This window comes from Culex pipiens, chromosome 3, assembly GCF_016801865.2.
Source record: "Culex pipiens pallens isolate TS chromosome 3, TS_CPP_V2, whole genome shotgun sequence".
Lineage (NCBI taxonomy): Eukaryota > Metazoa > Arthropoda > Insecta > Diptera > Culicidae > Culex > Culex pipiens.
Window position 1 is genome coordinate 134,687,514 of NC_068939.1, and position 257,276 is coordinate 134,944,789.

A 257,276-nucleotide genomic window follows, 5' to 3' on the forward strand; every position below is an offset into this window, starting at 1 on the left:
TTACTGTTATTTTACTACTTTTATTTACTTTTAATATAATCCATAAATGTATAAGGCAAAGTATCACATAAAAACAACTATGTTTAAAATCTCTTGGAACAATTTTGTAAACGTTTTCGTAGCCGTTTCACCCAATTTTGAAGCATGAACCAAACAATATCCACTTTAACTTACTCATGACTTCATCAAAATCAGTCATGAAATCATGAACAGTGATATTCATGATTTCATGGACGAAAATTCATGAATATTCGTGAACAAATTTTAACCATGAATAAAATTCATAAATTCATGAATATTTATACACGATTTCATGAATAAAATTCATGAAATCATGAAAGGTATCGTGAAATCATGAACAAAATTATTAATCAAAATTCATGATTTCTCGCACACTTTTTTCCGTGTACTTCACGACCACACATTTTAATTTTAATAATTCCGTAGTAACATTTCAATAGGGCGAATCCTCGATCGTAAGCAAGTAAGAGGGGGATAGGCTGCATGTTTACAATCAAGGATTCGCCCCATTCAAAAGTTAATACGGAACTCTTGAATGCTGCTTTAAACACTCTTAAAAATCGTAACTCAGAAACTAATTTTTATCTATTCTTAATGTAAAATTGTCTAAAAATATAAAAATGCAGTCAATTTCAAACACTTTCGGATTCTAGTTCTAAAACTAACTTATCCAACTTAAAAAAAAACGTTGAAAACTACGTTGGTACTTTGAAAAGTTCTCTACCATGGTTTATATGATTCCGTACCATTCCGTTTAATTTGTAATTCGTATCTTTTATTTCAAGTCTTTTACCCTTCAAAATTTATAAACTGCAAAAAAATATCCAAATTGTGTTTTCAATCAACAATAATCAAAATAAATGATAAAATTTTATAATTTTAAAATGCAACATTTCGATTTTTCAAGCTTTTGAAATTGAACACAATCAAATAAAACAAGCTATTTAAAAATAAAATTCATAAGTTTTTTTTTTTTTAATGGGTCCTATAAACATATGAAACACAATAGCTTTGTTCGGGTGCTTTAGAGCAACTCTCCCATCTGGCGATTTGGCAACCCTGCGCATTTGACAGTTCGCGCGCAAGAGGCAAACTACGCTCATTCTGATTCATCTTTCAAACGAAACGGACGCAAATAAACAACTAGTTTTAGTTAGCAGTAAACGCGGTCGTCTTTCTTTCCCACGGGATCTCGCGTTCCGTCGGCCCAGTCCAAGGTCCAAACATTGGTCCTTCGTCGCCGGATGGGTTTCGCGAACCTGTCAGCATGGACAAGCTGGAACACCTTCGAAAGGTTTGCTTGGTCCGCGTGAGTGGGGAGCTGGTGGCAGCCGAGAAACTCGCTGTACGGAAGGCGTCTTTCAGCGAGGCAACGGAACGGCTCCAGGAGCTTGCTGGGAAGTTCCGGCGGACGCAGCAGAGCATCGAGGAATTGCTAGACGACCCAAAAGCAGATTCCGCAGAGCAGAACACATCGCTGGAGTTTTTCACGGCCTACCAAGCGGCCAAGGAACTGCTCGAATTCCACATCATCAACACAACCCCGGTTCGAGCAGTTACCCGGAAATCGAGCAGCGGCAGTCTGCTAGACGAGATCCGGCAGTTTCGCAAAGAAGTGGACGCAGCGATCGTCGGCCAGTTCGGAACCATTCCAGGTGATCCGAATGGCAGCGCTCAGGTGTCGAGTTGCGCACCCCTCTCGGGTCCAACAACAACAAGCGACAGCCAGTCTGGAACCGTGGGATGCGGCGATCCAGATGGCAAACAGCGGTTAGTTTGTGCGTCCACTACGGACCCAACAACCGTTTCGACGCGAGAAGGCGAACCGATGTCGAATTGGTCCCCGCTTCCGGAGATACATCACTCGTTCATCCGGGTGGCGACTTTCCACCCTGGTCAAGCGACGTGTGATTGCGGTGAAGATGGTCCGGAGACGCCTACCGAGGGCGTAGAGAAGGCATCTGCAGGAAAGGTAACAACGCAAGGAAACAACAACAAACAGGAAGAAGTGGATGGAGCTGTCATCAACATGGCGGTGGCACAGGATTCGAGGCGAGTGCAGTGGAAGGCTCTTATGCCAACTGAAGCCGTCAGTGTTCGGGGAATCGACGTGGCTCTTCCCCAAGCATCACTGGACTTCAAGACCTGTGTCGAGTTCTATCCCTTTCACGTTACCAAAACGGAACATTCATCGACGGTTGGGGAGTCAGCTACCCACCCTGTTCGGCTGAGATCTGACGGAAGTAAGGGTGGTCCGGAGACGTCTGCGGCGGACGTAAAGATGGCACCCACAGACGGCGAACAAGTGGAGGAGGTAATCATCAACGTAGTGGTGGCGCAGGATCCACGGGGAGCACAGCGGAAGGCGCACCTACTGCCGACTGAACCGATCAGTTGTCGAGGAATCGACATGACACTTCCTCGAGCATCGCTGGACTCCAGAGTCTGTGTCTGGATTGGTCTGCCAAGCATCCAATCTATCAACACATCCAGCGTCCGCGCAGTTGGACCGGATATCAAGATCCAGAAAGCAAAGCACAAAATCAACGACGAGAGTTTCACGGAAATGGAGGAGATCAAGCGCTGGTCGACACTGATTCGACTGAATCGACGAGAAGGTTTGAGGACGTTGGAGGTTACGTCACACGGTCACGCTTCAGAGACGCCACGTTCTCGTTCAAAAAACTGTGGATTCGTGGCCACATCCGGCACCTACTCAAGGTCGAGCGGATCGGAAACTGGACACATCATCAAATAGCGAGCGCTGGCGAAGGCAAAGGATTGCGGCTCAAGATCAAACACACCACGGAGAAGATCGTAGCAGCTGGCGGAGTTGGTTTGAGGCAGATGTGCCTCAAGGCGGGGAAGAATGTTCGGGTGCTTTAGAGCAACTCTCCCATCTGGCGATTTGGCAACCCTGCGCATTTGACAGTTCGCGCGCAAGAGGCAAACTACGCTCATTCTGATTCATCTTTCAAACGAAACGGACGCAAATAAACAAATAGTTTTAGTTAGCAGTAAACACGGTCGTCTTTCTTTCCTCCGGGATCTCTCGCGATCCGTCGGCCCAGTCCAAGGTCCAAACAAGCTTATAGGATCTTTAAAAAAAACTTTTAAATTTAAGCTGCAACCACACCGCGAACAAAGTTCATTTAAAAGTTGTTACAACGATGGTTTTCCTAAATTTTCAACATCTAGTGAAATCTAGTCCAGCATCCAGCGTCATGAACGATCACCGAGAACGTTCCGTCGTTTGGTAACAAGAAAAGTTTTAATTAACAACTATTGACGTTGACAGCCCCTCCCGGTTATGATATAAAGTTTCTCAAGCTTACAGGCTGGACGTAATGTAACTTTGAAAGGCGTATTTTCTCCTCCAGTGCTGGGGATTATACATATGCGGTGTGAACAATTCAGTAACAATTTTGTCAAAATAATAATTCACTAGAATTATGCTTCGTTTCCATAAATTGAATCATCACCTTTCCAAAAATTAAATCTTCACTTTCGGTGAACAGCAATGCCACCGTCATTGCATATACACAGTTAAAAAAGTTTAAATTAGACATTTAATGTATTATCTTTGCCTTTTTTTATGTAAAATGATATGAGGTTGCTCTGATACAAAAACTGATGTAGTAGTAATATTTCTTTTACTGTGTAGCTTCAACCTTCCAGAGGAGATCACCCACGAACGAAAAATTGTGGGTAGGATTTGCCAATCGTTAGGATTCTGCTGCAAACATTTGCAAGCTCAGAATACCTGGTAAAAGGGTAAACATTTCATCCGACATCGTCCTCGTCCAACGCGCTTTCATCACACGAGGAAAAAGGGTTGGGGCTTAGAATTGAAGATTTGCACATTTGTGAAATAAAAGATTTAAAGATTTGATGGTTTTTTGCTCGCAAAAATGTTGTTGTTGAAACATGAACAGGTTCGAAAATTTAAACCCGGGCAGACGGTTATAACAAAATTCATGCCATTTCAATAACAAATACTGTTAAAATAACGAACAGTGTTATAATAACAGTTTATGTTATCATAACAAAATTTGTTATTGGTATGATATTGGTTGACAGCCAAAACAACATGGGAATAACATTTTTTGTGATGGAAAAATAACTCCAACTGTTATTGGGATGATCGGATCAGTTGTTAAAATAACAAAAAAGAATAACAAAGATTTTTTCGAAGAAAAACTCAAAATGTTATTAGTTTTTTATTACAATAACAATCCAATAACAAAAAAATCATAACGGCGAATGACAAAACTTGTTATAAATTACATAAAATGTAATTGACCTAGTATTTTCAAATTTCAAAAAATGTTATTCCCATGTTATTTTTCCGTCTGCTCGGGAAGCCAATTTCTTGATATAAGTATACGGCATTGTGTTACCCGTATCCTTACATGACGGTTTCTTTGAACTGTATCAATGGTGAAATGATAAGAAAAAAGCTATTTTTTAGAATACTTTTCGTAAGAAGAGAATTTAACCGTTTCGTTAGAATTTTTTAACTGAGAAAGTATTGATAAATAACATTTACTTTGAAATGCCGATAAATAAAATAAACTGTGCACGTAAAACTATCTTACCTTCAAGTCAATTACTTACCCTGTTAAAAGGGATTTAAAAAAAAAACTTTCTGCATGACAAGCACCAGCCCTCATTTGCTATTTCCGGTTATTTATCAGCTTCTTTTCCCTGACATCGAGGAATCTTCGTTCCTCGATGGGAAAATTCCCAGCCCTCTTACCCCAGACTCCGTTCAACTCAGCTGGAAAAACGACCCGCCAAAGACGGCAAGTGATGAATGGACAGTTTTATATCTGATCGTTTGTCATCCGGCTGTTGATTACAGAGCAGCAGCCAAGGTATAAATCAGTCGGAAGGGAGGGAATCAGCCCAAGGATTATATGCAAAGCGCGCCCAGCTTTAGGTTGGGTTGTTTACAGATCGGAGAAGGATTGGCTTATTTACTAGTTACGGAAAGGTTTCAGTTTCTTTTTTCAGTCGCGTTGGTATTAAGAGAGAAAACATAATCAAACAAAAAACACTTTCATGTAAACTGCAGAATATTTGCTGAAAAATTTCAAAATCATCTTAAAAAAAAAATTGAAAAATTATGCTTTCTGAATGTTAACCAAATGGTGCAAACAAAATCAGATTATTTCAGAAACTATTTGACTAATTTTCAATGTTAAAAAATAAATCAATGGTGAAATACTGTCCATAATTGAAAATTTGGCTATTAGGCCGAATAATGTATTCCGAGAAAAACGCATTTTAGTGTTTGTCACCAAATCTGCGTCAAGGCAATTTCCTATAAGAGTGGCATATTAGCTGTTAGGTTTTTTGCATCGGCAGCCAAATCTTTACACTATTTTAGTGAAATTCAAGTTTCAGAAGATGCGTTGGAACATACCACCTGATGCTTATAACTCGTTTTTGCCAAAAGTGGATATAAGCAATTTTTTCAGAATAGTAGTTTATGAAACAAATTGCAAAAAGAAGATTTTTTCAGCACGAGTCATACATTTAGCTATCTTTTTTTTTTTTTCGTTTTTTCGTACATTTATTTAACGAGGTTTAACGAGCTGCATAAATAAAACGAGTGCTGAAAATATCAAGTTTTGCAACAAGTTCCATACAACATTTTTTTGCAATTCCGAAAAAAAACCTTAGAATAGAATTTTAAGTCAATTGTCTGATCAATTCACTGATAAAATAAAAAAAAAAAAATTATAACTTTTCAACACAAGTGCTGGAAAGTCCAACTTTTCAGCACCCATTTCAGTGCTGAAAAAGTAGTTCATGCAACAAGTTGCAAAAAGAGGATTTTTTCAGCACGAGTCGTACATTAATCCAACGAAGTTTACCGAGTTGGATGAATACGACGAGTGCTGAAAAAATCAAGTTTTGCAACGAGTTGCAACATTTTCTGTCATTTCGAAAAACGCCTTTTGAATGGCAATTTTTGTCAAACGTCCATGGGTAAATTAAAATAATGTCGAAAAATGTTACTTTTCGATACAAGTGCTGAAAAGTTCAAGAAAATTTGCTCTTGTTTAACTTTTTCGCTTATTTTTTATTCTTTAAAATATATTCCTCTGTACAGTAAAAAAATATCAAAATTTGGAAGGTTTACCTCTTTTATGATATAATTTCACCCCATTTAAGACTGAAATTATGACATTACACCAACAAAGTGGTTACACATTTTCAGAGGTAAAATATTTTTTTTGTGACATAAAAGTTTCATTTTTTCTAGATTTTTACCCACTTGAGTCTTGCTTATTTCAATCTTTTGTAAACATATTTTATAAATTTCTAAATGAACAAAAAGAAATAGAATAACAGCACATTGTTGCCAGCAGGTATAATAATCAAAATCTTTCAAAAGTGTAACTCTTTTTAAAATTTAGATAACTGTGAGTCAACAACTTAAATTGAAATTAAAAACACACTGAGAATTTCAGTCTTTTAAAGTCAATTTGACATGTTCACTAGGGTGGCCAGAAAAAATAACCCCCTGTTCCACAAGCGAAAATCGGTGTTTTTGTGTTATTTTATGCATGCATGCCATTTTGAGCGAAATTTGTTGAGATTACCCCATTGATACCAGGGCCTGAAGTCGGTGAAAAAATGTTATTCATGCAAAAATGACATTTTTAAATCGCTAATATCTTCTCAGGATCGTGTTTTCAGCTTTGGTATGTTGTACAAAGTTGTTTAGCATTAAATTTCCAATAAGAATCTCACTTTTTTAAATATTTGCATGAAAGTAGCAGGCCGTGCAGACGCTGCCGTAAGAAAATTTGGTTTTTCATACATTTTTTCGATTTTTCCCTTACAAACTTCACCTTCAAGTATCAATGAGTAAATATTGACCGACCAGAAGGGAAAAGATCAGCATTTGTGTTGGTCCGAGCCGGGATTTGAGCCCAGATCTACCGCTTACAAGGCGGAAGCGTTACCACTGGGCTACGTGGCTTGGTCACCCTAATGTACACAGTAAAACAAATCATGGAAATATTACATCAATTATGTCAGAAATATATGTAAAATGTTATCACTAAAAATATGTCAATTATACTTATTTATTTATTTCATCTTCGGCACTCGCCGCACAGACTACAACTTATGTCCTATTTTTAATCCTAGTTTTAAATACACATTTTAACATTCCAAACACAAACACATCTGCTACATCATTAAACACTCGACAGCAAGCACTAAGGGGACTATAATAACCGTAGTTCGTACGATGGCCAGGAACTTCAAGAAACGGAGCAGGATTGCGCAGATTACGAGCTGGGATGTGTAGGGTGATTTTATCGCGAAGGGTAGGGCTATTACAGTGATCTGTAACTTTTTTAGTCTAAATTGAGGTAATATTCCCTCACAAAATATATAAGATTTTACACCTCCAAATTCATGCCAATAACACATTTAAAAATCTCGTGAATGAAGATCAATCTTGAAAATGTGTGAAATCACATGAAAATTACACATAATTTGAGGTAAAATCACATGGAAAATATTAATCCATATTTTTTTCCAAGCCGTCAAAAATCCAACTTTTTACTGTGTAGGAAAATGGACATACCCGATTCGCACGGATTTTTAGGCTCATACAAGCCATATTTTTATATTTGCAGCCAGTTGCCATCGATAGTAACATTTGAGAAAGGCGCATGGGAAAAATGTACGATTGATTTGAGTATTTCTGCCGTGTATTTCTCAAAGTCATTAAAATGTATCCTACACCCAGAACTGGGCATCGGCATACGAGAGGATAAAGAGCACGATTCGGTAGTAAAATGGTACTGTGTGCGGACGGAGAGGATAAATCCCGAAATTACCGAGAGTACTTTACTCATGGGTTCATTTTCCAAAAAAGTTCATCTATCAAAAAAAAAGTACCGGTACCGAGACTCGAACCCAAGACCTTCGGCTTATTGAACCGCGCCTCAGCCGTATAGGCCACCATGATTCGGTGACTAAGTGGCGGTCATTTGTCCATATAAGCTACTAAGTCAATGAACGAATGAACACGCGAGAGGTCTTTACTCACGCAAAATAGTACTTTCCTCACGTTTCTTTTCGGGAGGACTTTCCCCTTTTTCTTCAACTTTGGGTGTAAAGTCATCAATTTCAAATAGTTAGAAAATGTGGCGAGATTTGCGACAAATACACTTAAAGAAATACCCAAGCTCTCGCTATGACATTTTGGCTATGGCTTAAAATTAATGTTGAAGATGTATTTTTTTTAAAGCTGTCCATAGATGTTTTGAAAATAGTCTCACAATAATTTCTGGATGGAAGTTCATTCAAAAACAAAATCTTTGTATGAAACATTTTTTTAAGCGTGTTGTTAAATTCGGTGGGAAGAATTTTGTAGTATTTTTTCGTTATTAAAAAATTGAATCATTTTAAATCCTTAATATATTTTTAATGTAATGTAAAACTTGTCCATACTTCGTCTCCAAGTCACCAAGCATTCTCAGAGAGAGAAAAAAAAAACAGTAAAAAAATGAAATTCAAATCACCTATTTGCACCTCATTCAACGGGAAGGGGGTGGGGTTGATCTCCCCTCAAAACACACACAAAAGTACACTTTACATAGTAGAACCCAGATACACTAACGTTCCCGAAGGGTGTGGCCAACGCAAACAGAGTCCGACTTGCCTCGGAGCCAGCGAATGCACACAAACTGAAACTCACTCATGTAAATTTTCTGTTTCCATCAGAAAGTTGATCCCGGGACCGATCCGGACTGACGTGGAACGTGGAAAACAAGAAAAAAAAGTTAAAAGTTGGGTGACAAGTATTTGGTTTATGTTGGATCCCTTCTGGCTAAGGTCGATTTTTGGGAACGTATATCCAAAATAGGTGCATTTCTCCTGTTTCAAAAAGAAGGGTTGTTTTTTCACCCTGAGGCCCCATGAAAAGGGTCAAGTACCTGAAACTGTGTCTGGGCAAACCTCTCACATTGACAGTCTTATGAATATAAATGATTCCGTTGTGATAAATGACTGCTGCTGCACGTGTCCACGTGGCGGAAAAATGGATTCCTGAAAAACACTCGATAACGCGGTTTGATCGCTGCGCAAACTTTTAAGCTCAACTCAACCTTTCCAACTTGATGAAAGTTCCATTAGCGTGGCAAGTACAAGTTGTAATCCAAGTTGAATCCGGCAAGCCAAAAACTAAAACCAATATTACGTGCAAAGCTCGGCGTTGGCGGTGGAAACTTTGTCCTTCCTTGACCGTTAGGGGATCACGCATAAACGACCTAGTCTGGAAAGGATTCAGGGTTTTGCCCTCTAAATTAAACAACGTTTTTATTGGATGGCTTCCAAGGTACGCGCACCAACGATTAAGTTTTGGTCAAACATTTACACACGTTTTCTCCCCCCCCTCCTTGGCCGTAATGTTGAAAATTGGTTTCAGGTGAAGCTGTAAACAGCCAGCTGCGGAGCAGTGTTGCCAGTGTTGTGTGTTTTGTATGCACGCAAAAACAAACTTTATCACAAACAGACTGAGCACACTGCTGCTGGCGTGACCTTTCAACGGTAGATCAGTTTCACTGGCAAGGATGGAGTTAATTTCCGGAAGATGAGCTGGATTTACGAGTTTGAGAATTATAATTTTAAATTTATTTAGAGTGCAAAATATACATTTGATCTCATAGAAAACATTTATAAGGCCGGCTGTAAGTGGTTTTATCCTCACATTTTACTCGACATTCTTCGATTTTACTAAAACTATGTGTAAATATTTTATTCAAGGCTCACATAACCCATTTTTGTGTATAATACAACGCTTTTTTTAAGATTAATTAATTCTAAAAAGCATATTTTTCAGTTAAGCCCATAATTAAAGATTATTCAAAAAGTCTCACAAAAACACAAAAACCGCAACCTATGCCATAATTGGGTAAAAAGTATTGCAAAAGATTGCGTGGATACTTTTGAACAATATTTGTCGGTTCTACAATATCACATTTTTTGGCGATTTTATTTTTTTTTTTGTTAACCGCTACTGCACAATTTTTTTTTCGATTTATTTTTTATTTTTCCCGTGTTTAGGAGGTCATTTTGAACAACTTTTGTTCTACGAAAAACTTTACTTCTCTTGTTTTATGATTTTCTTGTTACATTTTTAGTAATTTAATTTGCATTTTTCTTGATTAGTTTGTGTTTTGTTTTTGGTAGTTTTTGGCCTTTTCAACCACGTTTTGCCTATCTCATTTTTTTATGTCTTTACAGTAATTTTTTCAATTTCAAGCTAGTTTTTCACAATTTCAGCTATATAATGGCACCATTATCATTTAAATTGTAGAAAAAGGTGTAGAGGCATAGTCTGGGACATTAGAAAAAATTACTGCATACTTCGTTTTACCTAAAATTTTGGAAATGTTAGTAAAAAAACACTGCCAAAGCTGGCCCCTAAAAAATACATTTTTTTTTACAAGTAAAACTTCCAACCCTACAATTTTCTATAATTCTAAGAGTTCTTCTTTCCAATGCTTTTTCAAGATCAAAAATTGGTTGAAATATTTTTGGCGATTTTGTTAATCGAAGCCCGTCTAGAGTAGGGGTTGGGTTGTAGAGGGTTAAAGATGAAACTTTGTCCATGCATTCCATATGTCAAAATAATCAATTTCCCATTCAATTTTCGGGCTGTCTATAAAAAAAATGGAATGTAAATACTCGAAAATTTGTATTTTGAGAAGGGATTTTCTGATCGATTTGGTGTCTTGTACGAAATTTTAGGTTAATAATAGGACTTTTCGGAAAAAAAAACATTTTTTTCACTTAAATTCCCTAAAAACATTTTTTTAATTTTAGAATTTTTTTGATATGTTTCAGGATATCTAAAGTGACATATTCTACATCATGACGGTGATGGTTAGGGTGACAAGAAAAGAAATGAAAATTTCGGATCACCTATGAGATACCCTCTGGTTCGATTCTTTAGGCAAAAATAAGTAACTGTGCCAGTTTTGAGCCAAATCAAATAATGTTTAAGGGTCGCTTTTATCGTTGTAGTTTGCATAGGAAAATTCGCAAACATGTATGGGGAAAAGCGAAAATTGCAAAATTCAACCCAAAAGGTGGCGTTAACTGTATTGGACTATCGATTTTAAGAAATTGTTCTTGTATAATAAGTTTTTTTTTATCAACTTTAACGATCTACAGGGACTCTTAAACCTTAACAGATTTTGCTCCAAATATTCACAGTTACTTATTTTTGCCTCATGAATCGAACCAGAGGGTACCCCTGAGGTTTTTATTGTCACCCTAGTGATGGTGCAAAATCTGGTTTATAGTTATATTTTTTTGAAAATCTTTGAAATGTATCGATAACTTGGACAAAAAATAAAAAAAAAACATTTTTTTCAAAACCAAATTCAATTTGGAATCGAGAAATACTAATTTTTTATGAATTGTACCGTTTTCAAGTTATATCTACTTATATGCATTTATAAATAATGCATTTTAAAAAGAAAAAAACCACTGAAAAAAAATATTTGAAAAGCTGAGACAATTTCCTACAACTTTTTGTGGAATTTTGAAAATTGAGCAATTAATTTCTGTCAATTTTTAAATTGAAACTTTTGCACAATTTTCTGGTCGTTTCAATAGAATTATTTCAATAATTTTGTAATTTGGTCTAACCTATGAAATTAAGAAAATTTTCAATTTGTGGACCATTTTAAATGTAAAGTTTGATTTAATAATTTCAAAATTATTTTCATTAAAAAAAAACTTCACAAACGACTCTTTTAAAGAAGTGTGAGCAAACATTGAGTTGCCGAGTTTCGAATTTAAAAGAATGTGAAAGCTCTAAAAATTCAAATTTCTTCGACAAAATGCAACCTTAAAAAAAATATAAATGCAATATGATTTCTACGCAATCGATCGATGGCATGAAATTTAAATGTAAAGGTCTCCATTCAAATTTGGCAGCAGTCCATCAGTGGCGTGACCAGGCTATGACAAAAGGGGGGGGGGGGGGAGGGGGCACATGCATGGGAAATCTAGAACAAATTTCACAAACAAAGCGAAATAAAAAAAAAGACTTAAAGTACCGCAAACCGGGGTTATGTTTGAAATATTTTCCAACTTTCTCGATTTTTCTCGAGAATTAAGAGTTCTGCGATTCCATTTTGGGTCAAATTGAAATGGTTCACCCCCTCCACCCCCCCCCTCCTATCCACCCATCGGGTTTAATTGGACGGACTCATTTTTATTTGAAAATCATTTTTAAAGGCAAAATCGAATTTACATTCGATATTTTTTTTCGATAGAGCGCATCATTTTATTTTTTTTAAAGATAATTCAAAGTACAAAATAGTTTTTTTTATAATTTCTTGTCATAGTGCCCTGTATGTCCATTTCTGAAAAAAATTGCAATAGCTAAAATTACATGGTAACGACTGGTTAAAATAAAAGTCTTTCGATTACCTTTAAGTTTCTCACCGACGTTATTTCAGCAACTCTCGGTCAGATTTTTAGTGATATATTTTGAACTTTTTTTTTAACCATCTATTGAACAGTAATAAACAATTTCAAAAAAGGGTTAAAATAATTAGTTTACCCTACAGATGTGATATTCTGATTAAAAACTATATTGATAAAACATTGTTATGTTTATTTATTTTGGTTTCAAATTTGAATCTCAAACTCCAACACTCCATTCAAGCCTCCGCGTAGATCAGTCCATTTTATAAGCCCATCTTCCAAATGCAAAAAAGAGTGCTTTTGGAAAGACCCCAAGTATTTAATTATAAGTAGACCGAATTTGCCAAAAGTATTCTACCATATAAACAAATTACCATCGTACTAGCCTACACAAACATTGTTATCGCACGAACTAAAAACCATCCGCTCAAAGCAGCCTCTCATCGTTTGCCATCTTCAGTGAAGAACATAAATCAGATTATCGCAGCCAAAGTAATTTCGTCGAAAGCGTAATTAATTTCACGTGCCTCGCAGCACTAAACAAACCGCTAGAGCTTCAGTGCCAGGGGCTCTCACTTCGGATCGAAGTCTCGTAGGTTCAACCATGTCTCGCTCATAGACAAATGGATGGTAACCTTTTGTATTTTTTAAAGACTTATTTTCAATTTTGAATATATGTATTCAAATTCAACTTGGTTTCATTCAATATTCATCATCATCATTCTCAACAAAAAAAAAATCAACCTTTCTTGTCTCGAAGCCTGTCGCCGCCCGACAAGAGCTGTGGTGTTTAATAATTACATTAAAAACACTTAATTAAATTTACAGCTTCAAGACAAACATTCTAGCTCCGACGACGTCACGAAAAAGAAAGAGGGCTCAAATGTTGGATCTACACCCCTCCAGGACAAAAGCCCTCAGGAAACCACTTGATACATACTTGTCGTTGGTGTTTTCTGTACTCGAGCGTTTCTACTGATCTAAAGTTTTGTAGAGAAGAAAAGCTACTTTATAACTTTTCAAAAGGGGTTGTTGTAGGGGGTGAAGGGCATTTTTCTTCGTATTGTTTTGTATCCTTTTGATACTGTACATGGATTGAATATTCATCTCTGTGTTGAATAGTATATTTTTATCCTACAAGTTCTCTGAATAATCCGTTGTGCTTGAAATTTGATTGCAAGAAACTTTATTATGGATAGAAACTAACCCGATTTTTTCAAAACAATATCAACAAGTCTGCTAATCTTGAAGAGCCTTGCCAAAGTTGAGCCTCAGGTATCAAATGGACTTATAAGCTAGGAAAAAATAAATCTGTCTCGCAACTTCCAACCATTGACTCTCCCGGCGATAGATACTTCCCAGAACATGACCTTTTCCGAAACGCCTGCCTCCGACTGTATTATCCCTAAGGAAATTACGTTAAACCAATATCCGTCGTCGTCGTCGTCGTCTCGCCACTTGCTCGAAAACGAATCACTGGAAAATCTCGCGACAAATTCGACACCGACGTTCGCATTGCTGAAATCCAATCGTTTTTGGAAATTTAATTTCCCTGCCAGGTGTGCCGTCATCATTCCCGTTCGAGTGTCGTCCTAATGACAACCCAGCCATCTCTCCGCCTCCACGTGTGTAGCTTTTAGCCAAAAAGCAATCCCATGCTCGCTTTCTTGGGGCTTTGGGAACACCAACGCACACATTTCCATGGTTTTTCATTACCAAATTATGCTAATGAAATCTAAACGTATGCGTATACGATCGACATTTATGCAGAAAGCTTGCTTTTTCTTATTCTTTTTGCATCACTTTCGCGTTACATTACTTGAACAGGTAATCTGAAAGCTGTGTCGTCGTGGAATCACTCCGTGTCATAATGCACCCTGTTTTGCCCAATTTTTATTTGCATAAATCCCATAAATTTTGCCCTCCGTGTCCAAACTAAATGATTTTGGGTACCTTTTATTAAAATTAGAAGAGCAATTTTCCAACATTTCGGCCATTGATTAGTGTTTGTATTTTATGATGTGCCTGAAACCATTCGTTCGTCCATACAAGATTCCTTTCAAATTTGACATCGGCTCAAAAAAAATAAATCTAAATATTCAAAAATCTGCAACCTGAGAACAAAATTTCTGATGAAATTGAAGTCTTCAGCAGTGTTTTAACCAGCCGTCCCCTAACATGACAGTTTTCGTGAGTTACGCATATCCTCCGACAGATGGCAAGTGGGCCTCGTCGGAGTCCGGCCATTAAATACGCCATTAAATACGATTTTTTTTTTCGTGACGGCTTTCGCGGCACGCTCCCTTCACCTGAATGTTTGGCTAGATAATATCGAAAGCCGCCATCTTAGGCCCACTGGGCCCACACAAAAGGGTACGCTCAGTTTGTATGGGAGCTGTCAACATGCTCCCGGGCTGGTTTTAACCTTCCTGGGATGTTAAAAGAAAAACTTACGTTAACCCTCTACTGCCCAAAGTTTTTTTCGATTTTTTTTATTTTTCCCGTGTTCAGGAGGTCATTTGGAGCAACTTTTGTTCTACGAAAAACTTTACTTCTCTTGTTTTACGTTTTTCATGTTTCATTTTTAGTAATTTTTTTTCATTTATCTTGTTTAGATCATGTTTGTTTTTGGCTGTATTTTTTTTTTATTTTAAAGTCACTTTTTCAATTTTTTGTTTGTTTTTCACATTTTCTGCTATAAAATGGCACCATTATCATTTAAATTGTAAAAAAATGCGTAGATGCTTAGTCTGGGACACTACAAAAATTACTTCATACTTTTTTTTACATAAAATATAGGAAATGTTAGCAAAAAAACAGCCAAAGTTAACCCCTTAAAAAACTGACATTTTTAAAAACATTGTCAGAGTCACCTAAAACAAGTCAAACTTTCAACCCTAAAATTTTCTAAAATTTTATTAGTTCTTCTTTCCAATGCCGTTTAAAGATCAAAAATTGTTTAAAAAATTGATTTTGGCGATTTTTTAAATCGAAGCCCGTCTAAAGGCGGGGTTGGGTTGTAGAGGGTTAAAGGTGTTAAGGGGTCTATACTGCCCCTGATCGCATAAATGTCCCATATGCATTTTCATCGATTTCGAGTTATTGATGCAGTTTGGTTCAAAATTGTGTGCTCTTTCGAAAGAGCCTATAACATCCAGTACTTTGTTCTAGATATCAGGAGGAAATCCAGTTTTTCGCGAAAATTTAACACGAAGCCTTATGTATGGGACAAACTTCAAATGCGTTTTTCTCAGCTTGCTGTTTTTGCATATGGGACATTTATGCGAACATGGGCAGTATATGACCCGGGAATTGAAAATGCTGGCAAAAATCCATTTTGCCACCGATGTTCGTTCTTTTGGACGCAAATAAAAGGTATGGATGCCTAGAAAGGCATCTGTGCTATGCGGACCCGATTTGGCCACTTTGGTTCCTGGGAATCGATTCCAAAGGAAAAAATTTTCCGGCAAACCTGCTTTCATAAGTTTTATTTGATTTAGCTATGGATAAATGCATAAATTATGCAGCATAATAAACTATATATAATCTCTAAAAATACGAGTCATACGCTCCGGAACAGGTTGCATGCAATTTGGATCATATCTGACCACTTCGGAACAGGTTCCGGATACCCTGGAAGTGGTCAAATGGCTGTTTTGGTAAAAGGCTACACAGAAAAAAAAAGTTGAATTTTGGAATGTTGAAAATTTGGTAGGTTGAATATTACCTCTTTTTTTTGAGTAATATTACATAAAAAATGTGTAAAAATGTGAACCTGATGAATATTCATCAAAAACTGATGAAAATTCATTATTTTCTAGGGTAAAAATCATCATTTTTTTAGCCACAAAATCTGTCACCATTTCCTGATGAATATTACCATCATTTTTTTTCTGTGTATCGTGCGAATTACAAGCCATGCACGCTGGAACTACACAGTAAAAAAATGTGTAAAATTGGAAGGTGTAATTTTGGAAGGTTGAATATTACCTCTTTTATGATGTAATTTTACCTCAATTTAGACTGAAAAAGTGACATTACACCAGAAAAGTGATAAAATTACACATTTTCAGAAGTAAAATTACACATTTTTTCTGACATAAAAGATGTACCCCTTCCCAGATGTTATGTTACCAGCGAACTTTCTTCACCCGCGAAAGAGAGAGGAGGCAAATCACGCAAAAGAAAATCACTCCCGAAATTCTCCAATAAAATCAATCTGCTGATGATGTTTTGTGAATTTCCTTGTCAGCACCACTCAAAACTATGTAATTCACTTTGTTTACACACATTGCTCATCTACAAAACGAGACAGGCCATTTTTCGACCTGTGACGTTGCACTTGTAAGTGTAGTAGTGAAAAAGATGTTCCGCCGAATAATCAAGATGATGATTTTTTTTTAGATTCTTTTTACGGATCTTTCGTGCGCGAGAGAGGAGGGCCATAAGGGTGTAATATCCAAATCGATTTTCCAGCACATCAATTTTTCAGTTCCTTTTGGGGTCCTAAACAACTCCCCAAAGTTTGAGAACGATTGGTTCAGTCCTCACTTTGCGCAAAGCTATTAAATTTTCCATATAAATTTACAAAATATTTTTTTTGAATTTTAAAAAAATTCACGTTTCACGCTATATCAAAACCAGACTCATATTCGGATGCTCTGGAAGGTGCTCTACAATTTTCCCGAAGAGAGTATGGTGCTAACATGCTTCTGAAAGAAGATACAGCGTCCTCAAAACTCGTCTAAACGATTTTTGAGCAAAAAACACGTTTTAGACGAATTTTGAACACGCTGTATCTTTTTATAGGAGCAAGTTAGCACCATACTCTCTTGGGGAGAGTTGTAGAGCACATTTCAGAGCAACTGAGTATGAACCCGGTTTTAAAATAGCGCTAAACGTGGATTTTTGAAATATCAAAATAAAAAAAAAATATCAAAACCCAAAAAAAAATTCTGAAATGTTGACATTTGATGTCTCCGAAATCATTTTAAAAAAATTATAAATAGTTTTTTTTTTGCAAATCAAGTTTTGGTGACAAAAAGTTGAATTAATAACTAGCATTTTTTTAACCGTGTATCACTGTACAACTTTGCCGAAGACACCAAAACGATCAAAAAATTCCTTCAAAAGATACAGATTTCTGAATTTTTAAACATCATTTTTGTATGGACAGCTGCCAAATTTGTATGGAACACAAGCTCTTCCCGGCAAACTTCGTCTTGCCCTTGTTTAGTTTCCTGACGTTTCTTGCTTGTTTGCTAATTCAGCCTCCTGTGATCGACATTTGATTTTACGCAGCTTTTCCCATACAATTTGCCGATGCTCCGGAATCGGTTCCAGAGTGGCCAAAGTGTCAATTAGTTAGCGTATAAACCTTCCTTGGGCTTATACGAACCCAACGCAACAAAAAGCACCTCGATCCGACGCTCCGTATTGAACGCGTTCGAACAAAACCGTCGAAATTTTGTATATATATAGATTATATGGACAAACGAATGATGCAAAATGGCTTCTTTGGGCATACAGAAAGCACCAAAAAAGTTTCAGCCAGATTAAAAAATACAAAAAAAAATCAAATGACCGAAATCTGAGAGAATTGCTCTTATTTAAAAATAACGAGCTGAAATGAAACGGGCAAAACATTTTTGTAATTTCTGAACTTCTTAGGATCTCGGAAATTCCGGAAACTTGCTCAATTCAGAAGTGATTGAAATTCCTATTATGTACTTGTCACCTAAGGATTCGAAATTGTTGTTAAATTTACTAACATGTTTCTTCTGAAAAATCGTTACTTACAAATTTAATTCTGTTGGCCAAAATTTAAAGAACTTCTGCAAAAAAAAAACATTTGATCTCCTTGGAAAATATTTTGGCAATATGGACGTAAATTAAGTATTATATAACAATTGAAATATTTGAATGTTTTGTGAGATTATATGAAAAAATAAAATTCTAGGCAATATCTACCTCATCCTTAAATTTTGTTTAAAGGTAATCTTATGAGTGCTTTTACTGTAGAAGCAAAAAGTCTTTTCATGTATTATTATCACATCGCAGCGTCCATTTATCTCGAATGGTATACTTCCTCATCCGGGGAACCCTCCGACGAAGAAATGATAAATTTTTAATAATCATAATTGAATTCCGGCTGAATTTGCCGTCCCAGGATAATAAGCAGTAAGTTCGTAAATGTACACGCATACAACGAGCGGACGGGGACACGTGGCCGAAAGCTCGGTGGCATGGGAAAAAGCAATTTTCCCAAATGGACACTTTTTTGCGGGGCGAATTGTGACCGACGTTGCATTAAATAAAGTTAGTCCGTCAAAAAAGGAAGCTTCTTTTGGGCAGTTTGACAAACAAGACCAAGGCAGATCCTCATAATAGTCAAAGACAAGACCAAGACAAGACCAAGACAAGACCAAGACAAGACCAAGACAAGACCAAGACAAGACCAAGACAAGACCAAGACAAGACCAAGACAAGACCAAGACAAGACCAAGACAAGACCAAGACAAGACCAAGACAAGACCAAGACAAGACCAAGACAAGACCAAGACAAGACCAAGACAAGACCAAGACAAGACCAAGACAAGACCAAGACAAGACCAAGACAAGACCAAGACAAGACCAAGACAAGACCAAGACAAGACCAAGACAAGACCAAGACAAGACCAAGACAAGACCAAGACAAGACCAAGACAAGACCAAGACAAGACCAAGACAAGACCAAGACAAGACCAAGACAAGACCAAGACAAGACCAAGACAAGACCAAGACAAGACCAAGACAAGACCAAGACAAGACCAAGACAAGACCAAGACAAGACCAAGACAAGACCAAGACAAGACCAAGACAAGACCAAGACAAGACCAAGACAAGACCAAGACAAGACCAAGACAAGACCAAGACAAGACCAAGACAAGACCAAGACAAGACCAAGACAAGACCAAGACAAGACCAAGACAAGACCAAGACAAGACCAAGACAAGACCAAGACAAGACCAAGACAAGACCAAGACAAGACCAAGACAAGACCAAGACAAGACCAAGACAAGACCAAGACAAGACCAAGACAAGACCAAGACAAGACCAAGACAAGACCAAGACAAGACCATGACAAGACCAAGACAAGACCAAGACAAGACCAAGACAAGACCAAGACAAGACCAAGACAAGACCAAGACAAGACCAATACAAGACCAAGACAAGACCAAGACAAGACCAAGACAAGACCAAGACAAGACCAAGACAAGACCAAGACAAGACCAAGACAAGACCAAGACAAGACCAAGACAAGACCAAGACAAGACCAAGACAAGACCAAGACAAGACCAAGACAAGACCAAGACAAGACCAAGACAAGACCAAGACAAGACCAAGACAAGACCAAGACAAGACCAAGACAAGACCAAGACAAGACCAAGACAAGACCAAGACAAGATAAGACCATTTAATCTATGCTACACAAATTTCAATTACGCAAACATTGACGCGCAAACATTAAAAAGTCACTTCCGAACAAATTTCCAGCAATCAGGGCTGTGGAGTCGGAGTCGGAGCCGGAGTCGGAGTCGGTGGAGTCGGGTATTTTTGGGGACCTGGAGTCGGAGTCGGAGTCGGAGTCGGCAAAAAATAAATTGCCGGAGTCGGAGTCGAAGTCGGAGTCGGCAAAATTTGAGGAGCTGGAGTCGGAGCCGGAGTCGGAGTCGAAAATTTCTGATACCCTGGAGTCGGAGCCGGAGTCGGAGTCATTCAAATTGAATTACTTTTTATAAACTTGTTTTATCCATTAATTGTTGTTGTTTATAAGTTCAAATCAGTCCTCGCATCTAGTTTGGATAGCTTATTTAATTTTACACAACAAATAAGCAAATTTTTTGCTGAGCACAGTGATAGTTTGAACACAAACAAAATATTTAAATAGATTTTAAAATAACTTTTTGTCGATTTTTTACATTTAATATATTTAAAGGCATGTATTGGTATTGATTATAATTTAAAAAACACAAAACAATATATTTCATTACTACTTACTACTTAATATATTTCATACACTGCGTCAATTTGAATCGTCATTGCAAGTTGCATACAAGTATACAAAAATGTAACACAACCATTTCATTTTTATCTAGATATAAAGCGTCAATACCGATTGTCATTTATGTCCAAATTCCATAATATTGTTTTTTATTCGTGCGCAGTGCGTTAATTTTTTTTTCAATTCAGTTTGTTTTTCTGATAATTCATATTACATTGTTTGTGAAACTATAATACTGTACATGTAAGTAGATCTGAAGATTTATTTTTGCTTTGTTGAATTATATAATTTATATTTCAGCAACAGCCAATTCGTAATTCGTAAAGATAAACAACATCAAAATAGTTTTCATCAAGTGATTTCTTCAAAGGTAAACAAATTGTATTATGTAGTGTAGTCATTGCAATTTATTTATTGTATGTGTTCTTCTGATACGTTGATTATGTTTGTTTGTATTAATGGCATTAAACTTTTATTTATTTACAGTTTTGTTCTCACATTTCAACCTTTCTTTTTCATCTGGTTGCAACTCCCAAGCAAGGTATACGATTCATTATTTCCATTGTATTTTAAGAAAAAAAAGTTATTTTCATAGATATAATGGCGAAGGAAATTCCGAAGTCCGCTGTTTTTGGGTACTTCAAATTGTCCGAAGACGAACATTGGTATCACTGTCAATGTCAAATAATGGTAGAGAATGAAAAAAAGGCATGCGGAGCACCAATTAGTGCATTTAGAGGAAACGATGTTAGCAAACCATCAAGAACGTACAATTTAAAGAGGCATCTATTAAGGCACCATCCAAATATCCACGAAGAGGTCTTAAAAAAGGATTCAGAAAATGAAAAGCTGGCATCGACATCATCAAAAAAACATAAATTAACGGAAACGAAACAATCTGCAATACGTCAATTTTTCACAAACGATAAGATGACTATAACAATGACTGAAAAAAAGTTCAGACAAAGCATTATAGGAATGGTAGTCCATGACAACGTAGCCATTCAGTTCTTTTCAAAGCCATCATTCAAAGGGTTGAATGGTGAAATTGCACAAAAACTAGGCGTGAGCCTTGAGAGAGAGAATATTCGTGCAATGGTGATTGGAGAGGCAAATTCAAAAAAAGAAGAACTTAAAAGAATACTTAAAAACAGATTTATTTTCGTCAAAGTAGATGCTTGTACTCGCCATCGCGTCAATTACTTGGCCATTAATGTTCGGTTTGTGGCTGAAAACGGTAAAGCGATTACAAAGACATTGGCGGTAAAGGATACCGAAGCGCATCATGCGGGAGATTACTTGAAATGTATGCTGCAGGAAGTATTTACTGAGTTTGGCATTGTTAAGGAGAGAATATTGTGTATTATAACCGATAACGCTGCCAACATGATTAGCATGATGAAATGTATTAATCAAAATAATGAAAATTTGTCTGATGAGAGTGAAGACGTAAGTTTTTATCTTAAAATTGTTTTTTTTTCTACGGTTTTAGATTTTAGTTGTTTTTCATGTCTATTTTAGTCTGCGGAGGACGATGACGTTCAACCGACCGATGATTTGATCGAGGAAAAGTGTTATAAAGATCCTAATGAAAGTTTTTTAACCGAGTTAGAATCTAGTGTGGAACAAGCATCTAGAAAAATCGAAGTAGAGCACATGAGATGTGCCGCACATACGCTGCAGCTGGCTGTTCGCGATGGTTTAAAAGATAAAGAAGCAGATAAACTTATCAGGAGGCTTAGGAAAATTGCTGTTGCTGCAAGAGTGCCAAAAACAGATGCTATCATCAAACGCAAAGCAAAAAAAGGAGCGATTTTAGACCAAGCAACGCGATGGGGCAGCACGTATATGATGATCCAACGATTAATCGAACTACGACCGATTCTTGATGATCTCGACAATGAAAGCGTCATGATGAATCAATCACAGTGGGATAAAGCAGAAAATCTAGTTAACATCTTAAAGCTGCCATATCTTATAACAAAAAAGATGCAAGCTGAAGATCTAACGCCAGGTCAGTTCTTCCATGATTGGAAAAACTTAGTTTTTGATTTGAAAAAAAATGGGAGGGCCTATAGCTGAATGAATAATGCACTCAATGGAAAAGAGAGAAAATGTCTTGCTTGATAATTCGATTCTACTGTGCGCTGTTTATGTCGATCCCATGGCTCGTATCCTACTATCGAATGAGCAAATTGCTAGAGCAAAGGAATCTTTGTTCAATTTGGCTGAAAGGATGCGTGGTGGAGTTGCTGATTCCGGAGAAGAAGAACACTGTGCTGATGACCCTGTCTCAGAGTCTTCATCTGCCGAATCCTTAAATTTCGAGCAGTTGTTAGATCGAAACGAACACCAGCAAGCAAAGCGTAGTCGTTTGACTAAAGAGACATCGAGCAACACAAAAAAGACATTTTATGGAGAGTTTCAGGAAGCATTGAAAAAAGTAGAAAAATTTAATCGTGCCACAAAAAAAACGATCGAAGAAGTCATTCCCCTCTACCCGGCTATTGTTCAAGAAGTTGCACGATTAGTAACCGCCATGCCACCCACGCAAGTTAGCGTTGAACGTTTGTTTTCTGGTCTAAAATTAGTAAAAACTGATTTGCGCGCCAGTATGAAAGAAGATTTAGCAGATGCCATTTTGTTTTTGAAATATTTTTAAGTGTGATCTGATGTTTACATTGTTGTGAAAAGTTTGAGAAAATTAAAAAAAATCGCAGTAACAGCACTATTTCTGTTTTTCACTATGGTTACTTGATGACAGTTTCATCTTGTTTTACCCATGTTATTAAATATTATCAGTTTGATAAAAAACACAAACCACCATTGCTTCTTTTTGCTTGTATTTATGTAGGAACTCTGTGTAAAACGTTTTCTTTGGGCATACCGAAGGCACCAAAAAAAGTTTCAGCTGGTTTAAATATACAAAAAAATGACGAATGACTGAAATCTGATAGAATTGCTCATATAATAAACATTCATTCATCTTAATGTTAACAATTTCTCTAAAGAAAACTGAAAACTTAAGTGTGGACTGAACATGTGAGTGAAGTTACTAATATAAAAAAGTATGTATAAGTAGGAGTTGGAGTCGGAGCCGGAGTCAGCAATATGTTGAAAGCTGGAGTCGGAGTCGGAGTCGGAGTCGGCTAGAGTTGGAAGGTCGGAGTCGGAGTTGGAGTCGGAGTCGGCAAACTTGATTAGCTGGAGTCGGAGTCGGAGTCGGAGTCGGCTAAATTCTCGAAGCCGGAGTCGGAGTCGGAGTCGGAGTCGCTTGCAATATGACCCGACTCCGCAGCCCTGCCAACAATCTCATTGAATTATATGCAAACATAGGGCAAAACTTGGCTGCTCTCACTTGTGTGGTGTGTTGTCGCGAGTTCAAGCAAGAGGCTGCGCTGGGTCTGATGGAAGTCTCGTCGATTTCCTGGAATCGCTTGCGCAACGGAGGCCCCTCCCCTGGCGAGCTGGCTGGATGTCGATTTCCTTGTGCCCTGCTGTGAACCGTAATAACGGTTGAGATAGGTCTTCGGACTTTTCTGGATGACGTTTTCATGGAGCTGCTTTCGCTGTGGTGGTTCACCAGCGGGATTGGGTTTTGTGGGGTCAAGTAGATACAAAAATATTGATTTATCACAAATGAAATAAATCTCAATTTTGTACCAACAATCAAGCAAACAATATTTCAATTAGAAAAAAAAATCTGTTTAACCCCAATGAGCCCATTTCTTCCACTGGCTGACGTCAGAGCTAAACTTTCCAACATGCCAACAGCTTCCGTTGCGGCATAACTACAGGTGACACTTTTCGTTGTTCAGCCGCCGATGAAAGGTGTTGGACGAAACCGTCCATCAGGAGGCAATTTAATGCGTTAAGTGAATCACTTTTGTAACAATGGCGCTCGTCCATTAGGTGTGGAGGTTTATGGCGTCAAAAGACGTAATTGATGGAGTTCACGTAACATTTTGTTTAAAGAAATTTAAACTTTCAACAGACGAAAACAGGACACTGAAAAAGTCTGGAAGAAGTAGAAGAAAAACGAATTTGTTAAGACATTCAACTAAACAGTTTTGGCTCAGTTGGTTATTTCTTCTGGATACGTAACGAATTAGTGTGAATCAACCTTAAGAGAAACCCGTTATAAAAGGGTGGACCAACTCATAATTGAAAAAAAAAGATCTAATTTCTAGAGAGAATTTTTATCCGAAAACTATTTAGGTCTATTTGTTAAAGTCAAATCAGATCTGTTAATTCTGAATTCAGAAAATGCCAAAACGGATTTGTGTAAAGCGACCTTAAACCTATGAACAAAAAAAATCAAACTATTAAATGCGTGAAAATCGCTGAACGCACCTTTTCCAACTCTTTTCGGTTCATTACTCACAGATCTTTTCAGTGAAAAGTCTCATTTTTTCACATAGCAAAATAACCTTTCACAAAAAGCAATCCGTCTACGTCTGCCAGTAATTAACAAAGCGTCAAGTTGATCCCTTCTCATTTTTTACTTTCATTTAGCACATCAAACCCTGCAAATCATCAGCTTCTGGGGGAGGGGGGTGGTACAAATTTAAGGACCAGGATGTGGCAATCGGATGGAAAAGGGCAGTAATTAAGAGGATATTAAGTTGGTTTATTTGAGAAGCGTTTCGTCGCTCTGTTGCAGGAAACCGGGTGCTGGCCAAGCTTGATTGGTATCCGTTTCCGGGTTGAAATTAAACCAGAGTGATTCAATGCTGGAGAGATGAAACATACAACACATTTTTCAAAATAATTTAATTATTGCAATAACCAAGTGACACTGACGTGACATACCATTTGCACTTGGAGTTTCTGCAAATTAATTGCATATTTTAACAAAAACCGTCGGCTGTCACACATGACAGCATTAATTAATTAATACTCTTTCCCTTTTTTTCATTCCAGAGTGAACTTTTTGATGAAATCGACCTTTCCAACCTGTGTTTTGCCGAATGCAGCACGAAAAATGCCAACCATAGCTTCCAGGTGAGTCTTGCACACGTATGCGGCAGGTTTTATAATTTCAGATTTCATTAGATTTTATCGATTGTACTCGTGTTTTTCTCAATTGAAAGTTCCTCATCGATATCCCAAAATATATTTTTTTTATTTTGATACACTTTTTTCCATTTGGTTGTTCAAACTTCAAACACTAGATATCATTCTACACAATGAAAAACTTAAAAAAAATATTTTTGGAATATGTAATAACCCAGAGAAAATCCATAAAAGTTGCTCTTTCGTCTATATTTTTTTAATTTTTTTAATTGGATTTTAACAATGTTCCAAAAAAATGTTAAGCACTCGAAAACAAAAAAAATCAAAGGTGGTTTGCTTCCATTCATCACGAGTTATTGTAATGTTACGAAAAAGAGTTTTTATGGTAATTTTGCTTTTTTTTATGAATTTTGTTAAAAAAATAAAATTTGTACTTTAACATTTTTTACCTTATTTTTTATGTGAAATCAAATTTACAATCGAACAGTAATTGTGCACCGTTTTCAAAATATAGCAAGTCAAAGTTTAATTTTGTCCGAAAAAATTTGGTTTTTTTACTTTTAAAAATAGTGTCCATGATTGTCCATTCCTGAAAATTTTCTAAAATTTCGTCTAAGAATTGATGACTGGATTTCTGGTTGCTGAGGTACAGCGGCTCAAAGAAAAAGAAACAGTAAATTTATGTTTTCTAAGTTTCACCCAAACAACCCACCATTTTCTAATGTCGATATCTCAGTATATGAAACATTCGTGAAATTTTCCGATCTTTTCGATTTTTTTTTAACATTTTAAACTAAGACTAACATTACAAAAGGGCTTAATGTTGAATGTTTGGCCCTTTTGAAATGTTAATCTTGATTTTTTTTGATAATATTGTTTTCAAAAATATCGGAAGATTTCACGAATGTTTCATATTTTAGAGAGATTTCAGAGATCCATTCTTCAATGTCTCTGAGACAATTTTATACCAAATTTTTTGAACCTTAAAAAACATGTTTACAGAAATGGTCACTCATAGCCACTATTTTCAAATATAGAAAAACGGCCAATATTTCGCTGAAATAAAACATTCGCTAGCTATATAACTTGAAAACGAGAAAATTTTACATGATTTTTTTTTTCAAAAAATCATAACTCGGCTGCAGAATTTTAGTCCATATTTCTTTTTGGCTCTTAAGTTGCGGATTTTTGTCCTTTAAAATTTATAAAAAAATCATGAAAATCGAAAAACTCATATTTTGGATAATTGAGTTTTTGTGGTAAAAAGTTAATTTAATAACCACCCATTTTTTCCATGTACCTATTTTCCTGAATATTCCTTAACAATACCTACAACTTTGTCGAAGACACCAAATTGATCAAAAAATTTATTCAAAGGTTACAGATTTTCGAATATTTACCATTTTTGTGTTGGCAGCTGCAGAATTGTATGGAGACTTGTATGGGTGAATGAAACAAAGCCATTTATCTTTGATCATAGCAAGCTATTATTCAAAAAATTTACTTCGCATCCAATTTGTTTTTCACATGCTAGGCTTATTTTAGCTATTTAGCTTAGAAGTAGTATTTTTTGATCCTCTAAAACAAGTAAAAAAAATCAAATTTAATATTTTTTCGCAAATCGATTTTTTGTGTAAAAATGTGAATTAAAAAAAACATTTTTTAAGGTAGAACTTATTTTTCGGAACAATTCTTAACTATGCCTACAACTTTGCCGAAGACTTAATGTCCTGTCATCAGAAATTCCATTCTATATATACAGCAATTCCCCACGAAAACAGCATGATTCGAAAAAAAAGTTCTCCGATCGGGCTCAAAATTTTTCTGGGGGTTCCCTGGCCGAAATAATTAGACCCGTATTTTTTTGTTTGGCCATTAGGGTGACCTACGGCGTATTAGGGTGGTCTGAAAAATGGCGATTTTCGTCGATTTTCGCAAAAACCACTTTTTTCGAAAAATCATAACTCCTCGCCATTTTAACCGATTTCAATTGTCTTATACGCAAATGAAAGGTGATAAGTTGGCCTTTCAAAGAAAAATAGTAAGAAGTTTCAAAAATGTAGCCTAACATATGAAAAGGTCGAATGAAACTTTGAAATGCCGTTTTAACGGTGTCTGGACCAAAGAGCCCATGTCTGGAAATATTTTTATCGGATTCCCCGGACATTTTTACATAACATACTAAAAAATGGGAGGAGTTCATTAACAGGATTCTGAGATATGATTTTTTGAAAATAAAATCCGTGTTTTTCGACGCGCCGCGCGCAAAAACACGAAAATGACAAAATCGGCAAAAAATCAACTTTTTCCACTAAAACTGCGATAACTTAAAAATTTCAGCGATGACCTATACATGTCTGGGTACCAAAATTTTCGTAATTGAAAGACGCAACTTTTGGTATCCAGACATGTGTAGGTCATCGCTGAAATTTTTAAGTTATCGAAGTTTTAGTGGAAAAAGTTGATTTTTTGCCGATTTTGTCATTTTCGTGTTTTTGCGCGCGGCTCGTCAGAAAACACGGATTTTATTTTCAAAAAATCATATCTCGGAATCCTGTTAATGAACTCCTTCCATTTTTTAGTATATTATGTAAAAATGTCCAGGGAATCCGATAAAAATATTTCCAGACATAGGCTCTTTGGTCCAGACACCGTCAAAACGGCATTTTAAAGTTTCATACGCCCTTTTCATATGTTAGGCTAGATTTTTGAAACTTCTTACTATTTTTCTTTGAAAGGCCAACTTATCACCTTTCATTTGCGTATAAGACAATTGAAATCGGTTAAAATGACGAGGAGTTATGATTTTTCGAAAAAACTGGTTTTTGCGAAAATCGACGAAAATGGCCATTTTTCAGACCACCCTAACACGGCGTAAGTCACCCTAATGGCCAAACAAAAAAATACGGGTCTAATTATTTTGGCCAGGGAACCCCCAGAAAAATTTTGAGCCCGATCCGAGCACTTTTGTTTTTTTCCATGCTGTTTTCGTGGAGAATTGCTGTATACAGATTGTAGAATATTTAGCTTCCATTGTTATATGGAAACTTTCATGGACAAAAAATAACGCAAAATGGTTTTTTTGGTTATAGGGTAGGCAAGTTCAATGCTAAAAAAAAACAAAAAAAAAACATAATCCTTGTGATAAGAAAAAAAAACATGTCCAAACATTTTCTAAGGTGGATGTCCCAATGGTGATCCTAGGACTCGGCTGTAATTATTGAGGGTTATTGAAATACTTTAAAAGTGTCATGATTTTTCCAATGAAAATGAGTTTAAATCCTAAAAAATTGTCTGAGTTATCGGATTCTTTGGACGATTTAACACTAAGAACAGTTAAAATATGTTTAAATGTTACAAGTTTAAAGTGTTTTGAAAAAATATATTCAGAATTGCAACCATTTTAAATAGAACAAATTTCTTGGTAAATTTTAAAAAAATGTGTTGGTGACAATAAAAATGGATTTGAAACCTTTTTGTTTAGTAACCCTCAAATTTATTATACATTTTATTAAAAGTTAATAAATTGAATTCAGTAGAGAACAGATCTAACTTTTTTTTCTAAAATGTTTTATTGAATTATTGTTTTTATAAATTCTGCAACTTCAACACCTCAAACTGAAATCTAGGTCTATAGGACAAAAGTTAACTGTGTAAAAAGTTTGTTATAAAAAAATCGTTCAACTCTGAGAAAAACTGCGATTGGCCAAACAGTTAATACCGTTTGTTTACAGTCCATGAAATTCCATGAAAACTTATATCGAAGACGGGAAAAGTATTGGAGGCTGTTGCAAAAAGGTATTGAGATCAGTGCTGAAAATGTCAGGGATCCTGACGCGAAAATCGGCGACGCTGACACGATTTTTTGAGATCCATTCACTGAACCGCAAAACCGTGACATAAACAAACCCGGCGCAGTCGTGAGTGCCCTAGCTCATTGAGCAGCTGCAATGCGAGGCAATTGTCGACCAACGCTCATTCGACGTTGCACGCACACACATAAAGAGACAAGTTTTTACACAAAAAGTTCGTATTTATGCGTGGAAATGTAATTTTGAATATAAATTATGGTTGTTTTAAGTGTTTTGCACAGTCTACAACCATTCAATTGTGTGAAAATAGTCAAAATATTTTTTAAAGCGGATTTTACGAGTCAGTCATATGACACGAATTGAGTGAGTGTAGCTCATTTTTTCACGTCTCTCATTCTCCAGCAGCCGACCGGCACGAGTCACGCGGCAGTGGTTAAATAGACACAGTAGGCTTGCAGTCACATGCTAGCAGTGAACTGACATTTTGGTTTGCTTCATGTGTACGCTGGGTTGGAAACTTTTTGCAGGCCTGATTGAGTTATTTGCAAAAGTTATGAGCGCAAACTAAGCTCGATTGTTGATGGCACATTTTGAAGTGCTTCAAAAGAGTTTTCAAATGCAACTTAGAGAATTGGTAGGGAAAATTCTCGTATGTTTGGCAGGTTGAGCACTCGCTCCTAATTCCATCCAATTTGCTGATTTTCACTACTTAAACAACTTATTTTGTAAATCTGTTAATCGAAACTTGCTTGCTCACTATAACTCGATTGCAGTTGAAAATGCTTTTAACGAGCTGTAATTGAACGTCAAAGTGCTGATATGGCAACATTAGAGGCACGATGGAGTTAGATGCTGTTCCCCTTTTGATCAAGTTTTACGCTAATGCGAGCAACTTTAAAATTTTTCATGCTTTTTGGACCCCAAAATGTCAATGCCCGTTTTACCCCACATCCCTTTGTCGTACAAACGCAGAAAGTTTCATCAAAATCGATACGAACTGTGACACACTGGTGAAAAACTCGCTCTATACTTTTACTGTGTTAAAAAGTTTAATTAATTAAATTGAAAGGATAATTGTTTACAAAGTACAATTAAAGCTTTTGTATTGTTAAATACAAAGTCATACTTTTTAAACATTACTTATTCCTTGCGACAGAAAACCAACAAAAACGACGGCCACTAATCTCAGAACTTCACGAACCTTGAATAATTATCAATAAATTACATCTAGCAAAATCCATTGTTTTGATTTGTTACCCTCCTCCAACAACCAACATGAGAAACCCCACCCCTCTTTTATGTATGTACCTTGTCTGGGCACAGAGCATAAAAGTTTCCCAAAGTCTGTGCTTCTGCGAAATCACATTCCGAAAAGCAGCACAGAGGGGCGGTGAGCTCCGAAAAGAACCTTAAAAAAAAACACATCTCTAATGATGAAAAGTCCAGGCAGCTGTCAGTCAACGCGCAGGGTCGCGGCTCTCGCTCATAAATCTTGGAAATGCTCACTTCTTTTTTTGGTTGCGGAATGTTTGTTATTGCAAAACTTGGGCAATTATTTCCAGCGATCAGAGAGTGGAAAGTTGTGGTATGTTGTGAAAATAATCTGGAAAATTTAGACAAGGAAAGAAGTCGATTTAGTCTTAATTTATGCAAAAATACTCAAAACAATTTCAAACTTTCAAACATTTTTTTAACCTTGAACTGAATTCCACTGTTTCAAAAATTATCTCTTATTTTTGAAACATGATTTAAAATTATTTTATTCCTTGGCCTCACCTAACCTAACGACTATACTTTGCAAGAGTGAAAAAGAAAAACTCAACATCAAACAAACCCGTAACGGGCCCACAAAGTGGCACTTTTCCGATAGAGCACACTCTTTCACATGCAAATTCTGGCAACAGCCAGCGTGCTTTCAATCCAAATGGGGTAATCTTTCAATGAAACACATTTTACGAATTTTGATAGAAAGTAAAAATGGAGTAGGGGAAGTTCGTACAATGTCGTGTATTTTAATTTTATAAACTTAACATAATCAAAATTTGCGAGTAATTAAATGATTATAAATAAAACTATAAACAAGAAAATTAATTCAAGTTTGTTTTTCGTGCAAGAAAGTTGAAAATTAGACTGTTTGCCCGTACAGCGATGGTCATCCATCATGAGCCAGATATCGTAAGTGAAACGGAATGCGATTGGGCACATCAAATAGTTTCCCGGTCTTTTTTTTTTTTTTTTTTTGTTTGCTTCTCAATGCTCGGAATTTTCCGTCAGAAGACTTTCCGTCAACTTTGGGATGGGCATGGAAAAGAAGCATTACCAAAAATGAGCACATCAATAATTCAGAACGGGTATACATTATGACTCGGGAAAGCCCTCGAGCCCCGTAGAAAATATTCATGACTGAACACTGCCATGGTTGCGGGCCCGGATTGAACATTGTTCGCAATATGTTTTCCGAAAGTTTTTCCTTCCGTTGAATACCTGGCCCTTGGGTGAAAGGCCCAGATTTACATATTCCGTCGGGAAACCTTTTTGAGCAAGGGATACGTGAAACCTTGTTTTTTTGTGAGAATCCTGTAAATTTTATCAAAGACTCAAACCTTAGCAAAACATGATCAAGGATTTTTTCTCAACCTTTCCCCCCACTCAACAGCTAATCACCCCGACCCGTTCTTTCGTACTGTGTGCCGAGAATCGCCGCGAAATGGAAGACTGGCTGCACGCCCTCAAGGCCGCCTCGTCGCGGGAGTTCTTCGAGCCGGGACCGCCGGACCAGCATGACTTCCTGTCGGGCCATCACAACTGGTGAGTGCTCTCGGTTCTTGTCCTATTGTCTAGTTTTGTTCTTTTGCCTTGTGCTTAATTTTTTGTCTTTTTGTACAATTGTTTTTTAGGTGTTAATCGCCGCGAATTGATTTTTTGGTTTTTTGATCGAACTGGTTTTCGCCAAAAACCAATCGATCAAAAAACCAAAAAAAAATAAAAAATTTTGTACTATTGTCCTATTGTCTTACTGTCCTATTGTCCTATTGTCCTATTGTCCTATTGTCCTATTGTCCTATTGTCCTATTGTCCTATTGTCCTATTGTCCTATTGTCCTATTGTCCTATTGTCCTATTGTCCTATTGTCCTATTGTCCTATTGTCCTATTGTCCTATTGTCCTATTGTCCTATTGTCCTATTGTCCTATTGTCCTATTGTCCTATTGCCCTATTGTCCTATTGTCCTATTGTCCTATTGTCCTATTGTCCTATTGTCCTATTGTCCTATTGTCCTATTGTCCTATTGTCCTATTGTCCTATTGTCCTATTGTCCTATTGTCCTATTGTCCTATTGTCCTATTGTCCTATTGTCCTATTGTCCTATTGTCCTATTATCCTATTGTTCTATTGTCCTATTGTCCTATTGTCCTATTGTCCTATTGTCCTATTGTCCTATTGTCCTGTTGTCCTGTTGTCCTATTGTCCTATTGTCCTATTGTCCTTTTGTCCTGTTGTCCTATTGTCCTATTGTCCTATTGTCCTATTGTCCTATTGTCCTTTTGCCCTTTTGTCCTTTTGTCCTTTTGTCCTTTTGTCCTATTGTCCTATTGTCCTTTTGTCCTTTTGTCCTTTTGTCCTTTTGTCCTTTTGTCCTTTTGTCCTTTTGTCCTTTTGTCCTTTTGTCCTTTTGTCCTTTTGTCCTTTTGTCCTTTTGTCCTTTTGTCCTTTTGTCCTTTTGTCCTTTTGTCCTTTTGTCCTTTTGTCCTTTTGTCCTTTTGTCCTTTTGTCCTTTTGTCCTATTGTCCTAATATCATATCGTCTTAATGCCCTGTCGCTTTTCGTTTTATTTGTTTTGTTTTGTGTTTTTGACCTTTTGGCATTCTATCTTTATAACATTTTGAATTTCTTCGATCTGTTCTGTCTGTTTTTATTTACACCTGTTGTCCTTTATACTTGTGTTCTTTCGACCTTTACTCTTTTCAAACTTTTGTCCTTTTGTCTTTTTGGTCCGTTTGCGATTTTCCTTCTATACTTTGGTATTTTTTGCATTTCGTTTTTCTGTTCTTTTGATTTTTTGTACGTTTGTTCAATTGTTCTTTATCTTTTCCCCTTTGTTTTGTTTTTTGTTATACCTTTTCTGTTCTTGAGTGTTTTCGTCTTATCTGTTTTTCCCTTTTTTTCCTTTTATCCTTTTATCCTTTTATCCTTTTATCCTTTTATCCTTTTATCCTTTTATCCTTTTATCCTTTTATCCTTTTATCCTTTTATCCTTTTATCCTTTTATCCTTTTATCCTTTTATCCTTTTATCCTTTTATCCTTTTATCCTTTTATCCTTTTATCCTTTTATCCTTTTATCCTTTTATCCTTTTATCCTTTTATCCTTTTATCCTTTTATCCTTTTATCCTTTTATCCTTTTATCCTTTTATCCTTTTATCCTTTTATCCTTTTATCCTTTTATCCTTTTATCCTTTTATCCTTTTATCCTTTTATCCTTTTATCCTTTTATCCTTTTATCCTTTTATCCTTTTATCCTTTTATCCTTTTATCCTTTTATCCTTTTATCCTTTTATCCTTTTATCCTTTTATCCTTTTATCCTTTTATCCTTTTATCCTTTTATCCTTTTATCCTTTTATCCTTTTATCCTTTTATCCTTTTATCCTTTTATCCTTTTATCCTTTTATCCTTTTATCCTTTTATCCTTTTATCCTTTTATCCTTTTATCCTTTTATCCTTTTATCCTTTTATCCTTTTATCCATTTATCCTTTTATCCATTTATCCTTTTATCCTTTTATCCTTTTATCCTTTTATCCTCTTATCCTTTTATCCTTTTATCCTTTTATCCTTTTATCCTTTTATCCTTTTATCCTTTTATCCTTTTATCCTTTTATCCTTTTATCCTTTTATCCTTTTATCCTTTTATCCTTTTATCCTTTTATCCTTTTATCCTTTTATCCTTTTATCCTTTTATCCTTTCATCCTTTTAACATTTTTTCCGTTTGTCGTGCTTATGGAACCCAATTGAAAAATCCAGATATCTAGTCAGGAGTTTTACAAGAGCTCTTCAAGATAGCTACAGCATAGCGGTTGGACCGCGGTAGGATAAAACTCTCTTCAAGTACTCTTCCAAACTCCTGAAGAAGTTTTGAAGAGAATTTTATCCTACCGCGGTCCCAACTGCTATGCTGTAGCTATATTGAAGAGCTCTTGTAGAACTCTTGGAAAAAAATGTTACTTGGGTTTAAAACTTTTTTAATTTTTTGTTCTATCAATATGTTGTTTTTTGTTCATGTCCTTTTTGTCCTTTTTGTCCTTTTTGTCCTTTTTGTCTTTTTTTCCCTTTTTGTCCTTTTTGTCCTTTTTGTCCTTTTTGTCCCTTTTGTCCTCTTGTAATTTTTTTTTATCTTTTTCTGTTTTCATTTACATGTAGTTTTTTGATATATTGTTTTTTTTTTGTTATAGTTCTTTGAAATATTTTGTTATTGTTGACTTTTGACACATTTAAATCCATAATTTATTTTACTTTATGTATTTTGGCTCTTTACTTGTTGTCTTCATGCTTTTGTGTCTTTTATTTTCCTAATGACCTACTTTTCTTTCAGACTTTTGATTTTCATTCTTTTAACTTAATGTCTTGTCTTTTTTAAACCATTTGTTACAAATTTTGCATTCAATTCGAGTCTGCAAGACTTTGTATTTTGTTACTGTTTGTATCTTTGTGTTACTTTTCTTAAATTGGAATCTCTGGAAACTTTGAAACTGAACTTTCCCGGCCTCGCCCACCCAGGTACGCGACGTCCCATGCCCGGCCCACCTACTGCAATGTCTGCCGGGAGGCCCTGTCCGGCGTGACGTCCCACGGGCTGTCCTGCGAGGTGTGCAAGTGCAAGGTGCACAAGCGGTGCGCGGCCAAGGCGATCGCCAACTGCAAGTGGACCACGCTGGCCTCGGTCGGCAAGGACATCATCGAGGACCTCGATGGGGTAAGTATACGGTGGACCTGTGAATTTAAAGAAGGGAGAGGTTCAATGTTCATCTCCTCCCACAGAACATCGTGATGCCCCACCAGTGGATGGAGGGCAACCTTCCGGTGTCGGCCAAGTGCTTGGTCTGCGACAAGACGTGCGGCTCGGTGATGCGGCTGCAGGACTGGCGCTGCCTTTGGTGCCGCTCGACGGTCCACACGGCGTGCCGTCCCCAGGCGCTGGTGCACTGCCCGCTGGGGCCGGCCCGGGTTTCGGTCGTTCCGCCCACCTCGCTGCACTCGATCGGCATCGACGACGCCTGGGACATCTGCAAACCCCACGGCAGCTTCTCGCCGCTGCTGGTCTTCGTCAACTCCAAGTCCGGCGACAACCAGGGCGTCAAGTTCCTGCGGCGCTTCAAGCAGCTGCTCAACCCGGCCCAGGTGTTCGACCTGATCTCGACCGGTCCCGGGCTGGGACTGCGCCTCTTTCGCCACTTTGACCCCTTCCGGATATTGATCTGCTCCGGGGATGGGTCCGTCGGCTGGGTGCTCAGCGAAATCGATCAATTAAGTATGCAAGTAAGTATTTACAAAGGTTTCGCCAACAAAGGCAACTTCGTCAACAGAAATTCCACGGAAGACATTCGTCGCGATACACGTGCGGGGGCTTCACTTGGCGTCCTTCACTGATTTCGGGTTCGACTTGACTCGGCCGAGCGGGGTATTTGTGTGTCTTGATTGTCAATTGTGCCATTTATAGCACGTAGAGAGGAAGACTGATAAGCTTAACTTTCCCTGCTGTTCGTCGGCCTCAAATTGCCACTGAGCTCTGGAAAGTGAAACTCAAACTCGTTCCAACTTGTGGACTGCTACTGAAAATCTCCCATATTTCATAAACATTTAAACTAGCAACCACGTGTCAAAAATTCCGCTAAACGATTATGTTTTGCCCTTTTCTCTCGAAAAAAAAAACCGTGCCACTTTTTAATCACTGATCAATCCGCTTTCGCAGAATACTAATGCCACCCTTGTCACGAACTCACGCCGAAAAACTGTCCATTTGTGGCACGTGTTGCACAGGGACGAAGCAAATTTGTGAAGCGAGCTCCGATCCGCTTTCATTTTATACGCTGCTGAGCTTTACCTTTGCTACAAAGGAAAGCAAGGTTTCCAACTTTTTTTTAAAGAATTTGAATAAAAACATTTATGACTTTTGTTACTTTCCCGAGCAGACGGAAATAACTTGGGAATAACATTTTTTGATAATTGAAAATACTAGGCCAATAACATTTCATGTTATTTATAACAAGATTTGTTATTCGTCGTTATGATTTTTTTGTTATTGGATTGTTATTGTAATAACAGACAAATAACATTTTAAGTTATTCTTCGAACAAATCTTTGTTATTATTTTTTGTTATTTTAACGACTAATCCGATCATCCCAATAACAGTTGGAGGTATTCTTCCATAACAAAAAATGTTATTCCAAAGTTGTTCTGGCTTTCAACCAATATCAGACCAATAACAAATCGACGTCGTCGTGCTATCTTGTCGCACCCGCCATTTCGGCGTTCCGAGAAAAACGCGTTTTAATGTTTGACCTTGAATAAACAAAAACTAGAGCACGCAATGTAAACAATAACAAACACGTTTTGTTTGGCTGACCATTCTGTGCATTGTCCCGAAGTTTGGTTGAAATTGGTTGCTGGAGTCCCGAGTTATAATTACAAATGTTTACGGTAGTCTAACTTGTACGTGCGTCAAACGCGTTCTGACCTGAAATCCCTCTGGCCAATTGTCGCACTTACATCAATTTTCAGGGAGTGACAAGATAGCACGACAAGATTGAAACTACTTTCATATGTAAAGTGACAAAAATGCACGGAGTTTTTTCGGATTTCATTGAATATCTCAGGATTGAAATCGAATTTTGGGGATCTGTGAAGGTCAAAAGGTGAGGCATTGTTAGCTGCACAAAATGGCGTTCTTAACTCAATTTGGCCCAAAATGCACGTGCGACAAGTTAGCACGACGGTGACGAAATGTTGTTATGATATCATAAACTGTTATTAAACCCTTATGCAAAAATGGATTTTGCAAAAATATTCCATAACATTTTTTGTTATTTTAACAGTATTCGTTATCGAAATGGCATGAATTTAGTTATTACGGTCTGTTCGGGTTGCGTTTATTTAGTAGTTTTGAAAATATTAATTTTCAAAAAACCAACTCATTTTTTTTCTTAAATTCTCAAATCTTTCCATCAAGCTCAAATTGTTATCATTTAACTTTTATTTTCTTTTTATTACTTCCACAGCCAAATTTATGCATCACAGTAAAAAATTGTGTAAATTTGGAAGGTGGAAATAAAATGGACTCAATTTTTATTATTTCAGTAAAGTGGTTAATTAACACACTTTTAGAGGTAAAATTGTGCATTTTTCTGAAATAAATAACCCAAGATTTATCATAACTGTGTTGTTTATAGTAACAATAATCTAACGTTGAAGAGTACATGAAATTGTAAGCTGTTCAACTTTAAATTTTTAAGAGCCATCAAGATATTTCAAAGATTCTCAAAATCCTGTCACATAGACATGCACAATTTTTTTTTGAATCATCAAAAACCCAACGAAACCTAAAAAATGTGATCCATATAGATAGTTTTCAACAAGAACATGATATTTTACAAAATATATTTAAGAGGCAGTATTTGTAGATTTTGCTCGGTTTGTTCCAGAGGTCTTATCGAGATGCTACGATTTGGATGAAACTTTCAGCGTTTGTTTGTCTGTGAGATGAACTCATGCCTAATATGAGCCCTCTACGACAAAGGGAAGTGGGGTAAAACGGGCATTGAAGTTTAAGGTAAAAAAAACATAAAACATCTTAAAACTGCTCGCATTTTCGTAAAACTTCATCAATTCCAACTCTCTTAGATGCATTCGAAAGATCCTTTGAAGCACTTCAAAATGTGCCATAAAATCCAGGATTTGTTTGACTTTTTCTCATAGCTTTTGCAAATTACTGCTTAAAACTTGCAAAAAAAAATATTTTACAAAAAAAAACAATTTCCTAAAAAAAAATTTTAAAATATTTTTTGATATGTTGAGGGAACAAAAAAAAAGGAATTTTTAAACCATCCGAAGTATGGAGAATTTTTTTGCCGCTGAGTTATGATTTAAAAAAAAGAGTTTTATGAAAAAACTAGAAATTTTAATTATTTTTTTTGTGAAATTTTATAATTTTTTCGAAAAAAATATATTGTAAATTTTTGAATCAAGACTGACATTTCAAAAGGGCGTAATATAGAATGTTTGGCCTAAAATTCTATTTAAAAAAACACATTTTTCCCAAAAATCTTAGCTTGGCGGCAAATGTTTTGTCCATGCTTCTCCATATTTTGTAATTTTTTTTTAAATGATTTTTTGTAAAAAAAAATATTTGAAATCGACAAAACACATTTTTGTGTACCTATTTTTCTGAACAGTCAAAACCTAAAACTTTGCAGAAAACACGAAATCGGTCAGAAAATTCCTTCAAAAGTTACAGATTTACGTACTATGTTTGTAGGGACAGCTGCCAAAATTGTATGGAGACTTGTATGGGTGAACTAATGACACAAAATAGCTTTTTTGGTCAAAGCGAAGGCCCTTACAAAGTTTGAGCCAAATATAAAAAATACAAAAAAATAAAAATTGCTCTTTAATACATAAAATTTCTAAAATCAGACTTGAAATTAGCGATTTAATTTCATTTTGTTATTTTTTATGTTTCCATGATTTGTTAGGTGGATACAATCCAATTTCACTTATTTTTTACCGATAAAACTTCTCACTGAAAGCGCATTCATCGCCGGTGGTAACTGGAACTCACCATTCCGTATAACGAACCAGCATCGGCACGGGCTGTAGCATCAGTTGGGGTCGCGGGAGTCCTTGCTCTGTAAAGCATTCACGCAATCACCCCAATTAACCCTACAGAATCCTCCCTCCGCTTCAATTTGGTACTCTTTTTCAGCGCTCAGATTCTATTCAAAAGCTCCCACGAGTTGGAAATAAAAAGTAGAGGAAAAACGCCCAGGTGTGGCTGGAAATAGAGTTGCAAATTCTAGTTTGTAACTTAACAGTGCAAAAAAGAGAATACAAAAAGAAACACGCAACAAAAAGGATAGAATCCTTTGCCTGCCCGCAGAATCGTGATGGAGGGGTGCTTTGTATGACTTTCAAATCTATAAGCTCAAAAAGCGTTGGTTTGAACCTGCACCACGATACGGTGCGCACTAACCGACATTCAACTGGCAAATGCAGCAAACGGTCACGTTTCTCCTCAAAGAAGCCCCATAAATGACTGCAAAATGAGAAGTTGAATGAACAGAAGAAGTAGCTAGCATTCACAAAACTATGCTGGCTGTTTTTTCATACAAGTTAAGCGGTACACTGTTGTGTGGGCGCTTTTATTAAGTTGAATCGGAAGCGGGACCGAAACTGTACGGATTTCCATTGAACTTTTTAAGGGAAGATGAGAGCCTTCTGTTCGTATGGTGTTTTTTTCTGCAATTTGCACCACATGGACAGCTAACTGACGGTCAGTGGTGTGATAGTTCGCGAGCAAATCTTTACGTTGGAAGGAACTGTATGATCTCTTGATTTTATTTTTGTTGATTTTGAGTCGAAGTTGAAGTTGAAGCTTAAGTAGGTGTCTTAAAAAAATGACGCGACAAAAAAATTACTAAAATTATACATTTGTTGAATAAACTTGCAAAAATTTTTTTTTTCAAGCGAATCTTTTTGAAACATTTGAATTTTAGGACTACAGATCGTTCCAGATCGTCTAAGATAAGGGAAATTTTTTTTTTCCTAAACTCATTGATATTTCAGGGTATAGCAGAAGTTATCTTGCAATGTACTAAAACAGTTCTTCTTGCAAGTACTAAAAAAAACAAAAAACATCGCGATGATTCATCGCAGCAAGATAACTTTTATGTAGCGAAATCTTGCATCGATTTTAACTTTCTGCAAGATAACTTAAGCTCAATTTTTATTAAGGTACCTAACTTTCTGTATGATAACTTCAGCTCGGGTTCTGCAAGATAACTTCAGCTTTATTTTTTTTTTTTGTAAGGTAACTTTCTGTTGTTTTCATAGAACCTGGCTGAGAATTTCGATTAATATAAAACCGGCTGAAGTTATCTTTCGAGCATAGATTTTAGAACGATTATTTTGAAAACAAAAATAATTAAAAAATTAAAAAAATATCATGAAGTTCTATTGAACGAACTGAACTTATCTTGCAGAAAGTTACCTTAGGGGAAATATACCCTTTCTAATCAAACACCTTTCTTCGTCATTAAAGAGTTTGATGCTCGATTTAAGCTCCAGAAATACTATTTAGGCTATAAACTTACCAGCAACAGCACCGCCTCAAGTAAGCACGCGAATTTATGCCATTTACTGGCCAAAAAGATCAAATTTTATGAACTTTTGATCATCATTTCTATTTTGCGAGACCATTTCTCATCATTTTGGTGGCACACACATCCACACGCAAGATCAGAGGTTAACTGCTTAACGAAAGTCGCCATCAATATCTTTTCACTTGCGCTAACGATTTCAAAGCGCTTAAGATATTAAATTGCTTCCAACTACCGGCAACATGTTCATTTGCACATTAGTTAGTCATTCACTTGAAAAATAATCCCGAAACATGTAAATAATTAGCAAGCACCATCAAAAAAACAAACGCGCCAAGTCTTTTGACGTTTGAATTTTGACGACCCATTCCAATCGAAGGCTGAAGAAAACCGAGCGAGAAGCGAAGGCAAATAAAGAACAAAGGGTGGCCACCAACACCACCAGCAGCGCCTGTTGGAGTGAGCCAGTGATGCCAGGATTTTTTTCTATAAATGCTACTTTTCGTGAGTGTTCGCTTAAAATTTCATCAATTTTGGCAGCACTAAGCAGACCCAAAAGAGCGCTGGAAGAAAAAAGAACTAAGCTGAAAATAGGAAAATGGGCGTGGCCCAATGCACTCGACTGATTAGAATACATTTGGGATTTTTTTTTAAATGCTTGTAAAAGGAAAAGCATAACTTTTAATAAAACTGAAAATAAACAGAAATGTTCACAAAAACTATACTTGTTGGTGTACTTGGTTATAGTAAATTTCGAGGAACACTCCAGATTATCCAGCATCATTCAAACACGACCGCTTATTAGGCTTAAAATGGGTATATTTCCCCTACATAAAATTAACCCTCTACAACCCAACCCCGCCTTTAGACGGGCCTCGATTAAAAAAAATCGCCAAACATCAATTTTTCAACAAATTTTTGATCTTTAAAAAGCATTGGAAAGAAAAACTCTTAAAATTCTAGAAAATTTATGAGATGGAAGTTTTGCTTTTTTCATGTGACTTGGCCAATGTTTTTAAAAATGTAATTTTTTTAGGAGTCAACTTTGGCTGTGTTTTTTACTAACATTTCCTATATTTTGAGTAAAAAGAAGTATGCAGTAATTTTTCTAGTGTCCCAGACTATGCCTCTACGCTTTTATTTACAATTTAAATGATAATGGTGCCATTTTATAGCAGAAAATGTGAAAAACAAGCAAAAAATTGAAAAAGTGGCTATAAAAACATGAAAAAATTAGATAGGCAAAATGTAATGAGGGAGGTGGTAGAATAGAGCAGTTCTCTACGGAATCGGTCTTTTTTCTTTAATTTTAATTTTTGTATTTTTTAATCCGGCTGAAACTTTTTTGGTGCCTTCGGTATGCCCAAAGAAGCCATTTTGCATCATTAGTTTGTCCATATAATTTTCCATACAAATTTGGCAGCTGGCCATACAAAAATGATGTATGAAAATTCAAAAATCTGTATCTTTTGAAGGAATTTTTTGATCGATTTGGTGTCTTCGGCAAAGTTGTAGGTATGGATATGGACTACACTGAAAAAAAATGATACACGGTAAAAAAAATTTTGGTGATTTTTTATTTAACTTTTTGTCACTAAAACTTGATTTGCAAAAAAACACTATTTTTAATTTTTTTAATTTTTTGATATGTTTTAGAGGACATCAAATGCCAACTTTTCAGAAATTTCCAGGTTGTGCAAAAAATCTTTGAGCGAGTTATGAATTTTTGAATCAATACTGATTTTTTCAAAAAATCGAAAAATTGGTCGCAAAAATTTTTCAACTTCATTTTTCGATGTAAAATCAAATTTGCAATCAAAAAGTACTTTAGTGAAATTTTGATAAAGTGCACCGTTTTCAAGTTAAATCCATTTTTAGGTGACTTTTTTGAAAATAGTCGCAGTTTTTCATTTTTTTAAATTAGTGCACATGTTTGCCCACTTTTGAAAAAAATATTTTTGAAAAGCTGAGAAAATTCTCTATATTTTGCTTTTTTGAACTTTGTTGATACGACCCTTAGTTGCTGAGATATTGCCATGCAAGTGTTTAAAAACAGGAAAATTGATGTTTTCTAAGTCTCACCCAAACAACCCACCATTTTCTAATGTCGATATCTCAGCAACTAATGGTCCGATTTTCAATGTTAAAATATGAAACATTCGTGAAATTTTCCGATCTTTTCGAAAAAAATATTTTCAAAATTTTTAAACCAAGACTAACATTTTAAAAGGGCGTAATATTGAATGTTTGGCCCTTTTGAAATGTTAGTCTTGGTTTAAAAATTTTGAAAATATTTTTTTCGAAAAGATCGGAAAATTTCACGAATGTTTCATATTTTAACATTGAAAATCGGACCATTAGTTGCTGAGATATCGACATTAGAAAATGGTGTGTTGTTTGGGTGGGACTTAGAAAACATCAATTTTCCTGTTTTTAAACCTTTGCATGGCAATATCTCAGCAACTAAGGGTCGTATCAACAAAGTTCAAAAATGCAAAATATAGAGAATTTTCTCAGCTCTTCAAAAATATTTTTTTCAAAAGTGGGCAAACATGTGCACTAATTTTAAAAAATGAAAAACTGCGACTATTTTCAAAAAAGTTACCTTAAAATGGCTATAACTTGAAAACGGTGCACTTTATCAAAATTTCACTGAAGTACTTTTTGATTGCAAATTTGATTTTACATCAAAAAATGAAGTTGAAAAATTTTTGCGACCAATTTTTCGATTTTTTGAAAAAATCAGTATTGATTCAAAAATTCATAACTCGCTCAAAGATTTTTTGCACAACCTGGAAATTTCTGAAAAGTTGGCATTTGATGTCCTCTAAAACATATCAAAAAAAAAAAAATAAAAATAGTGTTTTTTTGCAAATCAAGTTTTTGTGACAAAAAGTTAAATAAAGAATCACCAAATTTTTTTTTTTACCGTGTATCATTTTTTTTCAGTGTAGTCCATATCCATACCTACAACTTTGCCGAAGACACCAAATCGATCAAAAAATTCCTTTAAAAGATACAGATTTTTGAATTTTCATACATCATTTTTGTATGGCCAGCTGCCAAATTTGTATGGAAAATTATATGGACAAACTAATGATGCAAAATGGCTTCTTTGGGCATACCGAAGGCACCAAAAAAGTTTCAGCTGGATTAAAAAATACGAAAAAAATCGAATGACCGAAATCTGAGAGAATTGATCAATAGGCCAAATACTACCAAAAACAAACATAAACTAAACAAGATAAATGCAAATTAAAATACTTAAAAATAAAACAATAAAAACATAAAACAAGAGAGGTAAGGTTTTTCGTAGAACAAAAGTTGCTCAAAATGACTTCCTGAACAAAAGAAAAATAAAAACTTCCGAAAAAAAAATTTGAGCAGTAGAGGGTTAAGCTGAAGTTATCTTGCAAAACCCGAAGTTATCTTACAGAAAGTTAACTTACAAAAATCGAGCTGAAGTTATATTGCAGAAAGTTATCTTGTAGATTCGATGATTTTAGGAAAAAACATCGCTGCAAGAAAACTTCTGTTCTAAAAAGTTATCTTGCACTGGGGACCATCCACAAACCTCGTGGACACTTTTTTGGAAATCTCAACCCCCCCCGGGTGGACAATTATCCATACAAAAAAAAAACTTTTTTGTATGGAGCGTGGACAACCGCTGTTCAAAACCCTTCACTAAATAAGTTACCTTGACCTTTAACATAACTCATGGCCTTTTGAACGAAAATTAATTTTAAAAAACAAGAAGAATGAAGCCACATTAGAAAATAAATGCCAACGCAATTTATCCTGGGCCACACCTTTACCCATGCCTAGACATATTGCGTCTAAGCTTCGACATGGAATGACAAGAAGAAAAAAAAAGTTCCGTGCAAAACCCGTAATCAGTCGGCGGATTTATCGTGTGGAAAAAATTAATGACCTCAGAACAAAAATGCTGCTGCGTAGGTTAAGGACGTTTGGGGCCGTACCTTACAACCAACCAATCCTCATACGTCATCTCGTCTGAAAAGCATTTTGTTTCCTTTTCTGTTCGATGTAACAAACGAAGTGAAGAAGGTTGTGCTTTCTTTTACGAGCACGTTTGAGTAGGGTTAGTTGGGTTTTTTTTTAAATCTTGAAATTAGATTCATATTTTTGAAGAACTTTTGCTAACAAACAAAAAATCGAATTGAATTTAATAGAAAACAATTTGATTGAACCCAATAAAAAATGACACAAAAAAAAACATAATTTTCCCCAACAGTCAGGCTAAGTCGAGTCGAGTCGCGACCGTGAACGGATGAAGGATTTATTGGGATATAGGAGACTACCTTTTTCTACGTCAAATTAATGGCAATGTTGATTCATTTCCGTTCTGTTTACGCTCAACGATTTTTATTTTGTTTGTTCTTCTTGCCCCTCCCTTTAGAAACAATGCCAGATAGCAGTGCTTCCACTGGGCACCGGAAACGACCTGGCCCGGGTGCTGGGCTGGGGCAGCTCCTGCGACGACGATGCCCACCTGCCGCAGCTGCTCGAGCGCTACGAAAAGTCCAGCACCAAGATGCTGGACAGGTGAGTAGTATACCTCACACGATTGTTTGTTTTTTTAAATATATTATCATTTAAACTCCATACCATTGAGATAGGGCGTCCAAATTTCTCGGGTTTAGATTTTCCCGGAAAACGGGAAAAATATTGTTTGAATCCCGGGAATTCCCGGTATCCCGGGTTATTTTTTGAAAAATTCATAAAATCTATGGTTTTTATTATATTTGTTATGTTTTTCAAGCTTAAAATCATAGAATTACCCAATACCATTTTTTGTGATAATCTAATCTTCAATCGAAAGATCGAGAAATTAAAAATTGATTTTTTGTTGGTATTGGTGTGCCATGGATTTGAAATGAATCACGATTTTTAATCCAATGTGATTTAAATTAAATAATTCTACACAGTAAAAAAAACATGGTAAAATTACATCTAAAAAGGGGTACATCTTTTATGTCAGAAAAAAGCTTTAATTTTACCTCTAATAATGTTTAAATTTACATCTGGCAGACGCTAGGAAAAAATATCTGTAATCCTAAAAAAATATCAAACCGGCGATAGTTATATCTAGCTTTTACTAAGTCCGCGCCCCAACCCGCACGGCCAACTCGCCGCTGTGAAAACTAAATTATCAAAGCCAATGTAGCTCTATGTGCTCCGTACATTGTATACTGTATTTACTGCATATACGGTACATAGAGATACATCGGCTTTGATCATCAAGTTTTCACAGCGGCGAGTTGGCCGTGCGGGTTGGGGCGCGGACTTTGTAAGCTAGATATAACTATCGCCGGTTTGATATTTTTTAGGATAACTGATATTTTTTCCTAGCGTCTGCCAGATGTAAATTTACACATCATTAGAGGTAAAATTAAAGCTTTTTTCTGACATAAAAGATGTACCCCTTTTTACATGTAATTTTACCATGTTTTTTTTTACTGTGTATTATATAATATTAATATTTTTTGTTTCGTTTTGTTTTATATGACATGACAAGGAAAGATTTAAAAAAACTTTGAAATTGTAAAGCAAGGAGGAAACGACAACAAATAAAAGGATACAAATCAATGTAATATTTAAGATAAGTTTAGAATTTCACGTTTTATATAAAACATATTTTACAAATTATCTTCAAATCTCTACAAATCAACTGGGGAAAATTGGGACTACAGTACAGAAGATTTTAGAGAAATAAATTTGGAGATCGAAGAACTGATTTTGTTGTTCTGTTCCAGTTTAACCGAAATCAATAAAAAAAATCAAACATTATGCAAAAAATTTACTTGAACATCTGTTTTAATTCGTTAAATTTGACCTGATTTGCCCAAGATGAATAATATGATTAAAAATGATTAAATATTGTTTTTCAAATTTAATTTCATAAATATACGTAACCCAGTCTTCTAAAAAATAAAATAAAATTACATTGAAAACATTTAAAAGCCATTTTGCGGATCTGTAAACTAAAATTTTAACAATTTCCCTAATAAGCCAAATTAATGCTGAATAGGGTCCTAAAGCCCTTTGTCGATTTTTATGTATAACGGTAAAAAACATGATCAAAAACCATTTCTGATCACTTTTTTCGTTTTAATGCAAAAAAATAAATTGACTAGACAACATTTTTCTGATGGATTAACTAAGGTCCCCTTAGAACGAGCTGTCAAGTAAGACCTTTTTTGGTCAAGAAGGGCCACGAAATCAATTTTTTAAAATTGCTTTAAAAAACAATTTCAAATACTTTAAGGTCGTACGAAAGGCCATTGTACTCAGAAAAATAAGCGTAATCGTTGTGATTAACACTCAAACGCTCGGGTAGTCATTTGACCCATTTGTCATTTGATTTTCTTAAAAAATTCATAACTTTTGGTAGAATTGACCAATTTAGATGCTTCTGGTTGCAAAAGATCCAGATTTGTCTATATTTTTAACTGTCAGATGGGGGACAAATATGGTCCACTTTTACCGGAGATATTCCGGATTCCGTTGGGGTACCTCAGCCCTCCTATGGGTCATTCCACCTGAAGTGTGCAAGAAAAAATGCAAATTTGAAAATTACCATCTCCGATTCTGCTCAAATTTGGCAGAGCTGTTGAGACTATCAAAACATGCAAAAATCCCGAATTTCATCCAAATCGGACCACCCCCTCCATTTTCGTACCCTCCCAAAAAATCGACTTTTTGGCGATTTTCGAGCGAAACCCCTATCTTCAAACGGCGATTGCTCAGGAACCACAAATCTTAGAGGGTCAGGTTAGACTCAATTTTGAAGGAAATTGGACGTAGAATCCATTTCCGGGAGCAAAATTTGGATTAACATTTTGTTCTACCTGAATTGCGCAATTGAAAACTTTAAATGGTCGTATCTCAAAACAGCCCTGTTTATTTTTTGAATTTGACCTCCCCATCGTATTTCCCGTCCAATTTTACATAAGAATCACTTATCGACAGAAAGGAATATGTTTCGTTCCAGAGATATCGAATTTTAAAGTTTTGAGTATTTCAGATTACCTAAATTAGCTACACTCGCCGCATATGCTAGAAGCACTCGGGCGCGCTGATGAATAATTACTACCTGGTTTCATTGTCATTGAACCATCTTAAGTAAAATTTGAACTTTTAATATTAATTTGCAAATGCTACAGAGTTTTTACAATACAATTTTCAACAATTTATCATTATTTATCTATAATTTTTATTTTTTCCTAATTCCTCATTTCATCCCACTTTATCAAATTATTTCTATTACTTCATCTTTTATTTGAAGCGAGTACAAATATAGAGCTGGCTGATGAAGATAAAATAATTCTCATGGGTTCTAGAGCTTTTGCCATGTGCGGTAGCAAAATAGTGCCATTCAGCAAAACCCCCAATATTTTCCATGAAAGATTGATCATATTAAACCGAATTTTTATATTGTGATCCAGTTTCATCTGAATAATTGATAATAATTGATGATTTTTTTCAATTCTGGTACATATTATTATTATTATTATTTATTTATTGAAATAAGATTTCATCCCAATTAATCATTAGCAAATTAGGCAAAAAATGTAGGAAACTGCTGTATAAATCTTAAATAAAAAAAATAGTATACGGTGAATTTATTTGCTAGCCCACAGGACAGAGCAAAAACAACACGCAATATAGGGCAGAATGGAATTCCCGCTGAGCTAGCAGGAAATTGAAATTGATCTTGTAAGTAACACTTAAGAAAAAGTGGACGATACATTATCGTGTTAAAAATTATGAATCAGCATGAATAAAACTCTCGTGAAGCATGATTAAGGAGGAGGATTTCAGGAAAGTATAAAACTGAAAAATGTAAGAAAATCACAAATACTAATCAGATTTATTATCTGATTAAGATCAAATTAAGTGGTGTTGATCGACACCGTCCGAACAATTTTTCTTTTTTTTTTGTCAATCATTTCGAAATCTTGGAAGACGATACAGCTGCTGTCCACATGTATCAGAAGGATATGGTTTAGTTTTTGAAATTAAATGTACCAGAATTATTCATTATTCATCAATTATTCAGATGAAACTGGCACACAATATAAAAATCGGATTAATATGATCATGCTCAATCTTTCAATCCGTAAGGCAGATTTTGGAGTTTATTGCTGAATGGCACTTTTTTGCTACCGCACATGGCAAAAGCTCTAGAACCCATGATAATTATTTCATCTACTACATCCAGCTCTACATTTGTTCTTGCTTCAAATAAAAGAAATAATTTGATAAAGTGGGAAGAAATGAGGAATTAGGAAAAATATGAAAACAATAGAAAAATGTTATTTTTTTTAATTGTGTTGTAAAAACGTTGTAGCATTTGCAAATAAATATTAAAAGTTCAAATTTTACCTAATATGGTTCAATGACACTGAGATCAGGAAAAACAGTGCATTCAAAATTACCCAATAAATATTCCTTAAACAAAAAATAGATTGTTCAAGGGTTGATGAGTTCAAAATCATATAAAATTTTAAAAATAATTCATCTTACAGAACACCAGGTAGTAATTATTGATCAGCACGACTGAGTGCTTCTAGCATATGCGGCGAGTGTAGCTAATTTAGGTAATTTCAAATACTCAAAACTTTAAAATTCGATATCTCTGGAACGAAACATATTCCTTTCTGTCGATAAGTGATTCTTATGTAAAATTGGACGGGGAATACGATGGTGAGGTCAAATTTGAAAAATAAACAGGGCTTTTTTGAGATACCGCCATTTAAAGTTTTCAATTGCGCAATACAGGTAGAAAAAATATGTTAATCCAAATTGATCACGGAAATGGATTCTACGTCCAATTTCCTTCAACATTGAGTCTAATACCGACCCTCTAAGATTTGTGGTTCCTGAGCAATCGCCGTTTGAAGATAGGGGTTTCGCTCGAAAATCGCCAAAAAGTCGATTTTTTGGGAGGGTACAAAACAAGAGGGGGAGGTCCGATTTGGATGAAATTCGGGATTTTTGTATGTTTTGATAGTCTCAACAGCTCTGCCAAATTTGAGCAGAATCGGAGATGGTAATTTTCAAATGCTGTTCCGCTTCAGGTGGAATGACCCCTATATGGATATTTGGTTAATATAACAATCAATTTTGCACCGAAAAATTTCGGAAATGATACAAAACTTCAAGGAATCATCCTAATACATCATCCTGCTAATATAATTTACATGGTTATGTCCTACGGGGCACCGGAGCCGGTTCCAGTTGGGCACCAATCGACATCAGCTCAATGAACCGTTTCTTGTTGTAACCTGTTCCGGTGCCCGAAGGTCTTGAGCATGGCATGTATCTATGCAGGATGATGTATTAGAATGATGCTTTGAAGTTTTGCATCATTTCCGGCATTGTTCTGTGAAAAGGTTTTTGTTCTATTGACCAAAAACCCATATAGGAGGGCCGAGGTACCCCAACGGAATCCGGAATATCTCCGGTAAAAGTGGACCATATTTGTCCCCCATCTGACAGTTAAAAATATAGACAAATCTGGATCTTTTGCAACCGGAAGCATCCAAATTGGTCAATTCTACCAAAAGTTATGAATTTTTTAAGAAAAAAAATAGGGGTCAAATGACTACCCGAGCGTTTGAGTGTTAAAAATATCACTAATTTAAGCTTAATTTTAGGACTGAATTATTTTTTTTTTTGAATAGTTTTGTTATTTTTTCTTAGAAGTCCTATGTAAAATCTACAACTTTGACAGAATTAAATTTTTGCAAGGATTTTTGAATATTTAATAGCCTTTTTGTGTATATGGACAGCTGCCAAAATTGTATGGAGACTTCTGTGGACGAGCTAGAGATGCAAAATGTTACCTTTTGTTTTAAAAAGGTACACACAAAGTTTCATCCAAATAAAAAAAATACAAAAAATAAATTTGCAGAAAGTTTGCTCATTCTCGGACAGTTCATTTTTCAATTTTAATTTTTTATATGTATGTCAAATATTTGAATTAATTCTCCATGCGAAGAATGTATTTAAATGAAATCATAGGAAAAAATCCTTAAAAAAATAAACGTCGTTCCCTAAATGTATAATTTAAATTTTTTAAAGTGTGTAGTGATACAAAAATTGCAAGTTTTATAATTTATTAAAAAAGTATCCAATTACTAATCTATGTTTTTTCAATTACTATTTCTATTTGCATTATTTTTTATGCTCCTGGGGAAAAGTTAAACTTAAAATAAAAATTGCATTGATCTTAACTTAGATTAGTTGGGAATCATTTTGGACTTAACTTAAATTTGGATGTCTTAGTTCCGCAAAGCTTTATTTGGTAGTATATCATTAGTCCAGTTTTAAAATATTTGTGGTTTTGTTCAAACAATATTTCATTTTACACATTTCAATATTTGACACTTTTCTCCCTAAAAAATTTAAATGCAAAATTGAGCAAAAATGCTTTGTTGAAAATATTCTCACTTGACTATCAATTAGTCTTTCTATATGTTAATCATAAATTGTTCTAGTTGAACTGTCATAGTAGTCGTGAAAAAAGATCTTTTCATACAAATACGGCTTCTTTAAAACGCTAATAACTCGTCAGGGTTAACACGGATCGTTTTGCGCTCTTCGACAATGTTGTTTGTCATCAAATTTTACGTAAAAATTTCACACTTGACACTTTTCGTGGAATTTTGATTTTTTTTTTGTTTTCTCTATACATTTTTGCGATTTTTTTCTATACAAACTTCAACGATCATTAGCGAACCTTAAACCTTAACCGATATGGCTCATAATTGGCACAGTAACTTGTTCTTAACTAAAAATCGAAAATTATTTATAGTATGTTAACACGCAAATTTCCGTTCCCTTTTGCCCGCCCAGATGGAGCGTGATGGTGTACGAGCGGGACATTGGCGTGGTGCAGCCGCCGACGACGCGCACCCCCAAGACGTCCATCTCGCACCACCCGGACCCGGTGCTGTTCCAGTACGAGGACGACGCCCTCTGCCACCTGCAGTCAATTGTGACCAACGAGGACACCGCGACGATGCTCGCGTCGACCCGCGATCTCTGCACCACGGTCAACGACTTCATCGCTAGAGTAAGAGAGAACAGCTCCGACGAAGAGCAATTAAGCATCAAATGTGATATTTTAAGGTGAGTCGGCCAAGTCGTGCAAATGAATTGAAAGTAATTTTATGCCTTCAATTTCAGACAAAAACTAGGTATGTTATTAGATACTCTGAAGGAGGAAGAAGCTGGTCTTCATGGTGACGATGAATTATTTCGAACGCTGAAAGAAATTGCTCAAAAAAGTGCCTCAGAAAGACCAATAGATACGTGAGTTTCACCCTTAAGCGGTGTATGCACATCGGAAGGAACCGGTCAAGAAAAATTTCAAATGGGCAGAGGCGGCAGCGAAAGCAAGCCAGAGAGGGTGAAGAAACGCCCCAAGAAAACGCTCCCTCTCCTTTGTTCTGCTGTTCGTAAAGCTGTTTCTTGACCCCTTTCCTTCCGATCTCCATACTAGCCTTTAAAGTTGACCGTTCATCACATTTAACATAACCTCATCATCTTTTTCCAGCGATTTCTCTTCGCATAGAAAAACGATAGAAAAGAACGAAAAGGACAAGCTGAACTGCAAGGAACGCACGAGCCGGATTGACCGCCGCTCCGAGAAGGAGGCGGTCCTGTGCCGGGCCAACAGCCTCAAGCGCGCCATCCACGATGTGCTCAAGTTCAGCGAAACGAGCGGCCTGTACATTCCGCCGAAGCGGCTCTCGGTTCCGGTCATCAACACGCGGGGTGAGTAGTTTGCTTCAATGAAAGAGCGTGACGCAATCGCCATTTTGTTGAACGTGGCATGAGACGCCATTTTGGACGCCAAATTGTCATGGAATTATTAGTTTGTAAAGACGAAAGACCTCCCGACATCAGGCGCGAAAGCAAAAGCAGTGTTGCCTGCTTCCAAGATATTTGACTTCTATTTATTTCAGCACCTCAAAAATCATCGAAGCTACAAACTCAGACTCTTATTTCAACTCAGACTTCCATACAAGGTTGTAAAATTAGCTGACAAGTCCGACATTCCAAAAATACCGACCTTAACTCCGACTATGACTTGTTCTAACAGGTTCTAATATATCTTGGCTGATGCACGAAGTGATTTGTTTACCTTTTTTGATACCCTCCGCAAACGTCAAAGCAAACAAAATTGCTGCCGGATCTTTTCCGGGGGAGATCCGGAAGAAGATCCGGCAGCAATTTGTATTGATTTGACGTTTGTTGAGGGTGCCGACAAGTTTGATTATGTTCTGCTTGCAAAAGACAATAACTAACTGTCCTCCTCCCGTCCTCGTCTTTTGCTCCCCCCCACAGAGACCTCCCCGGGCGGTTCGCCGAATCTGGCGACGGGCGGGCAGCAGCCTCCACTGTCACCGTCGGTGTCCGCCACGCGCCTCACATGCATATCACCGCTGCCGGATCTGCGCCGGGACTCGATGGACGAGCACTTTCTGAGCAACGTGAACCTGCCGGTGCCGAAGCAGTTCGCGGACGGAGGCAGCCGGCGCAGCTCGGGCATCCCGGAAAACTACCGCATCTCGAGCATCGAGGAGCTGGAGGAGAACAGCGTCCACACGGAGCGGTTGGCACGAGCGGTCGAGCAGCTGGAGAACATCGAAGAGCACACGGACAATCAGGGCAAGGACGACAAGGACGATACGTTGAATCAAAAATCTTCGACCACAACAACGTCGGACTCGCAGTCGACGACGGCACCGTACGACTTTTCGTTCGAGTCCGACACCAAGACGGTCCGGTACGACCTGGATGCGAACAGCGCCTTCGAGCGGCTCGGCTTCAAACCGTTCAAGAAGGCCCTCGAGCAGCATCAGCACCAGTTGCAACAGCAGCAGACAAAGACTGAGTCGGCGTACCTGCAGTTTCAGCCGATCGAGGTGTACGAACGGAATCTGTACCGTAACCAGCTGCAACAGCAACAGCAACGCACCGCACGAGCGTCCCTCCCCGGCAACGAAGCCACACTGAAGGTGTCCAACACGCTGCAGGTTCCAAACATTTCCATACCGACGCTGGAGAAACCGCCGGAGAACATGTACTTTAGCGAAAACATAACCATCATCGACACGGACATGTCGGTAGGTTACCACCGCCGGAATTCCCAGCCCGCGCTGCCGGTTGCAAAAACATTTGGACTTTTATTTCAGGAGCGTTCCTCGTCGGAAGACGTCCCGGGCGAAGCGAGTGACGTTCTGTCCGCGATCAGCAACGAAGAGTGCAGCGTGACGTCGGAAATCCTGGACCGGCAGTCGGAGAACAACTCGCAAATTCATATCGCCGATCTCATTCAGGACCTGGACACGGACCGGTTCAGCCACATCGATTCGCCCGAGACGAGCGACACGACCGAGGCGTTGCACGGGGAAAGTCTGATGGACGATATCAGCTCGGTGCTAGGGCAGGATCTGCTCGGTGCGCTGCAGGACAACACAATCACCGAAGACACGACGACGCTGTGCACGCTGGATCATACGAAGCGGCGGAGCTTCAAGAACAAACAGCAGCAGCAGCAACGGAAGAGCAGCGCCGAGCTGGATCCGTACGGGTTCGAGAACCGGGTGTTTGACATCGACAACCGGTGCGATGACCAGAAGGTTCGCGAGCCAAAGTACTGCAGTTTGGCCAAGTTCGTCGAGGGAAATGATATCGCGAGGAAGAGCTTCAAGAGGCCCGCCGGACGGAGTGGATTCCCGTCCAGAAGTTTGGCCAGCAGAATGCTGAACGTGCAGGAGAATGACTACGAGAATACACGAACCTTGGCGGCTAGCTTTCTGCAGGCGCACGGATCTCCGTCGGACGTATCGGCGTCCGAAACGGACACGGTACGAACGTCCGCCATCGAGTACAGGAAGCTCAGCTCGACGGCAACCAACGACGCCGACGAGGACAGCCTGTCGGAGGACGGAGGGGAAAAAGAGTCGGACCGCGAGTCTGAAGGAGCGGTGGGTGGACAGCTGGATGACGATGACGAGGAAGATGAAGACTACTACAACAAAGACCAGGACGACGGAGACGGCGAAAAGAGCTTCGAACCTTTGCCAGGGATTCCGACAATCAACGTGGTCGTCGAGCCACCGTCTCCGGCGATGAGTGACGAGCTGAGGTCGCTGCGGGTGCCGGAGATTCGACGCCACTCAAGTCACACGCCAAACATGCTGGCACCGCGCGAGATCGACATCAACCGGCGGCACTCGGGCAACAATCCGAATTTACTTGGACTGGACTCGGAGCACATCCGGTTCCTGAACTGTTCGCCGGCTGCTTCGCGGCGCATCAGCAGTGGCAGCCTGATGTTCAAGCCGGAAGCGCTCGGCAGCTCCAAGAGCAATATTTTCAGCTCCAGCTTGGGACTGTTCAACTTTGAGCGGGACGCCGAACGGAAGGAGGAAGCTAAGAAGCAAAAGGACGAAAGGGAAGAAAGAAACAAGAAGCTGCCCATTATCAACCCGTTGGTGAGGCTGCCGTCGTGGCCAAACGTCAGCAGCGGAACCGGCTTCATCTCCAAGTGTTTGATGGCCAACGCGGACACGCTTTGCGCAGCCGTCAGCCCATTGATGGATCCGGACGAAACGCTCATGGAGGGGTATCAGGAGAAGGCGGTTATGAACAACTACTTCGGTATCGGAATAGACGCCAAGATATCGCTGGATTTCCACATCAAGCGAGAGGAGCATCCGGAAAAGTGTCGATCACGCGCCAAGAACTACATGTGGTATGGCGTGCTGGGATCGAAGCAGTGGCTGCAGAAGACGTACAAAAACCTGGAGCAGAAAGTTCAACTGGAGTGTGACGGACAACGAATCCCGCTTCCGTCGCTGCAGGGAATCGTCGTGCTGAACATTCCCAGCTTCATGGGCGGAACCAATTTCTGGGGAAGCAAAAAGGAGGACGATTGCTTCCTGGAACAAAGTTTCGACGATCGCATCCTGGAGGTCGTGGCCGTGTTTGGATCGGTACAGATGGCCGCTTCCCGGCTCATCAACCTGCAGCACCATCGGATTGCGCAGTGCCAGAGCGTGCAGATCAACATTCTAGGTTCGTAAACAACATTAATCCCCCAAAAATAAACACTCTAACCACGTACTTCCAACAACACAGGTGAGGAATGCGTCCCCATCCAGGTGGACGGCGAGGCGTGGCTCCAGTCGCCCGGCATGATCCGGATCATCCACAAGAACCGCGTCCAGATGCTGTGCCGGAACCGGCTGCTGGAGGTGTCGCTCAAGAGCTGGCAGGAGAAGCAGCGCCAGCACAGCATCTCGATCGCGCGTGATCAACCCTCGACGGCATCCGAGCATCTGGTCGCGCCGTCCGAGGACATCTTCTCCGAGCGGGAAACGTACCTGCTGCTGAACTTTATCGAGTGCGCCAGCACGCTGGTCAAGTGGGTCAAGATGCTGATCATTTCGCACCCGTCGCTGCAGCCGGACCTGTACGCGGTGGCGTCCAAGACGACGGACACGCTCGAGTCGATCCACCCGGGCGGGAAGATCATCGATGGGCCGAACCTGCGGCGGCAGTTGACCGAACTGGTGAGTTATCGAAATTCTGCCAGTTTCCAGGGTCAGTGAATGACAATAGGGTCCTAAACTGCCCCTGATCGCATAAATGTCCCATATGCATTTTCATCGATTACGAGTTATTGATGCAGTTTGGTTCAAAATTGTGTGCTTTTTCGAAAGAGCCTACACAGAAAAAAATTTGTGAATTTACTCGACACGGAAAAAATGAATTACATGCAAACTCAGTTTATGTAAACTTGAGATTCGACGTAAACGGTTGAATCACACGTCAAATCATGTTTTTACGTATAATTTGTTGCAAATTTACATCAAATTGCATTTAAATTTAAATGTTTAATGACGTGCAAAAGTGTTACATCATAAATGATGTAACATTCGGAAATATTTTTTTTGTGTGTATAACATCCAGTACTTTGTTCTAGAAATCAGGAGGAAATCCAGTTTTTTCACGAAAACTTAACACGTATCCTTATGTATGGGACAAACATCAAATGCGTTTATCTCAGCTTGCAGATTTTGCATATGGGACAATTATGCGAACATGGGCAGTAAACTGCCGCTCTATTCGAGTCTGCCCCATATTTTAAAAACAGCAAGCCGAGAAAAACGCAAGTCAAATTTGTCTCGCCCATAAGGTTACGTGTTAGAATTTCTCAAAAAAGGGAATTTTCTACGGTTTTCTGGAACAAAGTACTAAAGCTTATTGGTTTTTCTGATAGTTCACATGATTTCGAAACAAACTGCATCATTAGGGTGACAATAAAAAAAATCCACGTCAGGGATACCCCCTGGTTCGATTCTTTAGGCAAAAATAAGTAAATTTGCTAATTTTGAGCCAAATCGGTTATGGTTAAGGGGTCGCTTTTTGTCGTTGAAGTTTATATGGGAAAAAATGCGAAAATGTATGGGGAAAAACATCGTCTCAGTATTTTTCTGCCAGGTGGCGCAGGTCTCACCCAAAATTGGCCAAATGGCCGATACCTGCGCCACGTGATGTCAAAATTCTGAAGCGATTTTTTTCCCCATAAATTTTCGTAATTTTTCCTATACAAACTTCAACGCTAAAAAGCGACCTCTTAAACTTAACCGATTTGGCTCAAAATAAGCAGAGTTACTATTTTTGCCTAAAGAATTGAACCAGGGGGTATCTCTTAAGATTTTTCAAAATTTTCATTTTTTTCTTGGCACCAGTAACTCAATATTGAAGAAATTACATATGCAATTTTTTAATGTATATCGGTTAAAAACATGATTACAAACCATTTCTGATCAGTTTCTTTTTATTTCAATGCAAAAAAAAAAATGACAACCCGGGCAGACGGTAATAACAAAATTCATGCCATTTCAATAACAAACACTGTTAAAATAACAGAAAATGTTATGGAATCTTCTTGAAAAATCCATTTTTGCATAAGAGTTTAATAACAGTTAATGTTATGACAACAAAATTTGTTATCGGTCTGATATTGGTTGAAAGCCAAAACAACTTGAGAATAAAATTTTTTATTATGGAAAAATAATAGGATTAGTTGTTAAATAACAAAAAATAATAACAAAGATTTGTTCGAAGAATAACTATAAAATGTTACTATTTGTTATTACAATAACAATCTAAAACAAAAAATCATAACGACGAATAACAAATCTTGCTATAAATAACATAAAGTGTTATTGGCCAAGTATTTTCAAATATCAAAAAATGTCATTCCCAAGTTTTTTCCGTCTTTTTCGATTTTCTATTTTTTCGATTAAAAAAAAAAAGGACAGAGATCGATTAAAGGTCACTTGAATGTGCGCTGCTTGTATTGGTGTGTCATTTGACTATAGGATAGCCTGTCCCATTTTGAGATCATGTCGAGGAATTTCAGGTGCTCACTTCTTAAATGATAGATTTTGATGTTAGGAACAATGCACAGTGGGCGAAATGGAACCCAAAATCGGACTTAATTGAACGCGGCTGGTTCCCTGGTATGAAAAATAGTGTTTCTTATGTAAAAAAATCCGAGTAATCGATTGGTGATGGTTTCATTCACCGCACGAAACGGCAAAGGGTCCATTTTGCCCCAATTCCCCATTTTTTACATTTTTTCTTGAAAATCGGTCTGTATTTAGAGCGGAGGCTTTATGCGGCCATCCAAAATGCACTTAACTTATGTGAAAATGTCCCAGGAATCCAGTAAAAATAACCACTTGCACCGCAAAAATCATCTAGGGTCCATTTAACCCCAATTCCGCTATAAAAGCATTTTTGGCCATTTTCAAATGTTAGGTCAGATTTTACAAATCTGAAAATATTTTTATCGTAAAGATCAGACAATTTTACATAAGAATGACGATTTGCACTTGATTGTTTGACACATTTATGTTGATATAGAAATTAAACTAAATAAAAAGATTGAAGAATCAGTTTTGGGCCAATTTTCCCAAACGCAGAATAAACTGCCTTTTACATAATTTTTATTTTTATCAACATAAATGTGTTAAACTATCAAGTGCAAATCGTCATTCTTATGTAAAATTGTCTGATCTTTACGATAAAAATATTTTCAGATTTGTAAAATCTGACCTAACATTTGAAAATGGCCAAAAATGCTTTTATAGCAGAATTGGGGTTAAATGGACCCTAGATGATTTTTGCGGTGCAAGTGGTTATTTTTACTGGATTCCTGGGACATTTTCACATAAGTTAAGTGCATTTTGGATGGCCGCATAAAGCCTCCGCTCTAAATACAGACCGATTTTCAAGAAAAAATGTAAAAAATGGGGAATTGGGGCAAAATGGACCCTTTGCCGTTTCGTGCGGTGGATGAAACCATCACCAATCGATTCCCCGGATTTTTTTACATAAGAAACACTATTTTTCATACCAGGGAACCAGCCGCGTTCAATTAAGTCCGATTTTGGGTTCCATTTCGCCCACTGTGCAATGTTTTCTTAGACAAAAAGGAATAATAAAATACTTTCTCGCCCTCCCTAATCGATTTGCTGAAAAAAGTCCCTTTTTTGAACAAATTTTCTTAAATCGCTTGGAATCAATACAAATACTGTTTCAATCTGGTGTGGTTTTAGCTTAAACGATAGATTGTTGCCCATAGATTAAGATGCACTATCAATATTTGACCAGAATTTTAGTTTTTGGCTTTTCCCAGGCTGATTTATGTCGAAAAAATTGTATTTTTTTGAAACTTTGCTCATTTAATTTAGGGTAGCCCAGTTTTCCCAACAAAACCAATGCATGCAGTTTGTAGGAAATTTCACGACGAACATTTTTCCCTCTGAGAAAATGCGATTTCGACACTCCAGTGCCGAGATATTTGAGTTTTAGTGAGAAAAAAAGTGCCAATTTTCGAAAATTCCCAGAATTCAGAAGCAAGGCCTACTAATAACACGACTTTGCAAGCATATGTCTTAAGGGGCAGGATATGCTTTCTTATAGTAATTTTGGCCGCTGAATCCGAATCTGGAATCTAATTTCATGTAAACAGTGATGTTTTGGAGCTGCGCCCTTTTGGAATGTTATTTGCGTGTTTAAATCGCTTGCAAGTTTGGTCATACTTTTCTCGGGTTTTGTTCCACTTTGATTGATGTTTACTCACAGAATTTTCCCACTTTTCACAGGTCAAAGCCGCCCGCCAGCTGTACGAAAACACGTGCGACCTGCTGCGCGAGCGCAGCCACAGCCTAATCCTGCGCGAAGATCTGGAGACGAAGCTGAGCGTATCGCTGGCCAACATGGAGATGGAGATTGGCCGGGTGAGCCTGCAGCAGACGGGCACCGGCGAAACGAAGGCCTACCTGAACGTGCTGGCGCCGAACGAGGATGGAGACCACCACCGCAAGAAGCAGAAGCCGTTCTGGCTGCGGTTCCGGGGACAGGGTGGTGGCCACCACGGGCACGGTCACCACGGCCATCACCATCAGGGTGGGGGAGGCGAGACGCGCGATGCCGTCAGCAGCTGGGGTGTGGGCGAGGTCGTCACCTGGTTGGAGGCCATGCAGCTGGCCGAGTACGTGGACAGCTTCATCAAGAACGACATCCGCGGCAAGGAACTGCTCACGTTGGCCCGGCGTGATCTGAAGGACCTGGGCGTGACCAAGGTGGGCCACGTCAAGCGGATTCTGCAAGCGATCAAGGATCTGGGCAGCGCCAGCAACGGGTAAAACAACAGCTAACGAAGCGGAAGGAGCCTAGAAGCAAATTAAGCATTATTTCTTTAATAATCATGGAACTAAAAGACTTCGTTTACTCTTATATAAGCATACATTTCCAGTCTCTTAAGTACTTTTTTTCTTACAAGAAATATGAAACAAAATCATCTACAAAAAAAAACCGTGCATGGTATAACTGATAAACAAACAAACAAAAAAAACTTTACATGAAATAAAAACATAGATAATCAAAGAAAAGGAAATGTAAACAAGGAAACAAGCATATTTAGACCCGCCAATGGTAGCGAAACTCTGAAACTAAAAAGAGAGTAGATCGATTCTCATCGAATAGAACTACTTCTATAAACATTAAAGCAAACCCATTTATGGCAACAAAATATCAATTTTACAGCAACTTAAAAGAAAACGAAAAAGCAGAGAATCGCGAGCAAACTGTTGATTGTGTGTTTTAGTTACCAGTTCTGCAACTTATTATATTAAATATATTTAGGGTAGCGGCTAAGGATGAATGTGAAAATGAATCGTTTCCCCTTCCAACTCGTTGTTCTAGTTAGCAACTAAGCGTTTAAAACTAAACATTGACGCATAAAATAAACACTGAATTAAACACTCCGAGAAAACAGTAAACAAAAACAAAAGGCAATTCTAAAACACAAAATATGTAACCGATAAAAATCGAAACTCGAAAAAAAAAAAAAAAACAGCAGAACAGTTTAGCCATTTGTGTTCCTACTTTAGTACTGTTGAGTGTCTATTGCGCTTGTGTATGAGTGAGTGAGGGTAGCAAACACTCAAGTGTTGCGGGGTGGGTGAAAGCTTACATGAAAATCATTCACAAATACTCCGACAAACCACTGTTTGATGATGATGTTATTCCAGTCTCCCGATATTGATCATTGAGAAGAGAAAACATTTCGGGCGTGAAGGAGAAAATTATAGGAAGTACATTTAAAAAACGAAAAGTTAGTGTGTGTTTTTTTTCCCAGTGTTTAAAAACCAATTAGATGTTAGGCACAGCCCGCGCCTCCGCTGCCAGAGAGTAGCATCTTTAGGAATGTGTTGAGTTTCATTCGCAATCTAAGTCATTTTCAGTAAAAAAAAAAAGTCAAAGCTAAAAATTCAACTTACGTTAGGTCGATAAGTCAGTCCAGGTGCAGGAGACGTCTCTCTGGTGAAAGTATAAAACCTTTTTCGGTAGAGTTGGACTCACATTAAAAGGTCGTCAGTTCAAATTCCACCCAGTCAACTCAATTAAGTTTCTGAAACGAAATTAAAGTATAAACGTTAACGAATTCCGTTTGAATTTTTTTGCTGAGCAACTAGGGGTCGTTTCAACAAAGTTCAAAAAGCTAAATGTAGAGAATTTTCTCAGCTTTTCAAAAATATTTTCAAAAATATTTTTTTCAAATGTGTGCAAACATGGGCACTAATTTTTAAAAATGAATAAGGCCATTGCAAATATTTTTCAAAGTTTATGTCGCCCCCCCTTCAAAACTGGTTCGAAAAATCAGGGGGCAAAAAAACATTTTTTCAAAAACTTCAAAATTTCAATGAAAATAAAAGTTAAATCAACTGAAAACAATCTAAAACATATTTTTCTGCATTGATAATCATATTTAGCATGTTCGGGCTGGATTTAAAATATTTTGAATTTTTATGAAAATGTACAGCACAGCAAAAACTTTTTTTTGCAAAAAAAAAAAATTTTTTGTCAATGCTAAGTATTTTGGAAACGAATGATTGCAAAACAACTGGACATTTTTATACACTTTTATAAATTAAATGTTAAAACCGTGGCTCGTAAATAAATTTTTTAAACTTTTTTATCCGTATTTTTTTGTTTGGCCTTTAGGGTGACCTACACCATGCTAGGGTGGTCCCAAAAGTGGCCTTTTCGTCAATTTTCGCAAAAACCACTTTTTTTTCAAAAGATCATAACTCTACATCTATTCAACCGATTTTAGCTGCCTTAGATGCAAATGAAAGGTGGTTAGTTGGCCTTTTAAGGAAACTAGCCATACATTTGAAAAATTCGTATGAAAACTTAAAATGGCGTTTTGACCGTGTCTGGACCAAAGAGCCTATGTATGAAAAAAATTAATCGGATTCCTCGAAAAATTTCACGTAACATACTCAAAAATGGGAGGTGTTCATTACCAAGATTCCGAGATGTGATTTTTTGAAAACAAAAAGTGGGATTTTCGACGCGCCTTACGCAAAATCGAAAAAATGACGAAAACGGGAAAAAAATAACTTTTTTCACTAAAACTGCGATAACTTTAAACTTTCATCGATGACCTATACATGTTTGGATACCAAAATTTTCGTTATTAAAAGACGCAACTTTTCAAAACAGTCTTAATTCAGTCACTGTTTAAGTTAAGCTCTGGAGCAACATTTGAAAAGGGCGCATGAGCATTTTGACAGCTGCAACTATTTTGCAAATTCCAAGCAAACAAGTTACAATTAAACTAACCTCGAGGTGTTCAAAGGTAGCTTGGGAGACCAGCTATTGTTTTAAACTTCGAGTTTTGTGAAAAAGTTTCCTGAAGCTTCAGAAACAGCAACATAGTTCAAACTGTCAAAATGCTTATCCGCCCTTTTCTCGTTTTGCTTCAGAGTTTCAGTTCAACAACTTTGTTGTGTTCAAAGCCTTAACACTGGAACGCCCAACGCATATCCAACTTACACGGACGCCCAAGCCTCCCAAAAAAGGTGGAACGGTAACTTCAACTTGCTGGTTCTCGGGCATAACTCAACCAATCGGGACGATTCTTGTTTCCAGTGATTTGTAAGAATGTCTAGATGATCCTAAAATTTTGCAGAACTTGATTTGAACAAATCTGTAATTTCTGCGACCGAAAACATCGTTCCACCTTTTTTAAAACGACTGCCTCCGCGGAATTTTTGGCGAATTTTTTTTTACACGCGAAAAAAAAAGTTGGAACGATGTTTTTGATCGCAAAAATTACAGATTTGATCAAAATAAGTTCTGCAAAGTTCTAGAATCATCTAGACATCCTAACAAATCACTGGAAAGAAGAATCATCTTGATTGGTTGAGTTATGCCCGAGAACCATTGAATTGAAATTACCGTTCCAACTTTTTTGGAGCCTTGGGCGTTGGAATGTTAAGCGGTAAGCTAATCATGCTAAGACAATCGGCAATTTGATATCGGATATCCTTTATCCTAGATATTGGACGCTCTCTGGCGCCGGCGGTGATCTTGGAGGCAGGCACTATTTTTTGTCAAATATATATATAAAATAAATAATCATTATAGCACTGTGGTTAAGCCCTACTGGATTGTATCGTTTTAGAGATCCACCATAAAAATTAAACTCGTTAGTCGCATCAGCACCAGGTATCCTATAGTGTCTAGAAGTTTAAAAATGCAATTAAATCCCAGTTGTTAAACACTTAAAGAGAAAATTTGATATTTGGTATTACTGATAAAACATATTTCAACAAAAAAAATAAAAAAAAAACCTTGCGAACCAATCCTACCGACACAGTTTAATGTTGATCATTGCTGGACATGGATGGAATCTATTTAGCACCTAAGAATATTAACATGAAGGATAAACTAAAACTTAAGCACCCCGTACCGTATACAATCGTTCAAAACTCATATAAAAAGCATTATAAATCATTAGACCGACTAAGTTCGGTAGGTTTGCTGGACAACTTTTTGTCCCAAATGTGTCCCATAACGAAAAGTATAATTTATGTGAAATCATCATGAAGGCTCGTATCCAAATCACTGCTGCATTTCACCGTGAGTTTTAACATTTAGATGTTTCATGTTGCAGTTCATAACCAGTGCTAACGAATCAAAATATTGATATCCTTTTTTTATTTTTATACTGAAAATATTTAAAAAGCCTGAATTTTTTTTACGGATTTCATGCATTTAAGGATTAAGCAACCTTTTATAAAAATTAAAACAAATGCAAACAATGCACAGTGGTCCAGATCGCAAAATTAAGTGGAAAATGGATTTTCCGAAAAATGGTGACGTTTTGGAGCTTTGGTGTATTCAGAAGAGTTGTTGTAAATGGAAAGAGGCAACTTTTGGTTTGGTTCAAAATTAGGGTGGTTCACGATTAGGGTGATTTTGAAAATCTAACTTTTCAGGAATATTTTTGGGAATTTTTATGTCTTCTAAAAAGTTGTTGGGCTGGCCAATTCAAGCAACTTTGTCGAAGACACCAAAATTTTATCTCGTAATCTACGCCTTCTATGACCAAATTTATAGAAAGCATCTGAGCAAACCTTCAAAAATCAGTTTTTTGAACGTGGCAATTCAGGGTTAACTTTTAGAGAAAAGTGATATTCGGAGCACTTTTAGAGCTCTACAAAACAAACATTTTCATTTTTTGACATGTTAATTTGGACTTAAGGGTAAAAAGCTACAGCCATTTTAAGGTAAAAAAGATGCAAATTTAAAACTTAAATATCTCGAAATGGCGCAAGCCAAATTTTAAGCACTAGGTTGCATTTGAAAGAAGAGATTTAGCACTACAAACGCTGAAAAAATCTCAGGGGTGTTTTTCTTTAAACTTGAGATATCTTCATTTAAAAAAGTCTAATTTTCAAGGGAAAACCATATGGGACCACCCTAACGAAATTCGAAAATTGTCCAAATATATGTTTTTCCATGTAATTTTGCCCGCTGAATCTGAATCTGCCCTCAGAATTGAGCCAAAGTGTCGAAAAATCGATTTTTGGTCATATTTTGGGTTTCCATGTAAAATTATCATTTAAACCCAAAATATGACCAAAAATCGATTTGTTGACATTTTGGCTCAATTCTGAGGGCAGATTCAGATTCAGCGGGCAAAATTACATGGAAAAACATATATTTGGACAATTTTCGAATATCGTTAGGGTGGTCCCATATGGTTTTCCCTTGAAAATTAGACTTTTTTAAATGAAGATATCTCAAGTTAAAGAAAAACACCCCTGAGATTTTTTCAGCGTTTGTAGTGCTAGATCTCTTCTTTCAAATGCAACCTAGTGCTTAAAATTCGGCTTGCGCCATTTCGAGATATTTAAGTTTTAAATTTGCATCTTTTTTACCTTAAAATGGCTGTAGCTTTTTACCCTTAAGTCCAAATTAACATGTCAAAAAATGAAAATGTTTGTTTTGTAGAGCTCTAAAAGTGCTCCGAATATCACTTTTCTCTAAAAGTTAACCCTGAATTGCCACGTTCAAAAAACTGATTTTTGAAGGTTTGCTCAGATGCTTTCTATAAATTTGGTCATAGAAGGCGTAGATTACGAGATAAAATTTTGGTGTCTTCGACAAAGTTGCTTGAATTGGCCAGCCCAACAACTTTTTAGAAGACATAAAAATTCCCAAAAATATTCCTGAAAAGTTAGATTTTCAAAATCACCCTAATCGTGAACCACCCTAATTTTGAACCAAACCAAAAGTTGCCTCTTTCCATTTACAACAACTCTTCTGAATACACCAAAGCTCCAAAACGTCACCATTTTTCGGAAAATCCATTTTCCACTTAATTTTGCGATCTGGACCACTGTGCAATGGGTTTGGTTTGCTGAAATAAACATGTTTTGATTCACCATTCGCAATTTTTTATTACATGCCAGTAAAACCATTTTCCATGACAGTAATAAAGAAGCTTGAAATAGTTTAAAATAATGATAAACCGCTGTTTCTTCCCAGTGCTGAGCCTCATTTTTCCAAGGACCAATCATTATAATTAAAGCACCGACAAACTGGCAGAGAAAATGTCACATGTTATTGGCCCATTATTTCCAAACACACTATACGGGTACAAATCTTAAAACAAAATCAAGCTCTAATCAAAACCAAAACAGTTACGCTCCCAGCCAGACCAAAAATAAACTCAAATGCACTGCACACTCGTCATCGTTAAAGTTCGATTAATTAAACAAAAAAGTAAATTGTTGTTTGTTGTGTATTTCATCGAGTGTTAAACCATTAAATATATATCAACTCAACAAGACGTTTTCAAAAGGGTGTAATCTCCATTTTAAAAGAAAGCAGAAATCGACTGTTTGTTTACAAATGAAGTTTTGCCCTTTTGAAGAACCTTTGTTGATATAATGCTGCGCCAGCAATATCGAAGCACCAACTCAGCTCTCAATTAGTTTCTAATGCCATGGTTGACGTTTCGTGATTGTTTGGGCAGCTCAACTTATTTCAATCATATAGATTTAAGCTAAGCAGTAAGTCGAGTTAATGAAAATCAATAAAAAAACTAAAACTCAAAAGCAACGACAGAAGCAAAACGGAAAATACGAAAGTAAGAGAATAACCAAAGAGTAATGCAAAATATTAAAACAAAACAAAAATAAAAAAAGCAAATCATCAAACACTTCAACAATCAACAAATCTCAAAATCTCACGAGCAAACGGGCGAGAGAGCGAGAGAAAAAAAAATCATGAACAAACATTCACACTCCTTTGCCTCTCCTGTTGTTCTCATCTGTCATATTGTTTGAGACTGTCATCAACTTACGCATTTTATCTGTGATATTTTCGCGATCATCTATACTAGGAATCGAAAGCAAAATCGCTAAATCGGAAAGAAATCGACATACGACGGATGACGACGAAAAGAGTTAAACAAAAATCTAAAATGAAACGAACACAAGTTAAACCGCAAAACAATCTCTTTTAACCTTGCCTACAAATTTTTTATCTGTTTATTCCTGAACAAATTTTAAATTTAACAAAAGCACGGAGAAACATGGAATCAAACTTACGAACAAGCGTAAATTCTAAACACACACTGTTTTTCCTCTAATATTGTAGAAGTTATCACAACCACCAACAATACCAAGAGTATTGAAATGAAAGTAAAGTAAATTTACTTTTAATTTGTGCACAAATAAGGTCAAATAACAGGCGGAACTGATTCATCACACCACACTCTAGTTTAACGGAATCCTTTGTAACCAATCTTAGCAACCAAAAACTGAACTTTCAATCAAATCGCACTGAAAAAAACAAACAAATCCCCAACAACACAAAGTCTTCTTCCCCCTTTGCAAACAAATGCAGTAAGTAAGTTAAAATATTGTTGTAAGTTCCCTCCCTCTCCCCCAGTTTACAATCCTTCAAATAAAGAACCATTAGAAAGCACAACTTTTGTGACAGTGTTTCAAAGCTAAATCTCCGAAAAACCAATCATGATTTTTGCCAAAACTCGCCTTTTCAGCACTCTTCGCAAATATCAGACTTGAATAATTCTCCACCAAAACCGGAAATAAATTGTTATTTTTAGTATTTTTTTTAATTTGGTTCAAACTTTGGGGGCTATCCGTATGACAAGGGTTAGTGAAATTTCACGATTTCGCGGACAGCGTGAAATCCGCGAAATTTGGCATTTTCCGTGAAATCCCGTGAAATTTTATGTTTGTGTTTGTGCGATTTTTCTCAAAATAATTTATCAAACTCAAAAAGGAATAAAAATAATCATATGAACTACTGTAGAATGAACCCTGGTTTAATTACTAATATAGAGTTAGTGATTTTTGACGATTTCGTGGACGGCGTGAAATTCGTGAAATTTTTCAATTTTCTCAAATCATTTTTTTAAATAACAACTTAATATAAATATTTCATACAAAAAGGTTATTTAATTAAATTTTATTAGTTTTCATTTAAAAAGCTTGAATATATATGTATGTCAAGTTGATATGAACCATTTGAAGAAATGTTCAGAGTTTTGAATTTTATAAGAATCCAACTAAATTTATTAGTATTTTCATTCGCTGTATTAAAAATGTCACTGCTATATCATTTAAGGTATAGTTTTGAAAGAAATTAAAAGAAATTAACTCAAAACAATATGAAGAGTATAGAGCTTTATGACGTTTCGCGTACGCACACTAGCGCACCATTTGATTTTGCTGGCCGGACAAAATTTAACCTCAATCTTTTTCGTGTACGTACACGCAATACATGCACACGTAGATAACTCTATTGTTTATCGTTAGAATCACATTTTAAAAACATCATTTTTTTCTGGCCTGTTTAATTTTAACTTTATTTGTTTATTTGGGTGGATGATTCCAGTGAAAGTTAAAAAATACTACTTTTTTGTTTTCATTTCTCATTTAGGATAAAATTTCGATTTTGTAAAAAATTATATTATTTTTGCAAATTGATTTTGAATTTAGTTTTTGAAAAGTGAGCAAAAACTCTCAAAAATATGTTTAATGGGCTAAACGTCGCAGAAAATTCAATTTATTTTACTCATTCTGACTGGACAAGAGTGTTAAATCTTGCTTTGATATGAAATTCAATTAAATGTAAAATGATTTAACAGAAAACATTTTAGCTTTATTAGTCGAATATTATAAAAGCAGTTCAGTAAATGAGAATACGCGTGCCCCCCCCCCCCTTTTTTTGTTTTTTTTTATTGTGACGATATCTTCCTGCGGCGATTAATTGGAGCGCAAGATTCTAATTTTCTCGAAATTTTTAATATAGAGCCCATCCATAAACCAGGAGGATTTTTTTTTGTGTTGCATTCAAATTTAGTGAAGATTTTTTTAGTTTATTGAAGAATAATATATAGTGAAGCATAAAACGTAGTTTCTGTGATTTAAACAAAGGATTTTCAGAGTTATTTAAAAAAAAATCAAGTTCCGTCAAAGAAACATTGATGATTCGACCTCTGGTTGCTAAGATGCATTGAATAAAAGAAAAGAAAACTGAAAAATTGTTAGAAAATTAAGTTTTTCAAATGAAACGTTTGTAAATTTTTTTGATCACAATATATGAAAATTTTGAAAGCAAGACTAACATTTCTGAAGGGCGTAATTTTAATTTTTGGTCCTTTTGAAAAGTTGGCCTTGAATTTTAAAAATTCGAAATATTTTTTTAAAGGATCACAACATTAAAACAAATTTGACGTTGAATGTTGGACCCTTATTTGATAAAATATTGGCATTACAAAATGGGAAGTTGTTTGAGTGTCCCAAGTAACATTTTTTCCAGGAGTTCTACAAGAGCTCTTCAAGATAGCTACAGCATAGCAGTTTGGACCGCGGTAGGATAAAACTCTCTTCAAGTACTCTTCCAAACTCCTGAAGAAGTTTTGAAGAGAATTTAATCCTACCGCGGTCCAAACTGCTATGCTGTAGCTATCTTGAAGAGCTCTTGTAGAACTCCTGGAAAAAAATGTTACTTGGGGTGGCTTAGAAAACATCAATTTTCCAACAATTTTCATGTTTCCTTTTCTATTGGAAATATTTTTTGTAGTTTACGTCCCTTGAGTAATATTGGCGTAATATTGAATGTTTGACCCTTTCAACACGTTAGTCTTGATTCCAAAACATTCAAATTATTGATCAGAAAAAGTGACAAACGTTTCATTTGAAAAACTTCATTTTCTAACAATTTTTCAGTTTTCTTTTATTCAATGTATCTTACCCGAGCATCATAAAATTTCACAAATGATTCATTTTTCAACATTGAAAATTGGACTGGACAATAGTTGCTGAAATATTGGCATTAGAAAATGCTGGAACGTTTGGATGAGTCTTAAAAATCTTAAATTTTCTTGTTTCTTTTTCTTTTATTCGATGTATTTAAACAACCAGAGGTCCAGTCTTCACAGTCCTTAGGCAATTTTGTTGTAAATTTTCTAAGCTTTTTGAAAAAAAAAAAATAATTCAGGCGTGGACAATCATGGTCATTATTTTTTAAAATCGAAAAACGGGAATTTGACAGTTAAGATTAAGAAATTAAGAAACTTTAGGTGGCTAAATCCTAAAAATAGACCCATTTCCAAAAAAAATCCGTGAATAACGTTTCGATTGCAAATTTGTTATTTAAAAGGGCCCCGTGGCCCTGTGGTTTGCGGCTTCGGCTGTCGATCCCTAAGTTGCTATGGGGCGCGGGTTTGATGCCCGCCTTATTCTTCTTGAGCTTTTCGTTCAATGTTTGTCCCGTTGAATACTTTTATTCAGTCTTCAAAGACAATGTGATTGTCTTTTTGTTTACATTAAAAACTGAGAAAATATTTGGCTAGAATTTCTATATTTTCAAAAAAAAAAAAAAAAAAAAACAACACAGCTGAAAGGATCCCCTAAAACTCTGTTCCCTGACCCTAAAGAAACTATCTGTTTGTCGATAAATTCATGAAATAAACTGAATTGATTGAATTAAAAATCGCAATTTCCGTATACCAATTTATTCTGAATAGTCCTCATTAATACCCGCTGAGAATTTTGGCTCGAGCCTCAAATATTTCAAATATTCACGTGCCATTTATGTCAAAAATTTTATGGAGCCCTGTATAGATGAACCAATGTCTGCTTCTTTGATCATAGGGAAAGCCTACATAAAGTTTGAGCCAAATAAAAAAATACCAAAAATAAAAAAGGATCTAAATCGGCCGATTTCGCAGAGAATTGCTCAGCAGTTTTAAAATCAAGCTCATCGACTCGTTCTTAATGTAAACATCCACTGACGTAAGCAGGACAGACTGTTTGTGTTTACACTTCGGCTTTGGCCCATTTACATTGTTTGGCTTGAATTATCATTCAATATTCGAACCAGCATGCAAAACAACAAGCAAAATGAGTGTAGAAAATATCATTATTCGTAACTCTTGCTTTTTTGAGTTTTGAAAATCTGTCAACAGCTTAGTTAAAAATTTCAAGAAAGCATTATTTAAGCAGTAATTAACTGATATAAATTATTTTTCTTTATTATTTCATTATTTATTATGACGGAATTAAATAATTGTACCTTTTGGCCTACAAGCTCTTGACTTAAAATTTGGCCCGAATGTCAAAAGCTATGGGAACCTCTGACCGAAACGTTCATGTTGTTGCACAACTTTGTGCAATTTGTTTCTTCCCTTCGGCACTGCATGACTCCACCGACTTGCACGCAAAGCCGGCGTGTAGTTCGAAACTTGCACGCAACTTTTGCATTATGTATTCCATTTTGATTTGAAAACATTAGAATTAGCAGTTTTTTAGAATTTCTAGTTGATTGATTAATGGAAAATTTAGCAAGCAAAAACTTTCGAAAACGTTGAATAACTCTATGTAAAAAGTTTTTCAAAACATTCTGTTCATCAACAAACATTAACAAAAATTTTAAGGTAACTCGCGCAATTTCCAACATGTCTACTGGCTTTTGTCGTTATGTCACTTTTGTTTTTGTTTTTCGCAAGCAGAAGGGAACTGTCAGTGTTTGAGTTCGATAGCGCGGCCGATTGCTCGCAGGTTGGTGACCTTGCCACTTCACTTCATCAAAACAGTGTCCGATCGATTGCGGTCTGAATGATACTAAGAGCGGTTCGCAGGATGTCATCGTCCGTCGATATATCTGGTAAGGGGAAAGACAAGTTTGTCATTTTTTCTACTTTATTCATTGAACGTATTACGCATTGTGTGTGCAGCACTTCGCATCAAGTACAAGGAACCGAAGGACATTTTTCACGAGTCCAGCATCGAGGTGAAGGAACCGTTCCATCTGTTCCGCAAATGGTTCGACGAGGCCTGCTCGACGCCGGAGATCATCGAACCGAACGCGATGTGCCTGGCAACGGCGACCAGGTTCGGGGGATTTTGTTTACCAAACTGATAAGGCAATATATCATTTTGATTGCTTGTTGTTATCTTCACAGAGATGCCTTCCCGTCGGCTAGATTTGTACTGTTGAAGGACATCACCGACCAGGGCTTCACGTTCTTCACCAACTATGAGAGTCGAAAGGCGAAGGAGCTGGTAAGTTTTTTTTTCCAATGAAAAGTTCTTGGAATTTTTGTTGTTGTTTTATTTTCTCCTAGAAACACACAATTTCTATGTACCGTACGTAAGCCGGGGTGACACTGAAAAGTTCAAAATGTTTTTGCAATGTGAAAAAAACAAATTGATTACAAACGCAATAACTTAATGAAAAATTTCGTATAATTTAGACTAAGAAAAATAAAAGATTGGTCTCTGAGTTGCTTAGTTCCGTGAACCAGAATACACATTAACAATAAAATTCACTCTGGAATTGATGTGAGCAATTCTCTCATATTTAGATCATTCGATTTTTTTGTATTTTTAAACCGGCTGAAACTTTTTTGGTGCCTTCGGTATGCCCAAAGAAGCCATTTTGAATCATTAGTTTGTCCATATAATTTTCCATACACATTTGGCAGCTGTCCATACAAAAATGATATTTGAAAATTCAAATATCTGTATCTTTTGAAGAAGTTTTTTTACCGATTTGGTGTCTTCGGCAATGTTGTAGGTATGGATATGGACTACACTGAAAAAAAGATGCACGGTAAAAAAATTGTAATTTTTAATTTAACTTTTTGTCACTTAAACTTGTGCAAAATAACAATATTTTATTTTTTATTTTCTGAAATGTTTTAGGCAGGGATTGCGAAATTTCGACTTTGTTTGTGATAGCTGACAGAACACTCCAATCGTCTTCACCACGATAACCTGATTTTTACATTTTACTTTCGTTCGTTTCACACACAAAGGAATGAGTGCTACGCAAAGTCACTCACACAGTCATTGTCTTCTCTCCAGGAAAAAAATCGCTTAGAGAGCGGTCGTTTGACATTCTACCGAGATTCCGATCATCTCTCCAATGATAGCAATCATATGATTTCTGTCACCACGCAGCATACACTAGAAAGAGACAAAATCGAGAGAAAGAGAAAAAGCACGTTGTCTCGTTCGGGCGGCTGCTTGAGTGGTGCTCTATCGAGGTCTATCGAATATCGAGCAGTCCCATTCAGTGCTAGATCCCTTTTCAAGCATTGGTTTTAGGAGACATCAAATGCCAACTTTTCAGAAATTTCAAGAACGGGCTAAAAATCGAAATATTGACAGCAAAAAAATTTCAACTTCATTTTTCGATGTAAAATCAAATTTGCAATCAAAAAGTACTTAAGTGAAATTTTGATAAAGTGCACCGTTTTCAAGTTAAAACCATTTTCAGGTAACTTTTTTGAAAATAGTCACAGTTTTTCATTTTTTTAAATAAGTGCACATGTTTGCCCACTTTTGAAAAAAATATTTTTGCAAGGCTGAGAAAATTCTCTATATTTTAATTTTTTTGAAATTTGTTGATACGACCAAAGATTTAAAAACGGCGGGCGTAATATTGAATGTTTGGCCCTTTTGCAATGTTAGTCTTAATTTTAAGAATGTTGTTTTCGAAAAGATCGGAAAATTTCACGAATGTTTCATATTATAAAATTGTATCGATATCGACGTTAGAAAATGGTGTATTGTTGGGGTGAGACTTAGAAAACATAAATTTTCCTATTTTTAAACCTTTTCGTGGCAATATCTCAGCAACTAAGGGTATCAACAAAGTTCAAAAAAGCAAAATAGGGGAAATATACCCATTGTAATCACTCTAAGCCGTTCGACCAATTCTCATCACTTTTGCCGTTTTCCGCTATTAAATCAAAATTTTCAGATGTATCAACAATGTAGAGTTGCTTGCTCACTTTTACTTGAGCTATTTATTACTTTGGAACAGTCAAAAACACTTTAGGAAAGCTCTAATTCATTATCAAAGTGCTGATAGGCCGATAATATAAATAGGCTGAGAAAGGGCATAGTCAGAGCTGAAAATGTCAGGGGTCCTGACGCGAAAATCGGCGACGCATACACGATTTTTTCAGATCCATTCACTGAACCGCAAAACCGTGACATAAACAAACCCAACTCAGTCGTGAGTGCCCTAGCTCACTGAGCAGCTGCAATGCGAGGCAGTAGTCGACCAACGCTCATTCGACGTTGCACGCACACACATAAAAAAACAAGTTTTTACACAAAAAGTTTGTATTTATGCGTGGAAATGAATTTTTGAATATAAGTTATGGTTGTTTTAAGTGTTTTGCACAGTCTAGAACCATTCAATTGTTTAAAAATAGTCAAAATAGTGTTTAGAGATGATTTTACGAGTCAGTCATACGACACGAATTGAGTGAGTGTAGCTCATTTTTTCACGTCTCTCATTCTCCAGCAGCCGACCGGCACGAGTCAGGCGGCAGTGGTTGAACGGACACAGTAGGCTTATAGTCAGATGCTAGCAGTGAACTGACATTTTGGTTTGCTTCTTGTGTACGCTGGGTTGGAAACATTTTGCAGGCCTGGGCATAGTTCCCCTATAGAGAATTTTATTAGCTTTTCAAAAAAAAAAAAAACAAAAGTGGGCAAACATGTGCACCAATTTAAAAAAAAATAAAAACTGCGACTATTTTCAAAAAAGTTACAAATGGCTATAATGTGAAAACGGTGCACTTTTTCAAAATTTCACTAGAATACTTTTTGATTGCAAATTTTATTTAACATCAAAAAATTAAGTTGAAATTTTTTCGCGGCCAGTATTTCGATTTTTTGAGAATAACAGTATTGATTCAAAAATTCATAACTCGGTCAAAGATTTTTTGCTAGTTCTGGAATTTTCTGAAAAGTTGGCAAAGTTGATGCCCCTTAAAACATATCAAAAAATTAAAAATAGTTACTTATCAAGTTTTAGTGACAAAAAGTTAAATTAAAAATCAACAATTTTTTTTACCGTGTATCATTTTTTTCAGTGTAGTCTTCATTCATACCTACAACAGCACTTTTCCACTCTTGCACTTAAAAAAAACCAGATGGCAGCACGATGTAACGCCACGTCCTTATGTAATAATGCCTAATTTAGGGTAAAAATGTATTACAATGCTAGAAAGAAGCGATGTTTACGAAAAATGAGTTATTTTCTAATAAAACCGAATGATGAAACAATCATTTAAGGTGGTAGATGGTGTCTTTCACTTTTGGGGCAATGATTGTCAATGATGGTTTTGAATTCAGGGCCCAGAAACAGTAAATTGAAATGAAAATATAATCACTATAGGTAAAATGCTTCTACAAACAACACAAAGAAAACCATTTTTTGATTGAAACATTCTGAATCAAGATTAAAATGGCTACTTTGGGCAATACAAACATTAAAATTTAAAGAAAAAGCACGATTTCGTAGAGAATTGCTCGTAAGTAATAAACATGTTTCCTATTATTTCAGGCGGAAAATCCGAACGTGGCCCTGGCCTTCTACTGGCTTCCGCTGAGACGGTCCGTCCGCATCGAAGGAACGGCGGAGCGCATTCCGGGCGCGGAATCGGCCGCGTACTTCCACCAGCGGCCCCGGGCAAGCCAGATCGGTGCCTTGGCCAGCCCGCAGAGCCGTCCGATTCCGAGCAGGGACTTTTTGGACCAAAAAGAGCGCGCCATCAAGGAGGAGCTCGGCCCGGACGGGGAAGTTCCGCTGCCAAACTGGGGCGGCTACCTGGTCCGACCGGTGGCCGTCGAATTCTGGCAGGGTCAAACGAATCGCCTCCACGACCGGATTCGGTTCCGCAAGCCAGCCGGCCCCGAGGAAGCAGTTGACGGCGAGGTGTTGCATCAGGGCGAGAACGGATGGGTCTACGAGCGGTTGGCACCGTAGAAATGGTGTTGTTTTTGGTTAAATCTCAACGGCACGTGCTTCCAATTGATTTGTTGTAATCATAAATGAGTTTGAAGGTATTTGTTAAATTAGAATAAGACTATTTGGTGAGCATTTAACAAAAGCGTTTTATTGGACTATGACCGAAATCGTTAAAAGAGTGGTGTTATGATATTCTTCGTAAGTCAAAAGTTGCCGTTTTTTGTCCCCTTTAACGTAGTCATCAACATATCCGAAAATGAGATTTCTCGAAAGTTGATATGTTGCGCAATACATTTTTTCTGTGAAAAGTAAAATTTATGGAAGGGGTTATAATGTTGTACTATTTATAAAAGTTTTAATCAATGGGTAATTCTCATACCAACTCATACGAAATCGGGAAAAGTTGCCCCGACCCCTCTTCGATTTGCGTGAAACTCTGTCCCAAGGGGTAAATTTTATCCCTGATCACGAATCCGAGGTCCGTTTTTTGATACCTCGTGACGGAGGGGCGGTACGACCCCTTCAATTTTTGAACATGCGAAAAAAGAGGTGTTTTTCAATAATTTGCAGCCTGAAACGGTGATGAGATAGAAATTTGGTGTCAAAGGGATTGTTTTCGACCTCGGTCAAAAATCACCAAACAACACCATCAGATCAGACAATGGATATTTCTCCAGAGGACGACGACGACAACGAAACAGCAAAAACGGTGAAACCCAAGAGAAGATCGCGAAGAAAAAAACCCTGGGATCCTCACTGGAATCATCTATATGACGACTGGTAGAAGATCGCGCGATTAATTCATCTGTTTGATTTTTTCACGACTAATAATCCGTTTTTTGATATCTCGTGACAGAGGGGCGGTACGACCCCTTCCATTTTTGAACATGCGAAAAAAAGAGGTGTTTTTCAATAATTTGCAGCCTGAAACGGTGATGAGATAGAAATTTGGTGTCAAAGGGACTTTTATGTAAAATTAGACGCCCGATTTGAGGGCGTACTCAGAATTCCGAAAAAACGTATTTTTCATCGAAAAAAACACTAAAAAAGTTTCAAAAATTCTCCCATTTTCCGTAACTCGACTGTAAAAAATTTTGGAACATGTCATTTTATGGGAAATTTAATGTACTTTCGAAACTACATTGACGCAGAAGGGTCATTTTTGATTTAAACATAATTTTTCATTTTAAAATTTCGTGTTTTTTCTAACTTTGCAGGGTTATTTTTTAGAGTGTAACAATGTTCTACAAAGTTGTAGAGCAGACAATTACAAAAATTTTGATATATAGACATAAGGGGTTTGCTTATAAACATCACGAGTTATCGCGATTTTACGAAAAAAAAGTTTTGAAAATGTTACTTTTTGCGTTTCTCTTTGTTTCGTCGTCCGTGTCTGTCGTGGGTGACCATGAACGGCCATGATCAACGACGACCAATTTTTTCAAAACTTTGTAGAACATTGTTACACTCTAAAAAATAACCCTGCAAAGTTAGAAAAAACACGAAATTTCAAAATGAAAATTTTTGTTCTAAATGAAAAAATGACCCTTCTGGGTCAATGTAGATTCGAAAAATATATTAAATTTCCCATAAAATGACATGTTCCAAAAAAATTTACAGTCGAGTAACGGAAAATGGGAGTATTTTTAAAACTTTTTTAGTGTTTTTTTCATTGAAAAATACGTTTTTTCGGAATTCTGAGTACGCCCTCAAATCGGGCGTCTAATTTTACATAAAAGTCCCTTTGACACCAAATTTCTATCTCATCACCGTTTCAGGCTGCAAATTATTGAAAAACACCTCTTTTTTTCGCATGTTCAAAAATGGAAGGGGTCGTACCGCCCCTCTGTCACGAGATATCAAAAAAAACGTTACTTAATCCACCTTTAGGTGGTTGGTGCCTTCCTCTCAAATATAGAGTGATTACAACCCCCCTAAAGTGTCCACATGGTTTATGGATCGCCCCTAACGTGATCGCAGCACCAAAGAAGGTCCTAATAAAAATAAGAAGTTTTTAAGCGTGTTTTAAACCGTTGTACATAAAAATTGACATAGAGCTTTAGGACCCTATTGTTGATATTATTGTTCACAACGATAAAGTTTATTGCGCTCTGCACACAAATTTCTCATCACTAATTTTATTTAATGTGTGATTATTTTTCTCTTTATTACTGAAAAACCGTCTAACGCTATTTTACTCATTTTATTACGTAACACGCGTAACTCAATAGTCACCCAATAATGGGTAAGAATAGGTATGAATCAAAGAAATGATGTTTTGTTTTACAGTGTAAAAAATGCGATCCACAATGTTCCATCAGGAACGGGCGGAAAGGGAACACAATCCAAACTGTTTTGTTGTCAGGTGTCATTCAACATAATTATGTTTGTGCGCATGAACGAGGAAAATTTAAGGCTGGCCATTCTAGAAGTCAACGGTGAGCAATACATAGTAAATATTATGAATGATAATTATTATTTTAATGAATTTCAGCTCTACCAATATTCAGCGAACCAGTCAAGAACCACCGATGCTGGTCAATTCACCGGCAGAATATATAAAAAAGTGCCGTGAAGGGCGGATGAGTCCGCCAAGCCACAGGAGCGGATGTTTGACATTGCTGAGCCCAGAAGCTGCAGTGAAACGTCAGCGGCGTCTTGTACCCAAACCGGCAACGGCAGCCGGAAAATGGCATCGATCAGCAGAAGCTGCTGCTTAAACTTCAGCCTGTCGCCATCCGGAACTACATCCATCGCCGGAACGACATCCGTATGGCTGGATTACCTAAAAGCGCTGCAGGAGGTGGCCTGCGAGGAACCGACGACGGCTATGTTGAAAATGGCCCAGTTGGTGCACTTTTTGTACGAGAATGATAGGAGAAACCGGAAGAGGACATTTGTAATTGTAGGAATGAATGAATAATAAGATGTTGAGAAAAAAATCTTCATTGAAATAAAGTTGAACAATGTAAATTGGAAAAAAACTGTTTTACTGTGTGGCTTATTGGCGTATTACTATCGATAGGGTTATCAGATCTTCAATCTAGAAAGGTCTTTCAATTATCCAACTAACGCTTGTTCGGACGAATGATCCGGACATCATTTTCATCAAAATATCAGAGATCTGGCCTCCAAGAAGTGTATACACAACACTAAAGTGCTCATAACTTTTGATAGGGTTATCAGATCACTGACGTTTTAGGCTCATTTGAAAGGCCTTTCAGTTATCTAACTAATGATGGATCACATGTTGGACCCGGACACTATTTTCATCGTAATATCTGAGATCCGGCCATAAAAGTGCATAAATAACACTTAAGTGCTAATAACTTTTGATATGGTTATCAGATCTTCAATGTTTTAGGCTCATTTTAAAGGTCTTTCAAATACCTTTCTAAAAATATATAGCATGACCAGTTTTCTTACAAAAACCACCCTTTTTACAATCTTCTGAACTTTAACTAAAATCGTTTTTTTAGCATAACTTTTGAAGTACTTAACTAAACTTAATGATATTCAAAAAAGACTCAGGGGACCTGGAAACGGATCTAACGACACAGATCCGGACAAAATCGGTTAAGCCAGTTCCGAGAAAAGTGAGTGAGAAAAAAAATTCTACGTCCATCCACACGCACAGACATTTGCTCAGAATTTGATTCTGAGTCGATATGTATACGTGAAGGTGGGTCTACGAGGCCTATTTAAGAAGTTCGTTTTTCGAGTGATTTTATAGCCTTTCCTCAGTAAGGTGAGGAAGGCAAAACGGATTATTAGTCGTGAAAAAATCAAACAGATGAATTGATCGCGCGATCTTCTACCAGTCGTCATATAGATGATTCCAGTGAGGATCCCAGGGTTTTTTTCTTCGCGATCTTCTCTTGGGTTTCACCGTTTTTGCTGTTTCGTTGTCGTCGTCCTCCTCTGGAGAAATATCCATTGTCTGATCTGATGGTGTTGTTTGGTGGTTTTTGACCGAGGTCGATGGCAAGAATGTTGTTGTTGTTGTTGGTGGTGCTATTTCAGGCAGTGTTATTTCTGGAGCTATTCCTTTTTCTATTGCTGTTGCTAATGGTGTTGATGCTGGTGGTGATAATGCTGTTAGTGTTGGTGCTAGTAGTTGTGCTGCTGGTTGTGTTGTTGCTGTTGTTGTTGGGGTTAACGCTAAATTTTCGTCACACTTCTTCCCGTGGTGAAGTGGTTTCGCACAATGGCGGCAAGTTTTAACTTGCTGGTTGTACAAAATGTAGCCAACTTTTTCCTCTACCTTTATAAAAGAAGGAATTGGCTTCTCCAGAACCATCCGGACAACTCGCACTCCATTCGGAATGCCTGGAAAATATTCTCGCCAGACTTCTCTCCGAATGAAGTTGACTTCCCCGTAGGCCTCGAGATGGGTGGCGATTATTTCGTTCGGCATGTGCGGCGGCAAATCGTGGACGCGGACTTGGATGGAATTGTCCTCCAGGAAAATAGGTATCCGGAACAATTTGCCTCTGCATCCTACCTTGTGTTTGAGGTTATGGCGTTCGGCTAGGTCCGAAGCTTCCTCCGGCGATCCCAGCTCGATGATGACGTGGTTTCGGGAACTGTTGAGTTGTAGATTTTTAACTCGTTTCAAATCCAGTTGAAGGTCGTTGGAGATGAACTTTGAAACGGATTCGATGTCCGGTCTTACCGGCAAGACGTTATAGTCGATTACGACCGCGTTCCGGTGATATTTCGACATTTCGAACGGCACGGCCCCGTCAGGGGAGAAAAAGAACAAAGGAGATCAGCACAGGCTAGTGTTTACGTCCGACCGCTGCAAGAGCAAGCTGTCGTCTAACCTCAATACCTACAGTCATCCAACATATTCGGAACACCCACAAATTCGGAACACTTTTGTGATAATTTGTCAATAGCATGCCAAATGCATCTTTTCTGTCGACCCTACTATTTTTAGGACCTTTATTTGGACATTCTCTTGCTATTTCACTGGTAAAAGTAGTACTTTTTGAACAAAAAACTTCATTTCAAGACTATTTTATCCAGAGCAGCAAATCACTCCCTCCAAATTGCCTGTTTCATAATTGTGGGATGTTATTGTGCCTCCCACAATTGTGGAACACCTGAATTTAACTGATATTTTCACAAAAAATAATATTAAGACCATTCATAAAACATAACTAAGCTTGAATTTCGTTGGTTTCAGTGCGTGAAGTCATTATTTTGTAAAACTTATGTTTTCATGGAGAGAACCAAAATTTGTTTACATCCGTAAGAAAAAAGTCTTCCGTTTTTGTGGATTTCAAGGGTCAAAGTTTTTCTTCAAAAACTTGATATAAAAATTTAAATTAGCAGTTGTTCGGTACAGCATTCGAAAGATCCCAAGATAAGCTTTCAAATGAAGGTAAAAGCGAATCATTAAGTTTAATTATCGATTGGCTATGATTTTTTGAACATTGGCCAATCTGTAAACTGTTCCGAATTTGAGGGATGACTGTACAACTTTGCCATTCTTCCTTTTTCAAGATACAGACTTTTGAATTTTTGAATACCCGAGTGAACGAGGATGATATGGTGATTATATAGAATCTTATTTTTTTTATTTGAAGATAATAATCATTTACTCTGAAAAATTACAAATGATAACACAAGGGGTTTCCAGCATCAAGGATTACTGACCAGTCTAAATGGAATTACCAGGATTACTGGCAATATGCCACGGATTCCTTTGATTTCCCAGAATTACTTGGGATTACCAGAAACCACGCAGAAGAGCTAAAATTTTATAAAAATAACTTGAATTACTGCCTAGCTTCCAGCGTATTGAGAAAAGTCTTTGGAATTGGATCGACTGACAGCTGTCATATGCACAAAACCACGTGCTTGGCAATAATGCGTCCATCCCCGTAATTCCCGGCTCGAAATTCCCGGGATTTTTTTTTTTCAAAAACCGGGATTTCTCGAATCCCGACAATTTTTATATTTTGTACGGGGAATTCCCGGAATTAAACAAAAATCTTATTTTGGCCTGGAAATTAGATTCGCATTACAATTTATAAGTTTAAACTTTTCTAAAATTTTACGTAAATTGGTACCATTTTATTTGTTGTCATTTTTATTTTTTTAGACATCTTAAACCAATTTTTTAAGCTGTTTTAGTCAGGCCTACAAAAAGTTTCCGACCCAGCGTACACAAGAAGCAAACCAAAATGTCAGTTCAATGCTAACATGTGACTGTAAGCCTACTGTGTCACTCACTCAATTCGTTTCATATGAATGACTCGTAAAATCCTCTATAAACACTATTTTAACATTTTTTAAACAATTGAATGGTTCTAGACTGTGCAAAACGCTTAAAACAACCATAACTTATTTTCAAAATTACATTTCCACGCATAAATACAAACTTTTTGTGTAAAAACTTGTTTCTTTATTTGTGTGCATGCAACGTCGAATGAGCGTTGGTCGACTACTGCCACGTAGTGCAGCTGCTCAGTGATCTAGGGCACTCACGACTGCGACGGGTTTGTTTATGTCACGGTTTTGCAATTCAGTGAATGGAGATGAAAAATTCGTGTCAGCGTCGCCGTTTTTCGCGTTTGGTTTTAGTCATGTCATATAGAAATAAATTAAAAATAAATATTTATAAGATACTTATTTATTTTTGAATTAGAAATGTGGTGCATATAAAATTCAAAGCAATCTAAAAACTGCTATCATTGTTTGGATTGATATTAATAGTATTAAGCTAATTCTATAACTTTAAAACTTGAAAAACATAACAATTATAAAGAAAACATAGATTTTGTGACTTTTTCAAAAACTTCCTGGGAATAAATATTTTTCCCGTTTTCCGGAAAACTCAAAACCCGGGATTTTGACGTTTGAGTGCTTTTTCATTCGAATACATTTGAATTAGAGAGCATCCAAGTGAGCGGACATTCTGAATCCACTCTGTACTTCTTACAACTATAAAAGGCATCAAGCAAAATGCATTCTGCCGACTTCCCTTTAAAGAATTACTAGTAGTTTCTTGAATTAATGGGAAATACACGAATTACTGAGTAACTATGGACTTACACGAATTACTATGGAATTACTAGGTAATTCGAGAATTACAGGAATTACTGCAGAATTGCGGAGTAATACTGGAATTACTAAATTACTTACTCAAAATCCGAATGATCCCGTACTAGCTATAACTTTGGTTTCTTACATGAAAACTAATAGGCAATAAATAGAATCAAAAAAGGTTTATCGAAATTATCTTTTAAACAGTTATTTTTTGTTATTTTCTGAAGTATGTTTTAACAAAAAAGAGTCATGGAAATACCAGAATTACTGGGATTATTAGGAATTACCAGGATTACTCTGGAATGACTCAGTAAATCCGGAATTACAGAATTACTTGATCAAGTTCCAAGTAATTCCGGATTAGTGACCAGTCTGACACGATGCTGGAAACCCCTTGTGATAACACTCAAACCCCGATGGTTTGACACCAATTGTTGTCAAACGAACGGGGTCACTTTTAAGTTTGACACCTTCACACACACTACCAAACGATTGGTTTGATAGCATGGCTTTCTACCTAAAGTACTCGCGATTGAGTGAATAGTGTTGTGGCTGTCAAAATCGCTATCTATGACTCTGTCACTCTGCGATGGAAGCAGACTTTGTTTATGTTTTGGTTTTCCTGGCATAGTCCATTGTTCGTTTGTTATTGTTTTTGTTTTCATGAGACGGAGTGTTGCACTCACACTAATGTAAACCAAGATCGCGAGTACCTATGCTGTACAGCCTTGGGTTGGTAGTAAGTGTGAGTACCGTGTAAAAAGTAACAGATTGTAATTTTTTAGTTTGACTTTGTCAAACCATCGGGGTACAAACTTAAAAGTGTCAAACGAAAAAGTGACCAGACACCGGGAGTTGAGTGTAAAGGGTTTTAAAAGAGAAATTTTGGATCAAATCCCATATTAAAAATATTAATTTTCATTGAAAACAATTAGTACAATGCATTTTATTTACATATTAAAGAAATTTGGCACTTTTAAGCACTTTTCAAAATGGGTAATTCTCCGCCAACTCACACAGCAGTTGCCCCGACCCCTCTTCGATTTGCGTGAAACTTTGTCCTAAGGAGTAACTTTCGTCCCTGATCACGAAGCCGAGGTCCGTTTTTTGATATCTCGTGACAGAGGGGCGGTACGACCCCTTTCATTTTTGAACATGCGAAAAAAGAGGTATTTTTCAATAATTTGCAGCCTGAAACGGTGATGAGATAGAAATTTGGTGTCAAAGGGACTTTTATGTAAAATTTTACGACCGATTTTATGGCGTACTGAGAATTCCAAAAAAACGTATTTTTCAATGAAAAAAATACACTTAAAAAGTTTGAAAAATTCTCCCATTTTCCGTTACTCGACTGTTAAAAAATTCTGGAACATGTAATTTTAAGGGAAATTTAATGTACTTTTCGAATCTACATTGACCCAGAAGGGTCATTTTTCCATTTAGAACAAAAAATTTCATTTTAAGATTTCGTGTTTTTTCTAACTTTGCAAGGTTATTTTTTAGAGTGTAATAATGTTCTACAAAGTTGTAGAGCAGACAGTTACACAAATTTTGATAAAGAAACATAAGGGGTTTGCTTACAAACATCACAAGTAATCACGATTTTACGAAAAAAAAGTTTTGAAAAAGTTACTTTTTGCGTTTCTCTTTGTTTCGTCGTCCGTGTCTGTGACGATGAACGGCCATGATCGACGACGACCAACTTTTTCAAAACTTTGTTCGTAAAATCACGATAACTCGTGATGTTTATAAGCAAACCCCTTATGTTTCTATATCAATTTTTGTAATTGTCTACTCTACATTTATGGAGAACATTATTACACTCTAAAAAAAGCCTTGCAAAGTTAGAAAAAACACGAAATTTTAAAATGAAAATTTTGTTCTAAATGGAAAAATAACCCTTCTGGGTCAATGTAGATTCGAAAAGTACATTAAATTTCCCTTAAAATGACATGTTCCAGAATTTTTTACAGTCGAGTTAGGAAAATGGGAGAGTTTTTAGTGTTTTTTTTTCGATGAAAAATACGTTTTTTCGGAACTCTGAGTACGCCATCAAATCGGGCGTCTAATTTTCCATAAAAGTCCCTTTGACACAAAATTTCTATCTCATCACTGTTTCAGGCTGCAAATTATTTAAAAACACCTCTTTTTTGCATGTGCAAAAATGAAAGGGGTCGTACCACCGTATGCAAAAAATATAAATTTTCATTGAAAACAATTAGTACAATGCATTTTATTTACATATTAAAGAAATTTGGCACTTTTAAGCACTTTTCAAAATGGGTAATTCTTCGCCAACTCACACAGCAGTTGCCCCGACCCCACTTCGATTTGCGTGAAACTTTGTCCTAAGGAGTAACTTTCGTCCCTGATCACGAATCCGAGGTCCGTTTTTTGATATCTCGTGACGGAGGGGAAGTATGACCCCTTCAAAAAAGAGGTGTTTTTCAATAATTTGCAGCCTGAAACGGTGATAAGATAGAAATTTGGTGTCAAAGGGACTTTTATGTAAAATTGGACGCCCGATTTGATTCCGAAAAAGTTCGCGATTTTATGAAAAAAAAAAACGTTTTGAAATAGTTGGTCGGCGCTGATCATGACAGACACGAACGATGAAACAAAGAGAAACGCAAAGAAGGGGTGGTCCGATTTGGTTTATAATCGGGATTCTTACATATTTTGATAGTATCAGTTGCTCCACCAAATTTGAGCTTGATCAGAAAAAGTGCATTTCGAGTGGTGTGCCAGTTGGCGCAAAATGACCCAAATATAGAATAAAGAAGATTGAACAATCCATCGAATTGCTTGAACTTATTTTCAAATTTTATTGTCCACCAAAAAAAAATTATTTAAACCATACCACTTAAGAAATGGTGTAATCCCTGAAATTTAGACATACATAAAAAAAGCATTTGAAAAGGTGTTGCTAGAAGTTAAAACCAAATAGTAAATATTGCTTACAACATATCTGGTAAATTGTTCAAATTATTTTCTTCTACGCGGACACTCCCCAATATACCTACATTAAAAACAAAAACAGTTTTAGGAATACTTTCCTCTGATATGTATGGGTATTTCAACTCAAGGAGGATACTGAAATAAATTGATTTCATAAATTTAAAAAAAAATACAAAAAACAAAACAAAAATGTACTCAACTTTATAAAACACAGCCACCGTTTCTGCACGGATGCATCAAAAGCAACGATGATGCTTTTTTTTCAGAGTAAGCTCTTGAACCCGGTTGAACACCACCTTCAGCTTCAGCACGGCGTTGATTTGTGTGGGACTTGCCTGTTGTGTATGGCCGGCTAGCTCTGCTCGCTCAGTAGTAGTCAGTTCGGAGTTCGGAGTTGCACGTAGATTTTTTGTTGTTGCTTTTTGCTTCCTCGTAACAGCCAAAAAGTGCACCACCGAGGGACGAAAATGACGCGGAAGTTGTTAAAATTTCAAATTATCCTGGACCGGGACTCGTTGCTGTACCTGCCGGGTCAAGTGCTGGCTGGAAGGGTGCTTCTGGAAACGCTGGAAAGCACAGCTGTGCTCGGTAAGTGAGAAGAGCTTCCGCATTTTCAACATGAGCGTGACTGCTGGTTCCTTTCAACTTCAACATACACTTGAGTAATGGAAATAGTTACACTTTTGAGTGCATAGACCAGAAAATAAAAAATAATTTGTAAAAAAGTTAGTTCAGCGTGGGCAAGCGTTGTAAGATACCTTGTCGCGTAGGCGTCGTGACGCCGCAGCAGCAGAAGCGTTCAAGGTCGTGTATACGAAAGTGGGTTTCGCGGTTTAAATGAAGTACAGATGGTTTTTTTATTTTCTCTGGCAAGTGTATCATTTGAAACTGTATTGTTCATATTGTGCAAAAACTAAAAACTAAAAACTAAAAACTAAAAACTAAAAACTAAAAACTAAAAACTAAAAACTAAAAACTAAAAACTAAAAACTAAAAACTAAAAACTAAAAACTAAAAACTAAAAGACAAAAAGACAAAAAGACAAAAAGACAAAAAGACAAAAAGACAAAAAGACAAAAAGACAAAAAGACAAAAAGACAAAAAGACAAAAAGACAAAAAGACAAAAAGACAAAAAGACAAAAAGACAAAAAGACAAAAAGACAAAAAGACAAAAAGACAAAAAGACAAAAAGACAAAAAGACAAAAAGACAAAAAGACAAAAAGACAAAAAGACAAAAAGACAAAAAGACAAAAAGACAAAAAGACAAAAAGACAAAAAGACAAAAAGACAAAAAGACAAAAAGACAAAAAGACAAAAAGACAAAAAGACAAAAAGACAAAAAGACAAAAAGACAAAAAGACAAAAAGACAAAAAGACAAAAAGACAAAAAGACAAAAAGACAAAAAGACAAAAAGACAAAAAGACAAAAAGACAAAAAGACAAAAAGACAAAAAGACAAAAAGACAAAAAGACAAAAAGACAAAAAGACAAAAAGACAAAAAGACAATTTAATGCCACCACCCTATCCCTAAAGGTCTTCACTTCCACGTGCTCGGCGAGTGCACCGTCAACGTGGCCAAGGGCGTCCGGCGGGACAAGTCGTACGACAAGGAGAACTACATCGACTTCCGGATGAAGCTGCTGGACGACTTCGACAACAAGCCGATCCTGCTGTCCGCCGGAGTGCACTGTTTCCCGTTCAAGCTGGGCCTGCCGGTGTCGCTGCCGTCGACCTTCCTGGGGCAGCACGGGTGGATCCAGTACTACTGCAAGACAAGCCTGCAGGAATCGTCCGGCATCACGCACAAAAACCAGCAGGTCTTCATCGTGCTGAACCCGATCGACCTCAACCTGGAGGATCCGCTGCTGAGCGTAAGTGTTGTGGTCAGCTTTAATCTCAAACCGTAGCTCTTCAAGAAGTGACTCTGTTCCCCCAGGATCCCTTGGAGGCCAGCGTAAGTCACCGCGTTGGAGTTGGACCGCTCGGAGGGACGATCCGGTGTAACGTCGGGCTGGACAAGCGAGCCTACGTCCCGGGGGAGAACATTCTGCTCACCGGAGAGATCCACAACCAGACCAAGCTGGCCATCAAGCTGCTCAAGTACGCGCTCGTTGAGGTTCGTTGGTAATATTCTGGGTTATTCCGCAACGTAAGTTGACGCGGATTTGATTGTTTACAGACCGTGCAGTTCTTCGCCCACGGGAAGCTGTTGCACCAGGAGCGTCGCGAGTTGGCCGCCCTCGTGCGTGAGCGCATCAAATCCGGCAGCCGGGACGTGCTCCAGAACGGACACCTAACCGTGCCGCCGCTTCCACCCACGAACCTGCTCGGGTGTCACCTGATCCGGATACGGTACAGCGTTTGTGTGAGTATATGACTTGGACTGCTCTAAACAAGTTGAATAGTCATTTCATTGATTGAATTTACTACCTTGCATATGAGTAATTCGCTACGTTTTCTCAAATCGACCTTTCTTTGAATTATTTTTATCTGAATGAACCTATGTTCACTAGGAAAAAAAATCGACATCAGGGATACCCTCTGACTCGATTCCTCAGGCAAAAATAAGTATCGGTGCCAATTTTGCCGCCTTTGCCGTTTCGGCCACCATGGTTCGATGACTAAGTGACGGTCGACCATCGACCGGTCGACCGTCACTTATTCATCGAACCATGGTTGTCCATATGAGCCACTCAATCAAATGAACTGTTTTAATGAACACTATTTGTTGTTGTTGTAAGCGCGAGAGGTGTATACTCTCGCAAAATAGAACTTTCCTCTCGTTTCAATTCCGCTCGGTCTTTAACTGTGGGTGTATGTCACCTAATTAGGTTTAACGCCGTGACGTCATTTGACAGCTCGTGTGCACTGTTTACATGGTCTTCGTCGATTGTCGACGAATTTCCCCGAACAAAATCGACGATCGCATCGATCTGTGCTAAGCCCATGTAAACAGTGCACTCCTTCAAACCTCCAAATCGAGTCGGCGTAAAACCTAGGGACGTGGCGTTACATCGTGCTGCCGTCTGGTTTTTTAAAGTGCAAGAGTGGAAAAGTGCTGAGTCATCGTCTAAAAATAGACGGCGTCCTATTTCGCCCAGCAAAATGAAGTCGATAAAGTAGTCGGTTTCGCTGGAGAAAAAGTGGAAAACGTGGTCTAAAAATAGCGACGCCATCCCCCTATTTGCTCTCATTTTTCATCTCGCGAGATCTCAGAAACTATTGATTCGGTATTTGATGTTGAAAAATGTAACTTTTATGAAAGTGTTTTCTCTTTTCAATTAAAATGTTTTACTAAAATTTTCATAACATGCAGTATGAGTTTCAAACTAAGTTTTAAAAGATTTTTATTTAAATTTTTTGTCGTTTCTTCTCATATTGCAATTTTGAAAATTTAGAAACAAAAAACTGTAAAAACTTTAAAGAAAATTACACTAAAATCACTAAAGTTTTGAACTGCCGCTCAAATCAAGTCCGTCCCATATGTAATTTCGTCAACTTTAAGTTAATGATGTAGTCGGGTTCAAAATCATCTGAACTATCAGAAAAACCAATAAAATTTAGTAGTTTATTCTAGAAAACCGTAGAAAATTCACTTTTTCGAAAAATTCTAACACGTAACATTATAGGCGGGACAACATTGACTTGCGTTTTTCTCGGCTTGCTGTTTTTACATATGGGACGGACACGATTAGAGCGGAACAGAACGTCTACAACAAATTTTGCCTCGTGTGATACCCATATTTAAGTACCGTAAAACGGGGTTGATAGCCGGGATAACTGCCAATAGGGACGTGGCGTTACATCGTGCTGCCGTCTGGTTTTTTAAAGTGCAAGAGTGGAAAAGTGCTGAGTCATCGTCTAAAAATAGACGGCGTCCTATCTCGCCCAGCAAAATGAAGTCGATAAAGTAGTCGGTTTCGATGGAAAAAAAGTGGAAAACGTGGTCTAAAAATAGCGACGCCATCCCCCTATGTAAGAGTAGAATTTCCGTGCGTCGTATACTGTGTTAACAGCATACGATGTATGGGGAACCTACAGCTGCATCGGTGAAGATCCGATCATTTTTACAGCGGCGAGATAGCCGAGAGGGTTGGGGCGCGGACTTGGTAATCTGAGTATGACTCTTGCCGAATTGATGTTTTTTTTTGGGGTGAGCAGACCTGATTTTTTTTTAACTTTGGTACATGCTTTTTGTATACACGTTTTCTCATACAATATTACATGCTTTTGCTAACAAAGGTGATGTGCATGCTTTTGCATGCGATTTTACCATCGAATTTTTTGCTGTGTACTGACCGTGGTAGAGAAGTGTTCAAGAAGAACTTTCAATAAAAATTTAAAAGTTTAAAAAGTTAGTTAACTATAAAACAGAATATGTTGATGAAAGGCATTATTTCAAACTTCAGAAAGTGTCATGATTTTCTCAATGAACATGATTTTGAATCGGAAAACGAATTGCATTTTCGGCTACTTTGGACAATTTTCCATTAAGAGAAGGCAAAATAAGTTTGTAAATAATAAATAATATAAGTTTTTGAAACACAATTTAAAAAAATCTCTAATTTTATAGGCAATGTTAGTTGAACCAATTTTATGCAAAATGTGAAAACTTGTGATTCGTGCTTCGAAATCAGTTTAAAATGCAATATAAATCAATAATTTTATAAACAAAACTTGTTTTAACGAATTTCAGGAAAAATTTCGACTTTTTTACAATTTTACCAAAAATTTATACGTATTTTGTTATAAAGCTTATAAACTTAGTTAACTTAATATAAACATTGATTTTTTTTTTCTTAAAAACTATATCAGAAACCTTAGTGATGGTACACCCAAAATTAAAGAACGAGGGGATAGTCCTCACGGAAAGAAACGTGAGGAAAGTGCTATTTTGCGAGAGTATAGTCCTCTCGCGAGTTCATTCGTTCATTGAAACAGTTCATCCTATTAAGTGGATTATATGGACAGATGACCGTCACTTAGTCACCGAACCATGGTGGCCCATACGGCAAAGGCACGGTTCAATATGCCGAAGGTCTTGGGTTTCGAGTCTCGGTACCGGTACTTTTTTTTTTGATAGATGAACTTTTTTTGAAAATGAACCCATGAGTAAAGTACTCTCGGTAATTTCGGGATTTATCCTCTCCGTCCGCACAGAATACCATTTTACTACGGAATCGTGCTCTTTATCCTCTCGTGTGCCGATGCCCAGTTCTGGGTGTACATTTGACGTAAAAAATGATTTTTTTTTAAATTTCAAAAATAGTGCAAGGACTTAGTGTGGCCTACCCCAGTACATGTTTAAAAAAAAAATCTTGAGAAAAACCTTTCCAGTTGGGAAATATTCCAAAAATAAATTGAAATCCTATCAAAGTCACCCCGGTTTACGGTACAGACAAATTATTTTTTTGTGAAAAATTTATTATTTTTCACAACCATTTATTTTGCAGTCGAAAAGTAATTGATGAAAGATGATGAAAAGATAACCGTTTTTGAGTTATAACCATTCCAAAAGTTCAACGAAACGAAGTTGACTTTATAGCTGTCGGCCACCATTGCTAGTACCAACCACTAGTGTCTTCCTTTTTATCTACAAGGACTTCGCCGCCCTGGGCTCCTAGGTGTAGGTGTAAAGAATGTTAGAGCGCGCGCCGCGGGATTCGAACCGGCGACTTCTGGATTGTGAGTCCAGTGCGCGGTCCGATTGATCCACACGGGCGGGAGTTCAAGTTTTCGATAAACGCAGAAATTGTGTTTATTTTCATCAGCGTCTGAAACAAAATAAAAATGTTGGGACAGACAATTTTCATTTTTTTAATAAAACCTTGTGAAATCTGGAAAATTGAAAGGGGATGAAAAGAATAATTAGAAAGTTGTCCGTAATGCCTTAAATTTAATTTTCAAACCCAGCTTTTCCTGACAGCAAATCATTATACTGTAGCAACGTGCTCAACGCATTCAGCAACACCTATTAGTCAGAGTTACACGATCATTGAATTAACTGCAGCAAGCTGAATGTAATGCAATTCTCTACTCCCTCTTCTCTTTTCACCGTTTGCAGATCCTCATCGAGCCGAACCTGATGGAGCGACAGGTGGCCCTGCGGGTGCCCATCACGCTGGGAACGTACCCGTACAGGCGTGACGACCAGGACCAGGACCAGGGTGAGAACCTGCAGCAGTGGGTGGAAAACTACGTGCGCTATCCGTCCACCCTGCCCGTGTCCCGAACCGGCCCAAACCCCCCGCAGCTCGAGTGATCCGGATCCTTCCGGAGCGGCGACGACGACGACGACTCTTAAACTCAATTCCCCAGGATTAATCACTATGCAATGACTTTAGTAGTTTCGTTCGTACGTACGTTCGTTCGTTTGGCCAGGCCTTGGACAAACGTGCCTCTGAGGCAGCGAGTTGTTGAAGTATCAATTACACTGGCCAACTAACACGTGGCGAAAGTTTTGGAACAAAATGAATCATTAACTTAATCGCTTAAAATCACGCAAATATTTTTGCTCAGTGTTTTTTTATTACGCTGAAGTGTGCACATAAAACGACTTGCCAACTTCGATGGGAAGTCAAACCCCATCCAATCTGTTGGCCAGTGTAACCTTTTAACTGCACACTTCTGAAACAGTTAAACCCCGCTGTTTGGACACCACTTTATTAAATCTTACATGTGATTCACTGTCACCCCCGCTACCAGGACAGAAGCGAAAGTTCACACAACCAGTGTCAAACCAACGGGGTTTTACTGCGTACCCACCTAGCTCTATTTCTCTCGGCACAGGATGCAGGATGCCATCTCATGCAGGGCTGACTGACACCAGGCGCCTGCACCTGTGCAAGTGCTCCAACACTAACACACACACACACACACACACACACACACACACACACACACACACACACACCGGTGCAAAATGTAACACGATACACTCTAACGAACCACCCAATGCAGATGATGGTAATACAATTTAATAAAGCCTGATGGAATTATTTGAGTGTATTTCTCGGCGAATTGGGTTAGTCAATGCTCCTGCCGTCATTCACTGGGGGGGGGACGCAAGGTTTGATTGGTTTTGTGGGTTTGCAATTTAATATTGACAATGTTAAACAATGCGAAAAAAAAGCTCCTAATCGCCATCTCGCGTTCTTTCATTGCAATTTTTGGAGGAATTTAGGGACTCACCGGTGAGAGTCGAATAGTCGAAGAAAAGGGGAGGAGTGACCCGAGCAGACGGAAAAAACTTGGAAATAACATATTTTGATATTTGAAAACAGTAGTCCAATAACATTTTATGTTATTTATAACAAGATTTGTTATTCGTCGTTATGACATTTTTGTTATTGGATTGTGATTGTATTAACTGTCTAATAACTCTTTTAGTTATTTTTCGAACAAATCTTTGTTATTATTATTTGTTATTTTAACAACTAATCCGATCATCCCAATAACAGTTGGAGTTATTCTTCCATAACAAAAAATGTTATTCCAAAGTTGTTTTGGCTTTCAACCAATATTATATCAGACATGTCAATCCACCCAGCAGGGCAAATTGGTCAAATTTAAAAACAATTTTACAATGAGGTAGAATTTGGTAGAATGACGGAATATCATTTTTAGACTTCAGAACAACATTATCCAATCATTGAATGTGCCCCGGATTGTCAGCAGGGCTGCTCTTATTTGAAATTTTATTAAAATTGCAATATTCTTAAGGAATTTGTTGGAATTTCTTACAAAAAGTATTTAAAAACAATTTTACAATGAGGTAGAATTAGGTAGAATGACTGAATATCATTCTTAGACATCAGAACAACATTATCCAATCATTGAATATGCCTCAGACTATCAGCAGAGCAGCTTTTATTTCAAATTTTACTAAAATTTCTATTTTTTGTTCATTAAATATTTTTTAGCTATCATTAATTCTTTATGGGGTAGAAATTGATTAAATAATTATGTGGCATAATTTTGCAGCAGAAACACTTGCTACATGCTAGGAATAATCAGGACTGATGGAGACGCATGGTTGCTCATTTTTGAACAATCTTTAATTTGCTCCAGAACCGCCATTTTTGAACTTAAGTATGGCCTTTTATAGGTCAAATCGGGCTAGAATTTTCCAAGAAATACGATGCCGTGGTCAAAATCGATATATAAAGTACTTTGAAAATAAAGTATAAAGAGAAGTGCTACTTATAAGAAGTTTAGGAAAAATCTGATTGCAGATTCGTTAGGTAGAATGGAGGTAGACTACTTTGTATTACTTCAGAAGTTTTTTGACGTCGTTTTCTTGAAAACAGGTTTCTTTCCAGCAGAGCAATTCTCTACGAAATCGGTCTTTTTTCTTCAATTTTAATTTTTGTATTTTTTAATCCGACTGAAACTTTTTTGGTGCCTTCGGTATGCCCAAAGAAGCCATTTTGCATCATTAGTTTGTCCATATCATTTTCCATACAAATTTGGCAGCTGTCCATACAAAAATGATGTATGAAAATTCAAAAATCTGTATCTTTTGAAGGAATTTTTTGATCGATTTGGTGTCTTCGGCAAAGTTGTAGGTATGGATACGGACTACACTGGAAAAAAATGATACACGGTAAAAAAAATTTGTGATTTTTTTAATTAACTTTTTATCACTAAAACTTGATTTGCAAAAAAACACTATTTTTATTTTTTTTATTTTTTGATATGTTTTAGAGGACATCAAATGCCAACTTTTCAGAAATTTCCAGGTTGTGCAAAAAATCATTGACCGAGTTATGAATTTATTAATCAATACTGATTTTTTCAAAAGATCGAAATTTTGGTCGCAAAAATTTTCAACTTTATTTTTCGATGTAACATTGAATTTGCAATCAAAAAGTACAGTAGTGAAATTTTGATAAAGTGCACCGTTTTCAAGTTATAGCCATTTTTATGTAACTTTTTTCGAAATAGTCGCAGTTTTTCATATTTTAAAATTAGTGCACATGTTTGCCCACTTTTGAAAAAAATATTTTTGAAAAGCTGAGAAAATTCTCTATATTCTGCTTCTTCAGACTTTGTTGCTACGACCTTTAGTTGCTGAGATATTGCAATGCAAAGGTTTAAAAACAGGAAAATTGATGTTTTCTAAGTCTCACCCAAACAGCCCAACATTTTTCAATGTCGATATCTCAGCAACTAATGGTCCGATTTTCAATGTCAAAAAATGAAACATTTGTGAAATTTTCCGATCTTTTCGAAAACAATATTTTCAAAATTTTCAAATCAAGACTAACATTTTAAAAGGGCGTAATATTGAATGTTTGGCCCTTTTGAAATGTTAGTCTTGATTTGAAAATTTTGAAAATATTATTTTCGGAGAGATCGGAAAATTTCACAAATGTTTCATTTTTTGACATTGAAAATCGGACCATTAGTTACTGAGATATCGACATTGAAAAATGTTGGGCTTTTTGGGTGAGACTTAGAAAACATCAATTTTCCTGTTTTTAAACCTTTGCATTGCAATATCTCAGCAACTAAAGGTCGTATCAACCAGGGCTGCGGAGTCGGGTCATATTTCAAACGACTCCGACTCCGACTCCGACTCCGGCTTTCTCAGATTAGCCGACTCCGACTCCGACTCCGGCTCCGGCTTTCAACAAATGGTTGGCTCCGACTCCGACTCCGACTCCGGCCTACCAACTCTAGCCGACTCCGACTCCGACTCCGACTCCAGCTTTCAACAAATGGTTGACTCCGACTCCGACTCCGACTCCACATATTTTAAATGTTTCAAAAGTTAGTTAACTATTATTAGTTAATTATTTTTAAAACATTGATAAATAGGATTATTTGAATACTCTCTAAGCGTCATTTTTTACTCAAGAAAAATAAGTTTAGTAAAAGTAAAGTAAAGTAAATTTGGATTTATTTGCTTAACCTCAAATTTGAAAATATTTTTTTCAAAGCTGATAAATTTATATATTAAACTGTTATTTTTGGAAGAATAACTAAAAGAAACCTGGCCTTAATGATCTATTGAACATTAAAATTCAATTTGCTCACTTTCAGGCTGACATTTGTAAGAAGCACAGTGACAGGCACCTTGTTTTTAAAATGTCAATTTTAAACGAAACATTTTTTTTTGTTTTTTTAAGACGTACATGGACATCACGCCATGGAGATTATTATTGCAAATCAATGTATCTAAACAATTTCTTCGTGGAAAGGACACTCAAGATGTTCTTTTCAAATATCTGTGACATGGAAAATATTTTACCCTGGAAATTTTTAATTTATTTTAATTTTAAAATTTTATATACTTTAAAAAGGAGGCGCACGATACTTCGTGAATCTTCACCTAAAACGAAGCTTTATGAATGATCTTGCGCCTCCATCAAAATATATGAAAAAAACTTAAAATATAATAAAAAACAAATATCCACAAGTAAAATCTTTTCTAGGTCACAAATATTTAATTTTTTAAGGTACATTGTTATGCAATGATTATCACCCTGCGTCATATTGGCGTGGGACATACAGTTTGAGAAAATTCGTACCAGTTGATAATATTTTTAATTTGATTTTTGTATAGTATTTGAAAAATAAATTAAAATCCTACATTTTGTTCTATAATTTTTTTTATTAGTTCATTATTGTACTGAATTCTTGAGATTTGTTCAACGATTATTTGCAACGATATCAAAATAGTTTAACTAAAATCAACATCAACATCAACAATCAATGATTAATTCAAAATTTGTTGCAACTTCTTCTGATATTTTTTGTTAGTTTCAATTATTTTAAATGCAACATATTGATTTTCTTGTAGGGGAAATATACCCATTTTAATCACTCTAAGCCATTCCACCAATTCTCATCACTTTTGCCGTTTTCCGCTATTAAATCAACATTTTCAGATGTATCAACAATCGAGAGTTGCTTGCTCACTTTTATTTGAACTATTTATTACTTTGGAACAGCCAAAAACACTTTATGAAAGCTGTTATACATGATCAAAGTGCTGATAGGCTGATAATAGAAATAGGCTGAGAAAGGGTATAGGTCCCCTACTTAGTGATAAACAAAATGCGCATGTTGAGTTCCAAGTAAGAGATTGTTATTATCGTTGATTATTTGTTACAAAAGTTAAACTGTCAGTGACTTTTTTTCGATTTGCAAAAACAGTGATTACTATTTTCAATCTTTTTATGTACCTCGTACCAAGACATATGCTATCGGGGTAAAAGATGACTGTGTGTGTACTTTTTTTTCAGAAATAACTGGATGAAATTTGGTCAAATTTGAATTGAAAGGGCACATAAATATAGGCAAAAGGAAGCATTCAAGAATAAATTACATATGTCTGACTACATAACCAAAAAATTTTTTTTTTAATTATGATACTACATACTTGGGTAAGAGGTTATCATTTAGTGATTATAGTGTAATAACACAATTAGAGCTTTTCAATCACAATAAAAAGCTTCAAAAACACAATGGAATCTGATAAATCAATTAAAAATATAAGATGTTTTGTAAATTAAGCTGTTCTATAGGAAATACTGAACAATAAAAAAAACATATTTTTTGTTGAATTTAAGATAACTCCGGCTCCGGCTCCGACTCCGGGATATCAGAAATCCTCGGCTCCGACTCCGACTCCGACTCCAGCTCTTAAAATTTAGCCGACTCCGGCTCCGACTCCGACTCCAGCTGTTAGAGTTTTGACGACTCCGACTCCGACTCCGACTCCAGGTCCCCAAAAAGACCCGACTCCACCGACTCCGGCTCCGACTCCGACTCCGACTCCACAGCCCTGGTATCAACAAAGTCCGAAGAAGCAAAATATAGAGAATTTTCTCAGCTTTTCAAAAATATTTTTTTTCAAAAGTGAGCAAACATGTGCACTAATTTAAAAAAATGAAAAACTGCAACTATTTTCAAAAAAGTTACATAAAAATGGCTATAACTTGAAAACGGTGCACTTTATCAAAATTTCACTACAGTACTTTTTGATTGCAAATTTGATTTTACATCGAAAAATGAAGTTGAAAAATTTTTGCGACCAAAATTTCGATTTTTTGAAAAATCAGTATTGATTAAAAAATTCATAACTCGGTCAATGATTTTTTGCACAACCTGGAAATTTCTGAAAAGTTGGCATTTTATGTCCTCTAAAACATATCAAAAAAATAAATAAATAAAAATAGTGTTTTTTTGTTAATCAAGTTTTAGTGATAAAAAGTTAAATAAAAAAATCACCAATTTTTTTTACCGTGTTTTTTTTTTCCAGTGTAGTCCGTATCCATACCTACAACTTTGCCGAAGACACCAAATCGATCAAAAAATTCCTTCAAAAGATACAGATTTTTGAATTTTCATACATCATTTTTGTATGGACAGCTGCCAAATTTGTATGGAAAATGATATGGACAAACTAATGATGCAAAATGGCTTCTTTGTGCATACCGAAGGCACCAAAAAAGTTTCAGTCGGATTAAAAAATCCAAAAATTAAAATTGAAGAAAAAGACCGATTTCGTAGAGAATTGCTCATTAAACAAAATTATGTTTCTTTGCGAAAAACCTGAGAAATTGTAAAAAACATCACTTTGACCCAATCTCACCCCCACTGACGCGATTTCATTCTGATAACTCTGCTGCACACTACTTCCATCATTAATTGCTGGACAAAGCCAGTGAAACTTGCTTCTGGTGGAACTGAATGGATGAAGTGGACGGAACCTAGCGCTTTTAATACCGTACACATAATCCTATTAGCGTGTAGGAACAACTTGTACGTTTCTGCGCAGATCCGTTGACAAGCTGCTCCACATGGAAGGAGCTTATTATTCACACCAAATTAACTAATTGAAGCGGAATTATGGCTCTAGTTTGTTTGAAACTCTCCATTAACGCATATCTATAACATCTATGATTTTTTTTATCATTAAATGTTGTATTTCCAAGGATGTTTTACGAATTTGAGCCATTAAAAGTAGAGGTGGGCAAAACCGTTTTTTTTAGGAGCCGCTCATTTTCGCTTACTCATTGAAAAGAGCGGCTCTTTTTTTCTTTCGGCGTTGCTATTCATTTTTCGGAATTGCTTGGAAATTGCGTTTATTTCTGCTTAAATTAAACAATTGCTGATATTTAATTATAAGACAATATTCTCGTGACCGAGCCACGTAGCTAAGTGGTAACGCTTCCGCCTCGTAAGCGGTAGATCGGGGTTCAAATCCCGGCTGGACCTTATCAACGACACCTTAGGAAGACGACCTGAAATGCCTTAGTTTATTTGTGTCAGTGGATTTTAGTTTTCATAATCTCATGGGCTATTTTTCTGATTAAATTTTTCAAGTCGGGCATTATAACATGCTTAAATTTGAATTCGAGCAATATTAAATAAATCTTTTCGATGAGTTGTGCAATGAAAAGTTTTTTTGTCTAGAAAATCATTCAGCATTTGTTTTGGAGTAGTTTCAAAGAAAAGTAAAAAACTGAAAATATGATTGAAAAATCTAGAAAAAAAACGCTCCCTAGAATTTGTTGCTATTTCACTGATTTTGATATTGTTTTCTAAATATTACATTATTATAAAGACAACATTATGTCCTTGCCAAATTTGGTCAAAATTTTCCCACAGTTCTAGCCATATTAAGAAAAATAAAAAGTAATACAAATTGGGCGATGGACACACAAAATTTTCGAATAAATATTTGATTTTTTCGGGGGGTAAATCAATAATTAAAACATCGGCTTTAAAATGTTCAACTTTTTATAAAAGTTTGGCCAAAATAATGACCTTGGTCAAATTTAGCTAAATTAAAAATAATAACACAATGGGTTATGCAAAATTGGTCAAAATATTCCCATAGTTTAAGTATAACTCTGACTGCTGATTGTTTTTTTTTTTTAAGTTGGAATATCACATGAATAACGCGATTAATGTTTTAATGATTTTCGATGTGCCATAACTTGAGTTGTTATTGTCTTACCGACAGTCATGATTTTCTGATAACAAAGTCAGACATTTTAACTGGGCTTGTTATTGAAATGACCTTCGTTTTGTAATTTCCACCTGCAAAAAAAAAAAAAATAAAAAAAAATGATGAAAACAATGCAAAACCAATCGTTTAATAAAGTTTGCTATGAAAAAATTACTGTCATCGGTGGTTGATGGGTTAAAACTTAGTCGGTTTCGTCGGCATTTCTTGAGACGAGAAGTGAGAGGTTATTTCAGGGGATCGGTACAGACAGGCGCCGGATCCAGCCTGCTTTGATGGCGTCGGCGATTATAATCACAATCCAAAGGTCGTAAGTACGAATTCCGAAGAGGACTAGCTGCTTTCGGACGCCTAAGGCCGCTTAGGCCGAGTAGAAATTTTGCAATAGCGTCCACTGATAATGCGGATTGTTGGCAAATGGTACGAAGGGGGGGATCAGGGATGCTAAGGGCATCTCCACCGCAGGGACCTAATTGCGTTGCAAAGCTAATGTGTGAGAGCTAATTTAGCTTCGAGTTCATCCGTGTTCATCCGAATCTAAACAAAACTCAGGTTTGCCCCGGGATCTAACGGGAGCAAATCATCTGACGGATGGTTTTTTCAAGCAAAACAATCAATGTCAATGTGTCAATGTGAGTTTGTAAACGTCAGTAAATGTTTACATTAGGAGATATGCTTGATTTTTCGATTTCAATTCATTGAGTTTGGGGATATTTTCCCTCCTGTGGCAGTGTTTGGGCTGTGTTTGATTAATTCTAGTTATTTTTTTTTTCAAAACAACCAATGCCCCATGGGTTTCCTATGTACATAGAACGTTTTGAAAAAGTAAGCGAGAATTTGTCGCATTGTCGATCTTCTGCCGGACATTTGAAAAGGTCTTTTGTATCGTATTGTTTTTTTTTTTATTTCTGACACAACAGAAATTTTCTTCAAATTCACATTCTTCAATTAAGTCACGGTGTGTTTTTAAGAACAAACTAATGATAAAAAATTCGGTATGTCTGGTATTTGGCACCGTGAAAGAAGGGCTCTTTCGGACTAAAAATGATAAAGATAAGGACTAAAAATGATAAAGATAAGGTTGGATTTTTTCATGAATTTTTAAAATTATTTTCACATTTTCTTTACGTAAACTATTGTCATGGCCTATCTACAATCACTTAGCTTAGAAAATTTCACTTAGCTTAGGAATTTGAATCAATGGAAATGAAGCCGAGCTTCTACAATGGAAAAGTAATCAAATTAGAAACTGACGTATGGTTTGAAAAATTTCAAAATCTACGGTAAGTTGACGTTTCAATATCAAAGGTAAACAAACAACTGCATAGCAACGTATATCAGCCCAGCAAAATTTCTAAGTTGATTGTGGATGACGGCCGTAAGTTGCGTACTTTCCTAAGTAACTACTTTACTTAGATGTTCTAAGCTAAGTGATTGTAGATAGCCCATCAAGAACAAAAACAATGACTTTTAAAACCCGCCGTTTGGCATGTGGGTTGAGATTATCCCGCCAAACAAATCGCAGCAAACTGGGTTTCCAGGAAAAACTTGATTGTCATAAGTTTTCTGTTTTTGCTTCAGTTAGAAGTTTTTTTTTGTGATCGCTTGATTTTTGGGACTAACGGGCAGAATTTAAGAATCTATCTGGTCCAGGACCTAAGGTTGGTCGTGATGTATTTAATTTTCTTATTTTTCACATCTTGCTTATATTGTTTTCAGGCAGAGGCGTAGAAGAAAAATGTTCCGGAACAAACAAACCGGTGGAACAAAAACAAAATTGAGATGTGACCCAGGATAACAACCACTAGTACCACTACCGGTCACACACTGGCAAATTGATATAAAAAATAAAATGATGATGATTCTGAACATTTGTTGCCAGCCGTTATTTTTATTTTGGGACCGAACAGAATCTAGAATCTAACTGACTCCTCTGCTTATTTATGTTTGCTTCTGGTTGAAGTATACACACTATAGTGCTGAGCTTTTGCTCTTGAACTGCGTCGAGATTTTATCAATCCTCATCACTGCATTTTCAAAACCACGAATCTTGTTGTGATTTTGTTATTGAAAGCCAGAGAAACAGTATAACATTTTTATTTTACTTAGAATTTATAAATAAACCGATTTTTCACTGGTTGCTGTCTACTATTCCTGTCTTCTGTTCGTTTAATTCAGTCTTTTTGCATCACGTTGGAAGGTGTGGAAAAATCACATCGGGATGGGGGTCCAGGCATGGTTCTGGTTTGTCTTGGAACATTGTTCTTTTACGTTTATTACCTGCAAACAATATAGCAAGATGTGAAAAATAAGAAAATTAAATACATAACGACCAACCTTAGGTCCTGGACCTGAAAGATTCTTAAATTCCGTCCTTTAGCCCCGAAAATCAAGCGACCACAAAAAAAACTTCTAACTCAAGCAAAAGCAGAAAACTTTTGACAATCAAGTTTTTCCTGGCAACCCAGTTTGCTGCGATTTGTTTGGCGGGATTATCTCAACCCACAAGCCAAACGGTGGGTTTTAAAAGTTATTGTTTTTGTTCTTGACATTAGTTTACATAAACAATTGGGTCCTAAAATGAAGCTTAAATTGCTGATATTATTGGTTACACCGATAAAGCTTATTTTTCTGAGTTCAATGACCCTTTGTACGACCACAAAGAGTTTAAAATGTATTTTTAAATCCAATTTTGAAAAATTAACCTCGCGGTCCTTCTTGACAGAAATGGTCCTACTTGACAGCTCGTTCCAAGGGGACCATAGTTGTTCCATCGAAAAAATGTTGTTTTGTCAATTTTATTTTTTGAATTAAAATGAAAAAAGTGATCAGAAATGGTTTTTAATCGTGTTTTTTACCGTTGTACATAAAAATTGACATTGGGCTTTAGTAGCCAATTACAATTTTTTACATAAAAACAATAGTAAAAAAAACAAACATGAAATTACGAGCAGTTGATCCAAAATTTTGGAATGTATTGAACACATTCACCAGTCATTTAACAATCACACATTTTCAAAAATCTTTTAATACGTTACTACGTTACTCCGTAACGCAAAAAATTATTTTTGGACCTCATCCCTTTCGTAACAAAATTCCTAAACAAGTTTCAAGAATTTGGTACGTCCATGAACGTTTTCACAAAAAAAAAGAATTTAATAGAGCGTTTTGATAAATTGTTAATTTAAAAACCGGGGTGATTTTGATAGTGATTACGTCAAATTCACTTTTGGTACGGTTACTTCGAATGTCTTATATGAAAAATTCGTAATATAGAGAAAAATAAATAAAAATACAAATTTACTGTAAAACTCGTGGTACTGAAAATTGTGATAAATTTGAAGATATTTTTGAATTCTGTTTCAATGACAATTTAAACTATTTTAAGAGCAAAATTGTTAAAAAAAATCTGATGATGCAGTCTGTTTTCCAATTCGAATTCATTTTCATTGAGAAGAACATGACATTTTCAAAGAATTTAAATAATGCTCTTTATCTAATAATAGTTTACAAACTTTTCAAACTTTTCAAAATTTGTCGAAAACTGCTTCATAAGGTACTTTGATTACTTACCTACCAAGGTCAACATGGTTTCATACCATTCCGTTTGTATTTAATTCGTATTTTTAATTTTATAATAAAATCATAAACCTATCATAGTCATAGGCTATCAATGTCATCCAGTTTTAATGTATTACAACTATTAAAATTATTTTTAAATGAAAAAAATATAAAATAAGAAAAACGTAGGTGTTCGGAATTTTTCCTTACTCCTCCACTGACGTTAGCAAGATACTAGTTTTCTCTTTGTTTACAATTTTACTTTGGCCCAATAACATAGTTTCACTTGGTATTTATTTGAATTTTAAAACATTATTTAAAAATGTTAGCCTACATTTAATGTAGGTAGTTTAATAGTTTTTATTAAAAAATAATACAAAGAAATATTTTTTCCCTTAATTTTTAAATTTAAATTTAAGTCGTTTTGAACCAAACTCCTGATTTCTTAAATATTCACTCAAAGCACCTATCTTGGCTACTCGACGGACTTTTTCTTCGCTGAATGAACTCGAATGCTAATTTAGTTTTGCTACCCGCGGTTCGAAAGTTGGGGTGCAAACATGTCGGAAGCAAACCGGATGAACTTTTTTTAAATTTTGAAAATGATATTTTATTGATATACGCAATCAATTTGGACACATAATGCAATTAGAAGCATGTTCTATCATGCTAGAATATAGTTTCATTGATTTTGATCAACAAAATGGCTAGGATTTGAAAACGAATAAATTAGATCCCCGCGGTGGGTTTGATTCAGTGCCAAATTAGCTCCCAGCGGTGCGAAAACGTGCATTTGGTACGGAGCAAAGCTAAAACTGGGGATCCAACCAATAGGTTTGCCACGCAATTAGATCTCTGCGATGGAGATGTCTCTACGGGGACGTTACGTAATAAATTTGCTCAGAATACAGTCATCCCACATATTCGGAACACCCACAAATTCGGAACACTTTTGTGATAATTTGTCAATAGCATGCCAAATGCAGCTTTTCTGTCGACCCTAAAACTTTTAGGACCTTTATTTGGACATTCTCTTGCTATTTCACTAGTAAAAGTAGTACTTTTTGAACAAAAAACCTCATTTCAAGACTATTTTATCCAGAGCAGCAAAACACTGCCTCCAAATTGCCTGTTTCATAATTGTGGGATGTTATTGTGCTATTGTGTTATTGTGGAACACCTGAATTTAACTGATATTTTCACAATAAAAGTTATCAGACCATTCATAAAACATAACTAAGCTTGAATTTCGTTGGTTTCAGTGCGTGAAGTCATTATTTTGTAAAAAATATGTACTCATGGAGAGAACCAAAGTTTGTTTACAATCGAAGTTGACTTTATAGCTGTCGGCCACCATTGCTAGTACCAACCACTAGTGTCTTCCTTTTTATCTACAAGGACTTCGCCGCCCTGGGCTCCTAGGTGTATGAAAGTATGGCACGGAGCGACGGCGCCGAATACCCATATTTACACAAAGAATTTTAGAGCGCCCGCCGCGGGATTCGAACCGGCGACCTCTGGATTGTGAGTCCAGTGCGCGGTCCGATTGATCCACACGGGCGGGACGTTTGTTTACATCCGTAAGAAAAAAGTGTTCCGAATTTGTGGATTTCAAGGGTCAAAATTTTTCTTCAAAAACTTGATATAAAAGTAAAAATTTGCAGCTGTTCGATACAGCATTCGAAAGATCGCAAGAAAAGCCACCAAATGAAGGTAAAAGCGAGTCATTAAGTTCAATTATTGATTTTTTATGATTTTTTGAACAGTGGCCGATCTGTAAACTGTTCCGAATATGAGGGATGACTGTACGGTTTTACGCCAACTCGTTTTTAAGATTAGAATTTTGACAGTTCGCTTGCTTCTATTATGCTTCATCCATAAAGTACTTCACGCTAAAATCAGTCCAAATTTACCCCCCCCCCCCCCTTCCCCCCTTTGTCACGCTTTTCCTATATATATATACACTCAAAAAAATCCACATGTAGATGCTACGCGAAAAAACACGTAACCCCAGTTTTCCCCTCCATAGGTCTGATTTACGTGTCACACGTAAAAATAATGTAAAAGCGTTCTGGAAAAAAATGTTTTTACGTTGAAGTTACGTGAAAAACCATATAGTATTTTTCCACTAGGTTTTTCATGTAGCTTTTATGTGTTTTGAAATGTAACTTCAACGCACCTTTTTTTCTCTAGTTCACCAAATTTCTACGTGATTATTTTAGTATGAAAATTGACGGCGTACGGGAAGACCTGCTGCCGGACTGTGCTCGTAAAACCTTATTAAAAATGTAAATGTTGGTAAGTAATATTAAGTTTAAATTGTTTCTTTTTGCATAATTGATGTTTTTTTCAGAAACCGCTTTCTGGAAGACGCATTTCTTTTCCCAGTGGCATCTGGAATTCTGGCTGGTGCCAATATTTACGGTGTCCTGAAGGACCCCTAGAACGCGATCCCGAGTTCTTCGGTCGAAATGATTATTAAGGCAAGTGCAACCATGGTGACGCCACCGGAAAAGTCACGGACGTGTCCATCGCGAGTGTGTCCTGGAGAAGTCTTTGATCCGATCGTCTACACCGGGTACTTTGTGGTCAGCCTCATGCCGATCATGACAGAAGCAGCAGTTAAACGTGGTCGGTGGACATGGCGAAGGACTCGACTAATCATAGATCTCGGGGCAATTTTTGTTGGGAAGAACAAAAAGTGTTATGCGTTGCATCGGTGAGAAAATTATTGATTGATAAATAAAATAAGTTATAACAAACCGACTATATTACTTTTTATTTATATCCGTTAAAAAATAATGAAATAACCTCCTAAAACTAATGAAAAATCATTTAACGTTTACTACAAAAAACATGTAGAAATCATAGATTGGTTAATTTAGCTTTTACGTGTGAAACACGTAGAATCAACGTGAAATGATCTGGCCAAGCAAATTTCATTTCTACTAGCGTCACCTCGTAAAAGTTACGTGAAAACGCTAGTGGAAAAAAACCACATAGCTTTTCACGTAACTTCAACGTGAATATTTTTTTGAGTGATACTTATAATATGCATTGCACGCTTACTCTGCACGGAGAAAAAAGAGTTCCCAAAATCGTGAACAAGCGTTCATGAAAATGGGAACCACGAACAAAGTGTTCAAATATCATCTGTTGTAAACATTTACTCTGATTTGCTCTAATACACAACAACATCTCCAAAAGTTTCTATCGCACTACTTTGCAACAATGAAACACCAAGTTTTCCTCCAAATAGTGCGTGTTGATTGTTCTATTACTGTGTCATTACTGTCTGTTTATGTGTAGTTAGACCGACTCGTTGGCCATGGGCCGCGTCACGGTGACGGTTGTGGCGTGGGGTACTGCGGCGTGATGCTAGCTGCTCGGCGGTTGCCACGCCGGCTTCGAGCCGTACCGACAGAGGAGCACCTTTTTGAACGCGTCCCGGAACGCCTTGTTGAAGATGGTGTAGAAAATTGGGTTGACCATGCTGCTGGCATAGCCGAGCCACGTGACAACCTCAAACACCCACTGGGCAATCCGGGCCTCACAGTCTTGGCACACGCTCGGCAGCAGGTTCAGCACGAAGAACGGCGCCCACAGGATGACGAAGGTGAAGAACACCACCCCGAGCACCTTGGTGGCCTTCTGCTCTAGCCGAATGATGCGGCCGTGGCGGGACGAGTTCCGCGAGATGACGCTGGAGTTGCGCGAGTGGTGCGACCGGATCGTGGTCTGCCGCTGGAGCAAACACGGCGTCGAGCTGTTCTTCTTCGGACTCCGGCAGTCCGACGCACTGCCGGGGACTCCACCGGGACCGCCCACCACAATCGACGGCGTCCCCTCGGAGTGGTTCCGCAGGGTAGCGGATCGACGCAGGGAAACGGCTGGGGGCTTCGTCGGGGTCAACAGCAGTGAGGTGCGGGCGCCACCGAAGCTGGAACCACGTCGCTGGTGCCGCCGGGAGTCCCACGTGACGACCGAGACGCCCTTCAGGTTGTTGAACTTGCTCTTGCTCGGCGAAACAAGCGCCGAAGCGGGCAGCGTCGACAGGCTGCTCGACGTGGACCGCGTCGAGACGTTGTTGCTGTAGACCTGCGTGGAAAAACATGGACACAAACGGATACATCGTGAGCGATTGAGGATATCGATAATGTCACAAGCATAATGATAAGCTACCTGCGTTTCAAAGTTTGAGATCGAGCTAAAGTTGGACGTCGTCTTGACGATCTTGATCTCGGCCGGCCGGATGCTTTCGTACTTTTGCTGGCTGCAACTCTCGCCAAAATAGGGACACTTGCAGGGCGGTGGCAACCGCAGCGTCACGTTCGTCGTCGTCCCCTCACTGGTCGTCTCGCTTCGGCTGCTGTCCTCGTGGTCGTCGGTGGTCGTCGTCTCTCTGTCCTCCGTCCGGCGGCTCTCCCTCGAACGCCGGATTGCCTCCTGCAGCAGCAGGTCGTCCACCGTAACGTCCCCAGCGCTATCGCCCGGCGGTGGCACCACAAACGGCAAACTCTTGAAGCGCTTCCGGGCGGTCGTCGAGGGCGGGGTCACCGAGTTCCGCCGGTTGATCCACGCCGACGTCGAACTGCGCCGCTTCTTGGGCACGAGCGGCCGCGACGGCGGCGGAACCGCGGCCGGCGTCGAGGATTTTTTCCTGAAAATGACAGCAATAAAATAAAAAGCGAGACAATGAAATTGATATCGCGTTCACACCCAGCAAATAAATTGAATCATAATCTGCAAGGGTTGGTCTTTCTCTCCTTTTCGGGTAGCCTGTTGTGAACCCTTCTCAGAAAAAAAGGTGGTGGCATCTCCCTTGGTAAAGTAGAAAAGGTGTATCAGCGAAAGGGTTTCCCAATTTTCGACTTAAATGGGGCTATGTGGAGTGAATCAACAAAGTTTTGTTTTAAAATATCAGTGTCCGTTTTACCCAACTCCCCTTTGTCGTAGAGGCCTCATATTTTCAATGAGTTCATCTGATCTATACTAACCCGTTAAACACTCTCGCAAAAAAAAAAATCACTCTTGAAGCCCCCTACGAGGCCCCTCCTTCTTATCTTTTTACGAAAATTTAAAATTTCCCCATTCGGCCGATCAGTTTTCTGATATTCTGGAATGAGTTATTGGAAGCATCGCAACTCGCGATTCGCTAGGGCTAACTTCACCAAATGCCAAATAAATTTGGAAGGTGTAATTTTGGAAGGATGAATATTGCCTCTTTTATGATGTAATTTTACCTCAATTATGATGTAATTTTACCTCAGTTTGAAAAATTACAAAAAAAGATGTACTATAGTTATTTCTTTCAAAAAATCTTGTTCTGGCTTTAACTTAAATTTTAAATTTTTTTTCTTGACAAAAATTGTAAAAAATAAACGTTAAATTTACAAATATTTTAAACCCCTTTGCTCAGTTAAGACCTCCTGGAAGAAAAAATCGAGATAGTAGCATTAAAGGTTATAAATGCGTTTTCCCATTCCCCCCGTTCCGCCCACTTGTCGAAAAACTTTCGCCAGATCCTCTGTCAAGTGGAGGGTGGAGCTGCTGCCGCCGCTGCTGGATTTATGACTTGCTCATTAGACGGGACTCGTCCTTTTTCACCCATATTTCATCACTCTTCATTCGACAGAATTTTCGGGAAGTAAAGTAAAAGTAAAGTGAAAACAGTGCTCATGACTCATTTATGTTTTTTAATGCATCACTCTTTTTTACTTCATCCCTCCTGAATTATGTCTTCTACTAAATTAGTTTAAAATATTGATGTGAAAAAAATAAAGTTTTGTTAGATTTTTTCAAATTAGTAATTACTCTCAGAATGTTTAAGTTGTAATCCGGTGGCAAACAATGCAAAGAAAAAGGTTGGTTTGTCAGGAAGGCAGTGAACATAAATGTCACTGCCGAAAGATAAAGCAGAAAAAGAACCGCATTTCATCGTTGTCGTGCTGTCTAGCCGCACGTGCACTTTGGGCCAAATTAAATTAAGAACGCTATTTTGTGCAGCTCACAATGCCTCACCTTCTGACTTTCACAGATCCCCAAAACTCAAATTCAATCCTGAGATATTCAATAAAAACCAGAAAAACTCCGTGCATTGTTGTAACTCTTCACATGGAAAAAAGCCTGAAAATAGCTGTAAGTGCGACAACTGACCAAAAGGATTTCAGGTCAGAACGCATTTGACACACGTACATGCCCGACTACCGTAAACATTTGTAATTATAACTTGGGACCAAATTCAACCAAACTTCGGTACAATGCACAGAATGGTCAACCAAACAAAACGTGTTTGTTATTGTTTACATTGCGTGCACTTGTCTTTGTTTATTCAAGGTCAAACATTGAAACACGTTTTTCTCGGAACGTCAAAGAACGACGTGCGACAAGGTAGCACGACAGCGACGATTTGTGACTGCTGTGCTGAGTGGAACTAGAGCGGACAGTAGACGATAGACAGACCTATAGTTGGCATACGTGATTTATCATTGCCACAGCACTGAAATAGCCCGTACGTCTCTACTTCTGGCAGGACGTAGGGGCTGGGGCATAGTTTTACGGAGATGAATGATTGATTGGATAGGTTTGAGTTCTGGTGATGGGTTTTTCCGACTCCCGTAAGCGAAAACATGGCTTTATATGGATGGAAATAGTCAACAGTTTTACTGACAAGAAACGGCTGTAAACAAGACTGACGGCAGACGAGGCAGATACGCTGTTAGATATTATATTATGGAGTATGTTACACAGCAAAAAATATCTGTGTAAAATCGCATGCAAAAGCATGCACATCACCTTTGTGAGCAAAAGCATGTAATATTGTATGAGAAAACGTGTTCATAAAAAGCATGTACGGATGAAAAAAAGATTATGCACACCCTCAAAAATAACATCAATTTGGTGAGAGCCATATCCAGATTACCAAGTCCGCGCCCCAACCATCTCGGCGATCTCGCCGCTGTGATTTTGTCTGGATCAACACCGATGTAGCTGCAAGTTCCCCATACATCATATACAGTTAATACAGCATACGACGTACGGAAAAACCTACTGGTTCGTCGGCGTTGAACCCAACAATTACAAGACAGTGGGACAGCCGAGATGGTTGGGGCGCGGACTTGGTAATCTGGATATTACTCTCACTTGATTGATGTTATTTTTGGAGGTGCGCGAAATCTTTTTTTTTATCCGTACATGCTTTTTCTGTACACGTTTTCTCATACAATATTAGGAAGCAGCCGTGGCTGACTGGTTACGGTATTTGCTTTGTAAGCGAATGGTTCTGGGTTCGATTCCCATCTGCTCCCAACGAGAAAGTTAAGTACACATAAATTTGAAATGATGAATATGAACGAAAAATTAAAGTCGCTCGAGGCGGGGTTCGATCCTCCGTCCTTTGGATTGGTAAGCAAAAATGCTAACCACTAGGCCATGACGACTTGGTAAGCTAGGACTGGAATTAGGAAGACTGTTACAGAGAGCGAGTTGTGGCGCTATAACCACGGCAAATAGTGTCCAGGGCATTCGTGGAAATACAATGCCCGGAGTATCAAACCCTCTTAGCATGGTGCTCCCAACGAATACAACCAAATCTCGGAGCGTATGGTGGTGTGTCCCCACGCTTCTTCCTCCCCTGTCGATTCAGAATTGTGTTGTTGTTCGAATACTCAGTGCTCAAACTCAACCCAATTACGAGTCATCTCTGCGATACGGCTTTACGCAGTAGGCCTGGCCGCTTTAACGCTTGTGATGTTTCAATGCATTTCGATGCAATGGCGCACTACAAATGTTAATAAATGACAAGAAGAGTGCTAGGCGTCATCTAACCTAAGGCACTCTCCAGGATCCCTTCGAAAGATTGGCTGCGCTAGGGTCTGATTAGATTAGATTAGACACGTTTTCTCATACAATATTACATGCTTTTGCTCACAAAGGTGATGTGCATGCTTTTGCATGCATGAATTGGAATCTCCCGTAAAATTCTGGAAAGTCATTGGAGGCTGTAAAAAATGATTGGTTCTAGGGGAAATATACCCATTTTAAGCCTAATAAGCGGTCGTGTTTGAATGATGCTGGATAATCTGGAGTGTTCCTTGAAATTTACTAAAACCAAGTACACCAACGAGTAGAGCAACTTTTTGTGAACATTTCTGTTTATTTTCACTTTTACTAAAAGTTATTCTATTCCTTTTACAAGCATATAAAAAAAAATATTTCCAAAGTTTATTTTTAATCAGACGAGAATGCATTGGGCCACGCCCATTTTCTATTTTCAGCTTAGTCCTTTTCTCTTTTGGGTCTGCTTAGTGCTGCCAATTATGATGAAATTTTAAGCGAACAATCACGAAAAGTAGCATTTATAGAGAAAGTTTCCTGGCATCACTGGCTCACTCCAACAGGCGCTGCTTCGCTTCTCGCTCGGTTTTCTTCAGCCTTCGATTGGAATGGGTCGTCAAAAGTCAAACTTCAAAAGACTTGGCGCGTTTGTTTTTTTTTTGATGGCGCTTGCTAATTATTTACATGTTTCGAGATTATTTTTCAAGTGAATGACTAACTAATGTTCAAAACAAAATGTTGCCGGTAGTTGGAAGCAATTTCATATCTAAAGCGCTTTGAAAACGTTAGCGCAAGAGACAAGATATTGATGGCGACTTTCGTTAAAAGCAGTTAAGCTCTCATCTTGCGTGTGGATGTGTGTGCCAACAAAATGATGAGAAATGCACTCGCAAAATAGAAATTATGGTCAAAAGTACATAAAATTTGATCTTTTTCGCCAGCGGTGCTGTTGATGGTCAGTTTATAGCCTTAAAGGATTTTTGAAGCTTTAATCGAGCATCAAACTCTCCTTATGACGAAGATAGGTGTTTGATTAGAAAGGGTATATTTCCCCTAATTTATATTCAATAAGCGACGAAATGTTTTAAAGAATAATTGAATTTCAAGCTCGTATCTACCCGTTCCCTCTTTTTATAATCAAAGCAAGCTATAAAGAGAAAAGGATGGCAAGGCATCAATGTGAAAATTTACTAAGCCTACTTATGGCCGGGATCCGTGGTGTAGGGGTAAGCTTGGTTGACTCTCACCCAGTCAGCCTGAGTTCGATCCCAGAAGGTCCCGGTGGCAAATTTTGAGAGGAGATTTGTCTGATCACGCCTTCCGTCGGTCAGGGAAGTAAATGTTGGCCCCGGTCTAACCTAGAGGTGTTAGGTCGTTAGCTCAGTCCAGGTGTAGGAGTCGTCTCCCTGTGTCCTGTCTCGGTTGAGTCGCTGGTAGGCAGTTGGACTTACCATCCAAAGGTCGAATCTCGGAATGGATGGAAACTTAGGTGTAAAAAGAGGTTTGCAATTGCCTCAACAATCAAGCCTTCAGACACCTAGTTTCAAGTAGGAATCTCGCAATCGAGAACGCCAAGGCTAGAGGTAGGCCAAAAAAGAGCGAGCCGTTCAAAGAGCCGGTTCACTGAAAAGAGCGAACGAACCGTGGCTCACAAAAAAAAGAACCGCGGTTCGTTTTTAAACTGCGGTCTTTTGAAAGAACCGTTTCAAGATGGCATAATTTTTAATATAAATATAATTGATTGAATTTCCAAAAAATAGTATTAAATTTGTTGTTGAGAATTGAAAATTCAATTTCAAATAATTCAATGCTTATAAAAAATAATCCCAAATGTAAATGATTTTCTAAACAAAATGAAAAAAACTTTTCATTGACCAACTGATTGTACATTAAAGTATTACCGGAATACAAATTTGAGCATTTAAATTGCATAATTTGTAAAATATTACCAAAAATCTACTCAATAGTTAAGAGATTTTGGAAAAAATAAATCCTTTTGTTCAGTAAAGCGTTTATAGACTATAGCGATTAAATCAGAATGTAGAAAAGAGTTCACAGAATATTTTCTCCAAATAAATATCAGCATTAGTTCAATTCTTGCAGAAATAATCCCAATTTAAAAATTAAAAGCAATTTTTCCAGCATCCTAGATTTAGCTCTGGATGCCTTTCAATTACTCGAATGTTAAGGTTCGAGTAGAAATCTAGACATAGAGACCACCAAGACCTTGGTTTTCAAGAGTATTTTCTCGTTTTCAGTTTTATTTATTTTTAAGTCAAATGTGAAATAATTTATAAAATCACACGATTCTTAAAAAAAACCTTTTCATCCAAATTTTGAAAAAGAGCGAAAGAGCCGTTCAAAAGAGCGGCTCTTTTTAATGAGCGGCTCCTAAAAAAGAACGGTTTTGCCCACCTCTAGCCAAGGCAATGCTGTAGAGCGAATAATTTGATTTGATTTGACTGATGGCCAAGGATGCGAGATGCACAGTTTTGTCTGTGTTTCACAGACTTTTTAGATTGTGCCAGACATTTTTTGAGGTGCACAGACTTTTTAAAATCTTAAATAAATTAATATTTTGTAACAAAAAAGTTGTTGAAACTTATTTCGTTAACCTTCAAATGCTTAAAAACACAATTTCTGATAGATTTCAATGACTGTAAGTTGATATATTTGAATTTTAGACAAACGACAGAATATGGCCTACACATTTTAGCTTGTAAATAAAATAAAATTTCATGAACGAATGCAAATTGCACGATTAATTTCTCTTTTTTTTTTTTTTTTTTTTTTTTGCTGTGTGCTCTTTGCTTCATCTCACACTCATTCGGTTGCATACCTGCAGGGATGTTTTTTCCCGTCCGTCACCGCCGTCAAACCCGGACTGTTGGCACGGTTGGCCACTGAGGAGGCCTCCCCGGCCTTGGCCACGGTTTCCAGGCCCCGCGAGAGTTTCAGCATTTCCTCGCCAAACTGGTGCAGGGCGGTCATCGTTGTGGGCGTTGGCTCCGGAATACTGGGTGGGAAAGAGAAGGAGTAGAAAAAAAAAAACACGAAATAAACTCTCAAAAATAAAAATAAAAATCATTCTTCACCAAACCATTGAGGCTGGCTGTGCAAACTAATTATGGACTGTAAAGCACAATTTTGTGTGGGTAAACAGTCAGTTGAATTGGATTTTTTGAAATTCGAGTATGGAAGTTGCAATAAAAGTAAAATTAACTTTTTGCATACATGAGAATGAGAATGATTTTGGTGAAGAGTAATTCTATGATTCCATGACCCTCTCCAATATCAATTCTAGATTAAATTTTCAAAACAACCTATCCCTCATGGGTTTCCTATACAGATAGGGCCTTTTGAAAATTTAATCGAGAATTATACTTTGAAGACATGTCATCCTACGTTTATAAAACAGCCCGGGAGCATGTTGACAGCTTCCATACAAACTGAGCGTACCTCTTTTTGTGGGCCCAGTGGGCCTAAGATGACGGCCTTCGATATTGTCTAACAAAACTTTAAAAAATGGCGAATAGTTTAAATAAATATAGTTTTTGCCTTGTTTCGGTTTAAAACGACAAAATAAGCAGTCTGAAATCATTTTCTTAAAAAACTTGTTTAAAAATACGCCACGTTCAAATATAAGTCTAGAACAGTTGAAGTGAGCGTGCCGCGAAAACCGTCACGAAAAAAAAAGATTCCCATGCAAATTTTGAGTTGCGTAATTAATGGACGGACTCCGACGAGACCCACTGGCCATCTGTCGGTGAATATGCGCAACTCACGCAAACTGTCATCTTGGGGTCCGGCTGTTATAAAAGCAATGTTTGTGTAGATTGATCCTGTGGTACTCGGGAGCGAGTTGTGGAATTATATCCACGGCAAATAGTGTCCAGGGCATTCGGGGAAATAAAATGGTCCCGGAGCACCAAAACATCTTAGCATGGTGCTCCCAACGAATAAACCAAAAACTCGGAGCGTCTGGTGGTGTGTCTCCTCGCTTCTTCCTCCCCTGTCGATTCAGAATTGTGTTGTATGTACACTCCATGCTCAAGCTCAACCCACTTCAAAAGAATCATGTCTCTGCGATACAAATTTTGCGCAGTAGGCCTGGCCGCTTTAACGTCTGTGATGTTTCAATGCATTCCAGCCGGACCCTAAGATGACAGTTTTCGTGAGTTGCGCATATTCACCGACAGATGGCCAGTGGGTCTCGTCGGAGTCCGCCCATTAAATACGCAACTCAAAATTTGCATGGGAATCTTTTTTTTTCGTGACAGTTTTCGCGGCACGCTCACTTCAACTGTTCTAGACTTATATTTGAACGTGGCGTATCTTTAAACAAGTTTTTTAAGAAAATGATTTTAGACTGCTTATTTTGTCGTTTTAAACCGAAACAAGGCAAAAACTATATTTATTTAAACTATTCGCCATTTTTTAAAGTTTTGTTAGACAATATCGAAGGCCGCCATCTTAGGCCCACTGGGCCCACAAAAAGAGGTACGCTCAGTTTGTATGGAAGCTGTCAACATGCTCCCGGGCTGTTTTATAAACGTAGGATGACATGTCTTCAAAGTATAATTCTCGATTAAATTTTCAAAAGGCCCTATCTGTATAGGAAACCCATGAGGGATAGGTTGACTTATATTTGAACGTGGCGTATCTTTAAACAAGTTTTTTAAGAAAATGATTTTAGACTGCTGAGCAGTTCTCCACGGAATCGGTCTTTTTTCTTTGATATTAATTTTTGTATTTTTTAATCCGGCTGAAACTTATTTGATGCCTTCGGTATGCCCAAAGAATCCATTTTGCATCATTGGCATTGGCTTTTGCACTGTCCATACAAAAATGATATGTGAAAATTCAAAAATCTGTATCTTTTGAAGGAATTTTTTGATCGATTTGGTGTCTGCGGCAAAGTTGTAGGTATGGATACGGACTACACTGGAAAAAAAAACACGGTAAAAAAAATTGGTGATTTTTTTATTTAACTTTTTATCACTAAAACTTGATTAACAAAAAAAAACACTATTTTTTTTTTTTGATATTTTTTAGAAGACATAAAATGCCAACTTTTCAGAAATTTCCAGGTTGTGCAAAACATAATTGACCGAGTTATGATTTTTTTAATTAATACTGATTTTTTCAAAAAATCGAAATTTTGGTCGCAAAAATTTTTCAACTTCATTTTTCGATGTAAAATTGAATTTGCAATCAAAACGTACTTTAGTGAAATTTTGATAAAGTGCATCGTTTTCTAGTTATAGCCATTTTTATGTAACTTTTTTCAAAATAGTCGCAGTTTTTCATTTTTTAAAATTAGTGCACATGTTTGCTCACTTTTGAAAAAAATATTTTTGAAAAGCTGAGAAAATTCTCTATATTTTGCTTCTTTGGACTTTGTTGATACGACCTTTAGTTGCTGAGATATTGCAATGCAAAGGTTTAAAAACAGGAAAATTGATGTTTTCTAAGTCTCACCCAAACAGCCCACCATTTTTCAATGTCGATTTCTCAGCAACTAATGGTCCGATTTTCAATGTTAATATATGAAACATTTGTGAAATTTCCCGATCTTTTCGAAAACAATATTTTCAAAATTTTGAAATCAAGACTAACATTTCAAAAGGGCCAAATATTCAATATTACGCCCTTTTAAAATGTTAGTCTTGGTTTAAAAATTTTGAAAATATTGTTTTCGAAAAGATCGGAAAATTTTACGAATGTTTCATATTTTAACATTGTAAATCGGACCATTAGTTGCTGAGATATCGACATTAGAAAATAGTGGGTTGTTTGGGTGAGACTTAGAAAACATCAATTTCTCATTTTTAAACCTTTGCGTGGCAATATCTCAGCAACTAAAGGGCGTATCAATAAAGTCCAAAGAAGCAAAATATAGAGAATTTTCTCAGCTTTTCAAAAATATTTTTTTCAAAGGTGGGCAAACATGTGCGCTAATTAAAAAAAAATGAAAACTGCGACTATTATCAAAAAGTCACTTAAATATGGATTTAACTTGAAAACGGTGCACTTTATAAAAATTTCACTAAAGTACTTGTTGGCGCCTTTCAGCACCGAATACCGGCGACCTGAGGTATTTCTTCTCGTGTAGTCACGGGTACCTGGATTGAACACCTCCGAACGATCACACCACCTGGCACACACGCACTGATCACCACCTTTGCGGGTCAAAGGCTGGCTGATCTCACTTTGGCCACAAAGCGGACGGATTTGGCACTATTTCGGATCGCGCAAAGAACTCCACAATGCTCTGCTTATTTTGTCGTTTTAAACCGAAACAAGGTAAAAACTTTATTTATTTAAACTATTCGCCATTTTTTAAAATTTTGTTAGACAATATCGAAGGCCGCCATCTTAGGCCCACTGGGCCCACAAAACAGGCATGCCAGATTTTGAAGATTTTCGGGCACATCACAAAAACGCAAATGAGTTTAACTTGATGGCAAAATAATATTTTACAAATCTGTTTTTGGCAAAAGAAGCAAAACATTGTTATCTTTTTCGTGAGTAATTCATTTAATTAAAAATCATCGAATAACATGGCAAAACAATACGTTTGAGCATTGAGCCTGTGCTCGAAAATCTTCAAATGTGGCATCCCTGCCACAAAAAGAGGTACGCTCAGTTTGTATGGAAGCTGTCAACATGCTCCCGGGCTGATGCATTCCTATGCAATGGCGCACTACAGATGTAAATAAATGACAAAAAGAGTGCTGCGCTACTTTTGGGTGTAGTGACGTAAAAGAAAAATCAACGAAAAGCACTAATACTCAGTGGTTAACACCATTCGTTCAATACCTGGACTCGAGCAGCCAGAGGTCGTGATTGTCCAGGGTGGACAGTTCGGTGTCGGTGGACGCGGCCGAGTGGGCGTGATTGGGCGTCGCCGGCAGGCTCAGCTTGATGATTCGTTTCCAGGTGTTACGCCGGTCCAGGGCCGGTGCCTGGCCAAGCCACCCGCTGGACCACCTGGCACCGGTTCCACCGCCGCCGCCCAGCTCCAGACTTTGCTGGGCCAGCAGCCGTACGGTCAGCGTGTACGTAATCAGCATCACGGCCAGCGGGATGTAGAAGCACACGATCGAACCGACCAGCTTGTAGACCGGGTCCGGAATTTGGCACGTGCCCTCCACCAGCACCGACGCGTGGTTCTGAGGCACAGGAGGAAGAGCAAAGAAAAAAGTTGTGTTTAATTGATTGGGAGCTTGATTGAGTTAAATACTGGCCATGAAAGACTTGTTTTGAGACGTGTATTCTAGATTCATACGATACATTGAGTTTATTAATAAAAACGCATAGTAGTTTTTAGTTTTTAGTTTTTAGTTTTTAGTTTTTAGTTTTTAGTATTTAGTTTTTAGTTTTTAGTTTTTAGTTTTTAGTTTTTAGTTTTTAGTTTTTAGTTTTTAGTTTTTAGTTTTTAGTTTTTAGTTTTTAGTTTTTAGTTTTTAGTTTTTAGTTTTTAGTTTTTAGTTTTTAGTTTTTAGTTTTTAGTTTTTAGTTTTTAGTTTTTAGTTTTTAGTTTTTAGTTTTTAGTTTTTAGTTTTTAGTTTTTAGTTTTTAGTTTTTAGTTTTTAGTTTTTAGTTTTTAGTTTTTAGTTTTTAGTTTTTAGTTTTTAGTTTTTAGTTTTTAGTTTTTAGTTTTTAGTTTTTAGTTTTTAGTTTTTAGTTTTTAGTTTTTAGTTTTTAGTTTTTAGTTTTTAGTTTTTAGTTTTTAGTTTTTAGTTTTTAGTTTTTAGTTTTTAGTTTTTAGTTTTTAGTTTTTAGTTTTTAGTTTTTAGTTTTTAGTTTTTAGTTTTTAGTTTTTAGTTTTTAGTTTTTAGTTTTTAGTTTTTAGTTTTTAGTTTTTAGTTTTTAGTTTTTAGTTTTTAGTTTTTAGTTTTTAGTTTTTAGTTTTTAGTTTTTAGTTTTTAGTTTTTAGTTTTTAGTTTTTAGTTTTTAGTTTTTAGTTTTTAGTTTTTAGTTTTTAGTTTTTAGTTTTTAGTTTTTAGTTTTTAGTTTTTAGTTTTTAGTTTTTAGTTTTTAGTTTTTAGTTTTTAGTTTTTAGTTTTTAGTTTTTAGTTTTTAGTTTTTAGTTTTTAGTTTTTAGTTTTTAGTTTTTAGTTTTTAGTTTTTAGTTTTTAGTTTTTAGTTTTTAGTTTTTAGTTTTTAGTTTTTAGTTTTTAGTTTTTAGTTTTTAGTTTTTAGTTTTTAGTTTTTAGTTTTTAGTTTTTAGTTTTTAGTTTTTAGTTTTTAGTTTTTAGTTTTTAGTTTTTAGTTTTTAGTTTTTAGTTTTTAGTTTTTAGTTTTTAGTTTTTAGTTTTTAGTTTTTAGTTTTTAGTTTTTAGTTTTTAGTTTTTAGTTTTTAGTTTTTAGTTTTTAGTTTTTAGTTTTTAGTTTTTAGTTTTTAGTTTTTAGTTTTTAGTTTTTAGTTTTTAGTTTTTAGTTTTTAGTTTTTAGTTTTTAGTTTTTAGTTTTTAGTTTTTAGTTTTTAGTTTTTAGTTTTTAGTTTTTAGTTTTTAGTTTTTAGTTTTTAGTTTTTAGTTTTTAGTTTTTAGTTTTTAGTTTTTAGTTTTTAGTTTTTAGTTTTTAGTTTTTAGTTTTTAGTTTTTAGTTTTTAGTTTTTAGTTTTTAGTTTTTAGTTTTTAGTTTTTAGTTTTTAGTTTTTAGTTTTTAGTTTTTAGTTTTTAGTTTTTAGTTTTTAGTTTTTAGTTTTTAGTTTTTAGTTTTTAGTTTTTAGTTTTTAGTTTTTAGTTTTTAGTTTTTAGTTTTTAGTTTTTAGTTTTTAGTTTTAGTTTTTAGTTTTTAGTTTTTAGTTTTTAGTTTTTAGTTTTTAGTTTTTAGTTTTTAGTTTTTTAGTTTTTAGTTTTTAGTTTTTAGTTTTTAGTTTTTAGTTTTTAGTTTTTAGTTTTTAGTTTTTAGTTTTTAGTTTTTAGTTTTTAGTTTTTAGTTTTTAGTTTTTAGTTTTTAGTTTTTAGTTTTTAGTTTTTAGTTTTTAGTTTTTAGTTTTTAGTTTTTAGTTTTTAGTTTTTAGTTTTTTGTTTTTAGTTTTTAGTTTTTAGTTTTTAGTTTTTAGTTTTTAGTTTTTAGTTTTTAGTTTTTAGTTTTTAGTTTTTAGTTTTTAGTTTTTAGTTTTTAGTTTTTAGTTTTTAGTTTTTAGTTTTTAGTTTTTAGTTTTTAGTTTTTAGTTTTTAGTTTTTAGTTTTTAGTTTTTAGTTTTTAGTTTTTAGTTTTTAGTTTTTAGTTTTTAGTTTTTAGTTTTTAGTTTTTAGTTTTTAGTTTTTAGTTTTTAGTTTTTAGTTTTTAGTTTTTAGTTTTTAGTTTTTAGTTTCTCAACATGAAAAATTTAGATAGGCAAAATATAATGATAGAAGGTGGTGGAATAGGCCAAATACTATCAAAAACAAACATAAACTAAACAAGATAAACGCAAGTAAAAAAACTAAAAATAAAACAAGAATAACTTAAAACTAGAGAAGTTAAGTTAGAAGTAAACTAGAACAAAAGTTGCTCAATATGACCTCCTGAATATGGGAGTAATAAAAATTTTCGAAAAAAAAATTGGGCAGTAGAGGGTTAGCGAGGACAGATTTCTTGCAGATTCCGATATTCTTCCATGCAAATTGGGTGTAATTCAATTCAACTGTGTAAAATTGTGTTTGATTTTCTCTCCTTAAAAAAAAAAACTCATTACGGTAACGCACTACACGTCTGTGCGTGCACACATTGTTTAGTAAAGCAATCAGGTATCACGGTGTGGAGTATCATAGGATCAGGGTTGGGGTCAAAGGTGTGTTTGCAACAGGATTTGCACTAATTACGGGAGCAAATTACCCATAGGGTTAAAGTTCCCCTAATAAAATCAACAACAACAACAACAACTTTCACTAATTACCTTCGAGTACATCAGACTGAGCGGCAGGCTCATCGCAATCGACAGCAGCCAGACGAAGCTGATTTTGAGCACGACCCGCTTCCGGGTTTTGTTCCGACCGAATCGCATCGGGTACCGCAGCGACAGGTATCGATCCACCGAGATGGTACACAGGTGCATGATGCTGGCGGTGCAGAACAGCACGTCCAGACAGATCCACACCAGACAGTACTCGGACTGCAGTGGAAAGTAGCCTGCAAGAGAAATGGGGGAAGGGGAGAACCAACAGTCAGTTTATCGTAGACCACTTTGCTGCTATTGCAGAAAACAAACATTAAATTGTGGAAAGTCTTTAAGTCGTTTTGAACTAGGAGGACTAGGATTTTAAGTTCTGTTCTGAATTTGATTTGGCAATTAACATTTGAATATTTGAAAAACTGTATCTAAAGAAAAGATTTCCTGATCGATTTGGTTTCTTCGGCAAAGTTTTAGGTTGTGTTTAGTACTTTTTAGAAAAAAAAATCACGACTCTTCATTTCTCTTTAATCGCAAAGTAACCTTTTGAATGAAAAATTTGGACATTTTGAAATGTTGGGTAGAAAATTTCACAAATTTATCATTTACATTTAAAATCGAATTATCAATTTCCAAGATATCAAGAGTTGAAAAATGAGGGTTTATTAAATGCCACTGAGAAGCAAGGGTCCTGATTGCTAAAAAAAAATACTCATTCACTCGCGACCACAAATCTAACGCGACGAAAAACTGCTCTGACCGTTTCCTACCGTTTGTGTTGTTTTTGTAATGTCGCTCAAAGCTGAGTCGAAATATTTGCGATCGGCTTTGTTTAACTCATTTATTAAACTGCTTAAAATCAATGTCATCAAACATGTTTGCAATTTCGTCACATTTAAAAGCAATTTCCACCCTGCCAAATACAAATTTACGGCAAACTGTGGTAATGCAGACCAAAAGAGCGCCGCGCTGGTATGTTGTTAGATTCTCTCCTCTCTGAACGTATTCGTGTGTGACTCGGGTCGACGGACGGACGTAGGCAAAGAAATTCACGAAGTATTTGTGTCGCTAGGTGATTGAGCGATTGAGCAAGTCGCTAGCAGCCTGAGAGTCGTGTTCGCTCGCGAATGGTTGCGAGCTCCAGTCGGCAAAGATTCGCTCGGCAATGAGCGAATTATTCCTGATCTTTGAACCTAAAATCAGGACCCTTGCTGAGAAGAACTCATTTTCACTCAACAATTTAAATTCAAAGAGGCTTTAGCTCAGCAATCAGCTGTGCGGTCAACAAAGTCAAACAAAACAAAATGTAGGAAATATACTCAGCTCTTCAAAAATATTTTATGCTTGGGTTCTTTTTTAACAAAGTATTTTAAATGGCAAAAAGTAATTTATGAATCTATTTATTTAACAAAATGATTGCTAAAGTTCTTAAAAAATAAACATATGATTGGTAAGGCATATGGAGGCCTACAGACTTAAAGGGTGCATCTTCAAATTACTGCCGTATGAAGGGCCAAAAGGGGATGATTGAACGCGAACAAGCAAAATCACCCACGGTGTCCTCAGGGGAAGAGAATCTTCTTCCGACAGTAACCTCCAATAACTCCGAAAAAAGTCTGACAAAGCTGAAAAACAGGGCTCGCACCCTGTTGGGGGCCTAAAAGGGCGCGGCAGACAGCTGGAAACTGACAGAGGTCAATAGATGTAGTAATTGGACAATCCTTAAGAATTGTACAAATATTAAACAATTTCTCCCTTGTGACGTACTTCTGGTCTTCCACTATGCACACCCAGTCTGCGCCATTACAGCATACTGTCCACTGCCCTGATGCTCCCTCCCCAATCCACGGCTTTGATTCTAACTACTGATGAAAAGTAAAATCATAGATGAGAAAAGGTCAATGCGGATGGAGAGCAAATCGAGCTCAGTATCCCCTCACAAAGACTGGTAGTAAGTGTGAAAAAAGCAATGAAAAAGTAAAAAAAGATAAGAAAAAAATGAAAAGATGGAATGTCAATTTTGAGTTATTGATGCAGTTTGGTTCAAAATCGTGTGCTCTTTCAGAAAAGCCTACAACATCCAGTACTTTGTTCTAGAAATCAGTAGGAAATACAGTTTTTCCACGAATACTTAACACGTGACTTTTATGCGAACATGGGCAGTTAAATTCTTAAAAATCTTATAATCTTGAAAAACTTTATAATCTATAAATACTTTAAATACTTTAAATACTATAAATACTATAAATACTATAAATACTATAAATACTATAAATACTATAAATACTATAAATACTATAAATACTATAAAAACTATAAATACTTTAAATACTTAAAAAACTTTAAGCATTTTTAATACTTCAAATACTTTGAAGTTTTTAAAACTTCAAATATTTAAAATCCTTGAAGAATTTAAATACCTTAAATACTATAAATACTTTTAAAACTTAAAATACTCAAAAAAACTTTTAAAACATTTTATTCTTTGAATACTGTGAATGAATTGAATACTTTTAATGCTTTTAATACTTTAAACATTTTGAATACGGTAAACCGAGGTGACTTTGATAGGATTTCAATTTGTTTTTAGAATATTTTCCAACAGGTAAGGTTTTTCTCAAGATTATTATTTTTAAAACATGTACTGGGGTAGACCACACAAGGTCCATGCACTATTTCGGAAAAAAAAGTTTTTTCAATAATGTTTAGATAAATAGTTACGTTAAAATTCTTAGTTTTAATTCCGGGGTGACTTTGATAGTCATAGTTTTTCTTGTTAAAATCATATTTAAGATGTTCAAACTTTATTTGTACGCTAAATGTACCATCACTAAAGTAGCTGATACAGTTTTTAAGAAAAAAAATCAATGTTTATATTTAGTTAACTAAGTGTATAAGCTTTTAAGTAAAATACATATAAATTTTAGGTAAAATTGTTAAAAAGTCGGAATTTTGCCTGAAACTAGTTTTGTTTATAAAATTATCGATTTATATTGCATTTTATAGTGAATCACAATCACAAGTTTTCACATTTTACGTAAAATTTGTTCAACTGAAATTGCCTATTAATTGAGAGATTTTTTTTAATTGTGTTTCAAAAACACATATTATTTATTATTTACAAACTTTTTTAACCTTCTCTTAGTGGAAAATTGTCCAAAGAATCCGAAAATGCATTCCGTTTTTCGATTGAAAATCATGTTCATTGAGAAAATCATGACACTTTAAGAAGTTTAAAATAATGACTTTCATCAACATTTTCTTAACTATAGTTAACTAACTTTTTAAACTTGTCAAAATTTTATGAAAAGTTCTTCTTGAGGTACTTTGAACACTTCTCTACCACGGTCAGTATGTTTATAATCCATTCCTTACGTATTTTAATTGTACTCTTCATTTTGCGGAAAAATCGCAAACCTATCAAAGTCACCCCGGCTATCAAAGTCACCCCGTTTTACGGTACTATAAATATTTTAGGTACTTAAGAGCGAGTCCACGCCTTTGTATGGGACGTCGTTTCACAAATTTGCCTGAAATTTTCAGGGGTTGTTTGTACATATAAAACTAGCATCTGGCCAAAATATGATCACTCTAGGTCAACGGGAAGTGGGGCAAATCGAGACACAAAATTTAAAGGTTCAAAAACGTCAAAAATCTAAAAAAAGCTTTAACTTAGACAAAATTCAATTTTATTTCTGAATTCAAAATCGGGACACAAAATTAACTTTCATTTTTTAAAGGGTTTAAATGGATGAAAATAAACATTTTTATGCATGTTTGTATTGTGAAATTGTCTCCGGAACATGAATATGATAAAATTAACACCAGAAAATGGGATCGAAGGGTTCCTCCGAGCAAAAAGTTACAACCAAAAAATTCACTAAAAGTAAAAGTGCCTATTTAATATGTTAAACAGCCTTACCCAAAGCGTTCTCAGTCTCAGATGGTAGTCCCAAATGTCCCCTTCAAGCTGCAGGTCGAACCGAGTTGATATCTGGATGGAACACTTTTTTATTTGAGTTTGAAAATTATGCAATTTTTTCACTAAAATGCCAATAACTCTCTTTAGATTTAACCAATTGGGATGCTTCACCCGGCATTTTGTAGAAGTTTTTAAGCCCTTTCAGATGCATTTTGAATTTTTAAATTAAATTGAATTTTGCGAAAGTTACAGCCTTTTTAAGGTTTTTGACGTTTTTGAACCTTCAAACTTCGTGTCCCGATTTGCCCCACTTCCCGTTGACCAAGAGTGCTCATATTTTTGCCAGATGCTAGTTTTATATGTACAAACAACCCCTGAAAAATTCAGGCAGATTGGCGAGGTCGATGCGACATGGGTATGCTTTGCTCGAGGACTAGCTCTTAAAATTCTTAAAACTTCCAATACTTAAATACTTGAAACACTTTTAAAACATTTATTTTTCTCAATACTTAAAATGCATTCCAAATTTCAAATGAAATGAGAAATTGTGGAGCCGATGGAGAGCATATCGAGCTCAGTAACCTCTTAAAAAACATCAATATAGCAAAATATTCAGCACACTACTTCATTAATTTCAAATGATTGTAACTACCTCCTTATCACCCACACATCTTTTTTCAAATATGTAAACAAATTGGAATTTCAAAATTGATAAAAACGGACGTTAATAAATAAATGAATGTCGCCTAAATTTTAATCGGTTTTATGATTTTGAAATTAAGAATAATTTTACTCTGAATAAAAGTTGTATCTGTTTTATAGCAGAAACATTTTGAACAAAAGTTTGCCATCTGTTTAACTTTATTATATTCAAATCATAAAATCAGAAAAACAAACAGAATTATTTCCAATATCAACCACAACTTAAACAGAGTTCCTATAACAAATTAATAATTTTATTTAAAAAAAAACATATCATGTGAAATTTTTTGTACAACGCTGAACATTTTAATTGAGCAAAACCAATCAAAACCAGTGCGGATTCGAAAAAATAATAATAAAAAATAAGAAGGCCATGGAACCTTGACAAAAACAAATTAAAAAAAAAGTCGTTGCCTTGGCTTGGCATCTATGACAAAAGTGTTTAAATAAGAAAAATTGAACTTCCTCACCGAAATTCTGCTGTATATCCGCGACCTTATCCCGTTCCAGTCGATCCGTCCAACAGCTTCGACTGCACCAGGGTTTCCCACACCATCGCCATCGGACTCTTAACAGTACCGATATCCATCTTCTTTCAAACTACCAAAGGTCACGATCCCATGAACGGCACTCTTCAAAAACTTCCAACGCTCTTAGTTTCTTTTTCAAACACTAATTCATTTGCAGGGGCACTCCTCCTCATCCTAGGAGAATTAACGGTACACGGGGGACCACGAAACGGAACCGACAACTTTGAATTACAAAATCTTTTTTGATTTTTACTGAAAAATCTTTTTTTCAGCCAAATTGACGCGAGCCAAGAAGAAAGGGGAGACGTGGTAGAGAGAAAATGACATCGCTGGGAATCACGAGACACAAGAAGAGATCTCACAAGCTACATTGACGGCCGCTATACTCTCGGATGTTTTCAATTGATAGCTTTTCTATCACTCATTTGCAACACTGATCAAGACTAACATGTTAAAAGGGCCAAATATTCAAAAAAACGGTCCGGAATCGGTGGTGCAGTGGGTAAGCGTGGTTGCCTCTCACCCCAGTTGGACTTGGTTCGATCCCAGGCGGTCCCGAAAAAACTTCGGTTCGGTCCCAACTGTTGTCGGCCCTTCGGGAGCGTTCTTTCATTAAGTAACGCAGTTGGGAGGCCGTGTTACGCTCCATACATTTTTTTTTGAAAATTTGTATAGAAATTTTGTTACGAGGGAGGGGGGGGGGCGGTTTAAAATCATTTTTTGCGTTAGGTAATAAAAGAACGCTCATTTACAAATGAGCCGGCACACCCAAGTAACATTTAGGCTTTATCATATAAAAGCTATCAGCCAAAACCTACATCAAAACCACTTAGTCGTAACAGCCTCCTCAGAATCCCGATAAAACTCCCTTAAAACCCAAAAGGACCTCAGCAGCAATTTGAGACGGCCTAATCCTAACAACATCCTCAAAGCCTTGATTAAACCTAGTTAGGGGTTATGGAAAAATGACATTTCATACGTCTTCAAACGTCTTATGCCAAAAAGGTTTTATTTTGCCAAAAAATAAGTCTTTGTCTTGCCAAATGATAAAATAGAGATGTTGTGCCAAAATGGCGATGATAAGTGATAGATATTGGAGGTAATCAAAATAATTTTAAAGCTTATTTTTTGCAATTGGTGGCTCAAATTCAGCTGCGCTTAAAATGTTATTGATAATGTAGGGGAGATAGGGCCAAAAAATCAACTCGCTTCACCAAAAATCATTGTTTTGAAATCTGAATAAAAAATATTTTACCGCAATTCTTAAAAAAAATGTTTTAATTATTATTTAACATCTATCGCTATATTAAATATATCAGAAATTAAGCATAAATGTGTGTTTACGTCAAATTTTAATGAATAATTCTGAACCAGCTCACACGAAATCGGGAAAAGTTGCCCCGACCACTCTTCGATTTGCGTGAAACTTTGTCCTAAGGGGTGACTTTTGTCCCTGATCACGAATCCGAGGTTCGTTTTTTGATATTTCGTGACGGAGGGGCGGTACGACCCCTTCTATTATTGAACATGCGAAAAAAGAGGTGTTTTTCAATAATTTGCAGCCAGAAACGGTGATGAGATAGGCATTTGGTGTCAAAGGGACTTTATGTAAAATAAGACGCCCGATTTAATAGCGTACTCAGAATTCTGAAAAAACGTTTTTTCATCGAAAAAAAAATTAAAAAGTCTTAAAAATTCCCCCATTTTCCGCTCCTAGAATGTAATTTTTTTTGGAACATGGCATTTTATGGGAAATTTAATGTACTTTTTGAATCTACATTAACCCAGAAGGGTCATTTTTTCATTTAGAACAAAATTTATCATTTTAAAATTTCGTGTTTTTTCTAACTTTGCAGAGTTATTTTTTAGAGTGTAACAATGTTCTACAAAGTTGTAGAGCAGATAATTTTTGAAATATAAATATAAGGGGTTTGCTCATAAACATCATGAGTTATCGCGATTTTAAATATTTAAAAAGAAATAAATCAAGACTAACATTTTAAAAGGGCCAAACATTGAATATTACGCCCTTTTAAAATATTAATCTTGGTTTAAAAATTCTGAAAATGTTTTTTTCGAAAAGATCGGAAAACTTCACGAATGTTTCATATTTTATCATTGAAAATCGGACCATAAGTTGCTGAGATATTGACATTAGAAAATGGTGGGTTGTTTGGGTGAGGCTTAGAAAACATAAATTTTCCTGATTTTAAACCTTTGCATGGCAATATCAAAGTTCAAAAAAGCGAAATATAGAGAATTTTCTCAGCTTTTCAAAAATGTTTTTTTTTTTTCAAAAGTGGGCAAACATGTGCACTTATTTAAAAAAAATAAAAACTGCGTTTCACTTTAGTATTTTTTGATTGCAAATTTGATTTTACATCGAAAAATGAAGTTGAAAAATTTTTGCGACCAATATTTAGAATTTTTGAAAACTCAGCATTCATTCAAAAAATCATAACTCAGTCAAAGATTTTTTGCACAACCCGGAAATTTCTGAAAAGTTGCCATTTGATGCCCCCTAAAACATATAAAAAAATAAAAAATTAAAATAGTGTTTTTTTTACAAATTTAGTGACAAAAAGTTAAATAAAAATTCACCATTTTTTTACCGTGTATCTTTTCTTTCCAGTGTAGTCCATATCCATACCTACAACTTTGCCGAAGACACCAAATCGATCAAAAAATTCCTTCATAAGATACAGATTTTTGAATTTTCATACATCATTTTTGTATGGCCAGCTGCCAAATTTGTATTGAAAATTGTCCATATAAACTAACGATGCAAAATGGCTTCTTTGGGCATACCGAAGGTACCAAAAAAGTTTCAGCCGGATTAAAAAAATACAAAAATTAAAATTGAAGAAAAAAGACCGATTTCGTAGAGAATTGCTCAAATTATTGAAAAACACCTCTTTTTTCGCATGTTCAAAAATGAAAGGGGTCGTACCAGGGCCCCGGCGATTGCCTAATATGAGCTACCGAACAACATTGGCAATATGGCGTCGTTTGTTTACAAACATGAGATTGTTTGTGGACGAACCGAAAAATTTACTTTTTTGTAAAAAAATCTATAACCATTGTGCAATAACATTAAGTCTTACAAAACAGACAAAATTTCGTTAAATTCTAGACCAGAATTTGTTTTATTATTATTTTTTTAATTTAAACCGCTTTCATCGCGATTCTAATCAAGATTGCACATAAAATCATCGTGCCTTTAGTGTATCTTTAGTTTTCACATCGATTCGCTGTAGATTCGCGTTTAAATTTTGAAATTTAGCATAAATTGAAATAAATTGCAAAATTCCCAACTTCAGCCATGTGCAACAATTTCCACATCACCCATGCGGGAAACCGATAATGGGGTAATTCATGCGTTCCAAACTGTCAAAATTCCAAAACGTCATTGCCAATCTTCGGTTCGCTGCTTTTGTTCGTGTTTGAAGTTTCGGGCCGAGACTCTGGGTCGTACCGCCCCTCCGTCACGAGATATCAAAAAACGGACCTCGGATTCATGATCAGGGACACAAGTTACTCCTTAGGACAAAGTTTCACGCAAATCCAAGAGGGGTCGGGGCAACTGTTGTGTGAGTTGGCGGAGATTTTTTTTTTCAACCAGAACACGCGTTTAGTGCCATATTTTTGCACTGCTTATTGGCCGCGTTAAACTTTCAAAACACCTTATTGAATGCCATTTAGCTTTTACTGTCAGAAGGTTTTATGTCCGAAGCATAAAACCTTGTTAGAACCTACTAATTAGCTCTTGCTTATTGGTTGCAATGAATGCCCAAATAAAACTATAAAGCAATCAAGATGCTACCATAAAACCTCCAAAAAACGAGGTGGTGGCTAGTTGGTTTAAAATGTTACACACTGGCATGACTAAGTGGCATCGATTTTCAGGACCTATGGGTTCTTGATCATAGTTCTCTCCCGTTGTCGTCCATTGTGTGATGCTGGGGAGAGAAGGGGGATGGGGGGGGGGGGGAGAGCTTTTCCACGGTTCAGCAACGGACCGAAACAAGCAAGCAAAGCAAGTAAACACACAAACATCCCACTCCAGCGGGCAGTCTGGGTCTGGACCAGAGCTTTATTGGTAACGCTAGGTTTTGGGGGGTGTTGGAATGGGCCCGGGGGACAACTACCCGATCTGATGGAACTGGTATGAAATCTATCGATGGCCTGTTGTGAGGATTGAATGCTTTTTAAGGTTTTTAACTTTGGATGGAACAAAAATAAAACGGTAAAAAAAAGGTTTTTTTTTCAACTGCAACAGCCGATGTTTATATTTTAAATAAAATCGACGTTTTGTAAAATCAGTTTCTAAAGTTTGTTTTATTAAGGCAACAAGGATCATTTGCCAAACTTGTACTTCCCCTGACTCGGGATGTTTTGCGGAATCGCCATGAGTTATTTCTGTTGCATTCTCTCTCTCACCCTCTCTCTCACTCTCTCTCTCTCTCTCTCGTTCCTTCCCCTGTCCCACCGGCCTCACGCTCCTCATTGTTCACGGCAGGGTTGCCAGGTTGCCAGATAAATCTGGGAATGCCAGATTTTTCAAGTGTCAGCCAGAATAAAGATTCATGCTTCTCAGTGCCAGATATTGACAGATTTTGCCAGATTTTTTACTTTATGCCCATTTTGTACAACTTTTTGATTAAAATGAAAAAAAATAAATGAAAATCAAAAATATTAGAATGTGTTTTTCTTAAAGAAAAAGTATATTCTTCCTTTTTTATGCCTAAAAAACAGTTAAAACATCTGAATTTTACAAACTTTTGAATTCATTCATATCCTCTTCCATCTTTACCATTGAGATTTGTTAGATTTTCGTCTGCCAGATTTTTCCAGATTTTGGATCGATACTTTGCCAGATTTTTTAAATTTTGACCTGGTAACCCTGGTTCACGGCCACTTTCTGTGGGGCTGGCTCTTAATTTCCCACCCCCGCAAATTCGCAACCCAGCTTCCCACAGCCAAGCGGTACGACGAGGTTTTCGTGGAACCAGAGTCGAAATAATAAATATTATGTTTGGAAATTGATTTTCATTCATGCGATTTTAATGATACAACATCCCCACCCGAAACCCAATTCCGCACAGGGCGGGTCCTCGTAATCCAAACCACAGCACCGAGGGGATTAAGAGGATCGAGGCTTTTCATGAGAGGGGGAAGGAGAATGGGCGGGGGTGGTCGTACGGTTATAATTGGAACACGACAGGAACGGGTTTAGTGACACGCCGAGAGGTCACTCCGGGAGTTCTACCCATAAATTTGCTCCGAATAGATGGATTGTGTCCCATTAGGAAATGAAAACGGTGCATTTCACTGGATTTAGATTTGTCAGTAATCTTAAAGGTTTGTTTTACAAAAAAACGGCAAAAACCGATTCAATTGAGAAGTGATGACATTTTCGAAAACAACATTCGAAAATCTGTTTTTTGGGAAGGGATTTTATGATCGATTCAGTGTCTTTAGCAAAGTTGATTTAGGAAAAATCACAAAAAAGTTATATTTTCGATGATATCAAACTAGTTGAAGCTGCGATATTAAGATTTATAACAATCGTGAGCAATGTTTCAGTAAAGGGGTCCTTCTTGAAACTTTAAGAACAGTTGTATCTTAACAGTACACATCAATTGGGGAAGTTGTTGTCTTCTTCTATCAAAATTGTTGCATTTACAGACGCTATCCAGAAACAATTTGATTCTTATCTTATCCAATATCATCGAACAGAAAGGCAGCGAGTCCGAAGAAAGCATCCCACCCAAATTCTTTCTTATCATTATCCTTCGGGAGGTCGCGCTATTGTACTTTGTACACAACTCTTGATAATTGTTGAAAAACAATATCTTTTCTTTTTTCAAAATGCGTGAAACCCAAGTGTATGCTCAAGTTACACATTTTTCTATAAGAAAACTTATGAAAAGTCATATTTCTGGAGAAAAACCTATTTTTAATGATTTTTTGAAGAAATTTCTTTTTTGATGCGTGTACAATAGGGTGCCCAGAATATGGGACTTTTTCTCAAAACCTCGCTCCACAAGCTGAATATTGTTTCTTGAGCTATTTTAGCACTTTGGGCCAATTATGAGCAAAATCGGTCAACATTTACCCATTGATACTCGAAGGTGAGGTTTGCATGGGAAAAATCGAAAAAATGTATGGAAAACCCTATTTTCTAACGGTTTGGTCTGCACGGTGCGCTACTTCCATCCAAATATTCCCAAAAGTGAGATTCTTATTGAAAATTCAAAGCTCTACAACTTTGTAGAACATACAAAAGCTGTAAAACTTGATCCTGAAAAGTTATTACAACTTTAGGCTCGGGTATCAATGGGTTAATCTCATCCAATTTCGCTCAAAATTAACACATTTGCTTAAAATAACCCAAAACACCGTTTTCCGCTTGTGGAGCAGGGGTTCATTTTTTCTGGGCACCCTAGTGTACAAAGTACACCGGCGCGACTGCTCGTGTGAGCTGCTTTTGTGCAAATATAAAATATTTGCAGTAATTTGAAAATAATTCTTAAACTAATGCTCTAAGAGCATGAGCATGAGCATGGTTGACTGCCAAAGAGCTGCTACTCCGTTATTGACGGATCAGCTGAAGTTACACAATGAACATACAGATGAATAGTGGGAGCTAATCATCCTCACTGTATAACCCCTGAAGATCTCTGCTTTAAGAGCGAGTTTTTCACCAATGTGTAACAGGTCGTATCGAGGTGCTCCGATTTGGATGAAACTTTCAACGTTTGTTTGTCTATACAAGAGATGAACTCTTGCCAAATATGAGCCCTCTACGACAAAGAGAAGTGGGGTTAAACGGGCTTTGAAGTTTCAGGTCAGAAAAACATAAAAAAAATCTTAAAATTGCTCGCATTTCCGTAAAACTTTATCAATTCCAATTCTCTTAGATGCATTCGAATGGTCTTTTGAAGCACTTCAAAATGAGCCATAGACATCCAGGATTGGTTTAACTTTTTCTCATAGCTTTTGCAAATTACTGTTAAAAATAGATTTTTTTAAAACCTTAAACCTGGCTGAAGTTATCCTGGACGGTTATCCTACGGCCGCTAACGGCGGCCATCTTTATGGCATCCAGGATAACTTCTGGTTATCCTACGGCCGATTATGACAAATAAAAATGATTAAAGGAAGTAAACATTATTTAAACAATTGCAAGGTTCAGTGTTAAAAAAATATAAAAATGAAAAACAAATAAAGATTAATGATGCAAAATTTGAATTTACAAAAAAAAAATCTGAAAAACCTAAACGCTCCCAAAAAGAAAAATGAATGAATGAAAATTCAAATCCTCGTTGGGCCAGCTATGAGAGGTTAATACAATTATTTTAATAATGCAGAACATTATTACCTAGTTCTACAAGCATGTTTTTCAATTCGGCATGCTGGCCAAGTAATTTTAAAAATGTTTTCTGAACATATTATAATAAAATTTGGAATAAATTCAAAGAAATTCTCAAAGAACCTCGTAGGGCCAGCTATGGGGAGTTGATAAAATTATTCTAAAAATGTAGAACATTATTTCCAAGTCCTACAAGCATGTTTTTCAATTCGGCATGCTTGCCAAGTAATTTTAAAAATGTTTCCTGAACATATTGTAATAAAATTTGGAATAAATTCAAAGAAATTTTCAAAGAACCTCGTAGGGCCAGCTATGGGGAGTTGATAAAATTATTCTAAAAATGTAGAACATTATTTCCAAGTCCTACAAGCATGTTTTTCAATTCGGCATGCTTGCCAAGTAATTTTCAAAATGTTTCCTGAACATATTGTAATAAAATTTGGAATAAATTCAAAGCAATTCTCAAAGAACCTCGTAGGGCCAGCTATGGGGAGTTGATAAAATTATTCTAAAAATGTAGAACATTATTTCCAAGTCCTACAAGCATGTTTTTCAATTCGGCATGCTTGCCAAGTAATTTTAAAAATGTTTTCTGAACATATTATAATAAAATTTGGAATAAATTCAAAGAAATTATCAAAGAACCTCGTAGGGCCAGCTATGGGGAGTTGATAAAATTATTCTAAAAATGTAGAACATTATTTCCAAGTCCTACAAGCATGTTTTTCAATTCGGCATGCTTGCCAAGTAATTTTAAAAATGTTTTCAGAACATATTATAATAAAATTTGGAATAAATTCAAAGAAATTCTCAAAGAACCTCGTAGGGCCAGCTATGAGGAGTTGATAAAATTATTCTAAAAATGTAGAACATTATTTCCGAGTCCTACAAGCATGTTTTTCAATTCAGCATGCTTGCCAAGTAATTTTAAAAATGTTTTCAGAACATATTATAATAAAATTTGGAATAAATTCCAAGAAATTCTCAAAGAACCTCGTAGGGCCAGCTATGGGGAGTTGATAAAATTATTCTAAAAATGTAGAACATTATTTCCAAGTCCTACAAGCATGTTTTCCAATTCGGCATGCTTTCCAAGTAATTTTAAAAATGTTTTCAGAACATAATATAATAAAATTTGGAATAAATTCAAAGAAATTCTAAAAGAACCTCATAGGGCCAGCTATGAGGAGTTGATAAAATTATTCTAAAAATGTAGAACATTATTTCCAAGTCCTACAAGCATGTTTTTCAATTCAGCATGCTTTCCAAGTAATTTTAAAAATGTTTTCAGAACATAATATAATAAAATTTGGAATAAATTCAAAGAAATTCTCAAAGAACCTCGTAGGGCCAGCTATGAGGAGTTGATAAAATTATTCTAAAAATGTAGAACATTATTTCCAAGTCCTACAAGCATGTTTTCCAATTCGGCATGCTTTCCAAGTAATTTTAAAAATGTTTTCAGAACATAATATAATAAAATTTGGAATAAATTCAAAGAAATTCTCAAAGAACCTCATAGGGCCAGCTATGAGGAGTTGATAAAATTATTCTAAAAATGTAGAACATTATTTCCGAGTCCTACAAGCATGTTTTTCAATTCAGCATGCTTGCCAAGTAATTTTAAAAATGTTTTCAGAACATATTATAATAAAATTTGGAATAAATTCCAAGAAATTCTCAAAGAACCTCGTAGGGCCAGCTATGAGGAGTTGATAAAATTATTCTAAAAATGTAGAACATTATTTCCAAGTCCTACAAGCATGTTTTCCAATTCGGCATGCTTTCCAAGTAATTTTAAAAATGTTTTCAGAACATAATATAATAAAATTTGGAATAAATTCAAAGAAATTCTCAAAGAACCTCATAGGGCCAGCTATGAGGAGTTGATAAAATTATTCTAAAAATGTAGAACATTATTTCCGAGTCCTACAAGCATGTTTTTCAATTCAGCATGCTTGCCAAGTAATTTTAAAAATGTTTTCAGAACATATTATAATAAAATTTGGAATAAATTCCAAGAAATTCTCAAAGAACCTCGTAGGGCCAGCTATGGGGAGTTGATAAAATTATTCTAAAAATGTAGAACATTATTTCCAAGTCCTACAAGCATGTTTTCCAATTCGGCATGCTTTCCAAGTAATTTTAAAAATGTTTTCAGAACATAATATAATAAAATTTGGAATAAATTCAAAGAAATTCTCAAAGAACCTCATAGGGCCAGCTATGAGGAGTTGATAAAATTATTCTAAAAATGTAGAACATTATTTCCAAGTCCTACAAGCATGTTTTTCAATTCAGCATGCTTTCCAAGTAATTTTAAAAATGTTTTCAGAACATAATATAATAAAATTTGGAATAAATTCAAAGAAATTCTCAAAGAACCTCGTAGGGCCAGCTATGGGGAGTTGATAAAATTATTCTAAAAATGTAGAACATTATTTCCAAGTCCTACAAGCATGTTTTTCAATTCAGCATGCTTGCCAAGTAATTTTAAAAATGTTTTCAGAACATAATATAATAAAATTTGGAATAAATTCAAAGAAATTCTCAAAGAACCTCGTAGGGCCAGCTATGAGGAGTTGATAAAATTATTCTAAAAATGTAGAACATTATTTCCAAGTCCTACAAGCATGTTTTCCAATTCGGCATGCTTTCCAAGTAATTTTAAAAATGTTTTCAGAACATAATATAATAAAATTTGGAATAAATTCAAAGAAATTCTCAAAGAACCTCGTAGGGCCAGCTATGAGGAGTTGATAAAATTATTCTAAAAATGTAGAACATTATTTCCAAGTCCTACAAGCATGTTTTCCAATTCGGCATGCTTTCCAAGTAATTTTAAAAATGTTTTCAGAACATAATATAATAAAATTTGGAATAAATTCAAAGAAATTCTCAAAGAACCTCATAGGGCCAGCTATGAGGAGTTGATAAAATTATTCTAAAAATGTAGAACATTATTTCCAAGTCCTACAAGCATGTTTTTCAATTCGGCATGCTTGCCAAGTAATTTTAAAAATGTTTTCAGAACATATTATAATAAAATTTGGAATAAATTCAAAGAAATTCTCAAAGAACCTCGTAGGGCCAGCTATGAGGAGTTGATAAAATTATTCTAAAAATGTAGAACATTATTTCCGAGTCCTACAAGCATGTTTTTCAATTCAGCATGCTTGCCAAGTAATTTTAAAAATGTTTTCAGAACATATTATAATAAAATTTGGAATAAATTCAAAGAAATTCTCAAAGAACCTCGTAGGGCCAGCTATGGGGAGTTGATAAAATTATTCTAAAAATGTAGAACATTATTTCCAAGTCCTACAAGCATGTTTTTCAATTCAGCATGCTTGCCAAGTAATTTTAAAAATGTTTTCAGAACATATTATAATAAAATTTGGAATAAATTCAAAGAAATTCTCAAAGAACCTCGTAGGGCCAGCTATGGGGAGTTGATAAAATTATTTTAAAAATGTAGAACATTATTTCAAAGTCCTACAAGCATGTTTTTCAATTCGGCATGCTTGCCAAGTAATTTTAAAAATGTTTCCTGAACATATTATAATAAAATTTGGAATAAATTCAAAGAAACTCTTAAAAAACCTCGTAGGGCCAGCTATAAGGAGTTGATAAAATTATTTTAAAATGCAGAACACAATGTTTAAGTTCTATTAGCATGTACTTTTATTCGGCATGCTTAATTGCCAAGTAAATTGAAAAATATTTTTAGAAAAATTAATTATGTTCTTCATTTTTAGAATAAAGTTATCAACTTCTTATAGCTGGTCTCACGAGTTTTTTTTTTAAATTTCATTGAATTTATTCAACATTTTAAAATATTTTCTAAAAAACATATTTGTAGTTATTTGGCAAGCATGCTGAATTCAAAAACTTGCATGTACTGCCCATGTTCGCATAAATGTCCCATATGCAAAAACAGCAAGCTGAGAAAAACGCATTTGAAGTTTGTCCCATACATAAGGCTACGTGTTAAGTTTTCGCGAAAAAACTGGATTTCCTCCTGATTTCTAGAACAAAGTACTGGATGTTATAGGCTCTTTCGAAAGAGCACACAATTTTGAACCAAACTGCATCAATAACTCGAAATCGATGAAAATGCATATGGGACATTTATGCGATCAGGGGCAGTGTAGGACTTGAAAATGATAATCTGCATTTTTAGAATAATTTTATCAACTTCCCATAGCTGGCCCTACGAGGTTCTTTGAGAATTTCTTTGAATTTATTCCAAATTTTATTATAATATGTTCTGAAAACATTTTTAAAATTACTTGGCAAGCATGCCGAATTGAAAAAACATGCTTGTAGGACTTGGAAATAATGTTCTACATTTTAAGAATAATTTTATCAACTTCCCATAGCTGGCCCTACGAGGTTCTTTGAGAATTTCTTTGAATTTATTCCAAATTTTATTATAATATGTTCTGAAAACATTTTTAAAATTACTTGGCAAGCATGCCGAATTGAAAAACATGCTTGTAGGACTCGGAAATAATGTTCTACATTTTTAGAATAATTTTATCAACTCCCCATAGCTGGCCCTACGAGGTTCTTTGAGAATTTCTTTGAATTTATTCCAAATTTTATTATAATATGTTCTGAAAACATTTTTAAAATTACTTGGCAAGCATGCCGAATTGAAAAACATGCTTGTAGGACTCGGAAATAATGTTCTACATTTTTAGAATAATTTTATCAACTTCCCATAGCTGGCCCTACGAGGTTCTTTGAGAATTTCTTTGAATTTATTCCAAATTTTATTATAATATGTTCTGAAAACATTTTTAAAATTACTTGGCAAGCATGCCGAATTGAAAAACATGCTTGTAGGACTCGGAAATATTGTTCTACATTTTTAGAATAATTTTATCAACTTCCCATAGCTGGCCCTACGAGGTTCTTTGAGAATTTCTTTGAATTTATTCCAAATTTTATTATAATATGTTCTGAAAACATTTTTAAAATTACTTGGAAAGCATGCCGAATTGGAAAACATGCTTGTAGGACTTGGAAATAATGTTCTACATTTTTAGAATAATTTTATCAACTCCCCATAGCTGGCCCTACGAGGTTCTTTGAGAATTTCTTTGAATTTATTCCAAATTTTATTATAATATGTTCTGAAAACATTTTTAAAATTACTTGGCAAGCATGCCGAATTGAAAAACATGCTTGTAGGACTCGGAAATAATGTTCTACATTTTTAGAATAATTTTATCAACTTCCCATAGCTGGCCCTACGAGGTTCTTTGAGAATTTCTTTGAATTTATTCCAAATTTTATTATAATATGTTCTGAAAACATTTTTAAAATTACTTGGCAAGCATGCCGAATTGAAAAACATGCTTGTAGGACTTGGAAATAATGTTCTACATTTTTAGAATAATTTTATCAACTTCCCATAGCTGGCCCTACGAGGTTCTTTGAGAATTTCTTTGAATTTATTCCAAATTTTATTATAATATGTTCTGAAAACATTTTTAAAATTACTTGGCAAGCATGCCGAATTGAAAAACATGCTTGTAGGACTCGGAAATATTGTTCTACATTTTTAGAATAATTTTATCAACTTCCCATAGCTGGCCCTACGAGGTTCTTTGAGAATTTCTTTGAATTTATTCCAAATTTTATTATAATATGTTCTGAAAACATTTTTAAAATTACTTGGCAAGCATGCCGAATTGAAAAACATGCTTGTAGGACTTGGAAATAATGTTTTACATTTTTAGAATAATTTTATCAACTCCCCATAGCTGGCCCTACGAGGTTCTTTGAGAATTTCTTTGAATTTATTCCAAATTTTATTATAATATGTTCTGAAAACATTTTTAAAATTACTTGGCAAGCATGCCGAATTGAAAAACATGCTTGTAGGACTCGGAAATAATGTTCTACATTTTTAGAATAATTTTATCAACTTCCCATAGCTGGCCCTACGAGGTTCTTTGAGAATTTCTTTGAATTTATTCCAAATTTTATTATAATATGTTCTGAAAACATTTTTAAAATTACTTGGCAAGCATGCCGAATTGAAAAACATGCTTGTAGGACTCGGAAATAATGTTCTACATTTTTAGAATAATTTTATCAACTTCCCATAGCTGGCCCTACGAGGTTCTTTGAGAATTTCTTTGAATTTATTCCAAATTTTATTATAATATGTTCTGAAAACATTTTTAAAATTACTTGGCAAGCATGCCGAATTGAAAAACATGCTTGTAGGACTCGGAAATATTGTTCTACATTTTTAGAATAATTTTATCAACTTCCCATAGCTGGCCCTACGAGGTTCTTTGAGAATTTCTTTGAATTTATTCCAAATTTTATTATAATATGTTCTGAAAACATTTTTAAAATTACTTGGAAAGCATGCCGAATTGAAAAACATGCTTGTAGGACTTGGAAATAATGTTCTACATTTTTAGAATAATTTTATCAACTCCCCATAGCTGGCCCTACGAGGTTCTTTGAGAATTTCTTTGAATTTATTCCAAATTTTATTATAATATGTTCTGAAAACATTTTTAAAATTACTTGGCAAGCATGCCGAATTGAAAAACATGCTTGTAGGACTTGGAAATAATGTTTTACATTTTTAGAATAATTTTATCAACTCCCCATAGCTGGCCCTACGAGGTTCTTTGAGAATTTCTTTGAATTTATTCCAAATTTTATTATAATATGTTCTGAAAACATTTTTAAAATTACTTGGCAAGCATGCCGAATTGAAAAACATGCTTGTAGGACTTGGAAATAATGTTCTACATTTTTAGAATAATTTTATCAACTCCCCATAGCTGGCCCTACGAGGTTCTTTGAGAATTTCTTTGAATTTATTCCAAATTTTATTATAATATGTTCAGGAAACATTTTTAAAATTACTTGGCAAGCATGCCGAATTGAAAAACATGCTTGTTGGACTTGGAAATAATGTTCTACATTTTTAGAATAATTTTATCAACTCCCCATAGCTGGCCCTACGAGGTTCTTTGAGAATTTCTTTGAATTTATTCCAAATTTTATTATAATATGTTCTGAAAACATTTTTAAAATTACTTGGCAAGCATGCCGAATTGAAAAACATGCTTGTAGGACTCGGAAATATTGTTCTACATTTTAAGAATAATTTTATCAACTTCCCATAGCTGGCCCTACGAGGTTCTTTGAGAATTTCTTTGAATTTATTCCAAATTTTATTATAATATGTTCTGAAAACATTTTTAAAATTACTTGGCAAGCATGCCGAATTGAAAAACATGCTTGTAGGACTCGGAAATAATGTTCTACATTTTTAGAATAATTTTATCAACTCCCCATAGCTGGCCCTACGAGGTTCTTTGAGAATTTCTTTGAATTTATTCCAAATTTTATTATAATATGTTCTGAAAACATTTTTAAAATTACTTGGCAAGCATGCCGAATTGAAAAACATGCTTGTAGGACTCGGAAATATTGTTCTACATTTTTAGAATAATTTTATCAACTCCCCATAGCTGGCCCTACGAGGTTCTTTGAGAATTTCTTGGAATTTATTCCAAATTTTATTATAATATGTTCTGAAAACATTTTTAAAATTACTTGGCAAGCATGCCGAATTGAAAAACATGCTTGTAGGACTTGGAAATAATGTTCTACATTTTTAGAATAATTTTATCAACTCCCCATAGCTGGCCCTACGAGGTTCTTTGAGAATTTCTTTGAATTTATTCCAAATTTTATTATAATATGTTCTGAAAACATTTTTAAAATTACTTGGCAAGCATGCCGAATTGAAAAACATGCTTGTAGGACTTGGAAATAATGTTCTACATTTTTAGAATAATTTTATCAACTCCCCATAGCTGGCCCTACGAGGTTCTTTGATAATTTCTTTGAATTTATTCCAAATTTTATTATAATATGTTCAGAAAACATTTTTAAAATTACTTGGCAAGCATGCCGAATTGAAAAACATGCTTGTAGGACTTGGAAATAATGTTCTACATTTTTAGAATAATTTTATCAACTCCTCATAGCTGGCCCTACGAGGTTCTTTGATAATTTCTTTGAATTTATTCCAAATTTTATTATAATATGTTCAGAAAACATTTTTAAAATTACTTGGCAAGCATGCTGAATTGAAAAACATGCTTGTAGGACTTGGAAATAATGTTCTACATTTTTAGAATAATTTTATCAACTCCCCATAGCTGGCCCTACGAGGTTCTTTGAGAATTTCTTTGAATTTATTCCAAATTTTATTATAATATGTTCTGAAAACATTTTTAAAATTACTTGGCAAGCATGCTGAATTGAAAAACATGCTTGTAGGACTCGGAAATAATGTTCTACATTTTTAGAATAATTTTATCAACTCCTCATAGCTGGCCCTACGAGGTTCTTTGAGAATTTCTTTGAATTTATTCCAAATTTTATTATAATATGTTCTGAAAACATTTTTAAAATTACTTGGCAAGCATGCCGAATTGAAAAACATGCTTGTAGGACTTGGAAATAATGTTCTACATTTTTAGAATAATTTTATCAACTCCCCATAGCTGGCCCTACGAGGTTCTTTGAGAATTTCTTTGAATTTATTCCAAATTTTATTATAATATGTTCTGAAAACATTTTTAAAATTACTTGGCAAGCATGCCGAATTGAAAAACATGCTTGTAGGACTCGGAAATATTGTTCTACATTTTTAGAATAATTTTATCAACTCCCCATAGCTGGCCCTACGAGGTTCTTTGAGAATTTCTTGGAATTTATTCCAAATTTTATTATAATATGTTCTGAAAACATTTTTAAAATTACTTGGCAAGCATGCTGAATTGAAAAACATGCTTGTAGGACTCGGAAATAATGTTCTACATTTTTAGAATAATTTTATCAACTCCTCATAGCTGGCCCTACGAGGTTCTTTGAGAATTTCTTTGAATTTATTCCAAATTTTATTATAATATGTTCTGAAAACATTTTTAAAATTACTTGGCAAGCATGCCGAATTGAAAAACATGCTTGTAGGACTTGGAAATAATGTTCTACATTTTTAGAATAATTTTATCAACTCCTCATAGCTGGCCCTACGAGGTTCTTTGATAATTTCTTTGAATTTATTCCAAATTTTATTATAATATGTTCTGAAAACATTTTTAAAATTACTTGGCAAGCATGCCGAATTGAAAAACATGCTTGTAGGACTCGGAAATAATGTTCTACATTTTTAGAATAATTTTATCAACTTCCCATAGCTGGCCCTACGAGGTTCTTTGAGAATTTCTTTGAATTTATTCCAAATTTTATTATAATATGTTCTGAAAACATTTTTAAAATTACTTGGCAAGCATGCCGAATTGAAAAACATGCTTGTAGGACTCGGAAATAATGTTCTACATTTTTAGAATAATTTTATCAACTCCCCATAGCTGGCCCTACGAGGTTCTTTGAGAATTTCTTTGAATTTATTCCAAATTTTATTATAATATGTTCTGAAAACATTTTTAAAATTACTTGGCAAGCATGCCGAATTGAAAAACATGCTTGTAGGACTCGGAAATATTGTTCTACATTTTTAGAATAATTTTATCAACTCCCCATAGCTGGCCCTACGAGGTTCTTTGAGAATTTCTTGGAATTTATTCCAAATTTTATTATAATATGTTCTGAAAACATTTTTAAAATTACTTGGCAAGCATGCCGAATTGAAAAACATGCTTGTAGGACTTGGAAATAATGTTCTACATTTTTAGAATAATTTTATCAACTCCCCATAGCTGGCCCTACGAGGTTCTTTGAGAATTTCTTTGAATTTATTCCAAATTTTATTATAATATGTTCTGAAAACATTTTTAAAATTACTTGGCAAGCATGCCGAATTGAAAAACATGCTTGTAGGACTCGGAAATATTGTTCTACATTTTAAGAATAATTTTATCAACTTCCCATAGCTGGCCCTACGAGGTTCTTTGAGAATTTCTTTGAATTTATTCCAAATTTTATTATAATATGTTCTGAAAACATTTTTAAAATTACTTGGCAAGCATGCCGAATTGAAAAACATGCTTGTAGGACTCGGAAATAATGTTCTACATTTTTAGAATAATTTTATCAACTCCCCATAGCTGGCCCTACGAGGTTCTTTGAGAATTTCTTTGAATTTATTCCAAATTTTATTATAATATGTTCTGAAAACATTTTTAAAATTACTTGGCAAGCATGCCGAATTGAAAAACATGCTTGTAGGACTCGGAAATATTGTTCTACATTTTTAGAATAATTTTATCAACTCCCCATAGCTGGCCCTACGAGGTTCTTTGAGAATTTCTTGGAATTTATTCCAAATTTTATTATAATATGTTCTGAAAACATTTTTAAAATTACTTGGCAAGCATGCCGAATTGAAAAACATGCTTGTAGGACTTGGAAATAATGTTTTACATTTTTAGAATAATTTTATCAACTCCCCATAGCTGGCCCTACGAGGTTCTTTGAGAATTTCTTTGAATTTATTCCAAATTTTATTATAATATGTTCTGAAAACATTTTTAAAATTACTTGGCAAGCATGCCGAATTGAAAAACATGCTTGTAGGACTTGGAAATAATGTTCTACATTTTTAGAATAATTTTATCAACTCCCCATAGCTGGCCCTACGAGGTTCTTTGAGAATTTCTTTGAATTTATTCCAAATTTTATTATAATATGTTCAGGAAACATTTTTAAAATTACTTGGCAAGCATGCCGAATTGAAAAACATGCTTGTTGGACTTGGAAATAATGTTCTACATTTTTAGAATAATTTTATCAACTCCCCATAGCTGGCCCTACGAGGTTCTTTGAGAATTTCTTTGAATTTATTCCAAATTTTATTATAATATGTTCTGAAAACATTTTTAAAATTACTTGGCAAGCATGCCGAATTGAAAAACATGCTTGTAGGACTCGGAAATATTGTTCTACATTTTAAGAATAATTTTATCAACTTCCCATAGCTGGCCCTACGAGGTTCTTTGAGAATTTCTTTGAATTTATTCCAAATTTTATTATAATATGTTCTGAAAACATTTTTAAAATTACTTGGCAAGCATGCCGAATTGAAAAACATGCTTGTAGGACTCGGAAATAATGTTCTACATTTTTAGAATAATTTTATCAACTCCCCATAGCTGGCCCTACGAGGTTCTTTGAGAATTTCTTTGAATTTATTCCAAATTTTATTATAATATGTTCTGAAAACATTTTTAAAATTACTTGGCAAGCATGCCGAATTGAAAAACATGCTTGTAGGACTCGGAAATATTGTTCTACATTTTTAGAATAATTTTATCAACTCCCCATAGCTGGCCCTACGAGGTTCTTTGAGAATTTCTTGGAATTTATTCCAAATTTTATTATAATATGTTCTGAAAACATTTTTAAAATTACTTGGCAAGCATGCCGAATTGAAAAACATGCTTGTAGGACTTGGAAATAATGTTCTACATTTTTAGAATAATTTTATCAACTCCCCATAGCTGGCCCTACGAGGTTCTTTGAGAATTTCTTTGAATTTATTCCAAATTTTATTATAATATGTTCAGGAAACATTTTTAAAATTACTTGGCAAGCATGCCGAATTGAAAAACATGCTTGTTGGACTTGGAAATAATGTTCTACATTTTTAGAATAATTTTATCAACTCCCCATAGCTGGCCCTACGAGGTTCTTTGAGAATTTCTTTGAATTTATTCCAAATTTTATTATAATATGTTCTGAAAACATTTTTAAAATTACTTGGCAAGCATGCCGAATTGAAAAACATGCTTGTAGGACTCGGAAATATTGTTCTACATTTTAAGAATAATTTTATCAACTTCCCATAGCTGGCCCTACGAGGTTCTTTGAGAATTTCTTTGAATTTATTCCAAATTTTATTATAATATGTTCTGAAAACATTTTTAAAATTACTTGGCAAGCATGCCGAATTGAAAAACATGCTTGTAGGACTCGGAAATAATGTTCTACATTTTTAGAATAATTTTATCAACTCCCCATAGCTGGCCCTACGAGGTTCTTTGAGAATTTCTTTGAATTTATTCCAAATTTTATTATAATATGTTCTGAAAACATTTTTAAAATTACTTGGCAAGCATGCCGAATTGAAAAACATGCTTGTAGGACTCGGAAATATTGTTCTACATTTTTAGAATAATTTTATCAACTCCCCATAGCTGGCCCTACGAGGTTCTTTGAGAATTTCTTGGAATTTATTCCAAATTTTATTATAATATGTTCTGAAAACATTTTTAAAATTACTTGGCAAGCATGCCGAATTGAAAAACATGCTTGTAGGACTTGGAAATAATGTTCTACATTTTTAGAATAATTTTATCAACTCCCCATAGCTGGCCCTACGAGGTTCTTTGAGAATTTCTTTGAATTTATTCCAAATTTTATTATAATATGTTCTGAAAACATTTTTAAAATTACTTGGCAAGCATGCCGAATTGAAAAACATGCTTGTAGGACTTGGAAATAATGTTCTACATTTTTAGAATAATTTTATCAACTCCCCATAGCTGGCCCTACGAGGTTCTTTGAGAATTTCTTTGAATTTATTCCAAATTTTATTATAATATGTTCTGAAAACATTTTTAAAATTACTTGGCAAGCATGCCGAATTGAAAAACATGCTTGTAGGACTTGGAAATAATGTTCTACATTTTTAGAATAATTTTATCAACTCCCCATAGCTGGCCCTACGAGGTTCTTTGAGAATTTCTTTGAATTTATTCCAAATTTTATTATAATATGTTCTGAAAACATTTTTAAAATTACTTGGCAAGCATGCCGAATTGAAAAACATGCTTGTAGGACTTGGAAATAATGTTCTACATTTTTAGAATAATTTTATCAACTCCCCATAGCTGGCCCTACGAGGTTCTTTGAGAATTTCTTTGAATTTATTCCAAATTTTATTATAATATGTTCTGAAAACATTTTTAAAATTACTTGGCAAGCATGCCGAATTGAAAAACATGCTTGTAGGACTTGGAAATAATGTTCTACATTTTTAGAATAATTTTATCAACTCCCCATAGCTGGCCCTACGAGGTTCTTTGATAATTTCTTTGAATTTATTCCAAATTTTATTATAATATGTTCAGAAAACATTTTTAAAATTACTTGGCAAGCATGCCGAATTGAAAAACATGCTTGTAGGACTTGGAAATAATGTTCTACATTTTTAGAATAATTTTATCAACTCCCCATAGCTGGCCCTACGAGGTTCTTTGAGAATTTCTTTGAATTTATTCCAAATTTTATTATAATATGTTCTGAAAACATTTTTAAAATTACTTGGCAAGCATGCCGAATTGAAAAACATGCTTGTAGGACTTGGAAATAATGTTCTACATTTTTAGAATAATTTTATCAACTCCCCATAGCTGGCCCTACGAGGTTCTTTGATAATTTCTTTGAATTTATTCCAAATTTTATTATAATATGTTCAGAAAACATTTTTAAAATTACTTGGCAAGCATGCCGAATTGAAAAACATGCTTGTAGGACTTGGAAATAATGTTCTACATTTTTAGAATAATTTTATCAACTCCTCATAGCTGGCCCTACGAGGTTCTTTGAGAATTTCTTTGAATTTATTCCAAATTTTATTATATTATGTTCTGAAAACATTTTTAAAATTACTTGGAAAGCATGCCGAATTGGAAAACATGCTTGTAGGACTTTGAAATAATGTTCTACATTTTTAAAATAATTTTATCAACTCCCCATAGCTGGCCCTACGAGGTTCTTTGAGAATTTCTTTGAATTTATTCCAAATTTTATTATAATATGTTCTGAAAACATTTTTAAAATTACTTGGAAAGCATGCCGAATTGAAAAACATGCTTGTAGGACTTGGAAATAATGTTCTACATTTTTAGAATAATTTTATCAACTCCCCATAGCTGGCCCTACGAGGTTCTTTGAGAATTTCTTTGAATTTATTCCAAATTTTATTATAATATGTTCTGAAAACATTTTTAAAATTATTTGGCAAGCATGCCGAATTGAAAAACATGCTTGTAGGACTTGGAAATAATGTTCTACATTTTTAGAATAATTTTATCAACTCCTCATAGCTGGCCCTACGAGGTTCTTTGAGAATTTCTTTGAATTTATTCCAAATTTTATTATATTATGTTCTGAAAACATTTTTAAAATTACTTGGAAAGCATGCTGAATTGAAAAACATGCTTGTAGGACTTGGAAATAATGTTCTACATTTTTAGAATAATTTTATCAACTTCCCATAGCTGGCCCTATGAGGTTCTTTGAGAATTTCTTTGAATTTATTCCAAATTTTATTATATTATGTTCTGAAAACATTTTTAAAATTACTTGGAAAGCATGCCGAATTGGAAAACATGCTTGTAGGACTTTGAAATAATGTTCTACATTTTTAAAATAATTTTATCAACTCCCCATAGCTGGCCCTACGAGGTTCTTTGAGAATTTCTTTGAATTTATTCCAAATTTTATTATAATATGTTCTGAAAACATTTTTAAAATTACTTGGCAAGCATGCTGAATTGAAAAACATGCTTGTAGGACTCGGAAATAATGTTCTACATTTTTAGAATAATTTTATCAACTCCCCTTAGCTGGCCCTACGAGGTTCTTTGAGAATTTCTTTGAATTTATTCCAAATTTTATTATAATATGTTCTGAAAACATTTTTAAAATTACTTGGCAAGCATGCCGAATTGAAAAACATGCTTGTAGGACTCGGAAATATTGTTCTACATTTTTAGAATAATTTTATCAACTTCCCATAGCTGGCCCTACGAGGTTCTTTGAGAATTTCTTTGAATTTATTCCAAATTTTATTACAATAGGTTCAGGAAACATTTTGAAAATTACTTGGCAAGCATGCCGAATTGAAAAACATGCTTGTAGGACTTGGAAATAATGTTCTACATTTTTAGAATAATTTTATCAACTCCCCATAGCTGGCCCTACGAGGTTCTTTGAGAATTTCTTTGAATTTATTCCAAATTTTATTATAATATGTTCTGAAAACATTTTTAAAATTATTTGGCAAGCATGCCGAATTGAAAAACATGCTTGTAGGACTTGGAAATAATGTTCTACATTTTTAGAATAATTTTATCAACTCCTCATAGCTGGCCCTACGAGGTTCTTTGAGAATTTCTTTGAATTTATTCCAAATTTTATTATATTATGTTCTGAAAACATTTTTAAAATTACTTGGAAAGCATGCTGAATTGAAAAACATGCTTGTAGGACTTGGAAATAATGTTCTACATTTTTAGAATAATTTTATCAACTTCCCATAGCTGGCCCTATGAGGTTCTTTGAGAATTTCTTTGAATTTATTCCAAATTTTATTATATTATGTTCTGAAAACATTTTTAAAATTACTTGGAAAGCATGCCGAATTGGAAAACATGCTTGTAGGACTTTGAAATAATGTTCTACATTTTTAAAATAATTTTATCAACTCCCCATAGCTGGCCCTACGAGGTTCTTTGAGAATTTCTTTGAATTTATTCCAAATTTTATTATAATATGTTCTGAAAACATTTTTAAAATTACTTGGCAAGCATGCTGAATTGAAAAACATGCTTGTAGGACTCGGAAATAATGTTCTACATTTTTAGAATAATTTTATCAACTCCTCATAGCTGGCCCTACGAGGTTCTTTGAGAATTTCTTTGAATTTATTCCAAATTTTATTATAATATGTTCTGAAAACATTTTTAAAATTACTTGGCAAGCATGCTGAATTGAAAAACATGCTTGTAGGACTTGGAAATAATGTTCTACATTTTTAGAATAATTTTATCAACTCCCCATAGCTGGCCCTACGAGGTTCTTTGAGAATTTCTTTGAATTTATTCCAAATTTTATTATAATATGTTCTGAAAACATTTTTAAAATTACTTGGCAAGCATGCTGAATTGAAAAACATGCTTGTAGGACTCGGAAATAATGTTCTACATTTTTAGAATAATTTTATCAACTCCTCATAGCTGGCCCTACGAGGTTCTTTGAGAATTTCTTTGAATTTATTCCAAATTTTATTATAATATGTTCTGAAAACATTTTTAAAATTACTTGGCAAGCATGCCGAATTGAAAAACATGCTTGTAGGACTTGGAAATAATGTTCTACATTTTTAGAATAATTTTATCAACTCCTCATAGCTGGCCCTATGAGGTTCTTTGAGAATTTCTTTGAATTTATTCCAAATTTTATTATATTATGTTCTGAAAACATTTTTAAAATTACTTGGAAAGCATGCTGAATTGAAAAACATGCTTGTAGGACTTGGAAATAATGTTCTACATTTTTAGAATAATTTTTTCAACTCCCCATAGCTGGCCCTACGAGGTTCTTTGAGAATTTCTTTGAATTTATTCCAAATTTTATTATATTATGTTCTGAAAACATTTTTAAAATTACTTGGAAAGCATGCTGAATTGAAAAACATGCTTGTAGGACTCGGAAATAATGTTCTACATTTTTAGAATAATTTTATCAACTCCTCATAGCTGGCCCTACGAGGTTCTTTGAGAATTTCTTTGAATTTATTCCAAATTTTATTATAATATGTTCTGAAAACATTTTTAAAATTACTTGGCAAGCATGCCGAATTGAAAAACATGCTTGTAGGACTTGGAAATAATGTTCTACATTTTTAGAATAATTTTATCAACTCCTCATAGCTGGCCCTACGAGGTTCTTTGAGAATTTCTTTGAATTTATTCCAAATTTTATTATAATATGTTCTGAAAACATTTTTAAAATTACTTGGAAAGCATGCCGAATTGGAAAACATGCTTGTAGGACTTGGAAATAATGTTCTACATTTTTAGAATAATTTTATCAACTCCTCATAGCTGGCCCTACGAGGTTCTTTGAGAATTTCTTTGAATTTATTCCAAATTTTATTATATTATGTTCTGAAAACATTTTTAAAATTACTTGGAAAGCATGCCGAATTGAAAAACATGCTTGTAGGACTTGGAAATAATGTTCTACATTTTTAGAATAATTTTATCAACTCCTCATAGCTGGCCCTACGAGGTTCTTTGAGAATTTCTTTGAATTTATTCCAAATTTTATTATATTATGTTCTGAAAACATTTTTAAAATTACTTGGCAAGCATGCCGAATTGAAAAACATGCTTGTAGGACTTGGAAATAATGTTCTACATTTTTAGAATAATTTTATCAACTCCTCATAGCTGGCCCTACGAGGTTCTTTGAGAATTTCTTTGAATTTATTCCAAATTTTATTATATTATGTTCTGAAAACATTTTTAAAATTACTTGGAAAGCATGCTGAATTGAAAAACATGCTTGTAGGACTTGGAAATAATGTTCTACATTTTTAGAATAATTTTATCAACTCCTCATAGCTGGCCCTACGAGGTTCTTTGAGAATTTCTTTGAATTTATTCCAAATTTTATTATATTATGTTCTGAAAACATTTTTAAAATTACTTGGCAAGCATGCTGAATTGAAAAACATGCTTGTAGGACTCGGAAATAATGTTCTACATTTTTAGAATAATTTTATCAACTCCTCATAGCTGGCCCTACGAGGTTCTTTGAGAATTTCTTTGAATTTATTCCAAATTTTATTATATTATGTTCTGAAAACATTTTTAAAATTACTTGGCAAGCATGCCGAATTGAAAAACATGCTTGTAGGACTTGGAAATAATGTTCTACATTTTTAGAATAATTTTATCAACTCCTCATAGCTGGCCCTACGAGGTTCTTTGAGAATTTCTTTGAATTTATTCCAAATTTTATTATATTATGTTCTGAAAACATTTTTAAAATTACTTGGCAAGCATGCCGAATTGAAAAACATGCTTGTAGGACTTGGAAATAATGTTCTACATTTTTAGAATAATTTTATCAACTCCTCATAGCTGGCCCTACGAGGTTCTTTGAGAATTTCTTTGAATTTATTCCAAATTTTATTATATTATGTTCTGAAAACATTTTTAAAATTACTTGGAAAGCATGCTGAATTGAAAAACATGCTTGTAGGACTCGGAAATAATGTTCTACATTTTTAGAATAATTTTATCAACTCCTCATAGCTGGCCCTACGAGGTTCTTTGAGAATTTCTTTGAATTTATTCCAAATTTTATTATAATATGTTCTGAAAACATTTTTAAAATTACTTGGCAAGCATGCCGAATTGAAAAACATGCTTGTAGGACTTGGAAATAATGTTCTACATTTTTAGAATAATTTTATCAACTCCTCATAGCTGGCCCTACGAGGTTCTTTGAGAATTTCTTTGAATTTATTCCAAATTTTATTATAATATGTTCTGAAAACATTTTTAAAATTACTTGGAAAGCATGCCGAATTGGAAAACATGCTTGTAGGACTTGGAAATAATGTTCTACATTTTTAGAATAATTTTATCAACTCCTCATAGCTGGCCCTACGAGGTTCTTTGAGAATTTCTTTGAATTTATTCCAAATTTTATTATATTATGTTCTGAAAACATTTTTAAAATTACTTGGAAAGCATGCCGAATTGAAAAACATGCTTGTAGGACTTGGAAATAATGTTCTACATTTTTAGAATAATTTTATCAACTCCTCATAGCTGGCCCTACGAGGTTCTTTGAGAATTTCTTTGAATTTATTCCAAATTTTATTATAATATGTTCTGAAAACATTTTTAAAATTACTTGGCAAGCATGCCGAATTGAAAAACATGCTTGTAGGACTTGGAAATAATGTTCTACATTTTTAGAATAATTTTATCAACTCCTCATAGCTGGCCCTACGAGGTTCTTTGAGAATTTCTTTGAATTTATTCCAAATTTTATTATATTATGTTCTGAAAACATTTTTAAAATTACTTGGCAAGCATGCCGAATTGAAAAACATGCTTGTAGGACTTGGAAATAATGTTCTACATTTTTAGAATAATTTTATCAACTCCTCATAGCTGGCCCTACGAGGTTCTTTGAGAATTTCTTTGAATTTATTCCAAATTTTATTATATTATGTTCTGAAAACATTTTTAAAATTACTTGGCAAGCATGCCGAATTGAAAAACATGCTTGTAGGACTTGGAAATAATGTTCTACATTTTTAGAATAATTTTATCAACTCCTCATAGCTGGCCCTACGAGGTTCTTTGAGAATTTCTTTGAATTTATTCCAAATTTTATTATATTATGTTCTGAAAACATTTTTAAAATTACTTGGAAAGCATGCTGAATTGAAAAACATGCTTGTAGGACTTGGAAATAATGTTCTACATTTTTAGAATAATTTTATCAACTCCCCATAGCTGGCCCTACGAGGTTCTTTGAGAATTTCTTTGAATTTATTCCAAATTTTATTATATTATGTTCTGAAAACATTTTTAAAATTACTTGGCAAGCATGCCGAATTGAAAAACATGCTTGTAGGACTTGGAAATAATGTTCTACATTTTTAGAATAATTTTATCAACTCCTCATAGCTGGCCCTACGAGGTTCTTTGAGAATTTCTTTGAATTTATTCCAAATTTTATTATATTATGTTCTGAAAACATTTTTAAAATTACTTGGCAAGCATGCCGAATTGAAAAACATGCTTGTAGGACTTGGAAATAATGTTCTACATTTTTAGAATAATTTTATCAACTCCCCATAGCTGGCCCTACGAGGTTCTTTGAGAATTTCTTTGAATTTATTCCAAATTTTATTATAATATGTTCTGAAAACATTTTTAAAATTACTTGGCAAGCATGCCGAATTGAAAAACATGCTTGTAGGACTTGGAAATAATGTTCTACATTTTTAGAATAATTTTATCAACTCCTCATAGCTGGCCCTACGAGGTTCTTTGAGAATTTCTTTGAATTTATTCCAAATTTTATTATATTATGTTCTGAAAACATTTTTAAAATTACTTGGCAAGCATGCCGAATTGAAAAACATGCTTGTAGGACTTGGAAATAATGTTCTACATTTTTAGAATAATTTTATCAACTCCCCATAGCTGGCCCTACGAGGTTCTTTGAGAATTTCTTTGAATTTATTCCAAATTTTATTATATTATGTTCTGAAAACATTTTTAAAATTACTTGGCAAGCATGCCGAATTGAAAAACATGCTTGTAGGACTTGGAAATAATGTTCTACATTTTTAGAATAATTTTATCAACTCCTCATAGCTGGCCCTACGAGGTTCTTTGAGAATTTCTTTGAATTTATTCCATATTTTATTATAATATGTTCTGAAAACATTTTTAAAATTACTTGGCAAGCATGCCGAATTGAAAAACATGCTTGTAGGACTTGGAAATAATGTTCTACATTTTTAGAATAATTTTATCAACTCCTCATAGCTGGCCCTATGAGGTTCTTTGAGAATTTCTTTGAATTTATTCCAAATTTTATTATATTATGTTCTGAAAACATTTTTAAAATTACTTGGAAAGCATGCCGAATTGGAAAACATGCTTGTAGGACTTGGAAATAATGTTCTACATTTTTAGAATAATTTTATCAACTCCTCATAGCTGGCCCTACGAGGTTCTTTGAGAATTTCTTTGAATTTATTCCAAATTTTATTATATTATGTTCTGAAAACATTTTTAAAATTACTTGGCAAGCATGCCGAATTGAAAAACATGCTTGTAGGACTTGGAAATAATGTTCTACATTTTTAGAATAATTTTATCAACTCCTCATAGCTGGCCCTACGAGGTTCTTTGAGAATTTCTTTGAATTTATTCCAAATTTTATTATATTATGTTCTGAAAACATTTTTAAAATTACTTGGAAAGCATGCTGAATTGAAAAACATGCTTGTAGGACTTGGAAATAATGTTCTACATTTTTAGAATAATTTTATCAACTCCTCATAGCTGGCCCTACGAGGTTCTTTGAGAATTTCTTTGAATTTATTCCAAATTTTATTATATTATGTTCTGAAAACATTTTTAAAATTACTTGGCAAGCATGCCGAATTGAAAAACATGCTTGTAGGACTCGGAAATAATGTTCTACATTTTTAGAATAATTTTATCAACTCCTCATAGCTGGCCCTACGAGGTTCTTTGAGAATTTCTTTGAATTTATTCCAAATTTTATTATATTATGTTCTGAAAACATTTTTAAAATTACTTGGCAAGCATGCCGAATTGAAAAACATGCTTGTAGGACTTGGAAATAATGTTCTACATTTTTAGAATAATTTTATCAACTCCTCATAGCTGGCCCTACGAGGTTCTTTGAGAATTTCTTTGAATTTATTCCAAATTTTATTATATTATGTTCTGAAAACATTTTTAAAATTACTTGGCAAGCATGCCGAATTGAAAAACATGCTTGTAGGACTTGGAAATAATGTTCTACATTTTTAGAATAATTTTATCAACTCCTCATAGCTGGCCCTACGAGGTTCTTTGAGAATTTCTTTGAATTTATTCCAAATTTTATTATATTATGTTCTGAAAACATTTTTAAAATTACTTGGAAAGCATGCTGAATTGAAAAACATGCTTGTAGGACTCGGAAATAATGTTCTACATTTTTAGAATAATTTTATCAACTCCTCATAGCTGGCCCTACGAGGTTCTTTGAGAATTTCTTTGAATTTATTCCAAATTTTATTATAATATGTTCTGAAAACATTTTTAAAATTACTTGGCAAGCATGCCGAATTGAAAAACATGCTTGTAGGACTTGGAAATAATGTTCTACATTTTTAGAATAATTTTATCAACTCCTCATAGCTGGCCCTACGAGGTTCTTTGAGAATTTCTTTGAATTTATTCCAAATTTTATTATAATATGTTCTGAAAACATTTTTAAAATTACTTGGAAAGCATGCCGAATTGAAAAACATGCTTGTAGGACTTGGAAATAATGTTCTACATTTTTAGAATAATTTTATCAACTCCTCATAGCTGGCCCTACGAGGTTCTTTGAGAATTTCTTTGAATTTATTCCAAATTTTATTATATTATGTTCTGAAAACATTTTTAAAATTACTTGGAAAGCATGCCGAATTGAAAAACATGCTTGTAGGACTTGGAAATAATGTTCTACATTTTTAGAATAATTTTATCAACTCCTCATAGCTGGCCCTACGAGGTTCTTTGAGAATTTCTTTGAATTTATTCCAAATTTTATTATAATATGTTCTGAAAACATTTTTAAAATTACTTGGCAAGCATGCCGAATTGAAAAACATGCTTGTAGGACTTGGAAATAATGTTCTACATTTTTAGAATAATTTTATCAACTCCTCATAGCTGGCCCTACGAGGTTCTTTGAGAATTTCTTTGAATTTATTCCAAATTTTATTATATTATGTTCTGAAAACATTTTTAAAATTACTTGGCAAGCATGCCGAATTGAAAAACATGCTTGTAGGACTTGGAAATAATGTTCTACATTTTTAGAATAATTTTATCAACTCCTCATAGCTGGCCCTACGAGGTTCTTTGAGAATTTCTTTGAATTTATTCCAAATTTTATTATATTATGTTCTGAAAACATTTTTAAAATTACTTGGCAAGCATGCCGAATTGAAAAACATGCTTGTAGGACTTGGAAATAATGTTCTACATTTTTAGAATAATTTTATCAACTCCTCATAGCTGGCCCTACGAGGTTCTTTGAGAATTTCTTTGAATTTATTCCAAATTTTATTATATTATGTTCTGAAAACATTTTTAAAATTACTTGGCAAGCATGCCGAATTGAAAAACATGCTTGTAGGACTTGGAAATAATGTTCTACATTTTTAGAATAATTTTTTCAACTCCCCATAGCTGGCCCTACGAGGTTCTTTGAGAATTTCTTTGAATTTATTCCAAATTTTATTATATTATGTTCTGAAAACATTTTTAAAATTACTTGGCAAGCATGCCGAATTGAAAAACATGCTTGTAGGACTTGGAAATAATGTTCTACATTTTTAGAATAATTTTATCAACTCCTCATAGCTGGCCCTACGAGGTTCTTTGAGAATTTCTTTGAATTTATTCCAAATTTTATTATATTATGTTCTGAAAACATTTTTAAAATTACTTGGCAAGCATGCCGAATTGAAAAACATGCTTGTAGGACTTGGAAATAATGTTCTACATTTTTAGAATAATTTTATCAACTCCCCATAGCTGGCCCTACGAGGTTCTTTGAGAATTTCTTTGAATTTATTCCAAATTTTATTATAATATGTTCTGAAAACATTTTTAAAATTACTTGGCAAGCATGCCGAATTGAAAAACATGCTTGTAGGACTTGGAAATAATGTTCTACATTTTTAGAATAATTTTATCAACTCCTCATAGCTGGCCCTACGAGGTTCTTTGAGAATTTCTTTGAATTTATTCCAAATTTTATTATATTATGTTCTGAAAACATTTTTAAAATTACTTGGCAAGCATGCCGAATTGAAAAACATGCTTGTAGGACTTGGAAATAATGTTCTACATTTTTAGAATAATTTTTTCAACTCCCCATAGCTGGCCCTACGAGGTTCTTTGAGAATTTCTTTGAATTTATTCCAAATTTTATTATATTATGTTCTGAAAACATTTTTAAAATTACTTGGCAAGCATGCCGAATTGAAAAACATGCTTGTAGGACTTGGAAATAATGTTCTACATTTTTAGAATAATTTTATCAACTCCTCATAGCTGGCCCTACGAGGTTCTTTGAGAATTTCTTTGAATTTATTCCATATTTTATTATAATATGTTCTGAAAACATTTTTAAAATTACTTGGCAAGCATGCCGAATTGAAAAACATGCTTGTAGGACTTGGAAATAATGTTCTACATTTTTAGAATAATTTTATCAACTCCTCATAGCTGGCCCTATGAGGTTCTTTGAGAATTTCTTTGAATTTATTCCAAATTTTATTATATTATGTTCTGAAAACATTTTTAAAATTACTTGGAAAGCATGCCGAATTGAAAAACATGCTTGTAGGACTTGGAAATAATGTTCTACATTTTTAGAATAATTTTATCAACTCCTCATAGCTGGCCCTACGAGGTTCTTTGAGAATTTCTTTGAATTTATTCCAAATTTTATTATATTATGTTCTGAAAACATTTTTAAAATTACTTGGCAAGCATGCCGAATTGAAAAACATGCTTGTAGGACTTGGAAATAATGTTCTACATTTTTAGAATAATTTTATCAACTCCTCATAGCTGGCCCTACGAGGTTCTTTGAGAATTTCTTTGAATTTATTCCAAATTTTATTATATTATGTTCTGAAAACATTTTTAAAATTACTTGGAAAGCATGCTGAATTGAAAAACATGCTTGTAGGACTTGGAAATAATGTTCTACATTTTTAGAATAATTTTATCAACTCCTCATAGCTGGCCCTACGAGGTTCTTTGAGAATTTCTTTGAATTTATTCCAAATTTTATTATATTATGTTCTGAAAACATTTTTAAAATTACTTGGCAAGCATGCCGAATTGAAAAACATGCTTGTAGGACTCGGAAATAATGTTCTACATTTTTAGAATAATTTTATCAACTCCTCATAGCTGGCCCTACGAGGTTCTTTGAGAATTTCTTTGAATTTATTCCAAATTTTATTATATTATGTTCTGAAAACATTTTTAAAATTACTTGGCAAGCATGCCGAATTGAAAAACATGCTTGTAGGACTTGGAAATAATGTTCTACATTTTTAGAATAATTTTATCAACTCCTCATAGCTGGCCCTACGAGGTTCTTTGAGAATTTCTTTGAATTTATTCCAAATTTTATTATATTATGTTCTGAAAACATTTTTAAAATTACTTGGCAAGCATGCCGAATTGAAAAACATGCTTGTAGGACTTGGAAATAATGTTCTACATTTTTAGAATAATTTTATCAACTCCTCATAGCTGGCCCTACGAGGTTCTTTGAGAATTTCTTTGAATTTATTCCAAATTTTATTATATTATGTTCTGAAAACATTTTTAAAATTACTTGGAAAGCATGCCGAATTGAAAAACATGCTTGTAGGACTCGGAAATAATGTTCTACATTTTTAGAATAATTTTATCAACTCCTCATAGCTGGCCCTACGAGGTTCTTTGAGAATTTCTTTGAATTTATTCCAAATTTTATTATAATATGTTCTGAAAACATTTTTAAAATTACTTGGCAAGCATGCCGAATTGAAAAACATGCTTGTAGGACTTGGAAATAATGTTCTACATTTTTAGAATAATTTTATCAACTCCTCATAGCTGGCCCTACGAGGTTCTTTGAGAATTTCTTTGAATTTATTCCAAATTTTATTATAATATGTTCTGAAAACATTTTTAAAATTACTTGGAAAGCATGCCGAATTGGAAAACATGCTTGTAGGACTTGGAAATAATGTTCTACATTTTTAGAATAATTTTATCAACTCCTCATAGCTGGCCCTACGAGGTTCTTTGAGAATTTCTTTGAATTTATTCCAAATTTTATTATATTATGTTCTGAAAACATTTTTAAAATTACTTGGAAAGCATGCCGAATTGAAAAACATGCTTGTAGGACTTGGAAATAATGTTCTACATTTTTAGAATAATTTTATCAACTCCTCATAGCTGGCCCTACGAGGTTCTTTGAGAATTTCTTTGAATTTATTCCAAATTTTATTATATTATGTTCTGAAAACATTTTTAAAATTACTTGGCAAGCATGCCGAATTGAAAAACATGCTTGTAGGACTTGGAAATAATGTTCTACATTTTTAGAATAATTTTATCAACTCCTCATAGCTGGCCCTACGAGGTTCTTTGAGAATTTCTTTGAATTTATTCCAAATTTTATTATATTATGTTCTGAAAACATTTTTAAAATTACTTGGAAAGCATGCTGAATTGAAAAACATGCTTGTAGGACTTGGAAATAATGTTCTACATTTTTAGAATAATTTTTTCAACTCCCCATAGCTGGCCCTACGAGGTTCTTTGAGAATTTCTTTGAATTTATTCCAAATTTTATTATATTATGTTCTGAAAACATTTTTAAAATTACTTGGAAAGCATGCCGAATTGAAAAACATGCTTGTAGGACTTGGAAATAATGTTCTACATTTTTAGAATAATTTTATCAACTCCTCATAGCTGGCCCTACGAGGTTCTTTGAGAATTTCTTTGAATTTATTCCAAATTTTATTATATTATGTTCTGAAAACATTTTTAAAATTACTTGGAAAGCATGCTGAATTGAAAAACATGCTTGTAGGACTTGGAAATAATGTTCTACATTTTTAGAATAATTTTTTCAACTCCCCATAGCTGGCCCTACGAGGTTCTTTGAGAATTTCTTTGAATTTATTCCAAATTTTATTATATTATGTTCTGAAAACATTTTTAAAATTACTTGGCAAGCATGCCGAATTGAAAAACATGCTTGTAGGACTTGGAAATAATGTTCTACATTTTTAGAATAATTTTATCAACTCCCCATAGCTGGCCCTACGAGGTTCTTTGAGAATTTCTTTGAATTTATTCCAAATTTTATTATAATATGTTCTGAAAACATTTTTAAAATTACTTGGCAAGCATGCCGAATTGAAAAACATGCTTGTAGGACTTGGAAATAATGTTCTACATTTTTAGAATAATTTTATCAACTCCTCATAGCTGGCCCTACGAGGTTCTTTGAGAATTTCTTTGAATTTATTCCAAATTTTATTATATTATGTTCTGAAAACATTTTTAAAATTACTTGGCAAGCATGCCGAATTGAAAAACATGCTTGTAGGACTTGGAAATAATGTTCTACATTTTTAGAATAATTTTTTCAACTCCCCATAGCTGGCCCTACGAGGTTCTTTGAGAATTTCTTTGAATTTATTCCAAATTTTATTATATTATGTTCTGAAAACATTTTTAAAATTACTTGGCAAGCATGCCGAATTGAAAAACATGCTTGTAGGACTTGGAAATAATGTTCTACATTTTTAGAATAATTTTATCAACTCCTCATAGCTGGCCCTACGAGGTTCTTTGAGAATTTCTTTGAATTTATTCCATATTTTATTATAATATGTTCTGAAAACATTTTTAAAATTACTTGGCAAGCATGCCGAATTGAAAAACATGCTTGTAGGACTTGGAAATAATGTTCTACATTTTTAGAATAATTTTATCAACTCCTCATAGCTGGCCCTACGAGGTTCTTTGAGAATTTCTTTGAATTTATTCCAAATTTTATTATAATATGTTCTGAAAACATTTTTAAAATTACTTGGCAAGCATGCCGAATTGAAAAACATGCTTGTAGGACTTGGAAATAATGTTCTACATTTTTAGAATAATTTTATCAACTCCTCATAGCTGGCCCTACGAGGTTCTTTGAGAATTTCTTTGAATTTATTCCAAATTTTATTATAATATGTTCTGAAAACATTTTTAAAATTACTTGGCAAGCATGCCGAATTGAAAAACATGCTTGTAGGACTCGGAAATAATGTTCTACATTTTTAGAATAATTTTATCAACTCCCCATAGCTGGCCCTACGAGGTTCTTTGAGAATTTCTTTGAATTTATTCCAAATTTTATTATAATATGTTCTGAAAACATTTTTAAAATTACTTGGCAAGCATGCCGAATTGAAAAACATGCTTGTAGGACTTGGAAATAATGTTCTACATTTTTAGAATAATTTTATCAACTCCCCATAGCTGGCCCTACGAGGTTCTTTGAGAATTTCTTTGAATTTATTCCAAATTTTATTATAATATGTTCTGAAAACATTTTTAAAATTACTTGGCAAGCATGCCGAATTGAAAAACATGCTTGTAGGACTCGGAAATAATGTTCTACATTTTTAGAATAATTTTATCAACTCCCCATAGCTGGCCCTACGAGGTTCTTTGAGAATTTCTTTGAATTTATTCCAAATTTTATTATAATATGTTCTGAAAACATTTTTAAAATTACTTGGCAAGCATGCCGAATTGAAAAACATGCTTGTAGGACTTGGAAATAATGTTCTACATTTTTAGAATAATTTTATCAACTCCTCATAGCTGGCCCTACGAGGTTCTTTGAGAATTTCTTTGAATTTATTCCATATTTTATTATAATATGTTCTGAAAACATTTTTAAAATTACTTGGCAAGCATGCCGAATTGAAAAACATGCTTGTAGGACTTGGAAATAATGTTCTACATTTTTAGAATAATTTTATCAACTCCTCATAGCTGGCCCTACGAGGTTCTTTGAGAATTTCTTTGAATTTATTCCAAATTTTATTATAATATGTTCTGAAAACATTTTTAAAATTACTTGGCAAGCATGCCGAATTGAAAAACATGCTTGTAGGACTTGGAAATAATGTTCTACATTTTTAGAATAATTTTATCAACTCCTCATAGCTGGCCCTACGAGGTTCTTTGAGAATTTCTTTGAATTTATTCCAAATTTTATTATAATATGTTCTGAAAACATTTTTAAAATTACTTGGCAAGCATGCCGAATTGAAAAACATGCTTGTAGGACTCGGAAATAATGTTCTACATTTTTAGAATAATTTTATCAACTCCCCATAGCTGGCCCTACGAGGTTCTTTGAGAATTTCTTTGAATTTATTCCAAATTTTATTATAATATGTTCTGAAAACATTTTTAAAATTACTTGGCAAGCATGCCGAATTGAAAAACATGCTTGTAGGACTTGGAAATAATGTTCTACATTTTTAGAATAATTTTATCAACTCCCCATAGCTGGCCCTACGAGGTTCTTTGAGAATTTCTTTGAATTTATTCCAAATTTTATTATATTATGTTCTGAAAACATTTTTAAAATTACTTGGAAAGCATGCCGAATTGGAAAACATGCTTGTAGGACTTGGAAATAATGTTCTACATTTTTAGAATAATTTTATCAACTCCCCATAGCTGGCCCTACGAGGTTCTTTGAGAATTTCTTTGAATTTATTCCAAATTTTATTATAATATGTTCTGAAAACATTTTTAAAATTACTTGGCAAGCATGCCGAATTGAAAAACATGCTTGTAGGACTCGGAAATAATGTTCTACATTTTTAGAATAATTTTATCAACTCCCCATAGCTGGCCCTACGAGGTTCTTTGAGAATTTCTTTGAATTTATTCCAAATTTTATTATAATATGTTCTGAAAACATTTTTAAAATTACTTGGCAAGCATGCCGAATTGAAAAACATGCTTGTAGGACTTGGAAATAATGTTCTACATTTTTAGAATAATTTTATCAACTCCTCATAGCTGGCCCTAGGAGGTTTTGACTGTTTAGTTAAATCCTTTCATTTATTTCTGAGGAGCCTTGGGATTTTTCAGAATGTTTGAATTTATTTAATTTTGAATTATTCATCTTTTTTTAAGATTTTGGAAAACCAAACTTTGTTATTGTTTAAACAGTGTTTAATTTCTTGAATCATATTTATTTTTCATAATCTGCCGTAGGATAACCTAAAGTTATCCTGGATGCCATTTTTAGCCGTAGGATAACCTCCCAGGATAACTTCCCATCTAAGAGGAAGATGGGAAGTTATCCTTTGACAGTTATCCTACGGCCTGCGGCCGCCATCTTTATGGCGTCCAGGATAACTTCCCCGGGATAACTTCCACGATCTAAACCTTAATATCTTTTTGCAACAGCCTCCAACACCCATACTCCCATAGGTCAAAAGTTAGGGAAGTTCATGGACTATAAGCCTACGGTATTAACTTTTTGGTCCTTCGCAGTTTTGTCATAGTTTTTCGATTTTTCTGTATCGAACATTTTACAACGTTAGTTTTTGCTCTGTAGGCTTCCATAGTGGCCTTTTTTGGTCTCAATTTTTGCATATTCGGAATCCTCGGCAAATTTCACGTTAGTTACAAGTGTTGCAGTTGTAAATTGGATTTAAAAAATAATTAAATAAAACGTTTTTGAAAAAAGAAATAGATCTTATTTACCCTGTGATCAAAACGTCAAATGCTGTATCAAGTAGGCGAAACCCTGTTTTACCCCTAATCCAACAAATTGTTAAAACATATTTTAATTGATTCTAAATGGCAAAAATTTGTTGACCTAATTTTTTTATGTAAAATTAAATTTGTAAGATCGGAAATTGTTTTTAATCAGGCGCAATCGATTTTCCAGTAAATTCATTGTTAAAAACTGTTTTTTTTTACGATTTTTTGCTAAGCCTCCTTTTACGTGGCAGGCCTAATTTGCGATTTGCACCCTTTTTCGCCCACTGATCAAAAATGTCTTAAATAGAAGCTAGAAATGAGTTGACACCCTATAGATGTGCCACCCTGTCTTCCAACCATTTCAAAATTTCTTCTTCTTAAGTAGCTTAACAACATTTCCTAAGACACCAACGCTTTAAAAGGTCACCAGTAGAAATTGGGGCTTGTTTGACACCCTGTAGGTGTGTCATTCTGCATGTCAATAATTTTAAATAAAAGCCACATTCATATACAACAACTTTTTCTCAGACACCATTTTGCTAATTTGCTTCCTTTTTACGTTAAAAATTAAGATTTCGAAATATCTACCGAAGTACTGGCATTGTTGGCAAGAAATATAATTTTCAGCACTTATTTTGAAATGCCTCTTTTAAGAACTCTGTATCTTTTTTCAGAAGCAAGATAGGACCATACTTTCTTCGGGAAAGTTTTAGAGAAACTGAAAAATGAAAATTATAAAAATCAAAATGTAAAAACAAATTTTTATATAAAATTTGAATCACTTTGCGGAAAAGCCGGGTCAAACCCAATCGCTCCCAAATTTTGGGGGTTTTTTGGGGGCCCAAATGGGACCTGTTCTGTAAAATTGATCATGTCGAGCCACCCTACTGCTCGTGTTTTTTTTGACGCGACTTCCGAAAGGTTATTCTTGTCATTGCATTAGCCGCATAGAGGATTATGTGAAAGAAAATCAAATTTCACAACATCAACTGGGAAGGAAGAATGCGTGGACATAGCGCAACATATGGTCTAGAGAAAAACTTAATTATTCTTGCCCACCAAAATGAAGAAAAGCGCGTAACATTCTCAAATGTCAGATTTCTGCAAGATTTGGTGAAATGCAAAATTTTGTTGAATTATGTTTGATAAAACCAAAAATAGGTACTAGGCCCTGAATAGGGATAAATACCTTAATTAAACTTTCAGTGGCTTTAACTTGAAAATGGTGCACTTTATCGAAAAATCAAAAAAGTTTTTTTTTTATTGCAAATTTGATTTTACATTTAAAAAAAAAAACTGTAGCATTATTATGTAAGCTTATTTACTATCCAGGTTTCGACCACACTGAAAAAAATATTCTATTTACAGTTATGAGCAATGTAATTAAACTTATATCTGTAAGCCCATACATACAATTGAAATGCTGTCAAAGAAAAACTTATGGGAAATTGGACGAGCTTTCCGGTAAAAATATTTAAGAGACTAAAAAACCAAGTCTGTCATATAGAAACTGCCAAAAACCACAAAAAATCCACTTTTTTCATCATTTTTATTTTTAAAACCGCTGTACCTTCACAAGGATTGGACTTAGGATAATGGTCAATATGGAGACTTTTATGTAAAATTGTCTGGAAAATCGATTCCCGCTATCGGTTTTTGAAATTTTTGACGTTTAGACCACTTTTCAAAAAACAGTTTTAGTAAATGATTTTTGTATTTTTTTAGGAGAGACATACCATCCTGCATTTTTCGTGAGTCTTTTTGTAACATTTTAGGCTATTTCCTCAAAAATTTTGAGCGAAAAACAATCATGACATCACCTTGACTTTTAAACTTAAAAATCAAAAAGTCTCATAGAAGTGGCGTGTATTTTTGTTTCAGTGCATTTTTTTCAGAAAGCTCGTCCAATTTCCTACAAGTTTGTATTTGACCACTTTTTGGTACGATATAACGGCTCAGAGATACAGCAATCTTTAAATTACAAAATACAAAAATATTTAAAACCCTTACGCCCTTCTCAAATGTCATTAACGAGTGCAACTGGCTCCATATACACAAAAATGGCTTATATAGGCCTAGGATAACATGTCTACAAAGTTTCATTGAAATCGGAGAGGGTCGGGTACAAAAGTACCAGAAAAAAATCCTGATTTGAGCTGGAATTGCTCTTAAGTAAACACTAAAATTCCTATTTTTTTCCAAAAAACGCATTTAAATTAAATCATAGCTTGGCTAAATCATATCAAATAATTTCAAAAATAAACACATTTTGACTTTGGGAAATTGAATTTTGGTTAAAAAAAAGTTTTTTTTTCTGAATAGTCGTCATCAATACCAACAACTATGCCCAAGATACCAAATCGATCAGAAAATCCCACCAAAAGTTACAGATTTTCGAATACTTACGTACCATTTATGTATGAGCAGCTACCAAAATTGAATGGAGACTTGTGCGGGTGAACCAATTACAGTAGTTGTTCGGTAACTGGGCTGCTTTTTATCCGGGCGCTCGATAACTGGGCCGTAGCCCAATTAAAAAGCAGACAAACGTCAAAAAACCAAAACAAACCGAAATTAGCGAGGGGTTAATGGATGCATAAATCATGTTCAATGAATAAAAAAATACTTTTTTTCAAAGTTTTATTTTATTCCAAGTCACAATTAAAGAAATATTAAATGTTAGCATTGTAAATAAATTCGATTAACTTTTATTATTATACTTCATCAAGAGAATATTATGCATCGGTGGTCCCCTTGTTATTTTTCATCAGCCCAGTTAGCGAGCAGCATTCGGTGACTGGGCTACGTTCTCAGCCCAGTTACCGAACAAGTACTGTACAAAAAATTGCTTTTCGGCCCCCAGAAATACAAAAAAAAAATAACACCTGTTAAGTAGTTTTGCAATCATTGCTTTCCAAAATATTTGAGTATTGACGAAAATTGTTGTTGTAAAGTTTTTCGAAAATATATTTTTTTGACCCCCTGATTTTCCGGGCTGATTTTAAAGAAGGTTTGCAATGGCTAAGTTTTCGAAGAAAAATGTTTGGAATTTTTAATTTTTATATTTTATTACCTACTGTCCGACAAAATATTGCAACCATGCTTTTAAGTACTTACACAAGGTTTAATCAAGCTTAAGATAAAGTCAACTTGAAGTTAAAGACTTCCGCTTTTGTCTGTAAAACATACGGATTGCTTGAATGGGGTGGAAGATATGTATAAGCGTTTTAGCACTTACACATTTTAGTCACATTTCCGCTCCGTAGATATAGAGCCCCCAGGACAAAGTTCTGGGTTCGATAAAACTTTAGACGAGACACACAATCCATCCTTCAATCCCGGAGAAATTTAGGAGCCACTGCTGCCTTTCCGGAACGGAAATTGGCACAGATTTAAAGCATTCTGCGAGAAGGAAATCACTCCTCACCCTTTGCCTTGTAGCACCATCCAGTTAGCCGGCAAGTTATCCCTCGCAGAGCTCCCACACACCACAGCTAGGTTTCAACTTTCATTAGCTACGGAGTGGGAAATGTAACTTGATTTGGGTCAACTAACCCCATTGGACTTGGAAGCGAACTACAGCAGCAGGAATGGACTGGACTGGAGATTTTTTAATTACGTGAGAGTGTAGCGCGATTCCTTGCCGGAAGGAGTATTCTTTTCTTCCATTTTGGTTTATTATATAATACGGCTAAGAAACTGAAAATTTGTATACATTTTGAAACTACTTACCTACATTGGTTCGTACATATTTTAATTTTGATTGGAAATTTATAAGTATTTTTTGTTTTGAACTACATTTTTATACCCACAAAATAACGTTAAAATTGAGAAAATTCTCTAAGACTTTTCTTAAGAAAGAATGGGCATTTGAGAGTTTTAAGCTTTATTTGTATCGACTTGCGAAGACAATTTCCTTTAAACTGCATACAGAAGAATGTATTTTAGTTTTGTCGTTGTAAAGTTACGAAGCAAGAAAAAATAAATAACAGCATCTTCCTTCGGTCGTACAACATAACATCGACCATTTACATTAGTCGCTAAAAGGATGGTCAAATTTTGGTTCAAAACGGAACATGCGAAAGCCATCCTGCCCCGCCGGCAAAAGGGCAGCCAAGGAGTTTAAATGAAAGGTAAAAGTTGGCCACCCTTCTAAGAAAAGGTATAAAAGGGGCAGCAAGGGGTTGGGGAATTCTTGGAACTGCCGTTTGCGCCTTTTTGAAATCGTAATCGTTGATGGGAATCTAATTTCCCAAAGCGATAAATCGGAAAACTTTTCACCATCGGTGGCCATCCGAGGGCGGGTGCGGTGCCACGTCGCTGCCATGTCGTCTTTCTCCGGGTAGATTCACTCGCTCGGAAGGATAACGGAAACGGAAATGGAACCGGGGGAGAGTGGGGTGTTAATTGTGGAACTTGGTTCACCAGCTATGGGTTCTTTCTTTCGAATACGGAAAATCAACTGAAAATGTGCAACTCAAGTAATATTGAACTCTTTTTTTTTAATTTACCAAGCAGCCAAGTAGGAGAGAACTCCAGTCTCCCCCTGGACGCAACCTGAAAGAGCATCCCCACTTTGGATTTAACTGGTTGAAGATGACAGAGCGAACAACTTTTGTCACACTGTCTGTGGGAGGGCTGGCAACCAGGCGGACTTGTTGCCGCTGTTATTCACTATTGTCAATTTCGCCACTTTAATGTGTTTTTTATTCGGTTCCCTGAAGCCTGATTCTCAAAATTTTGAAACGAAAACTGTTATGACTGTTTAAAAACTAACTTAATCCACCTATGTGGTTGATGCCTTCCTCACTTTTTACCAACAATGGGTAATATGAGTGGTTTGGACACATATTTCAGCTATTTTTTTGAATCCAGAAAAAAACGTACACACATATAACTTAAGTAATCATAACTCGAGACAGGGTTGCCAGATCTTCAGTGTTTTGGATTCGTTGGAAAGGGTTTTTGATTACTTAACCAAGGATGGGTCGGATGGTGGATCCGGACATAGTTTACATACATTTAAGTGAGATCCGGCTTCCAAAAAGTACATAAATATTACTTAAGTGGCCATATCTCGAAACAGGGTTGCCAGATCTTCAATGTTTTGGATTCGTTGGAAAGGTTTTTTGATTACCTAACCAACGATGGGTTGGATGGTGGATCCGGACATAGTTTACATACATTTAAGTGGGATCCGGCTTCAAAAAAGTGCATAAATATTACTTAAGTGGCCATATCTCGAAACAGGGTTGCCAGATCTTCAATGTTTTGGACTCGTTGGAAAGGTTTTTCGATAACCTAACCAACGATGGGTTTGATGGTGGATCCGGACATAGTTTACATACATTTAAGTGGGATCCGGCTTCAAAAAAGTGCATCAATATCACTTAAGAGGACATATCTCGAGACAGGGTTGCCAGATCTTCAGTGTTTTGGATTCGTTGGAAAGGTTTTTCGATTACCTAACCAACGATGGGTCGGATGGTGGATCCGGACATAGTTTACATACATTTAAGTGGGATCCGGCTTCAAAAAAGTGCATCAATATCACTTAAGAGGACATATCTCAAGACAGGGTTGCCAGATCTTCAATGTCTTGGACTCGTTGGAAAGGTCTTTTGATTACCTAACCAACGATGGGTCGGATGATGGATCCGGACATAGTTTTCATGCATATAAGTGAGATCCGGATAAATGTGAAAACACATTTTTATATATAACTTTTGAACTACTTATCGAAACTTCAAACAATTCAATAGCGATGTATGGGACCCTAAACCAAGTCGAATGCAACCGGTTTGATCAAAATCGGTCCAGCCAGTGCTGAGAAAACTTGGCAAGAATTTTGAACACATACATACATACACACACACACACACACATACACACACACACACACATACACACACACACACATACACAGACATTTGTTCAGTTTTCGATTCTGAGTCGATAGGTATACATGAATATAGGTCTACGAGCTGTATTTCAAAAGTTCATTTTTCGAGCAGGATTATAGCCTTACCTCAGTGAGGAAGGCAAAACATCTTTTGTTTCCCTAAAGCTTAACATATATTTGTCAAAGTTTTTGTTTAGCTCAAATAATCAGGGGGCCTTTTTGCCTTCCTCACGTTACTGAGGAAAGGCTATAAAATCACTCGCAAAATGATCTTCTCAATTAGACCTCCTAGACCCACCTTCATGTATACCTATCGACTCAGAATCAAATTTTGAGCAAATGTCTGTGTGTGTGGTGGGATGTTGATCAAAAAATTGTCACTCGATTATCTCGACATTGGCTAAACCGATTTTGTCCGTTTTGGCATCATTCGATCCGTCTTGGGGTCCCATAAGTCGCTATTAAAAATTATGCAGATTAGTTAAGTACTTTAAAAGTTATGCTAAAAAAAACGATTTTAACAAAAGTCCGGAAGATTGTAAAAAGGATGGTTTTTGTAAGAAAACCCGTCATGCTATACATTTTCAGAAAGGTATTTAAAAGACCTTTTCAACGCGTCTAAGACATTGAAGATCTGACAACCCTATCAAAAGTTATAAGCACTTAAGTGTTATTTATGCAATTTTTCGTAGCCGGATCTCAGATCTAGCATGAATTTAATTGAAGATCTGACTGAGTGCCCTACAATATGAAGATCTGACTACTCAATCTAGTGGTATGAATAATGAGTCAAATTGATAAAACACTGAAAAATACCGCCATTTCGTGTTTTGCCTTCCTCACTGAGGTAAGGCTATAATCCTGCTCTAAAAATGAACTTTTTATTAAAAGCTCAAAGACCCACCTTCATGTGTACATTTCTACTTAGAATTGAAAACTGAACAAATGTCTGTGTGTGTGTGTGTATGTGTGTGTGTATGTATGTATGTGACCAAAATTCTCACTGAGTTTTCTCAGCACTGGCTGAACCGATTTTGATCAAACCGGTCGCATTCGACTTGATTTATGGTCCCATACATCGCTATTGAATTGTTTGAAGTTTCGATAACTAGTTCAAAAGTTATGTATAAAAATGTGTTTTCACATATATCCGGATCTCATTTATATGCATGTAAACGATGTCCGGATCCATCATCCAACCCATCGTTGGTTAGGTAACCAAAAAACCTTTCCAACGAGTCCACAACATTGAAGATCTGGCAACCCTGTCTCGAGTTATGACCATTTAAGTGATATTTATGTACTTTTTTGAAGCCGGATCTCACTTAAATGTATGTAAACGATGTCCGGATCCAGAACCCGACCCATCGATGGTTTGGAAATTGAAAAACCTTTCCAACGAGCTCACAACATTGAAGATCTAGCAACCCTGTCTTGAGTTATGATCACTTAATTTATATCTGTGTACTTATTTTTCCGGATCGGAAAAAAATAGCTGAAAAATGTGTTCAAACCACTCACATTACCTATTGTTTGTAAAAAGTGAGGAAGGCATCAACCACATAGGTGGATTAAGTTAGTTTTTACAATAAATTCTATATATTAATGGCATTCGACTTTGGAAGCAGAAAATATTATTGAAATTCATATATTGAAGTAAAACAGTACAATTTTTTTTTGCTTTTATGACAAACATGACTTCAAAAAACCCGATTTAATATCACCAGAGGTGAAATAGAGCCTTTCTTACAAAATGATGAAACTCCGAGGAATATATTGGTGCAATTAATTTTTCAGAAACATAATGATACCATCCAGTGAGAACTTTACCTAAAGCTTCGAATCTTTTTAGGCTAAACCTCAAATGCCATTTTTTTAATTTCAGAAGTACATTATTTGTCGCAAGATATTTAAATTTAATTAAGAAAAACATATTGGATTGACATTATTAGAAAAAATAAAGGGTACTCAGTCTTTATTGTTAGTCTATGATTAACTTAAAAAATATGTATCGCTATTGCACATTGTCGATCAATTATGAGAAGCCAGAAAGAACACTTTCACGCGCAGCGTAAAACGCGCAAGCGTAAAAGCGCTGGCGTTTATGCTTCGACTTGACGACTTGTCGAGCTTCGAGCGAGAACGAGCCGGAACTTCGAATTTGATGTTCAGTATATGATTTTGTATAAATCCAAAAATTTAATAGGAAAAAATAGGGTAAAAATAGGACGAAAAACACTAAAATCGCTATATCTCTGGAAATACATTTTGGAAATGCTTCAAATTTTGGGCCCAAACAGTTTATGGCGCATGTTTTTGAATGGTTTTTTGTTTGAAACTGAATTCTTTAAATTTGATAGTGTTATCTGTAAAATAGTCCAAAAAATACCTCTAAAAATGGCTTTGACCACATTTACTGGTCGAAAATTGTGAATCGAAAAATAAAATGTTTGTCTCCGACCCCACGGCTACAGATCTGACTTATAAAAATTGTGGGTTTTACGAGCGGTTTTCCAGTGATGGAAGACACAAATTTTAAAGAGCGGATACAGACATCGCTCATGTATTTCAGAAAAAGAGCTCTCAAAAATCAGACTTTGAGTTCCGGGTTTCGGGCCAATATTCAATCGAAAGAGCGCATCTAAGCCTTCAATTTAGTAATAGGATTTTTTCCTGGGACGAATCCTCGCCGTGCACGAATTTTTTAAGATTTCTGAAAAAAGCGTTTTTCCAAAAGCAAACCTTAAACCTTTCTTTTGTAAGAAAGGCAAAACGTAAGTCAACTTAAACAATCTTCATTTGCAATTGATTGGTGAACATTAAGGAAATTTCGAATTAGATAATGAACGCATTAAATTGGCTATGAAACAATTATTATTGTTCATATCCAGAGTTTTTTTAAAGGTCCTATAAGCTATTGCGTTTCATATGTTTATAAGACCTATTAATAAAACTCTAGATATCAATTGTGCTACTTATTTTTTACCGAAAAATTGTATAATTAAATACGAATGTCAATTTTATAATAAAATTAAAAATTTCAAATTTCAAACCAATTAACTCGCCGTAGGATATCATGTAAACATCACTAAAAGTTTCAGCGCCCTCTTGTTGGGGGCATTTTTGACGTTTGATCGCCTATATCTTTTTTCAATAAAAATTATACGATAAAAAACAAAGTAAACAGAATAATTATTGAAAGAGCTATCGAATGATCTATTCATAAATAATTTGGTTTAGAACCGTAGAAATGAATACTTAAATATAAATTAAATGTTTTTTTAATGGAGTGTAGGGCGTCCAATTTTCCCGGGTTTTGAATTTCCCGGGAAACGGGAAAAATATTTTCGAAATCCCGGGAATTCCCGGGATCCCGGGAAATTTTTTAAGCAGTCATAAAATCTATGTTTTCATAATATGGAATATTTTTCCATGCTAAAAACCATAGAATAAGCTCAATAATAAAAAATGGTGACAATCTACACTTCAATTCAAACAAGGACGACAGTTTTTAAATAACTTAAAAGAAATTAAAAATTGATTTTTGTTTTGTTCTTTCATGTGCTTTGGATTTCAAATAAATTACAATTTTTGATTTCAATGTGATTATTAAATTAAATAAGTCTATATATATAAAAAAAAATCGACGGTTTTGTTCGAACGCGAATCAGTTCAATACGGAGCGTCGGATCGAGCTGCGCTTTGTTGCGTTGGGTTCGTAAAAGTCCAAGGAAGGTTCTTACGCCAAAAAGTGACAACTTTGACCACTCTGGAACCGATTCCGGAAAATCTGCAGATTGTATGGGAAAAGCTGCGTAAAATCAAATTTTGATCACAGGAGGCTGAAAAAGCAAACAAGCAAGAAACGTCAGGAAACCAAAAAAGGCAGGACGAAGTTTGCCGGGAAGAGCTTGTGTTTTATAAATATATTTATTTTATGTATTTTTTATATGCCGTAATAACTAGAAAAGCTTGAAAAATTTCATTCAAAATGTTTAAAAAACGAGAAACGACAACAAATCCAGTTTTTTTTTTTTGAAATGTAAGCTATTGTCTTTCATTTATAGGACCTTTTAAAAAACTCTAGAAATAAAATGATACCAGTCAATGTAAAATTATAGATAAGTTTTGAATTTTTTATTTTATATAAAACATATTTAACAAATTATCTTTAAAATACTCCGCCAACTGGGGAGAATCAGGATTACAGGCTGAATAAGCATAGGATATCAGAGCATTTAATTCGAAAATCGGTGTATTAATTGTTTTGTTTTGATCCAGTTTTAACCGAAGTTATTCAAAACACGATACAAAAAATTGACTTGAATAGCTATCTTAATTTTTCTAATTTGTCTAATATGTTTTTTTTTTCATATTGAAAATCTTAAATGTACGTAAATATAATACCCAGTCTTTTAAAAATACATTAAATTATACAGAAAATATTAAATGCGGAAGGCATTTTTTCGGATTTGTGAACTAAAATTTTAACAAATTTCCCTAATAAGCCAAATTAATACTGAAATATGCCGAATACAAATTTCAATGCTTCAAATTCGTATCGATTACTATGTACTCCCTAATTATAATAGACCAAAATTGTTTTTTTTTCAATTTCGGGAATTCCCGGGAAAAATTATTAAAAATCCCGGGATCCGGGAATTCCCTGTTTTGGAAAAATCCCGGGATTTTTGTCCCGGGAATTCCCGGGATGGACGCACTAATGGAGTGAAAAGTAATTAAGTAATTTGTGTAATTAATCATTTTGGACCAGTAATTTGAGTAATTAATTGGCAGACTGGCAAGTAATAAACGCTTCTGGAAACCCTTGGCCACATCCTGAACCACATTAGGAAACAGCGTAAAATAGTCATGCGACGTATCAAACTTCTTGATTTTGGGTGGAGAGTATGCTTAAAATGTATTTTTACCTCCGGTGACCGGTTCCCCCCCCTTAACATCTTGTGTGTTTCCAAAATTTAAAAATGTAATGATTTAAACTACAAAACAAAGCGTTATCCAATTTCATTCTCCGCCACCTCACACAGCAGTTGCCCCGCCCCTTTTTGATTTGCGTGAAAATTTGTCCTAGGGGGGCAGCTTTTGTCCTTGATCACGAATCCCAGCTCCATTTTTCGATATCTCGTGACGGAAGGGCATGTATGACCCCTTCCATTTTTGAACATTCGAAAAAATACGTGTTTTTTAACCTTCCTACGGTATTGGGGTCCTTTTCGGCCTTTTTAAAAATTAAATTACATGCTAGAGCTTTGAAATTTTCTGACATTAAATTTACAGTATAAATACACATTTCACAAAACAAATAAACCTCGGACGACCCCTAGGGGAGCGCCCCTAACAAAAGTTACTTTAAAGGTATTGGGGTCCTTTCGACCCCACACTTTAAAAAATCGGCAAAAATCCAGTTTTTGACCGATTCCGGTTCTTTTCAAAGTTTGGGATTTTTTTTTTTTTTTTCGAAAAATCGGTCCCAGCAAAAAAGATACGCGTCGCGCCTCGCGACGCCCTAGGCGCCATTTGATTTTGCCGGGGCCGATTTTTCCAAAAATTGCCAAAATTTTAAGGTCTGTACTGAGCTCCAGATTGCTCCAAAATTCAATGTTATATATACCAAAAGATGCGCAAGGATCTGGCCTACACGCCAATGATGTTGAAAATAAACGCTTCAGTGGCCAAAATGCCTCAAAAACATTTTTAAAAAAATCTTTTTTTACGGGTTAAATCCCATTTAAAATTGAAGGGCGGAGCGCCAGCTCCTGTTACGTCCAATCAAGCTCATATTTTGGATTTGGGCTTAGTATGCCCACCGGAACAAACCCTTGATTGGACTTTCCCCTACACCAGAAAGGAAGATGGATCGTAGTAGTCGGGGCGTGCAGGCGCGTTCATTTTTCGAGCTGTCACGTTTTTTCAAAAAATTCTCGTTTATTGAATATAAATGTATTTTTTTTTTTAAGTTCAACCAAATTCATAAGAATGGAATAAAAATGGCTTCAGCAGTGAAAGTTTCGCAAGCGGAACAATCCGAGAAGGAGCTCATTCTGGAAGAAATCAGGGCCAAGCGCCTGCGGAAGCTGGAAACCAGTTCGACGGCGACGGCGGCAGTCGTTACTGCGGTGGACCAGCTGGATTCTAAATCCGGCATCGCAGGAGATTCCATGGAAGTGGAGGAGAAAGAACCAAGTTTTGAAAGTGCTCCTGCAGATATTTTATTGGACGACGTCGGTGGTTTGTGGATGCCGGATGTGGATGGCGTCAACAGCGTCAACTGCTGACCTAACTGGGGGAGGCTACGTGGCCTACGGAAGAGGTTAACATCGGAGTTGGGAGCTGGTTGGATGATCCCAGAATTGAATTTGGTGAGAGCGTTCTAATTTCTTCCTTATTATATAATTGCATTTCAATTTTCTCATTATTTACCAACGCCAATTACTTCATTCGTCGGTGAAGTATCCCATCAAATCCTTTCCCCTTCCAAATCCGGATATCTTGGAGGTCTTCTAAGTTCTTAGGCATCTCTATAGGATATCCAATCATCAAATCCCTCCCCACCTCCCCCGTTGATCGTGAGGAGTCGACCAATAGGACAAATGAATGGTGATGTGTCATTCGGCACATTCCTGACGCATTTATTTTCCTTATCGGCGCCAACCTAGCTATTGCGAGCTTTATGCTCGGCTAGAGTACGGTCAACCAAGCTAAGCTAAGCTAAGCTAAGTATGCCCACCGGAACAAACCCTTGAATGCCCACCAAAAAGTCATTTTTGTTACATCCTACTGTCATAGTCTTATACCTTCTTTATAGGAATCATTTCTGGAGTTTTGTTTTAATGTCCCATAATACATAATGCATAAACAAAATTTTGATTGTTTGCTCTTTGGGTATTCCATGATTTAAACCAGTTTCGAAAACAGCCAACAAGCGAAAAGTTTAAATTTTGTTAATTGGACCATAGTAATTTAACTAAAAAAATATATAATAATGTATTAATGTGACGAAAGCACATTACGGTAGATTAAATAAGGCTGATACTAAATTTCATTTAAAGTTTTTGTCAACCCCCTTCAAAATTCGCCCGAAAAATCGGGGGCCAAAAACAAATTTCTCGAAAAACTTCAAAATGTCAATGGAAATTTAAGTGCTATCAGCTGAAATCAATTCAAAATACATTTCCCTGCGTAAAAAATCATTTTTGCATGTTTGAGTTGATTTAAAAATTATTTGAATTTTTGAAAATTTTCGATTTCGATTTCGATTCGCAAAAAGGTTTTTTTCGTCAATTCGTACATTTTTTGAAAACTAATGATTGCAAAACAACTGAATTAGTGCAAAATGCATTAAAAAATACTTTTTGCATTGAAATGTTGAGACTACGGTTTGTTATTCCAATTTTTATATATTTTTTTGCTCCCCCCTTCCTCGACACCGGCCAGAGCCGAAGGGCCAAAACTTTGAAAAATATTTGCAACGGCCTGATGGTTTTTCAACAAAAATATCTTCTTACAATTTTGGCAGTTGATCTTAAAATGCTACCAATATATTCAAAAAAATTTACCTTCAGAACGTTTTTTGCCTTCCTCACCTTACTGAGGAAAGGCTATAAAATCACTCGAAAAATGAACTTCTTAATTTGACCTCGTAGACCCACCTTCACGTATACCTATCGACTCAGAATCATGTTCTGAGCAAATGTCTGTGTGGATGTGTGTAGGTGGGTGGACAAAAAAATTGTCACTCGATTATCTCCGGACTGGATGAACGGATTTTGACCGTATTAGTCTCATTCGATCCGTATTGGGGTCCCATAGGTCTCTATTTAAAATCAGCAAGTTTAGTTAAGTACTTCAAAAGTTATGCTAAAAAAACGATTTTGGCGTATGTCCGGAAGATTGTAAAAAGGGTGATTTTTGTAAGAAACCCTGTCATGTTATACATTTTCAGAAAGGTATTAAAAAGACCTTTCCAATGAGCCTAAAATATTGAAGATCTGATAACCCTATCAAAAGTTATCAGCACTTAAGTGTTATTTATACACTTTTTGGAGGCCGGATCTCAGATATTTCAGTAAAAATGATGTCCGGATCCACCATGCGACCCATCGTTAGTTAGATAATCGAAAGGCCTTTCAAATGAGCCTAAAACATCAAGGATCTGACAATCCTATCAAAAGTTATCAGCACTTAAGTGTTATTTATACACTTTTTGGAGGCCGGATCTCAGATATTTCAATGAAAATGATGTCCTGATCCATCATGTGACCCATCGTTAGTTAGATAATCGAAAGACCTTTCAAATAAGCCTAAAACATCAAGGATCTGACAACCCTATCAAAAGTTATTGGCACTTAATTGTTATTTATACACTTTTTGGAGGCCGGATCTCAGATATTTCAGTAAAATGATGTCCGGATCCACCATGCGACCCATCGTTAGTTAGATAATCGAAAGACCTTTCAAATAAGCCTAAAACATCAAGGATCTGACAACCCTATCAAAAGTTATTGTTATTTATACACTTTTTGGAGGCCGGATCTCAGATATTTCAGTAAAATGATGTCCGAATCCACCATGCGAACTATCGTTGGATAGGTTTTTTTTTTATCAGACCTTGCCGATGAGCCAGAAATATTGATGGTCTGCGAACCATATCAAAAGAAATGAGTAATAAAGTTTATTTGTTAAACATGTTAAGGGGGAATGTTGCTATTTTTACTGAATGTATTGACTTTATGAATATGAGGAAGGCACCAACCACCTAAAAATGGATTAAGTAACGTTTTTTTTTTCGATTGGTTTGAGAACTTTAGCATGGATGGATTAAAAGATTTCAGGAAAAAATGTTGCACACTTCAGAATCAACCGTATTTATTTCAAATATAGAAGTTAATTAAAAAAGTTCTCCGAGTCTTACCTAATTGAGACTGAACGCTTTGTGTTGCTGAGCGGAGCTGACCAAGACCGAATCACTCATTACAAGAGTACAGATTATGTGTACGTCCAAATGTTCAAACACCAAAATTCTAAGAATCCGATGACCTGACCAGCAAATCCCACAGCACGGAGTCTCTGGAGGAGGCCTGCAGTCCATAAGGATAATTGAGTACAGAAACGAGTGGGACGAGAATACATTACAAATCGACGCCGTCATGCTATCATGTCGTACGTCGCTTTTTGACGTACCGAGAAAAACGCGTTTTAATATTTGACCTTGAATGAACAAAAACGAGAGCACGCAATGTAAACAATAACAAATACGTTTTGTTTGGTTGACCATTCTGTGCATTGCCCTGAAGTTTGGTTGAATTTGGTTGCCGGAGTCCCAAGTTATAATTACAAATGTTTACGGTAGCCGAGCTCGTACGTGTGTCAAACGCGTTCTAACCTGAAATCCCTTTGGCCAATTGTCGCACTTACATCAATTTTCAGGCTGTGTCAAGATAGCACGACAAGATTGAAACTTCTTTCTTATGAAAAGTGACAAAAATGCACGGAGTGTTTTCAGTTTTAATTGAATATCTCAGGATTGGAATCGAATTTTAGAATTGTGAGCTGCACAAAATGGCGTTCTTAACTCAATTTGGCCCAAAATGCACGTGCGACAAGTTAGCACGACGGCGACGAAATGATAGATTCACGTTGGCCAGAGTGCTCCTCGGGGTGGCTTTATTCTACAGCAAGGGTAGTGTGAGCAATTTTGGGCGTTTTAGAACGAAAACAAAAATAGACGAGCTCACGAAAGTCTAAAAGAAAGTCATTTTGACAGGGGACCATCCATTAACCACGTGAACACGAGGAATTTCAGACCCCCGCCTTCCTTGTGGACAATTGTCCTTTGAGTTTCCTCCGGGAACCACCAACCAGTGAGGAGTGCCTCCAGATTAGTTCCAAAGAAGAATAGGCGGTCCTCACCCGTAGGATCGGTAGATTTAAAGAAGTTAAAGAGTACCGCTGTGATACCTGAAAACAAGTCAATTTGAGCATACATAGGCAAATCGAATGATTCGTCTGTCAAAAGCAGCTGTGTCCTTTGTTATACCACGAGCACGTGGTAAACAGCTGGTTTTTACAGGCGATTGATCTACTCGATTTGCCTATGTATGTGTAAAAATAATATAAACAAAATCAGCTGCTTGGAATTCAACCAATCACAATCGATCAAAACCAAAACAATACTTTGAATACGAATACTAACACAAAATCATGGTGTGCGTGAGAGAAACCGAGGAGATCTCTAGGGAACAATTCTGGAGTTTCTTTTTTTGAAGAGGTCCAAGAAACCAAATTTTCAGATTTTGCTTTTTGGGTGTTTTTTAATACCCCTGACTCAACACCCAAAAAGCAAAAACTGGAAATTTGGTTTATTGGTTCTTTTGAAAAAAAAACTCCAGAAATAATTAAAAAAAATGTAAACAGTAAATCCTCCATAACTAAGTTTGCTGGTTTTCTTAGTTAAATAACATAAGAAAGAACAGGGGCATCTTTAAAAATGCAAAATACTACACTGAAATAAAAAAAGTACCAAATTCCTGAATTCTAGGAATTTTGGCGCTTTTCCTTATTTAGTAATCGGGTTTTTTGGATTACTTAATAAGAAAAGGAGGCAAAATTCCTAGAATTTAGGAATTTGGTACTTTTTTTTTTATTTCAGTGTACAAAACTGGTTACAGCAAAAGTACCGTCATTTCTTTGGCAAAGTAACTATCCTAGCCATAGGTTTACCATTCAACAGCTGATTAATTCAAAGTTGTGAGCAGAGTTTGCAGGTGCTAGGAGAATAATATAATATGTACTGAAGAAAAAAAACAGTTACAAAATAACCATCGAAATAATTTAAGAACTGGGTAATTCTCTTCCAACTCACACGAAATCGGGAAAAGTTGGCCCGACCCCTCTTCGATTTGCGTGAAACTTTGTCCTATGGGGTAACTTTTGTCCCCGATCACGAAGCCGAGGTCCGTTTTTTGATATCTCGTGACGGAGAGGCGGGATGACCCCTTTCATTTTTGAACATGCGAAAAAAGACGTGTCTTTTAATAATATGCAGCCTGAAACGGTGATTAGATGGATACTTGGTGTCAGAAGGACTTTTTTGTAAATTGGACGCCCGATTTGATGGCATACTCAAATTAAAAAAAATGTTTTTTTCATCGAAAAAAAAACACAAAATAAGTTTTAAAAACCCTGCCATTTTTCGTTACTCAATAGTAAAATTTTTAAGGACATGGCATTTTAAGAGAAACTTTAATGTACTTTTCGAATCCAAATTAACCCAGAAGAGTCATTTTTTCAATAAGAATAAAAAATTTCATTTAAAAATTTTGTGTTTTTTGTATTTTTAAGAGTGTACACCCAGAAGTGGGCATCGGTATACGAGAGGATTAATAGCAAGGTTCGGTAGTAAAATGGCACTGTGAACGGACGGAGAGGATAAATCCCGAAATTACCGAGAGAACTTTACTCGTGGGTTCATTTTCCAAAAAAAAATCACCCTTCAAAAAACCCGATTTAATCCCACCTGGGGTGAGATAGAGCCTTTCTTACTAAAGAATATAACGATGGTAGAACTTCTTTCAATTCATAACATTGACTTTGTTTAGAAGAAGAAGAAAGTCTTATGATGAAAGCAAAGTATTATAAATGATATGATTTCCAAAAGAAACAAAAAACGCCATTTTCACCAAAAGAATATTTTTAATCGTACATATTCTTAATCAAACAAGCGTTTATGACAAACGCGAGCATAGTAAGCTTCACATGCGCCAGTGACAACGCACACCGCGGTAGGCGCAAAGAAAAACCGAGGTATAAGTCAACCGCGTGTGCCGCACGGTGCAGGGAAGATAGCCATTCAGCTTCTACGAATGTGACAGAGTCAGAGATAGCTATTTTTACAACCGCACCACTACACACTCAATCGCGAGAACCTTCGGTAGAAAGCCATTGGCGTCGCCAGCATTGAAAACTTTGAAAACGATATAAACGATGAAAAGCTTAGAAAGCTTCTATTGGGATCCAATGAACCCTGTTAAATAAACTTACGAAATCACGAAAAAATTAAGTCTACTTTTAGGCGATTTTCGGAGCACACGGAAAACAAATAGATTGTAGCCGGATGAATGTCCTATGTCACAAAAGTTTTTAAATAAACATTGGACAGTGATGCAAAAACAAACAGGGCAAAAGAAACCGAAAAGCTACGATATCTTACATGTTGTAGGAAACATCGGTAGACAAGCTACTACAAACGAGTATAAGTCGAGCCAGCAAATATATGCGCCAGCATTCTCGCGCCAGTATTCGAAACTCAACTTGACAACTTGTCGACTTGGCGACGAAGCGTCGAAAATCGATGCAGTGTGATTTTTTGACGATTTTTCCGATTAAAATTCATGCTAAATCGACATATTTACGAAGATGGAAATGACGTCCTGGCTTAAAGTAAAACCTATACCTTTCTTTAGTAAGAAAGGCAAAAAAGTGTCGATACCGAGACTCGAACCCGAGTCCTTCGGCTTATTGAACTGTGCCTTTGCCGTATCGGACACCACGGTTCGGTGGTTAAGTGGCGGCCATTTGTTTATACAAGCCACAGAATGGGATGAACTGTTTTAATGAACGAATGAACACGATTTGTTGTTTTTGTAGCGCGAGAGGTCTTTACTCTCACCAACGACGAAACAAAGAGTTAGCACCATACTCTCTTCGGGAAAGTTGTAGAGCACATTCCAGAGCAACCGAATATGAATCCGGTTTGAATATGGCGTGAAACGTGGATTTTTAAAATATCGAAATAAAAAAAATGTTTTCCCCGTACAAATTTATATAGAAAATTGAACCGCTTTGCACAAAGTGAGGACTAAACCAATCTAATCTAATCTAATCGAACACAAGCGCAGCCAGTCCGAAGAAAGCATCCTGGAAAAACTTTTGATTAGATTACGCAAAGTGAGGACTTAACCAATCGTTCTCAAACTTTGGGGAGTTGTTTAGGACCCCAAAATGAACTGAAAAATTGCTGTGCTGGAAAATCGATTTTGTTATTACACCCTAATGACCCATTTGCTACGCTACATATTTGTGGATTTAATTTTAAATAAAATTGCATAAAATATTGACAAACTTCGCACGTGCACTGCTTTTTGTTAAGGCAAAATAAGATCATCCACCTTAAGTGATCAACCTAAAGTGATAGAAAGAGCATTCGAGAGTGAAGAAACCATGACTTTGTATAGAAACGGTACGAATGGAGCTGGAAATTAGTGTGTAAAGCGTGATCGGAATAGCATCCAGAGGGGCTAGGTTGCGGAGGAGGAGCACTCGGCAAACACAATCTTTGAGCGTTTCTGTCGATTGTATTGCCCGAAAGATTCCCTCCGGCTAAACCGTGTAACAACACGTCGCCGTAAAAGGTCCGGGAGTGGAAACGTGTTTGATCTCCGTGTGTATATATTACTGACCTTTTTTTTTTGCTGTTTTTTTTTTTTGTTCAGAGGCGCTTCTTCCCTACACAAAGTTCGTACGGGGGAAAGCTTCCAATCGAGCGCCAGATGGCGCTTTTTGCATCCCATTGTGATGGATGTGCCTTTTGGCCTTTTTTCCTTCGCCCCGCATACTCGATACCTTACAAATTTATCTCATGCATTTGGGTTCCGCCGCTCCTACCCGAGCATGGGTAAATAACAAGGGAAATGCGTAATAATACCTATCTCTGGTATCAATACCAAAATTTGGAATTCCTGGACCCTTTAAAATTTGTCTTAAGGATTGTGCAAGAGCAAAATGTGGTATCATACCAATTTAAGGTATTGTTTTGATATTGCAAAATTGCAGAATTTGTCAATGGTCGAACACCACATTTTGGTATTTTTTTGGTATTACAGTATTTTATCATATTCCTCTGAAACTATGGGAAAATTTTGACCAATTTTGACAAAATAATTAATTTTGCGCTAAAATGATGTCTCAAAGCGAATGCTTTCATTGAAAACCGAAAATTTTAAACTTGAATTTAAACATTTTTGATATACCCCCTAAAGAAATGACTTGAAATTGTGGAAAATTTTCTAAGTCAGGATGCCAAATTTTGGAATTATTTTGGTATTGAAGTGTTTCATCAAATTCCTCTGAAACTATGGGATTTTTTAAATAAATTTTGACGAGATTATTAATTTTGCGCTAAATGACTTGAAACCTAAAAATGTTAAAGCTGATTTTCAATTTTTTGATAAACCCACTAAAAATTAAAAATTGTTGAAATTTCTCTAAGTCGGGATAACCAAATACTTTGAAAACGAGTCAATCGACAGATTATTGAATTCTGGTGAATTTCAATCCAGTGTCATTTTCATAACACTTATTTTTCAATCTTGTTATTTTTCAGAAGCTTCAAGAACTTCAAGCACATGTCGTTTATCAATGACAAATGCATTCGATGTGGTGAAGAATATCACTAAGAACAACATGGAATCATCAGGTGAGTAGATTTGGCTGTTGCATATGGATCATTTCCGTTTTTTCACTAACTGCAACTGCTGCACTGAAAATGGTATGAAAATACCAAATTTTGGTATTACTTGTGCAAATACTAGCGACCAAAATGTGCCTTTGGTTGCCCAGTAAAAGATGGTAAAATACCATGAAATCATACCAAAATCATGTATGTGGAAGACCACAGGAAACCCAAAATCTGACTTTCCAAGGGCGCAGGAATAACTAAAAATATAACCATGGCAATACCAAGTTTTGGTATTCATTATTTTTATTTTATTTATTTCATTTATTTTGAGGTATTATTTTACCCTTGGAATAACATGGTTTGGTATTGTTGTGCCCTTCCACATACAAGACTTTGGTATGATTTTATGGTATTTTACCATCTATTACTGGGCAACCAAGGGCACATTTTGGTCCCTGTTATTTGCCCAAGTAATATCAAAATTTGGTATTCCCGTGTTATTAACCCCTGCACGGGAAAAACGATCAATTTTTTAGTAAAATATTATTATTTAATCTAAAAATGAAAGAAACGTTTCAAATACATTCTAATCTGATGTATCTAAGTGATAACAGTTCAATTGTTAGCAAATTAACATATTGTTTCATGCATTGTTCCTCTTGCCCCAACGGGTTGTTCGTCGTGCCCCACTAGTTGAGTAGAACGTATGGAAAATCTAAAATTTTAAAATCAATTTTTGACATTAAAAAACAGGATTTTTTCAAAACTTGTTCTATCAAAGGCTTAGTTAAGACCTGGAATAAGATGATTATTAAAAAATCCGACAGGTTTTTAACGTTTTTAATGGGTTATGACGAGCATTTTCTTAGCTTGTTACACTTGCCCCACTTTCCCCTATGTTTTTTTTTTTTCAAATGAAACTACAGAACAGGATGTAGTTTAAGTACAATCCTATTGAAAAACTGTGAAAGGAGGTATAAGTTTCAGTCTTGCATTGTTTTAAATTTCTTGCCATAAATATGAACTTTTAAAAAAGACAATGAATGGTTCACCCTTTCCCGAGCATGGGTAAATAACAAGGGAAATGCGTAATAATACCTTTCTCTGGTATCAATACCAAATTTTGGTATTCCTGGACCCTTTAAAATTTGTCTTAAGGATTATGCAAGAGCAAAATGTGGTATCATACCAATTTAAGGTATTGTTTTGATATTGCAAAATTGCAGAATTTGTCAATGGTCGAACTCCACATTTTGGTATTCTTTTGGTATTACAGTATTTTATCAAATTCCTCTGCAACTATGGGAAAATTTTGACCAATTTTGACAAAATAATTAATTTCGCGCTAAAATGATGTCTCAAAGCAAATGCTTTAATTGAAAACCGGAAATTTCAAACTTGATTTTAAACATTTTTGATATACCCCCTACAGAAATGACTTGAAATTGTGGAAAATTTTCTAAGTCAGGATGGCACATTTTGGTATTATTTTGGTATTAAAGTGTTTTATCAAATTCCTCTGAAACTATGGGAAAATTTTGACCAATTTTGACAAAATAATTAATTTTGCGCTAAAATGATGTCTCAAAGCAAATGCTTTAATTGAAAACCGGAAATTTCAAACTTGATTTTAAACATTTTTGATATACCCCCTACAGAAATGACTTGAAATTGTGGAAAATTTTCTAAGTCAGGATGGCACATTTTGGTATTATTTTGGTATTGAAAGGTTTCATCAATTTTCTCTGAAACTATGGGAAATGTTTTTAAAAAATTTACGAGATAATGCATTTTGCGCTAAAATGACTTGAAACCCAAAAATGTTAAAGATGATTTAATAAATTTATGTGATATACTCACTAATATTTTTTTCAAAAGCGTTGACATTTCTCTAAGTCGGGATAACCAAATACTTTGAAAAACGAATTACCCCCACCAAATTTTGGTATTACTTGTGCAAATACCAGCGACCATAATGTGCTATTGGTTGCCAAGTAATAGATGGTAAAATACCATGAAATCATACCAAACTCATGTATGTGGAAGACCACAGAAATACCAAAATATGATTTTCCAAGGGCGCGGGAATACCTAAAATTAAAACCATGGCAATACCAAGTTTTGGTATTCAAGCAATGTTCAAAAATCCAGAAGACCTCAACTTGGTGTTGAAATGGTTTTATTTTGAGGTATTATCTTACCCTTGGAATAACATGGTTTGGTATTGTTGTGCCCTTCCACATACAAGACTTTGGTATGATTTCATGGTATTTTACCATCTATTACTGGGCAACCAAGGGCACATTTTGGTCGCTGTTATTTGCCCAAGTAATACCAAAATTTGGTATTCCCGTGTTATTTACCCCTGCTCGGGTAGTGATGAATGGAGAAAAATTCGCCAACAAAAAAAAAAAAGAGGAGCTCTGGTACCTGCAGCTATTTGTGTAGTTTGCACGAAGCTGAAAAGCAATTTTGAAAATATTAAATTTCGTGTTTGACGAAAAGCTTCGACACAAATCAATGCATTGTCTGTGTGCACAATCGTGGAAAGATTGAAAGAAGCAGAGAGTGCCACTTGAAAACTTCAAAATTTAACGAGAAGATTTGCCGGAAATCTATCCTCACTGCTGTTTCCAGTAATCATTCTAGTGCGCTGGTTAGAAGAGCCACTACAATCTTTGCAAAAGTTGAAGCATGCCGTAGAGATTCACCGGTGAGCTGTGATGTTTCTGCCGTCTACCTATGTCTATGTGCTAGTAAATTTTTGAGGTAAGGATATCCTCAAGAATAGTTTCCGGAATGAATTCCGCTTCATGGTAGAACTCGGAGTACCATCTTACGAGCATCTTTCTTATGTCAACTAACGAACCAAAAAAATATGTATATATTGCAGTGCCAGTACCAGCGTCACACGTACGAAAGTTTATTTCCAGACTCGACCGATTCTTAGCACTTGTTTACCAAGCAGTAATTTTTTCAAGTTGAACTTTGGATGGTTCTGATAATTTTCCAGTTTTCCCACTATTTGAACCACACAAAAAACATATTTCCACACCAAAGTTCCTATTCTAAACATATATGTGAGCAGATGTTGTAAAATGTATAAACGCTGGGAATTTTTAATTTTCCCAACTTTTTTAAATAATAGCTCAAATTAATGGAAGGACTGCAGATAAACGGTATTTTATAGTGAAATGACTCTTTTATAAGCCCTCTTATTGACAAAAACAGATTCTGTAGGTATAAAATTATACAGGACATTTGAAAAGGGGGTATATAGAAGCGTTGTCCCGTCACGAAAAATGACAATAGTTTAATTTGCAATAGTTCGTGAAATCGGTTTTGCATCATATTTTGGATTCTCTTCGTACTCAAAAAACCCTTTAAAATGCTTATTAGAAATCGAAAATTGGCCAAAAGGATCCAGAGTTACGGCTGACGCAAGTTTGCATTGTCCCGTCACGCCAATTTTTTGGTCAAGGCACGAATTCAAAAAAAGATGCTCATTTGTCGTGTCTAGAAGCAAATCGTGTAACAGGCCAGTTTTTGATCGATCTAGACTAAATCGACCCTCCAGAATCCAAATTTGCCTGTTGATTTTCCTGAGTCTCAAAGGGAAGCGAGATATTCAAGATGGCGTCTAATATGGCGGCAGAATGGAAAAAAACACCATAAAAGGATTTTTAAGTTCAATCAACTAGTCAAATTTAACTAATCTGGGGTCGCTGAACTCGAATATGAGCCATATAATACTCCAAAGTACTCAGAGAATGTGCAATCCAAGATGGCGGCCAAGATGGCGAACCTAGAATATTGGAAATTTTTATACAGAAATGTAACAGGCAGTCAACAGGTCAAATTTAATTAATTTGGGGATGCTGAACTCGAATATAATCCTTAGAATATTCTAAAGGCCTTAGAACAGTATGTGCGGCATAATGCCAAATACGGTGACAAATAAATAAATAAGTACTCAGGGAATGCAATTCAAATTTCTAGCTTCGCCATCTTGGATTGCACATTCCCTGAGTACTTTGGAGTATTATATGGCTCATATTCGAGTTCAGCGACTCCAAGTTAGTTAAATTTGACCCGTTGATTTCCTGTTACAACCCTGAACAAAAAAATCAAATTTTCTAGCTTCGCCATATTGGCCGCCATCTTGTATTGCACATTCCCTAAGTATTTTGGAACATTCTAGAGCTCATATCCGAGTTCAGCAACCCTTTTTTTATTTGACCTGTTCATTCCCGGTTACATTTCTTTATAAAATATCAAATATTCTAGCGCCGCCATATTGGCCGCCATTTTGGATTGCACATTCCCTGAATACTTTGGAGTATTCTAGGAGTCATATTCGAACTCAGCGACCCCAAATTAGTTAAAGTTGACTAGTCAGTAGAGATTTTCACAATTGCTTCATTTCGTGACGGGACAACTAGAGCGTCCAATTTCCCGTCCCGGGAAAAAAATTCCCGGGAATTCCCGGGATTTTCCGAAAAAAAAATATTTCCCGTATGCAGTCAAGCTGTTAATTGACCTTCGCACTTATTTAAACCATTAATGTTGATGTCCTATACAATTTTGTTGCATAATATTATTTAAAACCAAGATCATAACAATTTTCAATACATTTTGAAAATTCCCGGGAATTCCCGGGTTTTCCCGGGAAATTGGCTGAAAATTTCCCGTTTCCCGAAATTTATGCGGAAGTATACATTTTCTTAAATTTTTTGGAACTTTTTTTTGAAAATGCTCTGAAAAAATAATAAATGAACAAACTCAACATGGTTTTGTTTAATTAAATGTATTGTTTGGTTGATATATAATAAATCAAATTATCAGAATTTATGATATCAGAATTATTTCTGATAATATTAATTTTTAAAGCAACTGGGAATAGATCTTGCTTAAAGAGTATTAAATTATTACAATTAAGTTAGCTTTTAACAGATTAATGTTATTTCATCAAAACAATATTAGCTTACCTTACCTCCAACTTAAAATTGAGATTTTTTTACGTTTTTGATAACCATGATCAAATGAAATGAAAATCGAATTTGTGTAAAAAGAATTAATTCAATTGGTTGAATACCTATAGAACTAATGAAATTACAATTTAATGTAAAAGAATTAAGGAGCACTGGTGCAACTATAGGTGTTAGAGGGTTAAATGTGAAAAAATAAAAGACTTTTTTGTGGAATGTGGAATAATAATACAAAAAATCACTGAAAAATTACTTTCTATTGTTTGTTCTCAAAAAATGCAAAAATATATTCAAAGCTTGCTTCAAATATTGGAAAACATTGGGTTGTTTGGAGTAAAAGAGCTGAAACCAGTATTTGTCATGAAAAACATAATTTCTGAATGTTTTTTTTATCATTTCAATAAATTGGTCACAGAGGCAAGTTTAAAATTTCTCATCAAAAAATACCAAAATACATTTTCTTGTAGTTGAATGATTTTTTACATGCAGTCAAGCTGTTAATTGACCTTCACACTTATTTAAACCATTAATGTTGATGTCCTATACAATTTTGTTGCATAATATTATTTAAAACCAAGATCATAACAATTTTCAATACATTTTGAAAATTCCCGGGAATTCCCGGGTTTTCCCGGGAAATTGGCTGAAAATTTCCCGTTTCCCGGGAAATTTGTAACCCCGGGAAATTGGACGCTCTAGGGACAACGCGAGCAAAACCCTCTTTTGCAAAATATCTGCGTTGTCCCGTCACGAAAAGAAGTACCTGTCAAATCAACAAAATTTGACGAAATTGGGTGATCCAGTAAGCAAAATCTTCGTTTTTCATTTTAGAAACAACTGTAAAAAAGGGTTTTTCCAAAAACTTACTAGGAGAGCAGAGTTCTTCACTTTTGTGTATGAAAATCAAAATGATCCAATTGTACGATGTTGTCCCGTCACGCTACATTTGTAACTCTCTTGACTCAAACTTTGTGTTTTTAAATGTTTGCTGGAGTGAATCTTATTGGAAATTTAATATCCTTTCCAAATTTGTATAAATATTGGTACCTTTTCTCAATTTTTTTAATTATTTTTCCCGTGTTCAGGAGGTCATTTTGAGCAGCTTTTGTTCGACGAAAAACTTTAGTTCTCTTGTTTTATGTTTTTCTTGTTTTATTTTCAGTATATTAATTTGCTTTTATCTTGTTTAGTTTATGTTTGTTTTTGGTAGTATTTAGCCTATTGTACCACCTCCTATCATAAAATTTTGCCTATCTAATATTTTAAATGTGTTTACAGTCACTTTTTAATTTTTTTTTGCTTGTTTTTCTTTTTTTGCTACAGAAAGGCACCATTATCATTTAAATTGTAAAAACATGCGTAGAGGCATAGTCTGGGACATTACAAAAAATACTGCATACTTATTTTTACTTAAAATATAGAAATGTTAGCAAAAAACACAGCCAAAGTTGGCCATTAAAAAATGGCATTTTCAAACATTGGCAAAGTTACATAAAACAAATAAAACTTCCAACCCTAAAATTTTCTAAAATTTTAAGACTTCTTTTTTAAAGATCAAAAATTGGTTGAAAAATGGATTCGTGTCGATTTTTTAAATCGAAGCCTGTCTAAAGGCGGGTTTGGGTTGTAGAGTGTTTCTTGTAACATTGCAGGGTTATTTTTTAGAGTGTAACAATGTTCTACAAAGTTGTAGAGCAGACAAAAACAAATATTTTGTATGTATTCTTCACCAGTTATCAGATTATTACTTTTTTTGAAAAATTAATGATTTTGAACATTTTTGATCAGTTTTTCGATTTTTTAACCCCTTAAACTCAATTGTGTGCTTTTGAAAGTTTTTTTTTTCAAAAAGTTCAGCTAATTTTGGGCGATTGTTGTGGCTCGTGCACTGCTTGTATGTGGGGATTTTTCTAAAATAAAATAAAAACAAACTGAATACTGCTGCTCATCATAAAAATATTGTTTTTAGAAAAAAAATCCGATTCTAGCAATGCACGAGCCACAACATTCGTACTAAAACTCATTTTAATCCAAAATTAGCTGAACTTTTTGAAAAAAATACTATCAAAAGCACACGGTTAAGCTTTAGGGAGAAAAAAATCAAAAAAACTTGTCAGATCATACCTTTTTCAGAAAACTTTTTTTGTAAAATTCTGATAACTCGTGAAGAATACATACAAATCCCCTAATGTTTATTTATCAAAATTTTAGTTTGTTCGTCAACTTTGAAGAACATTGTTTCACTCTATAAATAACCATGCAAAAAAAGAAAAAAACACGTAATTTTAAAATGAAATTTTTTGTTCCAAATAAAAAAATGACCCTTCTGGGTTGTAACAGATTCAAAAAGTACATTAAATTTCCCATAAAATGACATGTCTAACGATTTTTGACAGTTGAGAAACAGGAAATGGCAGTTATTTTAGAAACTTTTTTGATGAAAAACAAAACGAAATTTCAAAAATTTCGAGTATTCCATCAAATCTGGCGTCCAATTCTACAGAAAAGTCCTTTTTACACCAAATTTCTATCTCTTCACGGGTTCGAGCTACAAATCACTGAAAAACGTGTCTTGACACCGTCACGAGTTGTCTAAAAACGGATTCGTGATCAGGGACCAAAATTAGCCCTTAGAGCAAAGTTTCAGCAAAAATCGAGAGGGGTCGAGGCAACTTTTTCCGATTTCGTGTGAGTTGGTGGAGAATTACCTATGCATGTATGTATGAATGTATTAGTACCCCTGTGCATAGTTTTCAAACAGATAAGTGAGATCCGACTTCAAAAAAGGACATAAATATCACTTAAGAGCGAGTTCACGAGCAGAGCATACCCATTCGGATGTAACAAAACTGGTAAATTTTGCGGGCATTTTAGGGTATGACTTCTAGGTGCACTTTGCCCGAATCTCAAATCTAGAGTTAATTTTAAAAACAACCTGTAGTAAAATGTATACGGTGACAGTGAAAATATTTTCTGCACAGTTTGTACAATGCATTTTTTCCAAAGAAACAATATTCTGTTGAGCACCTCGACGCCCAGAATGCTTAAAGTTGAACGGGTAACCATTATTGTATTATGATTTGCATACACTTCAAGCAAAATTAGCACCAACCTCAAACTAGATTTACCAAAAAAACTCTTCCGAAGAGCTTCATTTACAGACTTGATCCTATTAAAGCCATTTGAAAGTTTTTCCCATTTTTTTGCTACAACCTGCCTGGCAAGTTTCTTGTATGCAGCTGCTCGTTTGTGGTCTTGGTGTGTCGAGTGGAGGTCCTGGAATACACACAACGACAACCCCACCCATAAGGGAGAACTCGAGTCGGGGCTGGTGGTTGGAGGGCACAACTTTACAGTTACTTTCCTCAGGGTGCTGGTAATAGCGAAACGATGGGAAAACTTGCAAATCACTTTGCCTTCTTTTTATCCATTTTTAGAGCAATCGATCGATAGCTGAAGGATGGCTACTGGTTGCCGCGACAGGGTGCTGTAGGGTGGGCCAAAGCTCGGATTCATGGTTAAAGACAAAAAATCGGGTAACGTTAATTAAAGTCTTATCTAATCTTTCCAATAGCAATTGTTTTAAATAATTGAAATCTATTTACACATTTTTAAGAGGCAAAACTTGATAATTTTCGAAAAGAATACCTGAAAAATCATCACCAATACATACATATTTTGGAATATTTACGTACCATTTTTATACCGACAGCTGCCTAAGTTGTATGGAGACTTGTATGGGTGAACCAATGGCACAAAATGACTTCTTTGGTCATGGGGAGGAACCCCACAAAGCTTTCTTTTGTTTATGTTGATTGATGAAATAAAAAAAATGAGTAATTTTAGCAAAAACAAGTACAGCCCAGACTCGATTATCCAAAGTTTCGATTATCCGAAGGTTTGTATGGGACTTCGGATAATCGAATCATGACCAAAAAAAAATTTTTTCGTGTTATTGCATTTTCTTACTTTTAACATCAAATTCGAACTCTGCGACCAATTCTTGTCAAATTTGACTGGTTGAATGCCTATTAAAAAACAAAATACTTTTTTTTTCAATATTTCATCACCGCCATTTTGGCTGCCATATTGGATTTAAAACTTCTAAATCACTTTAGAGTAGACAGAAGTGAATTTTTTTCGAGGCCTTCGGATAATCGAGGGTGGATAACTATTACAGATACATGTAATAAATGACATTTTGCGGGACTTTTTCTGGTTGACTAGTGAGCCCAAATTCCATGTACAGTCATGCCCAAATTCCATATACAGTCATTGCCTCATGCCAAAAAAACGTATTTTCGAAAATATGCTCCAAATTTCACATTTTTACAATATGGGTATCAAATGATCGGGAATTTTTCATACATTTCGAAGTTTTAACATTTTTTTAAGAACTCAAAAATTTCACAAAACTACGTATTTTCGAAAAAATGCTAAAATTTTCAGTATTATACAATATGGGTATCAAATTATTAGGAATTTTGCATAAATTTTGAAAATTATGACACAAATGTTTTAAAATACTAAAAAAAAAATCACAAAACCACGTATTTTCGAAAAAAAAACCTCAAAATTTCAGTTTTTTACAATATGGATCAAATGATCGGGATTTTTTCATACATTACGAAACCAAGAACAAAAAAAATTAAAAATACTCAAAATTTTCACAAAGCTACGCATTTTTAAAAAACTACCCAAAATTTTAGTTTTGTAACAATTTGCGTATCAAATAATAGGGTTTTACAAATACATTTCGAAAGTTATAACACTTTTTTTTAAATACTCATAGTGTAAAAAACTGTAATTTTGAGTATTTTATCTTAAAATTCTTATTATTTTTTTAAAAATTAGTGTTAAGACTTCGAAATGTATGAAACATTCCGATCATTTGATTCCCATATTGTAAAAAACTGAAATTTTGAGTATTTTTTTTTCAAAAATTCGTAGTTTTTTGATTTTTTTATTATTTTCAACACTTGGAAATGTATCAAAAATCCCGATCATTTGATACTTATATTGTTAAAACTGAAATTATAAGTTATTTTTCTCGAAAATACGTAGTTTTGTGAAAAGTTTGAGTATTTTTTAAAAATTGTGTTATGACTCCGAAATGATAGAAAAATTTCCGATCATTTGATACCCATATTCTAAAAACTGAAATTTTGAGTACTTTTTCAAAAATACGTAGTTTTGTGAAAATTTTGAGTATTTTCAAAAAAAATTGAGGCAGTGCAAAACCGAGACATTTTTTTTTGTTAATCTTTATGTATCTTTAGTAGCTTAGGGGATGAATAAAAAATCATTTGGATAGTCCCCGTAGTTTTGAAGATACTAAAACGTCTGTAACAATAATCTGGGTGCAAAGCTCTGGTTGATGTGCACCGTTAAATGGATTTAACCAGGTCATTTTTTTAATTCAAATATGTCGATTTATGAGGTTTGCGCAAAGAAAATTACAGATTTTTTACCAATACGACCTCTACAACAAACCTGGCAAAATTTACAAAAACTGCCTATTAATTGTATTGCAATATGAATGGACAGCTACCAAAATTGTGTGGAGAATGGGGTGGACGAACTTAGGATACAAAATGTGTTCTTTGATCATACAATTTTAGTCCCATATTAAAACCACTCAATTTGCTTATCTTTGTTAGAATTACTCACATGACCTAACCTTGATTTGCACCACACTATTCACGCTACGTGTTGCCGAACAAGCGGAAGCAAACCAAGTGGAAATTCATTTCCAAATGCGGCGCTCACACATCCAAACCCCTGACCCGTTTGGTCATGACCATCAACGGCCATTACTTCTTCTTCTTCTTCTTCCTCTTTGGCTTCGAGTGCTGCGACCCCCGGGCCAGGCCACCTCGTACCACCACCACCAGTACCGAGTACAGGTCGGAGTGTATCAAGGTGTCATCGATAGTATCAAAGATTAACGACGTACATGTCATTCAGTATCGATTTTCGACCTTGCTGCTACTGCACACCACATCGTTCCGAGCGGTTGTTCTCAAACTGTACACTCAAACGAAGGAGCGACACTGGTTGTTGGCCGTCTACGAACAGTGATACCTTTATCAAGTAAGGCTGTACTTTGTGAGTGTGAAATTTCTTCCGGAAATCATGTAGCTTCCTCTCTGAGTGAGTGCAAGCTTATAATTTTCCTTGGGATTTACTAGTTTGAGTGCATGTATTACCCTTAACAGCACGTAAGCACTGTTTAACACAAATAAATCTGCAACAGTAAAAACACTGTAGCGGAAGGCAAGCATCTACAGAATTTATTAATTTAAGTCCGCGAGGAAAATCAACCTAGGCGGCATGTCGCCTCCAGGAGCGGAGTTTCCGTTGGCAACAGATGAGAAAAGTATTTTAATACTGAATCTACTATTTGGCTGGATGGTGTTTGTTTCGATTTCATTACCAACCAGAGCAATAACAACGTGTTTCATCAAGTTCCCGAGCAGACGGAAATAACTTGGGAATAACATTTTTTGATATTTGAAAATATTAGGCCAATAACATTCAATGTTATTTAAAACAAGATTTGTTATTCGTCGTTATGATTTTTTTGTTATTGGATTGTTATTGTAATAACAGACTAAAAACATTTTCAGTTATTCTTCGAACAAATCTTTGTTATTATTTTTTGTTATTTTAACAACTAATCCGATCATCCCAATAACAATTGGAGTTATTCTTCCATAACAAAAAATGTTATTCCAAAGTTGTTTTGGCTTTCAACCAATATCAGACCAACAACATTTTTTGTTATGATAACATGAACTGTTATTAAACCCTTATGCAAAAATGGATTTTTAAGATGTTTCCATAACACTTTCGGTTATTTTAACAATATTTGTTATTGAAATGGCATGAATTTTGTTATTACCGTCTGCCCGGGTTTTGCTTGGAATTTTCAACTTTTACTGTACGAGCGAGTCCATGAGCAGAGCAGACCCATCTCGCATCGACCGCACCAATATGCCAAGGGTTGCTTGGACATATCTTGGACTAGCATCTGGGCCAAATGTGAGCACTCAAAGTTTAAAGGATAAAAACGGTCAGAAATCTGTAATCTGTAACCAAGACAAAATTCAAATAAATTTCAAAGTTCAAAATGCATCTGAAAGGGCTTCAAAAAATGTAACAAAATGAAAGGTGAAGCGTCCCAATTGGCTAAATTTAAAGGGAGTTATTGTCATTTTAGTGAAAAAATAGCACGATTTTCAAACTCAAATAAAAAATCTAACTTAATCCACCAAAGTGGTTGATGCCTTCCTAACTCTGTCTTTTTTATGATTTTGCCTCACTCATTACCAACAATGGGTGATATGATGTGTTTGAACACAAATTTCAATGTCGAAAAATGTTCAAATTTCGATTGTTTGTTTTGGCTCTTAAAGCATACATTTTGTGGAAAATATTTATTACAGGTGTCATCTAATCACACTTTTTGTATAAATTGCGATATCTCGGAACCGATTTTTTTCAATCTTAAATGTTAAAAAAAGAAACTTCAGTGGCATTTTCTGATCTTTTCTATACCAATAATGTCTGTTTTTTTTATCAAGAATAACCGTTTGAAAGAGAAAGAAAGAAAGAATTTTGAAATCAAAAAATAATAATATAGAAAAGAGCAGAAAACTTCACTAAAGTTCCATTTTGGGACACTATTTGCCGTGGTTACTAGACTTACTAGTCTAGTTTGTCCTAAGGGGTAACTTTTGTCCCTGATCATGGATCCGTTTTTTTGAAATCTCGTGACGGAGGGGCGGAACGTTCCCTTTAAATTTTGAACATGCGAAAAAATACGTGTTTTCCAATAATTTGCAGCCTGAAATGGTGTTGAGATGGAAATTTGGTGTGAATGTATAATTTGATGGCGTATTCAAAATTCCGAAAAACGTATGTTTCATCAAAAAACAACTACAAAAGTTTTAAAAACTCTGTCATTTTCCGTTACTTAATAGTAAAAGTTTTTGAAACATGTCATTTTTAGGGATTTTAATGTAGGGGAGAGTGGGGAGACTTGATCCCCGTTTTTTTTTGTATCGCACATAACTCTGTCAATTTCTCACAAAACTATGAACTTTTTGCATTAATTGAAAGCTTAAACATTGAACTGTGTATGGCTGATAAAAGTATTTAATCAGATAAACTTTTGGAATCATGCCAAGCGATTTATAAAAATATTTTAAACTGGAATTTTTTTAAATGTTGGGGGTAACTTGATCCCCCTTTCAACATTCAGAAGAAATGTTAAGCAAATTGTTTCTTATTCATCCAAACTTTTGATTTACTATAAGTTACAGCAATTTCCCATAAAAGATGTATGTTTGCGTTCAAAATATAACAAGGTTAGTATGTCAAATATTTAAAAACTTAAAATATTCTTTCTTAGACCAAAATTGAGCATGTTTACAAAAGCTGGTAATTTTTGTTTACAAAACATTTGAAAAATGGTTCAAACTGCTTAAAGTCATGTAAAACTATACTAAAGGAAACTATGTACGAAAAACCAAACCAATTAATTAAGCTTGAGGCTGAATCCAGTGACTTGAAAAATGCAGGGATCAAGTCTCCCTAAACGCACTTTTTTAAACAATTATTATCGTCAAATGCGCAAGGGTTTTGTACTTAATAAGTTTAATAGACAATTGTATAAACAGTATTTTTTTGAATTAATTTTAAGTGTTTTCTATACATGCCCAATAACAAAGAAAAAAGATCTCTTGAAGGGTTTTTGCACCACTTTTTAGAAAAATGTGTGTAACTCAATCCAAACATTAAAAAAAAATACTTTGTTTTCCACAATGAGTTTGAGCCAATTTCGCTTAAAATTCTAGAACAAAGCTAATTTTTTCACCCTCATGCTGACGAGATACAGCCTTGGGATCAAGTCACCCCACTCTCCCCTACTTTTCGAATCCGCAATAACCCCTGAGGGATCATTTTTCCATTTCGGGCAATTTTTTTTTGCTCATTTGGCTTGAGCTACTCGAGTTTTAGTCAAATCGAACTTTTTTGGGATTAAGGCTTAGTATACCCATATAAAATTTGTATGGAAATTTTGTTACGAGAGGGGGGAGGGGGTCTAAAAATCAGATTTTTTGCGTTACGTAATAAAAGAACGCTCCCCATACTCTAGACCTAGGGCGTCATTCATGAAGTATGTCACGCTAAAATCGGCCAAAATGAACCCCCCCCCCCCCTCCCCCTATGTCACACTTTGTCACGCTGGCTCTGACCCCCCTTGAAAAGTACGTCACGTTTTGCCGAACCCCCTGTTTGGTTGGCCATTCTGTGCATTGCCCCGAAGTTTGGTTGAATTTGGTTGCCGGAGTCCCGAGTTATAATTGAAAATGTTTACGGTAGTCGAGCTCATATCTGCACTGAAAATACGCCACACTTTTTATTCCCAAACACATGAATGATTGAATAAAGCCACATTAAAGATTTAATTGGTTTGTGTTTCAACATCAATCCAAATCACAATCAAATGCAATTGTTGGTGCGATTGACATTTTGGTATTTTTTTACACGTTATTTTCATTCGGGTGGCTCAAGCTTTTCAAGTGTTTTGCTTATGAATTTGTCCCACTGTCTTGAACTATTCAAAGTGATGAGGAAAACACATGAAATTGATCTTAAGATCTACACAACACAAGCACTATTCAAAGTCAACGTGATTTTCCACTTAAATTTAATGTTTTTCACTGATTGATTTTAGCGCGACTTTTATTGATGGCTATAGAAGCGAGGCTAGAACGAGTAGCACAAAAAACTCCCCCGTTTTCAACTGGCAGGCCGCGCGCAGTGGTAGCGTGCACGACTAGCAAGCGAGAACCTGTATATCGCTTGTGCGTACTATTATTTTTCAACACCATTTAAATTTCAAGTGTTTGGCTATTGAAATTATTTCATGGCCAATCACCGCAATTTCGAGTGTTTTGCGATTGATATTTGAGTGCTCAGTACTGCAGGGTCAGATCATGTGCGAGGTGGTAGCTGATGATATTAGTATACCAGGGTACACTATAGTGTTCAATATTGACGAGAATCGAAGAGGAACAGCTGTTGCAACAAAAAATGGAATAAGAATAACACAAATCCGGAAAAGCGTTGACTCGAGAATCATCTGCGTATTGGTGGAGAATGCAGTTACTGTTTTGAACCTGTATGCACCATCTGGTTAGAACAACAGAGCAGCAAGAGAAAGATTCTTCTCTGAATCGGTCCCTTTCCACCTGCAAGGACACGCGGAGGTCCTTATTCTAGCTGGAGACTGCAATGCAGTAACTGATGCTGTGGACTCAACGGGGAGCTCCAACATGAGTGCTGCACTTAAACGGTTAACGTCTGGGCTGGATCTGGTTGACTCGTGGAAGCACATGAACCACACAGTGGTCGACTACACTTTTGTTAGAGGGCGATCCATGTCCAGAACAGACAAGATCTATGTTTCTAAAAGCCAGGTACGAAACATCCGATCTGCAACCATTCAAGCCAATTGTTTTAGTGACCACAAGGCGGTCATTACAAGAGTGGTTCTACCAGCTAGCTCTCGTTTGTGCAGCAGACCCATATGGAGACTCAACAACACCCTGCTGACTGAGGAAAACATGCTTGAGCTGAGCCAGAAGTGGGCGTACTGGAAGCGGTTCAAGCAAAACTACGACTCGTGGCTGGAATGGTGGGTACTCTTTGTGAAGGAAAAGCTGGCCAGATTTTTCAAATGGAAGCAGGGCATTGTCACACGGAGATTCCAAGCCACGATGGGGTTCCAGTATGCTTGCTTGAGGAGGGCGTATCAGCAACACCTGGCGACTGACTGCACAACAGAGATCAACAGCTGTTATGTTACAAACACAGAAACAGTTTTCGAATTTCCGCCGACCGAGAAACGAACGTTTCTTGTGCGGGGAGAACGTCTCGATCTTTCAGCTGGAAGAAGATCTCCGGCGGCGATCGGAAACCACAATCCGCCAGATGCAGCACGAAGATCAACAGCTCACTGAACCAGCACAAATCGTGGAGCACGTGCAGCAGCATTTTGGCCGTCTATTCGCCAGAGAGGAAGTCGATCAACACACAAACTTCGTGCCGGAGAGAAGGATCACAAATTCGAGGTTCAACGATCAGCTGATGGACGACATTGGAGAGCAAGAGATTCTGGCGGCTATCCGAGCCTCTGCACCAAACAAATCCCCTGGGAGAGACGGTCTTACCAGAGAGTTTTATCTCAAAATGTGGCCAACAATCCGGATCGAAATAACAACAATCCTCAACGAGATGAAAAATGGGAGAATGAGAGAGGACTGTACGGAAGGGGTAATGGTTCTTATAAAAAAGAAACATGCTGGAGACAGCATAAGCGCTTATCGACCCATCACACTGCTTAATGTCGATTACAAAATTTTGAGTAGAGTGTTGAAGTGTCGGATGAGCGATCTCATTCCCATGGTCCTAAGCAAGAACCAAAAGTGCAGCAACGGAAAGCAAACCATTTTCGAAGCAGTCAATCTGATTCGAGACCGTATTGGAATCATGCACCAGCAGGGAAGCAGTGGTTTGATTATTGCGTGCGATCTCTCTAGTGCTTTCGACAGAGTTGATCACGAATTCTTACTCTCCACCCTATCTATCAGCAATGGGGTTCAACGACCGCTTCGTGCAGTGGCTCGCTCGAGGGATGCAGTTGGCCTCAACTAGATTCCTGATCAACGGTCAACTTTCTGGAGCTTTCAACGTCCGCCGGTCAGTGCGCCAAGGAGATCCACTCAGCATGCTGTTGTTCGTCGTGTACCTCCAGCCGTTACTGGAGAAGCTGGTGCAAATCTGCAACGGGCCGGGAGAAGCAGTAGTGGCGTATGCAGACGACGTTACAGTGATCCTGAGGGATGCGACGAAGGCGAACCTGGTACTGCGGAGTCGGGTCATGTTTTAGACGACTCCGACTCCGACTCCGACTCCAGCTTTTAACAAATTGTTGACTCCGACTCCGACTCCATTACTAAATCAGTGTTAAGAATATCTAAAAAAAATGTTTAAGAGGCAGTATTTGTAGATTCTGCTCTGTTTGTTCTAGAGGTCGTATCGAGGTGCTCCGATTTAGATGAAACTTTCAGGGTTTGTTTGTCTATACATGAGATGAACTCATGTCAAATATGAGCCCTCTACGACAAAGGGAAGTGGGGTAAAACGGGCATTGATGTTTGAGGTCCAAAACACATGAAAAATCTTAAAATTGCTCGCATTTCCGTAAAACTTCATCAATTCCAACTCTCTTAGATGCATTCGAAAGGTCTTTTGAAGCCCTTCAAAATGTGCCATAGACATCCAGGATTGGTTCGACTTTTTCTCTTAGCTTTTGCAAATTACCTCTAAAAATGGATTTTTTTAAAACCTTAATAACTTTTGGCAACAGCCTCCAACACCCATTTTCCCATAGGTCAAAAGTTAGGGAATTTCATGGACTATAAGCCTACGGTATTAACTTTTTGGCCAATCGCAGTTTTTCTCATAGTTTTACGATTTTTCTAGAACAAACATTTTACAACGTTAGTTTTTGCCCTGTAGGCCAAGAAGACGGCACTTTTTGGTCTCAATTTTGTCATATTCGGAATCCTCGGACAACTTCACGTAAGTTAGAAGTATTGGAGTTGTAATTTTGATTTAAAAAATAATTAAATAAAACATTTTTGAAAAAAGAAATAGATCTAATTTACCCTATGAACAATACGTCAAATGCTGTATCAAGTAGGCGAAAACTTGTTTTACCCCTAATCCGACAAAATTCTAAATAATATTTTAATTAATTCTAAATGGCATTTTTTCCAATCAAATTCAAAATTCCAACACCTCAATCTAATGTAAAATTTCCTCAGAATTCCGAATATGTCAAAATTGAGACCAAAAAGTGCCGCTATGGAGGCCTACAGGGCAAAAACTAACGCTGTAAAATGTTTGTTCTTAAAAAAAATCGTAAAACTATGAGAAAAACTGCGATTGGCCAAAAAGTTAATACCATAGGCTTATAGTCCATGAAATTCCCTATCTTTTGACCTATGGGAGTATGGGTGTTGGAGGCTGTTGCCAAAAGTTATTAAGGTTTTAAAAAAATCCATTTTTAGAGGTAATTTGCTAAAGCTAAGAGAAAAAGTCGAACCAATCCTGGATGTCTATGGCACATTTTGAAGGGCTTCAAAAGACCTTTCGAATGCATCTAAGAGAGTTGGAATTGATGAAGTTTTACGGAAATGCGAGCAATTTTAAGATTTTTCATGTTTTTTGGACCTCAAACTTCAATGCCTGTTTTACCCCACTTCCCTTTGTCGTAGAGGGCTCATATTTGGCATGAGTTCATCTCATGTATAGACAAACAAACGCTGAAAATTTTATCCAAATCGGAGCACCTCGATACGACCTGTTTCACATCGGTGAAAAACTCGCTCTTAAATAAAATCTCCATTCCTTTTACAATCCCCCACCTATTAGATATTTTGAAGGTTATTTTGCAACTTTCCTTCAGTAGACATAGTCGATTCTTTAAGCACCTACAAACTCTGTAAACAACTTAGAATTAATCAGCTGTTCAAAGGTAGTCCACATCTCAGCTAAACTTCACACAAGTAATGCTTTAACAACGAAATAAATGACATGAAATAAAAAGTTTAATTCAGATCCACATTACCTCCTTGCCCTGATATACAGTGTAAACTAACAGGATATCGTTTCAATAAAATTACAATTACAATTACAACATCACTCACATGTTCAGCTCACACATGCGCGTATACCTGTAAACCGGGGTGACATTGATGTTCGAGGTAACATTGATAAGCTGAAGTTTTTTTTTTTTTTTTTTTTTTTTTTTTTTTTTTTTTTTTTTTTTTTTTTTTTTTTTTTTTTTTTTTTTTTTTTTTGCAAAATTATAGTACAAAATGATTTTGCAAAATCAGAGTATTTCAAGAAGTAAAATTGGATTCTGTTACTTTTTATTAAAGGTTGGTAAACAAGTCAAACAAATATGTAATTGTTTTTTTTAATATAAAAATGAGGGATCAAGCTTTCATAATCGATTTGACATATAAAATCATTTTGCTTACATTTAGGCTGTAATTTGTAAGACACAAAGTAACTATCAAGGTCACCCTGGTATTAAAATAAACAGTTTACGTAATCATGTTGCAAAGCTCTACTGAATTTATTTGAAAATACATACATGGACATTTTGTGATCCAGCCCAGTTCATGTTTTAAACATATAAGCCATGATAAAATTCTTACCGGTTGAATAATATTTGAAAAAAAAGTCCAGTTCTATCAATGTTACTCCGGATTATGGCATTTAAAAAGAAATATTTTATGGCCGAAAACAGCCATATTTTTAGATTTCTTCAACGATATTTGTAAGGATCCACACTTTTAGATTTTTGTAGAGAAATAGTAAACATTAAGGAAATCGATAAATTAAATATATTCAAAGATGATTTCAAAATGAGTTGCAACTAATTTTTGATACTTTTGGTCAGTTTCAAATATTTACAATATTTACGACCCTTTGTTGAGTTCCGAGTAAAAGATTGATATAGGGAAAATTCTCGTATGTTTGACAAGGTGCTTACTCGCTCCTAACTCCATCCAATTTGCTGATTTTCACTATTTAAACAACAAATTTTTCAAAACTGTTGATAGAAACTTGTTCGCTCACATCCTATTGATCTATTTATCACTCGATTTCAGTTGAAAATGCTTTTTATGAGCATCAATGTGCTGATATGGCAACATTAGAGGAATTCGATGCTGTTCCCCTAATAGTTGATAATTTGATGGTCAATTTTAACAATGTTTTAAAAACGTTATCATTTTAGTCAAGTACTGAAAGTGATCCTTTGTATTTGTGAAATTTGAATTGAAAGAATACATATTTACAAGCAAAAGGAGGGAGTCAAGCATCAACCGAATATTTAAAAAAAAATAGTGCACAAACAAAATTGTTTATTATTTTATGAGTTATGAAACTACAAACTTCGGTAAAAGAGGGGAAATTTATAATATATTGATCATATTGAAATAACACAGTCAGAGCTATCCAATCAAATTGAAAATGCTTAAAAAACATAATGGCATCTGATAAATCTCTTGAACCAACACATAAATCAACTGAAAAAAATCATTACCCGGTTTACAAAAAATAATGTAGATACATAAAAGTTTTGTAAATTAATATGCATTATCAAATTAAATCAAATTATTCGCTCTACAGCATTGCCTTGGCGTTCTCGATTACGAGATTCCTACTCGAAACTAAGTGTCCGAAGGCTTGATTGTTGAGGCAATTGCAAACCTCTTTTTACACCTTAGCTTCCATCCACCCCGGGGTTCGAACTGACGACTTTTGGATTGTTAGTCCAACTGCCTACCAGCGACTCCACCGAGGCAGGACCCAGGGAGACGACTTCTACACCTGGAGTGAGCTAACGACCTAACCTTTTAAAGGTTAGTCCGGGGCCAACATTTACTTCCCGTCCGACGGAAGGCGTGATCAGACAAATCTCGTCTCGAAAAATGCCACCGGGACCGTCTGGGATCGAACCCAGGCCGACTGGGTGAGAGGCAATCACGCTTACCCCTACACCACGGTCCCGAATTTGCATTATATGAACAATAAAAAAGTTTATAAATTGTATTGAATTTAAGATAACTCCGACTCCGGGTTAATCAGAAATTTTCGACTCCGGCTTTGACTCTGACTCCAGCTCATAAAATTTAGCCGACTCCGACTCCGACTCCAGCAATTCGAGTTTTGACGACTCCGACTCCGACTCCAGGTCTCAAAAAGACCCGACTCCACCGACTCCGGCTCCGACTCCGACTCCGACTCCACAGCTCTGCTGAAATCCCTTTGGCCAGTTGTCGCACTTACATAAATTTTCTGGTTGTGTCAAGATAGCACGACAAAATTGAAACTTTTTTCACAAGATAGACACGGTGTTTTTTTTCGGTTTTTATTGAATATCTCAGGATTGAAATCGAATTTTGGGGATCTGTGAAGGTCGAAAGGTAAGGCATTGTGAGCTGCACAAAATGGCGTCCTTTACCAAATTTGGCCCGATATCGACGTGTGACAAGATAACACGACCACGACTGTTTAACAGAAATGTTGGTAATCTGTGAACACTGTGTGAAACGATATCGAATGAAAATCACCCTCAAACAAATGATCAAATCCGGTCGGCATGGAACAACAAACCGAATCGTGCACATAATCCGGCGCTGTCTGTCAAGTAAAGCACACACACACACACACACACCTTAATATATACGCTTGTTTGTCATGCTTCCATCCTTATCAATAATTCATTGCGCTTGGAGGGTTGTTTGATGTTCGGAATCAGTGCTTTCGATGTTTCTCACCCGCGTGGAAATGGCAGATAACACTTTGGCAACTAATTTCTGCCCGCCACCTGGTCTGACAGGTTGGATTATGAGCTCAGCCAGTGGGAGAGCTTTCCCCGCTGTTTCCTGTTTTGGCTTTGCTAACGGTTCCGTTTCTTTTTTTTTTTTTTTTGGTTTTGCTTACCGACATAGTAATCACCTTATCGAGTCGTTCCACATTGCGAGGAACATCGACTTCTGGCCACCGCCAACGCCGACAGGTGGTGCTACATTGAGTTGATTGAATTCACCAGTTTTTTGAACGGATCTTTCTAATCTTAGAAAATAGTTATCTCTTGAAACACAATGTTTGCATAGAGGAGTTTCCATACAAATTCAAACCTGTTCTCGAACTTGGGACTGCCAACTTGGTTTTTTTTTTAGCTTAAAGCAGCGATTCTCAACCTTCTTCTAGGCTGGTACCCCCTACCATGTAAATCAAGTAGGCCCGGTATCCCCGTTGAGAATCGCTGCCTTAAAGGATGAAAAAGTTACTGTCGTTGATAGTACTACAGCTCTTTGCTGAAATGAAAAAAGGAAAAAAAAATATACCGGCGTTCAACAGCTATTTTTCAGCTGAACAATCAGCCCACTCCCGTCAACGGTGTACAGCGCCCAAGTTCAGGGAGGAAATGGCTTAATATCGCATCGAAAGTCAGCGAATGAAACTGCCACAGTCTGCCAGTTTTTTTTATTCTTCGGCCAGGAGGAGAGGATTACGTGGGTGGGTGCCATCCTCTCTCCTCGGTGGGGGGGTGTAGAAGTCGGATGGCTTAATCAATATTGTAGTTTTCCGCCGCAGAGTGGAGTTTTATTTTCTCCCGTTTTGTTGATTTCGCCTGCCGAGTAATTGACTCTGGACGAATGTAATACCTTCTCTCCGCCAAGCTATGAATTATTAATTTTTTCTCAGTCGGAGTGTTCGAAGCTTTCAGCACGATACTTGCATAGCTATTGTCAGTGTGCGGTTGCATTTTTGTTTTTCGTTATGTTTTGTGAAATTTGAACCGAGCGTTGTTTTTCGATTGATTTGGTGTCTTTGGCAAAGTTGTTGGTTTTGGTGAGAATTGTTCAGAAAAAAACGTGCATGAAAATTGACGTTTTCTAAGTCTCACCGAAACTAGGGATTCCAGCGTGCCTCTAATGTTGCCATATCAGCACTTAGACGTTCAATTATAGCTCATAAAACGCGTTTTGAACTGAAATCGGAGGATAAATAGTTCAATAGGAAGTGAGCAAGCAGTTCCTATAACAATTTTTCCAAAATTAGTTGTTAATATAGTGAAAATCAGCAAATTAAATAGAGTTAGAAGCGAGTGCTTAACCTGCCAAACATACGAGAGTTTGCCCTAGTTGTCCTTTATCAATTTTCAATATTTGTGAAATTTTTTATCATTTTCAAAAAATATTTAAAAATTAAGGAAATCAAGACTGACACTTTAAAAGGCCTCATATTAAATATTACGCCTTTTTGAATCGTGGGTCATGACTTCAAAACTTAAATAATATTTTTTCAATAAAATATTTGAAATTTCCCATGAATATGCTAATAACATTTTCAAACAATATTTGACACAAGTAAAAAGTTTCCGAACTTAAATTTACAAGATTTCTTGCTTTCTTTGAAATGATAAAAAAACAGTTCTGCAATTCTCTCAGATTTCGGTCATTCGATTTTTTTTTTGTATTTTTTAATCTGGCTGTAACTTTTTTGGTGCCTTCCGTATGCCTAAAGAAGCCATTTTGCATCATTTGTTTGTCCATATATTTTTCAATACAAATTTGGCAGCTATCCATACAAAAATGATGTATGAAAATTCATAAATCTGTATCTTTTGAAGGAATTTTTTGATCGATTTGGTGTCTTCGGCAAAGTTGTAGTTATGGATACGGACTACAGTGGAAAAAATTGTACACGGTTAAAAAAAATTGGTATTTTCAATGTAACTTTTTGTCACTAAAACATGATTTGCAAAAAACACTATTTTTTTTATTTTTTATATGTTTTAGGGGACATTAAATGCCAACTTTTCAGAAATTTCCAGGTTGTGCAAAAAATCTTTGTCCGAGTCATGAATTTTTTTTGAATCAATACTGATTTTTTCAAAAATCGAAATATTGGTCGCACAAATTTTTCAACTTCATTTTTCAATGTAAAATCAAATTTGCAATCAAAAAGTTCTCTAGTGAAATTTTGATAAAGTGCACCGATTTCAAGTTATAGCCATTTTTAAGTAACTTTTTTGAAAATAGTAGCAATTTTTAATTTTTTTTAATCAGTGAACTTGTTTGCCAACCTTTGAAAAAATATTTTTGAAAAGCTGAGAAAACTTTCTATATTTTGCTTATTTGAACTTTATTGATACGACCCTTAGTTGCTGAGATATTGCCATGCAAAGGTTTAAAAATAGTAAAATTGATGTTTTCTAAGTCTCACCCAAACAACCCACCATTTTCTACCGCCGATGTCTCAGCAACTAATGGTCCGATTTACAATGTTAAAATATGGATCATTCGTGAAATTTTCCGATCTTTTCAAGAACAATATTTTCAAAAATTTAAAATCAAGACTAACATTTCGGAAGGGCGTAATATTGAATGTTTTACCCTTTTGGAATGTTAGTCCTGATCTAATTTTTTTTGAAAATGTTGTTCTCGAAAAGATCGGAAAATTTCACGAATGTTTCATGTTCTTCAATCGAACCATTTGTTGCTGAGATATCGACGTTAGAAAATTGTGGTTATTTTGGGTGAGACTTAGATAACATCAATTTTCCTGGCACCTTTGCTTGGCAATATCTCAGCAATTAAGTGTCGTATCAACAAAGTTAAAAAAAAGTAAAATATAGAAAATTTTCTCAGCTTTTCAACAATATTTTTTTCAAAAGTTGGCAAACATGTGCACTGATTAAAAAAAATTAAAAACTGCTACTTTTTTTGAAAAAAGTCACTCAAAAATTGATTTAACTTTAAAACGGTGCACTTTATCAAAATTTCACTTGTGTACTTTATGATTGCAAATTTGATTTTACATCGAAAAATGATGCTGAAACATTTTTGCGAGCAATATTTCGATTTTTTTGAAAAAATCAGTATTGATTCAAAAAATCATAACTCGGTCAAAGATTTTTTGCCCGTTCTGGAAATATCTGGAAAGTTGGCATTTGATGTCTCCTTAAACATATAAAAAAATAAAAATAGTGTTTTTTTGCAAATCAAGTTTTAGTGACAAAAAGTTTAATTAAAAATACTAATTTTTTTTAACCTTGTATCACTTTTTCAGTGTAGTCCATATCCATACCTACAACTTTGCCGAAGACACCAAATCGACCAAAAGATTTTCAAAAGATACAGATTTTTGAATTTTCATACATTTTTGTATGGACACCCGGATGAACGAGGATGATTTAGTGACCATAAAGAAACATTAAATTACTTTATGGGAAATAATAATGATTTGTCAAATTGTTGGTTCAAAAATATGGTGGTGATGTTTTCACGAATAGTTAGTATTTGGAAAATTGTAAATTTAATTTTTAAATACTGCAAGAATTTGATCATATTCTTGATAATGAATGGATTATTTGACAGATATTTCTTAAATTTCTCGACAAGTATTTGCTGTACACTAAAAAAATAGAATATAACTTGGAACGACATTGTGAATTGAATAGAAAATAGTATTTATGTTTGTGCATTTGGGCGGTTTCGGCATAAACCAAATAGTATAAATTGAAAGCAATGAAATAAACTTTTTTTTTATTTTTATTTACATTGTTTTTAGCCGGTGTAGGAAAAAAAAAGTTTGTTCGGATTTTTTGTAGCCTCGTTACGGATAGCCGTTTCATAATAGTTTCATAATAGTTTCCGGGATTTTTCACGTCCTCCATAATTCAGACCAGATTCTCGGGATTTTTCGAGCCGTTGCCATCATGACGGTCGTCGCTGGCGCCAATTAGGTACGTCCCGCCACAACAACATTTTTGTCATCGTCGTAGTTGTTGTTGTTATCATAGTACAGTCATCCCACATATTCGGAACACCCACAAATTCGGAACACTTTTGTGATAATTTGTCAATAGCATGCCAAATGCATCTTTTCGCTCGACCAAACTATTTTTAGGACCATTATTTGGACATTATCTTACTATTTCACTAGTAAAATTTGTACTTTTAAAACAAAAAACTGCATCTCAAGACTATTTCAATCAGAGCAGCAAAACACTGCCATGAAATTGCATGTTCCATAAGTGTGGGATGTTATTGTGCCTCCCACAATTGTGGAACACCTGAATTTAACTGATATTTTCACATAAAAAGTTATCAAACCATTCATAAAACAAAACTAAGCTTGAATTTAGTTGGTTTCAGTGCGTGAAGTCATTATTTTTTAAAAATTATGTACTCATGAAGAGAACCAAAGTTTGTTTACATCCGTAAGAAAAAAGTGTTCCGAATTTGTGGATTTCAAGGGTCAAAGTTTTACTTCAAAAACTTAATATAAAAGTTAAAATTTGCAGTTGTACGATACAGTATTCGAAAGATCGCAAGAAAAGCTTTCAAATGAAGGTAAAAGCAAATCATTAAGTTCAATTATCGATTTGCTATGATTTTTTGAACATTGGCCGATCAGTAAACTGTTCCGAATATGAGGGATGACTGTACCTACGGGTGCAATAAATATTATTATTTTTAATCATGTTGTCATTGTCTAACTTACTATTCGACTAAATTAACTAATCCTCCTCCTCCTCCTCCTCCTCCTCCTCCTCCTCCTCCTCCTCCTCCTCCTCAACCGGAATTGACCTACTGCCAAGGCTCTTCCAACACATATTTACACCATGTTTAGCCCCCCGGAAGTAATTGCCACAAATTAAAAAAAAATAACCTCAAATCTCTTCGCTCCCTCACATAACGATTGATGTTCCGGAAATTCGGGAAGCTGTAGCAGAAACAAGTGGGTCATCATAAGCTATTTAGCCGCATGGGCCATCTTCCGGATCATCCAAGAGTTACGTATGTCCGGAAGACCTTTGTAACCTGGCTTTGTATTGAAGCACCTACAAAATTATATTAATTTCTAAAATAAACATCAATCTATCAAGATTACTATAAATTCCACTTACTGCTAAAACTAGTGCAATAAATGTTCGACTCTTGGTTCGACTTTATTTTAAACATACCCAAAATAACTGCTGTTTAATGAAATAATATAAAAACAAGTTGCCACCAAAATTTTCACTAAGTCCACTTTGTAAACAATACCAAAACCGATTTAATCAGTCTATTCGTAGGCCGATTCTGTAGGGACCGATTTAGTCTGGAATTTCGTCGGTTTTGAGAACTGTCAAATTTCTATGGGGAACCGTCAAAACAAAAAGCATGTCTAAGGATGTTCGGCACAGAAAAAACGTTGCCACCTCTCGTGTAAATATTTTGATTTGGTATTGTTTGCACCTATTTGTTGTCATCTTGAAACGTCAGAAATAAAGAGCTATGTTTAAGAGTGTAGTCGGAAGAGGAACGACGCGCGTTTTCTTCGCTCCGTCTCCGACGTGAAAAAATCGAAATACAGTCCACAAATCTCGAAACATTTGGTCCTTCATGGCCGGATCGCTGGAGTAGCAGCCGGAAGTGGAGAAGTGACGGATTTACCGGTGCGGGAATCCGATTCGAACATACGCGAGCGAAGTGCCCGTAAGACGAACTGTGAGGCGCGGGGCGTAGCACTTCCGCGTTGAAAAAAAGTGCTTGATTCCGGAAGTGACTTGTTGGGCGGCTGGAGAGCAGTCTGGGAGCAGTCCGGAAAGTGACGTTTGAAGGTTTTCGGAGAAACCGAGTGAAAACTACAACCCGAGTGCGATCCGGAGACTTCGGACAGCTGAAGAGTGATCTAAACGATTTCGGTGGGAATCAAGGAGTGAACATCGACCGGGGGATTCGTGTGTGAAAAGTGAGCAAAACGGTGCGCGGGGCGCAGCACCCACGTGGCCGAAAGGACCCGACGCTTGGGGCGTAGCACCTTTCGAAGAGCTGGCGTAGTGATTCGAAAAAAGGAAGCAGCAGCTGGAGAGCCGTTGCAGAGATCCGGAAGGCGGCTGAATAGTTGCCGGCGGTGTGTGTGGTAGAAGAAAAGCTTGTCGGTCAGCATCAAAAGGAAGCAGGTTGCAAGATGGAAGAAAAATTGAATGTGCTCGTTGGTCTGCAAACGGCAGTGCGACGGAAAATGGCGCGTGTGAAGGAAGCCATTGCTCAGCATGCAGGGGTGCCAAATCTGAACCTGAAGAGGGTGAACTTTCTGAAGGTGCACCTGGAAACTGTAAATAAATGCTACGGTGAGTACAACGGTTTCCAGAACGACATTTACGCTCTGGCCCTCCAAGAGGATCAGCACAAGCAGCAGGATGCAAACTACGTAGAATTTGAAATGCTGCACAACGAGCTGGTGATAGAACTGAACGACTTGCTGGATGCAGTTGTGAATCCGAATTCGAACACTGCGGTGGTCCCTGCGGCTGGAATCGTTGTTCAGCAGTACCTCCCGCCTCTGAATGTACCACTGCCAACTTTCGACGGCACTTACGAATTGTGGTTTTCGTTTAAGTGCATGTTCCAGAACGTGATGGCTCGATACACGGCAGAGTCACCTGCGATCAAGCTGTACCATCTCCGGAATTCATTGGTCGGTAAAGCAGCTGGTGTTATCGATCAGGACATTGTGAACAACAATGATTACGACGCGGCGTGGGACTTCCTGCAGGAGATGTATGAAGACAAAAGGATGATCATCGACAGACACATCGCAGCATTCCGTACCCTCCCAAAGCTTACGCCGGACAATGTCCTCGAACTACGAGAACTGATTGACAAGTGTGTCAAAGGCGTCGAGGCATTGAAGACGTTCGAGCTTCCCGTGAACGGATTGGGGGAGCAGATGTTGCTTAATCAGCTGGCTACGAAAATGGATAGAGACACGCGGAAGGCTTGGGAGGCAGAGCAGAAGGCTAAGGAACTGCCGACGTATGTGGAAACCATCGAGTTCTTGAAGAAGCGCTGCCGAATCCTGGAAAGGTTGGAGCAGAGTAGTGCGACAGAACCAGGTGAGGAACCCACGAGGAGAACGGTTGCAATGGTGATTGCGAACGAGGCTTGCTGCACTTTTTGCAGCCAGCTGCACAATCTGGATGAGTGTGAGCAGTTTGAAGCGAAAGGTGTGAACGAAAGATTCAGCCATTTTCGAAAAAGTGTGTTATGCTTCAACTGCTCGCAGAGAGGACACCGTGCATCCGAGTGCACCTCAACGAACTGCTGTCGGAAGTGCAGCAAGCGACACCATACTCTGCTACACACGGAGAAATTCAGGAAGAAAGACTCGCAACGGCCGACGAACGGTTCTGGAACAACGGAAGTTCCACAAACTGCAGCGCGTTGTCCCGCTGGTGATGTACCGGAAGGGCAGATTCTACTACCAACGGTGTCGGTGAAAGTCTACGGCAGGAGCGGCGCACCCCACCTTTGCAGGGCGCTGATCGACTCGTGTTCTGAACAGAACTTTGTGACTGAGAGATTCGCCAAGACGTTGGCGATCAAGGAAGAACGTGTCAACTACCAAGTCAGCGGTTTGAACGGGAGCACCACGAAACTCAACCGGAAGGTCCGAACGAAGATCTCATCACGAACGAGCAATTTTGGAACCGAAGTTGAATTGCTGATAACACCGAAGATCACCGGCGATCAGCCTGTGAAATCGCTCGACGTATCCCGATGGAACGTGCCCCCGGACGTTGATCTCGCAGATCCAGACTTCAACATCAAGGGCCCTGTGGACATGCTGCTTGGAGCTGCCATATTCTGGGACTTGATGAAGGCAGGCAGACTTGATTTGGCGGCGAATCATCCATCTCTCACGAAGACAGAGTTTGGATGGGTGGTTGGTGGAGTGCACTGACACAGGAAAGATTGGTTGAAATTCTCTATTTCAACGGGGGAGGATGTTCGGCACAGAAAAAACGTTGCCACCTCTCGTGTAAATATTTTGATTTGGTATTGTTTGCACCTATTTGTTGTCATCTTGAAACGTCAGAAATAAAGAGCTATGTTTAAGAGTGTAGTCGGAAGAGGAACGACGCGCGTTTTCTTCGCTCCGTCTCCGACGTGAAAAAATCGAAATACAGTCCACAAATCTCGAAACAAAGGAGATAAAAATAACAAATTTTGCTTGTAATTTTGTGTTCATTTCTTTGGAAACCCGGATGTTGCGCGAGTGGTTCCGACATCGCTAAACGGAAACGAATGTTGATCGAGCAACTTTACCGAAAGTTCGGGCACGGACGTCCGTGGTTCGGGTTCATCTCGCTGTAATTCAAAATTACCGTACAGTTCGGTAAAAAGTCCAACACCCCAACACCAAATTACTTATTTTGACCAATTTTATGAACATTTACCTTGAATCAAGCCGACTCGGTCCTAACCAGGTCCCAGTACCGAAAAGGACCTAATAAAAATAATTTTATGAAAAAAAAAAATACCTTGAATCACCGATTTTCTGCGATTTTTCCTGCTCCAGGCGCATCTCAATTTTGAGATCGAGCTGCCCATCTCAATTTTGAGATCGAGTTGGTCATCTCAACGTTGAGTGGTTTCACTTTTAGCCGGTTTGCGACATTCATCTCAAAATTGAGATCGCCTGGTTAGCGTGCATGAGGTTTGACGTTTCTGCTCGGATCAAAACTTGAATGTTTTGGTTTTTATATACACAAAAGTTCAACCACATTTTGCTTTTCGATTGAAATCTCGTTTTAAGTGCTCATTCAGGCCCAAAAATAAACCAATTTGCCCCCCACCGGAACAAGGACACGTGAGTAATCATTGAGGAGGAAAATGTTCCTAGAATAATGGTTTTTATTTTATTAAAACGGTAAGACTGCCTCGACCGGTCCCAAGCAGCGGATCAAACCGGAATGTAACAAAGATGGCAAGGCGGGTGCCGGCCGGGACAAGAGTGCCTTCATTCAAACATCCGGCATCTTCTCGGAAGGGTTGGCCAAGCGATCGCGCTACGAAAAGATGAACAATTCATCGCGGGAACCGGGCGAAGCCATGTGGAGACCGGTGCTGCGCTCGGAGATCAAGGTCGACCCGGAGGAGGAAAGAAAACGGATTTGCGACTTGTTTGGTGAGCCGGATGAGGAGGAAGGACTGTTGTCCTCGGAGGGAGTGAAAAAGTACGACGCCAACATGCCGGTCAAGCTGGACAACTGTGAGTAGAGTTTGTGGTTGGTTCTTTTATGTTGTTTAGTTTATAATTTGTATCGATTTCAGTGGACTACAAAATTAAACCAAATGCCGCCGGCCTTCTAAAGGTCGAGGTCAAGGTCGAACTGCTCAAACAGGAACCGGAACTGTCAACAGCTAGATGATCAGCTCGGACAAGAACAACTATTGCGTGGGGCACGTTCTGGACTCGGGCGAGATTCCGGATGCGCTCAAAGCAGCTCATTCCCGTTCGGCATCTTTGACCACTTTGACACATTCTACTCCACGATCGACCATGCGGGCCAACCGGCCAGCTGTCGGGTACGACCCTGTTGCGCGCGAAGAAGGTTTCGGATGAGCTGGTTCAGTCGGAACTACCGCAGGCGGACCGGGTGGTGGTGAGGTGGAGGACTGGGCCAACAAGCGGAACCGGTATATCATGTAGCTGTACGATCTGTTTCAACTGCCGCCTCGGCTTACTTGTTTGAGATCAAGGGAACCGAAAGTGGAATGCAGCAGAATGAGCAGTTCCAGTGCAGTGGGAACGAACCGTACGACGCGCTGACGCGGAAGGACTTGGTGCAGCATTTACGCGGGTCACGTCAGGCTGGACTTGCCCAAAGAGAGAGAGTGAGTAATTTTTTTAAAACGTTCTGTTTTTGATAAACTCACAGTTTGTATTTTACACCAAAAACATATATGTTGTGAAAGGCTATTCCACAAAGCGCGCTCTCTCTCTCTCTCTCTTAGTAATTATATTTCTGTTTTCGCCCGTCACGCGCAGCGACAAACAAAAGAAGTCTGCGCTGAAAGTTGACAAGTCAAAACTCCTCTTGTTTTGGTGCGTTTCGTCGTGGTCGTCTCGGTTCGCGGTTGTTTATCAGCACCTTCACTATTTTTGCGTTCCGTCGCTTGTGTGCTATCTTGTGACACGTCTGCTGTAAACAGATAGGACGTGTCACAAGATAGCACACAAGCGACGGTTCGTGTGTTGTTTTTTCAAAAGTGAGTGTAAAAAGAATTGCTTTCCATCCTCACAGCAAGTATTGGTTGCGTTTGTTTACATCCGTGAGCAGCTAGAAAAAAAAAGATCGAAGCCGCCGAGGAGGAAAACAAGGAAACAACACAAGAAGACAATTGAGTGGTTTTCCGGATCGTTTGTTTTCAGAAGAATCTGCTTCTAGAGTGCTACGTGAAACTCCAGCAGTTTTGTTTACTTCCCGGAACTGACCGTTCGAATCAACCAAAACAAATCAACCGGAAAACCAATTTTAATGCAAGCAAACTTGTTGTTTCAGATTTCGACGAAAAGTACCTTTCCAGATTTTTGATTCCAATTCCGGCTGCCACCAACAAGGATGAGTTTTTAGCGACAGATTCTCTCGGTGAATCCCGAATTGTGTGGACCTGATCTTGTGCATTCTAGTCGACACTGTCGAGGACGGTCGTGGGCAAAGTTTGACGCGGTCAATTAGACAGGTATATTTAGCTTATCTTCCCTCCTCCTCCTCGTCCTCCTCTTCAGTAACATTTGAAAGGGTTAATACTCTTACGACCTTCCATTTCATGTGTTTTAGTGGAATTAAGGCCTTAAGAGCATGTCGTTAAATCTACCTCTCGGAATTGATACTTTGTGATTTCTTTTTTTATTCCACAGGACTGAAATCCGGATATCAATCTAGGTTTCTATGTAGGAGAAGAAACCTAATTGTTCTTACAAAGGTGGGACGAGGAGATTTATTTTTTATTTCCATTTGCTTTTTTATGTCAAGCCCATTCTTTGCCCATCAAACATAATTCGGATAAATCAGAAGTACTCTGTTTGATTTGCGCTTTCAAATTATGTTCTCTAAATTCTCTCATTTCTAATAATAATCTAATAAATTCTAATGTGAAACTCGATTAATTTGCAGGTTTTGTATCAAGGATGTAATTTATTCAACGTAGAGTGGAATATCACCATTGGACTTGAATATTTTATTGTAAATAAGTACATTTTGGTTTATTTTTTTTTTGTTTTTTCAAGGTTTGTACCTGAAGCCTGCTTTGATCTGAACCTGAATTTCGTTAAGTGCAAGACCATCAGGGACAGAGCTTCCGAACTACTAATAACCGGCATGGTACAGCTGCGCCGTTTCCTATCGCAAGCGATTTCAAGTCAAGGATGGAGCTGGCATCGAAAATGCAACCGTTGCGCTGGATGGGGCGTACGACATTGATCAACCTCCTGCTGTAGGGAAATTTCCTTGAGAAAGCTTAGAGTCGAGCTTAGATTTTTTTTGTTTTTGGACAAGACAAACCTCTAGACACTGACTAATTCGATCATTGTACTACTAAAATGACAAAATATATTAAAATATTTGGACAAAGTAAAACTGCACTGTTTTTTTGCTCAAAATTCCGAAAATCCTTGAAAAAATTGATGTTAATTCGAATTGTTACAACTATTTCCCAAAATGTATCGCGTCATGAAAAATCACTCAAATAACTATTTAAAACCATAAAAATACCATTTGAGAAATGGTGAAATCTCTAAAATATATACGCAAAAATGAACTTTCAGAAAGCATTTGACAAAGTGTCACTAGAAGAAAAAATCAAATAGTGAATATTGCTAACAACATATATGGGGAATAGTTCACTATTTGAGAGACGGTGAGGAATTAAAAAAATGATTTACCAAATAGTGGCTATACAATTTGGTAAAATGTTGATTGAATATTTAACAAATGATTTTCAAACGGTTTTTTTCTATGCGGGCAGCTGCCGAATTTGTATGGAAAATTATATGGACAAACTAATGATGCAAAATGGCTTCTTTGGGCATACCGAAAGCACCATAAAAGTTTCAGCCGGATTAAAAAATATAAAAAAAAAATCAAAAAAAGACCGATTTCGTAGAGAATTGCTCAGAAACAAATTGAACAGTGCTCAACTTCAAATTTTCCATTGAAAAGCTTTGTATTAATTTCCAGATTCGATTATCCGAAGGACCTGAAAAAAATTCATTTCGGATAATCTTATCACGAACAATTTTTTTTATCGTTGGCTCATTTATGTTTGTCGAGCTAAAGTATGACCCCTAAGCAACGCTAAACTAACCATGTTCGCATAAATGTCCCATACGCAAAAACCGCAAGCTGAGAAAAATGCAAGTTTGTACCACACATAATGATACGTGTTCAGTTTTCTAATCTAATCTAATCTAATCAGACAGCGCAGCCAATCTTTCGAAGGGATCCTGGAGAGTGCCTTAGGTTAGATGACGCCTAGCACTCTTCTTGTCATTTATTAACATTTGTAGTGCGCCATTGCATCGGAATGCATTGAAACATCACAAGCGTTAAACCGGCCAGGCCTACTGCGTAAAGCCGTATCGCAGAGATGACTCGTAATTGGGTTGAGTTTGAGCACAGAGTGTTCGAACAACAACACAATTGTGAATCGACAGGGGAGGAAGAAGCGTGGGGACACACCACCATACGCTCCGAGATTTGGTTGTATTCGTTGGGAGCACCATGCTAAGAAGGTTTGGTACTCCGGGACCCTCTGGGATGGGACATTGTATTTCCACGAATGCCCTGGACACTATTTGCCGTGGTTATAGCGCCACAACTCGCTCTCTGTAACAGTATTCCTAATTCCAGTCCACGCTCACCAAGTCGTCATGGCCTAGTGGTTAGCATTTTTGCTTACCAATCCAAAGGACGGGGGATCGAACCCCGCCTCGAGCGACTTTGATTTTTCGTTCATATTCATCATTTCAAATTTATGTGTTCTTAACTTTCTCGTTGGGAGCAGATGGGAATCGAACCCAGAACCATTCGCTTACAAAGCGAACACCGTAACCAGTCAGCCACGGCCGCTCCTTAATGATACGTGTTCAGTTTTCGCGAGAAAACTAGATTTCCTCCAGATTTCTGGAACAACGTACTGGATATTGTACCTAGTGTTACAAAAATGATAAATCATATACTTTTAATGTTATGAGAATGAACAGTTTTAAAATCACGAAAAGCAAACTAAAACTGAAGAGCAACAGCTGACCAGTTATTTTGTAAATCAAATGTTATTGTTTCAATAAAGTATATTTAATTCAAAAAACGTTACTTAATCCACCTTTAGGTGGTTAGGGACCATCCATAAACCACGTGGACACTTTTTTGGGAATCATTTACCCCCCCCCCCCCCTTCGTGGACAATTGTCCATACAAAAAAAAATCTTTTTTGTATGGATCGTGGACAATCGCCTTACCCCCCCCCCCCCACCCCCTAAAGTGTCCACGTGGTTTATGGATGGTCCCTTAGTGTCTTCCTCTCATTTATAGATTGATTCCAACCCCCCTAAAGTGTTCACATGGTTTATGGATCGCCCCTAACGTGATCGCAGCACCTAAGAGGTCCTAATAAAAATAAGTGATGAGTTAAAAAAACAAGTTGCATACAGAAAATTTGTCAAAATTGTACATACATCGCCGTGGGGAAATAGATTGAGGATATGTTAATTCAGAGCATTTTTTAAATTGCTTGTAATTTTAGACAGGTAAGTCAGATCTTGAAAGTTCTTAATCCACAAGAAAGGTCATTTCAGAACCTTTCTAAAAATATATAATATGGCAGGTTTCCATGCAAAAACCACCCTTTTTTTGCAAATTGTCAAATTTATACGCAGCAGTTTTTTAAGTATAACTTTTGATGTGCTTTACTAAATCTTATAAATTTTAAAAGGGACTCATGGGACCCCAAGACGAATCGAATGAGGCCAAAACGGTCAAAATTGGCTCAGTCAGTGACGCGATATTCCAGTGCCATTGATTCGGTACACATGTCTACATACAGCCAAACACACAGACATTTGCTCAGCTGGTGATTCTGAGTTGATATGTATAAATGACGGTAGGTCTAGGAGGTCTAATTAAAAAGTTCGTTTTTCGAGTGATTTTATAGCCTTTTCTCAGTAAGGTGAGGAAGGCAAAAAGAACTGGATAGATTTTTTTTTTCTGTAAACGCACATGATTTTTAACCAAACTGCATCAATAACTCAAAATTGATTGACCGGGACCGTGGTGTAGGGGTAAGCGTGGTTGCCTCTCACCCAGTCGACCTGGGTTTGATCCCAGAAGGTCCCGGTGGCAAATTTTGAGACGAGATTTGTCTGATCACGCCTTCTGTCGGACAGGGAAGTAAATGTTGGTCCCGGTCTAACCCAGTGGTTAGGTCGTTAGCTCAGTCCAGGTGTAGGAGTCGTCTCCCTGGGTCCTGCCTCGGTGGAGTCGATGGTAGGCAGTTGGACTAACAATCCAAAGGTCGTCAGTTCGAATCACGGGGTGGATGGAAGCTAAGGTGTAAAAAGGGGTTTGCAATTGGCTCAACAATCAAGCCTTCGAACACCTAGTTTCGAGTAGGAATCTCGCAATCGAGAACGCCAAGGCAATGCTGTAGAGCGAATAATTTGATTTTGATTTGATTGAAAAGGAATATGGATCTTTTATGCGAACAGGCCCAGTAAAGTGATTTAGAATTTTTAAATCCAAGATGGCGGCCAAAATGGCTGTGATGTAATGTTGAAAAATGCTTTTTGTAATTTAATTGGCATTCGCCTATTCAAATTTAACTAAAATGGGATCGCAGAGCTAAAATTTTATGTTAAAAGTGAGAAAATAAAAACCGGAAGATAATCGATACTTTGGATAATCGATAATGTTGTAAATCAATATTGAAATTTTGATAGTATTTTTATAAAAACGTTAGGCAAATTTTGACGCTTCTTTCTTCCCCATGTTCCAAAATTAATCGGTTTTTTACTTGTAGCATTATGTTTTTTATTTATTTGATTAGTTTTAATGCACAGAGCTCTAATGGAAACCAGAACAATCCAGCTTTTGTCTGTGCTACAAATTTCCGGCATAATCCGGCACGGTTTAATTTCAAATGCGTTAAAAGTAAAAAAAAAATAGATAGAAAGTCATGGCAATAGTCGTATGGGTTTCACAAAGTATATGACCCAACATGTCAAATAACTCTTTGTCTCAACATGAACCAATTTTCAACCATGAATTTGAATTTGTAATCATTCGCGTCTTAAAATGAAGCGAAATCCAGTGCGCACTCCCGAGCACCTTCAACGCTCTCATATCTCGTTACGGAGCCATCATTTCACACACGCACACACAGCCAAACGGTGCAATGGTTATGCGTAATCATATGTAAATTGAATGTATGAAATATTTATTCAGAACCGGAACACCCCCCGGTCTCTTGCTACCGTATCCTGTCATGATCGCATAAAAGTCCCACATAAACAAATTTATTCCACCCATTCGAAGAGTTTGTTTTCCAGAAACTTCGTTTGTTTTTGAGCTTTTGAGACATTTTTGCGACCATGGTCGGTATGGCGTTGCTGGTTCCGTGCAACATGTTCCCGGTCCTTGTCTGCGTCCCAGCAGCAGTTGAGACGACGACAGACTCTTTCGTTTGAAGTCCTCAAAGTGCCAAGTTATGCGTAACCGTTTGATTTGGTAGCACCTCGCGCGTTACCTCATGGCGGAGAAAATTGGTGAATTTTCTGTACCATTGGGAGTAGCCTACAAGAGGAGAACAATATCGCTTTCAAAAGATCTTTTAATTTGCTTGTTTTCAGTTCTTATTGGTATGCCAACATTGACGAAACGTTTCGACCTTTGCAGCTCTCAATGCCTCAGGTTTAGATCTTCACAGATCCCCAAAATTCGAATTCAATCCTGAAATATTAAATAAAAACCCAAGGAACTCCGTGCATTCTTCTCACTCTTCGTATGAAAGAAGTTTCAATCTTGACACACCCTGAAAATTGATGTAAGTGAGACAACTGGTCAAAGGGATTTCAGGTCTGAACGCGTTTGGCACATGTGCATGCCCGACTATCGAAAACATTTTTTTCATTATAACTGGGGACTCCGGCAACCAAATCTAGAGTTTTTTTTAAAGATCCAATAAACAAAATTTTGATTTTTTGCTTTTAGGGTGTTTTTGAATACCCCTGACTCAAGGCGGTTTTAAAAACACCCCATAAGCAAAAAATCCAAATTTTGATATTAGGACCTTTAAAAAAAAAACTCGAGAAATTCAACCAAACTTCGCGACGATACACAGAATGGTCGAGCAAACAAAACGTGGATTTTATTGTTTACATTTCGTGCTCTATTTTTTGTTTATTGAAGGTCAAACATTAACACGCGTTATTTCTGGACAAAGAATGCTAACTTTTGAGCTATACTATAGGATTTGACGGGCATTTTCTTTTTCGCCAAGTTAGGCTGTTGCAAATGTTTTTCAAAATCTTTGTCAAAAGAATCCTTCAAAAAACATCTAAATTTTAATGGAAATATAAATCCAATCAACTGAAAGCAATTTAAAATGCATGGGTTTATTATATGGCTAGACGCCGAGGAGAAAACATCAACCTGGACAGATGACCTGTAGGCTCAGAAGCAGTTGGCCGAAAAGCAGATGGCCTGGAGCAAGAAGCTGTTCAAGCCCTGGCGGTCCAGCTGGAATGACTGAGAGACACTGAAATAGTGCGGCCAGATCTATCAGGGGTTTTTGATACTGTACATGCCAAGAGGCATTGTCTGGACAGGAGTGGCCACAAGCTGGAGAAGCCGACGCCCTCACGAATGTTCCGATGGGGGGACCACTACCGAACCATACAAGTTTGAGTAATACGGATATCAATCTTCTTGGTAATTATACGGAGAAATTGAAGATTATTTGAGCGAATAAATTAAGGTGAAGCCGTTGATCATTTTCTAAGAAAATTGATCATCACTCTAGAATGCTCTGTACTGAGTTCAATTTAACGAATTTCTGCACCAAAATGAATCAGCATGTGCCGGTTGTTGCGTTCTTGAAGCCACTCAAGGGTCTAAGTCAAATGTGTTTCAAAATTTATATAATTTTGTGGTACAATCATTGACGTCCTAGTTGGCAATCATTGGTTAATTACGATTTCCATAACTTTACAAGGAATGGGATAATCATTACCAAAAGGAATCAGCATGTGTAGGGCACTATTCTAAACAACTTGTAGAAGGAATTTTGTCAAAATATTGATAGCGACGCTAAATTTATATCTTTGAACAAAAAATCATGGTAATGATCGAAGTCTTCACGTTAATCCAATTCAATATTATTTTTGTCTGAAGCATATTCAACAAAAATGATTTAATTTCAAAAGATTTTTTATAAAGTTCTTTGTCATATTGGTCGTAAAATCATACATTTTTTGCAGACTAGCATACGTTATTCATTAGTGGACCCCTTTCCTATAGTGGACCCTCTGATGGTTTTTAAATGAAAAATTCAATAAAATCACAATTTCAAGCTGTTTCTGTCTACAAGATTGAATTAACTATCAAATCATTTATTGACTGATTTTTTCACTTCAGTAAGTTGAAATAATGTAAGATTAAGGAACTTAACAAAAATAAAACAAAGATTTGCTTAGATTCGAGCAAAATTAAGGAGGTCCAATATAGGACAATGAAAATCCTAACTTTTCCAAAAGTGGACCCCTGTTTATTTAACCTACAAATATGAAAAAAAACTATGTATTTTAGCAAATTTTTTTCTTGAACGTACAATAAATGCATGTTGTAATCAACCTAATTGCATATATTTCAATCATGAGCCGATTCATGAGTTTTAGGGGACAAAAACCGAAAGTTTTCTAAGTCTCATCCCAACAACCCTCCATTGTTGCGTCTTTTAATTACAAAAATTTTGGTACCCGAACATCTATAGGTCATCGCTGAAATTTTAAAGTTATCGCAGTTTTAGTGAAAAAAGTTGATTTTTTGCCAATTTCGTCATTCTTCGGTTTTTGCGCGCGGCGCGTCAAAAAACACGGATTTTATTTTCAAAAAATCATATCTCGGAATCCTGTTAATGAACTCCTCCCATTTTTTAGTATGTTATGTAAAAATGTCCGGGGAATCCGATAAAAATATTTCCAGACATAGGCTCTTTGGTCCAGACACCGTCAAAACGGCATTTTATAGTTTCATACGCCCTTTTCTTATGTTAGGCTAGATTTTTGAAACTTCTTATAATTTTTCTTTGAAAGGCCAACTTATCACCTTTCACTTGCGTATAAGACAATTGAAATCGGTTAAAATGGCGAGGAGTTATGATTTTTCGAAAAAAGTGGTTTTTGCGAAAATCGACGAAAATGGCCATTTTTCAGACCACCCTAACACGCCGTAGGTCACCCTAATGGCCAAACAAAAAAATACGGGTCTAATTATTTCGGTCAGGGAACCCCCAGAAAAATTTTGAGCCCGATCCGAGCACTTTTGTTTTTTTCCATGCTGTTTCCGTGGGGAATTGCTGTATAATTGAGATCCGGATATTTGTGAAAACACATTTTTATACATAACTTTTGAACTACTTATCGAAACTTCAAACAATTCAATAGCGATGTATGGGACCCCGGATGAACGAGGATGATTTAGTGACCATAAAGAAACATTAAATTACTTTATGGGAAATAATAATGATTTGTCAAATTGTTGGTTCAAAAATATGGTGGTGATGTTTTCACGAATAGTTAGTATTTGGAAAATTGTAAATTTAATTTTTAAATACTGCAAGAATTTGATCATATTCTTGATAATGAATGGATTATTTGACAGATATTTCTTAAATTTCTCGACAAGTATTTGCTGTACACTAAAAAAATAGAATATAACTTGGAACGACATTGTGAATTGAATAGAAAATAGTATTTATGTTTGTGCATTTGGGCGGTTTCGGCATAAACCAAATAGTATAAATTGAAAGCAATGAAATAAACTTTTTTTTTATTTTTATTTACATTGTTTTTAGCCGGTGTAGGAAAAAAAAAGTTTGTTCGGATTTTTTGTAGCCTCGTTACGGATAGCCGTTTCATAATAGTTTCATAATAGTTTCCGGGATTTTTCACGTCCTCCATAATTCAGACCAGATTCTCGGGATTTTTCGAGCCGTTGCCATCATGACGGTCGTCGCTGGCGCCAATTAGGTACGTCCCGCCACAACAACATTTTTGTCATCGTCGTAGTTGTTGTTGTTATCATAGTACAGTCATCCCACATATTCGGAACACCCACAAATTCGGAACACTTTTGTGATAATTTGTCAATAGCATGCCAAATGCATCTTTTCGCTCGACCAAACTATTTTTAGGACCATTATTTGGACATTATCTTACTATTTCACTAGTAAAATTTGTACTTTTAAAACAAAAAACTGCATCTCAAGACTATTTCAATCAGAGCAGCAAAACACTGCCATGAAATTGCATGTTCCATAAGTGTGGGATGTTATTGTGCCTCCCACAATTGTGGAACACCTGAATTTAACTGATATTTTCACATAAAAAGTTATCAAACCATTCATAAAACAAAACTAAGCTTGAATTTAGTTGGTTTCAGTGCGTGAAGTCATTATTTTTTAAAAATTATGTACTCATGAAGAGAACCAAAGTTTGTTTACATCCGTAAGAAAAAAGTGTTCCGAATTTGTGGATTTCAAGGGTCAAAGTTTTACTTCAAAAACTTAATATAAAAGTTAAAATTTGCAGTTGTACGATACAGTATTCGAAAGATCGCAAGAAAAGCTTTCAAATGAAGGTAAAAGCAAATCATTAAGTTCAATTATCGATTTGCTATGATTTTTTGAACATTGGCCGATCAGTAAACTGTTCCGAATATGAGGGATGACTGTACCTACGGGTGCAATAAATATTATTATTTTTAATCATGTTGTCATTGTCTAACTTACTATTCGACTAAATTAACTAATCCTCCTCCTCCTCCTCCTCCTCCTCCTCCTCCTCCTCCTCCTCCTCCTCAACCGGAATTGACCTACTGCCAAGGCTCTTCCAACACATATTTACACCATGTTTAGCCCCCCGGAAGTAATTGCCACAAATTAAAAAAAAATAACCTCAAATCTCTTCGCTCCCTCACATAACGATTGATGTTCCGGAAATTCGGGAAGCTGTAGCAGAAACAAGTGGGTCATCATAAGCTATTTAGCCGCATGGGCCATCTTCCGGATCATCCAAGAGTTACGTATGTCCGGAAGACCTTTGTAACCTGGCTTTGTATTGAAGCACCTACAAAATTATATTAATTTCTAAAATAAACATCAATCTATCAAGATTACTATAAATTCCACTTACTGCTAAAACTAGTGCAATAAATGTTCGACTCTTGGTTCGACTTTATTTTAAACATACCCAAAATAACTGCTGTTTAATGAAATAATATAAAAACAAGTTGCCACCAAAATTTTCACTAAGTCCACTTTGTAAACAATACCAAAACCGATTTAATCAGTCTATTCGTAGGCCGATTCTGTAGGGACCGATTTAGTCTGGAATTTCGTCGGTTTTGAGAACTGTCAAATTTCTATGGGGAACCGTCAAAACAAAAAGCATGTCTAAGGATGTTCGGCACAGAAAAAACGTTGCCACCTCTCGTGTAAATATTTTGATTTGGTATTGTTTGCACCTATTTGTTGTCATCTTGAAACGTCAGAAATAAAGAGCTATGTTTAAGAGTGTAGTCGGAAGAGGAACGACGCGCGTTTTCTTCGCTCCGTCTCCGACGTGAAAAAATCGAAATACAGTCCACAAATCTCGAAACATTTGGTCCTTCATGGCCGGATCGCTGGAGTAGCAGCCGGAAGTGGAGAAGTGACGGATTTACCGGTGCGGGAATCCGATTCGAACATACGCGAGCGAAGTGCCCGTAAGACGAACTGTGAGGCGCGGGGCGTAGCACTTCCGCGTTGAAAAAAAGTGCTTGATTCCGGAAGTGACTTGTTGGGCGGCTGGAGAGCAGTCTGGGAGCAGTCCGGAAAGTGACGTTTGAAGGTTTTCGGAGAAACCGAGTGAAAACTACAACCCGAGTGCGATCCGGAGACTTCGGACAGCTGAAGAGTGATCTAAACGATTTCGGTGGGAATCAAGGAGTGAACATCGACCGGGGGATTCGTGTGTGAAAAGTGAGCAAAACGGTGCGCGGGGCGCAGCACCCACGTGGCCGAAAGGACCCGACGCTTGGGGCGTAGCACCTTTCGAAGAGCTGGCGTAGTGATTCGAAAAAAGGAAGCAGCAGCTGGAGAGCCGTTGCAGAGATCCGGAAGGCGGCTGAATAGTTGCCGGCGGTGTGTGTGGTAGAAGAAAAGCTTGTCGGTCAGCATCAAAAGGAAGCAGGTTGCAAGATGGAAGAAAAATTGAATGTGCTCGTTGGTCTGCAAACGGCAGTGCGACGGAAAATGGCGCGTGTGAAGGAAGCCATTGCTCAGCATGCAGGGGTGCCAAATCTGAACCTGAAGAGGGTGAACTTTCTGAAGGTGCACCTGGAAACTGTAAATAAATGCTACGGTGAGTACAACGGTTTCCAGAACGACATTTACGCTCTGGCCCTCCAAGAGGATCAGCACAAGCAGCAGGATGCAAACTACGTAGAATTTGAAATGCTGCACAACGAGCTGGTGATAGAACTGAACGACTTGCTGGATGCAGTTGTGAATCCGAATTCGAACACTGCGGTGGTCCCTGCGGCTGGAATCGTTGTTCAGCAGTACCTCCCGCCTCTGAATGTACCACTGCCAACTTTCGACGGCACTTACGAATTGTGGTTTTCGTTTAAGTGCATGTTCCAGAACGTGATGGCTCGATACACGGCAGAGTCACCTGCGATCAAGCTGTACCATCTCCGGAATTCATTGGTCGGTAAAGCAGCTGGTGTTATCGATCAGGACATTGTGAACAACAATGATTACGACGCGGCGTGGGACTTCCTGCAGGAGATGTATGAAGACAAAAGGATGATCATCGACAGACACATCGCAGCATTCCGTACCCTCCCAAAGCTTACGCCGGACAATGTCCTCGAACTACGAGAACTGATTGACAAGTGTGTCAAAGGCGTCGAGGCATTGAAGACGTTCGAGCTTCCCGTGAACGGATTGGGGGAGCAGATGTTGCTTAATCAGCTGGCTACGAAAATGGATAGAGACACGCGGAAGGCTTGGGAGGCAGAGCAGAAGGCTAAGGAACTGCCGACGTATGTGGAAACCATCGAGTTCTTGAAGAAGCGCTGCCGAATCCTGGAAAGGTTGGAGCAGAGTAGTGCGACAGAACCAGGTGAGGAACCCACGAGGAGAACGGTTGCAATGGTGATTGCGAACGAGGCTTGCTGCACTTTTTGCAGCCAGCTGCACAATCTGGATGAGTGTGAGCAGTTTGAAGCGAAAGGTGTGAACGAAAGATTCAGCCATTTTCGAAAAAGTGTGTTATGCTTCAACTGCTCGCAGAGAGGACACCGTGCATCCGAGTGCACCTCAACGAACTGCTGTCGGAAGTGCAGCAAGCGACACCATACTCTGCTACACACGGAGAAATTCAGGAAGAAAGACTCGCAACGGCCGACGAACGGTTCTGGAACAACGGAAGTTCCACAAACTGCAGCGCGTTGTCCCGCTGGTGATGTACCGGAAGGGCAGATTCTACTACCAACGGTGTCGGTGAAAGTCTACGGCAGGAGCGGCGCACCCCACCTTTGCAGGGCGCTGATCGACTCGTGTTCTGAACAGAACTTTGTGACTGAGAGATTCGCCAAGACGTTGGCGATCAAGGAAGAACGTGTCAACTACCAAGTCAGCGGTTTGAACGGGAGCACCACGAAACTCAACCGGAAGGTCCGAACGAAGATCTCATCACGAACGAGCAATTTTGGAACCGAAGTTGAATTGCTGATAACACCGAAGATCACCGGCGATCAGCCTGTGAAATCGCTCGACGTATCCCGATGGAACGTGCCCCCGGACGTTGATCTCGCAGATCCAGACTTCAACATCAAGGGCCCTGTGGACATGCTGCTTGGAGCTGCCATATTCTGGGACTTGATGAAGGCAGGCAGACTTGATTTGGCGGCGAATCATCCATCTCTCACGAAGACAGAGTTTGGATGGGTGGTTGGTGGAGTGCACTGACACAGGAAAGATTGGTTGAAATTCTCTATTTCAACGGGGGAGGATGTTCGGCACAGAAAAAACGTTGCCACCTCTCGTGTAAATATTTTGATTTGGTATTGTTTGCACCTATTTGTTGTCATCTTGAAACGTCAGAAATAAAGAGCTATGTTTAAGAGTGTAGTCGGAAGAGGAACGACGCGCGTTTTCTTCGCTCCGTCTCCGACGTGAAAAAATCGAAATACAGTCCACAAATCTCGAAACAAAGGAGATAAAAATAACAAATTTTGCTTGTAATTTTGTGTTCATTTCTTTGGAAACCCGGATGTTGCGCGAGTGGTTCCGACATCGCTAAACGGAAACGAATGTTGATCGAGCAACTTTACCGAAAGTTCGGGCACGGACGTCCGTGGTTCGGGTTCATCTCGCTGTAATTCAAAATTACCGTACAGTTCGGTAAAAAGTCCAACACCCCAACACCAAATTACTTATTTTGACCAATTTTATGAACATTTACCTTGAATCAAGCCGACTCGGTCCTAACCAGGTCCCAGTACCGAAAAGGACCTAATAAAAATAATTTTATGAAAAAAAAAAATACCTTGAATCACCGATTTTCTGCGATTTTTCCTGCTCCAGGCGCATCTCAATTTTGAGATCGAGCTGCCCATCTCAATTTTGAGATCGAGTTGGTCATCTCAACGTTGAGTGGTTTCACTTTTAGCCGGTTTGCGACATTCATCTCAAAATTGAGATCGCCTGGTTAGCGTGCATGAGGTTTGACGTTTCTGCTCGGATCAAAACTTGAATGTTTTGGTTTTTATATACACAAAAGTTCAACCACATTTTGCTTTTCGATTGAAATCTCGTTTTAAGTGCTCATTCAGGCCCAAAAATAAACCAATTTGCCCCCCACCGGAACAAGGACACGTGAGTAATCATTGAGGAGGAAAATGTTCCTAGAATAATGGTTTTTATTTTATTAAAACGGTAAGACTGCCTCGACCGGTCCCAAGCAGCGGATCAAACCGGAATGTAACAAAGATGGCAAGGCGGGTGCCGGCCGGGACAAGAGTGCCTTCATTCAAACATCCGGCATCTTCTCGGAAGGGTTGGCCAAGCGATCGCGCTACGAAAAGATGAACAATTCATCGCGGGAACCGGGCGAAGCCATGTGGAGACCGGTGCTGCGCTCGGAGATCAAGGTCGACCCGGAGGAGGAAAGAAAACGGATTTGCGACTTGTTTGGTGAGCCGGATGAGGAGGAAGGACTGTTGTCCTCGGAGGGAGTGAAAAAGTACGACGCCAACATGCCGGTCAAGCTGGACAACTGTGAGTAGAGTTTGTGGTTGGTTCTTTTATGTTGTTTAGTTTATAATTTGTATCGATTTCAGTGGACTACAAAATTAAACCAAATGCCGCCGGCCTTCTAAAGGTCGAGGTCAAGGTCGAACTGCTCAAACAGGAACCGGAACTGTCAACAGCTAGATGATCAGCTCGGACAAGAACAACTATTGCGTGGGGCACGTTCTGGACTCGGGCGAGATTCCGGATGCGCTCAAAGCAGCTCATTCCCGTTCGGCATCTTTGACCACTTTGACACATTCTACTCCACGATCGACCATGCGGGCCAACCGGCCAGCTGTCGGGTACGACCCTGTTGCGCGCGAAGAAGGTTTCGGATGAGCTGGTTCAGTCGGAACTACCGCAGGCGGACCGGGTGGTGGTGAGGTGGAGGACTGGGCCAACAAGCGGAACCGGTATATCATGTAGCTGTACGATCTGTTTCAACTGCCGCCTCGGCTTACTTGTTTGAGATCAAGGGAACCGAAAGTGGAATGCAGCAGAATGAGCAGTTCCAGTGCAGTGGGAACGAACCGTACGACGCGCTGACGCGGAAGGACTTGGTGCAGCATTTACGCGGGTCACGTCAGGCTGGACTTGCCCAAAGAGAGAGAGTGAGTAATTTTTTTAAAACGTTCTGTTTTTGATAAACTCACAGTTTGTATTTTACACCAAAAACATATATGTTGTGAAAGGCTATTCCACAAAGCGCGCTCTCTCTCTCTCTCTCTTAGTAATTATATTTCTGTTTTCGCCCGTCACGCGCAGCGACAAACAAAAGAAGTCTGCGCTGAAAGTTGACAAGTCAAAACTCCTCTTGTTTTGGTGCGTTTCGTCGTGGTCGTCTCGGTTCGCGGTTGTTTATCAGCACCTTCACTATTTTTGCGTTCCGTCGCTTGTGTGCTATCTTGTGACACGTCTGCTGTAAACAGATAGGACGTGTCACAAGATAGCACACAAGCGACGGTTCGTGTGTTGTTTTTTCAAAAGTGAGTGTAAAAAGAATTGCTTTCCATCCTCACAGCAAGTATTGGTTGCGTTTGTTTACATCCGTGAGCAGCTAGAAAAAAAAAGATCGAAGCCGCCGAGGAGGAAAACAAGGAAACAACACAAGAAGACAATTGAGTGGTTTTCCGGATCGTTTGTTTTCAGAAGAATCTGCTTCTAGAGTGCTACGTGAAACTCCAGCAGTTTTGTTTACTTCCCGGAACTGACCGTTCGAATCAACCAAAACAAATCAACCGGAAAACCAATTTTAATGCAAGCAAACTTGTTGTTTCAGATTTCGACGAAAAGTACCTTTCCAGATTTTTGATTCCAATTCCGGCTGCCACCAACAAGGATGAGTTTTTAGCGACAGATTCTCTCGGTGAATCCCGAATTGTGTGGACCTGATCTTGTGCATTCTAGTCGACACTGTCGAGGACGGTCGTGGGCAAAGTTTGACGCGGTCAATTAGACAGGTATATTTAGCTTATCTTCCCTCCTCCTCCTCGTCCTCCTCTTCAGTAACATTTGAAAGGGTTAATACTCTTACGACCTTCCATTTCATGTGTTTTAGTGGAATTAAGGCCTTAAGAGCATGTCGTTAAATCTACCTCTCGGAATTGATACTTTGTGATTTCTTTTTTTATTCCACAGGACTGAAATCCGGATATCAATCTAGGTTTCTATGTAGGAGAAGAAACCTAATTGTTCTTACAAAGGTGGGACGAGGAGATTTATTTTTTATTTCCATTTGCTTTTTTATGTCAAGCCCATTCTTTGCCCATCAAACATAATTCGGATAAATCAGAAGTACTCTGTTTGATTTGCGCTTTCAAATTATGTTCTCTAAATTCTCTCATTTCTAATAATAATCTAATAAATTCTAATGTGAAACTCGATTAATTTGCAGGTTTTGTATCAAGGATGTAATTTATTCAACGTAGAGTGGAATATCACCATTGGACTTGAATATTTTATTGTAAATAAGTACATTTTGGTTTATTTTTTTTTGTTTTTTCAAGGTTTGTACCTGAAGCCTGCTTTGATCTGAACCTGAATTTCGTTAAGTGCAAGACCATCAGGGACAGAGCTTCCGAACTACTAATAACCGGCATGGTACAGCTGCGCCGTTTCCTATCGCAAGCGATTTCAAGTCAAGGATGGAGCTGGCATCGAAAATGCAACCGTTGCGCTGGATGGGGCGTACGACATTGATCAACCTCCTGCTGTAGGGAAATTTCCTTGAGAAAGCTTAGAGTCGAGCTTAGATTTTTTTTGTTTTTGGACAAGACAAACCTCTAGACACTGACTAATTCGATCATTGTACTACTAAAATGACAAAATATATTAAAATATTTGGACAAAGTAAAACTGCACTGTTTTTTTGCTCAAAATTCCGAAAATCCTTGAAAAAATTGATGTTAATTCGAATTGTTACAACTATTTCCCAAAATGTATCGCGTCATGAAAAATCACTCAAATAACTATTTAAAACCATAAAAATACCATTTGAGAAATGGTGAAATCTCTAAAATATATACGCAAAAATGAACTTTCAGAAAGCATTTGACAAAGTGTCACTAGAAGAAAAAATCAAATAGTGAATATTGCTAACAACATATATGGGGAATAGTTCACTATTTGAGAGACGGTGAGGAATTAAAAAAATGATTTACCAAATAGTGGCTATACAATTTGGTAAAATGTTGATTGAATATTTAACAAATGATTTTCAAACGGTTTTTTTCTATGCGGGACCCTAAACCAAGTCGAATGCAACTGGTTTGATCAAAATCGGTTCAGCCAGTGCTGAGAAAACTCAGTGAGAATTTTGGTCACATACATACATACACACACACATACACACACACATACACACACACAGACATTTGTTCAGTTTTCGATTCTGAGTCGATATGTATACATGAAGGTGGGTCTAGGAGCTTTTAATAAAAAGTTCATTCTTAGAGCAGGATTATAGCCTTACCTCAGTGAGGAAGGCAAAATATCAGTTTTCCTTTAGTGGACCCGGGTCCACAATCGGATTATGGACCCGGGGCCATAACTGGAAAAAAAACTCGTTTGTTTCAGATGGCTTTTTTTCTGCACAAAAGCAATTGATGAAACAAATAGTCAGAGTTGTTTAAAAGAATTCAGATTTTCATTATTTCAAACAAAAAGTAATGAAATATTGCTTAAAATATTGAAAAATTGTGAAAAATGTCCGTCGGCTCTACTAGGGGGTCCACTAATGGTTTAAATACCTTAATAATTGAACAGTTCTCTACCAACACCGGAAATGGTTTTTTTTTGTATTTTGATTTGGCTCAAACTTTGACGGAGCCTTCCCTATAACGAAAGAAGCTATTTTGTGTCATTAGTGCACCCATACAAGTCTCCAAACAATTTTGGCAGCTATCCATACAAATGGTACGTAAATGTTCGAAAATCTGTAACTTTTGAATGAATCATTTGATCAATTTGGTGTTTTCGGCAAAGTTGTAGGTATTGATTTGGACTATTCAGAAAAATAGGTACAGGACAAAATAAAATTGCCGATGTTTAAAAACTTGTTTCACAAAAACTAAATTTTCCAAAAACCGATTTTTTTTATTTTTGAGATTTTTTGCTATGTTTAACCGAAAATTTTCTAAGTCTCATCCCAACAACCCTCCATTTTCTAATGCCGATTTCTCAGCAACTAATGATCCGATTTTCAATGTTAAAAATGAAACATTTGTGAAGACGATATTTTCAATTTTTATTAAACAAGACTACACAAGACATTTCAAAAGAGCGTAATATTGATATTTGCCCTTTTTGAAATGTTAGTCTTGATTCAAAAAGTTATTGTTTTCTAAAAAACTTTAAAAAAAAATAATTAAAAAATTGGCAAATCGGCAAATAGTCCTCAACAATACCTACAACTTTGCCGAAGACACCTAATTGATCAGAAAATTCATTCAAAAGTTACAGATTTTCCAATATTTACATAAAATAGCTTCTTTGGTCATAAGGATGGCCTCCACAAAGTTTGAGCCCAATAAAAAAACACAAAAAAAATTAAAAATGGTCGAGATCGGCCTATTTCATAGAGAATTGCTCTATTGCAAAACAACTGAACTGAACAATTCCTAATCTTGCTTCGAATAAGCTGGTCCCTAAAGTCATTTTAATTATTTGGACATTTGCAAGCTTTTGAATATGGGTCATTCCATGTCAACAGAGTACACTTTTGGACTCGGCCATCAACGATTTTGGAAGAACGGTAATCTTTGAATAATTACCAGAAATTTTAAGTTTTTTTGCAGACAATCTCTATTTTTTGGCACCGCTCCATTTATTTTTGACGATTAAAAAAAAATCGTCTGCTCGTAACTTTGCAACCAAATGATTTTTTTCTTTGAAGGGAATTGTAAAAGGAATGCGATACAAATTAAAATACTAACTCTGAAATGCCTCCCAATATTATTTATTTTCAGTTTATGTTTCAAAACGTTGTTTTGATCAATGCTCCATTTTTTTTTTATTTTGTCACCACACAGAAAAAAAGTTGAATTTTGGTATGTTGAAAATTTGGTAGGTTGAATATTACCTCTTTTTTTGAGTAATATTACATAAAAAATGTGTAAAAATGTGAACCTGATGAATATTCATCAAAAACTGATGAAAATTCATCATTTTCTAGGGTAAAATTTATCATTTTTTTTGCCACAAAATCTGTCACCATTTCCTGATGAATATTACCATAATTTTTTTTTCTGTGCAATTGGTTAAAATTTTTAAGAATCATCATATCATCAAGAAATCCAAAAAGAAGTTTGCTGATGAAGTTTGTTTTTTACTGCCCTAGTGTGCATACTACAATTTGCGTTTGTTTTTCACTCAAAAGCCGCCGCAGCCCCACGTGCCTGTTTGTCACGTGCCGTAACTGAAGTGGAAAAGAGACCCATAGCGAGGTGGGTCACATAAACGAGTTTGTTTATACACATATGGGAGGCACGACACCAGCTTTCATGAATAGCAGCACCCCAAACGAGTCAATTTAAGAAATGACTAAACATTTTCGAAAAAAAGGAGCAAAATCCTAGGAAAACAATGGATAAATTTTGAAGCTCGGGAATCTTCAAAAACATTTCAAAACTGTACACATCTTTTCAAGCTTAAATTTCAAGCGGAACGCAAAACATTAGCTGAAACCACCACGAGGATAACGCGATGGGAGGAGGAAGGAGGAGAAGCATAAATTTTATGATTTTATTGATGTGACACCGTGCTGTAGCCGTACCGCTGAGGAAGTTGCGTTCCAGGAACACATCCTTCCGTTCATGAGTTCGTAAACAACGTGTGTTGAGAAATTACTTTTCTGAGGGGGACTCGACCTCACCAGGGCTTGGTGGCTTTAGGTGGCTCATGGTATCGAAGTGATTCGTCTTTTTAAAAATGTTTATAGGTTTTCGACTAAAATTTATATTATGTATATGAAACTAGGGTTTCCAGCAAGGCCTCAGACTGGCAAATAATTATTAATTTCTTTGATTATACACAGAAAAAAATAATGTAAATTTGGAAGCTGTAATATTGGAAGGCTGAATATTACCTCTTTTATGATGTAATTTTACCTCAATTTAGACTGAAAAAGTGACATTACACCAGAAAAGTGGTAAAATTACACATTTCCAGAGGTAAAATTACACCTTTTTTCTGACATAAAAGATGTACCCCTTCCCAGATGTAATATTACCATGATTTTTTTTTTCTGTGTAAGCTGATAATTCGGGAATTCATGAATTATTAAGTAAAAATGGTAATTAAAGCAATTGATGGGTAATTTAGGTAATTCTTAAGTAATGGCAGTAGTAATGGCAGAGTCGAAAACTATTTAGATGCGGAAATTAAAAAATCAAAGAAATCAAAGTTGGTCCGAAAAATCAGGGGCCAATTTTTTTCCAAAAAACATCAAAATTTTAATGATAATTAATGTCTCATCAAAGTAAACAAAGGTAAACAAAGAAAAAAACGGAAAACTTAAAAAAATGAAAGTTATAATTTAATCAACTAAAAACCGGCTAAAATGCATTTTTCTGCGTTTATAATTATATTTAGCATGTTTGAACTCATTTGAAAACATTTTAAATTTTCATGAAATACCAATGTACCCACGAAAAAAAATCCGTCGATTTTTTGATATTTGGAAAGCAACTGCACGCGTGTAAAATGCATTATAAAACACTTTATTCATCAAAAGACTTGTTATTTCGATTTTTATATTTTTGCAGAGGCCTTAATTATTTAATAAATACACAAATTATTTAATAAATACACAAATTTATTTAATATTGCTATTTTTTTTTACTTAAAATTAATTTATTAATAAAAGTAAATTTAATTTTTACCAACTAACTTGAGTAATAAATTCGAAGACTGAATATAAATTATGCAAACAGTTTGTTTTTTTTTTATTTTCAAGAAAAACTCGTTTTTTTCGTTTTTACTTAACAAATTTGCTGAAAATCCAGTTTATGACATACCTTAAACGTAACCCGGTCCTCGGATACCCAAAGATCGGCAAACTTTACTATTTTTGTGAAACCCCATCATGCCATGCAGTTAGGCTCATCATAGCTACTTCAGAACCGGTTACTGGCGGCCGCTTCGGGTCACACAAAAAAAAACCCAAGCTTAAACCCAACAAAGTTTCCCAAACCTTTGAAGTAAATTTGCAACCCTGTCGAGTCATGGTCCCTGGGCACGGTAATCAAAGTTTAGAACAAAACTCCCCGCGGGGTAGGATGTTTGGGGGTGCCTGGCGTAACTTCCTATCCATGTTGAGGTCTCCTCCGTTCGGGACACTCTGCTCCCCCCTCCACGAAAGTTCTACGCGAGCTGATGTTTGCCACAGTTGTTTGACTTTGCCCGTGAAAACAACAATCAGGGCAACTTTTCGCCATAGCACTGCTGACAACCCGGGGACGAGGACCAGGGATGGTATTTTCTCATTTCCTCGCCGATGGCCGAGGGCTTTTAGATATCGTCCCTCGCTCAAATCATCAAATTTTCGGCGTTCTCCCAAAACTGAATCAAGAGAGCGAAGCGAAAACGACGCCGATGAAATAGCGAGCAACGAACATACCGATGCGTAAGACGGAAAAAAATCTCTCACACAGCCAGTCCCCTCGCTCAAAAAGCAAGAGAAAGAGCAATCGTGAAATTCTCTCGCCCGTAAGCCCTGTAGAAATGAGTTCATTTGTGTGCGTGAGCTCCAGTGTATGTAAACAGCAATTTCGTGTGCGTGTCTCTCCGGTTGGAACGATAGTTCCATCGGAGCCAGCGATAGGGTATTTCTCGTCGATGTGATGGGCTTTCGATATTCGCGATAGCAAGCCGACCATCACTCGGCTGCGAAAGAGAAGAGAAGTTTTAAGAGACGAGGAACGCACCGAAATATGCATCAATGATAGTGCGATGGTGATGGTTTACCTACCCTGACGAGGACTTTTGGCATAATTTTGCATACCATTTTGGGCGCGCGACTGCCTACGCCGAAATGTGGGCCGCTAATTTGGTTTGGTAAATTAGTAAAGCGCGGGGTGGTTGAAGAAATGAACCGAGAGGGGCGAGTGCTTTCGAGTATGGTGGTGGAAATTATTCACTTTCAATGTAGAGTGTGGTGGTTCTGGGTGTGATTTATTTGAAAGTTGATTCAAAAGTACAGAAACCGAACGTATTGGATAGGGTTTCGTCAGCTTTAAATAAACTTGCGCAAATTTGAAGCTTTTGGTCACTGATCACTAGCAAATCACTGATCAAAGCCCTTCCTATATCATCGTTGATCGGAAGGCACGGCGTTGGGTGGATTGTGTTTAAATTTTTCGAATATTTTTTTTTGCGGTGAAAAAGCCATTTCTATTTAATGATCGAAAGACGCACTGACATTTTGGATCGTCGCGTTAATAGTGGAGCAAAATAACTGTGTGTGAGTGATTTTGTGTGTTAACCAGAAAGACCTTCCCATAGCATCGTTGCTCGGAAAGCTCGCCGACGGGTCTGTTATGAAAGTCCTCCCCATAGCGTCGTAGCTCGGGAGGCATCGAAAAGCCAATACCTTATCCTACTAACCCAAAAATATTAATCACGTGATGCTTGAAGGAGATGCTGTGGACTCAACGGTCTCATGCGGTGTCAACAGGTATAGAGCGACAAACTCTGTGTCTGATGAGTCTGCAACTTCAACTATCGGACAAACATACCTCCCTTTCGTTGAACTGCAGGCTTCTTGGGAGGGTGCCGGTATTGACTAATAAAGTAAGGATCTTCAGAGGTTAAACAGTGAACGGATGGTTGGCTCTCACTGATCATTTTTGATTCATTGTTCAACTTCAGCTGATCTGTCAATAACGGAGTAGCAGCTCATTGGCAGTCAACCATGCTCATGCTCATGCTCATGCTGAACTCAGATCTTCTTGCACCCTTCGACAAAACTGTAGGGAATTGGGACGTGGCGTCGAGCTGCCATCTTATTTTTTTAGGTGCAAAAGTGGAAAAAGCTGAGTCATCGTCTAAAAATAGACGGCGTCCTATCTCGCCCAGCAAAATGAACTCGATAAAGAATCTTACACTTGAACAAATTTGGGCGAGACCTGCGCCACCTGGCGGAAAAAACAATGTTTTTCCAATTTTTTTTGCGATTTTCCCCATATAAACTACAACGATAATAAGCGACCCCTTAGCCTTAACCGATTTGGCTCAAAATTGGCACAGTTACTTACTATTGCCTAAAGCAGTGGTCACCAAACTGCGCCATGCGAGCTGATTTTTAAATTACTATCCGGCCCACTTAGTAGTCTTCATGTCAAGTTTACTAGTAAAATAATGAACAAGTTTTCTTTATAAAACGATTGAATCAATAGAATTGAATTGACGAAAAATAACTAAAACTATTATTGAATTATTAAAACTTAGATTCTGAATATGAATGTTTTTCAAACAAGTCTTTTTGTATTTGAAACCACTTTGCGGAAAATGCAGCTAATTTAGAAAAAAAATCTTTCATAGTTCTAAACAATAATATTTTATTCTTAAATAAAAATTATAAAAAGAAAAAAACTGTTTACAATACGTAGAACTTATTGATCTAAAATTCGTTTAGTCGGTTCAAACAACTTCTGAACACTTATCCAATTTTTCTTATTGTTTAAAAATTGAACGCACTATAATTTTTTATTCAATTTTTTTTCAAAAACAATATTTTTTATTACTCACTGGAATATTGATAAACTGAAACCCTTTTAACCCTTCACTAATGATTAAAAAAAATCTTTCAAACATGTTCAACGTATAAACCCTCTTTTTAAAAAAATAAAACACCGTATTGATTTCAAAGCAAATACAAAAATTTATCCAATCAAAAAATAAAAAAATAACTTCAATCCAAATATTTTTGCAGAACTTAAAAAATATATGTAAAAATCAAAAATAATTAAATTTTATAAGTTTACATAAAAAAGTATTTCAATATTTTTTTGAAGTGTTTATTTTTTATTATGTGATATATTTTTTAATTACCGTCAGTGGGGGTGACTATGAGTCAAAAAACGATACACCTCTCATAATTTCTTAATAACAAAAACAATTTAAAAAACATCGAAAATCTTTCAACGTAGATTTGTTCTTAGATAGTTTACTAACATTTTCCCAAAATATGGTGGATTTTGATGAACACTACCTTAAATGCCAATAGTTTGAAAATTGACCCAATCTCACCCCTTAGAGGGGGTGACATTGGGTCAAATGATACTCAAATACAACGATATGGTAAAAACAAGTCATCCAACAGTGTTCTTGTTCGAGGGAATCGTATTGACATGCTACAATGTTTGAAGTGGAGATTTTCAAACATTTGGGTACTTTTCGAGCAATTCCTACAAAAATATTAGAAAAATGATTTTTCGAGAGGTCATTTTTGGCCAAAAACGTACCCCAACTTTAGACATCTGCCAAAATAACAGGATTTGTTCTAGGAACGAGATTTTTTCAGCAAAGTCATCTTAAGATGTCCCCTACACAACCCTTTTAACAGAATTCAGTTTCATTGAGAAGAACCTGAGAAATGGTAATATTCGTAAAAAATCACTTTGACCCAATCTCACCCCCCAGACCCAATGTCACCCCCACTGACGGTAGCTAATAATTTATTGCATTTAAAATCAAATGAAAAAGTTTAAGACAAATTTGAACTTTCAAACTGCTTTTTACATGCGACCCATGAATCTGGAGCAAATAGCTAAAATGGCCCGCGGAATTGAGCTGGCTGAGGACCACTAGTCTAAGGAATCTAATCAGAGGGTATCTCTTGAGTTTTTTTTTTCGAAATTTTCAATTTTTCTTTTCACCCTACTAATGACGCAATTGAGGTCTGTTTTTCGATTCTCGTGACGTATACTTTCAGATTTTTTTTACCGAATTCGGTAGATGAAAAATCGATAAACTATCTGTCAAAATGAACAAAATTCTACCGAATTACCGAATTTTGGTAAGTTTTTAGCTAATTCGGTCATTTTCAGTTTACCGAACTGTTCAGCATTTGAAAATTCGGTAAACTTCACCGGTTTCGGTAAAAAAATCTATTTTTTTTCGAAAAACGTATTTTTTATCGAGAAAATTATTATTATTTTTTCAAAATCAACGGCTTGCAATGAACTCACCTCGCACCAGTGTCAGTATTCCAAGCGGCATCACCGAAAGCGCCACCATCAGGTCGGTAATGGCCAGCGACATCAGAAAGTAATTGGTGACGTTCTGCAGCCTCCGCTCCCACACGATGGCAAGGCAGACCAGAATGTTACCGGCGGCCGTGCCAAACACCAGCACGGTGGCCAACAGGGCCCAATAGTTGTTCAGGGCCGTTGTCCCACCCGGGCCGCCATCGTCGGCCGAGCCGTCCTCGCCCGAGGCGGCGTCCAGCAGCGTCGTGTTCGTGTGTAGACGCCGGTCCCGGATCAACCCGTAACCGATGGTGGCCGCGGCCGAGTACCGACTGTCGCTGGACGCTTGATTAGCGTATCTGAAATAGTTGACAGGCTTCGTGGCGGACCACAGCCACATTTCCACCGGGTCGCGGTACAGCAGCTTGTCCAGCCTGGAACCGCCGCGCATGGCGTTCCAAAGATCCACAATTAGAGATTCTAGTCAAGGTTTACCTGTAATTAAAAGGACTAATTGAAATCCAGTTGCACTCAAGCAGAAGAAGACGGTTTAGTGGTTTTGAGAACATTTGAACGGCTGATTAAATCGGCATTCGGAAAGGGGAACCATTCATGGTCAATAGCTTGTAAGAAATTCGAGACTGCATGTCGACGTTGTCGTGCTATCTTGTCGCAATTCACTTTTTGACGTTCCGAGAAAAACGCGCTTTAATATTTGACCTTGAATAAACAAAAAACGAGAACACGCAATTTAAACAATAACAAACACGTTTTGTTCGATTGACCATTCTGTGCATTGTCGCCAAGTTTTGTTGAATTTGGTTGCCGTAGTCCCGAGTTATTACTACAAATGTTAAAGGTAGTCGGGCATGTACGTCTGTCAAACGCGTTCTGACCTAAATTCCCTTTGGCCAGTTGTCGCACTTACATAAATTTCCAGGCTGTGTTAAGATAGCACGACAAGATTGAAACTTCTTCCTTATTAAGAGTGACTACAATACACGGGAATCTGTGAATGTCAAAAGGTGAGGCATTGTAAGTTGCCCAAAGTGGCATTCTTAACTCCGTTGCGCCCAAAATGCACGTGCGACAAGTTAGCACGACAGCGACAAAATGGCTTTATGGACTCAAATCTCAAACAGCCCAACAGCAAAATTTAAATTTGCTTCTTAAAGATGTCCTTTCTCCCCTTCAATTCCCGACTCAAACGCCTGTAAATCGCGGCCAACCAAGTTAAACATTTGCTGCGAAGACTCCGGATCTGGAACCGACAACCGCGTGACGTTCAAGCTGTTATGCCGGTTATGTAAAAAACAAAAAAAAAGAAATGTTTACTCCTTTCTCCGAGGACATTGTTTTCCAAGTTGACATGAAATTGAATTCCATTCTTGGTGAGATTGTGCGCTTGCCGGTGCCGTCACAGCGAGATTGCTTGCTGTATTGGTTCTTCTGTGCGAAACAGCGTTATTGTTGTTTGCGTGGAATGTGTTGGGAGTTGTTGAGTAATGCGATACTTGGATGTTGAAAGCCTGGGATGCAGAGAAAATTTGACCACTTTGACAACCCTACTCGAATAAAGTAACAACCTCTGCCGCAAGTTATGACCAATTAATAGATTTTTATGAACTTTTATGAAGCCGAATCTCACTTATTTGTACGAGTTCAATAGATTTAAGATCTGGCAACCATGTCTCATGTTTAGGCCATTTAATAGGGTCCTAAAGCCCTATGTAAATTTTAATGTACAGCGGTAAAAAACACGATTAAAAACCATTTCTGATCACTTTTTTTCATTTTAATGCAAAAAAACTAACTTAATCCACTTATGTGGTTGGTGCCTTCTTCACTTTTTACCAACATTTGGTGATATGATGGGTTGGGACACAAATTCCACCTATTTCTCAATAAAAAATGCACAAATGTCACTTAAGCGGTCATAACATGAAAATGATCGTTGCCAGATCTTCAATGTATTGGACTCGTGGGAAAGACTCATTACCTAACCAACGATGGGTCGGATGATGGATCCGGACATAGCTTAGGCATTAAAAAAAAGTACATAATATCACTTAAGTGTTCATATCTCGAGACAGGGTTGCTAGAACTTCAATGTTTTGGACTCATTGGAAAGGTCTTTTGATTACCTGATTGAAAGATGGATCCAGATACAGTTCACATGCATTTAAGGAGATCCGGCATTAAAAAAAAGTACATAAATATCACCTAAGTGATCATAACTTGAGACAGGGCTTCCAGATCTTCAATGTTTTTGAATCATTGGAAAGGTCTTTTGATTACCTAACTAACGATGGGTCGGATGATAGATCCGGATATAGTTTACATACATTTAAGTGAGATCCGGCTTCAAAAAAGTTCATAAATATCACTTAAGTGGTCATAACTTGAGACAGGGTTGCCAGATCTTCAATGTTTTGGACTCATTGGAAATGTATTTGGATTACCTAACCTACGGACATATTTTTCAAATAGATAAGTGAGATCCGGCATCAAAATTCCAGCACCCGATTCGCAACTCTGTCACTTTTTTATACGTAACTTTTGAACTACTTATCGGATCTTCAAACAATTCAATAGTGCAGTATGGGGCACCAAACCGGATCGAATGCAACTTGTTTGACTCAAATCGGATCAGCCAGTGCCGAGAAAACTTGGCAAGAATTTTGAGCACCAAGTGGAATACGCACACACATACACACACAGAGACATTTGTTCAGTTTTCGATTCTGAGTCGATAGGTATACATGAATACAGGTCTACGAGTTTATGGCCTCAGTGAGGAAGGCAAAATATTGACAAGACAACATTTTTTTCGACAAATCAACTATGGTCCCCTTGGAACGAGCTGTCAAGTAGGACCTTTTCTGTCAAGAAGGACAGCGAAGTTAATTTTTCAAAATCAATTTAGAAATCCATTTCAAATCCTTTGCTGTCGTACAAAGGGTCATTGTACTCAGAAAATAAGCTTTATCGTTGTGTACAATAATATCACGAATTTAAGCTTCATTTTAGGACCCAATTGATATTAATTCTTTAGGTGTTCGTTGATTCCGTACCAAATACCATGTTAGATGTCATTGTTGTATTGTATTGTTTATTTGATTTTGGTTAACCGCGGTGGATTTTCTTGAAATAATTCGTTGGTGTCGCTGTCAAAATTTGATCACGGTGGATATAATCAATGTGGCTGATGCTTTGGTGGTTTTTTGACCGCTCGATTTTTTCAAGAATATCCACCGCGGTTAACCAAAATCAAATTAACAATACAACTCAGATGTCAATTATTTTATTTGTGTTACCCATTTTTTTGTAACACATTTGCCAAAATTGTAATATAATTTATATGGGCGAACTAATGACGCAAAATGGTTTATTTGATGGTAAAGAAAGCATTCGCAAAGTTTCACAAATTTGGTTTTGTTCCACGCTGCCCTGCCAGGTGACTTGGTACTGCTTTTGATTATCTTTAAAAAAAACAGCAGAGTTATGAAGCAGAGACCGTAAAGAACCGCCGGCGAGGATGCTGGCTGTACACAACCCCAGCAGTTGCGAGGGAATTTAATTTATTTTTAATAGCAAATTCAGTTTCCCGAACTCGCACCCGGAAATTACGCCGCGTGCTTTTTTTTTTTTTTTTAGCATGGCAAACAATATGGCTTTAGACAATATGTCTAGTACTGTTTTGCCTTCCTCACCTCACTGAGGCAAGGCTATAAAATCACTCAGAAATTGAACTTTTTAAATAAGCCTCCAAGATATACCTTTACGTATACATATCGGCTCAGAATCAAATTCTGAGCAAATGTCTGTGCGTGTGGATGGACGTAGAATTTTTTTTCTCACTCACTTTTCTCGGAACTGGCTCGACCGATTTTGTCCGGATCTTTGTTTTTGGATTCATCTTCAGGTTCTTTAAGTCTTTTTTAAATTTCATCCGGTTTGGTGCAGTACATTAAAAGTTGTGTTCGAAAAACTGTTTTGGTTGATAATAAAAAGGGTCATTATTTACATAATTTGAAAGCTCCGGCGAAAGGCTGTCGGAACTTTCCGCTCAGTGCACGCACACAAACACTGCAGTGCTTTCAAATCGTTCAATAAATTTATCATAGATGGCAGCACTCAGATGTATAGTTTCTTAACTAAGTAAGCGTTAGCCAAAACTTTCGTAGTGTGTTGTTGCAAGGCTTTTAGGAGGAAGGCAGCAACCACCTTCTGGTGGATTAAGTAACGTTTTTTACTGAAAAATAAAAAATAAGCCTCTTTCGTCTACAATGTATTGGTTTTCAGCCAAAATAGGGGGATGGCGTCGCTATTTTTAGACCACGTTTTCCACTTTTACTCCATCGAAACCGACTACTTTATCGACTTCATTTTGCTGGGCGAGATAGGACGCCGTCTATTTTTAGACGATGACTCAGCACTTTTACACTCTTGCGCTTAAAAAAACCAGATGGCAGCACGATGTAACACCACGTCTCTATTATGCCCTCGAGCCCATTAAAAAAAATAACCCGTCAAAAAAACCCAAAAGTGTCAACTATAAGAATCGATCCAATAACCTTAAACAGACTATCTCAATGGCTTAACTGCCTCGGCCATCACAGCTTGATGACTAGATTGTGGTCAGAAGTCGATGGATTGCACTTGTTTTGTTTGATGGTGTGATGGAAAATCAGTTTGCAAACTGTGATGAAAATTATCCCGCAGCACTCTACTGAGGTGCAAAGTGCGCAAAGTTGACAGTTCTCAGTCCTGAAAAGCAGTGTGATGAAAAAATCTAGGCCTGGCACGATTGACACAAAACTCTAGAAATTGCTGCAATACATTTTATAACATTTTTTACAGCAAGCCCGTAGATCATTTTTGCCCGTAACACATTTAATGCTGCCGCAACACTTCAAAGAGAAGAATATGTTGGTGCTCTTTTCCTATCGATTCATCAAGCGTCCATGGCGCGGTGGTAGCGTGTCAGATCAACAACCAAGAAGTTGATGGTTCAATCCTCGTTCTGTTAACTTTTTTTTACTGCAATACAATCAATCAGCCGTCGGTAATGTCGATAATTGTCGGTAACGGGCAAAAATGTCATACCCCAAATCGCAAAAAATGCATGAGGACAGATTTCATAGGGGGATGGCGTCGCTATTTTTAGACCACGTTTTCCACTTTTTCTCATCGAAACCGACTACTTTATCGACTTCATTTTGCTGGGCGAGATAGGACGCCGTCTATTTTTAGACGATGACTCAGCACTTTTACACTCTTGCGCTTAAAAAAACCAGATGGCAGCACGATATAACGCCACGTCCCTATGCAGAGTTTGATATACCGTAAACCGGGGTGACTTTGATAGGATTTCAATTTGTTTTTAGAATATTTTCCAACAAGTAAGGTTTTTCTTAAGATTATTATTTTTAAAACATGTACTGGGGTAGACCACACAAAGTCCATGCACTATTTCGAGAAAAAAAGTTTTTTCAATAGTGTTTAGAAAAATAGTTACGTTAAAAATTCTTAGTTTGAATTCCAGGGTGACTTTGATAGTCATAGTTTTTCTTGTTAAAATCATATTTAAGATGTTCAAACTATATTTGTACGTTAAATGTACCATCACTAAAGTAGCTAATATAGTATTTAAGAAAAAAAATCAATGTTTATATTTAGTTAACTAAGTGTATAAGCTTTTAAGCAAAAAAAATATAAATTTTAGGTAAAACTGTTAAAAAGTCGGAAATTTGCCTGAAATTTGTTAAAACTAATTTTGTTCATAAAATTATCGATTTATATTGCATTTTATACTGAATTCGAAACACGAATCACAAGTTTTCACATTTTACATGAAATTTGTTCAACTGAAATTGCCTATAAATTTAGAGAGTTTTTATAATTTTGATTCAAAAACAAATATTATTTATTTTTTACAAACTTTATTAACCTTCTCCTAGTGGAAAATTGTCCAAAGAATCCGAAAATTCAATCCGTTTTCCGATTCAAAATCATGTTCATTGAGAAAATCATGACACTTTGAGAAGTTTAAAATAATGACATTCATCAACATTTTCTTAACTATAGTTAACTAACTTTTTAAACTTGTCAAAATTTTATGAAAAGTTCTTCTTGAGGTACTTTGAACACTTCTCTACCACGGTCAATATGTTTCTAAACCATTCCTTACGTATTTTAATTGTACTCTTCATTTTGCGGAAAAATCGCAAACCTATCAAAGTCACCCCGGCTATCAAAGTCACCCCGTTTTACGGTACTTTCATAGCGTCAAACGCGTTCTGACCTGAAATTCCTTTGGCCAGTTTTCGCACTTGCATCAATTTTCAGGGAGTAACAAGATAGCACGACAAGATTGAAACTACTTTCATATGAAAAGTGACAAAATTTTACGGAGCTTTTTTGGTTTTCATTGAATATCTAAGGATGGAAGGTCAAAATGTGAGGCATTGTGAGCTGCACAAAATGGCGTTCTTAACTCAATTTAGCCCAAAATGCACTTACGACAAGTTAGCACGACGGCGACGATTTGTGGGTACTTTCTTGAAAATTATTGCAATGTTCCTACCCGATCTAGGCGTCCGAACTTCCTTCCACTCCGGGATTCGAACTGACGACTAAATTAAGATCAGATCCCCAAAACGCTACTGAAATTTTCAACACTTTTCACTACGAAATGTAACTACATTCAGACCGTGCAATCTGCAATCACACCCTGCAATTGCCACAAGTTGCCAAGGAAAGGTAAAATCAGAGGATGTAATGCAACCTTTAACGCGGTCAGGCCAACCTAGTTGCATTAACCGCAGAGACCAACTGTGTAAACGGATCACACTGCACAGAACTAAAAGGGAAGAAGGGATGCGTGGACATGCCCTACCAAACGGTCTGATATGTTTGTAATAATTGTTTGACAGCAGTTCTGCAAAACATAACAAACTCCAAATGAACGCCCGTTTGAACATTTCTGGGGTTTTTTTTGAAAAGGTCCTATAAACAAAATTTCAAATTTTTGCTTTTTGGGTGTTTTTAGAACCGCCTTGAGTCAGGGGTATTCAAAAACACCCAAAAAGCAAAAAATGAAAATTTTGTTTATCGGACCTTTTCAAAAAAAACTCCAGATTTGAGCTTTTCAGTAGCTTAACTCTCAATTGAATGCGTTACCGTAAAACGGGGTGACTGTGATAGCTGAGGTGACTTTGATAGGTTTGCGATTTTTCCGCAAAATGAAGAGTACAATTAAAATACGCAAGGAATGGTTTAGAATCATACTGAAAGTGGTAGAGAAGTGTTCAAAGTACCTCAAGAAGAACATTTCACAAAATTTTGAAATGTTTGAAAAGTTAGTTAACTATAATTAAGAAAGTGTTGATGAATAGCAATATTTAAATCTTCTGAAAGTGTCATATTTTTCTCAACGAACATGATTTTGAATCGGAAAACGGATTGCATTTTTGGATTCTTTGGACAATTTTCCGCTAGGAGAAGGTAAAATAAGTTTGTTAATAATAAATATTATGTGTTTTTGAAACAGCTCAAATCAGGAATTTTTCTGGTACTTTTGTACCCGACCCTCTCCGATTTCAATGAAACTTTGTAGACATGTTATCCTAGGCTTATATAAGCCATTTTTGTGTATATGGAGCCAATAGTGCTCGAAAATAACATTTCAGGAGGGCGTAAGGTATTTAAATATTTTTGTATTTTGTAATTTAAAAATTACTGTATCTCGAAGCCGTTGCGTCGTATCAAAAAGTGGTCACAGACAAACTTGTAGGAAATTGGACGGGCTTTCTGAAAAAAATACACTGAAACAAAAATACACGCTACATCTATGAGATTTTTTGATTTTTAAGTCTAAAACTTAAATTTAAAGGTGATGTCACGATTTTTTTTCGTTCAAATTTTTTGAGGAAATAGCCTTAAATGTTACTAAAAGACTGACGAAAAATGCAGGATGGTATGTCTCTCCTAAAAAAATACAAAAATCATTTACTAAAACTGTTTTTTTGAAAAGTGGTCTAAACGTCAACATTTTTAAAAACCAGTAGTGGGAATCGATTCTCCAGACAATTTTACATAAAAGTCTCCATATTGACCATTGTCCTATGTCCAATCCTTGGGAAGATAAAGCGGTTTTAAAAATAAAAATGTTGAAAAAACGGGTTTTTTGGTGGTTTTTGGCAATTTCTATATGACAGACTTGGTTTTTCAGTCTCGTAAATATTTTTACCGGAAAGCTCGTCCAATTTCCCATAAGTTTGTCTTTGACAGATTTTTGATTTGACTCGTTTTCATATTTACGTAAGCAAAATTATTATCCAGGTTACTTCACTACACTGAAAAAAATATTCTATTTTCAGTTATTAGCAATGTAATTAAGATTATATCTTAAGCCCTTACATCCAATTGAAATGCTGTCAAAGGCAAACTTATGGGAAATTGGACGAGCTTTCCGGTAAAAATATTTACGAGACTGAAAAACCAAGTCTGTCTTATAGAAATTGCCAGAAACCACCAAAAAAACCCGTTTTTTCAATATTTTTGTTTTTAAAACCGCTGTATCTTCCCAAGGATTGGACATAGGACAATGGTCAATATGGAGACTTTTATGTAAAATTGTCTGGAGAATCGATTCCCACTACTGGTTTTTAAAAATATTGACGTTTAGACCACATTTCAAAAAAACAATTTTAGTAAATGATTTTTGTATTTTTTTAGGAGAGACATACCATCCTGCATTTTTCGTCAGTCTTTTAGTAACATTTTAGGCTATTTCCTCAAAAAATTTGAACGAAAAAAAATCGTGACATCACCTTTAAATTTAAGTTTTAGACTTAAAAATCAAAAAATCTCATAGATGTAGCGTGTATTTTTGTTTCAGTGTATTTTTTCAGAAAACCCGTCTAATTTCCTACAAGTTTGTCTTTGAACACTTTTTGATACGACGCAACGGCTTCGAGATACAGTAATTTTTAAATTACAAAATACAAAAATATTTAAATACCTTACGCCTTCCTGAAATGTTATTTTCGAGTACTATTGGCTCCATATACACAAAAATGGCTTATATAAGCCTAGGATAACATGTCTACAAAGTTTCATTGAAATCGGAGAGGGTCGGGTACAAAAGTACCAGAAAAATTCCTGATTTGAGCTGGAATTGCTCATAAGCATTTTTAGTTGAACAAATTTCATATGGGTAATTCTCTACCAACTCACACGAAATCGGGAAAAGTTGCCCCGACCCCTCTTCGATTTGCTTGAAACTTTGTCCTAAGGGGTAACTTTTGTCCCTGATCACGAATCCGAGGTCCGTTTTTCGATATCTCGTGACGGAGGGGCTGTACGACCCCTTCCATTTTTGAACATGCGAAAAAAGAGGTGTTTTTCAATAATTTGCAGCCTGAAACGGTGATGAGATAGAAATTTGGTGTCAAAGGGACTTTTATGTAAAATTAGACGCTCGATTTGATGGCGTACTCAGAATTCCAAAAAAACGTATTTTTCATCGAAAAAAACACTAAAAAAGTTTTAAAAATTCTCCCATTTTCCGTTACTTGACTGTTAAATTTTTTGGAACATGTCATTTTATGGGAAATTTAATGTACTTTTCGAATCTACATTGACCCAGAAGGGTCATTTTTTCATTTAGAACAAAATTTTTCATTTTAAAATTTCGTGTTTTTTCTAACTTTGCAGGGTTATTTTTTAGAGTTTTGAAAAAGTTACTTTTTGCGTTTCTCTTTGTTTCGTCGTCCGTGTCTGTCGCGGGTGACCATGGACGTCCATGATCGATGACGACCAACTTTTTCACAACTTTTTTTCGTAAAATCGCGATAACTCGTGATGTTTATGAGCAAACCCCTTATGTCTATATATCAAAAGTTTTGTAATTGTCTGCTCTACAACTTTGTAGAACATTGTTACACTCTAAAAAATAACCCTGCAATGTTAGAAAAAACACGAAATTTTAAAATGAAAAATTTTGTTCTAAATGAAAAAATGACCCTTCTGGGTCAATGTAGATTCGAAAAGTACATTAAATTTCCCATAAACTGACATGTTCCAAAATTTTTTACAGTCGAGTAACGGAAAATGGGAGAATTTTTAAAACTTTTTTAGTGTTTTTTTCGATGAAAAATACGTTTTTTTCGGAATTCTGAGTACGCCATCAAATCGAGCGTCTAATTTTACATAAAAGTCCCTTTGACACCAAATTTCTATCTCATCACCGTTTCTGGCTGTAAATTATTGAAAAACACCTCTTTTTTCGCATGTTCAAAAATGGAAGGGGTCGTACCGTCCCTCCGTCACGAGATATCAAAAAACGGACCTCGGATTCGTGATCAGGGACAAAAGTTACCCCTTAGGACAAAGTTTCACGCAAATCAAAGAGGGGTCGGGGCAACTGCTGTGTGAGTTGGCGGAGAATTACCCATATAACATGTGAAAACTTTTGATGTTTGCTTCTAATTCAGTTTGAAATGCAATATTAATCGATAACTTCATAACCAAAACTAGTTTCAACGAATTTCAGGCATATTTCTAACTTTTGAACCATTTTTCCTAAAATTTATATGTATTTTAATAAAAAGCTTATAAACTTAGTTAACTAAATATAAACATTGATTTTTTTCCTTGAAAACTATATTAGCAACCTTAGTAATGGTACATTTGACGTAAAAATAAAGTTTGAACACCTAAAATCTGACTTGAACAAGAAAAACTATGACTATATCAAAGTCACCCCGGAATTCAAACTAAGATTTTTTAACGTAACTATTATTTTAAACACTATTGAAATAACTTTTTTTTTCAAAAATGGTGTATGGACCTCATGTGGGCTACCCCAGTACATGTTTTAAAAATAATAGTCTTAAGAAAAACCTTACCAGTTGGAAAATATTCCAAAAATAAATTGAAATCCTATCAAAGTCACCCCGGTTTACGGTACCACACATTAACGTTCAAACGAACGCAGTCACACCATTTCCGGCAAAAATTTTCGCTTCTCTTTCCCGTCAATTAAACATGGCGCTTTCACTAAGTGGTCCCGAGTCAACACATGCCCAAACCCGACCTGGGAAAGCTAAAAAGGCCGTTTCATCTAACCTCCGGAGCCGGATCGCGTGAACGGTCGGTCCGTCCATTTGCCTTCTGGCAGGGCTCTTGGAAGAAGGGCTCCAAAAAAAAAAAAAAAACGGTGGGAATGCTTTTAAATGTTAATTAGAAGCGGCGGTCACGACGGACCGGGCCTCTCATATTAGGCGCGCGTAAATTCATTTGATGTCATTTTCACAGAGTTTCTCCGCGTCCCCCTCCCTCCCTAAGGCCCAGATACTTTCCCAGTTGGCCGGCTTCCTCCGGCCCCCGGGTGCCGTTTTGAGCGGAGCGATTCTATCGGTGGGCAACACCCACACAGTGGACCTGATGGGGGAAAGAAACTGGTCAGCATTTATGCTTGAATTTTAGATTTTCAGTCTGAGTAGAACAATTGGGTACTAAAGCCCTATGTCAATTTTTATGTACAACGGTAAAAAACACAATAAAAAACCATTTCTGATCACTTTTTTCATTTTTAAGCAAAACAAAAATTTGACAAGACAACTTTTTTTCGATGGATCAACTATGGTCCCCTTGGAACGAACTGTCAAGTAGGACCTTTTCTGTCAAGAAGGACCGCGAGGTTAATTTTTCAAAATTGATTTAAAAATCCATTTTAAACTCTTTGTGGTCGTACAAAGAGTCATTGTACTCAGAAAAATAAGCTTTATCGCTGTAAACAATAATATCAGCAATCTAAGCTTCATTTTAGGACCCAATTGTTTCGGATTCGGATTTGGCTGCTCAAGTTTGGGTGTACTTAAAAGCATACAAAAGATCTTATGGAATCTTTTTAAAAAATCAAATTTTTCACTCTACAGCCCAACGTCTGGCCCGCGGGCCGGATCCGGCCCGCGAAGTCATTTCATCCGGCCCGCGACGGCTTTTCAAAATAGTTCTATGGCTGGCCCTTGAGGCTGTTTATGAAATATTGAATAAATAAGTTCAGTGTCCAAATTAAAAAAAAGGGTTTGAGATCGAATTTTAATTAGGAACATTAAGTTTTTGCTAATTCAACTTATTTTGCTTTTGTATTTTGTATTTTGTGTGCATTTGTATTTTGTGTCTGCCTTTGTGGATCAATCGGACCGCGCACTGGACTCACAATCCAGAGGTCGCCGGTTCGAATCCCGAGGCGGACGCAAAAAAATTCTAAGTGTAAAATATAGGTATTCGGTGCCCTCTCCCCGTGCCCATACCTTCACACTTAGGAGACCCGGGAGGCGGAGTCTTGTCGCAAAAAGAACGATACACGCCTGTGGATCCGTTGACGAAACCACAAGGTTTAAGAGGGCCACATTATAAGGTGTTACGTCGATTCCGTTTTTCCGTTTTTTTGCTTTTGTATTTTTAATTAAGTTTTTTTTTAAATTGAAACATTTTTTATGTTGAATTTATTTATTATCATTTATATATTAATATTTTCAGAATCAATTAGTAAACTGACAAATGACGCAAGAAAAGAAATGTAAAAATTAGAAATATTTGTATAAAAAACTTGGATTTTTTACTTGAGGAACTTGATTTAAATTGATTATTTAAATAAATTAGTGAACAAGCAATTATGTTTTTTTCAAAACAATTTTTCAGTGATACAGTTTCGTTGACAAAAGGCTAAAAAAAATCAACTGGAGATTGATGCAAATATTTTAAACATTGAAAAAATCCCAAAATGAGTCAAGTCATTGTCCCGCCCGTGTGGATCAATCGGACCGCGCACTGGACTCCAATCCAGAGGTCGCCGGTTCGAATCCCGCGGCGGGCGCTCTAAAATTCTTTGTGTAAATATGGGTATTCGGCGCCGTCGCTCCGTGCCATACTTTCATACACTTAGAAGCCCAGGGCGGCGAAGTCCTTGTAGATAAAAAGGAAGACACTAGTGGTTGGTAGGGTATATGACCCTATTTTGGACCTAGTACCTATATTGGACCTATTTACTTGATTTATGTAAATTATGGCCTTTAAACTAGGATTTTGCTGAAACCAATGAAAAGAAAGTTCAAGCAGGACCGTTTTCTAAGTTACCTTACAAAATAATGTTAACAATTACAATTATTTTCGATATTCCAGCCACTTTTTCCAACGCCTTCCAAATTTCCCCGGCTCGTCGATTGGGTCGAAAAAAAAAACGGCTTCGTTGCTTATTCGATTTGCGTCGTGACACCATGTCAATTTTTCTGTTCTGCACTGGCACTAAATCATTTTCACTTGGTTTCCATAGAGTAAATGTGTTGTTTATGAAACACTCTTTGATTTTTCGTCACTAAAACACTAAAAAAACCTTTTTATTGTTAAAAAAAACTCAATTGAAAATATTTTTCCAAATCTGCCGCGTTGGATCAGTTTTTGGAGCTACTGGTCCAACAGTACACGCTATCACCAACACATTCATAACAAGATGTTGCCAGTTTTATTTATGTAAACTTTAGAACTTTTCAACAGCTGGTAAATTTTTTCAAAGTTTTGTTGAAATAACAGAATATTTTAAATTTAATAATTCTGAATAAATTTCTTAAATTAGAATATCTAAAAAAAACTCAGAGCTTTGAAAACAAATAACTACCACAAGTAATGTAAAAATGATTCTTTTAAAAAGCAAAATGCCCATTAATGCTAGAGATTGGGATGGTTTATGAGAACCGATTGCAAACTAACTAAAAAAAGATTTGTTGGTTTGTTTTTTTCATGTCATCCAAAATATTACCCATTTACCTGCAAAATATTTAATGACTGCTTTAAGAAAAATAGAGCTGGCAACCCTGTTGGACTTGGAATCCAAATTAGGCCCTTTTGTTTATTCAATCGTCAACTGTCAGTTGAGGTGTCGCGGTGTCGTATAAGAAACGTTTGTCAAGTTTTGTTAATAATTCTTTGCTTAATTTTTCTGTAAATAATATCGAAATGTTGCCAGGTAAGAGTACTTCATGTGTATTTATTCCAAATAATGATATTATTGATTATTTTCAGCTCCACTGGACCTCACTACGGGACGTAAAGCGCCACCGGTGGTTCGAACTTTCCCGAAACTGGCTCCTCTTGACTTATCACAGCAAACCGATTCACGAGCCGTGAGCAGTCCACGTATTGTGATGTACGACCCGTACGGATGTGTCGCTTCCGCAAGCCTTGGCGGCGCTCCCGACATGGCCAGCGCCGAGGCCAGCGCTGTAAACAATCAAGCCACAGAGGAAGGATGTGTCGCTTCCGCGAGTCGTGGCGGAGTTCCTGATACGGACAGCTGTGTAAACAAACAAGTTGCAGAGGAAGGCGGGTTGGATGGTCTGCCCGAGGAACTTCACACGAGCTTCTCAGAGGAAGAATGGTTCGGACAAGCAGGCCGGGAAGCCCGCGACCCCGCGTCTGAGCAAGAACGATTTATGATGGAAGAGGACTTCAACGAAAGTCCGCAAGACGGGGACTTGGCGTCGGATGAATGCGAATCCTTGGACTTCAGTGACGTTAGTTGGGACTCATTCATGATCGATCCTGCAGAAATCGAAGAAGCTCAGCGAGTAGGGTCCAGCGAGGCCAGTCCACGAAGACCGTTCGCAACGCTGCCTGTTGTGACAAATCGCAGCTCTGATTTCATCCCGAATCGCTCCAAAGCCCACACTTCCCCGCCCAGCTCTGGAAAGGCGCATGTCAAAGGCATAACGAAAAACAAGCGTGTCAAGTATACCCCGGAAATACTTGCGTGTGCCATTGAGCAAGTTCGTAACGGTTCAATGACCCAGTATAAAGCGTCGAAAGAGTTCTCGATCCCAAAGAACACTTTACGTTACCGTTTGGGTGAAAACTACAAGAATAAAGGACGAAGGGGCCCTGAAACCGTCCTGACCTGTGACGAGGAATCCCAAATTGTTTGCTGGATTAAGGAGATGCAGAGGAAGGCGTTCCCTGTAACGACCGAAGCGTTACGTCGGAAAATATCCGTTTTTTTGAAGGAAAATCCACGTCGTAACCCTTTTCGAGATAACACACCAGGTAAGTTGTCCAATGTTAGGTTTAATCAATTACTAAATTATGTATTATTATCTTTGTAGGTCGACGCTGGCTCGAAGGGTTCCTTCGGCGTCACAAGGACGTGAGCATACGTACACCAGAAGCAATAAGTAAAGCTAGTGCTAATGTGTCGGAATCAGACTTGCGAAAATGGCACGCGCAGGTGGGAGAGTACGCTCGCGATTACGGCCTCGAAGATATTCTCGAAGATCCTTCTCGTATGTTGAGCGGAGATGAAACCGGCATGCCAATGAACGTTACGGCTCAAAAGGTTCTTGCCGAGAAGGGGAGTAAGAACGTGTCCATAGTTGAACCGAGTAACGCGAAGCAAACAACAACTGTTTTGTTCACGTTTTCGGCCGATGGACATTCGTACCCGCCGCTCGTCGTTCTTCCACAGCAACGGATTGGAAAGGAGATAGCTCAACATTATCCTGGCGATTGGGGACTCGGCGGAACGGAAACGGGGTGGATGGATACTGCTAACTTCGTTGGCCACATCAAGAAAGTCCTACACCCGGCTTTGGTGAAGCGGAAGGTGCAATTTCCAGTTATTTACTTCGTGGACGGCCACAAGAGTCATATGTCGCTAGAGGTCGCTGAAGCGTGTCTGAAGCTGCAGATCGTCCTGATCTCACTGTACCCGAACTTTACTCGTATCATCCAACCTGCGGACGTTGGTGTTTTCGGACCGTTGAAGCATTACTGGAAGAAGGAGGTTAAAAAGTTCAAGGATGAAAATGGGGAAAGTGCCAAAATTACACCTGTAACGTTCCCGGAAATCCTGCAAAGGGCGATGAAGCACGCTTTCAAAATTAAAACCGTCAGCGAGTCCTTCAAGCCGTGCGGACTTTTCCCGTTCAACGCAGATGCTGTGGATTACAGTAAATGCTTTGGCAAATCTCGTAAAGGTAAACTAAACGTAACTTAACTCAACATTAGCTAATTATTGTTATATTTTTTAGATCCTGCTCATTCTGATGACCTTGCTTCCTCTTCGGATGTTACAGAATTGAACGTATTAGAGCAGCATGAAGCACACTCCAACCGCGCATCGCAAAATCTTGGTGACCAGTCGGGCTACTCATCGACAGATGTCGCTGCGGGGCCGTCAAGTTCTTCCCGACCGTCAAGTTCTTCCCGCCCGTCAAGTTCTTCCCGACCGTCAAGTTCTTCCTATGGCGAATTTGGATCACATTATACATCTTGGAATGATTCGTTTGTTGAAACAGCGCTTACGCCGGAACCAGTAAGCCGTCCCGTTGCTCCGGCTCAGCCAGATTT

The 257,276-nt window shown here is 36.3% G+C and overlaps 5 protein-coding genes across 6 annotated transcripts in view; 4 read left to right on the top strand and 1 right to left on the bottom strand.

Moving 5' to 3' along the window:
* LOC120422099 (diacylglycerol kinase eta) overlaps positions 1–61,154 on the top strand; it is a 123,132-nt gene extending 61,978 nt beyond the window's left edge. The window contains exons 2-13 of one of the 2 annotated variants that reach the window (XM_052709787.1): positions 25,466–25,546; positions 32,027–32,178; positions 35,144–35,339; positions 35,405–35,902; positions 45,159–45,304; positions 51,623–51,898; positions 51,956–52,081; positions 52,326–52,546; positions 53,120–53,901; positions 53,971–55,858; positions 55,922–56,355; positions 59,965–61,154. In XM_052709787.1, coding sequence (XP_052565747.1) covers positions 32,078–32,178; positions 35,144–35,339; positions 35,405–35,902; positions 45,159–45,304; positions 51,623–51,898; positions 51,956–52,081; positions 52,326–52,546; positions 53,120–53,901; positions 53,971–55,858; positions 55,922–56,355; positions 59,965–60,507 — 5,211 coding nt within the window. In that variant the 5' untranslated portion in view covers positions 25,466–25,546; positions 32,027–32,077 and the 3' untranslated portion in view covers positions 60,508–61,154. Of the gene's footprint in view, positions 1–25,465; positions 25,547–32,026; positions 32,179–35,143; positions 35,340–35,404; positions 35,903–45,158; positions 45,305–51,622; positions 51,899–51,955; positions 52,082–52,325; positions 52,547–53,119; positions 55,859–55,921; positions 56,356–59,964 lie in introns of both variants that reach the window. The other variant, XM_039585453.2, reaches the window with a different exon arrangement.
* On the top strand, positions 20,693–23,258 carry LOC120422101 (uncharacterized). The gene is made up of 5 exons (XM_039585454.2): positions 20,693–20,785; positions 20,843–20,912; positions 21,029–21,083; positions 21,138–21,991; positions 22,064–23,258. The coding sequence occupies exons 4-5, from the start codon at positions 21,143–21,145 to the stop codon at positions 22,622–22,624; spliced, it is 1,410 nt and encodes a 469-aa protein (XP_039441388.1). The 5' UTR covers positions 20,693–20,785; positions 20,843–20,912; positions 21,029–21,083; positions 21,138–21,142; the 3' UTR covers positions 22,625–23,258.
* Positions 61,155–71,711: 10,557 nt separating the features above from the next.
* On the top strand, positions 71,712–76,115 carry LOC120422104 (pyridoxine/pyridoxamine 5'-phosphate oxidase-like). Its single transcript, XM_039585456.2, has 4 exons — positions 71,712–71,866; positions 71,937–72,093; positions 72,165–72,264; positions 75,569–76,115. Exons 1-4 carry the CDS (start codon positions 71,818–71,820, stop codon positions 75,989–75,991), a joined length of 729 nt encoding a protein of 242 aa, XP_039441390.1. The 5' UTR covers positions 71,712–71,817; the 3' UTR covers positions 75,992–76,115.
* Positions 76,116–86,306: 10,191 nt separating this feature from the next.
* Positions 86,307–92,991, top strand: LOC120422111 (arrestin domain-containing protein 2-like). Its single transcript, XM_039585478.2, has 5 exons — positions 86,307–86,578; positions 87,527–87,864; positions 87,930–88,109; positions 88,173–88,358; positions 92,058–92,991. Exons 1-5 carry the CDS (start codon positions 86,458–86,460, stop codon positions 92,253–92,255), a joined length of 1,023 nt encoding a protein of 340 aa, XP_039441412.1. The 5' UTR covers positions 86,307–86,457; the 3' UTR covers positions 92,256–92,991.
* Positions 92,992–106,674: 13,683 nt separating this feature from the next.
* LOC120422098 (uncharacterized) lies at positions 106,675–241,367 on the bottom strand. The gene is made up of 6 exons (XM_052709800.1): positions 240,864–241,367; positions 121,270–121,502; positions 118,197–118,549; positions 114,214–114,390; positions 107,721–108,198; positions 106,675–107,636 (listed from the first exon to the last, which is right to left on the bottom strand). The coding sequence occupies exons 1-6, from the start codon at positions 241,312–241,314 to the stop codon at positions 106,917–106,919; spliced, it is 2,412 nt and encodes an 803-aa protein (XP_052565760.1). The 5' UTR covers positions 241,315–241,367; the 3' UTR covers positions 106,675–106,916.
* Between the last annotated feature and the right edge of the window lie 15,909 nt (positions 241,368–257,276).

Coding starts and splice junctions, on each gene's coding strand:
- LOC120422101 (XM_039585454.2), top strand. CDS start 21,143: ATGGCGAAGGAAATTCCGAAGTCCGCTGTTTTTGGGTACTTCAAATTG. Junction 21,992..22,063: donor TGTCTGATGAGAGTGAAGAC/GTAAGTTTTTAT, acceptor TGTCTATTTTAG/TCTGCGGAGGACGATGACGT.
- LOC120422104 (XM_039585456.2), top strand. CDS start 71,818: ATGATACTAAGAGCGGTTCGCAGGATGTCATCGTCCGTCGATATATCT. Junction 71,867..71,936: donor ATCGTCCGTCGATATATCTG/GTAAGGGGAAAG, acceptor TTGTGTGTGCAG/CACTTCGCATCAAGTACAAG. Junction 72,265..75,568: donor GTCGAAAGGCGAAGGAGCTG/GTAAGTTTTTTT, acceptor CTATTATTTCAG/GCGGAAAATCCGAACGTGGC.
- LOC120422111 (XM_039585478.2), top strand. CDS start 86,458: ATGACGCGGAAGTTGTTAAAATTTCAAATTATCCTGGACCGGGACTCG. Junction 87,865..87,929: donor TGGAGGATCCGCTGCTGAGC/GTAAGTGTTGTG, acceptor CTGTTCCCCCAG/GATCCCTTGGAGGCCAGCGT. Junction 88,110..88,172: donor TCAAGTACGCGCTCGTTGAG/GTTCGTTGGTAA, acceptor GATTGTTTACAG/ACCGTGCAGTTCTTCGCCCA.
- LOC120422098 (XM_052709800.1), bottom strand. CDS start 241,314: ATGCGCGGCGGTTCCAGGCTGGACAAGCTGCTGTACCGCGACCCGGTG. Junction 118,550..121,269: donor TCAGTCTGATGTACTCGAAG/GTAATTAGTGAA, acceptor CCTGTGCCTCAG/AACCACGCGTCGGTGCTGGT. Junction 108,199..114,213: donor GGGAAAAAACATCCCTGCAG/GTATGCAACCGA, acceptor TGTCATTTTCAG/GAAAAAATCCTCGACGCCGG.